This window comes from Apteryx mantelli, chromosome 4 (assembly GCF_036417845.1).
Source record: "Apteryx mantelli isolate bAptMan1 chromosome 4, bAptMan1.hap1, whole genome shotgun sequence".
Taxonomy (NCBI): Eukaryota; Metazoa; Chordata; class Aves; order Apterygiformes; family Apterygidae; genus Apteryx; species Apteryx mantelli.
This window is the reverse complement of record NC_089981.1, coordinates 51,776,686-52,065,043: the sequence shown is the minus strand read 5'-3', so window position 1 is coordinate 52,065,043 and position 288,358 is coordinate 51,776,686. Positions and strand designations below refer to the sequence as shown.

General features: G+C 44.4%; 4 protein-coding genes and 1 long non-coding RNA gene across 25 annotated transcripts in view; 1 reads left to right on the top strand and 4 right to left on the bottom strand.

Moving 5' to 3' along the window:
* Window positions 1-83,761, top strand: part of RAD51B (RAD51 paralog B) — a 453,279-nt gene extending 369,518 nt beyond the window's left edge. For 5 of the 19 annotated variants that reach the window (XM_067296566.1, XM_067296562.1, XM_067296565.1 and 2 more), the window contains 3 exons: window positions 49,422-49,483; window positions 75,466-75,576; window positions 81,236-83,761. In XM_067296566.1, coding sequence (XP_067152667.1) covers window positions 49,422-49,483; window positions 75,466-75,576; window positions 81,236-81,403 — 341 coding nt within the window. In that variant the 3' untranslated portion in view covers window positions 81,404-83,761. Of the gene's footprint in view, window positions 1-8,125; window positions 8,210-49,396; window positions 49,495-52,809; window positions 53,000-66,274; window positions 67,044-67,233; window positions 68,271-75,465; window positions 75,577-80,277; window positions 80,377-81,235 lie in introns of those variants that run through there. The other 14 variants (XM_067296569.1, XM_067296572.1, XM_067296574.1 and 11 more) reach the window with 14 other exon arrangements.
* Window positions 83,762-108,430: 24,669 nt separating this feature from the next.
* ZFP36L1 (ZFP36 ring finger protein like 1) lies at window positions 108,431-111,766 on the bottom strand. Its single transcript, XM_067296560.1, has 2 exons — window positions 111,593-111,766; window positions 108,431-110,946 (listed from the first exon to the last, which is right to left on the bottom strand). Exons 1-2 carry the CDS (start codon window positions 111,647-111,649, stop codon window positions 109,996-109,998), a joined length of 1,008 nt encoding a protein of 335 aa, XP_067152661.1. The 5' UTR covers window positions 111,650-111,766; the 3' UTR covers window positions 108,431-109,995.
* Window positions 111,767-147,215: 35,449 nt separating this feature from the next.
* On the bottom strand, window positions 147,216-164,931 carry LOC106498327 (serine/arginine-rich splicing factor 5-like). Of its 2 annotated transcripts, XM_013959534.2 has the most exons (9): window positions 164,801-164,931; window positions 163,378-163,480; window positions 162,164-162,302; window positions 158,610-158,680; window positions 157,394-157,480; window positions 154,765-154,837; window positions 150,831-150,904; window positions 149,771-149,881; window positions 147,216-148,738 (listed from the first exon to the last, which is right to left on the bottom strand). In XM_013959534.2, exons 3-9 carry the CDS (start codon window positions 162,287-162,289, stop codon window positions 148,453-148,455), a joined length of 828 nt encoding a protein of 275 aa, XP_013814988.1. In that variant the 5' UTR covers window positions 162,290-162,302; window positions 163,378-163,480; window positions 164,801-164,931; the 3' UTR covers window positions 147,216-148,452. The 2 variants fall into 2 exon arrangements, with proteins under 2 accessions (XP_013814988.1, XP_013814987.1); XM_013959533.2 differs by lacking the exon at window positions 163,378-163,480.
* Window positions 164,932-173,063: 8,132 nt separating this feature from the next.
* ACTN1 (actinin alpha 1) lies at window positions 173,064-267,731 on the bottom strand. 2 transcript variants are annotated; one of them, XM_067296558.1, is made up of 21 exons: window positions 267,540-267,731; window positions 223,558-223,672; window positions 217,890-218,009; window positions 209,421-209,507; window positions 208,731-208,818; window positions 207,476-207,554; window positions 200,564-200,645; window positions 198,739-198,824; window positions 191,691-191,783; window positions 190,854-191,084; window positions 190,209-190,356; window positions 189,432-189,582; window positions 186,811-186,919; window positions 186,193-186,333; window positions 183,901-184,083; window positions 183,059-183,193; window positions 181,405-181,584; window positions 180,288-180,434; window positions 178,117-178,197; window positions 175,799-175,957; window positions 173,064-173,960 (listed from the first exon to the last, which is right to left on the bottom strand). In XM_067296558.1, the coding sequence occupies exons 1-21, from the start codon at window positions 267,642-267,644 to the stop codon at window positions 173,802-173,804; spliced, it is 2,679 nt and encodes an 892-aa protein (XP_067152659.1). In that variant the 5' UTR covers window positions 267,645-267,731; the 3' UTR covers window positions 173,064-173,801. The 2 variants fall into 2 exon arrangements, with proteins under 2 accessions (XP_067152659.1, XP_067152660.1); XM_067296559.1 differs by lacking the exon at window positions 178,117-178,197 and adding an exon at window positions 177,503-177,568 and having other exon boundaries at window positions 267,540-267,730.
* A 1,503-nt stretch (window positions 267,732-269,234) lies between these two features.
* LOC136991992 (uncharacterized) lies at window positions 269,235-278,856 on the bottom strand. The gene is made up of 3 exons (XR_010884021.1): window positions 278,656-278,856; window positions 273,529-273,701; window positions 269,235-269,442 (listed from the first exon to the last, which is right to left on the bottom strand). It is a non-coding gene; the product is annotated as an uncharacterized lncRNA (long non-coding RNA).
* Between the last annotated feature and the right edge of the window lie 9,502 nt (window positions 278,857-288,358).

The following is a 288,358-nucleotide window of genomic DNA, read 5'->3' as shown; positions in this document are numbered from 1 at the left end:
GAAAATACCATGGGACATTTTTAATGCTCCCTCAGAGTTGGACAGAAACCAGGTTAATGGTTACTGTTTTCCCAAATGTGAGTTGGTTAGCCTTTTCATGATCCTTTTAGGAGATTCCTGCTTCTCTCCCTGCCCCAGCCCCATCACCCAGCAGAGATGCCTCTGTGGCAGAGTGTGGCCATCCACCTGGTCACTTCCCCACAGGTGAACGAGTAGGAGCTCCAAAAGTGACCATCACTAGAGAAATCCTTTCCTACTGGCACCCCATTCTTTTTTTAGGATTTTCCAGACCTTTTCCTCCCTCTTTTCCACATCTTTGCACATCACGAGCTGCTCCCTCTCACCTTCCTGATTCAAAGCCCTTGCATATACCCAGTGTTCACTTTTGTGTAGCTGTTTGTGTAGTGTGCTCTAGCAGAAGAGAGGCACCCACTTCTGGCAAGGAAGTAAGATCTCTCATTTACTGGCTTTTTCTTCTTTTTCCTAAGTCTGTTATCAGTGTGTTTACATGGCAGTTTTGACCATTTTAGCACAGCAAGACAGAGTCTCACTCTTCCAGGTGTATCATTCACCAGAAGAGTAGAGCTTTGAATTACTCCCTGGGATTCCAGAATAGCAGGTTTTTGAGAGACAAAGCTAAGACCACTACCTGATGTCACAGGCAGAGTTGCCTGTGTTCTTTCATGTAGGCTGGCCGGAAAAGGGGTAAGGTCAGCACAGGAAGGACTTGGGAAATGCTCCAGCTGTAAAATGCTCCAAATGTAGAATTACTTGTTTCTCATAAGAAGCAAGTTGTTCTCAGGGGGAGGACTACAGCTGGCATGAACCAAGGGAATCTACAGAGATCTGCTTCAAGAAGAAGCAGTCAGACTAAAAAGAAGGCTGTGTGTTAAAGATCTAACTATATATTGTTAGGCATGACAGAAGTAAGCCATTTTCCTGACAGTCATTGTTTGGTGGAGCCGAAAGAATGCCATTACTTTGAGGTGGGACGTTTCGAAGAAATTAAACAGGTTTGTTCACTCTCAAAATACTACTGGTGTTTAACTCAAGAGTAGGAAGTTCTGCAATGAATGCAGAGCCAGAGCAACTGGAAAGGTTGAGATTCTTGATTCAAGGTGATTCAAGCTGAGCAAGGGGTGATCACTTAAAACAGAATGGAGTCCTGAACTGTTCAGTTGTCTTTTTACTGCTAGCGGTGACTCTGCACTAAGTCCCACATCATGTGTGTAGGTCCCATTTTCTCTCAGGCAGGTTGCCTGTCATGTGGGTTAGGTTTCCTCCTGATTCTACTGTGGCTGCAAACAGCTTCTTGCTGCTGTTTGCAACAAGATGTAATCCTGATGTAATATAACTATATCTGTCCAGCTTCTGCTGGGGTGCTCATCTACTGTCATCTGCCTCACTCCAAACCAGAACCTCCCTCTTTTCTTTCAGTCTTTGTAGCCTTCCTCACCATGATAACAGATGCCCTTCTAACTACCCCTCTCAGCTTCCAAACTTTCTGGCACCTAACTTCTTTGGCTTTATGTCAGCTACCAAATCTTTGGGCCCAATCCTTCAATCCCATGAGTTCCCACATAAGTCAACCATTGCATAGCATGGGCACAGCCAGCTTCTCTTTTATGCTTTCTCCAAACACCAATTGAGTGCAGATCTATTATAAACTGGCAAATTTGAATCGTGGATTAGAAGACGACCAACTGTAACAAAAATTCCCAATATGTCTGTGCATCAGAGAGGCACCTTAGTGCAATCCCAACAGAGATCAAGTTGATCACTGGAGAAAAATTCTTTGGACACTACAAACTGGGAAGAGCCTTACCTTCTTTCCAGTGTAAAATATATGCTTGCTATTATGTAGTTAGTGTTGGGGAGGCGTATTGTGTGAAGATTTATTTTCTCTGAGAGCATCACTATACTGCCCTGAGGAAGAAAGAGATTTCAAGTGGCCTTTCTTCACTTTGTTGGCAAGTCAGCCACTGTATCTCCCAGGATAAGAGGAGTGCCTGATACACTGAGCAGATGAGCCTTGAAGGATCTGAGGAAAACTACCAAATCAGAATCAATAGCATACTTTTTTTTCTGCGTAGCATGTAAACTTTTGACCTGATAAATACTGTGGCTTCCTCATCTGCCTTTTCCTTTTTGCTTGTCTTTAAAGAACATCTAAAATCCCGTATCTGTATGTTGAAATAACACTGACTTGGATGACTGATTTTGATTACACTGATTTGGATGAGTCTTGCAGCATTAAGAAGACCTACTCAGGTCAAAAGTGACTGGGGGTTTCAAACTGAGTAGCTAAGGATAAACTTATATGGCTGAACGCTCATGCTTATTGGGAAGTCTGTCTGTGTATGTTTGCTTGGGAAGTACTGTGTGTTTTCTTGGGAAATCAAACGGAATGTTAGGTGTAGCAATATCAGGTGGAAGTTTTCTGTTGATTCCATTTACATTTGGCTGAAATACATTGAATTAGATTATCTGCTCCAGTCAGAAAAAAGAGTTTTACCTGTGGGAAACTACCAGTGACATGTAAGTACAGTGTGCTCCAGGCTGTGCAGATGGGGCTTCAGCAAGCTGAGCATTCTTGATGTGTTTTTAGTGTTTTGAGGGGCTCCCGCAGGGTGTCACCCCCACCAGCAATCTCTGTTTACATGTTGTGTTCTACGAGGTATGCATATTCACGAAAAGAAGGAGGCAGTGGGGGAACATATTCATATTTTTCTTATTTTAAACAAGAATGCTTTTTATTTAAGCAAAAGTAGGAGGCAGCATCAGTTGACAAACAAATCTGTACAAAGCTTCTCTTTTCTAGAGGAGCTAATGCTTTGTTCCTGAAACGTCTTCTAAGTGTATATTGCTCATGGAGGGCTGAGTCAAACACCAGCCGTCTGTAAGAACAGCGGAGCTGAAGGTCAAGGAACAGACTCTGCAGGTGTCTTCCCTCAGGGAGCTTTTCAAATCTGCTGTTTGGTACAACCTAACCTGTTACGTAAGAGGTTTGCTCTTCTGAAGAATGTTAATGATCCTCCAGGATCGTATCATGCTGGCAGGGATGATCTAGAAGGATCCAGAGTGCATGTGAGTGGCAAAAGGCAACCTTCATCTATTGCCATATGTTGGATGGTGCTGTTTGGCTAAGAAGATGTCTGAGTAGAAACAGTGCGAATGCAGACTGCGCTGACATGCCTTTTGAGAAGGCTGTTATGCACTGAGGCACAGTCTGGGGCAGATGTGGCTTATGGGTTGCTCTTCTGTCACTGGCAACTAGAGGAGGGAGAGAAAGACTGTGCTCTTGTATTTGGCAGAGGGACAGCACCCCAGCCTTTGACAAATTGATTGCAGTTACAAGAAAAGGTACTTAAAATGGCTATGTGGCATTTTTTTTAATCTTCTCTCACTAATGCTGGAGAAACAAAACATACAGTAAGTTAAGTCTGATGTTAACATAGAATGTTTCAGGCACGTGAGCGATCCTGGTATTAAAAGAATAACTGCTATCTGTTGTAGGGACTAATTTGTCATAGGGGATTTCCACTGAAATCCATGGAGTTTCAACCAGGACTAATTTTGTCTTTGCCTTCGAGTCAACTCTTACAGTCATACAATATCTTTCTATTCTATGTATAGAACACTTTTTGCTCTGAAACAGATCCTTCAGGATCTGTCAGTGAGTGTTTCTAATGTCTACTTTACCTGTTCCTGGTATGAGCAAAGGACTATACTGCTGGCAACTCAGTACATCCCATACGCAGCATTATTTTGGGCATTTTTATTTCATCATCCCTGAAATAATATCATACAAAACCTGGTTTTCTGGAGTAGAGAGGTAATAGTGACCTTCTGATACAATAACCCACCCCACAGTTACAATACAGCATATAAAAGGGTGCCGTAGATGGCCCTGGAGCGAACACAAGGCATTAATTTACTGGAGGAGTTCTGCTGACATCCTGAACCGTGAGAGCGCAGCTGGGGCAGTTTAAGAGCAGCAGTCAGGTTCCAAGAGGGAAGTCAGGCTTTTATTATTCACACTACAGTCACCTATTGTTTTGCTTCTTGTTTTTCTCAAGATAATTTAGATGTGTCTGGTGGGCAGGAAAGTGAAAGGCTGGGAGTGCCGGCTCCAGGCAGCCACAGCACTCCCAGGTATTCTGCAAACTTCCTCCTTGCAGCTCTGTTGCTATTGTTTCACACCAAAACTGCAGCTCCTGCCTGCTTACTCGCACCTGGATCTCCCAACCAGAGTATCTCCGGTCTGGCCTGCACACATTCTGCTAATTTTAGTGTGTAATCCCACACAACTCTGCCAAATCACCTCGAGTTTAATCAGGAATGGCCAGGCCAGGATCTATCTTAAAATGAAACAGCAAATAGAGCTTAATGACACAATGTTCTGTAGTGATTTTATGAAAGCAGCTAGAGGCTAGGGTGACCCTTTTGACTCATTTCGGCTGGGTTCTTGGTCAGAAGTGAATCCATAAGTGGAACCTCATTAATTGACTCTTCACAGCTTTAGAAGGATACTAATAACAAAACCAGAATATTTAATACTTGTTAGCTGAATAAAAACCAAAAGGTCTGATTATCTGATCTATTTAAGTCATGTGAAAGTATAAAATGGCCTTAAAGTCAGATATCAAGCAGAGAATTCCTCCTACATAGGATGATTTTTCAATGATGAGAACAAGCAGCTGCCCATTCCTTCCCCTGTAGTAAGTTGTGTAGAAGGGAACAGTTTGAAATAAATCTGCATGTGCTTTATCTCCTGCTAGATTAAAGCTTTGTTTTGCCTAGTTCTGTTATGAGCAAGAGCTGGGCAACTCAGGGCCAAATATCTACAACTAGCTTCTCTCCCTGTGCTCTAACTTCTCCTCCAAGCCCGTATCAGAGAGAATGGAGAAACAAGCCCATTTTACAATATTAAAAACAATTGAATAATTTCCATTGTCACAGTGTTCATGACAGTTCCACCAAGATCCTGAAGCTGATGTTATGCTATTATAAAAGTGTTGGAACCAGCTTCTTCACTGGTATAATCCACTGGGAGGAATTTGGGCTATAGCATGGATTATGTTTTAGAGAATCTAGTCACTGTGTAGATCCAATTGCCGAAAATCCCTTTTACAGCACTCAGGGTGACACCTTATTTTTGTGTTACAGACTGCCCAGAGCAGATCTTTCGCAGATTGTCAAATGTGTGCACTCAGAGTTTTCCATGCTAAATAAAGGTAATCTAATTGCAAAAATAAACTCTCCTGACAATGAAGGTGGGGTGTGTCTGGTGTTTACATAGGGGTCACAGATAGAGGAAGAAAGTTTTAGTTTGCTTTTTAAAAGAAGTCAAGATTAATATCTCTGGCATTCTAAATATAACTAGCAGTAGGAGACTCCTCTGCAGCCTCACCAAGTCCAGGCTCCTAATCACATCTTGCTTCTTCCTATGCAAAACCACTGTGAAAAGATTTGTATTTGGTACTTTCCTGAGAAGCAAGTGTCATTCATGCAAACTGCTCAGTGTAACAGCATATGTAAATATGTTTCTTCTTTCTGCTGGTAGTTGTGATCTTCCCCTCTGTGGAATAGGACTCTCTGGGGCTAGTAGTGACTATCTGAGTCATACTACAGTACAAAAATGTCTTGTCTCCGTAGGGATGAAATTATTGCCCTTTTTATGCATCCAGACCTTCTCCATTATAGGAAAATTGCTGGCTGCTGCTGGTGGACAGTAGCAATGGGTGTAGATGAGCCAATGGTGAAAAGCATTTCAATATTTCAATTCAAGTGCCTATTGGAACAAGTGGTGTTCAGCTCTACTCCAAAACCAAATGCAGAAATCTGCAAGGCTGCAGCAAAATCGTGTTTGGTGCCAGCACACGCTATTAGCATCTCGTAACAGTAGCAGATATGCTTCCTACTGGGCAAATCTCAGCTATGCCAAAGCAAGGGTTCTCCAGCCCTGCTTTTCTGCCCGTCACTATCAATACTATAAATAAGTGCTTTGGGAGTTTAATTATTTTGGGGAATATTTTGCAATTAGGAGCTGCCAGATTAATAAAACCAGGGGTTAAGGTTTGTAGCCATAGAATAAGGCCAGTATTTCAGGATATGTTATCAATAGTGGAAGGTTATTGTTGTCCTTCATACTCCTCTGCCTGTGCATGTTGCCATGTCAGCTGTGCTCATACATCGGTGTGACCATGATGTGAGCCACAACAGGAAACTTCGGTTATTTGGTTGTTTTTCTTCTAATAAGACTATCCTTAGATCAATTTGTTTCCTTGCTTCAGCTCATGTCACAGCTCTACAGGTAAACCATGGATGGGGAGGTGCACCACAAATGAGAAGGGACATTATGGCAGGAATTTCCTCACAACCAACCTATGTACAACAGCAGTGTGTAGTATAGGTCCCCACAGGGTGTAAGGAAGGGCCTGACTCACTGCCATCTGCCATCTTGTGCATTTGTTTCCAGTTCTGAAAGCCCTGCAAATTGCTGGCAAATCCAAAATATAGGGCTTTTCCACACGTTTACGATGGAGTCACAGAATTTGAATGAAAACAGAACACTTCAAGCTGGTCAGAAGCATCCACAAAAGGCACATCAATGTGTCAGCTTTGACACTCCCTCCTCCAAAAACACATAAAAGAATGAACAAAAAAAATCTTAACTCCTCAAAGTACTCATGTTTCACCCCCTCTCATGAGTGCTAGTTGCAAAGGTGGATTTCTGGTTTTAAAGACTAATAATGTGCCAGAGCTAATACGCTGAAGATTCATGCACAATATGTTGAATTTCCAGGACTGCTGTTGCTGGCTCTAAGCAAAACCAGTGGCAGTGTTGCTAATATTATAGCTATGCATATAAGTAATTGTATTTATTATTCAATTACTGGGGAATCCTGAACAAAGAAATGACCAAATGCTCTTTACCTAAGAGAACTGTTCTAAAATGAATAAGAGTTCAGTTTACATCATTTCTTTCTATCCTTTTCACATCATTGCTGGCTTACAAAGGTGCTTAACAGGCTAAGGGATGCTTTTAGCAACCTGCATACCAGTATCTCATTCATGAGTTTAGGTGACATGTTGAAGGAGCACATTACATTTTTACTCCTAACTAACTAATACAGAATCTAAAAGTGGTTATCTTATTTTGGCATTACCTTGCTAATAAAGGGACTGATGAAGTTAGAAGAGTTGAGGTGGCGATATATTACCTCTATTTTTCTCTGACTACAGGTTGTAGTCAGTGCCTGGAGAAGCTGTTCCTACAGGGTTTTGGCTAGTTCTGTTTTACATGCCTGAAGCAATGGAGTTTTTTTGCCTTTTCCTCTGCAAAGACTTCATAGTTTTTCAGCCCATGCTGTGCATATACTGTCTGTGGGTAGTGTCTACTCACACCTGGGGGAAATACACAAAGCAAAGTGCCTTTAATTGCTTCTGGAACAGAACAGAGAATTGTTTAGACTAGATTTACTTTTCTGATTTGTGCTTAGAGACAGAGCTGACCTCTGCCAGAACTACAAAGAGCACCCAGCTGAGGCTGTTAACATCTCTTAGGAAACAGTTTAGGAATGAGCCTAATTCACTGCCCAGTGCTGTAGTGATTACAGTAAATCCTCATCTTCTGCTGACTTCAGCAGAGTATTTGCAGACAGCAGTTCTGATTCCTACAGGATCTCAGAGCCCCAAAATGTAAAATATGGAGGCTTCAGTATCAGAATCTACTCAGTCATAACAGCCATTTTCTCTAGCAGTTTTTATGTATATCTCAAACTGGTATGTTTTTCCTTGGAAACAGGATATGTGTGAGTGCTTTGCTTGAGGGAAGCATGAGGAAGGAAAAGCTCTGTGTCACCTTTAATGAAAGCAGCACAGCCTTTTGGTCTTTTGTCTTAGGAGCTGTAATCTTGCCTAGTGGGATAAGTCAAGCCCCACTGGAGACCTCTGCTCCGGTCTCTGTGCTTTGCCAGTTAAGTGTCCTTTTCTTCTTGATCCTTGTATCAATTTAACATTTATATAACTGCTCCTAACTTTGCCCTTGCACACTGTGGGGCACACATTATCTCAGTTTCTGCCTTGTTTAATTGGGCATCATTGTCCCCTGGTCCTGCAGATCCTGTACGTTGCCCTGTTCCCCCACTGCTCCAGAGATAGAGAAGGCACCCTTATTCCCACTTCCCATCCCTTCTGTTGCTGGGTAGGTACGGCTCTAGACAGACAAACATTGCTTTTTTTATCCCTCTTTCTCCACTGAAAAATTGTTCACCATTTTAAGTTATGCATGTTTTTCATATTACTGGTAAAGAGCATGTGAGCACACTGCAAAGTAGGTACCTCACTTACTGTTCTGTGGCTTTTGTGGGTTGTTTTGGTCTTGCTCCAGTTCATATACATGTATATCACAAATGCTAGTATGTTAGCTGGCAGGCTCAGCCTAGAGCCTATGCATTTAATGTACAAGATCTCTCTTTTCACTTTTAGGGACAGGGCTGAACATAGCCATATGAGTAATACAGCTACCTAATATGTGCAGAACCAGAAAGAGTGCATCTCAGATGCTGTCAGGCTGGCACCCTTTACCTGCACATGAGACACATGAGAACAGTAGTTTAAAGAAGAGAAAAGCCAGAACTTGAAGTTTATAAATAAGTGAATGCACAAGTCCCATCAAATGGTAGCTGATCTTGAAGCCAAATGGAAATGGCTTCTGGTTTTTGCCTTCTTCCCAACCTCCTGTTTCAGAAAAATGCCCCCGCTTTTTGTCTATTATTTGTAAATACAAGCAAAGTAAAGACTGTAGACAAAACCAGCCAAACTTTATAAGCACTCCCTGCTTCTGCTCTTTTTGGCTACTGTTCTGGTCTGTGCTTCATAGGCAACAGGCTGTTCTTTTGCTGGCACTGAGAAGAAGACCAGACTTCTCTGGACTTGTAGGCTCCAGATCTCTGCTGTCTTTCCCCTTGTTTACTGACTTTATGCCTGTGCAGAGGTAACATTTTATGCTCACTTTTGTAAATGTTTTGGCAGCATATCGCTGCCTATAAGCTGAAAGTTAGATTAATTTGAACATCAGAAAATGCTTTGGCATTTGTGGGCGTGACCGTCTTTCTACAGTTTTGTCAGTGACATCATTTACTTTCATTTTAGGTATCCTTTAAACAGCTTTAGTGTGACTGAAAATCAGGGCCTCAGCTACAATGAAAATAGTTTTTGTTTGTTATTTGATTTGTCATTTTAAGTGTTGAAGATGGAGAATGTGAGGTCCCAGATTGCACATCTCGGATCTGAGAAACTGACTGGAAATAAGAATGATATTGAAGAGCTGATTAAACATTCAAATCAAGTGAACAACAGAACAAAAACTGTGTGACTGGTAGAAGGGGAACTTGATTGTTCAATATCTTATTTTTATAATAATAATAAGGAATTAAGGAATTTAGAAAATATTATACCATTTCCATTTTGAATGTACCATCTCTATAAAAGGTAGTCTGTTCCTACATGGTTAATCTATTTACAAATAGGCCTAGAAGAGTGCACAATAACCTAAGCATACTTTACAAAGAATTTGTAAAGCATTCTGAGCTGAGTACAGTATTACCATGCAGTACCCTTGCAGATGCAGCTACATTATGGAAAAAGTTTCCCGTGTCTAACTAAGGAACATATTTAGGCCATTTCAGCCACATAAAGGAAATGAATGTACAACAGAGGTCAGTGCCCTGACTGTTCTGTGCCAGAAATGCTTTGTACATTCTTCTGAGGTGGTATTTATACTGAAGTATGCATTATCTGTAGCATGTTTATAAATACGTCTGCTAACTCTATACAGCATTTCTCCCTCTAGCAGCTCTTATAATAACATATACCCCAGGGTTTTATTTATCCGTCTCCCGGCCTCATTGTTCTTTTTTCTTTATAATTTGTTTAATTGACTCACACTGGCAACTTCAGATTTGGTGGGTTTTTTTCTTTCTCTTTTTTGTTCTTTCCTTTTTTCCCCTCACAAATTATTGCAAGTCATTGTGCACTAAATATAGTTCTGATTTCTGCTTTCCAGATGCTGAGAGCTTGGCCTACATCCTTATAGCATTCCAGCCTAATTCTCTCTCTCTCTCTCTGTCACACAAATAAAACTATTCAAAGAAAATTTACTGAGTTCAATGCTGCAAGAAAATATTGATAGTTCTCTTCATAGAATGGAGATTAAGTTTTAGTTGAATTTATTCATGTTATAGTTTTATAGGCTTTTATACTCAATTGCTCTACCCTGTATTTCTTGTAGTGGCCCAATGCATGGTTCTTGTTGACTTACATATTTCATAAAAGATTTCGTCTCTACACTATGCATTTTAATTGTTTAGCTCTCAGGTTTTGCAGTCTGATCTAACCAGGCAGATTTCAGTTCTAATGCAACTGAAGTACACTGGAAGATCTGGGCCTTCCTCAGGAATGTTTCAACTCAAAATCTGGAAGTTCCACAGTGAAAGTCTGCATACAGTGGAAAAGCCTATACATGTTTCATCCACAGCTGCAGATTCAGGGTGAAGGTGATTAGAAACTTACCGCAATTATCCAAAGCAACACTAATTTTCAGGAAAATTAACATTCTACTCTATTTCTTTTGTGAGCTGGCGTTGGTATTTTCGTAAGTTCTGCCACCAGGCAAATGTCTATTTTGGAAATGATCAAGTAATTTTGTGTACAGGGTATGTAATATTCTTAATTTACGAAGTGATTTGAACTGTGCAAAGTGATTTGGACTTTTGTGCATGAGGCACAGAACAAATCCGTAGTTTTGATTTTATCAACAATTAATAGTGCTCTGCACCAGTGCAGTATTTTTCTAATTGGAAGGATTCCAATTTAAGATACATATTTATGTTGGAATTTGGTAGAACCACTGTATTTGAATCCCTTATCCACTACTGAAATGCAGCTGCGGTGCAACATGGCAGCTGTTTAGGGTGGGAAGCAAGGAAAATGTTATGTCTAGTTAAAACTGCCATGGGAATTGATTGGCATGACATATTTTCCTTGAAGATGGGGTTGTGCTGCCTAACACAGTGGGGTTCTGATCCTAACTGGGGGTCTTGACGTGCTACTGTAGTACAAATACCAACAACTATTGGTTGTGAGACTTGGTTAATGCACTGGGATTAAATTTCTCTGCAATCTTTTTGTAAACTGCCTCAAGATCTATATTGACCATGGCCCCTTCTCCCTCAGGACAGCACTCTTGCCCTGCAGAACGCTGTCTCAGAGAAGACTGACCCCTGCTCCACCACTAACCCCCGTCCTGCAGTAGCTGCTCTTGGGAACTGGGACAGCTCAGCTAGCTGGGAGACTGCTGGGGAGCAGCAGAGGGCTCTGGCTATATGCCATTGATTAATTTCAATAATTACTTAATGTCAGAATGCACAAAGTCTATAAAACATCAGCCAGGCTGTGAGGCCAGATAAAATCTGGTTTGTAGGACTGATTTGTGCAATGCACTGGGTGCTCTGCTGAGCTGATGAAAATGAGCTTCTCGGGAGGTTTCCAGCCCTTGGGATCCCAGAAGTAACAGTGGTCCCAGGTGCTGCTGTCATGTCTGTCCCACAGCAGCTTGTAAATAAGTATCAGTATCAGGCCCTGGCTTGCTGTGCTTACTGTTCATCCACCTCCAAAGAGGCTGTAGCAACCCCCACCCAAGGTCTCTCACAACACAAGGAGCGTGTCATTTAAAACAGAAAATAGCTGTAGTTCAGCACAGGGTTGGCGAGAAGGGATCACGCAGGGCATGCTACATAAGCCCTCCTGGCATCCTGCTCTCCTGACGGCTGGTTTGAGGGAGGCGGAGGGAGGCGAAGAGGATGACCATTCCCAGAGCCAAACAAGGGGCTGCATTGTTCCTGGGCCTATCAGTTGGTTTCTGATTCACCCGCAGCCAATGCTCCACGATTGGATCACAGCTGGCCCAAGGATACACTTTCCATTGCATTTAGTGTTTGGAACAGGCCCAGGTTTCAGGAACACATGGTGAGGAGGAGGGGACAGCTGTGAGATAGGCAAGGGAGCTGATTTTTGTCTTCCCTCAAGATGAGCTTTTCATTATTCGATTGTGCTCGCAGTAGTTGAGGGTGTAAAATTAATTTGAAGCCTATCCGGATCTGAGAGGAGGGCAGACAGAGAGAGGCAAAGGAGGGTCAAGCAGGCAGAAGGTTCTTGCGTTGCCACGTGTCCCCTGTCAGCAGCGTGCGTCTCTCACTGATTAGCAGTGGGCCTGCTAGTCACAGCCCTTAGATGGATCCCAAGTACTCAGCCAGTATCTTCTTTCAGCTCAGAGCTTTAAAATAGCTTTGTTTGTCTCTAACCTGAGAGTTATGTAGTTGCTACATCGCAGTGGGGTGTATCAGGCAGTCAGTGAGCTTCCTTGTGTGTGACACTGGCTGCCTTTATGGCTGCTGGACGAGAGAGGGGGATGTAGTGAGTGTGACTGGGGACTGAGCTGGACTTCAGTTCCAAGCTGGCCTTGTAATTTATCTTAACAGTACAGTGCTTTGGAGCGATTCCTGACTTTTTTGTTCAGATTCCCTGTTAAACAATAAACATATCATTCCTCACTTCCTATCCTAAACTTCCCTGTGTTTTGTAAACAGTTTTGCTGTTTTACCTAGAGGTGGCTGCAGTTCAGTGAGGAATGAAGTGGTGCCTGTCCATTTCCAGGTCCTTTAAGTAAGTTTGAAATCTTGTCATCCACCAAGTCCTTCACTTTGCAGCAGAAATAGTTTCATCTCTCCTCCCTTTCTCCCAGAGCTGATCTGAGAAATGCAGCTGTGAGTGCTGTGTGCTGTCATCAGGCACTCTGCTCTGCTACAGAACTTCAGTATTGAACTGCGGTTTGCCAGGGAAATCTGCAGTTCCCTACCTATGGACTATATTTTGTAGGCCTATAAAGTACTTTAATGCTTGAGAAAGGCAATCTGTTAATCAAGAAGAGCAATAAGGCAACTTTTTTCTCTCTTCCCTTATAAGGCCCTGTTTCTATACAGTGTCATAGAAGTTAAACACTGAAAAAGACCTACGATGTAATCGAGTCCATCTCCTACTAGTGTAGTGTTGTTCGCTATTACACATTTTTATTGTTATGTCAGTCTGGTTTTATATTACCTCTGCAGCACGATTTACACATTCTCTTGAAATACTATGCTCAGCTTAATACATCCCAACTTCTAGAGGATTTTCTTGGTATAATCATCTAAATGGTTTCTTTAAAAATTAATCCAGTTTCTCTCCATTCAACCTATGCTGTTCTGCAACATGGTTCATTCTACTGAAAAAACAACTCCATTTTCCCTTAAAGGGGCTAGTGGGACAGCCAGTCTGCTATTTGACCTGGCTGCATTCAGATCTAATTTCTCTTCTCCACCCTTCCCCTCGTCTCAGAAGGAGGAGGGGCAGTCTTCATATTTTCCCTTTAAGCTGAGCTATGAAAAATAATTGTTGCCAAAATCTTTCACCTTGGCCATATACCCTCACAGATGTTTTCTACAGCATAAACAAAGCAGCAAAGAATGTCGGGGCATGGGGGAGGCAAGGTAGTTGATACAGAGGAGAGATCATGTTGGAGAATTACGGTTCAAATCACTCGGCTGCAGTTTGCCTTTCAGTAATTCACAAGAGCTGCTCCCACTGCTCAAGGAGCAGAGCCAGCTGTAAAATCATCAGGAGCTTGATACAACATGAGCATTCAGCCATGCAATCTAAGCATATGTAATGCACACGTCACCATAGCATATGTGCAAATTAAGAATAGTGACAAATCTGGCTGATAAGACCAAGTTCTCAGCTGTTCTTCAGCCATTTCCCTGCTCTTGTTTGTGTCAGAGAGATGGTGCCAGCCATTACTGTTGGGAGAATAGGAGGAATTGCAGGTAGAAATATGTTGTAGATTATGCTTTCCAAATGGCTAAATCTAGGTTCACACCCTTGTGCTGAAGTTGTACTGTTAAGTTTTGCCATGGGCTCTTACAGCTCCATAGGGTCTATTGACTACAGGTTTCTTGAATGAATCAGAGACAGCCTTGTTTACCTGTAATGGATCCTGAGTACCGCAACCTTATGGCGTAAGAATTTGCTGGAGCAAGTTAAACATCCTAAATTTTATTGGGGCACAATGTCACTTTTGTCCATGCTGCGGTTTTGGACAAAATAAAATGTCCAGATAACCAAAGCTGGTTCAGGAAAACGATTTGGAGGGAAGGAAAGCAGGAATCATTAGGACTGAAACATTATGCAAAAAGAAAGAGAGTGTATTCCTAACGCGAGTATTTCTGACTGTTGCTGTTGATTGACTGCAAGGCATAACGATGAGTCCAGTAAGGTCCTGATGAGATTTTGACAGCAGGAGGCAGTGGCAATGCTGAGGTTGTTCACCAAAACCTCTGTGTTGTCTCAGATTACTGCTTTGGGCCAATGAAAAAGTTTTTACTGTAAATAAAGTCAGTTTTTGTTTGGGAGCCTTGAAAGGCAACTTGTAAGAACCAGTGTAAACCACTTGCTGCAGCTGAAAGGGTTCATGAATCTGGGCTATACTTAAGCAATACAAGGCTTGGGAGAGAACCTACAAATCTCTAGCATTGTCACATACAAATCACAAAGAACATATTGGTCATATTTGAATATATCCCAGAGGATCAATCTGTGAGCCCTCCTGCATATGCTGGTGGGTTAAGAGGAACTGAAACAAAGGGGACCCTGGTTGGAAAGATTTGCATATTAAGGAAAAGAATGTGGAATGTACGTATTATGTGTAGTAAGAGTGTGGAACTAATGGCTTATGACAGGGATACAACTATGGAATTAATGTGTCTTGGCAGCCAGGCATTAATATGGAATGGACAGTTTTGGAGGAAGCAGAACTGGAGAGTGTGAGACTATAGTTGCAGCTAGTCCATTGCGTAGGCGCTGTACTGAGAGAAGTTTTCTTGCACACATGCATGCAATGCTTGACACAATTTATCCTTATAACATTATTAGGAAGTAGATAAAGATCTCTCTTCGTAGGGTGTGAGAAGCTTTTACTCCTTACTGAATTGTCATGAAGAATCTTTCTTTTGAGTATACATCCTGCTGTTTTGTGAGGTTATGATTTAACTGCCATCACAGTTCTATTGTTTAGGGTTCCAATAAATATATTTAGGCTTCTCTATGGAGAAAATGGAGATGAATATATTCTTGGCTATCAAGCATATATTGTACTGTAGATAAATATAATGAATGTGTATAGCAGAGCACAAGACATACTGTCCTACGTACCCTCAAACATTTGTGCCAACTTAGAGCATGAAGTTGGTTCGTGCTTCATGGAGGTCTCAGGAAGCATTAGTAGTACAAATATCTTTTTTTTTTCTTGGCAAAAAGTTCCTGAGAAATATCTCCCATAGAAAACATCACAATACTTCCCCAAGTTATCTCATTCTTTGAATATTTTTCTGAGCCTATGTAAGGTCTCATGTTAAGATTCAGACTCTCACCAAAGCATTTTCAGCTGCTCAATATTTATTCAAGCTGGTAAACAAGAGAAAAGAATAGCTTAAATGTTGTTTGGAGTCATTTGGAAGTACATATCAGTACATGTTACACCGACAAACACTGTGACTAGGGCTGTGTTGAAGGAAGAGATATTCTCTAGCTCATTGGTAGCTTCAGGTGATATGCTATAGTCATCAGATTGTGCTGCATTTGCCCATTGTGAGATTGAGCCATACAAGTGGCAGTCTTTAGAGAACATGATTTGTCCAGAAACACACGTTCACATCTCCCCATTACTTGCATTTGTTAATGGAGGAGTTCTCACCTGGGGTCAGCACTCTTCTAGTCTCCCTATGTTTAACTAGTACATGTATCTCAGATCCTGTCATTTCCTGCGACCTCTCTATGCTGAAAGAGGGGAAGCTATCGGAGATAGGGAGGTCATTAAAGGAATTGCAGAGATGAGGATGTTGCAGCAGAGTGCAAGCTAGGTCTGCACAGTGGGGAGAAATGGGTGTGCCAGGAATGAACCAGCAGAGGGTAATAGATGAAGAAGTGAGGCAGAACTGAGCAAGGGGCATTTCTGTGGAAAGGATTTCACCTGTTCTATCCATAGACTACTGTGTCTGTCAGCCTGAATATAAATGTCCTCACTGAACTATTAAGTTCTTGCATGACTCCAGCATGTTCCCTGCAGCCAGTCCACTCTGGGATCTGTCTCGCTATACAGCAGCAAGAACTCAGACTCTGCTGGTCCCTTTAATGTGGGAAGCAGCTGAATATAATTGTCTTAAAATGAGGAAATAAAAAGTTAGGGTACGTGCCAACCTGTAACTCAGCCATAAACCTGCCCTCTTTGAGCAATGCCTCAGCATGCTGATAACACACAATAGCACTCTTGGTCTCACAGCTGCTACAGAACAGTGTCACAAGAGCACTGCAGGAGACTAACATCTTTTCTTTGCAGAAGCCTTGGTTGCGTAAGGGAATTGAGCAGCATCACTGTTCCATAGCTATTATGACTTTGTAAGCAGTATTTCACAATATCTCTGCCATTCAGTCTCTCTTTGGGAGGAGATGTTACACATAGGTGTGGGAGGCTTCCACTCATAACTTTATTTGCTCCATACAAACCATTTCAGCCATTCCAGACTTGGTAGATGTTACCACCCATGGTCCTTTGTCCTATGGTCCTTCGAAACATGGCCTGTCAGGGATTAACAATATATGTGATGCACTTGTAGCATCATAGAAATGTTGGTTAGAAGGAACCTCTGGTGGTCTCTGATCTAACATCCTGCTCAAAGCAGAACTGTTGCCAGCACTTGAGAAGGTCAGCTGTGACTTTGTCTAGCCAGGTCATGACAAGTCCAAGGATGGAGACTCCACAGCCTCACCGGTAACCCATTCCAGTGCTGTACTACTCTCCTGGTGAAAAAGTTTTTTCTTTAGTCCAATGTAAATCTTAATCTGAGATACTATAGAGTTATACTGACATATCTTAAAAACTCAGAGGTGGAATGAGACATACCTGATCCTCTGAAGTTCACATCTCTATCTCAGTCACAGCTCTGCCATGTTGCTTCAGTTGGTGATTCCAGCAGTCATTACAGCTACATGTCAGATAGTGAACAGAGATGAGCCACAGGATACTAAAAGCTGGAGCTGAAAGCTGATGAGCACTACCCACATAGTAGCTTGTTCTCTTGAACTTTTTTGCATCTATTGACTGTAGAGTAACAGTATCCAAAAGACCTACTATAGAGCCAAGGATGACCTGTATAACACAGACCACAGTCTTTTCTTTGGTTACTCTGCCTTAAGCCTTATGCCTTGTGTTAACCAAGGGAATTCCTAAGACGTTGCGATTTGAAGATGTCAGGAAATGGAGAGTATGCTACTTTCCCATTGCATTACTTCAGCTTGGCAGCAGCTTTTCTGAGGAGCTTGTTCCAGGGTTGGGGGATTTTACAGCTGGAGGTGGTGGGTTAAAGTTTAGTCACCCCTTACAGTACAGAATGGCACACAGCAGCATTGCGTAGCCATAGGTATATACTACTAAAGGTTTGCAGTATCTAATACAAAAACAGGAATTTGTCTTTTACATTCCTCTGATTACATTTGCAGACATTGATTAAAGATTTCCCTTGCAGCTCTAGTTTTTTACTAGAAGGAAAGATTGTCTTCAGAGCTGATAATAGAAACTGGAATTTTTTGTCTTGTCACCTTTCCAACTCCACTGCTAGAGACTATTAACTGTCGTCATAAAATTTGTGATGAATGAATCAATTGTTTCTCTACTTCCTAAATAAAATGTCCTTCCCATCTTCCTTTTTTTTTTACCAGAAAGTTGTCCCTTTTTGAAGTTTTAGAACAGACCACTTTCATTTCCAAAACTTGTTTCTGAAGGAGCAATTTAAGGAATGTTTTCAAGATGATCCCCAGTTGAATCATCAACACCACTTCCTGCTTCGCCCTCCATCCTCCTTGGAGTTCTCCCAGTCACATACCTGACCTGAACCTAATTAGTTTGTGAGAGCTAGAAAGTTTGCCGCCTGTGGTGTGGCTGTAGGCCAGACAGAGTTCTCTGTGCCTGGTACTGTAATTGTTGTGAAATCTTGCTTGATGGACAGGAGGTTATTCTGTTGTTTGGGATTTTTTCAACAAATGTTCTGGAAATGTGCAGGAGCACATTTTGGAGCTCAGAGATTTGACTCTTTCAAGTCCATGGTGGCAGAAAGGACCCTGAGAGCCAAAGAGGATCAAGAGCGTTTTTGTTTCCAAGAATGTTTAAAAAAAAGTCACACGTTTTGTCCTGCTTTTACAAAAGTCCTGATTATTTCCTAAGTTCTGTTCATGACTCTTGTCTGTGCAACACAGCAGAGTCTTTGTTAGGTCCTCAGAAGTAGTGTATATATTGTTAGAGCAGTAGGACGTTACTACGCCGGGCTTCTCTCTACCAAAATGAGTGGCTAGTTTTGCAACATCAGCTCTTACAGACAGCTCTACTGAACTGTTGATTTCTTCAAGGCTTCTTGTGTCCATAGGATTATGGCACTGAGTTTTGCTCCTTATACAGCCCTAGGAATCAAACATGGTCTGGAAGGATCCTCCTGTCTTCACAGGAGATATGGAGTGGGCCACCAGTCTTTCCCAAGCCATCCTACTGCTTTGCACAGAGGAGGAAGAAGGCACAGCCTGGTGGTGTAGGTCACCCATTTGTTTTTTGTTTAACTATACATTTTTCCTCCGCTCTACTAATGGCCCTGTAAATTTTCCAAGGAATGTACTACTCAACACTAAATATGTCCACTTGTTTGCATAGATATTGTAGTGCTGTAATCTTCTTTCTTTCCTGAATCATCAGTTTCAATATCCTTCTACAGTTTTGTGGGGGAATTCAGTACTCCAAAAGCAAGCATGTAAAAGTTGTGTAAGAGTCAGGCAGTGGGTGGACAGGGCTATTCAGTATTCACTGTGTAATTCCACCAGTTCATCTCAGACCTAACAAGTCACAGTCTTCTTGTCGTGGGTTCTCAGCTATGCTGTTAATGGACCATAGTCCCAACTTGTGGTTTAGTTGTTATTCCAATTCTTGTGCTCCATCAAGCTGGTACCCAGTTTATGCTCTCTCCTGAATCTAATGATATCTAATACTTGCTTCCAGTCCCCCAAATCTTCCATAATCTCCATGCAGTTTACTCTGCCAAGCTGTCAAATCTTTCATCAGTCAACCCCTTACCTGAGGATCTAAAATATGTTATGAATTTCACAACGACACATCCTGAGTAGTGGTCTGGAAGTTCTGCTTTGGAAATTGGCTCTTTAAAGGATTCAAGCTGAAAGGACCCTTTTGTAAGTCTTCCCCATATGATCTGAACAAGCAGTCTCCCATAAGCAGCTGTATTTAGAGCACAGCTCCACAGCTATTCCAACCAACCTAAATCAGGGCTGCTGTCACCCTACCACACTCCAGCTGTTTCTCCTGCACAAGCAGTAGTGCGTATCTGACCCTGGAATGGCATAGTTCAGGGAGCTAAACCTGCTGAAAATTAACTCTAAGAAGAAGATTCGTTTCCACCATCCCCTGTACCAGTTCATTACAAGGCCAGATGAGCACCAGTGCTGGTACAAGGAAGGAGATGGGGACTCATGATCAGGGCCTATAGAAGGCAGAGCTGATATAGCCACAGTTTACATCATATTAAAATATTGTGGAACCACAGCCTGTTTCACTGTTCATTACCTATGTTTGTTCTCCACATAAAAAGCACTGAAAGTGCATCAAAATTCAGTTGCAGGGGAAAAATAAGACAATCAGGTTGCTTGATTTTTGGATAAGGAATCCCAAACACAGCCAGAACTAGAAATTATGCATCTGAGGTGCATGTATGCTCTGACTGAATTTTCAAGAGTAAGAGCTCTCAGTTCTGGCTCAAACCTTTATTCCAGCCTACTGGTAAAATTAAAATCCAGAAAAAAATTACCATAATGCCTAGGGAGCCAGTGATAGTTATTTCCACTTCTGAGTTCAATGTAGTCCTAAAGTTTCTGGTTAGATTTGGTTAAATCCTAGTTCTGTGTTCAGTGCAAGAGAGTGCAAATAGCTAACAATAAAATCACTATATCAGTGCTTTTCATTTTGTTTTCCATGCACCCATCAGGGTTCACAGATTTCTAAGAAGTCTGCAAAAGATAACTAAAAATAACAAAAACATTGTCAGGAAACTTAAATTCACAATGTAGGGGTCAGGCACTCCTCTGGAAAATGGCACCTGTTCTAGGTAATTTTTGCAAATGCATAGAGACCTGAACAGCAGGGGAGAAATGATCAGGTGTGGCTCACTATTGTGCATCCAGTCTCAGGCTGCTAGGGATGCATGGGAATCGTTTCCATCTGATATCAATTTAGGCACCATTACAAATGAGTTGTTACTGTCAAGTTCCTCAAGAATGGATGGCTGCATCACAAAAAACAGCTTTATATTTTGGATTAAATGGATTGATGATGGTAATCCCAACAGAAAAAAAATAAGAGGACTGTAATGGGAACTTAGCAAGCCTCTCACCTTTGGAAATGATCCATTGGTTGTGAGAGTGGAGGAGAAGGTTTGAACTGGTCTGCTTTTTTTTAAAAAAGGGTATTCAACTTAACTTTTTATTTAAAAGTGAAGGCTGCAAAAATTAGTTGCTCTAAAGGTCTCCAGTTCTAGAAGTGTCTTTCTACCTCTTCTGTTATCTTTGGAAATTATTGTTTATTCAACAAAAAAAGTTCATGAACAAATTCTGCCTTCAAGATCTATAAGCCTGATCAGTGTTTTAAAACCCCTGGAAGCAATGGCTTTGTTTATTTCCAGAAGTTGAAGAATAAGCTGATTTTGCTATTTTTAATCTATCCGGAAATATGCAAAGAAGAGAGCTTAATTGCAAACAGACCAAACCTTATATAGGAAATGGGTATGTCCCTTGTGGGCACCTAAAAAGTGAATGTTTGAAATTAAATTCATATACTCTTCTCCCTTGCTCCCTGCAGCATGTACTCCTGGAATGAAAGGGAATGCTGTATGCTAGCATCATATCGCAGTAGTTCCTATCCATTATAACACTCTGGCTATCTTAATATTCAATTAACAGATGTTTCCCAGCATGTATGAACTCGAGGTGACTAGTTGTATGTGCTTATAATGAAAGCATTAAAGGGAACAGAGGAAAATTAGAAAAATAATGGTTCCATTGCTAGGATCCTAATTTGATTACAACAGAAGAATGAAGCAGGAATATTGTGATTCCATAATTTCACCCACAAGTTTCTCAAGAAAGTGCTACCACACCCAGCCAGTGAACAACGGTAAAACTTCACATCACAAAAACAGTTTCTGTCACCTGCCCAATGATTCTGATAGCAGGATTTGTCTCCTTCTCAACTTGCAAATATTACCCTCTAATGGGTAACATATATCCTATGTTGGATGAACCAAGATGCATTTAACTTAAATAAAAATCTCTGCACCCAGGAAGAAAGGGGATGGCATTGTTTTTGTACAGGCAGAGCAGCAGACTGACTGTCAATGCCATTTCAGTGTTAGCTGTTCCGCTATTCATTGCCTGACCATTGAGCCCATCATACATTGTTCCCTCTGGATGTGCTTACACTACACCATACTGCAGAGTTACTAGTTTAGGTCTCAGAAGCAGCAGAGCTTTATCAACATAATAAATAAGGAGCTTGGACAAAGCACTGGACAGAAACCATATACTCCTCTGAGTTTGGAGGCAAGCTCATCCCAGAGCTCCACAGGCATCTACACTGTCTTGCATCTATCAGCAGAGCATGTTTTGCTATACTCCCACAAACTGAAATGCCATGGCACTAGGGTCCTTCAGATATCCCATAGTCTTGCAACTGCAGCCCTTGCCACATTTCATCAGGCAATGTTGTGCTGCAAGAACTAATTGCTGCTAACTTCCACACTAACTGTCAGGCTACCTGAAGAGCGTGCCACGCTGCTCCTGGGTGTTACCTACTTTCCTTCAGTCTGGAAGACTTTGTCATGCCCCGTGCTATCTGCAGCCATTGCCATGCTCTCCAGGCCACGCTCTTTCTCAAATCTGAGTCATAGCCTACATATTCTGTGGTCTAATAGCCATAACGTTCTGGGTAAAATTCTAAATGTTGAACAGCCTGCTGGCAAGAGTGCACACAGGGGACCTAAGATCTGTAGATTTATTGCTTGTAAACCAAAAAGTGTATTAAAAAAAGAAGAGATAAAAATAGATGAGGAGCTTGGGGACTGGAAAGGCAGCCAGTGGAGATTAGATGCACTGCTGGTTGACTCATCCAGTTTGTTTTATTGTAGCATGGGTCCAATAATGGCTGTATTATTTCAGCTTATGTGCAGTGAGTAGACATTTGTTTTGCATTGAAGCTTTTTCACATAAATGTGCTCCATTTTTCATTTCTCCTTGCATTTCCTGGTATTTCAGCTGGCGATTGCAAATGGGAGAGGTAGTGTCTCCAAAAGAATATTAGCCAACTTCTCAGCTGGTATAAATCAGCAACACTCCCTGGTATTTAATAGAGCTATGCAGCTTTATACCAGTTGAGTCTGCCCCAACTTTTCTTTAAAAACACGTCTCACCTTATAAAGGGCTGTGTTTTCTTCAGTGGTGGATTCTGAAATCAATGAAAAGTACCAGACTGATTGCCTCCCAGAGCAGGTCCAGTGTACATCTTGGCAGTATACGCTCTCTAATGTGTGACTCTATTCAATCTCAGGGACTTCTTTGCAGGGACTGCCAAAGAACACTGACTGCCAGTCGTATACCCTGTCCGCTGGAAATTGGGGTATGCTCTGCCTTCTTGCGGAAGGCCTGCCTTCACAGAGGCCATTGGCTGTGTGCTAGCTCAGTGCCTCCCAGCATCCTTAGCTTCCGCCTCAGTTCAGTTCATTAAAACCCTTTTGTGCCTGCACATAAGTGGCCGTGAGGAGCAGCTATAGTGAAAATATGTGGAATGTGTTTCAGCCTTCATTAGCTGTTCACAGCTTGCCTCATGGCTTGAAAAGTGCTGCACTGCCAACCTGGGCTGCATTCAGAGGCAGAGAAGTTCTTCAGAAATGGGTTTGGTTATAGCTACAGGGAAGGAGGAGAACTATTTACCTTAAATGATGTGCATGAATAAGCTCAGGTGGTGAGAGGCTGTACATTTGTTATGGGATGGTAGTGTTCTGTAGCTTCTAGAGTGTATGGAGACTGGAGGAATACTTTAGGTTCTGGGCAGCTTTTCAGACAAAGACTGTTTAAGTAGCTGCTTGTGATTTCATGAGACCAAACTTGATGATGCAGGGGGTCCCTTCCAACCCCATGTTCCTATGCATCTCATTACTAAACCTTGAGCAAACTGACCTCCATCATACTGTCATATCATATCATATCATATCATATCATATCATACTGACAACTGCTCTATGTTTTTACTGGGATTTTGCTTTAGTTTTAGCTGAGATGTTTATTTACGTGTTGCCTTCCTCAGTTTCTCTACACAAATTACACAGAGTAAATGCTATGGAGCGGGTAGCTGTGCTAACTGGGGAAGGTGCCTTTATCCCTTCCTTCTTTTTTTTTTTCTTAGCTGCAGGGAGGTGGAAGGGAGTCCACCAAACTGTGACTTTGTTTCCTCAGAATCTGCTCCCTTTTTGTGAAAGCTGTGTGACAGCAGTTTTTTTCATGGCCAGCTTGCGAGTAGTGTGTATAGCTTGCAGCCCACTCCTACCATAGACATAAATGGATTCTTTAAAAAAAAAGCAAATGAAAACCCACTTTCAAGACTCAGCCAAGTATATAACCAAAGAGAAAGTCCATGTTGATCCACAGTTAATTTCTAAAAATGCATATGAATAAAGTTACTTTATAAGTACCTCTATTATCAGCAACTATTTTCCACAACACATAAAACTGGAACTTTTTTTTTTTTTTCATAAACTTGTCCAGTCCATGCATTTCTGATGACAGTCACTTACAGGAATAAATGGTGAGGTAACAGCAGTGTTGTGTGGGACTGAGGTAAATTTGGGTCTGAAATAAATGAAGACCTCCATAAGAGGTAGAATTAGGAAATAAGTGTGTGGGAAAATTGGGCTGAGTGAGAAGGCAGCAGGGAAAAGGAAGCCACAGCACAAATTAAAGATTGCAAGTAACAGGGCTAGGTGCCAAGAGCCTCAGAAAAGGAAAAAAAATCCTTGATTAGCTAAACTGTTTGCTTTACTATATAAAAACTGACCTCCTTGAGGAACTCTGAGCCTTGGCCTCTTGGGTGTTTGAGTACGTGCAGGCGAACCACTGCCATGCTGATGGTAACAGAAATAGTCCAGAAAGAATCTTCTGCCCAGTGGCTTTCCAGTCAGACCAGGTGCAAGTGGCTCATCTGGCAAGAGCTCTGCCCACCTCAGGCTGGCAGCATCCTCTATTTTGTCCAGCCTGGCAATATATACTTTCCTTTTCTCCAAATTTCTGTAATAATCCCAGCTCCATTAGCTATGTGTGAATGCGTGTTGAAGGGAACTGCTCTCTCTGAGCAGCCATAATGAGTAGGCCAAGCATGACCTTGGAGGAGACAGATGACAAGCCCATTCCTCGCCTGAGTTCGGCATGATGGAGGGAGGGACAGAAGTGCCTTTTCCTGCATGCTGAGGCCTCCGCAGACCCCACTCCTAGCTACAGTAGCCAGAGGGCCTCCTCAGCTACCTGCAGCCCTTGCGGGTATCAAATACTGTCTGATGTGCAGTGCCCGAATCATGGCTCCCCATTCACCAAGGGATTTCCCCCCACAAAATTCTCTAGTACAAAGGCCCTTATGGAAAACCAAGGACCAGGCCCAACTGTTGCCATCTTAATGCAAGGAATCATTAGGTTTGATATTTACATTACCTGCCATTATTGATAATGTCTTTCTTCCACTGATCCATTTGCAATGCCATCACCAGGTTGAATCTTTGCTGAAGAGGAGGAAATTCAAGAGCGACAGGGAATATGCTTGGACACCTAACACTTGTGTGGGTGTGCTTTAAAAGCACTGCTGTTATTTTTTGAATGTAGGTTGCTCTTTCCCAGACACAACATGAAAGAGAAGCTATCACAGACACAGAGCTGCTCTGACTGCACACACAGACAGGAAGAGTTAAATATGAAAACATGAGCTGAAAGCCTTTGTCAGCAATTCCGTCACTTTTACTTGCAAAACTGTTACTTGCTCTCAAAACCCCTATCCTCTTCCACTATGTAACTGCAAAAAGCCATAAGGGAGGTCAGCTCATGAAACTGGCCTGTACAATTTGACTAAGTAATATAAAGATGCAAGAAAAGAGCACTTTTTAACAGCAGAGGATGGAAGGACTTCTCTGTAATAGAACAAGACTGAAACAACTAAGATTTAATATTTGCAAAAACTTCTGGAACCGAACTTCTTCAAATCCCTCTATTATAAGAGAATGTTACGATCCCAGTTTTACAGATGGAGAAACAAAGAGGTTGTTGTAGGCCCCTAGAAAGTTTGGAGATGTAGAGCTCAGTTCCTGGGTCAGGGATCTGTATTCATATCTGAGACTGTGCCTCACTCTCAAGAACTCAGAAGTTCTGTTTTTACTTTTAGAACTGCAATCACATGGCCATCTAATTGCGGGGGGGGGGGGGTGGTTTATAATCCAAAGCTTCAATCTATACAAAATCATTTGCTGTGGCAGATGCTCAGTCTGGCCTTCAAAATGCACAGGGCTGCAGTGTGTGCAAAACATGCATGTATTAAACTGTTTTAGCCTTCCTTTTTTGAGTATATTAAGAAAGATGAAGAAGGTCAGATGGAGACAATTTGCAGTGGTCTTGAGTGCAAAGTTTCTGAACGTTTGAGATTTGCTACGCTTAAAGGTGCATTCCAGCATCCTCTCTGAGGAAGGAAACAAAGATTTTAAGCTCAAACAAAATAAAATCCCTCAAGCAAGCTTAATTTAGGAATGTGAGCACCCAGTACCAACAGCAGAGGGATGTCACTAAAAAAGGAAGAAACAATATCAGATACTTTCTGTTCGTACAGCACTGTTCATCCAAGAATCTCAAGTCTTCAGAAATGCCAGTGAACTCTCAGTACACCTCTCTGGACAGCTGAGTACTGCTGTCTGCATTTTGCAGATGGAGAAACAAAGGCAGAGGAGGCCATGCAGCCATTGTGCAACACAGTGGCATTAGATTTAGGGTGAAGCTGATTCACCCAGTCAGCAGATGCCTAATTCATACCTCATGTGATGTCTAGTCTTGGCAGAATTGCCGAGGGCCAAAGGTGGTTCAGTGCTTCTGATCTCCTTGTTTAACTACTAGGTAACACAGTCATTCTAGTCCTGTTTGGAGAGTTCAACAAAAAGGGAGAGCAAATAACCAAGTTGTCCCAGAAGACTTCTCAAATTGGAGAATTTAAAAGTGTTGATGTACAGGTTAAGTTGCTTCTGCTGATGAGGTGAGATGTTCTAGAGGCAGGAGAGCATCCAAGTAAGAGATAAAAGCAGCCTGGAGCCAGAATGCGAGGAGAGTGGCATGCGGTCGAAGGCAGGGCCTAGAACACGCTCCCTAATGAGTAAAAGTATACCCAGAATTCAAACCCATATTAATGTTATCAAAATACTGGCAGCCCCTTGTTAACTAGGCAGAAAGAAAAGGAACATTAGTATTTTCTGAGCATGGGCAGACTGCACGCACTGGAACAATTTCCTTCATGTTTTTTTTTTATTCTGCTGGCTTTTTTGAGCGTAGCAGCCTGCTGCGTTCCAACACAATCAGAATGAAGACATATGAAATTACAGTACCACTGGTGTAGCAAAACTAGGAAAACAATAACATGAAATGGGAGTTTGTCACGTAACAAGAATATATTAAACTGATTCGGTATGGTATTTTCATCCCAAAGTGCTTGAGAAATATGTATACAAGTGGATTACTTTCCCATGGCTCAAATGCAACCACCTCTGGGCTGAAATGCAATTGTCTTATATGTGCCTTCAGTGCTTAAGCTGCTTGTGAAAGATTTGCTTTATTATGCATCTGGTTCCATCTGGCTGTTCGTAATAAAATAAGAGCTTTGCAGCACCTGATTCAGATTCTCTGACTGGAAAGGGCAGTTGTTAAAGCCAGATGTCCTAAAATCACTGACTTTTCCAAGTCAAAATTTAGAAAAGTTGTGTTATTGCATGACTGCAAGTAGTTAACAACGACAACGTGTCAACAATGTTCAGTGAATTTTGACGCATTTGCGGCATTGCTTACATCTCTAACATCGGTGCTGCAGTTGTCAGGGAGAGGCAGGTTATTTTGTTCTGAGTTTTCCCTGGTCTCTGTGTTTCTTTATTCTTCTTCAAGACCCCCATGACTCTGATGACACCTTTAAAGATGGCAGGGAATTGAAAAAATGAAAAGAATTTTGTTTGATTTTTCTGTCAAGCAAAATGCTAGTCATGACATCCTTCCTTCATGGGTTGCACTGATATAACAGAGCTAAAACTAGATCACAGCCTAATTCCACACTTTGTCTCAGTAGTGCTAATTTGTTTTGATGTTATTTCCTACCAGCTCATTTGGTTAGGAATAATGGGAACTAGAGTGGTAGAGCTAAATCTGTATTTTACTGAAAACTTCTTAAATTTATTTCTGCTGCACAGTCTGACCTTATTTAGCTCAGCAGGTACAATAAGTGTAGCAACAGTAAGCTTGATACATACTGTCACTTGTTTAGTTGTAGCACTTCATCATGAGGTTATCTCAGGAGAGTAGAAATTACAATCAAGAGAGGTTACATAATTTTTTCTAGCCCAGGTACTCTGTTCATACTCTATCTGAAGTCAATAATGAGATTGAGTTACTCTATTCTTAGTGATAGGCTCATATACTTTCTGTGGGGTCTCATCCCCAGCAGCACTTCTTACCATCATAAGCAAAATTTTTAAGCAAATCATCACATACAAAATCTAGCTGTGGACTTTGCATCATTGCATTTTCATCAAATGCTCTAAGGATTAAGCTTGAACCTGCCAAATCCCTCCCAATCTGCAAATCATAAATTTGTAACAAAAAAAAAAAATCTTCGTATTCATGAGGAGAGGGGGGTTTGCCAGGCCATTTTGGCAATTGTAGTAAGTGGTTTATGGTCAGTTTTAGCTAACACAGGCTTCTCATTAAAAAAAAAAAAAAAGACAGGAAACTTTTTACATTCATGGACAAATGCCAAATCCTTGCTCTCTATTTGAATGCACTGACACTCAGCTTTTGTTAGTGTTCATTACACATAAATTACTGACCTCCAGTTTTGACCATATAGCTGAAAGAGAATGATCCCAGTTCTCTTCTGGGGACAACTTATTCTCATGTGTACTGTTAAGATACGTCAGGGCTGCATCCTCATTAATAAACTCTTCAAGTTTTTGCAGTTGTTAAGATTTGTAGTCAAAGTATATTGTCTGTCTTTTTAGAATAGTGCGCCAAGGTTGACAAGTCACACAGTCAGGTTGCACACACATTTTTTGGAGCTCCCATTCCATGGAATCCTTGTACCTCCTGCTTTTGTACTCAGTTCAGCTCTTCTGTAACCTTCCCATATATCTTGCTATGATAATGTCTCTCCCCAGCATTTTATTTCTCTTGTGAGAAATTAACATTTTTGTGTGTTTAGTCCAGCTTTGTTTCTGCTCAGGGCTGCTCTGAAGCCTTTTATTGTGCTATTCTATTATTTTTTCTGCTGATCTTAACATCATCTGATCTGTGTAAATGCTAAAAACAGGTACATCATCAAACATCTGTTGTATTTCTGGAGAAATGTCTCAGGTTTGATGAAGCAAACCCAATCACCAGAAATTGTGATTCTCAATTTGCACAAAATGTGTGCTCTGTTTTTTAAGGGCTTCTGCCAGACCCTGCTGACACATCAAGCATAAGAAAATATTTGGCATCAGCCACTTCCCCAGAGATTTTTCCTCTTGTAGGTAGTGGAAAATGATCCTTCTGTACACATGTATTCAATTCTTTTAGGTCTATTCATAAGCAAAGGTTTCATCTCTTTTTTTAGTACACCCATTCTGATGGTTCCTCTGTGTAGTTCATGGTAATGAATTTATTCACCTCCTTATTTAGCCTCTGCTTCAGGGTGTGGGGAACCATGCCAGGGTTGTAGACTGTGGAGCAGTCCTCAAAGCCCCCTTCAATGACTTGATCCCCTGGCTTTCCAAAGAGAAAGGCCTCCTGAAAAGGCCCAAGACTGGCGCCTGCTTCTCTTACACTTTGACAAGTGATATATTTTTGGGTCTGTTGTTTACCTGTCTGACTAATTTTCTAAACCCTTTTGGGAATAAACTCCCCACTATTAGCCCAGAGTTCTACCTGTTTCCTTTGAGGTACTGCTGGTGCTCGTACCGCTGCTCATGCACCAGTCCCCACTGTCAAGCCAACAGCTTTCACATTTGCCCATAGGCCTGAAAGACCTGCACGCCTCAGACACCTTCAGCAGCCCACTGGGCCCCTCTCCACCGGCCTCCCTGCTGCAGTCCTTCAGTGTATGCATCTCCTCGTTATACCCTGCGAAGAAAGACAACTCCGGGCTCATTTATATGCACTGTCTAACCATGCTCCCAGCTCCCGCCGCCACTGAGAGGCAGCTTGTGTTAGAGGGATGGGGCCTGCCATGAAACTTGGATGCTTGGTTCATCTTCCCTTTAAGTTCAGCAGAGGTTCAATTCCTGGCCTAGCTTTGGTTACCTAGGAAGCTCAACAAAGCAGACTTATAAAGCAGACCAAACTCAAACAACCTTTAAAACTACATGGCCCCTTTTTAATGGGACTTTGCTGTGTCAAATCTCAATAGCTCACACTTATCAGCAATGTCATTATGGAGTATGAGCACACAACTGCTGTTAAAAAGAGAACGAACGAGAAAAAATAGTAAAAAAAGACAAAATGCAAGAGACTTAGGAGGCCCCTGGTTTCCTTAATGGAATTAGTCCTTCCTTTATGAATTCCAGGGTTAAATGCTGTAAATGTGATTCACATACTCCCTCCCCTCAGCAAAGCAGAAAGATCTGCTAGACACATGTTCTGAGCAGAGCAGGGGAAGATATGACGTGACTCAAGAGCCTGGAAGGCTAAAAGGAGTAGATGGGGGAGAGCTCTGCAGCCCTTGATCTTTGTAAGATTTACTGCCTTTGCCTCTTGCAAAGATCTTTTTTTCCTGGAAAATTGCTAGCTTCTAGCAATTAAAAAAAAAAAATTGGCTGGGGCAGTAAACAAGATCTTTGAAGGGGGAAGGAAGCCAAGAGAAAGTCAGGCCTATTAGTCACACAGCTGCATTTCCTGTCACAAAGGACCCCAGTTGAGTAATCACTCAAAATATGCTTGTTATTTTTTCCTATTTTATTTCAGCTTTTAGCCTGCCAATATCTACTGTAAGAAAACAATTAAAACAAGAAAAAGTCTTTTAGCCTCAGAGAGGAAAAAAATGTAGAAACAGACATTGATTTACATTATTTTTCCTTTTCTTTAATTTTCATAGCCTAAAAACACTTCAGCCATATGAGAGGAATGTGTGTAGTACAAAGTGGGTCTGAGACAGTGTTGATGTTTTCAGGTCATATAATTTCAGCAGGAGTGTGGGTGTCAAAGTTCCTGGGCTCTATTTCCAGCTGCTACCATTAATTCACTGTATAGCCTTGGTCAAGTCATGTATTAACTTATCTGTAATTTATTTTGGCCATATGAAAAGTAAAGATAGCTTCTGCATAACTGCTTTGTCAAGTTTCATTAATACCAATTGTAAATAATGTTGGGGTCTTCTGGTGAAAACTTTGTAGAAGTATTTGTCTAAAGGAGAGTAGTCAAGACTGGAAAGAAGTAAACTTGTAATTTAAAGCAAACATTCTTATGAATAGATTTTAAAAGAACCCATACAAAAATAGGTGAAAATAGGAGTCAGATTATGAAATAGAAGAAGGAGAAACTTGCTGACACTCTCTTATGAGACACTCAGAGATAGGAAAAACACAGCAAACCAGTCATAGGGAACAAACCCCTTTGTAGTATTGAAAGACACTTGATGATTGAGTAACTATACAACTTCCCCACTTCCAGATCTTGGATTAAAAGATACTGGCTCTAGTTGGTCTGGTACCAACTTCAAAGAGAAGCCACAGATAGATGAAGAAAGTAAAGCTGAAAAAATATCTGTTTTTTCCAGATTGCTGCAAAAAGAATATCACTTCATAATACCAAACCCCACATTATATTTATTCCAAAGTAATGAGTATGGTGACCAGGCCACCTATAAAGAATGACCATGAGCGTGCTTCAGGCTGAATAACAGTTTGTAGCTTATATTCTTGCCTGGGATACCTGGCTAGATGGGTATGTGAAAATGATTGCAAAGGGAAAAATCCTGTTTGGATGGCTATATAAGTAGAGAGTATATGATTGTAGTTTATGCTACATAATAACACAACTTCAAATCTGCACAAAAAATGAAGTTTACATTTGCATGTAAGTTACTGATAACGTCATGTAATTCTGTAATTTGCACACATTTGATACCACAGATGTGTAATGTTTTCAAACCACAGCTTATGAGCAAATGTGATTTATATAGCAATGTAAATCACGGCTTTCTAAAGCTAGTTAGAGGGTATAAACTCAAACAAATGTGAGATTTACCCCAATATGATTTAAGAGATACTTTGAAAGGCTGTTTACGTATATTTTGTAAAGTGATTCAAAATTTTCATTTGTGCATATTTACACTTGAATGGCAAATAAAACTCATGTAATTCATGATCCAAATATCAAAAATTTCACTCCAAATTATGTTTCTAAATTTCATCCTTTTTCTTTCCAAGTGGCAGGAGAGGTAAGCTGTGCAGGCATACATGTGTACACTCACGGGGCATAGGGCTGTCCTCTCCTCTCACACCAGAAGACTTTCACTGCTGCATGTCCTAGTCTACCAGATCCCCACATCATCTGAGAGTCTAGGCAATAGCTATAGTTTTCATGACCCCAGTTCTGGCTTTGCTGTGAGGGGAGTTTATAAAGGCCATTTCCAAATGTTATTGATATCTACACAGTTTAGAAAGTTTATACTGGTATGTATGAATGAATGGAAATAAATATTTTACAAGAGCAACATAAACTTTGTAACTTTCCTTTCAGGAGTACCACAGGATGTGATACTATTCCGTCTCCTAGTGTCATAGGGATATAGAAGTGTAAATCACACTAGTATCTAACACATCAGACTGTGTAATAAACCACCACTTACAAAATTAATTATACCTTGCTCCAAATTTTCAGGCCAGCATTTTGATAGTAACTAATATTGCTCTATTTACCTACCTGTTTATCTTAGGATTTTGTATAGCTCTGTGACCATAGTATCTGACTATCTCTGAACCTTTAAGGTGTCTGTTCTCTCTACCCAGGTCTGATGTAGACTAGTACAATTATCCCTTTATAGGTGTGCCACTAAAGTCCTAAGAATAATGACTAACCCAGGATAACCTTAGAAGTCTCTGACCTCTTGATTCACCTGCTGGCTGTAAAGAATTACTCTCTCTGTGGCATAGATGGGAAGCTGAGTCATAAAGAAATGAAGTTATGTGCTCATAAGCACATAGCACAGAGACGGAATCAGAACTCAAGGTTTACAGATCCTCAGTCTCTGGCTGTGTATATTATATTAATCTCTCCTGTCTTCAGTGATCTGATCATGTTTCGTACAACAGATAGCAGTTGTTGCTTTATACAGTGTAGTGTTTCCGTTCTGTGTGTGAGGGGGACTTAGAAAATAATTGCTTTATTAAGAAGCTAAATTAAAGCTTCCCATTTAGTTGATTGAAGTTTCTATGATTCAACTAAGAAATATCACTCTTGAAACAAGAGTGGCTGGTAAGAAAATTTCAGTTCTATGTCCCATGTTTCCAGACATCATGTTGATGCAGGACTGTTGCACTGGGGAGACCATGGACATCGGTGTTGTGATTTAGGGGTTGCACACCCCTTGCTTATCAGCACTGGGCAGGCCTGTTGAAGAGATGCTCATGGACTGCATAGATACAAAGACCTTATGGTTGAACACAGCTTTCTCAGAGGCAGAGGAAAGAGCAAGGAGAGCCTTAGATGTGGGGGCTGTTACTCCTGGCTATTTTATGTTAACAGATGAAGTTGAAATGGAGTCCTCTGGCTCTGTCTCAGAGCTGGTTTTCCTTTCCTCCAATCACAGTGTAGGACTGTAGAGTTGGGCTATATGTGCCAGGCATATAACTCAACTTTTAGAGAAAAAGTGACTCTGAAAGGGTTAACTTGACTAATGGCAACACTTCAGTAAAATCGAGGGAGGTGGAACTCAACTCCCAAGTCTTAATAAAATGCAGGTGTTTTATTGTTAGGTTGAAAACTCCTAGTCTAAGACTGCAGCAAGCATTTAAAAAACAAGGAAAAAAATCTGCTATTGAATAAGCAGCTTGGAAAGACAACAATGGGCTGTGCTAGGCATTTATGGAGAATGCAGCATTCACTGGCTAAGGCCTACCTTAAAGTTCACGAAGGGAAAAGAAAACACATAAATATTATGTGAAAAACGCCTCTCACAACATGCATCTGGCCTCCAATGTATTACACCTGGGATTAACTTTTGACATTCTCATTTCAGCTTTTGTGACTTTGGTCTCCCTGTCTCCCTGCAGAGTATTCATATTATCATTTTTCAACTTTTCCTTCTTTGTGTTTCCTAATCTATTTGTGGAACCTATAGGCTGACAGACAGTATGAACAATACAGTCTCAATGCACAAATAACTCAGCTGTACTTGCAACTGCTTTTCTGTTGGGAATAGGCCTTTTTTTGGAAAGAGAAAATTACTAGTACTATAGAACTAGCTAGTTAAAAGAAATTGTAAATAAATCACTAATCACTGTTTTCTCCTCTTTCCCTTCCCTTCCTGATCACAAGGAAGCCAAAATTTTGGGGGAACATTTTCAATAAATTGCACTGAGTTTGGCCACAGGAATTAAGGGATTGCTCTGAACTTCGAGCTTTACCTTCAAGTTTCGCATGCATTTGGAGAACAGAAGGAGTCATGGTGTACTGAAAGGAAGTAGAACACGAAGAGCTGGAGAGGTCTGAATGTACTTATGGTGGCCCCAGGCCTAATTTTACTGTATTGTCAAACTCATCGGCATTAACAAGTGGCGGGGAGATGGATTTGGTATTTTTGGTACCTGTATAGTTAAAAAAATTAAATATTCAACTGCCATCATAAAACCTCATCCTCTTAGGAAAAAGCAGGGCGTTGATTTCTCTGGGCTTAGCTTTGCTGATACAAATCAACTTTCATTACTAGATCAGAAAGAAGGAAATAATAGTTCATGGGATATCTAACAGGATGGGAAGCAAAACTGTTGGGATTTGATGCAAGACTTTCACAACTGCAATTCAGTAGGAGACAGAGAAGCAGCAGTGAAGATGGTCAATCTGCCAGTTTTTTCATTTAGAAGACTGATAGGTGAGACACAAGCAGTACTACACAAAGCTATATAAATTACATACAGAAAAGCCTAAGACAATAAATAAAAATGGAGCTGTTGAGCTTATAAACATGAGTAGATGCCAGCTCCCGTTTAAATTAAGCAGAGCTCTCTGGGAAGCTTGAGCAAAAAATTAAGAGAACCAAAGAACGAAAATCAAATCCCTCTCTAATCACAGCAGGAAAGCCAAACTATTCCAAGTTGTGCGGTCTGTGTGCATCATTGCACTGCATCCTCGCTACAGGAGCTGTAGTGGGCCATCTTTACTGATGGGTTCGAACAGAGGCATCAAGCAGACATGACAGAGGTAGATGAAGAAGGAAGATGAAGTCCATCTGTAAGTAGATCCAACCTCTTCTTCACACACCTCTGAGAATTACCTTTCTTAACTCCCAACCATCATCAAGAGATGATTTTTAAAGAACAGATGTGTTTTTAAGAAACATATTCTGAAGATGCAATGGAAAGGCAGACCACAGATAAAAAAGGACCAAAGAGTGGAAATCTTCATTAAAAGTATGTCAAAAATCCTTATAGGAATCTTTATGTTGGCTTGACTGTGCTTTGGATCAGGCCCCTGCAGAGTATCAAACAAGAGAAGACTGTCAGCATTTGCTAGCTGCTCGCAGTTGTAGATCTTCCCTGGCCTTTTCCTTTCCTCCCTCACTTTGTAAGATTTTGCTTTCCATCCCACTCCTACTCGCCTTTGCAGCTTCTGGTTCCTGTTACTAAGTTGGGTCAGCAGTTCTGTCTTCTCAGACTACCCTGCTGCACTTTATACCCTGTTACACTGAGTGTAATAACCAGTGCTTTCCCTTCCCTCCTGAAAAGTCACTGCACCTCAAGCTCCAGCAAAGCTGGGCCTGCACAACCCCTTCCCAAATTCAGCATGTCAGTTTGCACAAAACTGGCAATGCCTCTGGTCTCAGTGCAGGGAGATATTCAAGGTCAAAGTTAGAAGCATGGTTTCTTTATTCTCTCATCAAACTGGCTTTTGTTTTTTTCTTTCAGTCTTATATTCATTGTTATCTTTTCTGGTATATGTTATCTCTGGGTATCATTGAAAAGTAGTGGATGGATTTGCAATAAAATATGTACAGCCAGGCCAAAGTGCTTTCAAATTTACTTGTCTTAACTTTGAAATAATAATTATATCAGTCATTGAAAATTTCAAGTGCTTTATACTAGTTGTAAGTATTAGTAGCAAGCACTGGTGTTAGGCCTCACTGTTATTCTTGCAAATACTGTCAGCTCTTCCATATCATACAAAATAGAGAAAGCTTCTTCCTCTAAACCAAGCCACTGCTTTCTGTGCTGTAAATGTAAAGTTGTCTTGTATTTGACTTACAGAACTGACTGGTGATCATTGCATCCTATTTCTTACTCCTCCATCTTTGTATGATAAAGTTCCCCTTCCATGTTTCATTTTCTATATATATATTTATTTTGAATGCCTGAAATGAAAACAAAAATCCTCTAGTTTTATTCTGTACATATAGAATGATGTAGTTAACTATCTACAATGGAAGCAAACATCCCCATTTGAGAGAATAATAAATAGATAACTCATCACAGGGGGCAGGGAGTGGGGGAGAACAAGAACAAGACTGAGATTGTGCCAATGATGGCATAGAGAACAGAAAAAATTAAATTCAGAATATTGAACCTGAAACTGAGATGAAGAGTAATAAACAAAAAGTAGAAATTTTAAAAGGTAGACAGCAGAATTCTGAAGATGCATTAATACTTTGAGGAAGGAAGCAAGAAATCTGTCTAGAAAAAGATTCAGGATATTGCAGTCAAAGATAACAGGAAGGAAGGAGAGATAAAGGGAAGAGGGAATAAAAATTTAAGATTTTTTTATGAAGAGAATAAAAGTAACATACTAGAAAATTTAAGAGCAGGGGCCTTGAATAATGGTATAATACTATGGATGGATTGGAAACAAGTCAAAAATTAACTCCAAGATCATGGGTAGAAACTATAGAAACTTGGTAAAGAAAAAAAAGAAAATCAAAACCTTTGCTTTTATGCTGCCCTACCTACAACATCTTCTGGCTGCATTTCAAAAAATGGGTAAGGATATTTTTGTCCTTATTCTCTAATTTTTATAAGTGGAGTAGAAAATGCTCACCCTAATTTATTTTTATTTTTTATTTGTTTTGTCCTAGCCTAAAAGATTTCAGCATCAGACCTTCCACAGGTGAACTGTAGCTCTTTTACTGGGAGTGGCGTGTCTGAAGTGCTTACATGCAGAGCAGCAGGTCCCCAGTGGCCTTCATTTCACAATAGGTTAGAAATGGATTTAAGGGGCAGCACTGCTGATGCCTTCACTCATGGAAGGGCTCAGAAGGGATAGGTATAAGAGAGTCCAAGACTGTTTGCTTTCCCTTTCCCTTGCATTACTGAGGGATACTTGCAAATATTTAATTAAAGCTATTGTATGCATGCTTAACTTGGAGATATCTGTGGTTCCTTGAAACCATTACACAGGAGCACCAAAGAAAATACAAGGGAGTCACTGAAGGAAAGTACAAATGAATTAGAAAAGCATAGCAACCGAAGAATACATTTCCCGTAATACAACAGTCAAAGGTCATGAGATCACAGATGCTCAGTTGCTCATGCATATCTTCTATTCTCTCCGCTTGCATGCTTGCTCCAGAGAGGGCAACGATTTAATGAGGATGGGGCTAGCTTTAGCAGTTCTCACCCTTCCTCAAACCCTACAGCTGAAAGACCGTTGAAAGCCTCTTTGAAGTTGGGATGGACACACATTGAACTGTCCCAATGCACACATACAATCTGGGGTTTTCTCATCAGGTACAAAAATACAAGGTGACTGTTCTCTTCCGGCTGTCCTGGATGTGAACCAAACTGTTGAATCAAAGCCTTATTGAATTTAGGAGTGGAAAGGAGTTTCTACCTTGCATCTGTCTCCTCAATCTGCAGTAACTGCCCTTCTTGGAGTCTCACAGTTTCTATTAGTCAGTTCTTTTTTCCTAGGTCCTTACGAAGAAATCCTGTTCAGACAAAACAGTGTACTATTTACAGGAAGCTTGGCAGGGTCAAAAAGTGACTGTAAAACCAATCTCTTGTTAAAACACAAACAGTATCTGCTCGTATGTGGATAGTGTTAGAACTCAACAATCCCTGATTTGCTATCAGTGCCTGGAAGGTGATTTCAGAGTCAGATTTGTTAAAACTTGGTGACATTATAAGTGTTATCACTTCTCGTTAGCAGAGCTAACTTAGTTGCTCCAAGTCTCACTTAATCTGTCCAACTCACTACCCACAACTTCTGATCTACTTAGTCGCTTCCTGTCTTTGATTTTCACCTTAAAGCCTCTTTTCTGGGTTGGCGTCTGACTGACATTTAATCTTAATCAAACTTCCTTGGACTTCCATTACTGTCAAGTACAACTCCTCTCACTCTAATACCCACCCTTCTGAGTGCAAGAAAAGTTGATTTACAGCCAACAGTCTACCTCTTTTCTTATGCTCTAGTTCATCTTTGCTTTGTTTTTCTTCCTGTATGAGTCACTCCTTCCCCCTCTTTGAGACATCGTGCTCTGCTTTCTGTTCTCCCTGTGTCTGTCAGGGGCTGAGAAGCTACCATATAGCCCTTTACTGTGGAGATCTGGTGAGTGTCATCATTTGTGCCCAGAAAAAGAGCTGAACACTAAGAAATTGAATTGGCCATGGGCTGCTATAGAAAGTCAACTGTTTTAATATGCGTTTGCCTCACACCAGATGTGTGACTCTTTTCCCTTATCCCTTTCTTACCAGCTACTCCAGCAATACACAACTGTTTAGTTTGTGCCTCCCAAGTGGCATTTCCCCTGCTACTTTGTGGCTCCTGTTAACTACACAGATGTGTAAGGTGGGTACCAGCTTAGGGACCTTCCTAGTTCTCACTGGTTCACTGGTCCTACAGTAACAAGGGTTTGAAATAAATAGACTACTTAAGCCAGGTTCCTTTTATGACCAGAATCCTATTAAAAGATTTTAATTCCATACCATGGTGATTCTTTCCTGCCCAGGGGCAATCCTGAGCTGGTTAGGTCCACTATTTTTAGAGCTTTTTTCACCAGTGTAGTGAAGTGCAAAGATCTGGCTCTATGTTCTTTGAACGTCAGATACAAAACATTTGATGGCAACTATGTGTAACATAAAGGAGAAATTTTGTTCAGTCTCTCCTATATATGAGTGCTCTCTTGTAGCTCTTTTTTTCAATATAATCATTTGTGCTTTTCCCTCTTCTTCCTATTTCTGTGCTCATCCTCTCCTTTCAATTTTTTTGTTGCTGTTGTTTACATACAGAGTTATATTATCAATCACTGAGTGCAGCCTTGTCCTCTTACTAAGCAGAAAATGTAATATGTATTGGAAGGAGGAGTTAGCTAAAGGTCATTCTCATTAAGCCTCTTCTTCAACTTATCTCAGCTTAAACTATATTTTTGAACTGCAGTCACTGCTGCTCTAAACAGCATTGTAGGTAGAAAACAACCACTTGAGCCCTTTCCAGCGAGGCTTTGAGTGGCTGTGATACCAGGCACAGAGGAGAGATAAGCAATGCCTTGAAGTTGCAGTGTTGCTGTCGCTGAAGGTAAGGAATGAATGGAAACCCACCAGCCCTCGGGCACTGCTGGGTCTGAGGAAGGGAGGGGAGCGAACAGAGCAGCTCCACTTTGCATGTGCACCGGGAGTCAGTGGCCTCTCAGCTGATGACAGATTAGACTCAGGGCCTGGTTAGTGGGAAAACTGTGATTAGACCTCAGCAGCATCTGTCTCCAGTTCTAAAGGAATTACTGCTGCAGGCTGTGATTTTCTCAGCAAACTGTGATTATACTGGGAACCTCATTCCTGTCGTTTTTCTCGACAACTTAAGTGTAAAAAAAATGTGGGCAAGGGTGCAGGGAAGCAGAAACTGAAAGGGACAGGGAAGAGACAGCCTGCTTACTTCTGTTCTGCTCATTTCGGTTACTTTCTCTTAGTTTCCTAGATTTATATGATTCATGGCCTATTTTTCCTCAAAGCTCAATGCCAAGGTTTAAGTCCCAGAAACTGTCCTGCCATCCAGATAAAGTTGATGGGACACATCCACTGGGTACACTTATATTCCACGGCTTCTTAAATGAATGTGGCAGTGCTTGCAGAAGGTGCCGCACTGACTCCTGCAACGGGAGTACTCCTTTCCCTCCTCTTGTGGGGAGCTGTGATGAAAGGTGCCAGGCTGACAGTCTGGTGACTGCTGTTCTCAGGAAACCCCTGGAGAAGATGTAGCCTGAGGAGAAGTATATAATTCTGTTTTTCTTGCTGGAGATTGGGCAGGATAAATTTGAACCTTGCTCCCAAAGGCCTTGTCCAGACTGGGATTTTAAGAGTTTGAACTTAAAAGGTTTTTGGCTGTATGTATTAACTGTTTTAAGAGATGAATGTAGAAAACGCAGAGTAAATTTGAACACCCAATAACATCTAATCCCTGCATCAAAGTTAAACCAAAATAATAATGTCAAAAAAGAGCATGATTTCTTTGCAAGAATTCTCTACCTGAAAAAACTTCTTGTTTATGCAGTTGTAACACCATAAAAGCTTGTCTGCCACCAGTGTTTCTTTTGCTCAGCATACAAGTGTAAGGAGAAACAGATTTTTTTTTTTACTTTAAATCTAGGATAGGAGGACAGAAATATCTGAGAGTAGAGTTTGCCAACACAGCTTTACTGTCTAATACTGTAAATGTAGACAAGGTCAAAATTATTCAAATTTATGTATATGCTCCCTTCTTAACATTCCTCTGGGCTTTAATGTGATTGTTTAGCGTACTTGGAGGGCATGTCTTATCTATGTTAAACAACTTTACATTAGTACTGTACTTGATCCTCATCTGGAAGAAACCAGAATTGTTCCTTACCAACACTTCTGCCCTCCATCCAGCAGCATGTCTGGCAGCATAGCAAGGGGTGAGAGTGTGGCAGCAGGAGCTTGACCCCTTGGGGCTGAGAGCACCAGAAGGCATTTCCTTGGCAAGCAGATCCCCAGTCTCCTGAGTCAAGTCTCTGAGGTCTTCAGATCCTGGTGGGAAAGACACACATCTGGAATTATCTGGAATTGGCATGAGGAGCTGTGGACAAAGAGGAGGGAAAGGAAGGGTTCGAAGGAGAGCAGAAAGAACTCTTCTTACACTTTTCACTTTCTTTTCCATCTGCTTGTGTGATGTTTCTGTGAGCTATTAAACAGCTGCTGTGTTCTGCCCCAGAGGGGGCTGTGTTTCAGTAGTGAGCGATAATGATTCCTATAGCTAACGTGCTTTGGGAGCCCCCTAGAATGAAAAGGACCACAGAAGTGTGTTTCTCTAAGTCATTATTATGCTAAATACATTTGGAACCACAGCACCTGGGGCAGTATCCAGAGACTGTTCTGGCTGCTCGCATGTGAAGCCCCTGGCACTCACTGGGTGCCTCTGACTCATCCTCTGTGCAGTAGGTGAGACCCCTTTACTTTTGCCTTCTGGGCAGTACCTTCCAGCTCTGCCAGGGCTGCTTCTGCAGTTCAAGGAAAGCAGATTACTCCAGCAAAAGGTGTTTGCAGACTGCAAGATTTTGTGACTTGGAGAGATAAGGGTAGTGGAAGAGGAGGGAGAGAAGGAGGAGTGGGCATTTTGCGCCTGCCCAAGGGCTGAGCAGGGGAGCATTTTTTTGCATCCATTCAGACGCTCAGCTATTTCCTGCTTTGTTCCTGCAGTCAGCGTGCTCCACCTGCTTTTACTTAACCATTTCTTGTTTACTGCTTCCAAAAACTTTCTGGTGCAATCACTAATCTGCCAGTAGACCAATCTTTACAATCCCTTTCAGATAGGCTTCACTTACTTAATTTTTTTCATTCTCTCTCCTCGCCTCTGTACACTATCATCTGTCTTGCTGTACACTACATCCATCCTTCAGATAGACTGAGAAACTGGGGGGGGGGGGGGTGGGGATACGCATGTATGTATGCACATGTGTGTGCATTTGTCACAGCCATATTCATTCATAACAGAAGCCAGTTGTTATGTCAGGAAAGTATTTGCTCCCTTGCTTGTTCTCTTTCTTTCTCCATATGTCTTTTTTCTTCTGTTGGTGCTTGCTTCTTTTTGCAAGCTTGAGCTAAAAAAACAAGCAGTAGAGCTGAAGGCAGGCTCCCCTTTCTGTAGAATAGAAGGCTCCAGGTACTTAGAAGAACGAATCTTCCCATTGCTTTCAAAAGAGTTTGAAAACTCTCCCACAAATGGGGGATTTGTTTCCTGGATGGCTTGCTCCATCTTCAAATTATTTTCTAGTTTTGAAAACAGTGAGGTGATTTCCTCTTGTCTGCTCTTCCGTTTCTGAAGTGTGTAAGGCAAGGTGTGAGCAGCAGGAAAGATCAAAGAAAGAGCAATAAATCCCTTTCTTATAGTGTAAATGGCTCCCATGAGTCCCCATCCCACACTCAGTCACGTCTTACAGAAATCACTAGAAAAGTACACGTGCTTCAAGTCTGTTCTCCTTATCTATATTACGGATAACAGTGCAATCAACACAGAAATCAAATTTATTTGCCACTGCTTTTGCTGTTTGTTTACTTTTTGTATTTCTGTGCTGGAACAGTGAAAATAGATTCTTCAGTTTCCTCTCTGGTTCTCATGCTCTTGCACAGCACTGCAATGTTTGGGTTGCGGTGAGCACTGCAGGGGAATGTTCCCTTCTTAAAATAAATCATGGAAACATTTCTGTTGGAATCAGGGCTTGTAAAAGTTTATTTTTTTTTAATAAGAAGAATGTCGAGCTCGCTTTGACCTGACACTATATCCCTTTAAAGGGAGCAGGCTGGTGCTGCATGTCCGTATATATACTAATATGCATCACAAGCCTCTGTGTGTGTGTGTGTGTGTGTGTGTGTGTGTGTGTGTGTGTATATATATACACACACACACACACACACATACATATATATACATGTATGTGTGTGTGTGTATCAGTATACAGGACACTTTTACTGCTATAACTGAGCATGGAAATCACCCTATAAGAATGCTGCACGTCTACATCAGACAGATCTGCAGATTCCTTAACTAGACCTACTGCAAGCCAGTGGAGCTTAATCTGCTCATTTACCAGTATAAGGTATAGGTCTATAAGCATGCACTTGCATTGTATCTGAGTTGTTTCACACTTTTGTAATTACGTTGAGGTGCTCACGCTTGGATGCATTTCTGAATATTTTTAGAACAAAGCTTGAGCCCTGTTTTAATTATACCATAAATATGTACTGGTAGCATATGTGTGTGTGCTAGCAGATATGGTCTGGACATCACTGATGTCCAGTCAGCCATCTGCTGTAGGCACTGCACAGCCCCACTTAGGTCGGAGTTTTCTAAAGTATCCTTCAAGCTGTCTGTGAGCAGCATTTCAAGTTTTTTTCTAATCAGGAAAGGAAGCAGTTGTTTTGTGCACAGAAGTGTCTTTCAGATTGGCCCAAGTATGTAAAATGGTTACTTTGGTTCCTGTCCAGCCCAATTCATTCAGTAGTGTGTGACAGGGTACTTGTCATCAGTGGCGTTTGCCCAGACTGAGTCACACCCACCCATGCAATGATGTATGAGAGCCTTCAAATCTTTTTCCTCTTCATTTTATAGGGTACAGCCCTGGTAAATTCATGACCTTATTCTACCACACAGTTCTTTCTACAGCAGATTCTTTTCTTCTAACCAGCTTGTCAGTCCAAGAGTCAGTGACTTCCAAAAGAGACTCTGTGATTCAGTGCCCATCTTTGTTTTCATGGTGTTTCTTTCACCATTTCAGTTTCCTGTAACACTGCAAATTTGGGTGCACTCATGATTTTTCTGCCTTCCTCCCCCTGCCCCCAAAATGGAGGAAAGCTGAAATATATGAGAATGCAGACAGAATGAGAAGCTCAGGGAAAATGGTAGTGAGAACTATTGGACTGCATAGGACTCTTTCCAGGAAATGGGTAGAAGGTCCATCACATGAGTCATTGAAACCTTAGATGACTAAATTCCTGAAGAATAAACTGTCAGGAATATGATACTGGACAGGACATTGAGGAGGAGGGAGAAACTTCTTAAGTAGTTCTTGTTTGGTTTTTGTTCATGATTCATTCCTGAGGAAACTGCTGCATTTCTGGCCAGGGCCAACTGTAGTGTGCAGGCAGTGCCAGCCTCCACGTGCACAAGCAGCAGGTGAAGTGCATGGCGCTGTGTAGCGCAGCAACCAGAGGTCTTGCTGAGGCCAGCATTCTTGCCTCAATAGGTAAAAGATAATCATGAGCACTCCAAGCTCATCCTGCCCCCAGGGAGTCTCTTTATCTCCCTTTCTTTATCCCTCCCCACCCTGCAGGTAGGAAAGATTTGGTACCTGACATTTTTGGGCCTTTTTATTGCTGGTCACTATGAAAATGAAAGTATTGAAGGCAGGGAGCCTGTGAGAGAAGACAGAGCCAAAGAGAATTAAGGGTCACTAGAGCACATATGTCATCTGAATCAACTCACCTCTTTTTTAGTACACCAGCAGGTATGAGACCAAGAGGAAATGAAGGTAGTAAAACTCTTAATTCCAGGCTCCTTTTAAAAAATTTTCTTCCCTCTACCTGCTCCAACCAGTAACCAAATTGTATCAATAAAATTGGCCCAAAGCTCTGAATTTGGATCTCAGAGAAAGTCTTAAGATTGTAAGTGCGAGTAACAACAGAAGTAGTCAGACTCCCTTCACAGCTACCTCTAGAGGAGCTGAACTAGCGTTAGCAACTGCGGGAAACGTTTGCAGTAGTATCCGAGAGTGGTGAAACCCTAACATTCCAGCAAGCAACTGCCAGTTCCCATTTTGGTGAGTTTGACCTAGAGCATTTAACATTTCAGCATCAGTTCTGTGTCTCATAATGCTGTTTACGTAATGATCTCTCATTTGGTTCCTATTAAAACCATGGTATTTCTTCTGCAAACCACTGCTTGTAAAAATCAAGCCACCCAGTTTTTCATTAGACTGTAATATATGAAATAAATAGTCTGAAGGACGCATACAGGAATCATGAGACAGAGAATAGGGGGCTTTATTTTCCCTCTTGGACATATAAAGTCAGGATCTAAGAAGTAAGCATAGAAAAAACTTGTTAAGGGTTACTGAGTCCATCTCCTGCAAAAACACCGTGTTGTTAGCTCCTCAATAGATGTTCCTCAGCTGTTATATTGATAAAAGGAGAGTCTACAGCTCCTTGTAGTCAGAGCAGCAAGAATTCTCTTAAAATTATAGAAAGATAGTGTATCTATCTCTCACAGATCATCGCAATGCTGCCACCTTTTTGAGGCAGCGCAGGATGGTTCCTTGTATTGTATGTACTAATGCTTTGAAGAATTCAGTTTCAAATGTTTCAAACAATGGGGGTTTCACCGCTTCCTGTGGGAGTCTGTTCTGCAGCCTAACTCATTTCACCATCTGGAGTGTTTTCCTGAGTGTCTGCCTGCTTTTAACTTTTTTTTAATTATGCTCCCCCTATTTCTTCTTAAAGGTGACTCACGAAGAATTTCTTTGTGTGACAGTCACGTTATGTAGTGCTTTTTATTTTTTATAAGGATCAAGAAAACCTGAAAGATTCATGGCTTCTTCTCTTTGCTTTTTCTTCCTCAGAAATAATCATAAAAGTAATTAATAATGTATTACTGCTTTTCTATCTGTTCATCTCAAAGTGATCTGCAAAGATGGTCAATATCATTGTACTCTTTTTACAGATGGGAAAACTGAAGCATAGGACAGGAAACAACTTGCCTAGGATCATTCAACAAGACAGTGGCAAAACCTGGAATTTTAACTAGCTCTCCTCAATAGTGCCTTACTCCCTTTTTTTTGTCCAGTCCAATTCCCTTTGGCTTTGTTGGAATACCTAGGACAAGCTTACCATGAGCTTTATTCAGAATTGTCATATTGTAACTGAAAGGTCAGCCTGTTGAATATTTAACAAAGTTACCATCTTTCCAATGTGTTGGTTAAGCACCCTAATTAAATAGTGATAAATAAAACCAACAAAGCATTTTAACAGACTGATTCAGTCCTCAGGGCCTCCGAGCTGAATTTCCTTCAGCTAGTCTATGTTTTCCTGGTAGCAGATTGTCCAAATTGAATACAGTATATATCAAGCATACTCTTATCAGTACACTGCAGAGGGATTTCCTTCCTCATCAGTGCCACCATGCTTACTTCACCTGCTGTATTTCCCTTAGCTGTAGTTTCGGTAAGCATGTTTCTCAGAATCTGGATAGTTACTGAATTATAAATCTTCCTGTTTGGGACACTAAATTTGCAATTTGTTCAGCACAATATACTGTGTAGAGATAGATACTCAGCCTAGCATTAAACAAGCTTGCCTGGGTATCAGAAGCAGTCTGGTCTTCACAGCACAGAGCTCTTGGTGAGCTGCCAACAACCAGAGTGTTTTTCCTACCTGAGGAGGACATGCCTTAAAGCTTCTGCCTGTCCAGCCTGTCATTTCAATGAGTATTTTTAATGGGACTAGATCTGACTTAGCCCATGAATAAGAAGAGTTTTCTTCCTTGCCTGCACTGACAGGGCAGCGTGACTGGCGGTCTGGTAGGGGGTTCTTGGAGCTGGGGCGCTGGGGATAGCACTGATCCTGTGAGAGATGCAGTGCTCTGCATGGAGTGAAAAACATAAAATTAGGGATTTGGGTAGGCCACACACATATCTGAGGGCTAGCACATAGATCTTCTTGGCTGCCCACCTCTTTTGAAGTATGCCAGTTAGTGAGTTAAGCCATTAACTTTTTGAGTTATTTCCCTCCACATCTCCTTCAGGCCTCCTTTATTCCAGATATCACTGACCCAGAGTTTGAGGATTTACCGAAAGCTGCGATATTGTTGTAGGTCACTGAGCACATTGTCTTTGCTTTCAGAGTTTGAGAAATTACCAGCGGTGTCATGCTTATGCCTCCTGGCCATGTGAATAGAGGAAGCTAAGAGGCAACATTAGATTACATAAAGCAGGGAAATCCCCCTCAAACTTCTCCCAGACTATCTTAAACTGAAGTTGTTTTGCATACGTGCACTACAAATAACTCTGCAGTTGCTTCTAGCCCTGTTAAAGGGTTACATGTGCTTGCCTATAATCATTTAGGCCAGTTCCACCAGTTGAATCACTCAGAGAAAATAAAAAGGATTGAATCAGAGCTTGTGTAGAAATGTAGGCAGTTTCATGTAGCATCAGCCTACTTCATGTAAGGATATGTTCCACATAAAATCAACTGGAATTGTTTAATACCTATTAATAACTAGCAACTATTCTAGAAAAACAGTGCTAAAAAGCTATGTCAGGCTTTTTTATAATTTGTGATTATGGATGGATCATATCATACTTTGACTAAACTTGCAACTAGGCTTCCTGTACAAACCCTATTTGGGGGAAATGGACCTTACTGAAGTCTAGAAAAAAGCTATAGTATCCCATAGATGAAACCTATGATCAGCTGCTTTACAAAATCTGAATCCATTGGACCCAGAATTCCTGAGGGATGATGTTCAAAAAGCAGTGTTGTTAAACATGCTTCCAAGATTCCTGTGATTTTTTTAAACATCAGGGTTTAACAGGAACAAACAAATGAGCAAAAAAGAGATAGCATATTAAAAATGCATCTTTCCTGGATTATCTCAGGCCCAGAATATAGTTGGCTAAAATGAAATTATAAAAATCTTTTACATTATCTTTAATGCACTAACAGAGAAGGATAATATTTAAGACTAGTACATCATCATTGCTGAATGCCTAAATATTCTTCAAGACACATGGTATTTTCTGTTCCCTTTCTTTTTACAAATAGATGATCATTTTAAACCAATTGCTGAGAGGGTTTATCCAGTTAAAAAAAAAAAGTTATTTTCCCCATTGTTTTCTTATTTTGGGGGGGGGGTCTGACCTGTCTTTTTTTTTTCTTTCTTTCTTTTTAATAAGAGAAGAATATAAAGCTCCCAAAGGCTAGCTAAGAGCTTTTGCTTTGAAAAGAATTTGCTCACCTTCTCCCTTTCTTAGCTTTCTACTGAAAAAAAAATTTTCTGATACATTTACAGCCAGCTCTCTTCCAAAGCTAGACAGAGTATAGACAATTGCACTGATTCCTCAGGCTCTCACTGTAAATTCACAGACAGGATTTTCTGGACATTTTCTGGGCAAACCAGCTCTATATTAAACTTATAGTGAAGTTGTTTAAGGGTATAATTTTTAATAATGTTGTAGAAGTTCTACAGTAGATAGATACCAAAATTATTTTAAATAGTCTTAAAGGTGCTTTGGTCAGTATAGCATATTTCACTTGAGGAATTTGTCAAAGGTGTATTGGGAAAAGTAGTTTTTGTTCTATCTGCACTAGGCTTATTATCTTTGTCATTATAGTTAGACCAGGACAGCTATACTAGCGACTCTTTTCTAGTGTAGTTGGTCTTCACTGAGTTAACAAACAGAGATAGAGAGGAGGACACAGACACAACTTACTTACCTTGACAACCTGTGTAAGCCATAAAGAAAACCACCTTCTTTACCTGACACACATCCATGTGACTCTTCTACATTATCGCCTCCGTTAATATTAATAATGTCATGGCCTCTTGCAGTGGAATACCTTGCCTTTCAGCCTCCTCCTTTCAGCTTTATTGACTTGCTTCAAAGCTTTGATACAGAACAGTAGGAATTGGCCCTGCGTTGAAGCATCTGATCTGCAGGGTCCTTGAGAGAGCTGTGCTCTTTCTGTGCTGCAGTGGAGGTTGTCTTGATAGACCAGCTGTAGAAATCATAAGAGGAGAAGTACATATTTGAATAGCACTGTGGCACCGTGCAATGGAGTTAATAGCAGCAAACAGGAGGACATGATCTGACTATTATCTTGGATATTTTGGTCCTGATAACTGGTGCATGTTGCTTCAGTTTGTGTTCTTTCCATCAGCTTGCAGGTAGAACAGGAAGACATGAAAGGACACTTTCATTTTGTATTTTAATATCTTCTCCCACAAACAACAGTCTATTTGTTACATAATGTCTCTAAACACAATAATATCCTGTATTTACACAGTAAACTTCATCTCAGAGCGCTTTTCAGCCTGGCACTGACATGGGACCAAGAGTAGAATGTGGAGCAGCTCTTAGTGGCTGGGAGACAGGCTCTGCTCTCAGCCTCGGTATTAGGAAAGGATATAGGATGGAGCAGTAATATTTGCTCTGAATCCAAGGAAATTTGCTAAAAGTTGGAAAATATATTGGTGTAAGCTGTGCTCTGTTTAACTCCAGGAAATGTGCTTTGACTGTAGAAAATAAGCTGACGTAGAAAATGACATTCCTCTTGCGTATCCCATTCTCTATCCATAGACACTGACTATCAAAAGAACAGCTTAATTAGGAACCTATGGTGGTGCAAAGGTCCTCAGCAAGGATGCACTGGGCTTTGGAGAGCTCTGCCAAAGGACAATAGAGGAGCCTGGGTTGTTGTAAGGTTTGGGTGCAGAGCACTAGAGTAGCATCAGAAACTTTGATAGCCAGGTGAATGTGAATGAGAATTTGGGCATTGGTAACAAGGACAGTCAGGCAGGCAGTAGAAAGAGGATTGTTACATACAATTAAATCCATTTTCAGCTAGTCTGTGAAATTAGCTTATGGATTCGTTTGCTTTATGGATTAATGTGGTTTCCAACCAGCAGTTCACTGGAGGAAATGGTAACTTTGTGATTTCATTCTTACACATTGCCATTGAAGTTTCTGTCTTTATTGTGTGTTTCAGATGGAAAGGATCAAACAAATTTAACCTGGGAAGGAACCAATCCTGCCCTGCAGAACATAAAAGTGAGGAACACTGCCTTAAAAGATCTTTTACCTGATGCTGCTTTACCCAGAACTACTGATGAGACTCCTAGCAATGCATCCAATCTATAGAAAGACAAATGCAGTCTGGACTAAGAAATGAATGAATGAATGACAACACTGTTTTTTCAAAAATCCAGTGAAGCAGTTAGTGGGTGTTCTTCTTTTGTCTCATTACAGGTACTTTGAAAGTAAGTGTTGTTCTCTGTACATGAGGGGCCATATTAAACTCAGGAATTATGAAAATTCTGAATTGTGTTCAGGTTAGTTTAAGAGACATACTAATAATAGCTTCTGAACTGACACATAAGTTAGTAAAGGAAAAGTGTAGGCAACTCATGCCTTCTTAATTCATGTCCTGTCACCTCCCCCATCTGGAGGAACTGACTATCACAAAATCACAGAATAGTTGGGGTTGTAAGGGACCTCTGGAGATCGTCCAGTCCAACCCTCCTGCTCTAGGAGGATCAGCTAGAGCACGTTGCCCAGGACCATATCCAAACAGCTCCTGAATATCTCCAAGGATGGAGACTCCACGACCTCTCTGGGCAACCTGCTCCTGTGTTTGATCACCTGAAGTGTTTTCCTATGTTCAGAGGGAACTTCTTGTGTTTCAGTTTGTGCCCATTGCCTCTTGTCCTGTCACTGGGTACCACTGAGAAGAGCCTGGCTCCATCTTCTTTACGCCCTCCCATCAGAAATTTATACACATTGATAAGATCTCCCTGAGCCTTCTCTTCTCCAGGCTGAATAGTCCCAGCTCTCTCAGCCTCTCCTCCTATGAGAGATGCTCCTGTCCCTTCATCATCTTTGTGGCCCTTCCCTGGACTCGCTCCGGTAAGGCCATGTCTTTCTTGTAATGTACTGTCAAACAGAGCTCTCAGTGTCCATGGTCCATAACATAGTGAAATGTTCATGTCTGCTTTTTAAGAAAAATAATAAATCCACGTACTAGCTTAATTAAGAAGCAACAGTTCAGTGGGTGCTTACTCCTGTAACTCTCTTTAAAATAATCAGAGCCCGCTATGTAACAGAGTTGCTAAAATTAGCAGGGGTCTGACAATGCAGAATTAAAGGGAACAAGTAGTAATCCATATGGTGGGAAGATTGGTATGTATTACAGCTGCTTAGCTCCCTCCTTCTTCAAAGCACTTAAGTAGTCGCATCATGACTCGAAACCACAGAACTATTTACTCACCTTACAGACTTAGAGAATGTGTGACTTGCTCAAGGCCACTGAAGGTACCACTGGCTATGCTGCAAGCCAGGTGCAGTTGTGCACAAATCTTCATCTTCACATACATAAATGACCGCCGTCTCTTCTGTTAGTACTGACTGCCAAGGCAAGGTCGCCATCAGCTCAGGAGACTGATTCTGTGCTCTGCAATCACAGTGACAGCCTTGCTAGCAACCCCTTAAAAAGCAGAGAATCCTGTACAGAAATATGAGATGTCCAGAATAATGCTAAAGTAACTAGTTAACCCATCAAGGAGATCAGGTCCAATGGGGCCATGTGTGGTAGTGAGGAGAACAGGTTGCCATCTGCTGTTTGTTAGGCAGTCTTGGTGCAATGAAGAGAGAGTTCCTGGGGGCACATGGCTGCTGTTAAAAAATTACTGCATACCCTTACAGTGATGGTGTGAGAGACTGAGGATTTGAGGGGATGTGGAAACGGATCTCCCTTCACTCCCAGCCATCAAACAGGAGGGCATGGAGAAGACTGCTCAGCAACTGTCTACTTACATGCCTGCACACATGGTTTTTCACTCTCTCTTGTGAAAAAAAGTTCACATGAGAGGAGCAAGAAAGTTACCCTCGCAAGCAAAATACTCCATTTCAGTAAGCTACCTTTAAATGCTAATAAATTTCACCTTGGGGAAGAGGAATTCTCCAGTTCCAGTGTTACCAAATTTGTGCTCTGAAGAGACCTTTTTTAAATTTAAATTTAATTTTGTTTTAACTAAGGGATAGCTTTTCTTCTTGACAGTGTTGCACTACTGTCCGCTCAGGCAAACTCTGCTGAACTTACTTGTAGCCATTTTATCTGGCTATCTTGTAAATATTTGGTAGAGCACTCAGACACAGAAGTGTTTTTTGCTCTTATAGTCACATGCCTGGTTCCAGGACCTTTCAGATGTACAAAAGGCTGAAGGCAGGGAAAATTCCATGGAGACACATTCAAGTTTCCAGGGAGCAACTGCACTCTGTTTAGACTAAAACTTCTCATTGCTGCTTCTCTTTTTTTAAAAAATATGGAAGGAGAGAGGGGAAGATGGAGGAAAGAGAGTGCTTTTTTTGTTATTATAAACACTGAAACGCAAGCAGTGTTTAGCTTGTTTCTCTCGTATTACAGGAACATTTGCAGTCAGAGAGGGAGATAAGCTTTTTAATGCTCTCTTCACAACCTGGGAAATTTCCGTCCAAGTTCTAAAATGTTTCACAAACATTAATGAATTAAAGCTTAATCCCCTTCTTCTCAGCCCTGTGAAGTTAGTACTAAATACAGTTTAAAGACAGGGATAATGAGTCTAAGAAAGTTGTAAGTGCTTTGCTTGAAATCACACAGGCAATGTGGCAAGAGAACTCGGGCCTTTGATTCCCAGTTTTCCATCTTAGCCGCAGACAACACATATTCCCTATTTTTTCAAGCCTCACCTATACTTCCACCTCTGGGATACAGTGAAAAATACTGACATCACACCTTGACATCACCCTGGGTTTTTTTTCCCCTTGAAACACACGGACTGCTCACTGCTGCTGTGCCTTGGGATTAAGATGTTGAAAAGATCAGAGAGGGATGTGAAAGAATCACTGCTCTGCCTGCCTTGGGCACATTCTGCCCTCCACTGCTGCTAATGCAGTTGGGGTACCAGTAGGAGCGATCTCCTGTTTTCTTCAATGCTTCCGTGTCATATTCAGGCAGGACCGTGGCAAAAATTCCATAATCAAAGCGAGATCTTTGCTGACAAGAAAATTGTCTGGATGAGCCACTAAGTCCTTCCTGTGTTAAATACCTGTGATTTCATTATGCTTCAGAATGTGACATACATTCCTTACTACTTCTTATTTTCCGAATCCATAACTACTGCTGCAGCCATCCTGTTTCCCCTCTTCAGAATATAGGGAAAATCCATCAGCCAGTTCCTCCCTAGTGGTATGAGTCAGATTTTTTTTGCCAGGAGGATTAATGGTCAGTTGAAGAGAATTGTTCTCAATGCGGCTGAGCAAAAAGCAGTGTGCATGGGAGTCATTAAGTGCATGAAACAAGTCTACAGACTGAAAGGCTTGAATGGCTTCTTTTCTCTTAGTTTCCCTGTTCTACATGGATCTACAACCAGCTGTGCAAAACAGAAAGTGGAAATGTATTGATAGTGGCTGGCTTAAGCAAGACTGAAAGCTTATGACACTGTACAAAGAGGACGTCAGTCAGCTCCAAAAACTAGATCAGTGTGTATCAACTATTGCAGTCCTTGTAGATGAGAGACAATGGGAGTAAAAACAGATCACAACACAGCAGCCTGCTCCTGTCTTTTCTGTGACCCTGCATTGTACCTCTGCACTGGTGCCTTTGACCCGTTCATGTCATTACCTTTTCACGATGCCTGTCCAGGCCCCAACAGTAGTCCCAGTGTGCGTTTCAGTAGCACGCTTCACTCTAAAGGATCCAAACTGCATTGCAAATTCTTTGCACAGTGATCATTTCATTCCCCACTGAAAAGCAGCCAGGTCTGAGGTAGAACATGGCAACCACTTAACTGTGCCTGGCAGCTCTACACAGCTGCTGAAAACAAGCAGGGAAGAATGCTGTATACAAATGCAGGGGAATTTTCACATAGGCAGGATGTAATTAGCAGAACTGGAATTTGGCCAGGATGCTGGGGGTAAAACACTGACTCTTGCAGGTAGCACACTGGATTCTTTCATAATTCAAATGGTCAGGATCCCCCATTTCCATCTTACCTGGAAGATATCAGAAGACTGTTCCCTATTTAATGTTCCTGGGCAGCTCTTGAACATTCAACACAAAGGAAAAAGTGTCTAATGGTGCTGCACCTGCAATGTTTCCCAGCCAGCAACTACCCACCACTAGCAGCAGCTGAAAGGATCACATCCTGACAGGACTACAGGTTGCATCACAGTAAAATACTCACACCACACAGCTGCCTGCATGCCTTGATGTTCACTTGACTTTCATTACTTAATTTTCAGGCCCCCAAATCCCCACCAACTACAAAGGAAGAAAGATAAAAATAGGGCAACCTCTCACATGTGAAATGCAAGAAAGGGAATATAACCATTAGGTGCTGCTTCAACCTTATTCTCTGCCACTTGAAATTGTACCAAATCAGTAGAGGATAACAGAGAATTAGATCCATCATTTCTCCCTGGTACATACAAGTGAATTTTTTTAACTGGTCTTGCTGGTAATATGCAGAGCATTAAGAGCTGGTGCCTCCTCCTTGCTTCCAGCAGAGAAAGTACGTTCAAAGCAGCAAAAACTTTTTTTTTTTCCTTCATGACCTCATTTTCCATATAAGCAATCTTTGTGTTTACTACGAGGATGATAAATATCCACAAAAGGTCAAGGAAGTCATTCATAAACCTCACGTGGAAAGAGAAAGTCTACACAACATTTCTACTAATACATGGTCCACAATATGAAACAAAATGTAAACCTTTAACCTCTCGGACTGTCAGCCTTGCAGACTGTATATAGTTCGAAGAGCTGACTTCCTCCTTTGGAGGATTTTTTTGATTGCAGTATGTGTAATCAAAACAAGAGATGTTCCTGCCATCCAAGAAAGCATAGTCTGTGCATCAGCAACTCGTAGAAAAGGACCCTTCCTGTGCTTGTGAGGGCTCCCTGGATTGGTTTTTGCTTTGCTTTGCTTTGCTTTGCGTGAGTGTGTGTGTGTGCGTGTGTGTGTGTGTGTGTGTGCGTGTGTGCATGCACGCTCAGGCTGCCATGCAAATATTGAAATCGGTGAGTGAGCCCCCTCTTTGTCAGATGGTACTCAGTAGACCCACTGACCACATTTGCTGAAAGCACCTAAGTCAGTGGGATAACACAAATGTACAGACTGAGTTGGAGAGCCCAGGGAGCCAGCGAGAGTGAAGGACGGGCAGCTGCAGGCAACAGGAAATCCAGCACTAATAAATAAAATGAGTTATAGCCAGAAAGAGGAAATAAACAGCACCCGCACGAACCGAGAGGACAGAAGAGAGGAACACAGCATAGCTGTGGAGTGGGATGCACTGCATTACAGTGAGCTTATTTGTGTGGAGCGTCGTCCCAGTTAGTTATGTGTCCAGCCTGCAAAAGAGTGGGGGAGTGGGAGTACTGGCCAAAGAGAGGGTGTCTATCAGAAGAAGCTGTCAACAACCACTGTAATTAAGGAAGCAGCCAGAGCACACACAACCTGAGCAGCCGCCAAAGCGAAATGAAAGCATTTTTTGTTTCCAGCCATAGCCCTGAAGGATAATAAAAGATGGCTCTGCTGCGCCAAGTTAGGAACGGCAGAGACGCCATCTCTGAACAGCACGTGCCCCACTCCCGTCACGCCGAAATCACGCGCTGTGGGTAGGCAGCATGCCGCTCTCCCTGCGTACACACTCGAAGCGTGCGCCCACGCCAGGCTGGAAACCTGCAGCGACCGCCGGGGCGCCTCAGCCCTGCTCGCAATGCCTCCCACCCGCCGCTGTGTGAGGGGCTCAGTGGCGCCTTAGCCAACAGCTTCACACATGGCATGCTGAAACTTCACCTTTTTTGCTGTTAGGAGCATCTTTGCCCTGGAACTCACATTTTTCCCCCTGCCATTGCAGCACCTGAGCGACGCAGGGGTAGAGGCTGCTGGGGGGCAGCTGGCTCCATGGCCAAGTCAGCCAGCGGCGCTGAGATGGACAGCACGGAGCTTCTTAGCCTGAGACATTATTGTAAGGCTTTCACTGAGTGCTGTGGGGGAAAGAAAAAGAAAAAAAAAAAGTGCAGGTTCAGCAAAGGGAAAGAAGTCATTCACAAATTGCATGCATATTTCTTAATTCATCCTCTGAGCCGTGTTCCCTTTCATCCTCCCCCAAGCCCCACACACATTGCTGGCATTCTCGCTCAGTCCCGGGTAGCGCTGAGGTCTCCACAAGCCACTGCTTGCCAATGGAGTCCATGGTCACTGGCCCGCCAGCTCGGTCACATGAAAAGTTATATGCAAAGATTTAACGCTTTCTACTGACCCCAGCCCCCATTCCCTTGAATGTTTTCCTAATCAGGTCCCAGGAAGCTTTGCACGGAGCAGGGTGCTAAGAGGGTGGCTGTTTAGCTCCAGTGTTTCCAGAGCCTTTGAGCTCTCTCCTAAGCTCTAAACGAGCTGTGGAGCCAGGTGAGTGCCTGACAAGGCTGCCAGTTAGACCTGAGGATAAAAAGGACCAGTGCTTCCCAACTAAATGCATATTTATGTTGCTCTACTTTCTCTAACCCAGTCACTGTGCTAATGGTGAATTGCCTCAGAATGGTACAGAAATCACTTCTTTTAAACTTTTATACAGGGCACACAGCTATGGTCCCGTATAATTTAAAGCTTCGTTGAGCATTGCCAACTTGTTTGATACTATGGAATCAAAAATACAGTCCTTTCCCTAAAGCATTCAGTTATCAAATTCTAGATGGTACTGCAGGTATTTAACACCTCATGCAAACAGAAGATGACAAAATATTTTCTTCATGGTCACTTCTACCTTTTGGGAGACATCAGAGAATACACAGGCTTTTGCAGAATCTCAAATAGAAGTGATTTTATTATTATTATTATTAAACATAGATGAAAAGCAGAAATGTTCAGAAGTCATTTGATATATAGGCAATGATAACCATAGCCTTGCTATCTCTGTAATGTGAAAGAGCGCAGGTATCTCTTTCAGAAAGCGTTATTCTCCACCTAATGCTTCCACATAGGATTTCACTCATGTGACAACATATAAGCCATGAATTGCAGCTCTGTTTTGGAAAGCATGGAAATTATGCCTGGCTTTCAGGGCCCAGTGTTCGTCTGGGTTTCATATGGCCCACATAAAGACATGCCAGTTCCACCTTCAACCCAAGTAGTTGGGTAATCAAACGGAGCATTTGTTTTCTTTCTTTTTTTTTTTTTTTGGGGGGGGGGAGCAGCTGCTTATGAACTGCAGTCTATACATACACTTTTGTGGTTATAAGTGAAGAGGCCATGGCAAATCTTTAAGTTACAGACTGTTTATATTGTTCTCTTATTATCGCCATCATTACCAACATAGCTTTTAAGAACAAACAAAAAACAAAAAACTGACTGCATTTTTGAAATTCTCTATTTTTCTCACACATTCAAAAGTGTAAGCCTGTTCTGCCTGAGTGGCTGGCTGTTTGATTGTTGCTTTGTATTTTATTACACTGTTTAATTTTTAATTGTAAGCCTCCAAAATCATAAAAGCTGAACTGTAGTGTCAGTCCCTACACTCAAATTAACTACTGCACATTGGTTTGGCTAACTCTTTAGTACATACAGCATTTAACATACTTTGCTTAAATTGGACATTTCCAGCAATACAGATAGGACACTTGAGAAATTCTTCTCACAGAAGAGAGCCTACCTGAATAACATAGGGATGACTTTTCTCACTGAGACACATTAACAAAATACATGCATAAATACTGAGGTTTAATCACCCATTGCCTCCTGTTTGTTTGAAGGAAAAGCTTATTTAACCTTTCTGGAGGGATTCAAACTACCAAGGGAGAACGGAGATGGCTCTGTGATAGGCCTGGGCACTCAAAGAATAACATGATTGTTCACAGAAGAAAATGCAATTCAGTGATGTCTTTGTATGTGATCTCCTGGCACTGCCAAAAGAGTGCCAGGACACCAGAGATGAAGATTTTTCCCATTTCTGGGAAGTACAGTGAAAAGAGGGAGCCCAGTGACCACTGAATTCTTTTCTTGTATGAAGTATTGTCTCCAAGATTTTGCTTGATATTCATTCTTCTTTCATTTTGACAATTTGAATAAATAAGCAGAAAATGTTTTTGATTTTTGGCCCCAGTGGGCCATCTTTGAAGAGGAATGAGTAACTCAGCATGTGCTGTCTCTCTTTAAATACTCTTCTTTGCAAGAAGCATGTGGCCTATTTCCCAGGCCATTGAAGGGGTTATCATTTCCAGTCCCGCAGGTTACCCTTCCCTCTCCACACTCCCCTCCCCATCCCAGCCCCACTTTGGGTTGGGGTGAAAGCAAATGTCGCTGTGAATTACTGTACTGTTATCTGGCAGGAGAGAGTGCATGTGCATGTCACTCATTATTTTGTGCACATTTCTGAAAAGTATTCTATTTGCAATCACTTTACAGTGACACAAAATAAAGGAAGCAGGCTGATGTAGTATGTATCCATGCACATAAGAGCCACAGCTGCACGCATCTTTGTCTTGCTCTGTAGAGCGATGCCCATCTGTGCGAGCATGCTGCCACAACATACCTTCAAAGGAGCCTTGGGCCAGACCGCTGCGTGGCTCGGGGAGATACCAGCCTATCTTTTGTCTCTGCTTTCACTGCAGGTTTAATAAGGGCGATTAGCATTTGGGTCGGAGCACATGGAGTGGCCTAACTGGGGTGAGAGAGGTCACACTGCGTGGTCACCTCGCCGTAGCGCCCTGGTGCAGTGCCTCCTTATGGGGGGGCATGTCCTGTAGTGTGTCACACGTCCGTTGTCAGGGGCTCCTGGGGGGTGACACGATTACCTCTTTACTTGTAGGAGGAACAGGGGAATTGTGGCAGGGCACTGGAAAGCAGCAGCAATGAAGTGGTCTGGCTTTTGCCTATCCCCCAAGGTCAGCTGTCCCCAAAACGGGCAAGCAGCCTCTTGTCCATAAAGCAGCACCAGATGTGAGTGAGAGACGGGTGTCTGCATGGGAGAGGAGCTAGTGGAAACACCTGCGGGACACCCTATGTCACCTCTGTAGTAACAACAGGAGAAACCTGTTTAGGGTAAAGTTTTGCAGCAGGTAATATCTTAAGTCTGGGCTGCCACAGTCCTGTCTCCCCTTACTCCCACCAGTACAGCCATGCAGTGAGTCAGTTCAGAGAGCTGGTCTGGCTGGAAATAAAACCTTTTTTTAAAAAAAAAAATTTTGCTCTACTAGAATGTCTCAAAGTTTCATTCAAAGAGAACTGGACAGATAAAAAAGAAACTGCAACAGAGCACAAATAAATAGAACTTTGAGAAAAGTACTAAAATGAACAGTTAAGTAAAACTTTTTTGACTGTATTCAGCACTATCTATCTGTCTCATCTGCCAGCCCCTCAGTCCTCCCCTACACCAAGCAATAAGCCTAAACAATTCAGGTATGCTATGCAAAGCTGTTCTGAACATGACTTCTAGCCTAGTAATTCAGAGTGTTATCCAGTTCCCATGAAGAGCATCAGGAAAGTTTCCTCTAACACTAATAGACTAAGATTGGGTTGCAGAATAACTATATAATTGATCAAAAAGAGAAGTTTTTTCTAAGACACTGATAAAAGATGCACGTAGGCAAGCATGAAAACTCTGATCAGAGTAGTCACATTGCTAAATATGTTTCAAGTGAGCATAATCATTTTTGGAGCCGCATTCATGCTCACTAGTGATGTGTGTTTTAAGGGGAAAGTACAGACCAGGCATTTTTCTAAAGGAAAAAGGCATTTATAATTTCCTTATTGCAGATGTGCAAAAAGACTCCCCCATCTGCTGCTGGGAAAACCAGTTCCTGTCCATAAGCATTAAAGCACATCCTAATTTTTAGAAAACATTTGTTAGGCAAAACAGGTTATTTTTTTAAGATGCTTATTTATTTATTTATTTATTTATTTTGTAATTGGAGTCTTTCTATTGATGCCAGCTGCTTTAGTTATACATATCTTCTGGGAGGTGGTATTTGTCAGTGAGTCCCATGTGGGTGTCCCCTTGGCTATCTCTCATAACTGCCCTTCTATAAATCACAGCATATTTAAAAAGAGGGGGATAACATTGACATTTGAACTAATCCCCACATCAAAGAGAGCAACTTTCCCTCCTCTAAGCATCCACTCCCCTCTTTTGCTGGGAAAAGTCTAATGCCTAGAAGGTGATTTGCAGAAAACTTCATCCCAGTTGTTAGGAAACTTGTAGTGCTGCAGAAGAAACCTGGGAATCAGGGCAACCACAATAGCTAGCCTGCGGCTTTCAGCATTTGGCAATTCAGGAGAAAAAAAAATTGGCTTGTTGCAGCAAACTCGTGTTATGTGTTGATTATATGGCAGGATCAGCATGTATATAGACAGATGTAAACGTGACTAGTAATGCAGGTCTGCATGGGCACACATGTATCTGCATTTGTCTACAAGCAGTCGTATAAGCACAGGAGTACCTGTTCTCATGCACATGCACACACACAAATATCTATCTACTTATATCTATTTTGAGCAAGGAGGGCCAACAGGAAATACGTATGAAAAACATAAGCACATATGGGCATACAACTGTGCATCCAGTGTTTTAGACATGGAGTACTCTATCTGTAGCACATGCTCTCTTTAAATATTCATTTTTGCCTTGGGCCTATGTTTGAGCTATTGGTTAAAATATTATGAATACATGGACTAAGTGAATACATCTATATAAGACAAGATTAAGACATATACTCACTCATGTCCTTACCTCTGCAAATGCTCACTGTGCACTGGCTAAGCATACCAGATACTTTCAAATAATTTATGGTCTTTGGAATGCAACTGAAGGGAGGAAGAAAAGATCTCTCTGGCTAGATAACTCTCTTTTTTCAAATCAATTTCCAGTCTATGGCTGTGCTAGGCACAGTTTATTGCTTCAGCAATACAAACACAAGCATACAGAGCATGGGCAAAAACCATACCAGCAGCTCTGTACTTCGGGTCAGTAAGGAAAAATACCCACCCTATATCAAATGAGCTATAGTAATCAAAAATGCATTTCTATGGGTATATAAATGCATGTAGACTAGATACCTGCACCAGTACCGCTGCTTCTGGTTGATGATCACAGGTCTGCTTGCTGCTCTCCTCGCCGGCTGGCTCCACTCTGGGGGCAGGGGGCCCTGGGGTCTGCCAGCCACCCCCAGCCCAAGCCCCCAGGACCCCAGTGCTCACCGGTGCTACTGCTGAAAAAGCACATGAGCACTGCTCCCAGTGCAAGCCTGGTGGGGCCTCAAAAGGAACTGGAGCGGGGAACTGAACTGGCTTTAGAGAGCTTCCTTTGCGTGGACGTTGGGTTAATGGCAATCCAGTGCTGTTCCCAACACACCTCACTGGGACTGCACAGGAGCAAGCTCCGGGGTGGAAACAGGCAGCCAGGGGCAGGAAGACACCAAGAAAGCACCATTTGGTGGCAAGTGCTGGCTGCAAATGTTCAGCAAAGTACAGCCTGAGGAGCAAGTCAGTGACAGGCAGGCCTGGGAGTCCTGCGTCTCCCACTCAGCCCACACAGAGGACACATCGGGTGCGCGGAGGAAAGGCAGAGACCAAAGTTTTTGTGATTCCAGTTACACATTCCCTCCACGTACATATACAACACTGTGTGTGTCTGTGCCTGTCCTCTGCTCGCTGTCAAGTGGAGAGGATGTGAAGAAACCCTGGCGTGGGTGCACCTTCACCTCCAGCACATGGAAAAACAAACAGCTGTTCTCCTGTTTGTTGATTTAGCACAGGGTGCTCCTTCCATTACAAAACCATTTCCCTGCAGGCAACAGGCTAAAACCTATTTGCTTATTATTCTGCAAAAGAAAATGAGGGTTTCAGGATCAGCGCAATCTTCAAGCATCTATTCTGTTGATAGACACAGAGAATGAAAGGAGAGAGCCCTTCCAGGCACCTCTTGGCAAATGTTTCAGCTCTATGGCATGTTGCCTTGCTGTGCATGACTTTCTATGTTTTCTAACTCAGAAACACATCCCGCCTATATATGTTTCTCCTTCTCCTCTTCTTTAAAAATAAATCTGGGAGAGCTTTGCGCTTAGGAAGTTAATCATGAGCTTCATCACAGATATTTATATAGAAATGGCTCTGACCACTGAACACTAGATTCAGAGTCACAGTTTGCAGAGTCGCTCTGCATCTATAATTTTCAGAGCCAAAGCCTCAGACATGAACACTCCTGAACTTGGGGGAGTTTCACTGTGGTTCTCAGTTTGATGGCTGTCCCGTCTCTCACTTAGAATAGGGTAAACACCAGGCCAACTTTTTGGATGGGCATGGTAGAGTTGGACTCTGGGTGTGAGCTATATCCCTATTAGAAGCAAATACATAGGGGAGGTACTTGGACAAGTCTCTGCTAGTCTATTTTTATCTGTGAAGTATATCAGGTGGCAGTTCCTGTTGCCAACTGGAACAAGACTGGATGAAAACTGCAAGAAGAGCAGCAAAGCTTATATAGAGCTAGTACCAGTTTTGGTGCTCAGCTAAAATAGCGCTCTCTACTTGAGTCCAAAGCTCTTTGTGTGTGACAACCCCTCCACAAATTAAACTACTCTCAGCACCATCTTTGTCAGTTAAAATCACCACTCCTCCAGCTAGTCTTTTAGATTGCCAAAACCACCACTCATCTGGCTATTTTTTTTAGATGGCTGGTGCTTTAGCCTCGTCCCAAGTCCAAATCAACTGTCTTAAAAAAGAATGAATTTACATTGGGGGGGGGGGTGAGGATACCCCAGAGAATGTCAAAGGAAAAGCATCTCAAAAAGAGCTGCTAGTATTGGATATGTGGCTTGTCCTTTCAGCTGCTTTGGGCAATGTCCTTGCAGCACAGGAAAAGCTCTAAAGAATTTAGTTAATCTGTTGTTAAACACAGCTTGTGATGGGAGACAAGTCTTTCACCAGTCAGACAGAGAACTAAGTGCATCTGTAATTGGTATCAGTTCCTTTGCTGTTTCCCAGCATTTCATATCCAGAATAAATTCATAGATTTACAACTTGGCTGTCTCTGGCATTTGCTTCTTCTCAGCTGCACGGAAACATTTCCCTGTTTCTGTGACCAGAATTGCATCCACTCCCAAAAGGGAGCTGCCAGAGCAGAGAGCTCCTGAAGGCTGTCTGGGCTAGAAATCTCTTTGTGTTGCTTAGCTATACAAGACGCTTCAGAGAAACACGGAAGTACCTCGTGGTGCATTAGTATCGGCCAATCTGCTGCCCACCTGATTTCAGATAGTTAGGAGATCAGCTGGAGTCCTGAAGGGAGAACTTCAGTATGACTTTTAGATAGAAGTCTAAACATATGTATATAAGTCTAATCTGAACTACACTTACAGTATACTTATATATACACTTGTAGTATAGTTCATAGATATTTATATACATACACACACACACACACACACACACACACACACACACACATACACACACACTTATACTATAACTCAGACTGAGATTTAGGGCCTCCATGACTTCCCAAGGAAATGCACTCCATAGCCTCAGTACTCACCATGACTGAGACTCTGAACATCAACTAGAAATGCCGCATAGTCTGTATGCATACTAGCCTAGGTATCATGACAGGCACATCAGAAATACCTATGGCATTGGGAAAATAACAGTAACAAGAATTCTATTGATTATAGATTATTGTTATAGGAAATACAGAGCAGTGTAATTTAGCAAAATGTAATTATGTAAGTTTGAACTAAGGCAAGACATAAGGAATAACACTCTTTGTCAGACAGCCTGAAAGATTATGAGTTGTGAGGACCTCAGATGGACGTAACATGACAATTCCTATCAGAGCTGTTTTTCCCCTTTCTGAATCAGCTGGGAATGTTATTTAGTACTAACAATGAGGGATGACAGCTATGAAATCACCATAGCATACTCAGGGCCCCCCCCCCACAACTAATCTTTTTTATACTTATGAGAGCTGATGAGTGTAACCCCAATGACCATGACCATAATGTCCTGTTTAGGATTGCATGGTATGTGCTTTGATTGGAACAGCTTACTGTTTTTTTCTTTGGCAGTAGAGGGAGTGTGTATGTGTATCTATCTATCTATCTATCTATCGATCTATCTATCTATAATCTTTTTTTCTGGGGGGGGGGGGGGAGGACATCTTCACCTGATGAAAATTTCCCATTCTGTGAACTGTGGTTTTATTGCCTTCCTTCCCATTGCTTTTCCGCTTAGCACACTGGAAGTATATTCAAAGGGTTAATTCCCTTCTCAGTGACTCATTTCTAAGGTTTTCCAAGCAGGATTCAGTATTAGAGTGTCAGTGGCTGCCACAAGAAGTGTTTAAATGTCCCTGCACGTAATAAAGAACGAAGCACTGATTCTGGGCAGCAGCATTGGGAACGTCAGGGTTTGTTTAACATTCTCTGTGTGTCTTCCTAAAAAGTCAGTGTGCATCCCTACAGTTTTATGGACTGTCTGAGCATTACTGTGCCACTTGCTCAGCTTTTGTTTCAGTGCACGAAGAGTATTGTCCTGGGAACGGGTACCTTCGTTTTTAGGTTTAATGACAGTCTGTGTCACCATAATTTCATTTTAAATTATCTACCATTGACTCTTTCGTAAGTGAATCCAACACACATGCATTTTGTCCATAACAAATTTGACTGTCTGGAGAAACAAAGGTGGATAATTAAGCTAGCAGCAGTTTATCAGGATGGGGCCTAGGCATGGCCTAAAACCTCAACAAGCCAGTGCCTAAATTTCTGGATACTTACCAAAAACAAATCTTCAACTTGGTGTAGCTTGCCCATTCTGGATAGTCTGGCTCTTGGAGTCCCAAGGTGGGCTGCTGGGCTTCGCCACGAGAAGTCAGCACCTCATTACGAGACTGAGGAACGCTGAATAAGCAGACACCACTCTGGGGTGATGAGCCATTCCAAAGCAAATGCATAATTCAGCAAGATTATGGCTAAATATGGGAGATAAATGTATCTTCAGCCAATGCATGGGATCCCAGAGTCTTTTGTACTTTGAAATACTGTTAATTAATATTTATCAGATACAAAGTGCAATACTAGCTACTTCATATAGCATGCCTTTAAGCATTGTACTGTTATTCTTTTTTAAGCACACGTTACAACCAGAGAAACTGAGGCAGATTACTGCAAGTGTCATCAACAGCAAATCATCACTGAGCTGGAATCAAGTTTTTAAAATCCCTCTAGATTTTCAACTGTCCTGTGCACAGTGTAACATTGAGCTCGTATATCAGAAGGCCAGGGACAGCTAGCTTACTAATGACTTCCTATACATTTGTGTGATTTAAGAAACAAAAGTAACCATTCAGCAATTTTTTTTCCAATGGCATCCTTGTTCCCGGCTCACATCGGTGCTTTTCAGACTCCTGCGGATGATCTCTTTCTCATTCCCGTGATGTGTTTTTGCACTGATTCTCACTCTCGGCGAGAAGGGTTTAGCCAAGATGGTCGGTTGCCCCTGGGGTGCCCAAGGGCCTCTGTCCCGGCGCAAGGCAGGCGTGCAGGACCCCTGTGCTGCCCCCAGCAGCACTCGCTCTGCCGCCCACGGGCAAAGCGGTTTGATCGCCCAGCAGAGCCGGCAATGGGGCAATTCCAGCGTGTTTGACAATATGGCACCACGAGACCACCGCGGCGGGCGCTTCCCAGTGATTTGGCTCCCAAGCCTGCAGTCCCTGGATAACTTCCATCCCAAATGTATGTCACATTTCCTTCCAATGAAAGCAAAATATTTACACTAATCCCAGGTCACCCAGAGGCCATGCCGCTATCGCAAGCTGGAAGCGGCTGCGATACTGTAAACCGAGGGGTGAGAGGGTGGAGAGGATTAACGGAGACCTCCAAAGTAAATGCCTCCATGGGTTGGCAGTAGGCCCAGGGGAGGCTGGTGCCCGCAGGGCGAACTGACCTGCGGCAAGAGTGGGTGGGCGGCAGAGCCGAGCTCATGCCCCGGCTGGGGCTGGCGCTCTGCGGGCACAAAGAAAGCAAGCGGGGAAGCAGCAACGATGGGAAGAGTGATGCTGAGGGTGCGAGGGAGGAAGGCTTGGGCTCTCCAGAGGGTGAGGAAAAAATGACAGACTAAACGTGCACCCCCATCCTCCCCACAAGCCTGTGGCCAACATAATGATACAGACAGCTAAATAGGATTTGGGTTGTTATGGAAGCCATCTAGATTTTTTCATAAAGCTGAGTGATCACTTGGCTAACCTATCCGGAGAGGATTTTCTGAGATGCCAGCCCCCCTTTCCTCCTACCTCCCATCCCAAAAAAGAAGCGTCAGGGTTCAGATTATCTGGATGAGCCCAAACAGCACGTTAACATCCTTCAGAGGGGCACAGGGATTCAGTGAGATTTGCAAAGCCTGGACAGATCTGTCCAAACACCGCCACTGGCCCTTCTTCCCATCGGGCTTGTGCAGGACCAACCGGCAGCATGGCACAGCCCTAGGCACGCTCCTGCCACGCTGCTAGCCAAACCAGTGCTTGTAGCCAGCACCTGAGGCTACGGCCACAGCAACATAACTTGTCTACCCGTTTTCAAGAAGCTTCTTAGAAATATATCTTCTGTTCTGCAAAAGTGTTTTGGGTACAATTACAGCTAGTTGGAAATTACTGGGTTAAATTTGCCCTGTGTAAGTACACTCAGTTCAGTGACTTATCCCATAAGCTTGAGCAACAGTATTCATAACCTCTGTGTGCCTGGCCACCTGAGAGAAAGGGTTGCAACTTCCCATTGTAGTGGCTTTGCACACAAAAGATCTTTCTGAAACAGCTCTTCTCATCTCCTCACAGCCTGAATCTCTCCAATCGACTGCCAAAAATTTCCTCTTTATCTCATATTACACTGCTGATGAGCGCACAAACCTCTGCTGCATACTACAACACATGCATAGGAGTCTCTGCATAAAGTACCAGGCAACTCCTGGCCAACCAGCTACCCATCAGATACCATGGACTTTGCTGCTGCTGCTGCTGTCCTACTCCCTTCCGCCCATTTTCCCAAAATGGTGACGTTGCTGGGTTTCATGTGCGACTGTGATGTGCTGCCATTGGGAACGCTCAGTCAGGCACTCATTTTGTATGCCTTGCATGGACTGTGCAGGACGCAAGGACACTGAGCTTGCCAGCTTTTGTGCTGGTTCATAAAATCTTCATTCACGTACTGAGATAGAAGCAAACTCCAGGCATGAAGATAGAGATCATCCCCATTCACTGTCCCAACTGATCAAATAAGCCTAGAAAGAGAAGCAGTTTGGTTTGAATGATCCCACAATCTCTTCTGCTTTTGTTATGCTGCTGCCAGTCTCCCCGCAATATTCATGTGAAAGTCTGTGAAGAAACTGAAATATTAGCAGCGCATTGTAGTTATTCTTGGCTGTCTACTGCAGAAGCAACTGCACTTTTTGCATCAAATCATTTTCCACTGGCACTTTTCATAATGATAATTACAGTGTTGATAGTGGTAGCTGAGACATCAGTATGGGGCCCAGCTGCTGAACAGAGTGGCATTTGGCCACTTTCTACCACTTGGGATATTTAGTTTTCCCCGGCTTTGCTAAGAAGTTGCCTTATGTTATTTACTAAGCTATTAGGTATACAAGGCATAACTATAAGGGGAGGGGATTTTTGTGTGGAAGGAAACAGAATGATTCAGCTTGTCTCATCAGCCTTATGAAACAAAACATCTAAACAACAGAATATGCTTTTGCTACCTAACTACTCATTTCCCTGCCTTTATTTTGCATACTTAGCCATAACCGCAGTACACTGGGACCCTGGAATCAGCGCAGCAAGCCACAGGAGGATCAGTCAAGTAAAGGGGAGTTTATGGAAGCATTGGATGACCTAATGACTCTATTATCATTTTCCTCATTGTGAGAAAGACCAGGAGCATGGTCAGAGGAAGGAAGGAGAGCAAGTTCTCCCCAGGCACCTGATTCCCACCTCTTGTAACAGCTCCTTCAGACAGTTGGCATGGGAAAGTTATATCAGGAATGCTGTTCCAGCTTTGGAGACTTGCTTCACAGCCAATCCAGTATCTGGAACACAGACAAGTGATTGAATATTATTCACATAATCCCCTATTGAGTTGTGCTTGTTGTTTAAAAGGGTTCGTAGACAATTATTTTAGAACAGCCTTCAGGAACGTACTACCCTCCTTTCCTGGGGAACTTGAGTTGCAAAGTTGCAAAGTAAAGGTAGAGAAAAAGCAGTAATTTCAAGAAAACATACTCTAGGTTGAAGTTCCACCTGAGAGCACAGTATCAAATGCTATCTTACAGGTAAAAATATTTCCTGAATGTTGAACTTATGCGTTAAAAATAAAATAAAATCAGCACCTTTTTTCTCTCCAGAAAACTCAATTTTAAGGAAAATGCGAAAGCATTTCAAATGTTTTAAATTATGAAAATTCACAGTGTAGGTACCAGTCTGCCCCTCCTGATGAGGCCCCTGAGAAAAATCAGTGGTTAATCATTCTTAGCCATCCATAACAGTTCCATCTTATCAGTGACCACAAAAAGTAGAATGCCTTAGTCTCACTCACCCAGGGACTGGGCCAGCCCCAGCCTTCACTAAAAGTATACAGGGAATTGTTTTTAGCAAATTCCTGGCAAAACTAGTGGCACGCACAAGACAAATACTCTTCAGCCTCGTTCTTAAAGGCCAGCTTAGAAAATCAGAAGCTTGTGTACTAGTGTTATGAAACCTCCTATTTAAATGTCATTAGACATAGAGCTAGCATGTGTACATATATACACTTTCCTCGTCTTCACTCATGTCATTATCATGTATGAAAAGAATAAAAGTTATGTTATTGTAGTTACATTTTTATGAAGCCAGTTGAAAGGCAGTGTGTTGTGTGTCATCTTTCCAGTACTCTAGCCACCTTCAAAAAAATGGGGAAGGGAGGGGGGAAGGCTACAGCTTGCTTTTTTAATAACATGCAAAACCTTTAAAGCTCAGGTTACAATAAGTATTTTTGCTCTAAACTCCAGCAATGACGCAAATAGCCTGAAGATTCTCCCTAGGACTTTAGTGGCAAACTCCCATAATGTCTGAAGTGTAATGATGAGGGGCATCTATGCCAGAAGAACCTGCTAGTTATAAAATACCAAAAAGTAGTACTTTTTAAATAACAAATTTTAAAATCTCCTATCTCAGAACCAATGGCAACAGCAAGCATCACCTCACCTCATTCTGGAAGTGCCTATGGATTGACACTTACTCCATTTCTTCTGCTCTTACAGCATCTGGGTCCTGCTTGATCACGGAGTCTATGCTGCTCTCTTACACATGCTGGTCTATGTAACAGGCTTGCTGTAGTGTGAGCTGGGCACTTGCCAAGTCTTTTCCCAAACACTGCAGCCAAAGAAAGTGCTTTATGGGGCACTGGACTGGGCCGTTCTTGGGTCTGACCCGGTATGGCTGTTCATATAAGCCCAATATAAGAAAGCTCTAGTAATGCGCTTGCAAAGGAGCTGAATTCTTGCCAAAGACCATGAAAAATGCAACTCCCAAGGAAATGCAAGAACATACAATGTGTGATAAACCCAAAATAATACTGCTGAAGGTGTCAAGAGTTTTGCCACTGAGGCAAAATTCAAAAGGGAGTGCAATCAGGCCTTATGTAGCCTGTCTTTGGCCATGCTGCAACAGCTTAATGAAGCAAGTTCCAATAAATAGAGAAACTGAATATGTCAACGTGAAGGGGCCATCCTCTTCACAGCCCCTAAACTCTCCTCAAAACGGCAGTACTTCCTTTTTCCAAAGCTATATACAACATGGTGGTTTGGTGCCCCCCTAGAAATAAAAAAGGTCCATTCTTCCTCACTTTTTGCTTTCAGTGAAAATATATAGGATGAGAAACCATGTGGGTACACTTTGGCATGAACTCCGATAAGGACACAGATGGTGTGTCTGAATGAGTGGACCACAGAGATCTCTGTGTAGGTAAGAGCATTTACCGCATGTGGTGTCGGGAAGTGCGTGTGTGATTTCAGGTAAAACCCACAAGACTGGCAGTAAGATGATAGAATGAAAAGATCCCTTCTGGTGTGTCAGGTAGGCAGATTCGGCCCTGTTGTAAGTATTTTGCACCTTACACCAAACTGTGCACTGGCCACAGGGTTTAACATGTCTTCTATAAAATCAGCTTCAGCAGAGCTCCTTTGTCTCAATGCTGGCTACTAGAAGCATACTTGCAGAAATCACACAAAAGATTGTGTGGGTCACTTCCCCCACGTTGAGAAATAAATTAAGGCCAAGTTAGGTGAGCTGCATATGAAAAGGAAACTAAGGGCATAAAGGGCAAAAGGATAATGGATTCTTAAACTGACTTCAGCTTTAATATTCTGAGGTTGCTTAAGGAGAAGTCAACAGGAGGTTTGCCACTGACATCAGTGAAACACCATTTTAAACCCTTCATTTGAGAACAATTGTCTTTTTGAAAACATTAACTGAAGAAATTAATTCACTTAAAATCAGCAAAATCCCATAATATTTTGTTTTATGTGTGGTCTTTCTCCTGTACTATTCCCGCATAGGGACAATATATTTTTGACAGGCAAATTTTTTAATTTTTGTGCTTTTCCATTATCGGCTGGCTTCTTAAAGACATCTCATTCTTGATAGACATCAAGTTACTAGCATGGTAATTGCTAGCTCAATAAAAACAACAAACTTCCTCCCTTTTCTTCTCTGTCTGTTCTGTAAGGATTCTAGAAATCTCCAGTGCCTTGATGGCTAGCCCCTTGCTCTAACTGATGCTAGCTGCCCCCCCAAAAGCCTTTGCCTATTTTTTTCTTGTTAGCTCTGTACAAGGATTTTGCCCATACTCCTCTTTAGACTCCTGAATCATTTTTAGTTCTTTCCAATCATTTTGTTCCCTCTGCTCCTGTGATTTACATTAAGTTGGAAGGCTGCAGATGGGGACGAGAGTCCCCCGAACTTTCACTTCGGCCGTTTTTGCTGCCTGTGGGGATGCCGCTGCTCTCTGATGAGGGGATGGGAGTTCTCAGTAACACTGTGAAGGACATTCTCCAAAGTTGACCTGGACCAGGAAATAGAGTGATTCCCTCGGAGAGATTTCTCTTTACAAGACTGTAGGCCCAGTTTTCGTCCAGGTTTCCTGCAGCCTGATGGTTCATGAATACTTATAAACTGTTGGTTATATACAAAAATGGACTTTTTCTGAAGCTTAGGTGACGTTTACTGTTTAACTCTCCTCCTTACCTCCTGAGTGGGAAAAAAAAAAAAGTCCATGCCAAAGTTTTGGCACCTCTGCCCTTATGATTGACACTTTCCCCCCACTGCTGGGTAAAGACCTCTGCAAGTGGGAATTCCTTCTCCTGAATTAATTAACTCCTGTATTGTTATTGCCTTTGATCTACTGCCATAGGAACAGGAGCGAGCACTGGAAAACCTCCATTTGTGTGCATTTCTTATGCAAATAGCTCTGGACAGAATATTAAAGAGATCATTTAGTAGATGGTGGGCAGATACATTCCCTTCCCCAAAACTGCCCTTGAGACTCATGCTCACTGTGGAAACTGCATGGGGCTGGTTACAGACCTCTAGTGGCTCTGTTTATATAGCCTGTCTAGCTTCCTAATTGCTCACCAGTACAGTATTTTGGAAAGTTGTACAGAGATTTCCCATAAGGATTACAACATGGTGTCATTTCATCTCCTCTGCATTTCCTATCCTGTTGTCTGTTTGTTTTATTTTCCTCACCATAACATCTGTCCCACATCTCTGAGAGATTTCACAATTGCAAACCCGCTATAAATTATGACATGGAGTTAACGGACTTCAGTGTTTGCTCTCCACTATTTTTTCCACAGGACATTGGGTTAGCCACCCCTTTTAAATGGGCCTTCTCTTTTCTTTTTTTTTTTTTTTTCCCTTCTTATTTATAAACTGTTTGCAAAAGCTGTCTTTGGAAATTGAAAAAAAGAGTATTTCTGTCCTTCCTGCTTGTGCCCTTTTTCACTTATCATCCTTTGAATTCGTGGTGAAACACAAACTTCTTTAAATGCTTACAGATAAAAAAAAAGAATCCCTAGCCAGCTCCATCCCTAATGGCCTACAGGGGCTCCAGATAAAGACCAATTGCTCACATGTCTATTCCCCAGTGTCCCGAAGGAGCCTGTGGTGGCTTTAGCACTGCAAGCACCAGCCTGCGTCACTCGTGTCAAGGCTGCGGGCTGACCCGGCCTGTGGTTCCCACCAAAATGGAAGCAAGCAGAGGCTTGAACTGCATAGATCTGGAGGGCCAGCTCTTCTTGGCTCTGTAGGAGACTGGTTAGCATATGACCTTAGGAATAATCAGTGTGACAGACTTTCAGTGTTATGAACTGTTTAATACTGATTAATGTCTTCAAGGCTAGCACCATGTATCACCACAATAGCAAGGACCAGAGAGATTTAAATATAAAATAAACCATGCAGCACTGTATTTTCACAAAGAAGGATGTCTTTTAGTCTTCTGTGATTTCACCTGCTGCTGAAACCATTTTCCTCCAGACCAGAAAGCAGTGTATATAGCTCCTGCAGGAGTCTTCTTCATGGCTCTCACTCATAAATGGGAGCATTACAAGTGCTCCACAATTTAAAGCTTAGTTTCCTTCAGCTGTTTGGATAGAATCATAGATTTATATGGCTGGAAGGGACCTCAAAAGATCGGTTAGTCCAGACTCATGTCCCAAGGCAGGATCATTACGCTTATGTCATCCTGGACAAACGTTTGTCTAACCTCTTCCTAAACACAGAATGGCGATTCCACAGCCCCTCAGATACTCCTGTGTGTACTCAGATACTCCTGACTGCTTTATTTCTTCTAATACCCAACTAATCTCTTTTCTTGTAATCTAAGCTCATTACTTGTCCTATCCAGTGTGGACATGGAGAACAATTTATTCCTCTTCCCAGCCACCTTTGACTTTTTTGAAGGTAACTACCATATCTCCTCCAGCCTTCTCCAGGCTAAAGAAGCCAGTCTGTTCATTCTTCCCTCCTAGGTCTGTTTTTCAAGACTTCTGATTATTCTCATTGCCCTCCTCTGGGCTCTTTCTTGAGTGCAGGGCCCACAGCTGCATAAACAGAATTAACTGTTCCTGCCCATATGTAGAAACTAACACCTGCCCTTACTGAAATCAATCCGTTTTTAAGTCCATTTCTCTAAGGATTTTTTTAATAGTAATTTTATATATCAGAATGTTCCTAGTTCCCCTCTAGCTTCATGGTAGTTCAGAATTTGATAATCTCTATTCCATTGCTCAGGTCGTTTGTAATCATCTCAAATCACACTGAGCCAGTATAGATTCCCAAGCAACTCTTCTCAATCTATCTTTCACTTTTCAAAGAGTGATTAATAATAATTTTCTCTGTGATATTCCAGTCAATATTGCCTCATCCTAGAGTAGCTCCATCTAGTCCAGGTTCCCTTAACTTGCCCAGCAATATCATGCTACACTGTGTCAAAAGCCTCACCACAGTCAAAACATAGGACAACTACTGCTTCTGCCTTATCAACAAGGTTTGTTACTCTCCTGAAAGGAAATTTGATCCGTTTTACACAATTTGTTTTTGACAAATCTATGTTGGCCATTATTCATCTCTTTGTTTTGTTTTAGGTGCTTACAAAAAGTTTGATTGTTTGTTCCAATATTTTTCCGGGAATTGAAGTTAAACAGAACAATCTGTAATCCCTGGCTCCTCCTCTTTTCCCTTTTAAAGACAGGAACTACGTCTGCAGTTTTCCAAGAGCATTCTCCGGGCTCCGTAACATCCCAGAAGCCTAGAGGCTGTGGCTAGAGCTTTTGAGATTAAATAACTGGCTGGAGTAATTACTCAGGATGAAATTCATCAGGCCCAAGAGCCTTGAAAAAATAAGTCACTGAAGTATCTTCTAACCTAGTTTCTTTTCTAGTTTTGTGATGTCCCCGTTCTGTCACTGACATTGATTGCAATATACATCTGAAGTGACAACAGATGCAAGAAAAGTAGGAAACCCTTTGGGGTTCTAGCCCTGATCCATCGATAACCTTTTTTCGCTGCTGGGCAGCACATTTTCACTTGCCTGGCTCTTCCCCTTACTGCTAAAATAGTGATGGAGCTGTAACCTAAAATGATCCCATTTCGTTGCTTGGCCTTTGTGATTTTGTCCTCACATATTTAACTTTCAGCTTCTGCATGCTTTTCTTCTGGAGGCCAAGGTCAAAGAAGAGCTCGTGATTTACCCAGGTTGATCCACTATTACATTTCCTATGAACTTTGTGGTTTTTGGATAGCCTGTGCTCTTTGCTGTTGTCTCCAAGATGTTTTCTACGTCACTGAAACTTTTCACTTGCCCAAAGCCCCAGTGACATACTTCTAATTACTGAATAAGTGACTTTAATGGAATCACTGCTGGTTTATCTTGGCCTAGGGAAGAGCAGAAGCAAGAACTTGGTTTCCACCTCTTACTGGTTGTTAGGCTCCACTGGGGAACATTCAATCTCTGCTGGTCAGTTTTCATTGAACATACTGTCTTTACTGTGACTGATGTGCGCAACCACAAAATCTTCTAACCCAGATCTGAATTTTAGAGAGCCCCAAACTTAGAAATGTTTATATCCAGAATTATTAAGTTCATCTTAATTCCTAGTTAGAAAAACATCTTTTCTCTTTTGAGTACATTTTATTGCTGGATTCCCTCTCAGCTGGCCTTCCAAGCTGGAGGACAGAACAGACCAGGTTGATGGAGCAAGGAGCTTTTTTTTTTTTTTTTTTTGAAATGTATATGGAAAAACTCAATTCACAAGTAACATAATCATTCTAAACTCATGCCCACACAGAAATCCTAGCTTACCTTCCTTCACTGCATATTCTTCACGTCAATAAGGATAAACAAAAGTTCGCTGCTGCTTGAGGAAGCGGTAGCTGTAACAGCAACACTGTAAATACAGCAGTGCTATAATACTATAATGGTGCTCTTTCAAAAGAGCAGCATAAGCAGGCAAAAGGGGAAGGAGTTCAGACAGTCGTTCCGTTGTCCAAGAGGAAGTGAATTTCGGATAGTGCTTCGGTTCCCTTTAGCTATGATTCACCATAAACGAACAGCTAAAACATCAGTTGATAGTGAGGACATGCAGGCTGGGACTTCCAGAAGTGGCCACTGAAAGGAAAAAGCAGAGAAAACTGGCACCTTGCCTAGCTATGAGTCTCCTTCCTTCCCATTCTGCTGCTTTTGTTTTCAGGGCTCCTGCGCATTTTGCGGTGTCAGCCAGTTGTCACAGATGATAGGACAGTGCTGCAGGTGTTGTAGCTGGAGCCTGAGACCCAGCCACCTACTGTGAGACCCTAGACTGAGACAAGTTCATGACTGCTAACTGCTGCTTAAACCAGAGGAGTGATCTAGATAATAACGCAAGTAACAAACACCTTGCTGATAAACTGCAGCATATGGAAATTTACACAGTATTTATAGATTGTTAGGGGTTAACACTAGAAAGAGCAAACCGTAATGGCTGTGATGGCCTGCTGTCTAACAGAGTTATTAGACAGCAATTCCTATACCAAACCCATCACTTCTGTTAAACTCTGAGTTTTCTTTTAGAAAAATATCCAATCTTGACATGAAGATTTCCGGTAGTAGAAAAATTACCTCTCCTTCTCAGTCTGGGCAAATTGCACCAATAGCAAAGTAGCCCTCTGTTTAGCCACTCTTGATGTGCCCTCTGGTCTGAATTTGCCTTGCTTTTAGCCATTGGATTTTGTTTTGTCTTGTCTTACTTCTTCCCTGTGTCAATACTTATAAACCATGTGTGACCCAAGTGACAAGAGGGTGAAGCAAAGAGGCACATTATGTACCAACTGCTAAAAAGCAAGTAAGCATGACAGAGGCATTGCCGGTTTTAACAGGGAATCATCAGAGACTGCTTGCGAAGAAACACGAGGAAAAAACAATACTTTCAAAATCATCTCTCTCCCTTCTTTCCTAGATGCAACAACCTGTCAATGCTGGCCAAGGGATGGGGGCATTAAACCCCCAAAACAACAGACAAGTTCACCACTGTGCTGTACACCGTGCCACTGTTAACACCAGGTACAAAGTGAGTTAAAAACAACATCAAACCAGATAGGAGTGTAGGGTAATGGATGAGATCTCTTCTGCCAGCGAAAGACAATGGACTATCTCTTCATCTCTTCTTTACAAATTTATATCACATTGAGCAAACAAAGCCTCACTGAACTTGCATTTGCCAACTCAGCATGAGACTCAGAATGAATGGAGATGGGTGGAGTGAATGAAAAAGCAGCATGCCACCATTTGCATGCCCACACACACATGAATATATGAGGACCAACATTAAGTAAAGGTCCCTAGCAAACGAAGTTTCTCCCTACCAATATGTCCTGCTATCTAAAGTGAGGAACACATTTGCCAATCTGGTAAAACACTCCTTTTGCAGATACAGATTTTATTAGCAAAAACTTCCTCTTTGCTAGCATGGCTCATTTCAGCTCATCTAGACAAAGTAAGGGACAACTGTGAAACCCTCTTATGTCTCCCCACCTTCCCAACACATATCATCATACCTCTGGCTAGAGTCATGCTGGCAGAAGTTTGTTGTGCAGATCTGGCTGATGATAGAAAGACTTGAGGAAGGAGTAATGGGGGTGGGGGATGTGCTAGATGCCAAACATCTGATCCCTCTTCAGAAGAAATCCCTCAGTCAAAAAGGATTGGCTTACAGCAGCCTGTAGAAGGATGGTTGGATACCTGAAAGAGATCAAAACAGTAAAGCTGTTCTCAGGCTGAGCTGTCATGTGGAAAATCCTGTGCTCCTCATACAACCATGGCCCCTGTTTGCTTCTATAGCTGGAGAGGAGGGGAAAATACTAGAGGTAGGAGAAGAGATTAATAAAAAGGATTTGCACATTTAAATGCTGACCTGATCTTTGGAAATAGCTGACTTTTACCCCTTCCGGTGTAAGTCAGCAGTGCATGTGCCTCACCTGCAGGGCAGGAGGGGAATTCTTGGCCAGAGGGAGGTATTAAGGTTGGGAGAAGGACCTCCATGCAAGGGAGGTTAACCTAATTATTTACAATAATGGATTCCTTTTTAATAAGAGCTATGAGGTGGCTTTTGTAGAAACAGCCTTTGTTTCCATAAACATGGGGCCCATGGAGGGAAGGAACCAGGGAAATCAACAAGAGTCTGTGGAAAGTTTCTAGCTGGGGCTGGCAGGGTTCTGCCGGGAATGTGCCGTGTGCCCTTGCTGCCCCCTTCCCTGCGCCCAGCGCCTGGTGCTGAGCTGGGTGGTGGGACTGCATGGCAGTCCTGCCACCCCTTTCCTTTCCTGCAGGTAGGGAAGCCTTGCAGCAAAGTGAGGGCTCATCTCACAACTCCTATGAGCAAGAGCAGGCGAGGGACAGGTGCTCACTTCTGTTTTGTGATCCACTGTCCATCCAGACTCTGAAAATACAGCTCTGACAGCAACCTGGCTAATTTTCAGATAAAAAAAAGAATGCACTGTCAATTATTGCACTGGGTCACTGTTGATGCTGCCAGCAAGGGATTAAGCCCTACCCTGGTTTCTTCTGCTAAATGCAGACTTTCTAAGAAGCTTCCCTATGAGATTAGAGCCGCCTGCATTCTCTGGCTCTTCAGGATATCTATACGTACTGAAATATGTTATGGTGGGATCCTTGTTCTTCTGAGGTAGCAAATGCTGACCGCTGTCAGAGGAAAGACACTTGCCAGAGGTCCCAAGGAAAGAACTGTATGAAGTTGTGCTAGGCAGAACCCTGTTTAAACACATGAACCTTTTTGTATCATGTGCTCACTCTGATTTTATAATGGCTGATGCAGACCAAATAAGAAACACTGCTTCCAAGGCAAACATTTCATATTTGAATTCAGATCTGACCTCCACCTGCCCTGAGGTCCAAGCGGCCTACTTAACTTTTTACCTTGCTATTTCTTGGGAGACTGGATGTACTGAGAGGAGAAAATGGTAATGGGCTATAGGACCCCTCTTCTCAGGTTATATAAAGGCCTGCAGCCTACACTTCTGTCAAGAAATACCCTTTGCTGAGGCTACAGCTTGCTTTAAAAATGTTTAAAGCTTTGATTTACAAAAATTCTCAGCAAAACAATTATACGTTTATTTCTATCAAACATTTTGTGAGGGAGTGATCCTGGTCCCCCACTTTGATAAAAGAGTACTCCATCATGGGGGTGGCAGGGGAAAGGGAGTGAAATAAGATAACTCTGCTCAGCTGGCCTCAATCTGATGAGCTCCTTTAGGCCTTATCACTCACCCCGTGCTTTCCCCCATTGTGAACTTTTCAGCCTCATCAAAAAGAGCTTTTTTTCTTTTTTTTTTTTAATCAGACTCTGTTTGATCAGCCCTTTCCCCTTTCTCTCCACAATCCCCTACATCACGCTGGAACTAGTACCACTGGAGCATGTCGCCATGCCCTAGCAACAGAGAGATTAAGGGAATGGCTAGCTCTGGAGGACGTGCTGGCTAGGACTTACTAATTAACTGCAGTGAAAGAAATGAATGAGAACAGCCCTTTCTTTCAGGCAGAGAAGGCACTAGAGGTGGATGAAGGAGTTCAGCAAAAGGAAGATTTCTCTCCCCCATAACATGTGCCAAAACTCTGACCTAGCCTTTCCTAATAAGATTTTGTGTACGTACAGAGTTTGTGGTGATGGGAAAGGCTGACCACTGTCAAGCCTGATACAGGAAAATACACCTGGGACCCAAGTCCCACCACTCTGCCTCTGTCTTGAATCTTGATGTCTCAAATCGTCAGGACCCCACTGCATCAGGTGCTGGTCCCTCAGCAGACACCCATCTACATGCAGCCTCATGGTATGGGCATGCTCCAGGCTATGTTTCAGAGACAGGACTGTGGCATCACAGTCCCTTGGGAACAGCACTGTGTGTGCTGCTGCTGTAGTGCTCTAGGGCATCAGGCACCAGTGGGTGATTAGTTGGTCTGCTAGTAGACTGCATTTGGCACCTGGGCTTCTGAAATGATGGGACATGGGATGGTGGCAGCACCAGGCTGCGAGGTTGTGAAATGCAGGTACTGCCTCTGGAGAGCGTGAGGAAGCAGAGTGAGAAAGTAAATTACAGCTCAGATCTGACAGATCTGTAAATCTGCTGCAGATACAAGAGTCTAGTATGGGGAGAGGAGCTGGATTTTCCACAGCTTATTAGATTGCAAGGATTTGTAATGAGACACAAGCAGTCCTCCTGGTCTATTCAAATTTTGGCATCTTTCTGGAGTCAACTTTTACCAGCCGTACTAGATAATGATGGACTAGTTTCTGCAAGTTCCTTTTCTTACCAAGTCGCCATTAGATCCTGTCCCTTTTTTGGTCACCCTTGGCCTCTGCTGGTAAATCCCTTCTGAATTTTGAAATCCTTGTGACATCTCTCTTTTTTTCTAACCATTACTTTTTGTTCTTGCTGCTTCTGCACTTTCTGATTTGGACTGGAACTGGAAGTGAAACTGCTGAAATTCCACAAGAGAAGCACTTGTGATATTTCTGGCCTGATCAGGAAGTACCAGATATGTTGACAGAAAGCAACTTCTTGTAATTCTCCAGCCCATTTTGCTAATGCAAAAGGCTTAGCTAAACTGGGTGTGTTTTAAAAATGTTCAAACTTGGAGTTTTATCCAAACTGAACAGACATTTCTTCAAATGAACTCTGGGATGGGGCTTTCCTCATGCCCCACACTGAAGTTAGGCCAGAATGCAGATAGTAGCACTGCTTTTGGGGCATCCATGAGCAGCACAGGAAAGAGGAAGCTGGGGACACCCTTCTGTGGAGTGGCTACAGAGTTAGGTTCCAGTTTTGGTCTGTTCTCCATTTTGCTCTGTGAATCTTCCATGCTCTTCTACAGAGTGGCACAACTGTGACAGCTCAGTCACTTCCAGAGAAAGCAATATCCGTGGTGTGCAGAACTTCTCTGGAGGAAGAGAGTCTGGAGCCCAGGACCTTTATTTCCTGGGCAACTGCAGTAAACGCCAGCCCACCATTCAGAAAGCAGCTGTAGAGGCCACATCCCACACAGATGCCTTCCCATCGTTTGGCATGCTGAGCCCAGAAGGGCTGGAGGCATCCACGGGCATCCGCGGGTGCAGACGCAGCCTGGGGCACAGCCCCTCCAGCTGGTGGGGATACGTGCTGGTGTGCTCAACATATAGGAGCTGTGAGTCATGAGGTGTCTGTGCCTCTCCACAGGGAGCTCAGCTGCTGGCGTGTGCTCTGAATCATCCCAGCAGCCTCTGTACCTAGGGTTCTTTTTTTTTTTTTTTAGGCCTTCTTCTGCCCTCATGCGATGTCTGAAGCAGGTAGTCTGGACATTGCCACAAACAACTTGCTTGACCATAGACCAGGCAGGCTGATTCATGGTCTTTGTCAGATCCACTAGATTGCTGCTCTTCCTTTTACAAGCACCAGAAAATACAGTGTAGGGTACAGCGTGTTACTGACTTGGGGAAGGACGAGATGACTAATTAGCTCTTTCTCAACTTTGCTGTTAGTGATATGTGAGCCTCCCCAAATACATCATAGTCAACAACATTGAGAACATTTCTGAAATAAAATACCACTAATAAGGAATCTAAAATGCTGCACCTCACTCTGAAAATGTGTTTTTTTCTCTGAAAAGAGACTATGGAAAAATGGTACTGTCTTACAAAACAGCTCCTTCTGCATATTAAGCCTTGGATCTACTGGTATTAGAGACAAAGTCATATTTTATTGCTTTTTATTTCTTTTAGCCCTGCAGCACAAAAACAGATGAACCATATAATGAACTGCAGAATCTTCTCTTTCTTGAGCACCAGAACTGATTTTTCTTTTTTTACTATATACCTTATCAGCCCTAATTTTGCTAACACACTGTGAGCCATACATAGAATTTTGTAGCTTCATAAAGCTTGCATCTACTGTTTTCCAGAATAATCTCTATGGACTTTAATTAAATTTGTGTGGCATGCTGTTGATTTCATCCTCTTAAATTTTGTGATACCTTGCCTTATGTGTTTGTATAGAATCATTTTTCAGAGAAGTCCTACGCTTGAAAAGTGCTACTAATTGTAATGGCCTGATGTCTGTGAAGAATTCCAGAGTTGTAGATTCCCAGTAGAAACAGAAAAGGCTTAAGTGACTTGCTGCAGAGATTATTTCATGGAAGTTCCAACTCATCAGATCTCAAACGCTGAGAAGAAACATGAGACAGTAATCCCTTAGAGAACGTACTGAATAATTCAAGGCTAGTAAAAAAACAACTTTAAAATATTTTGTTTTAACAGTTTGGCCTTTCTTAAAATAGCTTGGAGGAGCAGGGTTTCTGGCTGCTTTCCGGAAAGTCCTTGTTATGATATTTGATGAACCCTAGGGATCATTACACTATAAATATGCATCGTGTTTATATAGATGCATTGGGAAATCTATTACAGTGCTAGGGGTTAAAAGTCATTTCCATGGCTTCCCAACCAAGATAAACTCATCCACTCATTCACACCCTAGAGGTGAATAGTATTTAAACCTCTGTTTGTATAAAGAAGGCAGTCAGACTTTCCAGCACCTGAAAAATGGGCAGGCTTATCTGTTATTTATCTCCCATGATTGTCTTTTATATGTAAATTTATCTGCAGTAGCAGTAATCGATAAACAATGTTCACTCTCTGTCTTAGCCTGCTACTCACTACATGTCAATCTCTTTTCCACTTGCAGCCAGCAACCTTGCACCTGGAAGGAAAATTGAGCTCAGAGCTCACTCTCATCTCTGAGAGGGAAAAGAAGCCAAGAGCACCAGCCATCAGAAGTTTTTCTGGAGGAAACTCGTTAGGTTGCTTCCTCTCAGACCACTGGGACCTGCCAGCAAGGGCTGGACAAAAGTAGTCAAGTGGTTCCAGACAGCATATGCAACACTTAGTTAAGCCAAACTAATGCCCAGCTAATAGAATATCCTATTACTATCTGAATTAAGCAGGGTATTTTTAACACACATATATGTATACACACACACATATCTGAGATAACTCTACTATGTTTTCTCAAAAAAGGACTGTGGGCTGAGACCAAATGTGGAAAACTTTACCCAAAATAGAAAAATATTGGAGAAAAAAAGTAACAAAAAGTCCCTTTAATCTCACTTGTAGTGACAGTGGCTGCTATTGCTGTGATACACACACGCACATGCACACGCACACGCACGTGCAACAGGAATACTCCCACAGGCACCCTGATCAGTTAGCAAAAAGAGAGACCTCTGGAGAGGAATCCAGCAGCCCACAAGCCTGAAAAACGGAACTTCAGACAAGACCTGAATGATGTCGTATCAATCTGCTCAAATGAACAGGCGCAAAATCTAATTGCTAATCTTGGGTTTTGGTCAGGACACCAAGGCTAACTAACAACCCTATTCTTGTGAAGACACTGTTGATTTTCAGCCATTACAAGCACTCAGGCCATCTCATTTAATAGATGTAACGTGTAATACGATAGTTACAAACTTCAGACTGCTTTCTTCCTTGACGAACAAGTTGCTTCTTGCTTCCACCTTCTCTGATTTGCTTGTAGCCCCCAGGCAAACTGGAATGTTTTTGCTTCAAAAAGGAGAACATTCCCTTACAGCATCAAAGAGACAGGCACAGTTTGTGGCTATTGCTTTATATATACACAGAGGTGCATTTCTTGCTAGCGGCTTCCAGAGTGGCCTGTGTGCCTACTTGCCCCTGCCTGCTCTGCTCATCAGCGCACAGAGGCAGAGGTGTGTACAGCCGTTAAACTAACATTACATCACCTGGGATACTGGAAGTCGGCTGCCTGGTTCCTCACATGGGGGGTGTGAGCCCTCAGCCAAGCTCCTTGGGCATTACTTTTCTTTCTTCCTCATTTCATGTTATTTTTCTCTTTCAATAATTGCTTCCAAGAAGGGATTAGGTGTGATGGGTGTGGGGTGGATTGCACTGACACTGCTCTGTGAAGGAAAGGGATCTATCTGTAGGAAAGACATGGGTTGTTTATTAGCAGTTTGTATGACTCGAGAAAGCCCAAAGCAATACGCTGGACACCAGAAGCACAATGACTGCGCAAAATTATCCTGCACATAATGAAAGAACAAACCCAGCTTTAGACATTAAAATGGCTCATAGGACATTCCACATTTCCAATGGAAAGTTTTCTGAAATGTCAAGTACCCACATGGGATTAGAGTAATAATGATCCCCTACACTTCAGTATAAAAAATAGGGTGTAAAATCAAGTGGCTGATCAGTGGTCACAGTTATTACCACACTGAATCCTCAATGACTCTGTTCCATTCAACAAACAAAAATATTTTGAAGCAGGCCCTACACGAACAGGAATATAATGCTTCATCTTGGTTTTACCAGCAGAAGATATGGGTCGTCAACAAAATCAGCACCTTTTAGTCCAAGCGGTGTTGTGTGGAAGCTGCTTGTCCGAGTGGAGAAACGTGCTGAAGGACAGCCCCTGCCAGGCCCCGACTCTCCAGCTGTGCCTGGAGCCGGACTCCAGCTCGCCCGCTGAGAGCTGGGCAGTTCTGCAGGGCTCGCAGGAGGAAATAGCTGCAAAAATCTCCTTTTTATCACTGAGCCCAGCAGCTGTGCCTCCAAGTACACAAATCTGACCTATTTCACCAGTCACATGCACCAGTTTTACACCAGCGTGAATCCAGTGACGTCAGTGGGATTAGCCCATCCCTGTGTGAGATAAACCTCAGGCCCAAAGAACAGATTTACTGAGGAGAAAGATGCTCTCCTGACACATTTCATAGTCCAACCACATGTGTAGAAGACCAAACTCAGTTTTTGCTAAATGTTTGTTCATTTTATACCTCAACGTATTTGTCTTTTGGGAGCTCTTATTATCTCTCAGCACCAAGCCAAGATACTTTCTCTGACTGTTTGTCTGCGTTTACTGCCTCACTTATTGAGAGATCCCAGTCAATAAGCAATGGCGTTGCAACGGCTGGTGTAGCTGCATGACAGGAATAAGAGTTTAAGTGAGCTGGATTAAGGACCGTTGTCTGTGCAGCCTGGCCGCAGGGAGGGGTTGCTGGAGGCACCAGGGCAGCTCCCCCAGCGGCCAGCATGCCCCAGACAGCCCGCCTGTGCCTGGGGCTGCATGGCCCTCACCCCCTGTCCCGTACTGCTCTGTCCCCACAGGGCAATGCCAAGATCAGGGCTGGGGCGGGCTGTCTGGGGCCAAGAAATAAAGCACGCTGCAGCTCACAAGGGGCTGATCTACATGAATGTGTCTGGAGGTCTTTCTTGCGCTGGTATTCTTTTGTATTGCCTTTTCTTTTTTTGCTTCCTAATGGAATTCTTTTCTTTGTTTTCTCTGTTTTGGTTTCTTTTATTTGCTTTTCCTGCTTTTTTAGTCCCAGGCCTTAGCCTTTTTTTCTCTGCTCACATCACTCTCTTTCCTTCTGACCCTCTAGATCCTTTTTGGCTTCTTTACCTCCCTCCCTCCCTGTCCCCACCTCTCCCTATACCTCCTCCCATTACCAAGGTCACATATGCCATTTCTCCCCCCTTTTAAGCTCTTTCTGTTCCCCAGTCTTCCATTTTCCCCTGCTTTAGTGTTTCCCTTTCATACTCTCTCTCCATTCAGCTCTCCCATTTGTCAGTGGGCATAAGGATGTTCAGATAGCCTTTTAGATAACTATTTTTGGAGCTGGGATGCTGGAAGCCAGGCCAGAAGAGTCTGGACCATGTTAAATAAAGCAGAATATGAGATTGGAAAGACGGCCAGAAGCAGAGGGAGTGTTTGTCGTAAGATCAGGGAGATAAAACCTTTTGTTTTAACAGATATTGCTGCCAACAGCAGTTGGGTCTGTTGCTGCCAGCAGATAGGTGTGCCACTGCACCTTGGCAGGTAAGGCAAAGGATTTTCATACCTCCTGCAGTGAGGGTTGGATAGGCTGTATAGGCAGTCTGAACCTAAAGCCATCATTGCTGTTGACTACCCCTTACCCCTACACTCTGCGATCAGTAAGATTGCAAAAGCAAGCTATATTTAGAAAACACCAGGTTTATGTTGCTGGTGAAACCTTATTCCAACCACTGCTGCGTACATGTTAACAGTCCTCTCTTGCTCAAGACCCCGCAGAGGCCGAGGCTTGTTGCAGCGCTCTGCCCCGGGAGGCAGGACGATGTCGGCACTGGGGAACAACCTCTCTGCCCTTACCCCTGCCTGCCGCACTGTCCGCCCTGCGCTTCAAATAAGGCAGGCATCTTGTAAAACAAGTAGTATGTGATCATGTAATTACAGACTGTGCCATAATGCATACTCACAAAAGAGCTGAATTAAACCCGAACAGGCAGTTACAAGCACTATTACATCATGAGACTAAGCTCTCCTTGGCTGGTCATGAAGGACCTCATCCTGTTCCCACTGAGGGCAGAAGACCATGCCTGTACTGACTTCAGTGGAAGCTGGATTGGGCTCTCACGGAGGCTAATTCATTGCTGTTAGCTGCTAGTTGAAGCTGTACCCTTAAACACATTAAACTTTTCATGCATAACTCATACACCACACTTAACACTTACACTTTCATTCAAGTAGAGGCTTTAGCCCCAGAGTCCTGTGGGTGTTGGAGTGTGAGGGGAGCTTGCTTTGCTGGGCTCCCTGTACCTGTTCAGCCTGTTAAGTCGCTAATCACCGTCGGTCGGCCAGCGGGTACCCACTGCTGAGCAAGAGGCAGGAGGTCTCCTCCTGCCCCACGGAGCCCGCAGCCTTGCCGGTGCAGACCGCAGTGAGCCAGTTAATTCTGTTTTCCCACCTCTGATGTGCAGGTGAGAAAAGGGCAGGGGAGGTCAGGCAGCTCTGGCTGCAGCCAGGTGCATGGCTGGGAGCAGCGGGGACACAGGCAGTGGGAATGTCCTGCCTTCGCCCCGGCCCCACCAACCGCTGTGCCCCAGCTGGCCAGAGGGACGGCCAGCCCCCCTTACAGCCCTCTTAAATAGGGTCTAGCCATAACGAGTCCGGCCTGCCGGGGGCTAGGGGGTGCAGGCCAACGAGGCACGTCTCCCACAAGCCCCGTGGCCAGCGGAGCCTGCTGAGCTAGTGCAGCCCTGCACTGTGGCCTTCAAGGTGCCTTCCAGTTGCACTCTTCTCCCTTTGCAAAAGAAGGCAAAAGTGAGTTTGACCCTGACTGAGTCTCCTCCCTTTGGCCCTGGGCCAGAGCCAGCTTTTCTCCTCCCGCATGGCCTCTGTACTGTCAGGAATCAACAAATCCTCACTGCCAATATGATGGCAGTGCCTCAAGGCCCCGGCCACAGCCAGCAGTGGGCAGATGCCCTGAGGAGGGCAGACGCCCCGAGGAGGGCTCTCCACAGGGTGGCGAGGGGAGGGAGCCTCGCCACTCCGCCCTGAGCCCCTCCGGCGCTTGGCAAGCCTGGACCGCCGTGCGCTGACCCATGCAGCCGCCCCCAGACCCTCCAGTGGCTGCCGCAGCCCCAGGCCCATGCGCACCTTGGCCCTTACGGGCATCGTGAGTGATGGGGGCAGCGGAGGTCACCCTGGCTGAGGTCCTGGAAATCGGGCAGAGGCTGGGGCTGAACGAGGCGTGCACAGTCTCAGCATCGTGTCGCAGGGCCGGTGCCGTGCTCCTCCGGGGTAAACGTCTGCTGCAGCATGGTTAATTTCCCAGAACAGACCTCCTTACCTTCACCTCTTCCCCAACCTACCTGGCTTTCTTTGCAAGACACTTGTCTAAATGTAGGTGTTTTTTTCCCTTTTTGTGTCTTTCATTTTAACCCCGAATTATGATTTTTAAAAAGGGCAGAATGCCTAATATCTAGAGGGGAGCCTCCAGTAGGCAATAATCTAAATGTGAGCAACTTTTTACATTTGAACTCCTCTTAACCTCAATGGTCCTGTTGTTTCTTCTAAATATTGCATGCATTTGCTGGAATTTACCTTCACAACAACCTCATAGGTGGCCTTTTTATCACCTCAGGAAACCTCTTACCATTTATGACATCTCTGCCCCCATGGTTTACAGTGTTACTGATTTTGGAGTTGTACACATCAAAGTGATGAAGACCTACCTCACTCTGGGGACAGAGCAGCACTGAAGCCCCAATAGAGGCACATGCAAAATGCCCGGCTCAATCACTACGCTGGAGAAACTAATTATTCCTCAATCTGACAAAGTGAGGATGCTTTTCCTGTTATTCCATCAAATGTTTTCCTGTGTTTAATTTAAACCGATCTGGTTTAACACTTTTCTCTTGTGTCACACAAAACAGCTCCATCACCTTCTTTCTGTTTATGCATGAGGGAATGGATGAGGTCATTTAACATTATTTTGAAGTTACTCTTCATACTGTGGTTTTGAAAGATGGACTTCAGTGCAGGATCTGCATTTCACACACAAAAAAGACAGGACAAGAGGGACAAATGAAAAACAAACACAAGAAACTGAAAGGAAAAAGAGTGGAAAGGGCAAAAGAGAAACTCAGATGAAAAACAAACAGAGCATATGTACACACATGCAGGCATACTCAGGCACACATGCTCTCGCACTCCCCCCAGAGAAGCCTGATACTGAGGCAGTTGTTCAGCTGTTTCTAATACATAGCATAGAAAAACTCTAGCTGGAAAAACATTTTGTTTTAACAGTGAGTCATCCATGAGAAAAATGTGGGTGTAGCTTGCAGGGAAGGGGGCTGGGGGAGGCTTTATGAACTCCAGTTTTGCAACCCCCCCAAATAGGAAGATGCATGAAGTTGATCAAGACACAAAACGTGTCCCTCCCTCCCTCCCTTCCAGACATGACGGAGGGCAATCAAGTCCCATTAAGAGCCTGGTTGTGCCACTCAGGCCTAGGCCCCGTGCTGGATGTGTGCTGCCCTGGGGGGCCGGGAGAGCCGGCCGGCCGGCCGGCCAGAGGGACGTTCAGGGACCTGCCCCGGCTGGGCAGGCAGCGGGCGCCGCGGGCTCCCTGGCTCGGTGGGGACTGCCACGGCGGCAGCCTGCGGCAGCGCTGCCATAGCCTTGCTGGTGCCATCAGGGCCCGGGCAATGCCTGACACAAGGACTGGCCCGACCCGGCCTCTCCTCCGGAGCCAGGATATTTTCCACCACTTCCCTGCCCTAGTTTTTAATAGCAATCTAAATTGTCTGTGTTTGTGCTTGCGTTTTATCTAAGCAGCGTCAGCGGGTCTGCAGGACCCGGCTCTGCTGTGGGTTGCATGGCTTTACACCTGGAGTAATTCAGATCTGCTCTGGTGTCAGCGAGACCAGCGTGTGGCCCCCGGGCTTCTGGATTTCCTTCTAGCCCTTTAACCAGCACAAGTGCCAAACACCCAACTCGAGCTGTTGTCCCAGCACACATGTAGCAAGACTCTCCCAGGCTGGGAACTGCAAACATATTGTCAGGTTGTGAAATGCCCATTGATCCTGCCAGAGTGTAAACAGCATGGGAAGAGAGATGGTTATAGCTTAGGAGCGACAATCTGAGGATCAGGCTTTCTCTCTTCACTCTCCTGTAGTCTTTCTGTGGCAATTTAAATTCATATGTCCTGGTTTTCTCACCAATAAGCCAGAATGAATAACACTGACCAGTATTCACAGGAATAGCTGAACAATGTTCATGGGTGCTGCACAAAACAGCCCTGATGGTTAGCATTTTTGCGGTGGGCAAAACCCTTTGAGATTCAGAGTTACATTATTGTTAATTATTCCTTAGTGTGATTCAAGGGGGCACAGCCAAGAATAGCAGCAAAGTGAACAACAGAACACTTACCAGGAAATAAAACATAATGGTAAAATCTATTAGACTGTAGAATTGCCTTCTGGGGAAAAGGTAATGGTTCCATTCCTTAGGCTAATTAAAAAAAGAATGATATGCCCCATGAAATAATATTTTGTAGGCAACAATCCTTTTTCGATTCTTTAAAATGGACTAACTAGTTTAACAGGAGGATGGCTGAATTCTGTAACTCTGTTATACCAGTGTAACCATAGAGAAATGTTTTTTACCCTAATTATATTATTCCAGATATACACCAGCATTAGTGAGAGAGAATTTGTCTCTGAGTCTTTTCCGTCTGTTGAGTTCCATGGTTTATGATTCACTTTAAAAAAACAAGGGTGGTTGAAAAAAAAAAAGTTGTTTTCAGCTGTGTGGTGATGAAATACAGTAACTGAAAATGCTGTGGGTTTTGAGGTTGGATTTTGTGATTAAAATATTGTTAGGTTCAGGACAGGATTGGTTGGTAAAATGAGTTACAGTAAGACATTGTGCTTTCACCTCTAGAAAGTTGAGTTCAAGCCCTGTTTAAGATCACAAAACCGGTAAGTAGTTCAGAGTGATTAACAGCTTCTGAATGGGAGTCAGCCAGGACAGGGACACTGGGGGTTGCAAGGCCAGAAGTGGTTCCCACCTGCCCACCCACCAGCCCTGCTGCTTTGGGGCCCCGACCTCAGGCAAAGGCGGGCGCTGCAGGCGAGGGCACCCCTCGCCCGGCGTCATGGCAAGGGCTGAAGATGAGCATCACGGGAGAAGCTGTGGGTCAGGACAGAGGCTGTGCAGCCACGTGGTTCCGGTGGGGGCCACATAACACACATGCTCGGCGCAGCCCAGGGACAGTGGTAGAGGCTAGATCCTGTTTCGTCCTGGCCACCCTGGTAAGTCTGTGACAGGCAGGCTAGTGCTGTGCTACTTTGGTAAAAGAGTGCAACATTAGAGGCTCTTCAGCATTTCTTCCTACCTGAAGTATCTGGTTGAACCCTTAAGGCAATGACATATCTCAGGACCATTTTGCAAGAGTGTTTACATTAAGCATCACAAGCTGCTGATTCAAACAGCCATGCTGCGGAACAAATGCTGCCGGGAACCCTCTCAAGCTCATCTTCTCCATGCACTTTCAATTTTAGCCTATCTTAACAAAACATGTGCTCTCATCAAACGCCCAGCTTATACACATGCAGACCAGACAGCTGTAATCAGCTTCAATGCCCTCCTAACTGCTAAATGCAAACCAGTGCAGCAAGCAGATTTGCACCCCTGCTGTCGAGCCTGCCCAAGGCCAAACCACTTGCCAAGCACCACTTGCATTTGAAATAAAGCATAGGTAGGGTGTAAGTGGCGCACGATCTCTGGTCTGGTGCTCTGCATTTACTCTAAATGCAGTTAATGCGGTTACTGTTAGCAGAGAGTTACAGATCTACTCACGAGTTAACAGCTATGGTGAGATCTTCTTATCTAGTTATCTGGAAATAAAACTGAGCTTTTTGCTTAGCATATTCTTGGGTATTTTCTGGTACTTCTGGGATTTTGTAAAGTATTGTGACAGGTTTCTTTTTCTTCATTTTTCCATAATTTCTCTGATTCCTAGAATGAAATAAGAATTTGACCTGAGTACTTTTTTACTAAAAAGTTCCCTTTTAGCACTGAAAGATATTCCCTTAGTTTCTCAAATGTAGCTGTAAACTCAGTTTACACAGGGAGTTGCAAAGCCATTCAAAAACACAACCTGCCTTCAATGTGCTTTAGGGAGCTGGGTAATATTCACTCCATTTTACAGTGTTCCCCACTGCTGTGTAGAACAGAGCCCAGCTCTAATTCCATGTCCCTTACTGTAACCACTAGTCCATAGTGCCATTCATATGAGCTTGTCTCAACTCTGCTTAGCTAGTCAGTGGTTCAGAGAAACTGTGTTTATTTACTTTTGCTGGAGTAAAGAAAAACCTGTCCAAAATTCTAGATTACCCAACAAGCAATTAACAAATCCATTATATTTCTGCAATAAGAAAATATTAGGCTCAGTAGGAAGCTAATGAGGTGGCACTCCAGAAAGCACTTCCAGTGTTTCCCTTGTCCAGGGGAGCAGACTCATATTCCCCCACAAAACTTCAGTATCTCCAAGAGTTGACTTTGGAGTTGTCCTAGAAAGCCAGAGAATTTGGATCAGTCCTGGTGGATGCAGTGATTTCCAGAGTCCTGGTGCCCTTACAGAGACCACCTCTTTTATAACAAGGTGCTCTGGTGCAGAAACTCCTGCTGAGAGCTGTTGAGACAATATGAACAGGGAGAGTCAGACGCTCATTAAGGCCAATTGTGGGCCATTCAGACTTTTATAGGAAACATCCAACACCCTAAACTCCACCCAAGAACCCATGAGCCATCATTGTATGTCAGGAGGGGGAGATGACCCTCTGAACAAACGCGCTGCTGTGTTTCTGCAGTAGCTTCGATCTCCAGATGGGTTTAAGCTGTAACCTCAGGAAGGAACATTGCAGCAGTCTAAATCTGCTGGCTCTGGGAATGTGGATAACACCCTATCAAAAGGCAGTGTTGCAAAACTGTGGCATCACATGGCCCTTTCCGCCAGAAAGATTCCCAGAGCATCATTCACTGGGCTTTTGCATCACTTTTCCTTGCACTTTCCCAGGTTAAATCATTGTTTTCCCAGCGCTCTCCATGTGATAAAGTTGCACAACTCCAGAGAGGCTTAAAGCATTCTTGGGAAGCACCCAGGCTTGGCTGCCGCTGGATAAGGAGTCCCAGCTTAGACAGCCTGTTGGTCTAACCCAGTGCATCTGTGGCTCTGTCTGGGGCTGAAGTTCTGCTTTCCTCTTGAATATCATCAGCTTGAAATGGAAAATAACGATCGAGCATGTGCGAATGCTGAGCCAGCAAAACCTTCTCGCCCTATTGAAAGATGCGGTATCCCCATCAGTGCCACAACGCCTCTCCGCCCCCCGCCCCAGCAGCCGAAGCCTCAGCTCCAGTGCAGAAACAAAATAAACCATGAGAGGAAGTGTGGTTAAAAACACCCAGGACATCAAGTTCTTGACAGCCTTGCTGGCTTTGTGCTGCAGCGCTCTAAGGGAAGGATGGTGCGATTAACCTGTGGGAACGGGGCGTGCTGCAGCAAGCGTTTTGCACCGCGCTGCCAGGCTCCACCTGGCATTGACGCAAAGGGTATCGTCGTCACTGACACACAGAACGAGCTTCTCCGGGCAAGCCTCCCTCCTGCCAAGGGGCCCATGGGGACCTCTGCAAAGCTCAGTGCACCCTTTTTCCTTCCTGCCTCTGCTCACAGTGTCCTGGGGCTCTTGTAGCTCTTGAAGCCATGTGGTGGGTGCTGTGGGCAAGGCTGGGGTAGGGTGGTGAGGTCCCTGTGACGACCCGTGGTGGCTCCCAGTCATCTGCGGCACCTATATCTGTGGGGGTGAGACTGAGCTGGGATTTATCCTGCAAAGACATTTCTTTGTCCCCTGAGGCATGGAGCAGCAGAACTCGCGAAACCCTGAGCCAGGGAGAAGTCGGACAATTACTCAGATGTCACCAGTCTCTCACATTACAGATGGGCGTAGGCAAGGAACCACAGTGACGCTTCGCTGAGTGCCTGCAGCTAAAATGATCTCCAAAGTGCAGGTCAAGAATGCATTTCCCACAAGAGAAAACTGGCAGGGGCTATGACATTTTTTTCGCCATTTTAAAAGCAGAAGCAAGGACCAGAACAAGATGAGGTGGGAGTATCTATATCATAGGTTCCCAGTAACCTTTCTCTATCACTTTACTTTCACAGAGACCCTAGACACAAGGTAGAATTCCTAATATAGCTTTCATTTCTATGCTCCTTTGTTTAATTTAAGTGCATCAATTCAACCTCACATCACAGGCATGCGAGCTAAAAACCTCTAATTGGTGCTGAGTCACAAACAGCATCTCAATAGTAAATCAGCACTTCAAATTCTGGCACAACTAGGCTTTGTCACAGCATAAAAGCCAGGGCAAACTCCAGCACTGAAATATCTCATGCAGCAGCCTGAGCCATGTCTGTCCATGTCACTGCAACTCCAACTTCTATCAACATTTCACAAGAAACATCCTGGCAAGTCCCTCAGAAGAGACTGGCACAAGGCAGCAGGATTTTTGGTGGTGTGCAGATAGGGTGGGCAGGGAATGACACATGAGGGACACAGGTGCTGTGAACACAAGTTATTCACCTGGTCCGAATCCCACAAACCTATCGGTACGACTGCGTCAGAAGTGCTGCTTTAAGACTGTATTTGCTTTGTTATGTGTACAGTTCTAACAAAAGCAAAAGCAGAAAAGCTCCTTTCAGATGAAAGGGACAGGGTTAAGGCAAGACTTGCACTTATTTCTGCAAGTATGCTGCCAGTGTCAGGAAAGAAACTCCTTTAAGCTTTTTTTAACTCACACTTTTAATTTTTTTTTCGCTTGAAAATACCTCAAGGGAAATTCTGAATACTTCCCTGCTTGGGTTCATTGGTATTTATATCTGAGCTGCAGTAGTAGAACTGTGTGAATAATTGATTACTGTTCCAGGCAGACCTCAAATAAAAAGAATTCAGTTTCCTCATCAAATGGAACCTTCCCCTTGCCCCCAAACAGTAATTCTGAATTCAGAAAAGCACCAAGTGTTTAATCTGTTTTTTTTTTTGGGGGGGGGGGAGGTTTGTTTCATTTAGAAATGATTAAAATGTAATCAAACTCGGTCTTAAAAATCATTTAAAAATGAAAAACAGCATTTAGATAATACTGCACTTAAGCATGGCAATGTTTTTGAGTGTTTTCTGTTAAAACTGTTTGCAAATGTGATACATTTTTTGCTGTTGTTTGGCCTGAAATAGCATAGAATCAATTATCCACACAAACTAATTTGCCCTGCTCTATTTGAGATTGTTCTTTTAGTACATTATTCAGGTAACACTCGTGAAAAATGCTGCCTTGACATCCATGGAAGCAGAAGATCTTTGTTGGATCAATGTTTCACAGCATGAAAAAAAAGTTAACTTTCCCCTTCTGTTGCGAGTGCTTCTCCTTTAGATGACCTGGAGAGGCAACTAGGCTAAAAGGGGAATTTAGTTGCCATGACTCATTCATTCCTAGGCTTCTCTGTGGAGACAGCCAACAAGTGGTCAATTGGTGGCAATTGTCATGGGGAGCTTGTGATGTGGATCCTCAGACCATCAACATATTTCACAAGAGCCATTCAAAGGCCTTTCCTCATCAGGTAAGCAAACCAGAAGTTGTCTCTAAACCTGAAAAACTCAATCTGTGTTTCCTACCAAATCCTTATCTCAACCATCTCCCACAGTGTCCTTATGTAAAATTTATTTTTTTACAATGTTTTTAGTAATAGTGAGAGTAAATCAACCAAACCACCAATCAAATAATATAGCAGGGCCAGATATGTGTCATCAGACAGAGAAAAAACAAGTGCACTTCACAGGAGGAACAACTTAGTGTATTGTAGGTGCAGACTTTTAAAAATTAATTTCGTCTTCTAATCAAATCTTTCTCTAAACTTTTCCTCTATGGCACATTGCATTCTCAGTGCTCCTTGAAATTCATAAAGAACAAGAAATATGTTCAAATAAATAGAGAATAACAGTATGCCTCAAAAGACACTTTAAACTCTCTGCACTTGTTCTGGGAGGTCTTCCCCAAGTCCACAACACAGCTGGATTTATCTAACGCTCTGTCTGAAGGGGCAGTTTTATTCCTGCCAGACCCTTTTTCCAGGTCTTCCCTTGGCAAATGTTCACTGAGACAATTTTTCTCACTTGCCAGGTATAATTTTTTTTTTTTTTTTTTAGGGGTAGTTTTCAACCCCCCACCCCGTCTTTTGGCAGCGGAACAGATTTTTAGCAGGCCAGTGTAACTATGGCTAATATCCAGATCATCTCCTCCTTGAAGTTTCAGCCTTGCTTTTGGGGAGGGCTAGGAGAAATTTTTGATAAACTTCAGCTAGCCTATGTGTTAGATCTATATTCAGAAGGAAGAAAGCAGACATGTCAGGTAGTTCCCATGCACATACCCTTAGCATGCTGCACACTGTGACAACAACAAAACCTTTACACATTACTGAAGTAGCTGGTTAGTCATACTGTCCGCACCACTGCTGGAGATATGCAGTGTTGATGGGATGATGAGAAACCAGCTATTTATTACTGCAGTGAGAGCACAGTAAGAATGGAATTATTGTCACGGAAGGTGGACGCCTCTTCTGCAAGTAAGCCTTAGTCAACTTTCCAGTGTCCTCTCACATGGTGGCCTGAATGCAGCCATAAAAGTAACATGAAATCCAGCCCTCCATGCTTCTTGTCCTGAGCATCTGACTTGGCGGGGAGAGGAGGAGGATGTTAAACAAGCGTTTACCAAAGACATCAGCTTGAACTAGCCTTTTCAGCTATTCTCTCAGTGGATTCACTATGTTCCGGCAGATTTGCAGGAAGGACCATAGGGTACGGTGCAGGCACAGCGGCCAGAGGCTCAGTGTCACACAGCTCAGGTGGAGAGAGCATCTGCTGCAAGGCAGAGGAGAGGTGGCCAGGAGCAGCGCTTAGCCTTTGTGTTAGCTCCTGATTCCCGCTGCACCGCTGCCACTGACCCTTTCCAGTTCCCCAAATCCATGTAACAAATATGGATGGCTCTAAAAGGCCCCAAAGCACTGTGCAGAGCTGGGGAAGGTGTGCTCCCCAGCCGGTGTCACAGTACGGCAGCATGGTGGGCGGTGTGGCCACCATGCCAAGAGGCTCAGCCCCCAGCAGCAGCACCTCCCGGGGAGATGGGTGCTGGAGCTGAATCAAGGGAGCTCCCAGCAGGGGCTGTAAAAGGACAGGCAATGTCCATGTGTTGAATGGCCCTCCTCTTGTTGCTGTGCATACATTCAGCATTGAAATCTGGCTTCATTTCCCTCTGAAAGCTTGCCTTGCAATTAAAAAAAAAAAAAAAAGCTAAAAGCAGTTACTGTTTTTTGAACAATTTTGTAGTGCAGTGAACTCCAAGCTCACTTGTGCTAGGTGCTGTAAAATACAAAGGTAGTTCACAGATGAATCCAGTCACATATGATCTTCTTTTGTCTGACACATGAAGCTGCAGCTCCAAAAGGCTGGTAATCTTTTTCCATGGAGCTATCCAGGTCTGGAATAAGTGGGGTGTCGTAAATCTATGCTGACGTAAATGAGAGAAGGTGTTTTGAAGAACCCAGGACAGGGAGAACAAATTAAAAACAGAGCAGTCTGGTGAATATTACACAAGAAAAGCCTGCTCTATTTATCCATTTCTCATATTTGTGACTGCAGAAATTCCTCTCAGCTTAAATGAGACAAAGGAAGCTAGAGCCAGCATGGTTTGCCACAGTGAACCGGCAGTAACCAAAGACACTGGCAATGTGACCTTGCACCACCCATCCCTAATCTTAGGAATTTGAAATTTAGAGCTCCACTCAGATCAACAGCTAGCCCTTGTCTCTGATATGGGTTGAACCCAAACCTCAGAGCCAAATATACTTAAATCTGGGTCAGTCAGGAATGGGACTTGGTACCAAATCGCCAGTGGCACCATTTCTCTCCTTCTCCAGGCAGTGAAAATACTTTGGTTTGAGCCCCCCCCCCCCCCCCCAAAGCTGCAAAAAGCTGTGCACCAGACCTTTGCTACTTGCTGAGGACAAAAACCTCCTTTGCTTTCTGCAGCCATTTGATAAATAGCATGATACCCTATGAGAAACTTTAAAAAAGCTATTTGAGCTAGATTTTTATATTCCTCCTCCTCTAGCAAAGTGCCTGCAAGTTCAGTACAAACAGATCAACAGTCAAGCACAGCTTGTAACCCAGCTACATACTTCAGCCTCTGCCCTTAACTACTGAGGTTTTGGATGATGTCAGTCTGGTCTCTTGAGGGCTGCTGTTGTCATCAGATAGTGAGGTCGATAAGGCACATGTTATGATGAGGCATGCTGTTGGGTTTAACCATAGTGTCGTGCATGAGGTAGCCAAGAAAGTGGTGCATTTCCTGGTACCATACCTTGATAAGACTGTCTCTGCTTCATAGGTATTTCCACCCCACTGTCCTGTATGTTCAGTACACAGCAGATTGTTGACAAGGTGAAACACCCAACATCACAAGGGTTTCAAAATCCAGTTCCTCTATCAAAAACATATTTGTCTGGGACTTTTTGATTCTTTTCCTGATCTTGATTTCACTGTCTTTTTTTTTTTTTTTTAACTTCTTACAAAGTGGGTAAAAGCGGGACCAGAAACAGCAATTCAGAGCTAGACAGAGTACAGTCAGTTTCTGCACTAGGTTTTTCCCCAGTCCCTCTTCTAGCACTCCCCTGCTGCTATTGGGAGGCACTTAAAATCTTCTGCTAACACAAGTCACTCAATACACAGCCAAATCTTGCTAGCACAGTCCTAGAGCTAGAGGCCCTTGGCTGGTTTTGAAGACTCCAGCTTCCACCAGCACTGTCCTCCACACTGCTCAGATGCTCAGTCCTGCACTGCAGTTTACTCCTCTCCTCCTCAACTTCATATTGAATACTGTGTTTTGTTTTATTGGCAGACTGAATGATAACAGTTCAGGACCAGTTCTGTGAGTTAGAGGGCACTGAAAAGAAGTCTGTACATTGCCTTTACCTGGAGTTGGACTGGATTTTACTTTTTTGGCATTCATGTTTCTTGTTTACTCTTTATATTTCACTCAGATTGAGCAAGGAAACTAGACAGACTCAACTCCCTGGTCACTCCTCACCATCAGATGTGGGGAAGAATAATGGCAGTCCTAGTCCTAGCAGTGGGACCACACAGAATAGATGTGTGAAAAGCAAAGTAATCCATGCTTCTGCCAGCTCTAGCCTTTTCACGGTTAATCTCTATCCACCAAAAATAAGAGGGGAAAAAATGTTCTTTTTCAAAATCCTGATTATACAAATTATCTTCTGGAACTTTATTGTCTATCATTCCATAATACGGTTTCATGTGACAACATTTCTACAAATGCTAATGAATAAAGAGCCCATTTCACTACCTAAATAAATCTTCTAGGACCCAATAGGAAAGCATAGCACCTGTGTGAGAAGAGCAACAGTCAATGTGGCAGCAAAATCCTGTCCTGACAAAGACATTTTTTGTGTTGTCTGTCAAAGACATACAAGCCCAGAGCCCTCTCCACCTGCTAAAGTTCTTGTGAGGCCTTGTAAAAAGCAGTGAGAAGGAGAGGAGGTGGGGTTGGACAGTACTTACAGCAATATAAGAGCACTGGGTTTTTCCTTCCCCTAAAGGACATGAACTCACCATGCCCTTTGAACTTCTTCAGCCATTTTAGAAAGTAACTGATTACAAGCTTTTTAGCACATGAAGAATATGAGGTCCTAGATATGCAAAGAATGGGGGAGGCAGATCCAGAGGACAGCATCATTCAGGAGCAGGGCTCCTTATTTCAGCAGGCTGGAAGAGCTGGGTGGGCTTCCAGTTTGCCTCATCAAGTGCTCCAGCCAGTCTTTGACTCTCAGTAAAGCTGGTGACCTACAGGACCAGGAGACAAGTACCTTGTGTATGCATAGGGTTCAGTTCAAACCTGTCTAGACTTTGGTAAAGTACACAACTCACTGCTCAGTCTCTTTCTGAAGGAGACTGCCACGGTGAAGACAGAGGTGCCCCCAGATGGCTGGTGGGCAGCCATCAGCTGCCCTCAGCTCATGGCAGCTGTTTAGAGGCAGGTCCCCTGAGAGGTGCTGCTGAAGGACGAAAGGGGTGAATCAAGGAGAGACCTACCAGGGAGTTGTACACAGGCCACTTGGCATTGCAGAGGCCAGGGGTGCCTCAGAAAAGCCCTGTGACTTAGCAAGTGTGAGGAGCAATTCAAGAGGGGCTTGTGAGCAGCAGAAGTACTGGGCAGGAGGCACCACGCTGTGCAGCAGGGCTGATGCAGTTGCTGGGGCTGCCATGTGGAGAGGCCTCGAGCCGATGGTGCTCTGAGACCACCTGACAGAGGTGACTGGACAAGGAAGACGTCTGTCTTCCCATAGGAACGGGAGCTGCTAATGGAAATGGCTGATACCACCACTGGTGGCAGCAGCTTTTCCCTTGCACAGGCCTGGGAATGGGTGCTCAGTTCAGTGGAGAAAGGGGCTGAAGGGAGGAGGAGGAAGCACTACTAGGAAGAGATGCTGGCGTGTCGCAGGAGCTCGGGGAGCCGCCCAGGGAAACACTTCCCCCTTGCACTTGTGCAGCCGCTGCGAAGCAGGCTGTCCCTTGGGAAATCCAGCACAGACGTGCCTGGGCTCTGGCACACATGGAGCGATCCGGGTGGCTTGTTCTGCGGTTAACAACAGTGGCTTAAATTAGCCTCGGAAAAGGGGCACGGTTTGCTCAGTCCCAGCTGCGCCCCCACACACCTCCTTTCTGAAAACAATCTCTGTAGTAGGATGACTAAGGCAAGCTGCCTCCGTTTGGCATCTCGCAGGGGTTCACGATGAGCATGGGGGGGCAGGGAAAGGGGGCTTTTTCTCCTCTGCAGGAAGCCAGCAACTTCCTGCCAACTGGACGGCTCTGCAGCATGCAGCGTGCTCGGCAGCGAGCCAGCGCAGGACCCTGCTCTCTTCCTGCAGGAATGGCCTTGCCCATTTCCAGAGCTCAAACCAGCCCCCCTAAAATGAACACCTCAGTCTCCTATGAAGTCAGAAGAACGAGGTGACACAGCTGCCTTTTGAAACCTGTAGAAAGTAAGCAAGTGCTTCTCCGCTGGCTTTGTAAGAAAAAAAGTCAAACAATAGGGCTAGAGGCCCCCTGAGGCCACTTCACCCATTTTGAAAGAAAGCCTGGAAACAGGGCCTCTGTCCTTTGAAAAATGAAGATAGAGTCTTTTGGCATGACAGCCTAAAGGTCAGAGCACCAACCAAAGAAACAGAAGACCTTGGATTATGATGTCTCTGGCTTGAAGAGACAAGGAGCCACTTCTCCTGAAGCCAGTGGCTATCTTCAGGGACCTTCGTGGAGGCATTTGCACCTGGTGTACGTAGGCTGTCATGTTGGTGGCCACGCAAGAACTGCAGGCCCCAGAGAGCAGCAGGCAGGACCCAGCTCCTACGGTGTGCACATGTTCCCAGCAGACCATGGACAGATTAAGAATCAGCACTGCTCCCTTTGACTGCTGTCCATCTGGCCAGGCAACTGTCCGTGCCCTGCACGGCCATGTGAGCAGCCCAGTTTCAGGGAGGGATGAGAGCACACTGTGGCAGGGAAGGTGCCACAGCTTCCTGCACCTGTGCAAGCTCACGGATGACCTTAGGTCTCCCCTTTGCAGGACAGGTAGTCTAACTCTTCTTGCAAACTGGTGTGTGATGCCCATAACCACAAGATGACATTAGAGGAAATAGTCTGAGCACTCATGACTTCTCAGGCTTCATCAGGAGTGCACCCAGCAATCTGTCTAAGTCTGAGGCTCAGCTGAGCTTCAGGTGGGAGAGAGGCAACCATCCCCCAAAACAGGCATTTCTGAGCAGGCCAAGGTGTCTGGAGTGGGGTAATGAGGGATCTTTAAATCCAAGCAGAGCTGCACATAATGCTTTTAGGTGCCTGCTGAGTTAAGCTCTGCTGAAAAGCAGTTAGACTAGGTTGCTGTCTGTAATTAGCTGAGTTTACTAGCAGGATGAGTCACACCTTTTGAAACCCATCTCATGTCCCTTGTTGCCTGTGCTGCTACAGAGAAAGCGTTAAATACACTTTGCGTCTGAACCAAACAGACAACCCCATCTCACGCCCTCTGACTTCACTCACCTCTGTCCTATACTTCAGTCCCTCCTCCATTCATTTTCCTATGGTGTTCAAGGCTTAATTACTCGTGGGATGCAGGGTTAAAGTTTTATCAGCCTAAGTGGTTTTAATTGCTAATCACGTTGCATGTGATGACAGTCACACACTGAATTAGAAAAAAATAGTGAAAGAGCAGATAAAGGTGACCTACTAAGCATACTGTGGGTCACCCATATTTTCAAACCAATTTTGATAAGGCCTCTTATAAAAATTGAAAGAAGAAATAAATAACACCAGCCAAAGGGCAAAGTTTTTATGGATAATGAACCAGTGACATGATAGAAAACAGAATTACAGGTTACAGCTCCCTCTTAGAGTCAGCAATAGGACACAAGAACCTGAACAATCTGATCAAACTCAATGATGAAAATAAAGTGCAAGTACCACTGCTGGAAAAGTGTGTATTTGATACTGTGGGTTATCCAGCTCACCTACTCCTTATGGATATTTAGAGTCATAGCTGCTGTTTTTAGTGACTAAAATAAGCTTTTATTGCTTTTTTCTTTGGAAACATTAGGCATCTAATTTGGCCTGTTACTTTACCACAATCTGAAGCCAGATTCTCATTGCTGAATTCCTAATATTGGTCAAGACTGATTCATTAAAAAACAGCTAGCCTGCCTTTCAGCTTCCAGACAAGACAGATGTTAGAAAAATGATTTTACTTGCAATGCACCCAGATGTGATCCAACATCCCTGAAAAAGGATCACTACTGCTGTTTTAGGGAGTCTCTTTTTCAGGGAAGAACTTCACTTTAAAATGCTAGTGAAGTGGTGGTAGCTTGTGAGGAATGCTGGATGATTTAAATGCAAAGGCGTGACAGAGTTAGGCAGAACTGTGAAGCACACGGTGAAAGATTTTCTGTACTTTCCTGTACTGACCAACAGTAGGAAACCAAGCAAGACAGTTGCTGATATAAAAGGGAGACAAATATTTGTGATGAATCAAAAGAGACTGTTTCTTTACCCACTATATGGTCGCCCTTTGGAAGTGAGCTGCTCAGTGAGGTCACAGGGCCAAATTCTGCAGCTGCTTTTTTTTAAAGCCAGATAATTTTATGATCACTGTTCAAGCGCTGTAATTTAGGCAACCCAAGATAATGATAAGTGGAACCAAACCAACTCATGCTTCAAAGCTTATGTTCCCTGGGGACAAGAACGAATGTTTCTCCTTCAGGAAGGAAACCTGAAGGAGTGTGTTAGGGCAGGAGCACAACCTCCTCTGAATGTGCTGGTGGGTGCCCCAGCGTAGCGACCAGACTGATGGCGGGGCGACTGCCCAGCAGGGTCCCAGGTGCCCTGGAGCTCAGCACTAAAATCAGAACTAGATATTCATACATGCAACCTAGTAGGGCTAAATTCCCAAGAAGCAGCCATCACAGCCAGGCCGTGTGAGGGGAGCCGGCAATGCAAACACCCTGAGAGAAGGGTCAGGCCCCTGGGAAGGGAAGAAATGGAAATAGTCCACAATACGATTCTGTGACAAAAGGTCAAACTCCACATCCCATAGTATATCTAGAAGAACTAATGTAATTTGATATAGCCCTTTTCTCCTTTTCTCATCACAGATTAGGCCAGAAAAATTGACTTTGCCTCCACAAAAATCACAGCCAGAACAGAATCAGGGAGAGCAGAATCAGCTGAAAATGAAATCACAGGGTGGGTTTAGAAGAAAGCAGTGGAAAGTTTTGGAAAAGAAGATGCCCTGGGAGAAGGCTGAAACAGTGAAACACCCTGACAAGGGACCGTGGTGGAAGCGCCAACACTGGAGACATTCAAGGCTACCCCTAGACAACTATCTGTGTCTGAGAGGTGGTTTGGGGATAATGAAATCAGTCCTATCGTAGTTAAGAGGGAAGGTCTAGCTGACTCACTAGAAATCCCTGCCAACCTGGATGGTACACTGATAACCCCACAAGCCTTCTGCCTTCAGCCTCCATCACAAGACTGCCAGCCTCCTCCAGCTGCCTGCCTTCAAGTTCCTACAAACTGTTTGCTTTTGAAACAAACTTTCAAATGGTTTGAAAACATTTCCAGTTATGTTTTCATCCATATTAAAAGTATTTTTCTGATCAGAAAACTGCCAAAAGAAGGAAAATATCTTGGTCAGCAAATTCAGTCTATGAATCCAAAGCCATATTACTACATTTAGAAGAAAATAATTTTCTGTAGTTCCCCTATCTCTTTTGGCTGTGCACCCTCAAGAGAGGGTGAATTAGATTTGTTCTCTGCTTTTCAATTCCAGGATAAATTTGTAAGTCTAATCATGGGAAAAATGGATTTATTTGTAAACTTAGCATACAAGACGTGAGGCTGAGAGAACATGAGCAGGAAACCTTTCTGGACATTTTCAGCATAGTCCCTTTTCCAAGCAAAAGCGCACCTTTTACACTCCCATGTTGTCCATGGACATGACCTTTCCTCATTTCTCGTGACTGCAATGCCTCAGTACAGCCAGGATCTTCCTAGTGCTCTAAAGTCCTTGCAGCATCAGAGCCAGAGTTGTGAAACAGTATGTTCTCTCTCTTTAGCTATAAGCAAGGTAAACAATGGTGGCTCCCACATATGACTGCTCAAGAAATCCTTTTACAGCAAATACAGCAAGAGCTTCAAGAAATAGCTTTGTTGGCATTTGTTCCATATAGCCTAATATCTCCTTAGGGGCTGTGGCTGCCATCCCAAACAGCATTTCTATGGCCTGTGTGGCTACATCCTTTTCCTGTGAATCAGCATTGGCATCTGCTCATCCAGAGCACTCAGGAGAAATATTTGCTGTTGCCTGGAGACTAAGACAGGAGAAAGAGTATCAGGAGTCCTAAATTATTTTTGCAGCTCTTCCTCTGATATTGTGCCACTCCCAGATGAGTCCCTTCACTTAACAGCTGTATATCTCAGGGATTTTCTAATCTGTGGAATAGGTAAGGCTATATTTGCCAAGTGGCCAAAATATCTGTAAAATCCTCCCAGACCCACACAAGAAAGGAATCACACAGAAGTACCCAGCACATTTACTACATGGACCAACAGGCTCTATCCATCTTTGTCAGCATCTTCATTACTTGCACTTTCCATCCTCACCAGGAGGGAGATAAACTCCAGAAAGACAGAATGACTACACTGAAAAATGTCCAACCAGCTCATTTGCCAAATGGTGGCCTCATAGCACCTAAGGCACTCCAAACATACCAAATCTATGGTTTTGCCTTTGCCAGGCCAGTGTGGCAGGACTTTAAACATAGAAATGTCAAATGCTGAAATGTTTCCACTGGCTCCAGTTGCACTTTTCACATAACGCTGACAACTGCTCTATATGTGGCGGGGACGGGAAAAACTTCCTTCCACCCAGAGGTGCAAGATGACCCTGGAGTTGGCACTCACGTGTTACATGCAGCCTTACAACCCAGATGAACTTGCATGGAAAAATTTCACTTCCATGTGTTGACTAAGTTAATGTGGTGGGGATGGTGGGCGGACATAAAATGAAACTACGAAAAGAGATTAATTTGCAGCTGGAGCCCAGGCAGGGAGAACTCCAGGCTCTGTTTGCTCAGAAAATGGCAGTTTTGACTGAAACCCAGCTGAAAAGGAGAGGTTAAGGCAGTGGTAGTAAAAAATCAAAACCAGGAAAAAAAAAAAAAAGCAAAAGTTAAGAAAAACCTCTCTGGAAATTAAGATGTGGAATTCAAAACATTCGCAGTATAATAAACTCAACCAAGCCCATAAAGCTGCAGCAGCCAAAAGGAGTTCTGTTCTGCCTACAAGGAAACAAGAAACCGCGTCACGCCTGGCAGCAACCGCCCCATAGTCCCGTTTCCTCCCCGCTTTATTGCAGAATTTTGTTGCTCGGTGCCCTCGGCTATGTTTAACGCGGCATCTGTTTCCACTCTAACCCCTTCAGTTTGTAGGGGGAGGATATAAATCAGCTGCGGAGCTGCCCACAGGGCTTAGTCACAGCAGGTATTGGTTTAGGGCGTCTTAGAGGAACTTTTTTCATTGGAAATATTCTAGGGAATAAGTATAGGCTTTGTGAGGAACAGGCATTGCTTAACGGGCCAGAGAGTCTCCAGACGAAGGACATTTTACATCACCAGGCAAAATCAGCTTCTAATATTTTGGGCTGAACTGGCCCCGAGCCCGGAGGGCAGTTCCACCATTTCCCAGCAGCCGCTTGCAGCCTCCCTGCTGAGCAGAGTCCTGTGGTCCCTCCTTGTGGTCCTGACTCTGGAGGAAATGGGGAACAGTGGCTGTTCCTCCTGCCTTCTCCCTCGCCTCAGGAGACCCTCTGCGTTGGGTGTTACCCCTTCCTCCCAGTTAAACTTCCATCTAGCGCTAGTTTTGCTGTTTTCCTCCTGTTCATTGCTCTGTTTTTACCCCTCAAACTGTTTCTGGTGTGGGCTCCTCCTGAACTCTCTTCTTTGGAGCCCAGGTAAGGCACTGTTCTTCCCTCTTAGTTATTTTTACCCGTTTTCATTTCACTCACCGCACTTTTGCCTATCACCAGAGCACTTGGCCAATCATTGCAGCAGCTCCCTGCACCAGTAACTAACCCCCCTGCACAAGACCATACGTGTTAATGTTTTTTTTTTCCACAGCTCCCATTACAAGGGGCATGAGGAGCCTCCCTCCAGTACAAGCCCACATCCCTCCCCCATGCAGTTATCAGCACCATGCTGTCAAGTCAGTGCCATCTCTGCACGTATCTGCAACCTCTAACCTCTGCAGCGCACCTTTAGCACTGGAGCCAGAAGCCTCCTCTGTTCATACACTGCTTGTGGCACCTGCTTCCTTTGCAGCCTCCCAAATCCTCTTTCTCCAGACTCAAGCACATGCCAGATTTTCCCAACACTGGCCACACAAATTGTAGCAATTAACAGGTGTAAAGGGCATGCTGTGGTTTTCGCATGTATTACTGCATCTTAATACTCATATCCTTGAGCACAGTCATCAGATAATATCCAGCAGGCTACATTATCCAGATCTTCTCTGAGCACAGCTGCTCCTGAATCACGCTGGGGAGATGCAGTTCATTAGTGTTCTTGCATTCAACTTCCATTAGTTAAGAAGTCTTCAGACACAAGGCAGCATGACTTCTCTCTCACCTTTGCTAACTGAATGCAGTGGAGACTTATCTCCACCTCTTCCCTTGCTCTCCATTTCCCTAACAGTGACCCCTTCATTTCCCGTCATGCCATCATGACCTCTCTACTTTGCAAGGCCCTGCAGAGCCTGGTGTCCCCATGTGATTTGCGATAGCAGCTCTGAGTCCCATTCCCAGACCATGCCCTCCCTGCGCAGGGTCTTTAAAGAGAGAAAATTGAGGCCGGCTTTTACCTGTCTTCCAGATTTATTGCTATTGTTTTCAAACCTCCTGAGTTCTTTTCCTCTCTGCCTCCCAATCTCATGACTACGCTGATAGGGCAAAATAGTGTCAGGACCAGGAACCTTGAGCACTTTTTTTACATGGTTTTTTTTTGGTGCTTGCAATTCTGGGACACCATGCCTATGTACATATAGCTTTAAGCAAAGGCTGGCCGAAACTAAAGTAGAAGTAAAAGTAAAGGCAACCTGTTCTCATTTTCCTCAAAAACAACAACAGAACCCTAGTTCACTTTGCATGCCTCTTCTATAGAAAAGTTTGTGAAATAAGAAGGCTTTTTTTCCCCACAGCCCCCAACTGCCCTTCCCCAAGAAGTCAAGAAAGCATTGCTGCACTAAAGATGTCTCAGTACAAAAGCCACACCTGCTCTGTACCAAGGTGGTAGACGGTGCAGTCACTTGGACACCTACAACTCTTGCAGAAATTAGAAAGGAAGGAGGAAAATACCAATGTGGGATCTGAGTCACTTGGAACTCTGCAGATCAATGTCATCACATTATTCCTTCCCGAGAGGCAACTGGCATAGGCAGCTGGAGACATTGACTGTAATTTCCAAAGACAGCTAGAAGTGTTGAAGGTGGATAGCATTAGAGTCACCTGACTTCAAAGTCAAAAAGATAAGTAACAACTAATGCCTGCAGCCTGAAGGCACGGACCCAACCTTCTTACAAGGAAGACATGGCGAGCAACCACCACTGTAACCAGTAGTACATGAGGAGCAGCAAGAGCCACTGTTGCCGTCCTCTGCCCCACAGTAAGAGCCAGAACAGCAATCTGCAAAGTGCACTGAGGCACATGCCACAGTCCAACAGGTGTCTCATCCTCGTGGGTGCTTCACTCTGCCCTGAGACACTGGGCACATCGGGAGCAACTGTGCCAGCAAATAGGCCTGCCCTTTCTTCCTTGGCACTCTGAAAGTCCCAAGAATAAGCCAGAGCATGGAAGAGCCCCTAAGTCACAGGAATGTGTACCTCAAAACTGTCCTTCCAGGAAAGCCTATTTACTCTCCTGAGCCTTCGCTAGGATATTAACAACATGTGGCCAGCTGCTAGGGAAGACAGATGATAAACCTACAAGAAACAGCATGGACAACTCATCCACTGCAGTTCGGAGGAAAGAGAAGCCCTCCAGACTAGCTTCTGCATATATCCAAGCCACAGTGAAAGTCAATGGTATCAGATCAGGCAAATCCCCGCATTGCTGGAGGCTCTTGCATGTGCTCTCTCTCTCTCTTTAAAGCTATTACGCAAAGTAAACTTTTGTTGCTGCCTATTCTGGTCTTCTCTAGCCCCTGTGTGACCTAGCTCAAGGTTAGTTTCACAAAGCAAAATAGCCAGTGATAGAGTATTTAGCATTAATAAACTCACAGAAGAAAAATACTGCTGGTCTCCCAGAGCTAGTGCACCAGAAAGACAAGGGAAGTACGCAAGCAGTGTGAGTGACAAGCTGCTTTTAACACAGCTTCCCAGTTGTTTGTCATACCAATAGCACCATGCGACTAATACAGCTATTTTCTTCATCAATTATTAACTGGGCAAAGCATATTTGTTTGAAGAGCTGTGCAGAAAGTCCAAAGAGGAAGCAAACAGTTTCAAGCTCCATGTGCACCCCCTGCGATAGGTTTGGGATCCTCTCCAGATCAGATAGCCCTTGCTCTTCAGGGGCTGAACGGCTACACTTCCAGCAAGCATTGAGGAGGCAGACTCGGGCAATTACTGCAGCTGCGCGCATGTCTTCCAGGTAGGAACTTCTCTCTCAGGCCGGGCCCCACCGCCTTTGAATGCAGGGGCAACGCTGCTGTTGGCAGAAGGTATTTGAAGGACACCGTCACTTGCTAGCAGCACTGGACTGTGCTTGAGGCTCTTCTCTCAGGCACCAGCATGCAGAACATACCACATGCCAGTTACGTGCACATCTGCCAAGCAAACTCCCCACGCAGCTTTTATACTGTTCATGGGAACCAACTTCAACCAGCAACACTCCTCTCCACCATCCTTCCTCCACCTAACTCTCCTTTATTGCCAGACCACACAAGAAAGCGAGTTGCAAAAAGCCAATAGCAGAGAAGGTATGTCGGTGTAAGCCCTAGGGTATCCTGCAGCTTTTGTTTTGCAGGAACTCTTCCAATATGAATTAGGAAATGTCTCTCTTTAATGTTGAAGCATGTCAAGACAACTGGATGATCAGTGGTTGGGCAGCAATATTCCACTCCTGATTTAGAAGAGAGCTGGAGCAGGTTCAGATGAAGAGTGCCAAACTTTCTCCAGAGGAGAGCTCAAAGGGGAAAACACAAGAATTACACCATAAGCAGCACTGGCAAAGAAGCATCCCTAAACAAAAACACTGGTTTCAGAAGTTTCTGGGATCGCTGACTGTTACATCAAGGTGCACAATGGCTTGATTGCAATTTCAGGATGATAAACATACCTAGAGACGCAACTGTGGGTCCATGTTCCTCTCCCTTGTAAAATGCCAAAACAGCCACTTTGACAAAGTCAATCAGGATCACTAACAAGCCAGGCCTGAGATTTAGAAAATTCATACTACTTCAAATCCCACAAGAGCCTCACTCAAAGTACAGCACAGGCTCTCCCCAAGGGGAGAGGGCCTGTTCCCTACAGCAGGAACAAAAGCCAAACTAAGGATTAGACCACAAGGATCAGAAAGAAGCTTGCAGGAACAGACTGAGCAACTCAAGATCAGAGGACTCCAGTAAGAGACAGAGAGGGTTAGAGTCCATGTGGGGAAGCCACCTCAGGATGACACAGAGCTGCGCATCCCTTTGCATGATGGGGCTAACTGGCTGCATCAGTGAGGAGTGTTGGCAGGTGCCAGAGCACCCAGTGGGCATCTTGGGGTCAAAAGGAAGAAGATATCTGCATTTGAGTGGTTATCTAAAACCAGCACCTCCATTTTTGCAATTAAAACCAGCTTCACTGTCAGTTTCTTGAAAAAACTTGGGGTTTATTGATTTAAACTGCAAACAGTCGTTACAAAAGAGATTCTCTTTTAAATAAACTCACACAGAGAGGAAGAAAAAGCAATGTAGTGAACAGTAACAGGGAAAAAAATTACATTCATTATTCTCTTTGTGCCAGTCCCGTTCACCTCAGCAAGGAAAACTCCGAACTTGGAATACAGAAACACAAAGACAAACTGTATTTGGAATGTCTTCAGATAGGCACTTTAAGCCAAAGGCTTTTCTCCTTGAAGAATTTATACAAAAAGAGGAAGTAAAATGTCTTCCTTCCAAACTGTCTCACAACAGAGCTCAGGTATGTACATTCTAAAGCCCAGGTATGCAAGACCCAGGGAGAGGGGGAAGAGGAGGAGAAGAGGAAAGGCAAAGAAGCACATTAACTCAATTTGCAGTCCAACACAAAAAAAAAGAGGGGGATTCTAAAATAAATAATCCAAACACAGTTTTTGCATTTTTTTAAATTAATTTTTCATTTTTAAAATAAAATAACCAAAAAAGTGTAAAGTTACAAAAAATGTCATTGTAGTATAATATATTAAACTGTGGGGAAAAAAAGGAAAAAAGACACTTCACAATCTTAAGATTAATATGGAAGATCATAATTTAAACATAAAAGAATATATTCTATGGATTCATCATCCCGATAAATATGAACAAAATTAACAAAAAAGCATAGGTTTCGGCAATAAATACGTTTTGATAAGTTAAATAAGCTTTTTTATATTGTTGTGCAGTGACAAGCAAAATTTGCTCTCCAATTTCTGAAAAGTTATACAAAATTAAAAACCCAGAAAAAAAATAATAAAAAGCTTGGCGTGAGTGCTCTAAGATAGGTCTAAAAGTACTCTAGAGCAAAACCATTAAAGCTATGTCTACTGGAACTTTGTTTACACAAACTTGTGTGTGGAATGACTTCCGTCGGCCCCACCCCCTCTATTTCTTTATTTGTTTTAAGATGTCACATGAATACACGGGGAACTTTTAGCACCAAAATCAAGTCTCTCATAGTCCATCTGGTTTTTGTTTTCTCCTCCCAGTCAGAGTCCCACTCATGGTACAGTCTTTGTCCGTTCTCAGCTTTTCTTCCCGCAGACCTGAGCGGATCCAGGCAAGATTAGTCTTTAAGGGGGGGGGGGGGGAAGAGAGAGAGGACTGGATGTTAACAGTTGTCCACATGCCTGAAGCCTAGCGGAAACTGGCCAGTCGGGAAGGGACTGGGAGAGGGCGATGCAGTACATGGCCAGTGGAGGGAGCTGAATCCGGACATTTCCTGCACATCTGGAAGTGCACAGAGTTGCTGGTGCCCTCTGCAGCTGGAGAGGTAAATACAGTCACAGTGAAAGTGTTAAAGGCACTAATTTTGTAAACGTTATTGCTTTTCATCGTAATTTGGCACTTAAGGTTTAAGCCAGTGGGTCTACGACAGGCAGGTGGACACGTTAACATCCAGCTCAGACTGGGGAACAGGGTGGGGGAGTTCAGCTTAACATTGTAATAGAGGTGGGGGGGAGCAAGAGGAAATCCCAGATTAGTCATCGGAGATGGAGAGTCTGCTGAAGATGGGAAGACGCCTTGAGGTGTCCAGGACAGGCGAATCCGAGCCACTGTGGCTGCTGCTGGAGCTGCTCAGATAGCCCTCCTGGTCGGAGAGGGAGTCCTGAGGACTGGGCGGCGAGTCAAACATGTTGGGGGACTCGGACATGGGCCTGAACAAGAAAGCGGTGGGGGAGCCCCCGCTGGGCACCTGCACCCCCATGCTGGGGGCGAAGAGACTGACCAGCTCCTGGCTGGAGAAGGTGAAGGGGTTGCTGGCGCAGTCAGGCAAGGTGGGGGAGCCCAGCAGGTCGTCGGCGCTCAGGATGGGCGGCGGGGTGATGGAAGTGGGGCTGTCCAGCAGCCCGCTGGCAGCAGTGCTGGGGAAGCCGGCGAAGCTGAAGCTGTGCTGAAGGCGGGGTCTGTCAGTGACGGCGGGCTCCCGGCTCCCCGCCACGGCGCGGCGCTCCTCCGCGTTGTGGATGAAGTGGCAGCGCGGCCCGTAGGGGCAGAAGCCGATGGTGTGGAAAGTGCGGCAGAGCTCGGTCTTGTACTTGGGGTGGCGGGTGAGGCTTCGCAGCTCGTGGATGCCGTGGGCAAACTGGCACTTGTCGCCATACTTGCAGGCACCGTTCTCCTCGAAGGGGCGGCAGAGCTCCGTCTTGTAGCGGCTGGAGTTGACCTGTCCCCCGGGCTGCTTCTGCTGCAGCAGGCGCTCGCCCCCTTCGGAGAAGGAGCGGTCCCGGAAGCGGCTCTCCCGGGGGCCCAGCATGGGCGCGGGCTCCCCTTTCAGGCTGCTGAGGAGCTGGTTCTGATGGAACTTGGAGTTGGGCAGGGTGACAGAGTGCCGCCTAGGGAAACCCCCGCCAGCCGGGGTGCCCACCGCCTTCCTGTCCAGCAGGCACCCTCCGACCCCCGGGGGGCTGTAGTTCAACATCTTGTTGCTCTGCAGGGAGAAACCAAGGGCCCGTCAGCGGCACCACTCCGCCGGCGTCCCCGCAGCAGCCCCCGGGGCGGGAGGCCGAGTCCCGTCCCGTCCCGGCTCGACCCGGCTCAGCATCCCGGCGCGGGCGGCGGCTCCCCCGGCCCGCGCTGCCCCCGCGGCGGCCCCGCGCTGCTCCACCCAGCGCCGCGGGTCACCCCTCCCCTCCCCTCCGCGCGCACGCAGCCCTCTCGGAGGGGAAGAAAAAAGCAATAATAACGAAATAAATAAAAGCGAGGCGCGGGAGCGCGCTGCATCCAATAGAAACTGCAGCTGTTTTCTGGGAAAGCCCCGCTCGGGGCGGGCGGGCTGGGAGGGCTGCGCGCCGCGGCCGCGGGGCCGGAGCGCAGCCCCCCGCCCCGCTCCCCGCTCCGCGGCTCCCGCCCCGCCGCCGCCGGGAGCCCGGGCCGGCGCGTCCCGCGGGGCGAGGGGGCGCCCGGCCCCACGGCCGCGGCGCGGGCGGGAAGCGGCGGCCGCGGCGGCCACGCGCGCTGCCGCCGCCCCCGGCGCGGCCCGGCCCCAAACTTGCTCGCAACTTGGGGGCGGGTGGGGGGAAGCAGCCCCGCAACACCCGGACTTAAAAAAACCAAAAACGCGAAGCCGCGTTTACCTTGCATATAACTTCGCTCAGGTCGAAGATGGTCGGCGACACCAGGGCTGTGGACATCTTCGGAGAGCAAGGGGGGAAGAGCGGGAGGGGTAATAATACAAAAATAAAATGAATCACAGTGTAAGGAAGGCACAGCCTCCAGCGTCCGGCGTCCGGCCTCGGAGCCCTTCCCCGCGCCGCCGCCGCCACCAGCCCGCCGCTCCCCCTCTTTCCAGCAGACTTGGGCTAAAGCTCAACTTATAAAGTTTCGGACTTACCCCGTGGGAGGCGGAGCTGGCGGCCGGAGGAAAGGGAGGAGGAGGAGGAGGGCAGGGTGATTGACACCGCGACTGAATCACCCGGGCGGGCAGGCCCAGGAAAACTTTCAGGAGGAAGAAGGGGGGGGGGGGGAAGGGAAAGGGGAGAAAAAACAACAAAAAAGCATCCCTTTCTGAAAACACCCTCTGAGCCGCGCTGTGTTTTCTTCCCTCCCCCGTTTCTGGAGGAGTCTGTGTGTGCGTGTCCGCTCCGCGCCCCCGCGGGCCGGGCCGGGCGGTGCCGGGCGCCCCCGGGAGCCGGCGCGGGGCCGGGGCCGGGAGCGCGGCGGGGCGGCGCCGCACCGCGCTGCGCTGCGCTGCGCGCACAAAGGCGCTTGTTTTCGCTGCGGCGCGGCGCGTTTCCACGCGCGCTCCGCGGCCGCTGGTGTTTGTTCCACCAGCGGCGGCCCTGTTATGAAACAGCGTGTGCTGACTGCGTTTTCCATTGCAGTATAATTAGGTCACCTAATTGCGAGCACGTTTCTTTAGAAAGCCCGGGTCGGAGCAGGAATCCGTGCAAGTCTCTCACCTCCCCGATACATTTTTCAGAGGCATTTATTTTTCCCATGTAAAATAAAACCCCAGAGCACATATAAACTGTTTATACTTGAGCCGTTGGAGCAGCAAGGGCTGCAGCTGAGCTGTGCATCGTGTTTCACAGTTCTCAGGACTTATTTCCAGTTTAGGCTAGCTTGGATTTGTCTACTTTGATTTAAATTGATTGAATCCATTTTCAACACGGCTGCCGTCCTTGCGTTTTTGCAAGCTGAATGTCTTGGTGTTGATTCACATCGCCACCCCTGAGCCTTACTATTTTTTTCCAATTTTTATTGCAACCTGGCAGGCTCTGCAAGAGGAAATAACTCACATCCACTTTAATTTAAATCATTAAAATATGTTTTTGCCCCATAAAAGGGTGTTTGATAGATTCTGCCTTTTCTCCCCATATACTCTTCTTCCAGTCCCCAGAACTCAAAATCGTAAAACTGAAAAAAAAGTAGCATTTCTGAGCAAGTAATCTGTTCCAGGCTTTAGTAGGCAAAGTATGATTCATACTGATATTGATATGGTGGGGAGGTGGGGGGGGACAGTATTTTTGTAAAAAATGTAAAATGTTTCAAGGCTTTTCGATATCAGGGTGCCCCAGCATGAAATCTGCTGCACCTAAACCTTTAGTCCCCGCCGGGGTAATGCTCGCCCTAACTTTAGCGGGTGTTTCATCCAAGGCCAAGCAACGGCATCTGGTTCTCTCTCCCCGACGCAGCTGGGCGAGGAGGGCCCCCTTCCTCGGCTGCATTATGGCACTGCAAACTCTTCCTCCTCCCTGTGCTCCAACTTGGACGGCAGAAATGAAACCCGTGCTTTGGGCAGCAGAGTGAAAACCTTGAAGGGCGAGCACACTGAAAACTTAAAACAAATGATCCACTTCCTCTTCTGTTTGCTTTAGAGTCTGAGGATCTGGACTTTGAACTGGCGGCTGATCTTTTTCCCCTCCTTCACTCTTCAAGAACAGCCAAAATAACCAACCGAGAGAAACGCCCACAGGCTCCAGCTATTCCAGATTTCTTTTATTATTATTATTATTTATTTAAGGAGAGCAATCGGGTTCCTCGAATTTCCTTCTCTTTCTAGTTTTTTTTTTTTTTTTTTTTTTGCTTGGCCAGAAGTGTGGAGTAACCAGCAGAGAGACCAGTCTATTATTTTCTGCAGTTGTTTACTTATTCTGTAGATGGTGCTTGTTCCCAGGGCTCTGAACCTCTCTATAATTAAACCCGTTTTAATTGTTGGGTTGGAAACGTCATTTCGGGGACTTTCCAAGAGTAACCGAGGAAGCCAGTCGAGATAACTATTTCACTACTGAATTGTTCTGAGCCTGTTTTTTTCTGCGGTTCCTCCCTGAAGGCTGGACACGGTGCAAGGCTGAACAGTGAGAGGTCTGAGGCGAGAAGCCTGTTTGTGCAATGCCCCGCGTCCCCCTGCACGCTGTGCTCAGTGCAACCCCCCGGGTTTGCGCAGGAGCGGGGCGCGCAGGCAAGGCAACCTCAGGCTCCAGCTTGCGCTGCTCAGCACAGCTGCCTCCCTGCGCCGTGCATTTGCTGTATTTTGCATTATTCACATGCCCTGTGTGCATTTGTTTTGGAAACTTCGGGTTTAAAGTTGCACATTTCTACATATTCAGCACCAAATGTTGAAGCTGAGAAGGAATTTTTTCCAGTGATTTGGCTTGTCAAAACCTGACTACATGGTGGTCTGCTTTGCATTTGTTTGCACATGCTCAGATCAGGAATTTAGCTGCTCGCCCCACCTCGTGGCTGAAAGTCAGAGCCCTCCAGGCCGAAGTGGGAATTTGTGTGGGCATGCATTCACACCAGCCAGAGAACGAAAAATCTAATCCTTCCTCCTTCTGTCAGAGCTTTGCAAGAACTTTAATAAGAGGAATAAATGCAAATGAATAAAGATAGGTAAATGAATAAATGAAGGTAAATGAATAAAGATAGTTGCTGAAAAGGTGAATAAATGCATAACAGGTTTATTTGAATGCAGTACCATGCTCTCTAGCCTGCTAGTGCAGACTAGAGAGTCTGCAACTGGGATAGCATGTTGCAGTTGGGATAATACGGCTGAACCCAGGAGCCAGTAGTAAAGCGCCATGACTTCCTGAGCCCTTCCCAAGTCCATTTTCAGTGCAGAAGCTGCTTCTGGAGCATTCTTGCTCCCTGATTCAGATGCAAGCAGATGCTAAACTCATCTAGAAGTACACAGGAATAAGGTTCATAATCGGATCCGTGCACACATTTAACACAGCAATTAAGAACTGCTTTCCTGAATCAGAGCTGGCATGGACCAGAATGGCCACAAATATCAATGGGGAATGAGCTAGGGGACAGCAAATGAAATGCAAAGCCAGGAAGTTTAAAACTAAAGGAGGTACTTTTCCAAATAGTGTGTACAAAAAACTGTGGGCTCACTGTCACATGATGCAGTGGAGGTCAAATTATAAATGGAGTCAAAAAAGCAATTTGACATATTTATGGAAGAAAAGTCCCTGGAGGTTTACTAAAGCCAAAGGAAGACTTCCAATGCATATTGCTGGACAATGCACAGGCAAAAGTACCACTCTGTGGTTCCTCCATTTTTCCCCTAAGTATGTGCTATTGGCTGCTCTTGGATGCAGGCCAAAACAGACCTTTGATCTGACCCAGTATGGTTATTTTTACATAGTTGTGTTCTATTTTTATGACTTATGCTCCATCTAATCCTGATAGACTGCTTTTGAGAGTGGACTGTGCAGGGAGCGTCACAGAGGAGCACAAGTAGCTCCTCACAAGCTGACAGGGGATAAACTGATCCCTTGCTTCTGCCACTGTTAAAAGCTAGGTAACAGTCTCACGGGGACAGCTGTGCTCCTCACCCAGCTTAACTCCCAGTCAGTATAGTAAGAGGTTCCTCTGAGCACCAAGTATAAACTGAATCAAAGTGCCAGCTTTCCCACAAATATAATCGGTGATGTTACAGCTCCCATAACAGCTGAAGAGTATTGCTATCTTAGGCTACCTCTGCTTTTCTTCACCTTGAGCCATTCATCAGGAGTAACCTTGCAGATCTGGTTGCTAGAGTCTGAGTTACTGAAAAAGAATGCAAGCACAGAAAAAGTCTGAATTGTTGAAAACAAGGGGTTTTTTTGTTTGTTTGTTTTTGGTTTCCAAAGTTTCACACTAGGAAAGGGAAACATTACCATCACATGAAAAAAAATTCCCCTGAGTGTAGGATGAGTTGGACATTTCACTCCCCCCCCCCCTTGGGAATCTACAGGTAAGTAGAAGTGTATTTTCTGCATCAGTGCTCTAATACACAGAGGCTAGTGGTAGCAGAAGGATAAACCTCCTGCCTTTATTTTTGCTGGGGGTGTAAAATGAGCCGAAGCTTTCTGCAGGCGCTATTCATATCTTTTGGGTCAGGTGCTATTTTTGTTGGCTGTGCCGCTGGAGGTGGAGGTGTAGCAGTGCCTTTCTTCTCATCTCCGCAAGTTGGTGTAGATATTTCCTCCGTTCCAGGCACCTTCGCAGATGCTGTGGCCTTTAAGGGCGAGTAGGCAGATGTCAGTGTGGCTGTTCTCCGCTTGCCCTTTGTCGCCTGTCCCTAACTTTTTAATCCTTTCCTTTCGTTTTGGCCTTGCGCTCCTCCTGCAGAGCATCTCTGGGTAGCCACTGGGAGATGTGAATGACTCAAGCTGGAAACCACAGCTTGTAGGTACGCCCTCTGCCAGGCATTTCTGGCACCTGAGGAAGTCTGGGCTCCTCCTGGTCCCAGGCAAAAGGGGTATTACCAGCTGCTTGGTGAGAAAACAAATTCACAGAGATATAGGAAAGTGTGTTAAGGTGGTGGGAAGCAACGGGAGTGAGATTCCTGGCAGCTTGGGTATGTAAACATTCATAAAATAGAGCGTGTGTGCATGTGTGCACTTTGTGGTGGCAGGAAACCCAAGGAGCTAGCTCCATTGTTTTGGCTGGAATTGGTAACTACAGTGCCAGATAAATATTATGAGCCCTTAATCCTCCTGACTTTACACCTGTGAATGACTTAAAGACCATCCAGGGTGAGCTGAATTGCAGGACATCTCAATTAATTAGCAATGGGGTTTGGGATCTGATTTGGTTGTTCCTAAGGAGAGTTTTCTGTTTCTCAGTAGCTCAGACTCAGACTACCTTGGGGGGGAATGAGGGGAGGGGGGACAGGAGGGGGAGGTAGTGTGTGGCCTCTCAAGAAGGGGTCACACGGATCTGACTAGCCTGTCACAAATTTAGCACTGGTGGCACTAACAAGGTACTGCAGTGGAAAAAGCAGAGGTGTCCTTTTAGCAGATGCAGGAAATTGGCTGAACTTAATGGATCCAAGTTATAATTTCCAATGGAAATGTTAATACAATTAATACTTTTCCACATAACAGGACTGTGAGCCCACACCAGCATTTAGCTGTATGTCACGACTGCTCCGGTGGCTTGTCCCAGCCACGTCGCGGGGTCTGTCCGACTGCACCCAGACAGGCGCAACCGGTGCCGGGGGCAGGAGAGAGACAGTGGGGCTGAAGCACAAGCTGGTGGGGAAAGGGATAAGTTTCAGAGGGCTGGAGAAAAGGCGCTGGGTCAGAGTGGGGCGAGCCTGCCCTGGGCTGGCGTGCCGTGCTGGGACCCCGCGCAGGCGGGAGAGCCTGGCAGCCCCCTCGCGCAGCGCCGCAGACCGCCCGGCCCTGCCACTGCTGGCACCCATGGGCTCCCGCAGAGACGCCCTCCCTCTGCTTATCTGGGTTTGCCGGCTCTTGGTTCAGCTGCAAACCCTTTAGGGCAAGGAACAAGTCTCATCTAATCTCTCTTTCCTGAGCACGCTGCAACTTTGCAAAGCTACAGAAGGGCTGTTAATGCTGCCAGCGCGTTAGCAGGAGATGGGAAAATGAACCGGCCCGGCTGCAGAAAGGCGAGAGGTGGAGCGAGAGGGTCATTTTGTGCTGCTGGTGCGGGAGAGCTGCGAAGCAGCAGTCGGGGAGCTCCGTGTGCCCTCGTGTCGCTGGTCCCCAAGCAGTGCGGCGGGAGCCTTCCCGCGCCTGGCCCCGCACTGCCCGCATGGGCGGCTGCAGCAGTCGTGTCCCTCCCGGTCGCAGCGGGGCACGCGGCGGTCCCGGGGCCGCCCGGCCCCCCGGCCAAAGCGGGGGAGCTGATTGCGGCATATAGCAAAGGCACAGCTTTAAATAGCTATCTTTAAACCCAGCATAATCTGAAAGGGCTCTGTGCCTGCCAGGGCGGAGAGACGTCAAATGCCTGCAGTCTAAATGAGTTGTTGTTTAGATTAAGGGGAGTGGCAGAAACTTTAGAGAGACTGTCGGCAGTTTCCAGAAAAAAGCGACCGACACCTGCCGCAAATTGAAACAGCAATTGCGCTTATATCAATAGGGTGGTTAGCACATAAAACAGAAATGATCCTGGAAATGGAAGGGCATGGAACACAACAAAAAAAAAAAGAGCAAACAAATTCAAGATTTTATTTCAGATCTTACTTGCATGCTCCCAAGCCCATACACACCAGTGTGATAGTGCAATAAAACAATTTCTGTTAGCCTGTGCCAGTTTCCAGGTAGAGCAGCCCTGGCTGCTGATTTATTCGACAGACGTCAACTGGTAGAATGTTTCCATGATTTTTTTTTTTACCCCTGAAAGAATGTGCTAGGGAGAACTAATTGTTTTCACCGTTTTTGGTTTTTTTTTTTTTAGGAGAAACTTTAAAACTACTCAAGAGTCTCTAGGATTTTAACATTTGTCAGATATACAAAGCTGGCATAAAAAGGTGCTGCTTTATGCTGGTGGCAATTCACCTCCAGCAGGCCCAGCTATAATCCTCTGCAAAACACCAGTTTGCCCCTTCGTGGTGGAATTGTCATAACCTTCTTCCTGAACATGCTGGTTGCACTGCACACTTCTTACAGCTCCATGAGATATTTGCATCAGGGAGGCAGCTTGCTTTCCAGCCTATCCCATCCCATCAAAACATACTTTAGCACCAGGCAGCAAGCCAAGGTCAAGTCTCCTTTTCTTTTTTTTTGTTCCCCCTGACTTCTGTGAATACATTATGATACAGTCTTCAGTTCCACTGTTATATCTTTTCCCACAAGACCGTTGCCTCATTCAGACCACAGCAGGGAACGTGCTTTCATCTATGCCAGCTGGGCATTGCTAGAGCATACCATGCCCGTAGGAGCCGTGCAGAGACAACATGGAGGCGAGGCTTGCTAGATTCCCATGCATGGAGGACCGAGGGGTTTGGTCAGATCCAAATCTGGAGGGATTTCCAGGGAGCCTTTCCCACTGCCTCCTTTGTTGGGGTGGTATCATAGGATGTCAACGCAGACGGATTCCTCTCACCTGATTTTAGGTGCCTAAAAGTTAGGTGTCTAAATCTAATTAGACAGACAGGCTTCCTGCACAGTCAGTGGAGACAAATAAGCACCCCCAGTGTGTGATTCATCTCAACTATCTTGAACATTTATCTCGAGAAGGGCTGACTCACTCCAGAGTTAAGTGACTGTAAAGGCAGACGGGCAACTTGCTTAGGACTCGATAACTAACTTTTGGATGTCCCACATTAGGCAAGGTGAATCCCACCCCCTCACCCTGGCTGTGGCAGTTGTCCTGGGAAGCGGCACCACCACTGTGCTCTGGCCTGACACCCCCCACCCCATTTCTCTCCGAGAGTCCATTTCCAGCCCTCCCGAGCAGGGCTGGGTTTGGGCAAGTAGTCTGTCCTAATAGTATTATCAGTCCATCTCACATTATCAGGCCAAGTTAAATATTTATAAAGCACCTGGGGGCAGGGTCCATGGCTTGCAATGTGTTTGCCTGTTCCCTTCCAGAGAGAAGCCCCAGCACTGATTGCAGCCTCTGCGAACTCGTGCAATACGGGATTGTGAATCTCTGTGCAGATCTGCAGGTCTTGATGAAATGCAGCTGGGAATGCAAAAAGAGCTCATGGACATTGAGAAATAAGCATGAGTGAATCATAAGAGTCAGGAGAAGCTACTAATGTGTGGGAAAAAGTCAAATGTGCTACCTCTGCACAAACATATAATAAGGAAGTATGTAATAATAATTATTGTTATTGTAATACAGTCTGGGTGAGCATTTGGAAAAAAGATATCTAATAACTGACAAGCAATGTGGCTCGGTTTGTTTTGATCTGAAATTCAAACAATAGTTATGTTTATAAGGTAATAATACACAGGGCACAGAGCACTGGCACCATACCAACTATGCACTCCACAATTCAGGTTTATATAGGTCATGCCAAACAAATAATAGTGTTCTTCAATATAATTACTGATTCATTAAGGAGAGCGAATGTAATTGAGTCTGCTTGGATTTCAGGGAGGTGTTAGATATGGTAAATTTATACATTTGAACCTGGATTTTGAACATATCGTGCACTCACGTAACTCTGCTCCTCCGGAAGTCTGTGGTAAAATTCCTGGTGTGGCCTTCCCCAAACAGCATAAGAAACCTCCCATTTAGCTTTAATAGTCAATTGTGCTCCTGTGGTGTGCTGATGAGAGTCTCTCTGAGCCCTTTGTAACATTTTACAGGTGGGAAACTGAGCTACCACTAGATTAAGATCCAGATCCAAATGTCTTGGACCTCGCTCTTAACAGAGTCAATGCCATTGCCCCAACCAGCTCCCCTAGATCTCTGGGGGTGCCTCAACATCTCCGCTTCTGAGCTTTGTGGTCCTTCCTCCATTTCCAGACATGTCTCTTTAGGGACATTATTCCACGGTTATTTCATGGGAAAGTGACAAAACCCAGAAGGCAGGACCTCCCGTCTGCGCCCGCCTGGTCACCAGCGTGGTCCGTCCTCCCTGGCTTCGTCGCCTCTTGCCAGCGCAATGGCCCTCGGGCGCTTGCCGTCCCGGGGCACAGCTGGGGCAGGAAGGTTTGAGTGTGGCCCATGGGCCCTCTCCTCTGGCAGGTGAGGGTTGTGCAGGGCCATAAAGAGGGCTGTCCCCCCAGGGAGACAGCTGGGTGGGTGGGAGGCGGAGGGGGTGCTGTGGTCACCCATGGCGAAGGGGCTGCCCCCCGCTGGCCGGGGTTGCAAAGAGAAGAGGAGGCAGGTTCAGCTGGTGGCAAGAGGATTCGGGAGGCTGCCCCGGGGGCTTTCCGCAGCGGGTCCCGCGTGGCCTTTCCATGGGTGTGAGCGGCATAGCTAAGACCCCGGGTTCGGCTGCGGGGCTCCGCTTTCCCTGGGGAGACGTGGGCAGCTACGCGCTCCTGGGAGGTGCCTGCCTGCATGGCCGCTGCCCCAGCAGTCCCCGCGCGCTGGACAGGGAGGCAGGAGCTTCCACTGCGATGTCCGAAACACCCAGCGCAGCTGCGGGTACCAGCTATGGGCTTTCCTTCTGTACAGCACCTGGCCCTAAGTGTTTTGCCCAAGAAACCACAGCAGGTGGTGGCACAGCCCTGTGGTCGGCACTCCCCACCGGCGCCCCCAGCGTCCCCGGCCCCACTGCTGCAACTACTACTTTTTAAAAAGCCAGAATGGGCAGAACACAAGGCTTCTAGGAAAACGGAGGCTGTGCCAGCCATGCAGACAGACAAGCACCTAGCGGAGGGACTGGTATGGATCCTGCCAACATCAGGACTCCTGGTGACTTCAGTGTAGCAGGAGCCAGGCATTGACAGATTGTGCAAAGCAACTGGCTCTGATCTGGTGTGTGATATGACAACTGAGAGCAGCAGGGTTGGTAAAGGGAGTGAAAGCAAATTCCAGAAATTATGTTGCCCCAAGTCTGACCTCTGCACTAGAGAAAAAAAAAAAAAGAAAAGAAAAAACAAAGCTACTGAGCAAAAGCAGCATCTAAAATAAATGAGAAGGATATGGTAATAATAAATGAACAGAGTTTTTTGTAAAGCTAAATCATGCCCCTCTAGTCGACTTCTGTGAGCAACGAAAAAAAGCTGATTAGGAAAAAGTAGGGACTATAGTAAATATATGCTTTCAAAAGCTTTTTGATAAAGACCTTTCCAAGAGACTAATAAAGAAACTTGGCAACAATGGGATGAAAAGGAAAGTCCTGTCATGGATTAAAAAGTGGGTCAGAGCTGATAGGAGGGGGAAAAATATCCATTAAAAGTAAATGGCTAGTGTTCCAGCAGGGAAAGAAAAGCTTGCTGAGGTGGGGGAGGTGGGACCATGTGAGGAGGAGATGAAAGCAGCCCTCTGAATACCATTTCAAAAAACAGAATCGGGGGAAGAGGGATAACATGGCAACGACATTTGCTGCCAACATGCAATTATTTATTATAGCTGCAAGCGCGGCTAGGCAGGGCTGGGAGGCACTCCAGAAGCTTCTAACTAAAGTAGGAAACCAAACCACAATGACGGAGAAAGTTCAGCACACACAAATGCCAAAGCAAGCTGTTTTGGAAGAAATTGGATGAGCCATTCGCACACAGCAATGTGCTCTAAATTAGAAGTTAGCTTGTAGGGGTCAGCAATGGACATGGGTAATGACTGTTCAAGCACTGTTCATAAAAGATCTGGACCCTGGATCAGCATGAAAAATAGGTCATCGTATAACCTGGTAAGACATTGTCGCACACCGTGCTCCCTGTCCGCTTGCCCACTTTGAAAGGTCATAGCAGCAGGACCTAAAGAAACATCATAAGAAAGGCCATGCTGAGTCACATCAAAAGTCCAGCAAAGGCAGCACGGAAGAATAGAAACAGGATCAAAGGCAGAGCTGGGTAGGGGAGCCTTTCATATGAAGGGAGATAGGGAAGTATAATGTTATTTCATTTGCAACAGGGAAGCAGAGGGCTGCAAAATAATGATTCCCTTTAATAACAACTGGCTGACGCTTGCATTTTGTTTGTGCCATACAAGGGGAAAATAAGGATGTAAAGGTGCTTTTAAAAATAGTTGCAAGGAAAGTTTGCGCTTTGCCACCGGTGTGCCTCGCAATACCATTCCACACTGGATTTGATCTGCTGATAAGCTTGTACCCGGCCCGACCCCGGCTCTGTGTGCCAATTCGCCCATAACAGCATACCTGCTTGGGCTGGATTGCTGAGACCCACTTTTGCAGTGGCTGGATGTAGCTGCCCTGCAGGCGGTGGAGCCCAGGCTGTGAGCTTCCAGCCTGCTTCACATGCCAGCATCCGGCCGTCAGACTGGGGACTGCGCTGCAGATAGGCAAATGCAGTGTGGGGCAGGGTGTGGTAACACTAAGACCAATGCAGTAAGAAACCGGAGGGGGGAAGTAAATAATTTACTAGTATGACCTAAATGCTACCAGGCCTTTGTGTATTTTTATGAAGTCAGTAAAGAACCATACAAATTCAGAGGCTGAAGTTTGGAGACTGAACACTGAGAGGTGACAAAGAGCAAAGGAATCCATCCAGCTTCTCCATCTGGGAAGGGAGCCTGGCTGGAAGCAGAGTGATAGCTCCAGGGTTTCCAAATTTTCCTGTACGCAGTAAGCATTTCAGAGAAACTAGAAAGGGTGAAGTGCTGCACGGCTACATGTGGCTGCTTCTGAGGCTTGGGAGCTCCATGGAGGGACCAGGATGGGGAGACAGTTTGCTGGATAACGTCTGCCTGTCAAATGTTTCAAGCAGGATTTCTCTACCCTAGGATATCATTTGGGGAAGGCATGTTTTCTCTACTCCATGTTGCTGCCAGGTGAGACTAATACCTAGTCCTGCAGGATAAAATGAAGTCCAGTGAGCTGAAGGAGTAACAGGAGGGCTGATAAGAAAGTGATTATGCCTGTGACCTGCTCGAAAGGAAGCGCAGGTCAAAGGGATACTAAGTGGCAGGCGTGAAGGAAATGTGTTGGCCTGACATTTCATAAGCTCCTACAAGTTCAGTGTGCTGGACCTTTCCAAAAGAAGCCGAGAGACTGATGCTTTCTCGCCCTGCTGCACCCCTAGTGCTGCACAGGGCACTGCATTGCTGGAGAGGAAGACTTTTGACTGAGAAACAAAAGCGAGGCCCCGATTAATTGGCATCAAAGATGATCTAATCATACTCCGCACAAGGGGAGAGACATTAGGCCTCGTGTCTGGGCTGCCTTGCAGTATAGCTCTGGCTGGACAGAGGATGCTTTGATGCCCAGCTACACAGTACAGTTTCCTGGATGTTACCAAGCCCAGGCTGTCTTAGAGGTCAACAGCAGGGCACTTGCTCTGTACAAATCCTTTGCTTTGTATAATGGGATGAGACATATTGCGTAAATGTGAGATACTGATTACTGGCTACTGGTGGTGTGAGAAGAGGAGGAAGGCCACCACCCTTAGTTGTTGCTACTTTTTTCCTTTAAGACTTTGTTCCTTAGATCATATGATTATAAAAGAATCACAGTTTTCAATAAAGAAAAGCATGTTTCTCCTGCTAGCTGTTGCAGAAAAAAAACTTGAAAACTTTGGGGTGTGATCCCAAGGACTAAAAAGAGTCAAAAGGTAAACATACAGAATCCAACATTATTGCTTTTTTTTAAAAAAAGCTTATGATCTTTTTTAGGTGACTGACAATATTTTGTAACCTGACTCTCAAATGTTTGGGATTAGCTCTCCTCAAAAGGAGAGAATGTTGGCCGTCTAGTGCCACTTGGGAAATGTCAAAATCCCAGCTTGCAGCTCTGCAGGGGAGGTGTTACTTGGCAAGTATCTAGAACGAAATCAAAAGTTTGGGACCACCTTCTGTAAGGTCACAAAGAGAAGCAGATCAGCTTTTCCCTTTCAGTTCTCCTGAGTGCATCCAGCCCAGCTGGAGAGGAGTTCCAGCAATAACTCCTAGCAACAGGAAGCTCTTGCCCTTCAGCGGCTACCTGGAGTCCTGTGTGAAACAAAAGTTCAGCCAATGGTACAGTCATTTCTCAGTGGACAAGTATCCACACAACATAATTAGTGCAGTAAGTGGTGTCTTTGTCTCTGCCATGACCATTCTCCCTGCCAGCCCAGCAGAGAGGACTGAAATTATCTGGAAATAGAATTTCTTCATAAAAGCATCCTTCCAACTAAAACTTTGTACCACCCTAGAGTAACAGCACATGCACAACTTGTGCTGCTTTGTTTATTGCTGTAGCTTGTCTGTGGATGGACAATTTCTATCTTCAGGCCTACAGAGTTAGTACATTTCTCCACTGTTAGCCATATTAAAAAAAAAAAATCAATGGTTTCTAATTCCAAAATCCACTGCCCTTCAGTTCATGTATATCTAGTCCTTTTAGCTGAGAAGTTGCACTCACTAATTGTTACTGAAGTTTGCAGTAGGTTGCCCCCCCTGCCCCAGTACAGTGACAGGATGCAAGGTGGAGTTGTTCAGCTCTTCCCAAATTCAAATATGTTCAAAAAGCATGACCTGAAGATGGACCAGTCTGTCACCTTTAATATCATTGATGGATCAAAAAAATGCATATTCAAGCTGTGGTGGATGTGATCGTGTCTGTTGCAAATGCAGCTGGTCCAAAATGCAAACAGGAATTTCTAAGTGCCACTGAAATGGTGAAAACCCACTGAGGAACAGATGGGCGGCAGTGGACGGCTGAACCGTCTTTGGTGAAACTGTTCAGAAGAGCAAGTCCGTTACTGCAGGGAGGGTGCCAACGGTAGGAGCAGAATGATGAGGAGCAGCAACAAGAGCCAGCTACGCACCAAAAGCTGAAAATTCAAAATAAGTAAGCCAATAGAAATAGCTGTGCAGGTCAAAGACTATGCTAATTAAATCTGCATTTTCTGAAGCAATTGAACCCTCCAGCCACAAAGCTCGCCCCAGTCAGAAGGCCTGTTGCAGTGACGATGCAATGGAGTGGTTTAAGTCTGTCTTGTATCTGTGCTATATGCAGTTATGGCCAGTTAATATTTGTGAAATACATGTTTCCCCATCTGTCTGTAGTACCAGAAAATACAAAAATAGGTGTTAGTGTGTGCATGTGTTCGTGTACTCTTGTGAGTGCCTGTCCTGGGCTGTGCAAGGAAGAGCATGCGTGTCTGTGGGTGCACGCGGTGGCTCGAGACGTTGCATATGTGCGCGTGAGCCAGTGCTCGTTTATGCAATGAGTGGCTCAGCCCCATGTGTGTGGCTGCGTGTGAGCACCCTGGACGACACACGGCAGAGCGTGTGGGGCCGGGCTGCGATTACGCAAGGGCTGGTACGAATGCGCGAGTGCTCAGTTAGGCAAGAAGCGGCGAGCGCGGGGCGGCGGGAGAGGCGCTGTGCACCCCGGCACCCACGCGCCCCTCGCCAGGGCGGGGGTGAAGGCGCAGAGCAGCACCCAAAGGGCCGTGGTGCCAGGAGGGGGACACAGGCAGGATTTTTCCTGAGTGTTTATGCAACGCAGTTAGTTGCGTTCGGCTTAGCAAAGAGTTAACTTGGTAAAGAAGCGTCTAGAAGGACTCCTGCCAGCTATAAACAGAACGATCAGCATACACAGGATGTGGCAAGCAGCTAGAGGCGTCCCGTTATTAACTTCACTTTTATTTCAAGGGGATTCACTTCTCTGTTCTGTTTCCCATTTGGGAAGTGAAACCTCAGCTCATGGTACCATTTTAAAAAAGATTTGGTCACAGATCATTTCTTTGTCTACTTTATTCTTTCTCTTCTTTTAAAAGCAACTTTGCTTTTCCCTTGGTGGAATTTATTGAAAAGTCTGGTAACATACTAAGCCTTCACTCTCCATTTCTCTCCTGAAGAATTTTCCCATTTACTCTCATTTAAAGCTGTTGGCTTTGGGGGGAGTGTTTACATGAATGCGCCTCACTGCACGCTCACAGCGTGGTGTAATCCTGAGCGGCAGGAGCAACGTGCAGGGCGTTAATGTGAGTTCCTCCTCAGCACAGCCGTGTTCAGCACACAAGCGCATGCTTTTCAGAAGGTGCTTTGTAAACATTTGTTCATTCTTGCACATCTTCCCTTCCCTCCCCCCACAGGGCGAGGAAATATTATTGTCACCATTTCACAGATGGAAGAAGTGAATACAGGTAGGTTAGTGACTCACCCACAGCAACCGAGGTAGATCTAAAACTGAGGTGTAAAGCTCCCAGCCACCTAATTTAACCCAGTAGGTCACATTCCCACCCCGAGCTGACAGTATAGGTAGTGCCAGCTCCATCTATCTGCCACCCACTTGTCCTGTGAAGAAGTAATGTTCATCTCAATGTTTGCAGGATGGTATCAGATTGCTGTGACTTACTCCATGTGATGGTGTCATCAGAGTATAATATATTATTATGATATAATAATGTCATTATGCCTGAAACTAACCAAAGGACACTCTCAGGACATATGTAGGCAGCTGAAAATCAGTGATCATGTGCTCCTCAACCACATCAACCTGTACCAGGGTGTGGCCTGGTCCCAGCACACTGCAAGGATCTGCGAACCATCTGTGTGCTGCGCAGGGCTCCCCACCACCCCCTCTGATCTCTGTTTGTCCTGGATTAATTTCTGCCCTATATAGAACAAATATATCCTGGTGCAAGTGACTGAGATTGGAAACATAACTTTGTGAGGCAATGGAAGGAAAATGTTTGCTTCTCCAGAGGAAATGGCTCTCAAAGTGCATGATCAGTAGATAAAGATCATGGCCCAAATTCTCAAGGGAGGCTGGTATTTTTGAGTGCTGAGCATTTATTGGAAGTCAGGCCTTTTAAAGGTGGCTCAATACAAGCACTCGGGAAACCAGGCATTTACAGTCTCTAATCACAGCTGAAAATTCAGGGCCATATGCTGCTACTGTTTGGATTTGCATTGCTATTTAAAATTCTGACCAATATTGTTATCCTCTCCCACAGAGAATCAAGAACAACAACAACAAAAAAACCCCACTCTTTATCATCTTCATTTGCTTTTCACACTATTTACATGGGGCACGATTTCAGTCATCTTCAACTCATTGCAGACTAGTCAGATTAGTCAGTTCCACTTTCTGGCACTGGCTCGTCTGACTGTCTGGTTCTCAGGCCCTGACAGGATGCTGCTGTAATCAGGTTCATAGTACTGGAGAGGAGCTTGGGTTTCCCTGTACAAATCTGTTCACGCAACTTTCATTTTTAAATAAACCGTTTGGTGTTTTCCTCTTTTAAATAAACCTTCGCATCACAGTCATCCTCACTAAGCTTGTGCTTAGTTGCCTTATGCTTTGCCATGTGCAAAACTTGTTTCCGTTGCCACAATGAAGTTTGCAGAAAGATCCTCCTTGATTTTTGTAGGCTATGGACCAGTCTCTCAGGGCTTGTTATTGCACCTGTTGAAGGCAACGGCAAAACATCCACTAATTTCAAGGTGTGCAAGATCAGGGTCTCAGAAGTACTTGGGAGGAAGAAAGGAACACCTTTGAGCACCTAGACAGCTCAAAAGCCTCCCTACATCTCTTCCTACCAGGGCTTGCAGTTCTGGGGAGCACTGGGACTTTACAGTCATAGGGAAATGGAAAGGCAGAAGAGTCTTAAGATCTAAAAGGAAGATGGCTCTTTCCTCCTCCTCTGGCCCTCCTTTAGGGAGGAAGGGCCACCTAAATTCTGCCAGTGACCTGGGGTGTAGTATGAAATCTTGAGAGTCATAACAACAGCTTTCTGTGTAGTTGTCTCTGGGGTTCAAGTTTCCTTTCCATACTGAGGGTTGAACTGGAGTCTCTCAAGGAGATTGCAGGATGTGGAGGCAGGCAGGGCAGGCCAGCACCATACCTGGTGGCAGGAGAGTGTTTTGGTGGTGTGTGGAAGAGCCTCGAGTCAGCACCTTTCATCTAAAGAAACAGAAGAGCTTCTGTTGTTGAACTGGCAGAGAGTTAATCTCATGGTTAAAATATTACTGGGCTTTACCTGCTCTTATCCTTCCACAGTGCAAGGGGCAAGGGGCTTAGTAGTTCAGCTGGCTAGTTCCTGACAGCAATTAAAGGGACCCAGTCAAGGCCCAGAATTTGACCTATGCTTTTTCTGTTAGATCCCTTTCCACTGTTCATGTCATTCTTTTATAGACCTTATTCATGCTTCAATGTGTCTTTTTGCCAAAGAGAACAAAGTAAAAACCCTGTAAAGGAGAAAGCCCGGATCAAAGCTAGGTATGTTCAGCACAGCCTTCATGAGCTATTCTACAGTGACACAGCAGTGCACATGATGCTCAGGAAGGCAACCTTAACTTAACTGACTGGTGAGTGAAAGTCCATGTCCTTAGAACATTGCAAAACACAGCACCTAAATTTAAGGAATCCCAGGTAGGGAAGACAGCTGTGCCAGCTGTGAGATTTGGAAAGACAAATAAAACAACTTGTGGAGAAGGAGTTACAAATTCAGGGCAAATGCGCAGACAATATCATGCCTTTTTCTCGTAAGAGGCATATAGCCACACCCCATTGCACTAGTAATCAGGGCCCTGGATAACACGGCATTTGTTAGCTGCTAGTATTGCCATTGTAGCTGCCCTAGCCACAGATCTCTACTCCCTGATCTAAGCCACCAACACTGCAAGTTACATTTTTGGTGGCTGAAAGCTTTCTAAATGGGAACAGAGGATAATGCTCACTATCTCTACAGGTTCTAGTGCAGTGTTGTGTGCTACACCCATTCATCTGCATGCAGAATTAGCTCTGTAACAAACGATAAGGATTTAAATGCCATCACACAGCTCATTTATTTCCCACTATCCCAAAGTGCTTCCCAGGTGCTGAAAAGCTTAGTTGCCAAAATCTCCATAGCCTCTGCTGACAACCTCTGCAACACAGCTCCACATTGCATCATCTTTCCCATTATTGCAGGCCCTGAGCACTTTCAAGAGTTAATGGTTTTAGCCTGAGAGCCCCTAGTGGCGGTGAGGGTGGGCCGTTCTCCCCACTACACAACTGAGGGGAACTGAGGCCCAGAGAGGTGAAAGTGACTCGTCCCCCCTCACACAAGTGTGTGCGGGAGCACCGACACCAGCTGATGTCTCCCATTCCCCATGGGTATGTTCTCTCCTAAAGCTGTTTTCTTGGCCTTGATGTCAGTGGAATTACATAAGTGTAAACTAGGTGAGAGATTACAATAAAACGCATTGATTATAATGGAGTCACAGAGTCACACCACTCTTTGGAGCAGGGAGAGGGACACACATATATATACACACATACACACGCCTAGGTAGATATATATAAATACACACACACGTACGCACAGTTTCCGTTTGGAGATGTGCCATGCATGGCGCATTTGTTAATGCAGAAAAACATGACTACCCAAATTTCTGCATCAGAACCTTTTTTTTTCCTTCTGGTTTTGGAGTCACTTCTGTTTTACAAAAATAACACCACTCAAGGCAGTCTTCCTGATAGGTGGAATAGTTTCCCCTTGAGAAGAAACTGGTGGAAATCCCCTCTCTTGAGACATTTTAACTCTGCCAAAAAAAAGTACAATGGGAATGACTGCTTTAACTAGTGAGCTGACTTGGATGAGCTAATGGGTTTTTCCATCTCTAGTGTCTAGTTCCAGGGATTTCCATGAATTGCTGTCAGGACAGAAGAAGGCAACAGATTGCAACTGTGGGATCTGCTGTTTCAGCTCCACTGACACGTCATTCCCTCAGGACACCCAGTGACCTGGTTAATCTAGTTCTTTGCTTCTGACTTCTCCTCGTAAATGATTTATCAACTGGCGTGGATCCCTATTTGCTTAAGGAGGCGTGTGACGACCTCTAGCAGACTGGCTGCACAAAGCTACAGGCTGCCTTTGGCACCTGGCTGTTGGTCCCAGCTTGTGACCCTTGGCACAGGGTGCAGAAGGACGGGGCTCCAGCCGAGCCCTATGGCATGGGCTGATACGGGGAACTGTGGGTAATGTTTACATGGCCCTGTGGAGAGCACCTGGTGACTAAGCTGTCAACTCGTCAGTGAGAGCGCTTGCCCAGGACCTGCCTTGGCTTGTTCTGACCCCTACAATAGGAAGGTACTGACTGGGCGGCCGCGTTTATTTGCAGTATGCAGATTGTGGGGTACCAGTCATGGGACACATCACCTGTGGCAAGGCAGCAGAGCCAGCCTTCAGGTTCCTCTGCTCCAAAGAGAAATAACATTAATGTCCACCACCTTGTCCCCTCCCACTTACAGAAAAAGTAGCATCAGTGGTGATGGTGTCAGGGCTATGTCTGAACCAGTCGCAGCTCTGGAGGTCTTTGTCATGCACATACATAGGTCAATGCATATGTGTCACTGCACACCAAACACTGCAGTAAAAAAGGGCAGTGCCTGTCTAAACTCAAGCACTCAGAGCTAGGGAAATGGGGATGAAGGGAGTTCTTGCAAGCTTTACATTCTGCCTTTGTACCTGGGCTAAAGGAGATGGAAAGAGATCACATATCACAAATTGGGCACCTCCTCTCAAAAACTGTCTATGGGCAACTCCCTGCCTTTCCTCCAGGTCAGTTATTGCTGCTTCCTGCTCTGATTGTTTCAAATCTGGATATCTTGAGTTATGCCTGTTCTGGCAAATACGGTGTGGCAGAGGGGAGGTGCTGTTCCAGGCGATGCTGTGTGAATGCCACAGATCATGGAGATTAGCATGGGCGGAACAGCTCCAATGAGGTGTTTGAGGGTGGATAGTGGAAAGCTTACAACAGAGCTGTGTAACAATTAAATTTATCAAACCATTTAATGAAATACTAATTTCGGGAGATATAGGCCATGCTGAATTTCCAACTGGCAAGAAGCGGTTTCATAGGGACAGCACTCAGCAGTAAGGGCACAGGCAAGCTGAGGAAGCCCATCCAGCAATGCCGGCCCAGATGGCCCTGCTTCCAAGAAGCATGGTGTTGCACCACCCAAGGCCCACATGTCAGGGAGGGCTGGTTCAGGCTGTAGCAAGGAACCTGCAGCCACACGCAGACAGAAGTGGGGGGTATTTTCTCCTCATGTGAGGGTGGATCTGGAGCAGCTTTCAGCTTCCTGAGACCCCAGAGGTGGTCATTGTCCATAGCCCAAGAGGATTGAAGGTGCAGCTCTTGTTCCCTTTTTTGGGGGCACACCAGAAGCTTCCTTTGCTGATATCTCAGCAGAAACCTCTGTGTTCTCCCATCACATGCTCCCACTCTGCACCTTGTACAGCAAACAAACATTGCAGAAGGGCAGACAACTGGTGGGATGTGTGAGGGCTAATCCCACCTCACAGCTCACCAGGAGCAGCCATAGCCAAAAAACATAACATATGGCTCAAAAAACATAGCATGTCCCGAGGAACAAATTTAGTCTAAGCTGGACCCACACACCCTAGGATGTCCTAGCCATAGTTACACAGCAGAGAGGCAGGATGGGGAAAGGAAGGGGGATAGGTTATCCCAAAATCATATTTCCAACCTTTTAATGTGTTTGGGCTTATTTTAGATATAACCTTCATTCTGAATTTCCAAGTGTTGATAAACTTACATATTGATAACTCAGGGTTCGGGGTTAGCCTTGAGCCCAAACTCCCTGACTGTTCACACCACCACTTCCATACACTCTTGCTCTCCAAAGAGCAGACAGGAGCCTGGCCCATGTTGAAGGTGTATCCTTGCAAACAGCAGAAGTACTCCTGGCTCAAACCTCTTGGCTTTGCAAACTCAAACACATTTACCAAAGACAGTACAGATGTAGAGAGATTCAAGAACAAAACTCCCCAAAAGCAATACACCCTCCCTAAGACAGTGAAACAAGAGTCAGCTTTTCTTGTTGACTTCTTTTATGGCAGGTGCACAGATTTAGCAATGACTGATTAAAGAGAGCACCGAGAAACCCTTGGCAGAATCAGGACTGGAACCTGGCTTCTCTCATCCTCTGTCTCCCAGGTTGGAGGAGAGATTGCTTCTAGGTACCTGGCTTTGTTCTGGTCATGGCAACACAAGGTGATTTTCTGGTCCATTCCTTGTGTATCCCAAAGGATTTTTAATTTGCATTTTTGATCACAACCAAACATAGATATTTTCACTAAACTGTTCATGCAGAAACCATTTTATTGAGTTGTTATGGTTTTGCTGTGGCTAAAATCACCCAGTGGGCAGAGGAGACAAGAGACAAGACAGAGAGAGGTCACGCATCTCTTAGTTGGGTCTTACTGTAGGGGATCTTACCAGGATGCTCTGGTCAAGGCAGCAGCTACCTCTCATGTAGTCAGGGCATCTTACTGCTAGCACTGTTGTGGGCAGACTGGCTCAGAGTGAAGAAACAGCTGATCTCAATTTCTTATCCAGGTCCACTGCTGATGAGGCTCATATTAAACCCACTGGCAAGTTCGAACAAGATTGCATGCAGCAGGGCACAGCTATGGATAAATAGAAGTTAAGGGAATAATAACCTGCTTTTCTTGGACCTGGTCCTATACTCACTGAAGAGCTTTCCATGAACATCAGTAGGATTCAGATCAGACCATACATTTCTTGTGCATTTTCTTCTGTTTTATTAAAGTGAAAAAACTTAAAAAAATTCTTTTAAGAGCTATTTCCCTTTTTTCTTATACATTTATTCTCCTTTCTGCTCCTTCCTAGCACCAGGAACAGTATATTCCACCTCTGATGACACCTCTACTGCCCATAACCTGAGAAGTATATTCCTGAGCCCCACAGCCTTGCTGGCAGTGGAGAACAACTGATGCAGCCCTGTTCTGAGGTGCCTCAACGAAACACGTGGGACCTCAGTGGAATGTTCCACTTAAAGGCTAATCGTTCGTGAAGGACAGCATCAAGGCAAAATTACACAACATAAGAACATTCTATCTTATTATCAGCTCCCCAAACTAAGAATTAAAAATTTCACATTTCTGTCCCCTGTGGATGTCATCTGCCTTCTTTGTGCACTCTGTTCATGCAAGACTGTGACACATGCTTCCCACTTGTCATCTAGGGAGGAGTATTGCAGGTATCGAGGCACTTAAAGATGCCAGCAGAGTGCTAGCTGGACTTCAGAAGGGGCCTGGTCCCTGACTCCTTTTGATTTCAGTCAGGTTGGACATGCAAACCCTGTCTCTAGATACCAAGCACCTATAAAATTTGATTCACATTCTCTCTGTGTCTCAGTTCCCTCTTTGGCACTTACATGCCAGGGTGTTGCGAGGATGGAGGAAGCAGACTATGAGCTCTCAGAAAATACAGCAATGGGGTCAACTAAGTACCTTTAAGTCGATTAGAAAGACAGTCTATTAACACTTTCTGCTAATAGCCAGCTTTAGTAGGCTCCCATGATTCCTACTCCCAGCATCTCCACTCACACAAAGAAATATTTATGACCCTTCTGCCTCCAAAGCCTGGTTTATCTCATTTAAAATAGAGACAGAGCATGAAGATACATGCATCAACATTAGAGACATTAACTCTCCTTTTTTGTCCCTGTGCTTAAAAAAGAAAAAAAGAATTAAAACCTTAAAGTGGAAAGTGAATCACACAGAGTTGCTGCAGATGGGAGCCATTAAATGCCTGGCTGCAATTTTTTAGTGAAACAAAAAAAGCAATTTACTTTACAAATAGCTTTGGCACAGTGTGGCTTTGGTTGTCTCGAAGTTCACAGCCCCATATCCCTGCAGGCCACAGACTTTTGTCCCTGCAAAGCCTGTGAGCATCCCATGTGCTGAGGGGGCCCTGGTTCTGCCCCAGGAGAGCTGCCTCATGTGTGAGGAGAAGCACATACCCCACCTGTACTGGCTTCAGGCCTACACAGACTACCAAATCTCTGCTTTGGTTTTCATCCAGCTTTGGGAATTTCAGGATCAGTTCCCAAGTAATATAATTCCTGGTCCATTTCAGACAAGTATGGAGCGAAGAGGGAGACAAATCCATACTTGCACAAGAAGAGGGGAAAAAACAAACCCAGTTTGTTTTCAGTGGAAGCTTGATTGCTTGTAGGTTTTAGTCTGAACTACCCAACTGTAACCTCTGTCTTTAAGTCCAGTTTTTAAAAGGAAGGTGTTTTTGTACTTCTCAGCATTTTGATGAGTGAATAATAGGGGTGCCATCTAGAGGCCAAAGTGACTTTCCAGCACATTCCTTTGGACAGGAATGACACTGTTAATAACCTGCTTCTCTCACTACCTCCTTACAAAGGATTTCTCATTTCTAATTAATAATTGTTATAGTACAAAGCACTTCTTCATCCACATCTTTCATTCAAGAATTGCAAACCCTGCTTTAATCAATCCAGCTTAAGAAAGGGCTATATAGCTAATCAATGAATCCAATATTGGGATGAAGGACAGTATAAAGCATCAGATATAAAGCACTGCAGGGTCATGTGGGTGCCTTGCAGAGGTATCTGAGGGGCTCTGGGGAGCTCTGGGCTTCTGGGAATGCTATTAATTGTGTGTCTTTGATGGAGTTACAGCAGAGAGACTAAAGTATGGGACAGGGCTTCATGTTGCCTCCCAGTCACACCAGGTTCTATAGACACAGAGTGAGCATCATTTTCATCTGCTCATCCCATTGCTTCTCCTCACTGCTGCCAGTCTTGGAAAGAGTTTGCTCTGGAAATGCCCCAGAACTGCATCAGTTTTGGCTCCTAATGCTCTTTTCTCCCTTCCCTACAGCAATCTCATTCCTCTCTGACATCAAGCAGGGGGGCCATGTCTGCTCAGAGCAGCAGCAAGCTCTGACTACGTAGGCCTGACCACCATCCTTCCCAACCTGCCCCTGAACTGAATACTGCAAGTCACTTACATCCCAGGAATTATCCAAACTCCCAGTAGCTGGAGTCAGTCTGGATCCTGTCTTGGTGCTTACAGCCCCGTACAGAACAATTGCATCACATCTCACGCTCGCTTTTTCCCCTGGCCACTCCTCTGCATTGCTACCTAATGCTCTCTCTAGTCTGATTTAGGAGTGGCCTCTCTCTATGTGTTTCCCTGTGGCAGGCATGGGAGTCATTTAATCCTGACAAATGTTAAAAGGAACCAGGTACAGGACAGCCATGGCAACCTATTGCTCTCCACAATGCTCCATGCTAATTTGAGGTGTTTTAAACCCTTCTGCCCTCCCACACACCTAGAGCAGCTGAGCAGGTTAAAGTGGAGTGGAAAAGTGAGGGTTGCACACTGATTCTCAGACCTTGCAGCTGGAGAACCCCAATCAAATGCCCCAGCAAAGTGCTTCGGATTTGCTTGCACACTCCCTGTGCTGTGCCCTGCACCCACTGTATTGCAAAATCCCATGCTGATGTGACTAACAGTCATGCTCTGCAGCCTCAGCTTCAGTTTCTACCTCTCACAGTCCTGAAATGGAGACAGGGAAGCAGTCAGATGCTTTCTGTTCTCTTCACCAGGACTCTCTGATCATGGGTGTTTCCAAGTCTAAGGGGCTTAAGGGACCTTTCACTCAATACTATCATGTGAGTAGCTATATAAAAACAGACTTGAACTCAGTCAGCTCTGCTTACATCAAGGAAAGGGGAAACAGCTATTTCACTACAGCAAGCATTAGCAAAGTTCTGCAAGAGGTGGCTAAAAATAGGGCTGCCCCCTACAATGCTTCCGTCCTGCCTTTGACACACTCGCAACTTTCACATCCCATAGGCCTCGCCATTTCCTTGCCATTGGCTTGCCTCACGCCCCAGCGTCACAGAGCAGCCCTTCCTGTCTGCAAAGAGCCTCAGGAGCTTTGAAGTGCAGGCAGCTCCCTCACACTGTGGTGTAAGCGGCCACTTCCCCTCCTTTCTTCACTGTTTTTGTGTGCTTCAGTTGCAAAGCAACTCTGAGAAGTGGGGCAGGCCACCAGTGAAGGTCTTGCCCTAAGAAGACACAAAAAATGCCGGAGATACTGGTGACAAGAAAAGTTTTCCACAGTGGAATGTTTTCAAGGGTATTTTTCTCAGTAAAAGAAATGAGAGAAAGTATTTGAATACCTCTGGGATAACACTTCCAAAAGGCCTCTGTGATGTAGGGCTGCAGACACTGGAAAACTGAAATCTCTGAAGTCAAACTCAAGCACTTTTGGTTTTGGCACTCGTTCCTGGAGAACCAGGATCTGAAAATAGGCCAAAATTGCTTTATGAAGTAAAAAGGAAAACAAGTGAACCCACACCGTCAAGGAGGGGGTGTGAACGGGAACTCTTCAGTGGGGTTTGGGGCTCAGGGCTGAGACACCCTTGTCCCTGGAGCTGGGGAGTTGGCTATGAGCAGGCTGGGATTACGTGGATGTTGGCTGACAGCAGAGGGAAGGCGGAGATGCTTTTGCAGTGTAGTGTGGGGAGAGCAAGAGACCAGGGACCAGTTCTGCCAGCGCTGGCTGTGAGGGGGGGGGAGTCAGAATGGAGGACAGAGTGGAGAGCCATCACCATTAAGCTGTGAGAAGAAAATAGTGAAGTGCATTAACCCAGGTGGAACTGAGACTGCTGAAAAGGGCCTGTGCTATTTGCCCAAGGTTCTCCAAATCCTGGAAAGGTAATGCCCATGGAAAGCTGGGCTGACAGAGAGTTGATAAGCTGTGGGAGCAGGGGTCTGGGCAGTCTTGGAGCTGATCTTCTCTTCCAGCAGTTTTGCATCTGGCTGCTCTGGCCTCAAGCTCTAACCCTGAAAGAAAGTCACCTCACAGCCCTTGACTCTGTTCCCACTTAGCCAGGCAAATCAGGAAAGCTGGATGTGGTCCCCTGCTGTAAAAGGACTGATGAGGGAGAACTGGGCCTCTTCACTGGGGGTGGGTCTTGGTGTTGCCCTAAGGAGTCCTGACGTCAGAGGACTGGAGCAGGGAGGCTGTGTTGGGGAGTTTGCTTGGCAAGGGCCAGAGGCCTCAAGAGTGGGACAGGAGAAGGTACACCTGGGGAAAGAGCCCCCCCAAGCCCCCAAGCCAGCCTCCAGGAAGTAATAGCCCTATTAAAAGAGGGCTACTTCTGGGCACTGGATGGTAAAACACAGCAGAAAAGCAGTCAACTCAGAAGTCACATCCAGACAGGAGAACCTTTTTTCCAAACCAAGCCAAAAGCTATTTCCTGAAGCCTCTTTGTCAGCAGACTGTTACCAAGGAGCCTGATTAAGGAATAGCACTATAGCAAGAACAAGCCTTTGCAGATCTCTCCTGTGCTCTGGGGGCCCCACAAAGGCAATGCTGGCAGGAGACATACTCACCTCTCCAGCCTCCTCTCGTGGTACAGCCAGGACAGAGTCTGGGAGTCACACAGAGCTGGCTCTGCTCTTAGAGCTTGGATTTTAAGGGATTTAGCTCTTTTCCGGCCTGTCTGAGGCTGTATTGCCTAGCTCCTCAGCCTTAAGATCTCCTCTTCTGTGCCTGCATTTCAACACTGCTCTCAGAGAGTTATCAAACCTTCACCATTCAGGCCCTGTTTGAGTTCTGGCTTTGTTTTCCTTTGAATTAGCAATTTCTAGTAGTCTCATATTTTTATGGGGCTTTTTCCTACCTTCATTTTAACCTTTCTATGAAAATATCAGCTGGGGGGGGGGGGGGAGGTTGCAATTTTTTTAGCAAATTGCTTTAGGAGAGTGGCAACATTCAGTGACTAGAAATGGGCCATGGCAGGAGGAGGTGCCAGCCCCAGTTCAGGGTAGCTCCTATGGTTTACACATGTGTGTGAGAGGATGGTGCAGTTGGAGGGGGGGGAGGGGGGGCCACTGGTTCCTCAGCAGGCAGTTTGTTTTCTCAGTCTAGATCAGAAAAGAAGCGTTTGTAAACTCTCGCTATTTCTAAGTCTTGCTAACCACTCTCCCCTCAAGAATAGCCTGTGAAGGTTTCCTGGGTGGTTGGTTTGTGGTTTTTACCGTTGTAATTTAGTATCTGGATCTTAATTCAGCCCCTCCATCCCTTTGTGGGACTGCAAACACCACATTCCCCACCCCACTCGTGGTCACAAGGGCAGGCCACGGGGGCCTCTGTGAAGTTGTGCCTCTGTGTCCTTCAGAAGCTGCTCTGTGCATCTGGTGAGCTGCCCCGGGACAGCAGCCGGGCTAACAAAGCAGTGTGGCAGCCCCTTGGGACAGTCCTCAGAGCAGGCTGCTTGGCAGAGGGACTTCCAAGGGCAGGAGGCCGTGCCAATGGGTCAGCAGGACAGGAAGGGATGCAGGATGTCTGCACAGACAGATGTGGCTCCCAGCAAGGCCTTTGAGGGAGCTGCGCACACCTCCTCTCCTCGGTTGATTTTTGAGGCCCCCGCTCCCCTGCCTCTTCCTTCCGCTCCCCTGACAGGTGAGCGTACCGGAAACCACATGGGGGGAGGAACACACAGTTTCCAGTTCTCTAGTCAGGGGGGTTGTTATGGTTTTTTTGATTGTTTGTTATTTTATTTTTTCCACAAAGGCAAAGGTTTGGGTCACCAGGGCTATTTTAAGATGGGTTTTGCAATTTGTTCTAGAAAGGGTATTTCAGTGAGGCAGTGTTACAGCACCATCTGGTGGGGTCCCAACTAACCTCAAGCAGGGAAGGGTCTGCTTTGCTTTCTGCAAATTGCTCTAACGAGGGGGCAACACTCAGTGCCCAGTTACTCTGCTCAGAAACACAGTCCTGCAGGAGATGGGGTCAGCCTGGGCCCTGCCTACCCTTGCAAGCATGTGTGTCGGTGGGAGCAGAGGTGAGTTCTTTAGCCACCGTCCTTGCTCAGTGTGCACCAGTCCTTGACTGGGAGACCTGAGTGCCCTTTGAAAGCATAGCCTACTGCTCTGCTGTGAACTGTCCCAGACCTTACGTTCTGCATGGCCAGGGCTCCCCAAGCAAGTCAGGCTGCAATACTTACCTGGTGTGCTCACAGACTGATGCAAGAAGGCTTGGGCTGGAGAATCAACAGAACAATAGAAGGATTTAAAGTACTCAGCCTCAGAGCATCCTGTAGCATCCTGCTCGCTTTAGCACTGAATCCACCCTGTATTTTATAGAGGGCAAATGCTGCAGTTTGGAGGTTATGCAGCTTTGTGACATGAGAACTGGGGCTGGGTTGCAGAAACCTTGGCTTATAATCCCATGTTGGTCCTGTAACCAGGGAGAGCTTTCCGTACACAACAGCTTCCCTTAACCTTTATCATTCTGCCTGACGCTAGAATATGAAACATATCAAGGATTTTGTATGTCTTCAGGGTGGTCTGGAAGCTCCCAGAGGATACATTTGGGTCTGCAACTCCGTATTAATGTTGTTGCCTCCTTCACATAATGTATCTTGATAATGAGATATAATAAGGTTCTCTCTAGGACTGCCTTACAGCTAACAATGTTGCCCTGAGATCTAATTACCTATACATTAGACAAACCCCACTGTTATGTAAATTGCATAGTCATGTTGTAGATGTGTGTATGGGGGGAAGCTATAGACACAAGTCCAAGATAGCCCAGGCTGCTGCACAGCACCACAACTTCTCCTTCACCATGAGCACAAATATAAACCCCTCCCACCACACTCTTTTTCTGCATATAGCTATTGCTGTTGTTCACCTAGTATAGACAAACACAGAGTAGGAGAGTGCGTAGTGCAGGTTTCCAAGTCTTAGTTGAACTAAGTAAATTCATCCATGCTTTGTAAAGCGTTTGCTGAGAGATTTGGGGCCTCAAAATGAAAGTTAGATACTCATTATCATCCATTCTTACTGAGGAATACAGCAAAGTGTGAACTCTTGGTGTTCAAGGATAAGGGATATGAACTACTTCAGTAAAAGTTCAGGGAAGTTTGTACAATGACTGTGTCTGCATTTTAGACCATCTAAGTGCCAGAATTAGGAAAGGGTAAAACAAATTGAAGCAGATGGAGGACAGGAGTGGACAGAAAGTTGTAGCAAGGAAGACAAAAGCATTTTGGCAAACCCAGAGACCCATCTACATGATCAGCAGTGGTTCCTCTACAGTGCTAGAAACCAGCTACAACAATTTGAAGGAAAAGAATGAAGAACTTTTTAAACGTATAAAAAGCTTGTTTTTTAAACACAGCACTTTTCACAGGAACCGGCAGTGACGCAGAGAACATGGCAAGAGCCATGTTTGTGAGAAACAGCAGAGCTGCTTCCTTCCTTGTACTTTTTGTTAAACAGCCAATATGATCTGAAGCTTTTCTGGGAAAAAGACGTAGGAAGGAATGAAGTCAAGCGCAATGAAAAACAATAAGCTGAAGCTCTGGGTGTTGTGTTTAATTCTGGCTCTGGTAAAGTCCATCTTTGGCCAGAGACATGGAAGGACTAGGCTGTCTAGAGAGGCCAAATACTGATTTTTCCTGTGCTCAGTAACCAGTAAAGGACAGATTGTAATAGGAATTTGGTGGCCTAGGTGGGCACAGTCTGCTGCACCCTTTGGGAGCTCTGGTCAGGGGCTGGAAAGCTGCTGGCCTTGACTCCTGCTAGCCCAGCCAGAAGTCATAGTGCTGAGCGGGGACTAGACCCACAGTCTTATTCATTGAACTTGAGGAGTAATTCTGGTAGCTGTAGATATGAAATGCAAAAATTTCATCCAGCTTCTATCCTTTCCCTGTACATCTCTTCTTTTCCTTACTTCCCTTTCCTGTCATTGTAGTGCTAGCATCTGCTTAATTGCCTCTCACAAGTGAAAAACTGGCCCAAATTGTTATCATCAATTTGTGGTACCACTACTTCCAAGGCTCTACAGTGGGAACACTCGCAGATTTTAACTACTTCAGCTAGACCAGTGGGTGCTTACTTCCTTTAAAAGTATGACCTACTACATCTCACTTATATGCTGATCTCAGGGTCTTCAGTGATGTATCATTTGTACATACAGACATACACACAGAGCAATTCTTGGCCTGAATTGAAACATCTATTCTAGGCATATTGATCTGGATCTTTCCAGCTCCATCTGTCGCTGCTACACTCCCACACCACACAAGGTTTTTCTAGAATGAAAAAGGAGATGGGAAGGAGACCAGAGATTCGACCCTGTTTACAGGAAGCAGCCATTCATAACACAAAAGTATCATTCAGTTCCACTGAAACTCTTACCCTTTTATTTCAAGCCCTTCATTAATCCTGAAGAGTGGGTTTCACCTTACACTCTCTCCTCTCCCTCTTCCCTTATCACTCCTTCATGCTCCTAAGCCCAGCAAATCAATAGCAGTGATTGTCCTTTGAACGTCTTGAGACTACCCAGACATACAGAGTTGCAATTACCCAGTATTTCACTGCAGCATATAATTTGGCCTTGTTTCTATCCAGGCCCCCAGCCTGTTAACCCTTGCACTTCCCTCTCAGTGCTGACTCTATCCTGGATTCCTTGCGTGGACTCAGTGTTTTTGCTGCATCCCCTCCTTTAAGCTGACATGCATAGAGCACTCTGTTTGTGCTGCTCCCCCAGCTATAGCCTTCTGCTCGGCATAACTGTAGCTAATCAGCGTTATTGTCCTCATAAATCATCCCCTGGGTGAAAGGCTAACAACTCTCTCGCAGGTTTGTAAAGACAGGGGGTGGAGGGGGAACTGATTGCAGGGCTGGTAAGATGGGAAACATGCCCTCAGGTACTGTACACAGAGCATTCAGTCTTACGGCAAACAACAGTAGGGGGAGGGAAGGAAACAGACTGGAAATTACATGTTTCCAAAACCCTTGTAAAAAAGCTGAAGCCACTTAGGAATTGTACAGCACTCCCCTCTAAGACTAGGGGGCAGCAGCAGAAGCAGGCAGAGCTGAGAACTTCCCACCCCAAAGCTCAAAGCCCTTGACCCTCTGTGCTAGAGCAATGGCAGAGCACTGCAGGTACAGATCCCACTCTGCACCAGAGCTCCCTTCAGCCCAGCTCCTCCTGCCTTCCCCACCATCAGAGCAGAGACTGATAAATGATAAAGTCCCATGACACATCCAAGTGCAGACTCCCAGCACCACGGAAGCAGGCTGTTCCCATTTCAACAAAACAGCTTTCTGAGAAGGATGTTCAGACAGGAAACTCTGTGCCAGCCTCAGTCCAAACAGTTCCCAGATCCAGGCTGCTCCCCAGCACATGTGGGGAATGCCCACCGCTGCTAGGCCACCTGGCTCTGAAGCACAGACTGGTCTCTCAGCACAAGTTAGCCTGACTTTCAGCTCCTCTTACTTGAAAAAGGTTGTTCCAAAGGTTTGTTACAGTATCAGAGGGGTGGCAGAAGCGGGGAGTAGTACCAGAGCTCAAGGATTGCATTTTCAAAGATATCAGCCCAAGAAGTCACCTGCCCTCAACAGTCTGGTGTGTGCTGCAATCAAGCAGGAGGAGCATTTGGCTCTCCAGATTTCTGTATATAGCCTGATGGAGTGTGTGCATCAGAAGAGTCATCCTGCTTGCACACTAGCAGCCTGCCTCTTGAGCTTGCTAGAGCAGCTGGAGAGCTTTTTAAAGAAAATCAGAGATGGATGCAACTCTTGTAGAAATCATTGTGAAATAGATGTCACCCATACCTTTAAAAATGCAACCCTAAAGTCCCTGTGCGTACTTGCCTATAAAATGAGGGGTAACTGCTCTGCCAGAGCAGCTCAGCTCAGAGCTGAAGAGGTGAGACTGGAAATTAAAGTGGTGTCTGCTCCCAGTGTGGCAGCTAGCAGTAGTATTTGCTAGGGCTACACTACTTACTGTTGCCACCACTGCCTGCTCCAAAAACACCCTGCTAGCTATGTAACCAAGCCCAGCTTTGAGCAGGTGCCTAGGGCTGCAGGTAACTAGCTGGGAACTCATGCATAAGAGCTGCTGCTGAGAGTGAAGAGCAGCATCTCAAAAAGGAGTGGAGGATTTAGGGAAACACAAGATATAACCTTCAAGAAGTAGGAGGGAAGGGCAAACATCCTTAAGTGCACAGTGAAACCTATTTTGCACACTTCTTCCTACTCTGAAAGACACTGTTGTTTCACCTTGTTTTTGAGAGAGAAGCTGTTTCTCCACTGAGAGGATCCAAAACCCTTCTGAGCCCTTCTCATGGCTTCATAAGCACTGAGCACTGACAGCAAGTACAGCCACTAGATGGCATGAGTCAGAGATGAACCTATTCAATGATTCCTGGCCTCTTCTGCATTCCCAGCCTGCTCCTGACTTCTCTTACTTTGCAAGTACAGGTGAACTCAGCCCTCTTTCACTTGCTTTGCTTTTCTCAGCTGTAAAGCAGAGATGTGATATGGCCAAGCATAATAAACTTTATCTTTACAAACTGCTGGGATACCCTTGGATAAGAAGTCCTGCATTAAATGGACAAAAAAAGTAATTAGAAATACAGAAGTGCCATAAATATCACAGAAAAAAAAAAACCACTCGTATTTTTGGGGTGGGATGTAGCTAGTTGCCTAAATGCAATCAAGTGCTCTGCTTCCAGCAGTGCCCTATGCTGCAAGCAGTTGTATGCTGCAGCATAAGGCTTCCACTGGGAGCAAAATGTCCTTTGAAAGGGAAGCACAAGAAATCCAGGATGGAAGGACAGTTATGGCGTTCTGTTTGGAGGCTGACTGCTCAGAGAACAGAATGGGTAGAAAAAGTTAGGAATAAGAGGATGCGCATATTTGTAAAGGAGGGAAACAGAAGGATCACAGTGGAGTTACACCCCAGCTCACAATTCCACTTCCTCTGTCCATGCATCAGATTCAGGGAATAAAACTGGAAAAAAGCAGTACTGCAAGAGATCTGAAATACCCATTTTTTGTGATGCGATTGAATTGGCTTATGGAGGAACAGATGAGCACCAGAGTTGACACAAGACAGAGGGCAGGAGCATGGGAAGAAGGAATGGTACAGTTCCTCCTGCCAGCAGTGAGCTGCTAGATCATCTTAGCTGTATTGTCCAACTGTATCCCAAAGGCAAAACTGGAACCCTTAAATTTAACATAAATTTAACTTTTAAATTGTCTTACATCATCTCTATTTGCTGAGGAGAAATTTGTGAAAACTGTTCTTCAAGGCTCAGGCTAGCAAGACAAGGGTAGGAGAAATGACAGATTTACTTGTAGATGTATCATGACTTCAAAGCTTTGCAGGGCTGAGAGTCAAAGCTTTCTGCCAGTTGGAAGGGGTGATTTCCAGCTTTCTCCTGGAAAAAAAGTGTCAGATGTTGTAACATGCTGCCTGTAAAAGATATGAGTTTTAATACATTAAAGAAATCTATTTTAGGTTACATTAAAGTGGGTTTTATGTTCCTGGGCTCCGTAGAGTTGGAACTGAGACACCTGACTCCCTATGTGGATAAATAATTTGCTTCAATGCAGTCTAAAAATGTTCTATTTTTAAGTAATCTAAAAATGTTCTATTTTTAAAGTAATCTAGTTTCTGAAATACAGTAATAGTTCAGCCAAGTCTCAGACTACAATGTATCCCTAAAAGGAATGTACCAAGCCAGTCTATGTCTACCAATCAAGATGCTAAACTGACTCACAGACACTCACAGGAACGCAGCACTGCTTCATTTTCCTTTAGACCTTTAGCTCTTCAGCAGAACACCAAATGTTTTTAAAAAAATTACCAACAAGCATACATGTTCCCCAGTTTCTTTATCTCAAGAAAATAGGCTGGAAGATGCCTCTAAATTTGAAGTTTTCCTGAGTATGAATGCTATGTTCTTTTAGAGCAATAGAGGGAGTCATGTCTTCTCCCCTTCTCCTTCTAAGGTCTATACCAGTGCCTGTGGCAGTAAACTGCCACCTGTGGAAACTCTTTGTCCTTTTTTTCCTTCACAGCTTCTTTCTGCCCTACTTCCCTCTCAAGGCTTTTCTATGCAAGGGCTTGCAGAACACCAGCCTCAGGATATTTTATTCAGGCTGCAAAACTGTCTTTTTACCCCTCTCCACCAACACATACGCCCTAAAACTACAATTTCTAGATTGGCCTTGCTCCAAGTTAAGAGGTCAGACATTATCAGCTTACAGTAGCACCATGAGTTATCCTTCATCAAAGCAATAATTAACAGTACGCAGTTGTAGCTCATTTTAAATGCAAGGTAACGTGTTAAACTTTAAACCTCTCTGAAAAATGTGGCTTTCATTTCTGTAAGAACTGTGTGCTGAAAAAAGGCTGTGCTGCTCTGAAACCTATTCGAAACTGTCAGGACTTCCTGACATGATACTCTTGAGTGTGTGTTTGAAAGTACAAAATTCCAACCTGCTATTTATTGTCTTCTTGAAAAAAAGTGGTGACACAGTAGGAAATGTGCGCATGTGGGAGTAATCAGACCACTCTCCCCCCCCTCCCCAAACCCCCCAGTACATTATAAGGGTTTAAACCTTTTTGACACTGAATAGGCCAGAAAGACTTGTGTGCACAAGAAATGAAAATTTGGCTTAAAACTACATTATTTCTCCAGGCACTTAAACTAATACACCAAAGGAAACAACCAAGAGCTGAGCAACTGAGGACTCAACCTTTCCTTTAAAATAACCTGTTTTGGCAAGGACAGCTGCTAAAGATTCTTATCCTTCCCCTTCAAATAAAGATTAAGCTGCCAAGTTCACATCTGCCATAAACAAACATACCACACCCAAACAGAAAAAAGATCAGATCTGATATTCTTAATATTTCAAAAGCTCACCTTTTCCTCAAACACTTTTAAGTCCTTTGTACGTCATAGGGGAACAAAGAGCCACTGCTTGCCACCTTAAAAACATGTAAAAATTAGTGCAAAGTCTATTTTTTATCATGTCACATTGCATTGGTATCAACACCATACAATCTGCAGTCCTTGGTTATCTACTGCTACATTTAGGAAGCAGTACTACAGTTAACTTGGATGCAGCTGTATGGGTAAAAATGTTTAAACCGCTACTATTCCAGTACAGAAAAGAAATACTGCCACAGGAGTTTCTACACTAAACCACTATCTACACTAAACCACCATTGTTTCAATCATATCAATTTAAAAGTAGTTGAAAAAAATATTAATTCTAACCAGCAGCACAAATCTCAACCTAATGCCCATTGTACTCAGATAAATAAACTGTATGCGTTTATGGTTGCAGTCACAAGATTACATAAACTTTTCGGCATTTTTTTGGTCTACAATTTTTCTTGCTACTGGTCCTACTGAGTGAATCAGAAAATTCTCAAAGGGGAATGATCCCGTATAATGAAGAATCAAAAATTAATGATTCAAGGTAAGCATACTGTGGTCAGAGGCTCTCAAAGTCTGACTTTGCACTTACCAGTCTCACAGGTAACCAAGCTAGGTGGCGGACATTTGTGCTAAGCACGCACAAAGAAAGATTACTTTCCATTAGCTGATGCACTATCAACACACTACCATTTTGGGAGGTTTTTTAGTAGTGACACAAATATATCTAAGCAAGCAACACTGACACTTAACACAGCAGAGCAAAACTAGGGCAGAAGCTATCCCATCCCAGCTTTCTCAGCAGAGTTGTACCTAGCAAAATTCTGTTGCAAAGTGATTTCTATTTGTTCCTTGTGCTTTTCTGAAGTGCTATCATATTCACATCACATCAAGCCAAACATGCAAAAGAGTAAGATTAGCAGTAGCTCTCTCGAATAAAGGAGTCAGCCATGAAGTCTTACATGCACAGGCACAGCGCATGGCAGTTGCCACAGTTTCAGCAATGTAAGATTCCCTGCAACCATATTTCAAACCTTCCAAAATGATTTTACCTATACAAAGACCCAGTAACTATGGACATTTGGTTGTTAGTTCTTCTGTTGAATTGGTGGACAAGAAAGTCAGATAGAAATCTGTCTGCAAGAAATGCTATTTGCCATCAATTGATTCAAACAGGCCCCCGAGCAGCTGAAGGCCCTGACAGTAAAATCCTATAGTTTGACTTCCTCATATTAGACAGCATCTGGTTACTTACATGTCATGTGTTCCTTGTTTCCTTTTTGTTTGCTTCCACAACAGTACACCTTAAAATAAATTTCCTTGTGATAACCTTTGCAAGACTGCATGAAATGAACAATGGCAACAGTAACATTACTAAATAAAACTCCACAAGATAAGCCAGAAAAGGTTTTATTTTATTAGGATTGGTACACTTAACACACATAAGACTTTGGGATTAATTTACATGTATTTTTCCAAAAAATGCTTCCCTTCTTTAATGATCCAAAAGTTTAAAAAAAATTTAATCCCAAATTATAAGAAAAAACAGTATTTGCAGTGGAAATTTCTATTAATTGAAACAACTGTGCATTCAGGAGTTCTAAAGAAATTACCCTCTTTACCCTTTAACATGATTAAATTTTCCTGTCACAAATGACTAGACTGTTCCTGGGAATTTTTGCTGCTGTCATTTACTAAAATAACCTTCCTTTCCATCAAGACTATTGCTAATCATACACACAATATTCAATATCATACTTTTGGGTATGAAAGCTATGTCACTTTTATAAACATTAAAAACATGGACATGCATATTGACATTTCTGTGCAGTTTTATGGAGTCACCTGTCAAATAAGGCCTCTACATACAAGATCACAAACTACTGAATTACTGGAAATGTCATAAGTATAATGGATTTCCAATAATCCTGTCACCTGGATGGTGTGTCTCATTCTAACAGGGAATTCCAGCTTTCATTACTGGTTAACATTGTATTGATTCATTACCAAAATGAGCAATATTAACTGGCCAATGCATATTCCTGAAAGTCTGTTGCAAATTAAGCATATTATCAAGGTCATTTAAAGCTGGAACTTAAATAGCCTGTTAAGCCAAGCAATGGGTAAAAAGTGAACTCTAAACTAAATTCAGCTGGCCCATTCATTCTCACACAGAAAAGTAGCCACAGAACCTTAAAGAATAAAATCTATACTTCCTGTTCTGTGGATTCAATACCAAGGACAAAAGCTAATGTAGTATTTTGGAAGTCAAAGGCCTTGGAGGTGGAGGGAAAAGTGGGGGGCAGGGGAGGGAGAAAGCAGCGTATTGACTCATCCCATTACCTCAGCATTATGTGTACATAATATATCTATGATAGAAATGTTTACTAATAGCAGGAAAAAAAAAAAAAAAAAAAAAAGACTTCCCACTCCAGACTTCACTGAAAGGAGAAAGCTGACAGCCCTTCCTCACAGAGATGGCCTAACTGATGACAGGCACTTTGGCAATGAAAAAGGAGGTTACCCTTTCATCATGTTAACTCTCCCCTCCCAGTTCTCATGTATAATTTGTCTCAAGTCTTCAAGAAACTTGAATCAAATTAAACGCGTTAATACATCTCTAAGAGCAGGTTAACTACGGCTATGAGCAGAGCTCGACCTAGAACGAGATTTCCTTTTAGAGGAAGAGGGAGATGGGGAAGAAGCTAGCAGGCTGGAGCGGTGGCTCTTCTGGGAGTAACTCTTTTTAGGTGTACGACTGCGAGAGCGAGACCGGGACCGGGACCGGGACCGAGAGCGAGACCTGGACCTGGACCTTGATCTGGACCTGGACCTGGAACGGCTGTATGATCTGGAAGATCCTGTAGACTTGGACCTGCTGCGAGATCTTGAGTAACTCCTTGAACGAGACCTGCTTCTAGAGAAACACAATTAAGAGCCTTAGTCTCAGCTGCTACTAAATTTAAAATACTCAACATCAATTTAAATTTTCAAATTTCACTTTGTATGCTCAGCATTTATATCTGCACATCTGAATGCACTGTGCACAGCATTCAGTTATTTCAGAGTGCTGCTAAATTTCTGTTATGCTCCATCATAACAATATCTTCTTGGACCAAGAGCAGCCTGGAGACTGCAACTGCTAGCCTCCGCATTCTCTGCTACGTTGGCAAAATGAGAACTGCCTCATAAAAGATGCCTTTTTGTTTTCTTCACGAGTAGACAAAAATTTTTTAGCCATTTATCAAAAAAAGTGCAGAAACAAAAGTTTGCACCTGTGGTATCTATTCTCTCCAGGAAAAAAAACCCATATAAATTAGTTATGGTCATAGGGTCTCCTTGAAGATGCTAAAAAAAAAAAAAAAAATCTGAAGGCACAGAACACCAGCACTCCTTAAGGCCTGACAGTTTAACACATTCTCTAGTTATGCATCCTTTTATCAGTAAAGAAATGGATTATTTTTAAGAAAGTCTTCAAAAGAGGTACAGCTAACATGGCATTTTTTTAATGACTAAATGGCAGAACTGTTTGGGGAATAATGCAAGTCAGCTAGCTGTTTTTCTTTTATTCTCACCAAAAAGCTGGCTTTCACAACTATCTGAATATGGGTGACAGGCATTTCAAAGGACTGTGAAACAGCTTTCCATTAAATTAAAAGGATTATAATACCAAAATTCATAGGTAATATTTTTTAATCCATTCATCTAAATATCAAGTTTTAGCTGTGGGGAAAAAAAAAACAAAAACAAAAAAAACCCTTCTCCTTTTTCTCATCCAAAAGTGTTTTATTCACCCTATTTTCAGTAAGTCAGCTCTTATCTAAACCCGTTTACACTGCTGGAAAGTGGTTCAGTGCTGTGATATTTAGCCTGGGGCCAAAGAATTAGATATTAAACCTTTGGCATCAATACTACTCTCAGCAAAATTTTACCAGGTCAGGTGACACACCTGTGCCTTCTATGATCTTCAATCAGCTTAATTCTGCGTCCATTCAGCTCGGTGCCATCCAATTTTTCCAGTGCACTCTTCATATCACTATAGGATGCAAATTCCACAACTCTATATACCATTGAGAAAGAAAAAAATTAAGTTAGAGAGATTTAAAAAGCAAGGAGAAAAAGGTTGGGCCTTTTTCTATCTGCTGATTCACAGCTTGATGTTTTATCTTCTCAAAGCTAATTTTTAACTTGGTTAACAGGAAAATATGACTGTCTTAGCCATCCATACCTTTCACATCATCTTAAAACAGTCCTGAAACTCACAACTGAACTGTAAATTAAACAAATCCAGGAAGCTACACAAACCTGTACCAGCTGAGGACATTTCCTTCAATCCTTCACTAAAGTGCATCCTAAAGCTGTCCAAATAGCAAAATAAACTTGCAGAGTTTGGTTGTTTCTTCAGATCTTTAAGGTGAATAAAAATTCCCCTCTTTAATTTTTCTTTTCATAGGTTTTCCCCTCAAAAATGTCTAAGTTGCATTTGCTTGGAGTGGCCCTTAAGCACTCTCTTGCCAGCACACACACTCCACTCAGATTTCCCTCTCTTCTACTTTGCGTTGCAGGACCTTTATACTGTGCACAAGTTAAGAATGTTTGGAGAACAGACAGCTACCTACTCCCTATGGAAGTTGATTATGTCCATTTCCCATGACTTTGTATGGTAAATTAGAGCAAAGCAGCCAGACAGAGGAGATATTCTCACCTCAGCAATCAGCATCAGATCATAAATGACTAACTACATAAATGACTAGAAGGACAGTAAAATCCAACTGTCAAAAGTGTTTCTCCTTTCTCTTCTTTGGTTTTGATTTTGTTTCCATTGTGAAGAGGAAAGACAGTTTAATACCACTTTTGAACTCTCATTTACTGACAGATTTTCTTTTAATTGGATAGATTATAGTATCTAAGCCACACCATAGATCTATGTTTCAGTTATTTTTATATTACAATAATCTTGTCTTTAACAGTTAGTTATCACGTAGATTTATACACAAACATGAACCTACCCTTCATTCCTGTTGTTTCTGTGCGCATCCACATAGGTTACCTCTCCTGCCTTTCTCATGACATCTTTCAAATCCTGCAGTAAAAATTAACATTTTAGACTCAAATAGTACACACATGAATGAGTCAGCTGTAAATAATACCCCCCACAACTTTCTTCACTAAAATTGGTTAATGCTTTTATATTTTTTATACGTAAAAACATATAATTTAGAAAAAACAGTTTCTGAAACTCAGTCTATATAATAGCAGCTGCATATAGAAAGAATCCCTCACTCTTATTACAACTACAATGAATAAAATACTGCTTTTAAAATAATCCCACATACCAAAAATTGCTGTTATGAAAACATAATGCAAAAATTAAAACATCAACATATGCATTAATGTCAGAATTATACCAGATGAAAAGTAATATAGTATAAAATTCAAATTTGTATGACGGATTATAAGGACTAACTCCCCAGCTAAATGAAAATCCAATATGTTTAGACAAATTTATTCTATAGACTCACCTCCCCCAATTTCACAACAAAATTAAATGCAAATGGGTGCAATTAATGTATAATAAATACTTTTATAAAAGGAAAAACTTCATTACATTTAACTTCAATATTCTGTCACACTACAGTGTCGTTTCAATAGACACCCGTGTGTTTAATTTAATAGAGGCTAAACACAAAGACACTATAAAATTACTTGCTCAGCAATAGGATAAAGTACAAACAAACAGTGTAAAAGGTCATTAAAAATCTAAACATTTATAAAAGTTAAAATGGTACTTCTACCAAACAGTATCTGGTATTTTATAGTCCCAGACTACTTACCGCAACATGCCACAAGTGGCAGATGATATAAGAAGGTACCTTAAGCAAAGAGTTGCTTGTCCAATACCTAGCTGGCCAAGAGGAACTCTCTTACATGAGAAAGGCAGTGATGGCTCATAGCAATATGCTTCACGGAGGTACCAGAGGCCCTGAAAGCACTGGACATAGTCTCCAGAAGTGGCTAAAGAACCCGAGGATGATCTGTGCTAGCCAATCGAGATCAAACCCAGGCAAACCAAGATCTAGATCGCCAAAAAACAGGAGTGTCATAGGAACCAAAAGGAAAATTCAGAACAGGCCAAACCCTAGAATTTCAGCCACTAGAAAACCCCCAAATCTTTGGTTCTTTCTCCTCCACACAAGAAAAATGAGGGTTAACCCAAATCAAGGTTGTTAGAAGAGGTTCAAAATGCACTTGGTTAGAAATATGCTTGAGGAAGAAAAGACTACAAAACAAAAAGCCAAGAAAAACTTTAGAACATTTGCCACAGAATATAAATAGGCTTAGTTTTATCTAATCTTTCAATTAAAATTCAACAGTTTAATTTTAAAAACTGCCATATGCAAACTAGCAGATATTTTCTTTGCTTCACATATGCTTAACACAAAGAAACTTTAATAGCAAATAAGAAATGGGTCCTATAGCACCATTAAAAATACTTCAGCCTAGTATGTTTACAGCAATTCAAGGAGACAGAGCAAAATTTTGGTTCTACTCAACTCGATGGGAGCCTAATCAGACCAGAATTGATAAATCAAAAGAAAATTAGAAAAAATGAGTCTACGTAATTATTTTCTAAGTCAGGAATTTTAGGCTTTAAAATTGAGGCCTCCATACAGTTGCCACACAGTATTTGAATTCTGAACCCTAAGGAACACCATCATGAAATATAATGCATATTATTACTCAAAAAGAAAGGAAGTGTGCATGTATTTAATAAAAGATAAACAAAATATTTGCTTTTGTTAGTGGAATGTTTTGAAGTTATCTAGTTTTACTTAATAAAAACTAGGATAAAATTTAACTGTCCCACTAAGTTTACTGTTCCGATTCACCTTAGTCAGCACAAAAATACCCATGTTATCCTTAGCAGCAAAGGAAAATGAGGTTTAGAATGACTGTAAATAGGAAAAATATGTATTAAAAATTACATCTGGATGTAACACAGATCTACTTTTCCCCATTCTAGACCAGTCTGAAACTTCACAGAAATTTAAGAACCAATTAGAGCAGTGGGAAACCTCTGGACATGCAGAAACGTGTGTTTGTTAAAATAAGAACTCCAATAGTTTCATTTTTTACTACTTATATACTACATTATCTATCACTAATATAGTCAATGAGTTTTGAAGCATCTGATCTGAACACAAATTTTATCTGTTTTTTATGTCTGTGTTGTGTTTTTTTTTAAACATCCAAACACAAAAACAGACAGAAGTTCTCAAAGCTTGGGAACCTGCACATACTGAAGATGAAAAGATGCACATGAGTTTCAAAGCAAGGAGGTTCCATACTGATCATGCTTCCTAGGATCTCAGGAATTAGAAAGCAATAATAATGCCACTACTGTTAATATATTATCTATTTAAATCTGTTGTACAAGTAGCATAGTTTAAAAAGTTAAAATATGGCTTCAAAACTAAATGAGGTTTCTATATGGATTTTTACTTCTTGATACGTGCCTAAATAGCAGAACTCATTTGAAGTTGAGTCTTTTACAGTAACTTAAAATACATTCAAAAGAATTATTAAAACCTTTAATGAAAAAACTTTGAGATTCATCAATATGAAATCTTAAGTGGGTGGACTTCACTCTAGAATAGTAAGCACACATAAAGCCATTATAAATATTCACCAGTAAAAAAAATTTACAGATGTCAATTTTTTCAAGTTACAAATTGAACACTAAACAGCTTTATAGGATTTACCTTTCTTAACACTCCATTCTAGCTTATTTCTGTCATCCCTATTGTCCTTTCCAAATACTGTGCACCTTAGAACAATCCTTTCATATACAAAAACTGCATAGCATACCCAGAAGTGACTTAGATGAAGTCCACTTGCTCATCGCATCAACTCAGAAGTTGTTTTTTTTCCAGTTATTCAATAATTAGCACAACTTTACAATTATGAATTTTTGAACCTTTCATGCAGAAGACAAACAAACCCAGTTCTGCCATTTATCTGCATGGACTGTATCCAAACTCTTATGAAACACATCAGTGGAGCCTCAGGCAAGCAAAACAGCCTCCTCATGCATATTCAGCTGCAAGACCAGTGCTTTGAACATTCAGAGTATTCTACTCTATTTTTCATTGAACTAATTAAGTCCCTTTATTCAAAGAATATAAAGATCAATGAACAAAAATAAACTCCACTATTCATTCCATCTTTTGTAAATATCTGCTGCTATGTCCTTAACAAAAGTAAATTTTACACAGACTGTACACTAAGCAGAACACAATTAAGGAAACTGATCATGTTGTTATTATGTTAAAGCCAGCTAAATATTAGAAAGATGGGCAAAAATCAGAAAGATGTAAGAAAGCTTCAAAAACTAATTACTGAAAGGGTGGGGTTTTTTTAGTATTTATAATGAGCACACTTTATGAAGTAGCTTTCCTGAGATTTCATTTATTCATGATGTATTAACAGACTTCTCCATCATGCATTGTATAACAAAGAATATTCTGTAAGACATGAGAAGACCTTAAATTTCACCCAAAACAAAGGCATGCGCTCACAGGTGTAACATTACAAAACGATGAGATGGCTTGAAATGTATGCTTTGCTTCAGTAATTTAGAAACAATCTAGAATCTTTTATGTTTTATCAGCTGGTCATCAGAAGTAAGCAAGAATCGATTCCCAACTACAAAAATCAAGTTATAAAACTATTTGCACAGCTGTGAAACTGCAGACTTCTTTAAATGTTTGAGTACTAATTTTTAGCAATCACTGAGGTTTTTTGCTTTTATTCAAGTTACATATTTATGATGGCTTTAATATAAAATTAGGCTGAGAACAGTCTATTTAAAGAGCAGGAAAATAAGGTGTTCTGAATGAGGGTATCATAACAATGAAGAAAGAAGATAAGAGGCTAACTCACCTGCCAGCTGATACGGGAAGAAAGGTTTTCAACTATGATTCTGTGTTCAGTACGAACAGGAGGTCCATACCGGCTAGAAGAATTCAGAGACAAAAAGAAAAAAAAAAAAAATCTCCAGTATAAGGAACTCAGAACTTACACAACCTGATGTTTTCTCTAGTTTGCTGAGGGTTCTAAGTTAAGTATTTTCCTTATTGATGGACTGCAGATTTTATTCTCCTTAGTCAAGAACATATGGTTTATTTAAGAATCCATATCTACTAAGAGAGAGCTTCAATGAGTGAAATAGAAAGGATTTTGATGAAGAATTTTATACCAAGGCAGTCAATATAGCTCCTATTTTTCTAGATACACTGAGGTAAGTGCCTAGCAGAATGAAAATGATTTAAACTTTAGTTCAATTTGGGTACTTGACATGCTTGGCTCATACACGACTTTGGAGGTTATTCATGTAAAGGGCTTTTTTTTTTTTTTTAGTTAGTAGGATAAATTCTGCTTCCTCAAGTCAGGGAGCCAGAAAGCACAATTAAAAGGCATCTTAGTTCATGATTCTAAATTGCTAATCACTTTTGTTAATATTTCTTTATGCCACCATGACCTATATTAGATAGTCTTCTGGGTAGAAATGTTCTTATTTTAGTAAAAAGGGATCTAGCTAACTGGTTGTCTGGAAAAAACAGTGGCAGTTTACAGTTCCCAGAGGAAAGCTTATTTTTTTCACTTAGAAAATTAAAGACCCTCTCAAGAAAAGCAAACTGTGGCTTAAAATATTCACAAAAAAAAGGGGAAGAAAAAGTCTGGAAAAAATACGGCCCTTGCAGGTAATTTGTGTTCCTAATCCTAATTATTCTGAATCCAAAGGGATTTGAGAACTCTGGAAAAAGGCATGCCAGCTCTTTGATAAGTAATGTAGGGTTCTAACACTGTATTGCTATGAAAACACCGAGGAATCAAGAACAGTGACCTTGGAGCAAACTGTTCTCACCTTTTCCTCCCATAAAAAAACCACCCTAAATTGTGCATATTGATTTGTACACTGAAGCACAGGCAATTTCATTTCAGTGCATACCTCGACGTGTCCCAATTTTTTTCAGAACATCCAGATCTTCAGAGCATTTAAACAGAAGTCCCAGAGTCTCAAAATTGGCAGGCTGAGTCTCATTTTTCCATTATTGCAAATCGTAGTCTCTTTCTGTCTGGCATCAGGAATCGGGAGTCTGACGTCATGAACATGACTACAACGTCAGATGCCCATGACCTCCAATCATACTTCCTACTTTAAAAGTCCACTTTTAGCCTGGACTTCGGACCAACTCTACCGCATGAAGGTTACTGCCACTAAAGAAAAAACAATCTAATTAGCATACTTGCATATGCAAATTAGATGCTCCAGACAGTCACTGGTTTGTAACTGGCAGCAATTCTGACTTTGAAACAAATGCAGAGGTTTATGTCAGTTAAGTCTTTCTCTTTCTTTCAAAAGCTAGTCCGCATAGGCCATGGTTATAACTGTGTCTACAGAGTAAATAATTTCATGCATGTTTACTTCAGGTAGGTAGATATGAACTACAAAGTCCTAAGGTGTAGTTGTTTGGTGTAATATACACAAATCTGCAGAACTTTCAGAAAATTCACTGTGAAGTGGCATAAAATTCACCACCGACTGAAATCATTCAAAGTAAACGCTTCCACAAATGCTGGATGTCCACTGCTGGTATTCTGGATATGAGCTATATCCTGTTTTTCAGATTCCATTCCTGGACAGAGACTGCCCTTCAGCAAGGCACCAGTCAGTCAGCAGACTTTGTCACTTGGTATCTAAATGCTTCTGCACATGGTAATATCTGGTGTTTCTTAAATACAGTTTGTTTTGTATGCTGTGCTGAAGCAAGCATTTTGATAACCAAACAATTGGAAACATAAAAGCTTAATTAGATAGTAAGTACCCTGGAGAACTACTGCCCTGCAGTAATTTTACGTAGCCTGTAAGTTTATGAAAGAAGCCTCAACAGAGAAGCTCTGAATCTTTATATTATGGAATTGATACACCTGCCAGCACCATTTAAAATAAAAAATACAGACCTGTATTTCCAAATCTAAATTACAAAGGATTCTGTAAGACAGATGTTAAGAAGTATGTTTTACTTTACTCCTTGTTGACCTACAACTTTGAATCTGAAGTTTTAGATTAGTTTTCTTCCTAAGAATTCGGTTTCAAAATAAATTACATTGAACTAATTGCTGCACGCTGTTGTTGAGATACTTAAAACTTTTTGCTTGATTTAGTTTTAAAAAGAGCAAACCCAACTGCAGTGCTACTATTCCACATCAAGTACACTATAGTAGTGAGCAAGATCAATGCAATACATAGAACATGGAGAGGGAGCATTTCAAAACATGTCTATCAATCTTTGTGAACCAGTTAAACTGTTTCAAAATTCACATTCTCCTGCTCAGGCAGTGAAGGAAAATAATAAATGACTGCTGAGGTTTGTTAACATAAGGCCTCTTGCATGACAATAAACAAGGAAACAGAGGTCTCCATAGCTCCAATCACAGGAAGAAAATAGTGTTTTAGTACAGTTCTTCAGTTCTTCTATTTGTAGAAAACAGAGTCAAAACCACCTACCTAGATCCACTCTGGGACTGGTAATAACTGAACCGTTGTGCGAATCTGCCCCTTCCTCTTCGGGCTCGAGCATGCTCAATTGTAACCCTTACGATAGTAGGAAAAAAACAAAAAAACTCACACTTTTCAAGGATTTGACACTGACTTAAATCTTTCGCAACTGGAAGCACATATGCATGAACAAGAAGTATCCTGCCCTTACATGCAATGCTTTATACCAGAATCACTGGCATTTCTTAAAGAGCCAGAACAGTGTCTTTTTGTCTCATCTACCTCCCTCGGACTTTCATGAGAACTATCATGGGTCTGTAATTCAGACAGTTTCAATCAAATGTGCTCAACCAGAGCCTAAGAGTAATCACAGAGTGAAAAGGGTACCAAAACGAGTATTTGGAATGCAACAATAACACAACGAGCTAAAACCAACTTCCACAATCAAAGTAAAAACTATTGTAACATACAATGACTATAGTCCACATTGTTGCAAGTTGAAGGGCAACACTAATGATGGTAGGTTCTCATCAATTTATTTTCTAAAGCCAACAGGTAGATAAATGAAAAATACCGGCATACCTCGTTTTATTGCACTTCGCTTTATTGCGCTTCACAGATATTGCTTTTTTTTTTTTTTTTTTTAAATACAAATTGAAGGTTTGTGGCAACCCTGCATTGAGCAGGTCTATTGGCGCCATTTTTCCAACAGCATGTGCTCACTTCGTGTCTCTGCGACACATTTCGTACATTTTTTTTTAGATATAATGCTATTGCACACTTACTAGACTACAGTATAGTGTAAACATAACTTTTATATGAACCAGGAAACCAAAAAATTTGTGTGACTCGCTTTATTGCAATATTCGCTTTATGGCGGTGGTCTGGAACTGAACCCGCAATATCTCTGAGGTATGCCTGTAACTTCAATTCACTTTGACTAACATTTCTAGACAAGACCATGAGAAAACTTTTGGAGCAGAAATATCTTAAAGCAGTGTAAGTGGAGAAAACAATTAGCCCTACTCCAACCCCCCCCCCCAAGCCTGAACTCTTTTTTCTAAAAATTAAAGCCAGGATCCTGACTAATCTCTTTATCTAAAGTTATGGAAGGTGTATCCCATCAGAGGTACAGGAAACAGGCAACAAAGCACAAGGTAATGCACCTTATCTGGATGCAAAACACTTTTGCTGTTCTTAAGGGAAAACATGTTACTAAGCTTACCTTTCATCACACAACTCTTTACCATTTAGTTCATAAATTGCATCATCAGCATCTCTGTGATCTTCAAATTCCTAGGAAAAAAATGTGAATAAACAAATATTTTCCCTCACAGTATTTTTAAATGCTAGAAAACATGCTTTCTTTATAAATTTTCAATTTCTGCAGCAAATATGTCCCCTCAGCTGTTTCAGTATAATCATTTGTGGGATCTGTGTAAAATAAATAAATGAAATGATCTGATTCATTAAAAAGATCTCTAAAACATCTTTTTCGGAGAGGTGGGTGGATTATTTCAAGGCATACAGTCTAAAACACAGCCCTATATATAAGGAAATCATATACAACAGCTCAAGCTGATCCAACTGCTACCAAAAGGGGGAGAGTCGCACTCTCCAAAAACCCTCTTGTAGGAGTTCTGGGGCCAATATAATTCTGAGCCTAGCTAACTCTCCTTAATGAACTGGCAAAAAAAAAAAAGTAAACCAGAAAAACAACAACAACAACAAAAAACATCCCTTCTGATTTTTTTTTCTGAGCTAATTCAGCTCCCTAGTCTGGCAAAAAGGTGCTTGTGTAAGAATAGTAAGCAAGACAAGCTCCCCTACAGCACTGGCATGCTCTGGGTCTGGATCAGCTGTAATATGCAATTCCACATACTGTTGCAATGGAATCTGCCACTTCACCTTTGGTAGCAACACTAGTTTAATCAGCTTGAGTAGCCCCTGCCCCTTATCCAGCCCACTGGTTCTTGGCAAAACTGTTTGTATAACTCTGCAGGAAACTAGGTCAAGAAACCTATCCAGATGAAAAACAGTGCACTGGGTGCAGGGGTTAGGGTGAAAAAGATAGTGTTATTTTTCAGCTAGATCAGCTTCCCAGGTAGGTTCATCATATGGCTGAACCTGTGGCAAGGGGAGAAGGAAAAGAAAGAAAGAAAGCAGTGAGAGCAAGCAGCTGGATAGGAACTGCTTAAACCAAAAGCATGGATGAAAAAAATCATGGAACTGCTGCATGAGAGTAGTGAACAACAGAGAAGGAGCTTCTCAAATTGGAGATAGTGTTTGCATAACTAGGAACAGCTTTTCAGAAGCAATGCTGGCTTAAGAAATCTTCCCCCTTCCCTACTAAAATCAGCTTCACTACCAAGCATCACAGATCCTTGCAGCACCATGCAGAGATTATCTTGAGAAATTTATTTAGGCTTAGCATTTAAGAATATCAATAGTTAGCACCTACAATTCACTGATTTCAGTTAATTTCTAATACACTGAATGTCTGAAGTCTATCTAGCTTTGGGGACTAAAGTTTGAAAACATTCTGCATAGAAGTCTGCAGAATTTAAGTAAATATAATTAATTTCAAAGATTAAGCAATGATTCAGACCAAGCACACAGAAACATGCTTTCTTCTTTTAACTATACCAATGCTACAACAATGTTCAAAGTCATTTGGTTTTGTAAAATGTTTTATAAATACAAATTTTATATCAATAAAAACAAAGTTAAACTGGCAGCTGGTCAGGAGTGGAGTTCCTCAGGCACTAATACTATTCAGTATCTTTATAAATGATCTAGATGACAGGACTGAATGCACCCTCACCAAGTTTGTGGGTGACAGCAAACTGCAAGAAGAAGTAGATATGCCAGAAGGAAAAGCCACCATACTGAGAAACCTCGATAGGCTAGGTTAGGTAACAAGAATTGCAAGGTTTAACAAAGATAATTGTAAAGTGCTGCACCTGGGACAGAGCAATCCCAAGCAGCAGTACAGGCTGGGGTCTGAATGGCCATAGTGTAGCTGTGCTGAAAGGGATGTGGGGGTCCTGGTAGACAGCAAGCTAAGGGTGGAGTGAGCAGTGTCCCCTTCCAGCAATGAAGGCAAACCATGTCCTGGGCTGCATTAGTAAGAGCACAGCCAGCAGATCAAGGAATGTGATTATTTCACCCTACCTGGCACTTGTTAAGCCACACCTGGAATACTTTGTCCAGTTTTGGTCCTCCCATTCAAGACAGACATTGAAAAATCGGACAGGGACCAGCAGAGGGTCACTAAGATGATCAGAGGGTTGGAGACTTGATACATAAAGAAAGGCTGAAGGAATTGGGTTTGTTCAGCCTCGAGAAGAAAAGGCTCCAAGGGGATTTAGTCAGTCTTCCAATACTTAAAGCACAGGTATAGAGATGATACTTTCCTCACATGGAGCTATAGAGGTGATACTTTCCTCATATGGATGCATAGTGACAGGACAAAGGCAAAGGGCACAAGCTCCTTCGGGAGAAGTTTTGTCCAGATAGGGAAAAAAAAAAAAAATCTTCACCATGAGAACAGTTAAACATTTTTGACAGAGGCATGAAACAATTATTCAAGCCTATTAGTTGGTGGGCTTTGAAGAGAAATGCTACTACCTAGAAACTGTAGAAGAGAGGAAGGAGGCTTGGCTGACTCATGTAAAAGATTTGGGCAGAGGTTGTTCCTGAATGAGTCAACAGCCCTGCCCAAAAGAAGAAGAGAAAGGCTCAGGGAAAGGTGATTGGGAAATAGCAGCAACTGGGGAAGGACAGACTAAATAAACTCAATTTCATTTCTAGACCAGCCATTTACCTCCAGACTTCAAGAGGCAGGTATTTACCCACTGCCTGGCAGTCAGCAAGAAGTAGCTCATAGTATAGGGCCATCAGGAACTGGCATGTTTAGGAGTCAAGAAGTAATATTCATATGAAACTGAAATAGGCAAAGACTGTTTTTTGTTCTTTTTCCATAGCTTCACAGAAGCGACTGATTCTGGCAGAAAGAATGTCTGTCACAATGTGAGGGCAATATAAACCTTTCCAGTTGGAATTCAATGCCGCAGAATGGCTAAGTCCCAGCTCTCAAGAGAAAAATAGTTAAGAAACAAGCTGATCCTGAGTCAGCTTGGGAACCTGTAAAGTTGCAAAGATTTGGACAATAGTTAAGGGATACAGAGCTCTAGAAAGCTGTGGTAGAAAACTAAGATCCAAAGAACTATCTGTTCTCTTTATGAATAGAGAATAGTCTGAGTGACACAGATGCCTTATGAACATATATTCATGGTGGGTATCCCTAGCTTTAGCTGCATGAGAGTTAAACACCAGCTGGGCTGCACTGCTCAAATCCAATTGCAAGCACCTATTACCCCTGTTGTCTCAGCCAACAACTTCTCTTTTATGTTAGGCCATTATTTAAGAGATAAATGTCCTTCCAGTCCAGGAGACTGAAACAAGTAAGAGAGAAACAGAAGTGAGATTGTAAAGATCTCTCTGAGGATTAGACTTTGTCAAGTTTTACAATACCATGAATTTAATGTAGTCAGATTATTACTAAGATATAGAGAGAATCCTGGCCAAAACCAGGTAATACATAACTGAGTGGGAGAAAACTATAATCATATCACCTGAAAAGCAATCTGAAGCATACATATTAATATTTTCTGTTTCCCATTTGAACTATCATTCTCTCAAGCATTTTTGCCCTCCTTAGTATCAGTCTAGCCAGGCTAGTACCGGCAAGAGAAAAGAAAATAAGCTGATACTTACCACAAATCCAAAGCCATTTTTTAGATGGATTTCTCGTATGCGTCCATATCCTTTGAAGAATTTCTCCACATCCCGTTCCCGAGCACGTGAGCTTAAGTGTCCAACAAAGACACGGCAGCCACTCATCTTAAGTTTGATACTAAGAAAGAAAACAGCACTGTTTATCAGATTAATAAACCTAAAATAGATTAAGATCACTTTCACATCTCAGAAATCTTGGTTAAATGGTAGTGGATTTTATTGTCCTCCAGGTATGTATGTTAAAAACCTGATTCTTCTCTATAGCCAGAGAAGTGAGAAAATCTGCTCTCACTAACTTTAACAGAACTTATGGAGAACTCCCACTTTGTTCTTTTTATTCACGTAACTTTAATACTTCTAGTAAGTGAACTGACACTTTCATTAGCTGCTAGACTAATGAGGCTTCTGTACCTCAGAATACAAAAAAATACACTATAAGCTCTATAAGATGAATTTATAGATGAATAAGACTATAAGATGAATTTATGGGGCTAACAGTAGTAAAAACATAAAAAACTGAACAGAAGTGTTAGGCTAATCATTGGGATAAAGATATAAAACATTCTCAAATGTTTATTTTCACCTAACAGGCCAGCTTCAATAAAAGTTTTACTGGCATCCAAAAGATACACAGTATTAATCAAATTATTTCAATTTGCACTAATTATCAAATGTCTCAACAGTCTATTAAGTCATGAACAAAGAAAAAGTTTGTTGTTGTGAGATTTCAGTCACGGCAAAACCAAAGGCCATTTTGGAGATTCAGACTCTCAAAACTATCTATTGAACCAGGATACATAATTTGAGATACTTTATGGAAGCTCCGTTGATTACCTTCAGCATGCCACTTTTTCAGTGGAAAGGCACCCCAAATTTAGGACCTCCTCCTTCTCATTTTAATATTGGCTTATTCATCCAAATATTTAGTTAGAAACTAACTAAACAGCACATGAATACATTTTAAGTTCACATGACAGCAGAAAATGTTAATTGTTTTACTCCATCACTGAGCTTGCTGTCATACAAAACACAAAGAATCCAAGCCCTAAGAAGTGGAAGTACAATGTGATCTTGTACTACAAGGATGGGCTGTAAAGCAGACAAAGAATACAGTACAGACATCATATCAAGTTAACAATGAAACTGTAGTTAAGAACAATTTGGAGGGAGTATTTTGGGTTAGTATGATTTACCTTTTGTGTTAACACCGACTAGGTTTATACTGATTAGCTTCCTTGTCAGCTCAGTGTGCCATCAGAGAAGTACCAGAACTTATGAAGGGAGGCTGTAGGGCATCTTAAAGGGAGAGGGACAAAAGAGTGACAGCACTTAGGTTAGCCTAAATTGTCATGGAACTATGGCCTGAGGTTGATAGCTTTTTAATTGTTGCCATGTAGTAAGTTTGTGCTTCCCCTAAAATGGCCTATTCTGCCCTTTATAGCCATTGACTCCTTTGTGCTGGCACTTGCACTTTTATGCCCACATGGAAAGCCAGGCCAGAGAATAGATTCAGCTCCTTTGGAGAGCAGCTAGTCTTTAGTGATTCAGCTTACCATACATGCATAAGACAAGCAAGGCCAGCAGCCTGTATGGGAAAGACAGACTCTGACAGAGGTAGCACAGACTTCTATAACTGTGTGATTTAAAATACTGTAAGAATACTCATTTTGACAACAGAACTCATTTGGGGAACAACGTGGATTTATCAAGTTAAAACAACTGTGTAAGTGCTGCTCAGTACTTTTAGATCTCAGTTCTAGAAAAACAACGGGGGGAGGAGCAAAACGAACATGGGAGAGATGGAATTGACTATCTGAAAAAATATCAGGGGTATAGCTTAAGAATTGTAAAACATCCGCCCACACATTATTTACTCAAACATCAGGGATCACAACGGATGAGATCTGTATCGACACCTGCAAGTTGCAGAGCTTAACACGTTGTTCCTAGCACAATGCAACTGGGTTTGTTTACTGGTGGCTCGCAAGGTGCTACATAGCGGAGGAAAAGCACTTGGGAATCAAAGGCCCGCAGCAGAAAACAATCTGCTTCGTCTTTCTGTGAAGACGAGACGGGACAACGCTAGACTCGCCACCTCCCAAAGGCAGACAGACCCTCTCCTCGAGTTCACCGCAACTAAGGCGTCGGCCCGATGGCTGGCGATCGCCCTTCCGGCCCTTCGCGGCGGACACGAGCGGCTTTACACTCACCTTCAAACCCCAATGGTTCCCAGTCGCTGCCCTGAGGAAAACACCGGCGGGCAGACGCCCCCGCCGCAGAGCACAGCGGCTGGGGACACCGACGGGAGGAGCCGCAGAAGATACGGCGCGACGGCCTCCGCGGCCTGCTGGCGTCGCGCCTCGATTACCAAACCGCCAGGGGCCGTGCCCCGGCCCCGCCGAGCGCCGCAGCCAGCGGCGCCGCGCGGCGCCAACGAGGCCTCCGAGAGCAGCTTCCTCCGCTCGGCTCGGCGGCGCCACAAGAAAGGCCGGGCCCGTCCCCGCCCCGCGGCCAGCGCAGACAGGCCCCGGCTGCGAGAACCCGCTCGCAACTCGTCGCCCGACCCTCCCCGGGCCTTTCCGCCACCGAGCGGGCAAACGAGGGGCTGTTACCCACCGTCGCTGAGCGCTGACTCCAGCCGGCCCTGAGGAAACCGCTCTTCCCAGCCGCCGCGGCAATGGCTGCCTTGTTCCTACGAGAGACCAACAACGCCGCGCGCCCCCGACGGATGCTGCGCAACCGCCAACGCCCGACTCCAACTCCCAGCGTGCCGCGCGGCGGCTCCGGGCCGCGCCCCTGGGGCCGCCGCGCGGCGGGGAGGCGCTGTTGCATGCCGGGAGCTGTAGGCGCAGGGGCAGCTCGGGCCGTGCCGCGGCCTCGGGGGCGGCGGGCCGGTGGCGTCGGCGGCCGAGCTCCTCCGTTCCCTTCTGCAGCGTGCTGGGGGCAAGGAGCAGCGCGCTGAGTTTGCCGCCTCGGGGGTTGAGGGGAAAAGCTCCGCACTGGTGGGGTGCTGAGGTGGGTTGTGGGGGCCGCGCCGGCGTGGCCGCGGCTGCCCGGTGCGGGGCAGGATCTGGCGGCGGCCGCCGGCAGCTGCAGCAGCGTTTGCGCTGCCTGCGGCGTGGGGAGGCCGCGTGGCCCGGTGCCTCGAGTCCGTCCGGGGCAAGGCTGCGGCGGTGGTGTGTTTGGGGGTAAGAGCTTCCTCCGGGGGCGGCTGGGGCCGCAGGGAGGTGACGCCTGCGAAGGCTGGGCCCTACCTGTGGGTCCCGCAGGAACACGCTGAGAGGGGGTGCCTGAGATGAAGCACGCTGAGATACTGAAATCGTGCGCTTTTCACAAAGTGATACCGTGCCTGCACGTTCCTACCGCCCCTGCTGCTGTTTCCTGTTCACCATCCATATTACTTACTGCCTATGACTTTTGGCCGATACTTGACAAAAAAAGATGAGTATCTTTGTACTGGTTAACAAATGGAGGAGCAAAGGCATGCATCTAAAGTGTTCTGCTTAAAGTTATACTTAGCTCAGCAATTAGAGTTCCCGTGTAGACAAAGTGTTTGCTGCTCCCAGCCCGTAACTATCACGTTGTCATCGCATAGGAATATGCTGCTCTGGATAAAATGCTAATACTGTTACTATTGCTAACACCAGGGGGAAACCTTTGGTGGGGAAAAGTGGTTAGTGAAGACACAGACTTGTGTGGTGCTTCTGGGTAGAAGCAGGTTTTCTACACGCATGCACATACATGCAGCACATTACTTTTCTGATACTTATCAGAGTCTCTGAGATTTACTCATTTTATGGTAATTCATGACAGTTCACAGTGTAATGATCAAGGTGAAAATTGTCATCTGTTTCTTTGGTATAGTATAGCTGGTTAAATCTTCACTGTCCAGAGATTTAAAATTACAGCTACAGAGTGTTCTGTCCATTTTTTTCCTTGTCTGATAGCATTATGTTTGGATTTTCTGATTTAACTTGGAGTACGTATCTAAGTTGCATTTTTGGACGTCACAGGTTAGATTCAGACATGACTCTAATTTCGTACCCTCTAATTATTATCCCTTAGAATGTAGTATACATTTGGAGATAAATATAAATATCTATAATAACCAACTGCTGTGAACTCTTTTTGGTTAGAAAATGGCGTAATCTGACAGTTTAACAAAGCTAATATATGGTAAAAGAAAAGTGGGTAGCTGCAGCTGGGGCAACTATGTCTTACAGCTTTCAATACAGCATTCAGTTGTAAGAGTATTTTAATTCTTGTTTCTTTGATAAGATTGTCTGTCCAGAACAGTCAAAATGAGGCCCTGTGACTCTTTCTATGCAAATTCTATGTAGCTGGTAGCGCTGGAATATTACAGGAGTAGCACCACGGTCTTCATGTGTCTGTGTGCTTGAATTGCTATGTGAGAAGCTCAGAAGTAGGAAAAAAGCTCCTTATGTGGCAGTCTTGGAATGGCATGAGAGTAGTAAGAATTTGAGTTACTGGCAGTAATGAAGATAAGTCATGCAGGAAGCCCCATTAGAGCTTTTATTTACTTTAGCCTGCATCTCTGGAGTCACTGGGATCATGTAAGTGAGAAAGAATGTGGCTGTGCGTTTGGAATGACATTCCAGATGCTTTGATGATGCCCGAGCCAGACTGGAATCTGACTTTCCCTTTCTTGGTTGTGGACACTCTGCATGGGTGGTAAAAAGCATGAAATATATCATTAAAAGAATCTGCCACTAGTGTCACCTACTAGTGTTGCCTCTAGTGTGTGGGTAGCACTTCTGGTTGGTATTGTGTGCAAAATCAACTTTCAGAGTAGAACTGTATTTTAGTTTTCTAGTTTATCCTAGTTATTTTGGTTGCACAGAGAGACTGGTCTCTCAGAAGACTGTTTGAAAGCCTGCTGGTAACTATTAGCATTCTGACTGCACACCTACAAATGTAAACAAATACTCAGCTGGAATCAGGATATTTAAAAAATATAATCTATTTATTGCTAGGGAAAATACATTGTTTTCTTGCTTCCCTGAAGAGGACGTTCTATTCTCTGTGGCAAAAACCGGGATGCTCTGGGTCAGCACCACAGATTAAAGATTATCCCCTACTTGAATTAAGAAGCAGCAGGAGAAAAATTCTTCAGTAAACTGATGGTGGTGTCATTTGAATAATAAAGGTATAAAATGCTTTCTTAACATTTTTCATGAGATTTCTGTAGTTTTAAGTAGATCTTGGTTTTAGAGGGATCTTCACAACAAAAGCCACAGGGTTCATACAAAAAGCAACAACAGTAATTAAGGACCTAGGGGGAATGGTCTGGGAAAAGAGCTGAAATAGTTGTAGGATGACTGTGGTACTTAGACTGGAATGTGACAGAGCTGGGTTCAATTCTCTGCTCCACCACAGACTTCCCAGAGGACCACAGGCAAGTTGCTTATGGCTGGAGACAATAGCAGCTTAGATGTCTTCACTGTGGCACCTAAATTAGAGATGCCAGCAACCCAGAAGGAACCCAAGACCTAGAGTTAGGTCCCTACTCTCCCTGTACGGGAAATAGGGGAAGGTAGGCATCTGGTGACCAAAAATACCTGCATGCTGAGTGAGGAGCTGCTCTGGAACAGTAGTGAGAGATGTAGGCCTTAAGTTCTGCCCCTGTTCAGCACATATGCACCAGTCTGTAGCTGTGAAGCCAAAGCCTTGTTTCACTTGGGATTCACAGCTCAGAATTGTCTCAAAGAGAAGTGCCCCATCTGTTTCTGTCAGGAACTGACTAGGACTCATTCTTTTCTTTAGCTGCGAAAAGACATTTTGAGGTGTCAGGAGGGATAAAGTGTTGATCTTGGGTTACTGTCCTTTTAAGAAGATGTTTTGGGCAACCAGGCTCTTGTGGAGCAAATGGATGCCAGATTTACCTGGTGACTTTGAAAAGAAAGCAGCCATTCTTGCTGCTTTGTACTTCTCTTTTCATATGGGTGAATTTTGTGCACACCAGGTGACTCAGGGTCTTTGCCAGATGAATGCTTGGGCCCTGGTGGGGACTGTCAGAGGGAAACTAGGTGTTGATTTGCTTTTACTGGACCATTCCAGGCCTGCCCAGAAGCAGACGTGGGCATGCAGAGAAGGCTTAGGTACCACAAGGAAGGCCTGGTGAGTAATACCTGCAGGTTTGGGCAGCAGCTGAACAGAAACAGTTTGGATTGCAATTTTAAATATAGGCTCCTCAGTTCTACCTTATCCTGAGGTCCAATCCTTTTTCCTCCATGTGCCTTCTTCACCTGCACAATGGAAATAATCCCAGTTCTGTTTCCCACAGCAATAGTGAGAGGTTATGTTTTTTTCAGGTAGTATGAGGATAGGGGTCATTGAGGTATTGTGATAGCTAGATTTCCCCCTGGATACTTTGCTCCAGTGGAAACTAGTATGATGATCACTAGGATGTGAACTACTGATAATTAGCAGGTGTAAACAGACTTGCTGAAAAGGAGTAAGACAGTGATGACATGTAGTGCAGTTTTTGCCAATGTACTTTCATGCATTCATGTCCCAGAAATCGAAGTATATGTGTGAGAACACAATTAAGGAACTATTTCCTGACTGGTGTAGTCTCCAAAGAAAGGGGAGGAATCTATTTTAATGTTTGACTGGAGAGATGTGTAGTCTATAATGGCTGTAAGTTCTCAGGATATAGAAAAGATTAATTTTCTTCCTGCGTTTTCAGTGGTTTTAAATTGGTAAGATTCAAGTCTACCTAAATAGCCTTATAAAACTTCCTCCCCCCTGCAAGTGCTAATCATCCAAATTTATCCCCTGTTATGGCTGACCTTTTAGTAACTACAGCATTGAACAAGCTTTCTTAATGCATGCTGGGGAATATTCTGATTACCTATTTGTCTTGGGATATGTCCTGTACTTCATTAATCCAGGTTTATTATGCTAAGACTTTCTCAGCAGTCTAGAGCTAATGCAATGGATTTTGAAGGTTTACATAGCAGCAGCTCTTTTGGTAGCCAAGAATCACCTAGGCAGTTTGATTAATTCAACAGGTTTGAGCTTTCTTAGTATTTGGCTACCGCTGCAGGGGGGAATCTGTCCTACCCCAGTATCTGTAGTATAAGTAATGTTGTACAACTAATTTTCTTGTTATGGTCTGAAAATCATACCTGCATTCTGATTTCTTAAGAAAGTCATTTGAGTTCAAGCTGTTCCTTTTCCCAGTCATTACAAATAGTCATCCTCTCTGTTCCTCGCCCTGTTATTTCACCGATAAAACCAATGAGTCTGATTCAGCTGGATAGAGCCTCTGCTGATGCATGAATACTTCTGTGAAACTAAGTTCATTCAAGGTAGCAGTCCAGTTTCCTTTCATTGTTTTCTGAGACTCCTGGCTCTGCTCCTCTTCTCCAAATTCAGATGCTGGCAGCATTGAAGACATGCAACAGTCGCAAGATACATTTGAGAGGCTTTTGGAAATGTGGTTGATATTCTGGCAGGCAAGACAGATCCATTTGTCTGAGCACTATGTGTCTTTTGTTCCTGCACTGTGAGGCAGCCACGCAGGGGCAGGTACAAAGATCTCAGGAGCCAAGATGGCAGCACCATTGAAATGAAAATGGGGAGGATTTCTGGGGAATTACTTCAATTTCCCCATCTGAAAATAGGTGAGCATGGCAGACTAAGAAAACAACCAGTTCATCCCTGAATGGGAAATATGGTGAACTTGAAACACATTGTCCGCTTTTTCTGTTCTTGGCAGGGAAAGCAGCAGTCACTGAACTGCAAACAGCTGTTTCCAGAAATGAATTTAATCAGGGCTGATGTCAAGACTTGGCTAATGAACAGCACATTAGCTGCAAAACCACGACCCTAACACAAAAAGCTGTTTTCAAATTTGAGCATACTAAGTGCCAGAAACTGTTAGGCCATGTGACTGCAAGATATGTCTTGTGCTGCATATGAAGAAATGTAATGTGTTGCAGGATCATACTGGTCCTCCTCAGAGGGGGGGCTGTATCTGCAGCCTGGAGGCAGGGGCGGTGTCAAAGACCAGCCACCTAAGCGGAAGAAATACTATAGATGTGCATAAAATTTTAGGTAAGCCTATTGCCAATACATAACTCTTTTCAACTACTCAAAAACACAGTGAGACCTTTCTGATGCTGTTAACTTCACCAAAGGTGCAGTGCTGTGATGCCATTAGAACAACGTTAGGAATGTTGTGGCCCACACACTGCTACCAGTTTGTGGTGTGAGCAGGGAAGAGTCACCTGCTTTCTTTCTACCTCATAAAAACAGGAATACTTACACCTAGCTGGAGTTTTGTGAACAGAGTGCAACACTACCACAGCTCAGTAATAGGCTTTTGTAAAGGACTTCTGAGATCTCCAGAGTAAGCATGGACTTGCAGAGTGCTGTCAGCAGGATCATTGCAAATACACCTTTGACTCCATCCTTAGTCCAGTGAGAGATGTGTGAAGCTGTGATGGCCCACAGTGCACTTAGGCTCTTCCTCTGCTCTTCCTCCAGCCCTATTTCAAATTAGTATGGGTCTTTCCTCCAGACAGTGGTAATTTAATACCCCAAATGGAGGTTTTTCCCCCAAACCCTTGGTACTTTGTTTAAATTTTAAAAATCTACATATCACTATATCTTCACATGTATAACCCACTCCTCAGAGAACCTCAATCTGTTTGAAAGTGCGAACATGTCCTTGTCCTGCTGCACAAAACCAAGGAAAGGGCAGCTTTTGGGGAGGAGGGAAGGGGGTTATCAAAGCAAGGGTAATGGGTGCTCTGAGGTAAATGTCAGTTCAGATCATCTGCTTATGCATGTAGCCCTCCCCTCTGCTATTTTATTTTTAAAACAGCCTATGTGTTATGTATGCTAAAATATGATAATGGGATCAGCTCTCTGTATCTTGAAGAGGACAGTCCCATTTGTAGCAGCATATAGTAGTTTTGGGCTGGAAATGGGCCCATAGAAGAGCTTGTCATGTAGATACAAGTCCTAGATCACTCTTTCATATGGGCCTGTGATGGTGTGCTCCTTTCCCCCCCCACTGATGTGCTCTCTCCCCCTCAGCCTGACCTCCCTGCAAACAGTATGTATGTGGGGGCTAGTTGAGCATGCACCTACTAAGGCCGTCTAGTATGCAAATATGACTATGAGTCAATCATCTCCCCCCCCATAAACAGGGGGCAGCCCAGACCCCCTTGAGCTCTTCTGCATGGCAGCAGGCTGCACTGCAGAACCTCCCCTTGAGCAGGGACGCCTCTCAGGGTTACTCCTCAAGGTTGAGAGATTCCTTACCTGCGACAGATCCTCGGTAAGTGATTAATAGCATGCTGAACTTTTGCGAACTTCACGAAACTTTGCTGAGTTATATCTCTGACTAATTGCGCACATAATCCCTTAGACATAAACCGTTGACCAAGTCTGAGACTAGGACTGGATCGAGCCGCACCTAGGCTCCTCTCCAAAGGAGTTTAGAAAGCAAGGGGGTCCAGTCTGAACCTCGTGACTCAACGGGAGGGTCTCCGTTACGCACGCATCTGACCCTGTCCTTCAAGCAGTAAATAACTGAGTGAACCTTGCCAATCGAACCTCGTTAAATCATTCTTATTCACGATTGAACTTTGTTAAGTCGCTGTCTTACTGCAATAAACGTAGTGCTGCTTCCCTCTTACAAGTGAAGTGCATCACTCCCTTCACAACAGGGCCTCTCCAGGGTTCTCAGCATTATGGATTACAAGAAAGCCTTGGACCTGAGGAAACAGCTTCAACTGAATTCCAGCAATGATTAACTATAACATTTTAGGTAAGTTATGTAAGCTGTCTCTGCTTCAGCTTTTGAGGACCAACGATGGCTGAGTGTGGCTGGCTTTGCGTATATGTGAAGCTAAATTGTGTTCACTTGCATGTTTTGGTAACACATTACCCCACGCTGTAAGAGGAGAGAGGAGGGCTCAATGCCTGCTGGAAGAAGCGTGGTAGCAGATGTTAGCATCCCCTCTCCCAAATACAGTGTGCAGATATTGTCAGGTTGGGATACAGCACAACACAGTGCTGTGATTGTTATTATGGGTCTTTCTCAAGGACAGGAATAAACCAGAAGGCTGCACTGAACACAAGTAGCTTTGCCCTAGAAAACACAGGGCAATTCTACTAAAAGCTGCAGGAGTTCCTCGTGAATCTGCAAATAAATTCTGTGCTCCTGCAGTTTACTTACTGCAAAATGAAGACTGCCCTCCAAACTGGAGACAGCTTCTGAATTCCATACTTCTGAAAAAAGTTATGGGAAGGCAAGAAATGTATCTGTAACATGAGATGGCTGGGAAGGGATTAGCTGCTTCCCTTTTCCGATTTGTGTGTGTGTGTGTGTGTGTGTGTGTCCCTTATGATAAAGGCCCCAAAAGAGTTGTTCTGAAGGCTAATTTCTTTTGAATGTCCAGTGTAAAGATGATCTGGAATGTGCGGGAAGAATTTGTAATGTCAGAAAACATGATATCAAAAGCAGCAAGATCTTTAATGTTGAGCACTGAACAGTGGAGGGATTTTTTTATTAAGTGGCTCAAAATATGTGGCTGTCTGTTTGCATAACTCTAATACCTCTGTGGTGGATTTTTAAGATAACAATATTGTTCCTAGAGACGAGTGTGTGAATGATGGTTAAAAATGATACAGGGCATTAACTTGAAGTGGTCAGAAAGCTATGAAAATTCCAACATTATTCAACAAGAAGGAAAAGCTTAAGGGGGAGGGAAGTTTCCATTTAAAGTGTTGTAATTTGAATACAAAAATAAGTACATTGATTTTGAATTCTCTTGTTATGTTTGTGGTTTTGACTAGAGGGTATCAAACAATGTTACTATACAAATGAATAAAGTCTAGATTTGTTATCACAAGTAATTTTTAATATGGTTTGTGACAAGCAATATCAAAGTAATCAACTCTCAAGCTTCATGTTCTGAAACCAGACAACTCTCAGCAACAAAAAAAGTTGTGCACTGATAAACATAGGAGGCATATTGTATTTTTTAATTAAATATGAAAACATGAGCTGTGTACATTATTTTTTCCCTAGAAAACACAGCAATTTCAAAAGTTTATCATAAAATATTTTCATGAAATGAGTGAACCAGCAAACACATGCACTTGTGTGCCTTCCCCCCTCCCAAGATAAACGTGATAGAGACATACGCAAATGTAAAAGTTAACAGAACAAGTGGCTTTTTGTTTTTGTTTGGTTCTTTTTGGAAAGGATGGAATGTAACATTGTGCTCGACTTTCTATGTCACAACAAAAAATATTTGGTGCAATATTTTAACATTTTCTTTTTAAGTTTCAATCTGGTGGAGAAAAATACCTTTTTTCTATAATAAAATATGTCTGTTCTTTTTAAAATGTAACTTTTTTGCAGAAAATAATTTTGTAAACTGTAATTTCAAGGGCAAGGTAGGCGGTGCCATGTCAATGTCCCCCCCCCACACACTTAAAAAGGTGATCTCTTATCTGAAGCAAAACAGGGAAACACAAAAAAAAGAGCGGAGCAGAGGCTGCTTTGCAAAGAGAAAGAAGGGTGTGTTGGACGGGGGAGAGGGGAAGGAGCGTGTGGTGGGACAGAAAAAAGTTAAAGGTCACTTTCGCCATAGAGCGCTGTGGAGAAGGACATGTAGTCCAGGGCACCGGGTACAGCATCATGGCCATGGTATGGTGCCATTCTAGCAATGCAATATTCAGCCTGATCTGGAGGCAGTTCCCGCCGTAATTCATCCACAGTGATGTAGTTCTGCAAAGAGGACACAAGATAAAGTGGTTGTTATTTTCACAAAACTGGCCTTCCTCGGGGGCAAACCACAGGGGGCAACAACCAGGGACAGACCACAACGACTAGACTAGTATCACACACCCATAAAGAGTGCTTTGGGCATACAGCTGGTGGGAAAACACAGTTACTCTCCCTGTAGTTTGGCCAAGAAAGCATATTTACAATAGAGAGAAGGATTGTTTTAGTAGGAGAGATGCTGGCGCACCTGAAGAGAAGACCTGGTGGGAAATAAGGAGAGCTGTAAGCGTAAGGCTCTGTGCCTTCCTGATGAAAGAGATCTTGCTGAAGGCAAATAGGAGGAAGCAGAAACTTCACTGGATCCAGGCCCTCACTGGCAGGAGGTAACAGCTGTTCCTGCTGCTTGGTAGCTGTCGTTCCCTCTCTTCAAAGCAAGGAAAAGGCTGTTCCCACTAGCACTGGTGCAGGCAGTGGACAAGGGAACACTTTTGATTCATTCCAAAGTTTTCCCAACAATCCTTGTCTTTCACAGCAGACATTTTTAATAAGGAAGCAAAATTACCAATGTAAATTTGGCTTTTGGAGATGGACTGAGCTGAGCTGAGGCTAACTTGGCTCCTCTCCACTTCATGCGGTAGGTAACAGTAGTTGCCTGTTTGCTAACCAGTATGTTGTCTTTAGCTGACTGACTCATGGGCTTTTGCAATCCTCTGAATAGAGGTTCAGGTTTCAGAGCATCTCCCTCTCTCCGTCAACTTTTTATTCTTTCATTCCTGTCTTTCAGTTTCATGATTGGAAAGAGTAAGAGGTATTTTTCTTCATAATGAAATACTGTCTGATTCACGCTGCAGCCACTAGAGTATGTTAAACTGACAATCATATTAGATGTACTGTATAGAGTAAACAAGTTAATAAATAAAACTGTAGCAAAAGAACATTTATTTCTTCAGTGTTTTTAGCCTATCACAATAATCTGGAATTTTCCACTCTTGAAAGACAATAGGACTGACTTCAGTCACATAGAATGCCTAAATGAAAGATGGGTAGCAGGGGTTTCTACATTACAGGTTATGATAAGATTATTAGTGAAACATGGAAACCAGTCCTGGAATTAAGGCTAACTCATTACAATCTGAGAAACAATATCCCATATTTCAAGTGAGATGAATAAAACCATTAGCAAATATGGAGATATTTTCATATTAGATGTACATATTATTTGTTCAATTGCTTAAAAAACCAGTGGTGATTATATAAGAAAAATAAGAACATATAATTTTTGGTATCAACTGGTTCCACTGATGATGCAAATTAAAAAAATTAATACTTTATCCTCATCGTGCAAGTTTTTCTATTTTTGATCCATTTCTATGACTAAAAGATGCTCCTTTTAAATCATATCATTACTAGCAGATATAGCCTATCCTCAGCGAAAATCTAGTGTTGATTGTACAGCCATTGACAGAGACACACATACATCTGAGAAAGATCACCTCAAGTTTGCAGCTGTCAGTAATTAATAGTTTTTCAAGACTAATCAAGAACCATCTGTTGAATTTGCTAATACATTTTAAAATAACCAAGCACAACCAAGCTCTTAATTAAATTTTTTAAGCAAGAGTGGGTAACATGGTCCTGACTGGCAGCTGAACAGGACTTTCAAGTGCCTTGGCAGGCTACAGTTAACCCACACTTTAGTCTTACACTTCTTCAGCATGACACAGTGTTCCTGTGAAAACCCTTTGTGCTACAGTGCTCTCCTCAATGCTCTCCCTCTGAGACAGAAGGGAAGGGGGGAAGCAGGAGCAGGGCAGGTTGGAAAGAAAGGTGCAGAGCCTCACCTTGTCTCCAGCCAGGATCTTGAAGGAAGCCATAACCTGGTCAGCAGTGTCTGTATCTGCTGTTTCCCGGGACATGAAGTCGATGAAGGCCTGGAACGTCACTACTCCAATGCGATTAGGGTCAACGATGCTCATGATGCGGGCAAACTCTGCCTCTCCCTGGAGAACAAGAGTCATATAAGCCTAGACATTTTAGGCAGTAATGCTATGAGGGTGGAGAGAAACTGTTCAGCAGCACACCTCACAGCTAGGAAAAAGAAAGCCAAATAGAAATGACTTCAATCTTTTATCTTTTATTAAGATCTTTTATCTTGTATTAGGATCTTTTATTTTTTAGCTGGCTGTTCTGTAAAAATGCTTCCTACTCATTTGTCCTTCAGAAAAAAATATTTTCCGCTGTGCCCTAGGATAACATCCAGCTCCATCTAGCTATAGGATAATGGCTCTATTAGAGAACAGTATCACACAGAATTCAGGGGAAGATGTGAGGTTCTCTATAATATATGTCATGCTAGATGTCTGTGGCAATATTTGAAGATCTGCATTCCTCAAATCCTTTTACTTCTATTTACTAAAGGAGAAATTTTACTGTTCTCTTCAGCTGCTAGAAAAGAATCCACCAGGAGAAACCTCTCCAGGGCTTTCAATAATATCTGGTTCATCTTTACTAGACAGGTTTTGGAAAGAAGGACTTACGTATCTGGAAAGGGCCAGGGAAGAAGCCTTTACAGGAAAGGTCCTACAGAGAAGTTTGCTACAGAAGCCAAAACCCTGCAGTGCAGTTTTCCTTTTTTTTTTTTTTTTTAATAAACAGAAGATCATCTATTCTCATCTCTGGGATTCCTTCCTCCCCAGGTAAGGTGGAAGGGAGAACAGAGCTGAGCCTTCTCCTGAGAACAGGCTCTTCCAATAGATCTAGATCAGTATACCTGCAAGAGCAATATGCACATGAGAGCTTGGGATATATAACCAGATGTTAGTATGGTTTGGCACGCTACTCTAAAAAGTGTCTGTATTTATACTGAGCTGATGAACAAGACAAATGGATACTGCTTTGCCTGACATCAGGAGCAATGGTGCTGAGGGTACAGATGAACCTTTTCACACTATGCTCTTGTCCTGCCCTATGATGAGCCTCAGTCTCTGGTGAATCTCTTAATTACATTTATTGTCTCTCTCAAGGTGCCCCATGTTACTGCTCTGAACACACAGCTACTCTCGTGTGGGAAAAGCTATGGGGAGGATGAGTGGAACTTGAACCTAGTTACATGAACAGGAAGGAGAGATGTGAAACAAATGGCAGGAATGAGAGGAGCAGCATTTGAGTGTATTCAGATATCAGGCTCTGTATACTTCCAGATGAATTCCACTACTACTTAGGGAAGTTATGTATTGCTGTGCAGAGCGCACATGCTAATATGAGAAAGATTATTGTTTTTTTCCATTTGAAGCTATGCAGTTTGATAAATATAATTCTTATTTGAAATACACAGGAATTAGACAGTGATTTCCCATTTTTTCCCTTCAGCTACTGCTGCAAGACAAGAATTTTACATGTACAACTAACACTAGATTTAACTCCATTTCTGATAATGCTGGAAAATAAGGCTGCATTTACCTTGATTCACTACACATTCTCCCTTCCCCTTTGAAGGAAACTACATGAATCACTTTGAACAGGAGCGATAGAGGGCTCTACATTACCATATTGTAACCCATGGAGATAAGGCAGGCTCGGAAATCTTCACAATCCATCATACCAGTCTTCTTCTACAGGGAATGATGCAAAGATGGAAAAAGCCAAGAGAGAAAATGGAGACCGGTACATGGAGAAATGAACCCACAGGAGACATTACAAAGAATGAGTTTGAGGGAGGAGGAGATGGAAGAAGGGATAAATGGGACAATGGAAACAATACAACAAAGATGGTTTGTGAAACCATGAAGAAGCAAAGATATTTTTGGAAATGGAATAGTTTACACACAAGGAATATATTGAAGATAAAAAAGAGAAATTAAGATATCAACCAAGACAGATTTAGAGATGGACAAGAAAAGGAGCATTAAGTGACACAGAAGTAAATGGAATAGTTTGAAGACATAAAAGGAATTCTCCCAAGACAAACAATCAGGGAGTTAAGGAGGAGTAGATACCAAAATACATTTAAAGAGAAAGTAGTATAGAAAAGTGATGCATATGTAGTCAAACACAAGAACAGCAATGACAGATGGATTACGACAAACAAGAAAAGAAAGGAAAAAACTGTTATTTCTTCATAGTTTAATATCTGGCTGTGTTCACCACTAGCATTCAGTACCTGTGCATCGTTTCCAATATCGTAACCCAAGCTGATGAGACAGGCTTTGAATTCCTCAGGGCCAAGTGTGCCGGAGTGGTCCTGGTTATGTGGTGTGCCAGGCAGCAGGACATGCAGTGCCAGTGGGGTGATGGTGTGGGGCAGAAGGAAGGGAGACACAGAGGAGATTGAAGGGCAGTGGAAGGACAACAAACAGGTGCACCATGCAGTGGGTGAGAGGAGAGGGAGGGAGAGGAAGAATGACATGCAGATAGAAAGACAGAGAAGAAAAATAAAAAAGTGCACAACGTTAGATACCACAATGACATTTCAGGATGTGCTAAAAATGCTCTTGGAACAGTTGCTTTTCAGAGAGCTCATCACATCTTCAGAGCATTTGAATGACAAAAACAGTTGACGCTTGGAGGCCTCAAGATCTCCGTTTCCCAAGTCAATTTCCCAATTACTTGCGTCACTGCTTGTTATCCATAGTGCCAGAAGCCCTGTGTTTCACTAGTAACACAGAGTGCAGGGAAGCAGGCAGAGGCAGTGGCAAGCATTGCCTTATTCTTCTAGTCAAAGATCCCACCAAAGGAGTGGGCTAGGGCATGTATGTCTGGCAATGCTCCCAAGGAAGCTTAGCTGTCAGAGCATCCCAGGAACAGACAAGGAAAAAGAGCTGAAGCTCGGGGGAGCAGTGCTCTCGCTGTATTTATGAGACCTGTATATAAGGTAGAGCTTTGACTGGCAAAGCTATTTGAAGTGTTCAACTCTGAAAACAGCACTGCTGTAGAGCACAGCAGAACTTGGCTCCACAGTTGCTCTTCCCTTCCCTGCTCGTCCCCCGCTCCCCCAGTGTTTGAATGTACCCATAATCATGAACTGTGTACAGGAATCGAGAATCCCCATTTTTCCTAAATTTTAGCTCAGGAGCAGCCCGAAGCACTGCAGAGCCCACATCTGCAGTTACCACCTCTGGCCAGAGAAAGGAAGCTACAGACAGGATTGTGGGACCAATTCCAAGTGACTTTCCTCAAACAATCAACTTCTAAAGCCAGTGTTAAAGCTTCATAACTCAAATTCACAGCTGAAGATGGAGAAGCCATTTTCTCTCTGCATTAAGACTGTTGTGGAGGAAGGGGCAAATGAAGGTCAAAACAGAAAATCTACAGGACTCTCTGGGTCCCTCTGTTAAGAAGCCATGGCTTTGGTTATCTTTGGGCAGCTTGTGAAGGGCTGAAATGGCTGGTGTTCAGCAATCTGAAAGAGTCACCAATATCTGAGAGAGCAGGCTGTAGCCATCTTCTCTGGAGACCTTTCTAACAGTGTGGCTGGTACAGCAAGTGGTGGGAGGAACCTGTGTTTGCAACATTGACTTGGAACCTCTACAGGCTGCTGGTGGATTTCCAGGCAACACTGAAGGGATTGATAATGGAGCCTAGAGAACCAGTCCTGAGATGGTTTCAGGCTCAGGGGACAGCCTCTGCCTCCCTGCGTGACATCCTTGTGACACCCTTGCAATTTGGGTGGTAGAGGAATGCCAGCTGATGGCCTCTCAATGTAGAAGGAAGAGCTGAAGGCAGAGTGGCAAATGAGGGGAGAAGGATTTCCGTTAAAGAAATCTTTTCTTATTGCGCTTGTTAGTGCCTTGGTATGTATTTCCGCAGTGAGGCAAGGCAAGCTTTACTTCATGGCTTATCTACATCATGCAATGCCGTGCTGTGTACAGATCCTCCTGTTTGCTCCATACAAGAGTGATGCTAGTTTCTGCCCCTGCTGAGAGCCTGACACTTCTATAATATTGCTGGGTCTGTGGCTACATCAGGCCCTTCTTCGATACAGGTTTATGCGATGGTAATGGGCAACAGGGGCTCCAAAGGATTTTATAAATCAAAATAATAATCTGCTCTCTGGAAAAGCAGGGGTAAAAAACTTGTTTCCTAAATAAGCGTTCAAACCTTCTCATACCTCAGCTTAGTCAGGAAACTTCACATTTCAGTTATACTTCTTCTCCCAGACTAATATCACTTGGCAGTCTCCACAGGAATGACTGCTCCATAGGAGTGGCACTTTTAAGAATGAAACATCTTCTATTGATCTAATTTTATCACAGTGACCGTTTGTTTTTTACTGCACTGCGCAGCCCAAGTGGAAGCTTGTAGCTTACCAAGCTGCAGTCAGCACCAACTTACCCTGTCAAAATGGTTGAAAGAAGCCCGGAATTCATTCATCTGTTCCTGGCTGATTCCTTTGGCATCACGGGTCAGAATCTGGTTTTCCACTTCATTGATGGTTCTAGCAATTGTTGTTAGCAGCTGCTCCCAACCCACTCGGATATGCTGGAAAAAGAGGACAAGACCAATTTTAAATTAAAAAATAGATCTTCTGCATCTTGGGCCCTTGGATCTAATGTGTTACTTGCTGCAGATTAAATGATCCTGGTGGCCAAGGCAGGAGAAGTCAATTTGCTCAGAAAAGCTTCCTTCTCGTCTACAGTGTGAGCCAACAGGATGTTTAAAATCTGGATTTTGACTGAAAAAATATTTAAGAAGCTAATTCCTGCTTGTAAGAAAGTCTTGGTCCTATTGCAAAGTTCCTTTGCCTTGTCAGAGCAGCACACTAGGGGCCTTTAATGCAAATGAGAATCAAACCCAGAATTCCTAGCACACAGTTGGGCAGAAAACACTCCCTACTAGAACCAAGAAAATAAACCACAGTCCTTGGAAGACACTGGTGCATCAGACACATTGCTCCACTGCCTCTGCTGTTGCTTAGTGGAGAGTTGGCCAGAAACCAAAAGGCAGGTTTCAAAGCCTGTCTGTGTTCTGCTGGACTCATGATGAACTCAGACTGATTCCAAGAAACCTCACATTGTCAACAGAAAGGCAGACTCTGATTTTATAAAACTTTTGTTGTATTTTTTTTCTGCCAGGCTTCAGCAGTTCAACACCACCAGCACTCCCCCAGTCTATCTAATCCCAGTTGATAAGCTGCCACAATCAGGTGGCAGGAGAAGTGGGACCAGCCAATTTTTCAAGTAATATTGTTGATCTTATTTAGTTAATTTCTATCATTTATATTTGGGAGCACAGGGGACTGGGTTGGCCTGAAGTATAGCAAGGCAGAAAAGACATTCAGGGACATGTTTTTGCATGCTTAGCCATACTGTCAAGTTCCCTGCTTTCCTGAGAACTGGATTATATTGCCATAGAGCTGGATGTGGCTGATGCTAGCTGGCCACTACAGATCAGGCTGTCTGATCTGTTGGCACTATACACCAGCCGGGAGAAGGCTTCCCAAAACATTTACCTCCATGGTGTAGTTGGTGTGCTTGTTGTCAAAGATAAGCGCCTCCTGGATCTGCTGGTGGTCTCCCTCCAACTGGTCAATCTTTGGTTTGTAATTCACAATGCTTTTCTCATACTGCCGCAAGTGGTTGAGCTGGTCCTCCAGGGTCCCATGCATCTCTATTGAAATACGGCCGATCTCCTGCATTAGCAAAGCCAAACACGTTGGACCCCATTAGAAGGACAAGCCTCAGCATGCCTGGCATTTATTGCAGCTATTTCACCCTAACACAGGATGACACGATTCAAAAGTTTAGCCCTATCGGGGACAGTTTTAAGGTTCTAAGGAACCTTATATGGTTCTGTATATATATATGGTGCAAAAGTATATAGCTCTCTAAGTCAGTAAATCCCTATCCCTTTCTAGCAGTTGAGGATTTGGCTTGCTACATTACTAGCTTATGGACTGCAGTTTCCTTCTTCTGCATCCTTATATTAGGCCCATCTCATGTGCCACACCCCATTTGGAGACTGTTCAGGGCTCTGCTGAAATTTTTGCTGACACTCTCAGCTCATCTAAGGTAATTGCTCTGTGAGATTTTCCCTTCTAACACCAAGAAATAGACACAAGACGCCTGGTCCAGTAGAACTGTGTCCCCCACCCCCCGCCTTCAGAAGAAGTAACCAAGTGTGAGCCCAGTCAGGTTAGAGCTCTGCAAAGACCAATTCAGAGCACTGCCAATATACTCAGAGGAATAACCTAGTTGGGCTGACAAACATCTTCCCTGATTACTGGTACCATCTGTGCTGCAATTTCATACCTGGAAAATGGATTGTGAGGACAAAACTGTCTTGATCATGTCCTGCCAAGATCATGTGTAGCATAGGAGTGGAACAAATGGCAATCCTCTCTCCCCTACTGATACCGAGGGATAAAAGAAGAAGACCTGACCGCCTGCTCTCCAGACAGCTAAGATAGTAGTGGGCTTGGAGGACAGAGAGGGAACAGGCCAGCTTTTCCCTCTTCCTCAGCAAAGAAAGATCTTCCATTAAGTCTCCTTGAAAAGGCTGCTGCTTTTCAACTAATGTTGTGCTTTTTATCATTATAGATTTTGACTTATGGCCCTTTTTCCTGATGCCTTTACTGGTGCTGTCTGACATATAGATGTATTTCCATAATTGTTCACTCCTTTACAGTTCCTGCCATCAATAATAGCTTCATTATTTTCCCATCTCATCAACTCCAGTTACTTTAATTTAAACCTTACCTAAAAAGAAAAGATCTCTCTTAAAAATGTTTCTCTTCTGCTGATGTTTAATCTGCTAGTCGTACTTTTTTTGTCATGCATATCAAGACTATTGCTATTAAAGCAGTTATACAAAATATGCTGCTGTTGTGGGATTTTTAACTTGCTGCATATAAATACAAATCTGTTCAAATAGCAGTGTTCCCCATTTTAAATCAGTTTTTTTCTCTCTGTACTAAAGAGTTAGGGGAAGAAAAGTACATGCACTTGGGTAGCCAATATCAGTCTTGGGGTTCTCCACACTTTATATGAAAGTTTCTCTTGCTGTAAGCTGAAGGAAGAATGACGACCATAGTGGTCAAAAAGACCCGGAGTACCAGTGAAGATCACAAAGGAAAACAGAAAGTTTCAAAATGAGCAAAACACTACCTCCATCTTGGTCTGGATCCAGGGTCCAATGACATTGGCCTGTGCACCAAACTGTTTACGAAGTCGTTCATTTTGCTGCTGGCGAGCATGTTCTTCCATCAAGGCTTGATCCCTTCTGGGAACCAGTTGCCGCACCTACAGCAAAAAGCAACATACAGTGCATTTTATACACAGAAAGGCACATGTATAGTAAATACAAAAATAGAAGCACGGAAGGAAGGGGTGAGCGTATTTACTGCAAATAAGCTGTCATAAGGTTTTGGCCTTGGCGGCAAGGCTCCTGCAATGTGAATCCCATCTGCTGTGGGATGAATGCTGCAGTCTCATCTCAGGCCATGGAAGACCAAAAGAAGCTGCCATCCACTAGCTGGGTTTTTGGTGGTTCATGTTAACGTCCTTGTTCATATCTCTTTATTTTGGTGGTAAGAACCATCAGTATAGTTGGCATGGAGTGTTTAGTTGCTCTTTTAGCATAGAGTAAAGGAAGGCTACTGGCTTGTAGACTTAAAACATCTGAAGGGTGGAATGGTGAAGAAGGATGCTGATTCTTATGCCATACTTGCTTGTCGGGTTAACTGAGGACTGGAAATCCTAGAGCTTTTAATTTAGCAACTTTCACAGTGAAAATAGCAAGCAAAAGGGATCTGACACTTAGGCATTTACATTCAAGATCTCTTCCACTTTCAAGCATATGGTATTCAAGCTGAAAACAAATGACAAATGTGCAAAAGCTTAGCGTTAAGCATGAGAGGACAACTGAGAGAAAGCAATCCACTTCCTGGGTCCCAGCAACTGAGCAGCAGCCTTCTCCCACAGTAACTGCAAGGCTGGAAAGAACTCACGTGTTCCCATTTGCCATTGATCTCCTGTGGGGTAATTGTGGTGTAAGGATTTGTTCCGGCCATGTTGACATGGTATGTCTGGACAATCTTTGAGACTTCATTGTGAATTCCCAGGATGGCCTGTCGCTCCTTGTCGGCATCCGGCAAAGTGGCTTTAAACTGTTCGTGGGCTGTGGTCAAACCCTGCAGAAGGAAGGCAGCAGAAAAAGCAGGGTAAGAAGAGCATTAGTCACTGAAGGGCCTCTGCAGTAAACATATCCCTACAGATGTGACTGCAAATGCTCATATATTCTCAGGATACAAAATAGGCTACTCTAATACACTTTTCAGGTTCTCCCAAGCATCACTACACAGGCAGTTTTAAGTAGTTAAATGAAGTCTTGTTTTCCCTATCTTTGTTTCTGTCCCATGTTGACCAGTGGCAGAGATTATACTCCAAAACATGGTGGAATAATTCCTGCTCATAAATTAGGGTGAGCTAATTCTCCAACAGTGGGAGAAACTGTTCAGTGACAATAATGTGTGTCAGCCCCTCTGTGAAGATCTGACTACTAACATTACTTTATAGCAGTTATATCTCACTAGTCTAAATGGGCCATGTTTTTCTTCTCCTACTAGGAATGTAGTAGTTCTACATCTAAGATGATTCCAGTTGAATATAGGAGTCAGATCTAGTCTTAGATTAGAATCAGGGGAAGGTCTTCAGGCCTACAGCAAACTCACATAGGCAACATGTGCTCCTGCTGCTGAAAACAGCTCCCTCTCCCTCAACACAACTGGCCCTTTCTGTTCCCCTTATTGCTGCGGTGCCTGGACTGTGATCCAAGGACTGATGGTGGGGGCACAGTTGCTGGTAGTTTGTGGACAGCTGTCAAGCCAGTTGGTCCTGGCTCATTTCCCACTGCTTCTACAGGCCTTTAAGGTATTTAATCCCATAAGCCTAGAAGATAAAGACTAGGGAAGCAAACGCAGGGGAAAAGGCAGCAAAGGGAATGGGGGACAGAAAGGCATGTGCAGGGATAAAGGAGGGAACAGTGTAGACAAAAGAGGGAATAAAAGTAAACCACATAAATGACCACTCTCTTATGACATACACGCTGTAACTACTTTTGTAAAATTGCTTCCTTACATGGTGACTCACTATTTTGCAGCTGCTGCAGTGGCCATAGAGATGTAATGCAAGTCGAGGGGGCTGGGAAAGATACTGCAAACAGTCACAAATAGATGATGCAAATGTTTATAAATGATGTTCATATTTGGTCTGTGTTATGAAAAAATTAACGAACCCTTTTTGCAGGAAGGAAGGGAGGAAGTAGCAAGCAGCAGCTCAGTAATAGAGCTCATACCAGGAGAGGGCTATTTCACTGCCTCTCCTCCCCCTCGGCTGCCTTGTGTCCCCCACTGATATCCCATTCACTGCTTCATGGATGGCCATGCTGCTTTCTGCCTCTCCTGCAAAGAGCTGACCAGGTATTGACAAACTCTGATGAAGTCCTCAAAGAGCACAATATCAGGAGGAAATTATGGCAATAGTACAGGAGCTGGTAAGGCTGGTTCTTCATCTCAGCTAGCCGAATCTAAATGAATACTTGGATCTTTTCATGAGCCCATTAAGCAGGAGAAATAGAAATCCCCACTGGCACCCAGGGAAGGGTAATTTATGCCCTCAAAGATTTGAAAATTACCTGTAGATACCTCAAGGTCTTTTCATAACACCCTTTCAAAGGCAGGAAAACTGAGATTAGCGTCTCAGTTTTTGCCTGTTGGAAGCAAGGAAGCCTTTGGCTTCAAATGGCAATCCACCAGCAAAGTAGAGAATCCTGATTTCTCCCATGCTCAGCACTGAAATGCAGCTGGCAGCTCAATGACTGCCCTCATGGGGCATCACATCATATAGGACCAAATGATCAGGACATGATGTTGCATGGGACAACTGCCTTGCAGAACCTGACAGCAGCGTTAAGCCTTGCTCATTCGGATTAAGAAAAATCCCAGACCCTGAAAGATCCTCTCAGCTTTCAGGGTTTCATGAGTAAGACTCTGCAGTCACACTGAAAATTCACATTCGGTTCTCTGTACCCAGGTAGGATGGCGTGAGCACATCTCACTTCTATTCAGATCCAGGTTTTTGGAAGAAATCAACAAAAAACATACTTCTTCTGTTTCTCTTGCTAAGGCTCACTTGCAAGAGCAGAAGCACCAACACATGACCTACAAACTTGGCACCGCTAGGAATCCAAAAGACACTGACCTCTCTCTACCCCAGTCCCCACAGTGTGGACTGCTCTGTACCTGGATCTCCTCAATGGTGTGAACAATGAATGTGTCCTGAAGATCCTCCATGGCCCCTTCCATCCAGTTATTGAAAGGGGCAGCTCGTTTGGCATATTCCAGGTACAATTGATCAATTGTTTCCAGTAGCTTCTCTGTCCTCTGGGCATGCACAAAAAAGAAAGAAAAACAGGAAAAATATTTAGAGAAGAGTCCTCACACAGATACGTGGGTTGTCTGAGCTGCTCCCTCCTATCAGACTTCCCCTGTGCTCCCAGAAGGGCACTACAGTAAAAGTCTCTCTGCAATTAAGAGATTACATGTAGGATTTCCCTCTCTTCGAGGGAAAAATCTGAGGTCCTTTAGAATGAAACAAAACAAGGACAGTCTTTTCACACAGAAAAAAATTACAAAACACAAAAAAGTGGAAGAAATTCAATAGCTTGAGCAAATGAATGTTACCATAACTAGGCTGGAAGGGTAGAGGCGGACTGAATATACTGAAATATAGCCCTGGTTTACAGTCTGGGATATTCTAGGAGTGGACAAAAGAGTTGGATGTTCTTGCCTACTGCAGCTTGCTTCCTGCAAATGACCTGCCAATGTACTCCCAAAGGTCCAACCAGTAACACGTCTCACCTCCAAGGCTTCTCTACGTTTCTGGGTTAAGGCACCCAGATTATCCCACTGATCACAGATCTTCTGGCACCTGGCGTTGACACTTGGTGAATCGTAATAGTCCAGCTCACTGTGATAGGTGGGGGGAAAACAAAGGACAAAAAGTCAAATAAAGACCTTTTGGAGAAGAGAAATCCATTAGGAATTCTTCATCAGCCCTGAGGACAGAAGCAGACAAAGCGCTCACGCTCTCTGAGAGGAAAGTGAGCCAGGAAAACTTCAGTGTCTAGCTTTGGAGACACTGTATGTTAAAGCACATCAAACAACACAGAACAGGAAGAAAAACAACCACCACCCATGGCCTCTTTACAAACAGTTGTGCTGGCTGCCTGAAGGGAATAGTTGGGCACTGGGGGAAGGGAGTAGAGACTTCTGCTCAAGCTGGAAATCAGCAGACTGTGAGCAGAGCAGTATGCCCCTGTATTCTGCTTGAGAACATCACTCAGGCTAACTACCTGGATCTTGTACCTCAGGAAAATGAGCAGCAAGGGTTTCATTATGAATGCAAAGAAACCACCTAAGATTGTTCTAAGAGTTGCAGAGTACAGGTGGCAACCTTTGGGTGGTGAGGGATAGCATAAGTGCACAATCCATTCCTTTATTAGACCAGTCATGGAATTACAGTGTAGGTTTCTCTCCTGTATCCCTGATAGAGAGTGCTTTGCCTGGGATGTCTACAGCACAACACTCATGAAAGAAGGGCTGGTAAGAGTATGGCTAAGAAAAGGAGTGCATGGGGTAAATTGAAACTAGGAGTCTTATATTTGTGCTCTTGGTTCTGCATGTGGTCAAAGAGGGAGAAAACTGCAGGCAGAGAGAGACAAGCCAGGCTGGGAGGTGTCAACCTTGAAGGGGAAGGTGGAATAACTTGCTGGGCTACTGAGTGACTCTGGGCAATTTGATGAGCATTTCTAGTGCAGGTTTAAACAGTTTTGTCCTGTCTCTCCCAGTCCCATTTCTTCCCACCACTGTATTGCCCTCCTCAAGTGTGTGGGCACAACTGTTGGTGGAGTCTCGTGGTAAACTAGTCAGGAAACTGATTTGGGCTAAAAATAACCTTTTTCTTAGCTGGATTTTTAATCCAGATCAGTCCCTTGATCTACTTTGCTGCAGAGCCAGCACTGCTGCTGAAAGAACTGCTTCTGAAAGTGCAGTCTGTAACGCACCCATGCTGGACCACCGGCCCCGGGGATCAAACGTGCCCAGTCCCAGGGACCAAACGTGCCTGGCCCCTGAACATGCCTGCCATGGTCAGCCCCAGCGGCTTCCTCCAGATCCTTGTCATCTCCCTGGCAGTGAATCTGTGGTGGAGAGAAGAGCTCAGCAGCCCTGTCTTTTCAGGACATGGGCTCTTTGCTGAGATAGAGGATGGCTTTTGGGAAGTTGGCAGAGCCTTCTGTTCTCACCACCTTGAACGAAATCACCTCTCCCCTAGCCTAGGGCCCAGCCTTCCCTGTTGCTATTAGAGCTGCAGCTGTTTTGGCTAGCATGTAGCACGTGCTCTAAAAGTGGCAGGTCAGCTAATGCTTGCTGACGAACCAGCCCTGGTTTTAATCTTACTGAGATGAAGGATCACCTTGAACCCTCCTCCAGCTCCAAGGTCAATCCTCCAGTGGACAAGAGAGCAATTCTGTAAATCTGTGCTGGTAAAGGAGATAATAATCTTGATCCAATAATCCTGATTTTTTAATGAAAAACAGTCCTGCAGCCCGAGATCTTAGCCCAGGCACTGTATCTGGCTTAGGATAGGCCAATATGAATTTTTTTTCTTTAAAAATAGGAAACACAGTCAAAGCCAAGTTCTTCAGACTGGTTTTGCCAAGTAACACGCAAGGCTTCAAAATCCCTCTCCACACGCTGTAGTGGCCAGCCCTTTACCTGCCTCCTAGTCCTAGCAACCAGTCTCCCGCACTGATGAGACTCCATTTCTTCTGGTAACCCCTGTGTCACTCCTCACTCCCGGAAATGGAGCTGGGTGCAGATTTCCAAGCAGGGAGGAAGCAGGGAGGGAACTGACTCACTGTGAGGACCTCCTGGCACTAGTGCCTGACCAGAGTCCAGATGGCGCAGGACTCCTGCAGCAAAAGGCCTGAGGTTGCAGCAGAGGCCACAGAGAGCTAAAACCACTGAAGACTTTTTCACTGCCAGAATAAGCAGGACTTGATCTATAAAAGAGAGTGAACTGGGGGCCTCTGGAGTGTCTGCTAACCTCCATTGTTTCCTCCTGTTCCTGGAAAAGTATGACAGCGTTACAACTCTGAAACCTAGCAGAGGCCAGAGGAGGGTCAAACTCTTTAAGAAGGGTTCACAGCAGCACAGTGAGCTGGAAGATAGAAACTTGGCTTGAGAATACAGTTCTTCCTCCCCTTTGTCTGTACCCACGATTCACTTGTTTTCTGGCCTGCTCTTCTGGTGTGCCCGGATACTGGAGAGCAGTATCCTAGATACTGTTTGGAAACACTGGGACTTCCCAACATTTTTGCATGGCGATGGATTTACAGCTCTCCAGAGGGTAGATTAAGCTGATTAAGCCCCCCCCCCCCCCCGGCCCTGAGGATCAGACGCGCGCTGGGGTGCCGTACTTCAGCTCTTGTGCAATAGCAGCAATCTGTTCTACGCGGTCTTGGTGCGCAGCCAGGTCGCTCTCAAAGGCCTCGTGTTTCTTCAGCAGAGCCTTTATCTCCGAGAGTGTAGCAATTTCATAATCCTTCTGCTGCAACATCACTTCTTTACCTGGGGAGGGAGCCAAAGGACAGATGAATGAAGGACAGGCCCAAGCACCTCAGAGGCAGTTCCCCCAAACCAGGGCAGCCCTGGAGACCTTCCAAAGTGCACCTGCCTTGCTCCAAACACCCCACCTGAGGCTTGCCCCGATGCATGCTGGCCTAGAGATGCACAATCCTCACTTTGAAAACACTGAGTGCGAGTTTGCCTGTAAGAACAGAGACAGGCAAATAGTGCAGCCCAAACCAGTGCTGTCACAGTTTATATTGGACTCCTCTCAGCATGTGCAAACTGGGCTATGCTGGTCCTGTAAATGCCACCTGCAGCATTTACTGTACAGGAAATTAACACTGGCAGCAGCAATCCTAGTTGCTTTCCTCCTCTCTGTAGCTCTCCTCTACCCTTGCAGTTTTTCCTTTGCCTCAGTTAGGAAATGTCGATGTTGAAGACGATGTAGCAGAACAGAGATCAAGCTGATTTTCATTATTTCCTAATAAAATAAAAAATCAGCCTAGCACTCTTGAGAGAAAAATCTGATAGAATGATCCATGTATGATTCATCTCTTCCTCCCTAGATAAATGACTACATAAAGCATGGTTTTGGGGCAATAGGAAGCATGTAGGTTGGCATTTACCATCTGTCCAGGACTCATGAATAGATGCCTTCTGCCGAAACTTCTCCGCCAGGTGGTCCAGCCTCTCTAGCCTCCGGATCTCGTTCAACAACCACTCCTCATAGCCCTTCTCAGCCTGCTCTAGGCCTCCCCAGGCATTGTTTATGTCCTGGAGACAGCAGCATGAGAAGAAAAGGCACGTTAGAAGATGGGGAAAGGTGTTTTTCAGCTTTTGTTTCAGTGGGCTCCAGTTGGTTGGAGAGATTTAGCGTGGGCCTTTGATCTCACATAGTTGTGCAGACGAGTCAGGAACAAAAAGTTCCAGATTTAACATAGGCATGCCTAGCAGTATCAGGATACACCTCCCTGCATGAGAGTGCCTCTTTGAACACTTCCCCATGTGAAACTTGACAAAACCCAACCATTTTTGAATGAAAAAGAATTAGAGGTACCCAAACATCTCCTCGTAAAGGCATGTAATTTGTGAAGAGCCTCAGAACCTAGTTTAGATACAGGAGATCTATAAGACCCTCTGGACTTACTGAACTATATTCTGTAGTGTTTTTCCCTTCAGAGTGGCTCACACTGAAGGTAGGCATGCTCTGCCCACCCATGGGCTTTTTTTAGACACAGTTGGGGGATATATGCTTAGTCACCCCCACTCACTGAGACCATTTTCCCTTCTGAAGGCATGAAGGCTGGCCTGTTGCTGAGCCGCAGCTTGGTCTGCAAGGTGTTGAAATTGATCTCAAGTTGGCACTTCTCCTGGACTTTGGGGGGCTTGTGCAGGCGGCGGTAGTCCCGGAAGTCCTCCAGTTTCTGCTGCATGGCTTGCATGGTGTTCTCTGGTGCCCGGTTCTCCAGCCAGGGGATGGTGCGACGGATCCACTCCAGCAGCTGGAAAGAGCAATGACAAGAAGCCTTGAATTGAAACTGTGTTAAAACTACAGGTGTTGTTCTGATCTTATTAGGGACTGTTTACTTTATGTTAGCTGTCAGCAGGATTCTGCCAACAGCAGGGCTTGTAAAGAAAAGCTTGCACGCTTTTTGGGGAGAATGTTTTAGTGGCATATGCATATTTTTTTCCTCATTTATTGCTAACTTCCATTCCTTCCTGATCCAATTCCTGAGTCCTGCCAAGAAGTTTACCAATTGTATTGGTATAAAATTTGTAGGAAGGATGCTATGAAGTTGTACAGTCCTGAGCAATGCAAGTCGAAACAGTTTGCTTTTTCCTTTAATTTCAGTACTTCTGGAGCTGCTTTTAATAAACTATAGAAAATCAAAGCTACTCCATGGGAGATCTGTTTTAAAGCAGATTATATTTGCCTTCAGATATAGTTCAATAATTCATTTTTCTCCAGCTAGAAGGGGAAAAAAGGAATTTTCCAGGCAAACATGGGCCAATAACACTCCCCGGGATTAGCTATCAGGGTCTGGGTTTAAATGCAACTCCTTTCCACATAACACCACCCAGAAACCAACAGCACCATGGACACCTACATCACTGGCCAGTTTTTCATAGTCTTCCATGAGCTGTTCATTTTCTTGGTTGACTGCCAACACCTTGCAGATACGATTTGCTGCTGTCTCCGCCTGCCGAAAGAAGAAAAACAGAAGAGGGGAAAAGTGTGAAAAAAACATAAACCAAAGCTTGTGGCTTAGTCTCCTGCTACATACCTGTGGTAAAGTCTCCTAACCTTGGCTCTAGCAGCCTGTCTCTGCTCCAGCATGCCTGCCCTGACCTGTTTGTTTTCCATCTGACCTTCTATAACAACTTACTTTTCCCTTCTCAGGTGAATACCCTCCTTCAGATACTGTGAGCTTTACTGATCCCAGCCCTAGCTGCTGAGAGACAACCACATTTCTATGCCTTTTCTGAAGCTGTTCCTATGAGAAGGCCCTGTTATTTGCTTCTTACCAGAAGGACCCCAGCTGCCTCTTAAAAAGGCAGGGAGTTTCTGCCATTGTTTCCACCCCACTCACCAGTGTTAAGAGCTAAAATGCCAGTAACTGAGTGGTGTCAAACTGATGAGACTTTCTATATGCTTTTACCCATAGGAAAGCACTTCCTAAAGACAGTTAATCCATATACTGGACTTTGGCTAATTTCTAATTTAATTTTGAAGATAAAATGGTAGATACTTTTGTTAACCTCAAAATCTGCTCAGCAGATCTGTCTTCCAGCATTCCCTCTATTTCTGACACCCATCGTGGGGCCACCTCCTCTAATACCTTGCTGCATGATACCTACCATGTATTCAGCTATTCATGGCCCAGTTGAGAATAAGATTTTCTTTTTGCTTTCTGGGTAAACTTTCTGCTTTTTCTTCCAAATAAAATCTCACAAGGAAGGGCCTGCTGTTATTTAGGACTTTTTCCGTTTTTTCCATTGTGGGACCACAACCTGGCTGTCTGCAGGGAGCTGGACATGTTAAAATATGAATTTGGAACAGAGCAAGGATTAGAAAAATCCCTGCTACAAACTCAGGAACAGTCTGCCCCAGAGTGCCCTGAAGGAGCTTGACATGGGGAACATACAGCAGGCCAATCCCTGCACAGCATGTATCTGTGGTTCTGCACCGCTCCTGTTATCATCATCATTATGGCAGATGTCATGCAACAAGGCCTTGGTGGATGTGGCCCTGTGATGGGTGCCAGGGGATCGTCCAGCACCCTCTCGCCACATTACAGTTATTGCCCTGGTGCCTGGGGAAGGTACTAGAAATAGCCATAGGTCCCCTACGGAGTTTTCTCCGCTTTACTCGTTCACACAGGCTAAGTGGAGAAGAAGCAGAGAGGGCACATGCCAGCACTGCAACAGTCCAGTTGCGAATGCTGTCTGCCTCACAACTATATGCGGGACTGACACTAAAAGAAGTTTTACGTGTGATTTTAGAGCTGTGTGGAACTTCCTTTTTAATAAGCTTATAGCTGGCAAGTTCCAACCTATTTTAACAGGCCTTTTATTATCTGTTTATTCAATCTCCAAGGCCATTTGAGAAAAATCCTCTAGATATTGCAGCTGATCTGAGGCAGCAAGAATAGCAATAAAGTCATAGGCTCCACAGTGACATATGGATTGCTAAGGTCCCAAGGGAAGTGGTGATCTTAGTCATTTGTAAGAAACTCTAAAAATGTATATTCAGTCACCTGTCCCTTTGCTAAAATGGGCCAGCTAGTAGATACATAGATATTAACTAATTAAAAACACAGAGGGCTCTGCAGAGGAGAAAGTGCCATTTCAAAAAAAAAAAAAAAAAAATCAGTAAAAAGTGCAAAGGATGGTTATATTTAAGAAATCTCATATTCTGATCTGTTTTTAACAAAAGTTTGTACTTTAACAGACTGGTTTTTGGCATCCATAGAAAACTTTGCAGACACGGGACCAAATAGTATATTAATACGACATTCCCAGAGCCCTACCATGATGTGTCTAGTGGCTACAGGGAACTGATAGTACCAAACGTATCTCAGACTTCACAGGACAGGTGATCCCTGCACATGCTTAATTCTCTCTGCTTTTTACTCCCCAGGAGCTCACTGCAGCAGTAGGGACCCCATTTCGCAAGGGTGTATTTATATGTATCTGATGACAGATTTCCTCCAGCTGCCCAGGTTTTTCAATCTGTGTGTATGTGTTTTTAACATCTGTCCAAATACAAAAGCCTCCAGAATGGCAGCAATTATGATTATTTGTATTATCCTAATGATTGAAGTGTAGAAGCCAGTCTTCTTTCTCTCCTGCACCACTGCTTGCTCCTTTATTGCTCTTGCCTACTCCAGATTGCTCTATGTAACTCTATGCTGCAAAAGCAGCAGAAATGAAACTGGGGCCACTATTGTCATGAGCAACATGTTCTACTGACTTGCTCAGAGCAGGGTAGGACAAAATCATCCCAATGCTTTTGGGTGATCTCCATGAATACCTCCCACACTGCTACTAATGAGCAGACCTGTGGTGATGACAACCTCAGTGAAACACTTTCAGGCAAAAGAAAAGTTGCACACTAAGACATTTATATGAGGCCAAGGCAGCTCTCCGTACACCTTCATCAACAGACTGGGAAAAAACATTTTGGCTTCCCCCCCACTGCTGAAGGCAATGATGCATTTATGATGCTCTAGCTGGCTCCAAACAAGCCAGGATGCTCACAAGGCACAGAGCAGCACTGAGATGATGTACCATCCTGGGGCCTGGAAGCTGCATACCTCTACTCTCAGAGCACTGGTATGAACTGATTAGCTTCAGTGCAGCATGGCACTGACACATTATACTACTTGCAGTCAGAGACAGCACGGGGAGGGTGAGCCCACTCTGCTTTCAAGGCTTTCTGCTTGACACAGCACTGCTGCATGATATGCACATGCCATTTGGTGGTCTCAGAATGGAAGTGTGAATAGCCAAAGTAGCAGTGATTTCGCTGCCTTTTGCCTTTTCTGTACTTCTCAATCCTGACTTGGTCTGCTTAGGGTGGAAGGGGAACTGTATCTGTAGCTCATGGATCCAGGTCTCTTTGCTGAGGAGGATGACAAAGGAACGTATTCCCATGGTGTGGGTGCCTGCCTGTTGCTGCCCTCTGGCCTCAGAGCACCAGCCCAGAACATTGTACATCAAACATCTTTTAATAAAATGGTAAAACGTTAGTTAGAAACTTTCATCCCAAAATCAAGTTTTCAAAATATTAAGCCAACCAGTAGTAAACCACCATGCAATTAGTGTGAAAGTCAGAAGCGGTTAGAAAACAAGCAAACCAACCAAAGCAAGTATACCTACAAACAAATATATATATATATATATATATATATATAAATGGCATAAAGGAAAAGCAGCCATCCACACACACACATCATGTCAGACTGGGGCCCCTGTACCTTCAAAGGCTCAGTATAAGACAGTGAAAGAAGCAGAAAGCGGCTCATGGGACTTCCCCTTCAGGGCTGGTGGCAGTAATGAAAAATCTGAATGAAAAATGGAGTGATATCATAGTAAGTTACCTAACCACGCACAAGGCGGCAGCGCCACAAGAAATTCAGGGCTGGGGCTGGCGCTTGCCCTCAGTAATCACTGCATTTTCCCAGGGGTTTGAACCTGTATCACTCAAGAGCTGGCTAATGTACAGCAGGGGCTGGAGCAGCTCCACAAAGAAGCTGTGCTCCTCCTGCCACATCACAGGTGAGTTGCTGGCCCATCAAGCCTGTTGACAATCTAATAAACGATTAAATCTTTAATCCTCCCTATAAGCCAGTTAGAGTACATGGGATTGCAGCTTTAATAACTAAGAAGCTCAGTATCTAGGTCTTGCTCTAGTTACTTGGTTCAGGTCCTGAAGCAGTAAAAAATTGCTTTCAGTTCTCCTAGCAGTCCTAGCATCCACCTAAACTGCTGATGAGGGCATGGGACCTGCTAAGCAGGTTTGCAAAGGGTGGAATGGGCCCAGAGAGAAGAGGAGCGGACTGGCAAGGGCAAGGCTGCTCCTCCAGCATGGCCAGAACCCTGATCACATTCGCAGTTTGCTGTTTCCTTAATCTGGAGATTTTCAGGTTAAACAGACAGCATGGAGCAGTCCCTAAGGAGCACCTGGCAAACAGCAGGCCTTATCACTGGGCTGGCATGAGTTCTGAGACTGCAGTCTTCCTAGGCAAGTATCAGCTGGCTGAAGCTTGCAGCCTGGTCTTAAGGGTTTTGAACTATTTACAAAGCAGTATCCTACTGGAGAAGTCATGATGATACAAATTATTCCAAATGGAGAGATCTACTGCACTGCTGTGGGACATATTCTAAGTTCCCTGGAAACCAGACAGCATCACCTAATTTATATGAAACAGGACTGGGAACAAAATGCAGCATTCCACCTTGAGCTAAAGAGCTGCTCCCTGGAATCCACTGCCTGTATTCGCCCTCTGAAAGCCAACATCAGCATGGTATCTACACCAATGCTGCTACCATTAGCATTGCTTTGTACAAAAGAGATAAAGCCTTTTTGGAGTTAAGTTGGCCCTCAAGCTAGGCCACATGTGGCCTGTGTCTCAAACAGAAAAGGCCTGGTGAGAGAAAGAAGTTGTGGCTAAGGGAACCAGGGAGATTTTGTGTCCTGTTCATAACATGAAGAATGCAGTCTTGAACGTTAGACTTTATTGCTCCAAAGTCCACTCCCTGAAATCAGCAATGATCTTGTGGAAAGGCTGTAGCCCAGCCAGGCTGGGGCCTGGGAGGAGAGGATGGATTTTTTTTGTCTATTCAAAGAATTGCAAGGGAATTGCCATTTCGGAGGAAGTTCACCCAAAGGAACTTTGAGTGACTGTGTGGTTTCTCTGAGGACAAATGTCCCGAAGCCAGGCAAAGAGACTTTGGAATAAAGAGGAAGCAGAGAAAGTAGGGCTGAAGTTATGGAAATGAACAAAGTAAGGGAAGGGGAAAGAAAACATAGGTGGTTTGTGAAAGGGAGGAGAATGACTGAGGAGAAGCAAGGAAAGGAGAAGTGGGTGAGTATGGGAAAGCTCAAGGCCTGGCAGGAATGAACTTTGTGGCTGGAGCACAAAAGTGCCACAAAGATGCTGAGGGTTACCCCTATGTAACCAGCTCACAGATGATTCAGCCTAGGAAGAGACCACTGACCTAGCAGTGTGAAAGGGGGTAAGGCAGCTCTAGGGGGATGGTCTGCAAGTTTCCATCTTAATCAGGCTTTCATTTGGACAAGGCTGATTTGATGAGGGTACTTCTGAATGGAGGTGCATCATCTGGCCAGGATGATGCCAACAAGACACCAGTCACTGAAAGGGTACTGACTCTGACAGAGCAGATGTTCAGTTTTCTTTCTATGCTAGCTTTATTAAACCCTTTCTCCACCACCAGGGTGTAAAACTGGAGCAGCAGAAAGTATGTTTGTTTCAGACTCACTAAATCACTTCTTCAGCAAGGCTACAGATCACACATCTGCAGACAATGCTGGATGCCGTGCAGCTGAGACTGCTCAGCCTGAGCACAGCACTGGGCTTCCCTGCAAACGTCCTGCAGAGGATGGAGGGTTTGGAGTGTTTCTCAGTGGAGATGACTAGTGGGCAGGGCAGGGAGCAGGGAGGGGGTTGTTAGCGGTAAAGTCTCACCTTCTGTGCCCCTGAGAAGGCGTGGTAGTAACATGAAACATAGGTCATAATGGCCTTCTCATCCGGCCTTAGCGTGCCTATAATATCTGTACAGAGAAGGAAAAGAGGTTGAAAGGATAAAGTAAGAAGCAGCACATAGAATAAAACAAAACAGTCATGGGTGGCGTGAGAGAGGGGGAGAAAACTTCCCATCATGCATTGCAGGACAGGCCAAACAGATTTCCATGCGGAGAGCTGGGAATTCGGATCAGAAGGTGGCTAGCAGTGTTGGCTCTGTGGCTCAAAGGGGCACCCTGTCCCCCTCCCCCCAAATCCAGGAGGTTCCTGAGCTGAGGATCTGGGCTCTGCACCTGCACAGCTGCAGTTTGAGGGCCTGGCCCCATGATAGAAATAGATTGTTTGAAGGTTTAATGTCTATGCTTGAGGCCTTTCTGTATGCTGAGGAGCTAGAGATCAGAGCCTTCCTACGCAGTGCACTTCCTACACAGTATTCACTCTGCTTCAACATGCACTGTGTGTTCCTATGGCATTGAAGTACAGACGGCTGTTTGGTTTTGGTAAGAGATGTTTACAAGGTTTCACCCACAAAATATTTTCCTTAAGTGACTCTGTTACCGACAGGAAAATTGCTAAACCAAACACAGCAAGGATTCAACTGCCCAATCTCTGGCATGGTTGGGGAGAAACAAGAAAAACAAAATGAATAAACAAAACCAGGCATCTCAATCCTGATAAGCAATGCTCTGTTTGCAAAATCACCACAAAAGGCCTCATCAGACAAGCTTTGTAAGCCCCAGATGAACTGGGACTGAATTTGTGGCAAAACTTGAGAAAGCAGCAGGTTTAGATCTTGAAGCAAAGGTGTGGGAAACTGCAGTATATGTAAGATAAAAGATAAAGCTTTGGGTATTCACTGGACCCTTCATAAAAGCCCTAAGTCAACTCTGGACCTCCATCTTTGAAAAAAGAAAAAAAAAGTAAATAAATATCAGCACTGTTATCAGTGGGCACAGGCTGTAGTGTCTGTTGAGCAGAACAACTTATGTGCTCTCCATCACTGTGATACCAGGCATGCTAGCTCAGATTTCCCAGGCTACCCTCCCTGGAACAGGGGGTGCAGGTCCTTGGCTGATGAGGCAGCAGTCAGGAAAGCAAACAGAGTAGGCAGAGCTCCCTGCTCCATAGGATCTGCGTGCATGCCAAGGTGCTGGCATACAGAAGGGCTGCTACCAAGTAACATTGACTGTAGGGAAATAGGACTCCCGGCTCCCTTGCCCCAGTGTATGATGTTTGGGGCACCACTTTGAACCAACAGCCAACTCTACCAAAACATAATAATAAAGATGCCCGTAGCTAGAGAGGAGAGAGAAAAAGAAAAAAAGGTTTGGACATTAGCAACGGCACCAGGTGTGCTCTGTGGAGGGATCTTGGGATCCTGTGATACCTTCTGGGCTCCTGAGAAGGCGTGGTAGAAGCTAGAAACATAGGTCATGATGGCCTTCTCGTCAGGACGGGCAGTTCCAACAATGTCTGTCAAAAAAAACCTCACGTTAAGAGCATAATCAACTGATGAGAGGAAAGCAAAGGAGAGGGAGAACCACAACTGTCCAGGAGGCCTGCTGCGGGGTATATGCTTGTTACAGCAACTCTGAGGGGCTTCCCAGCCTTCCCCAGATGTATCTCAGAAGCCAGGATCACTCTCTTGGCTCCCCTCCCTCATGACAAAATTGCTTCCAGGGTCTGGTCAGGCTAATGGGACCATATGTCAGCACATATCACGTCAGAACGCATCTCTGTCCTGACCATGTTCCTGTGAACGATGGGCTGAATCAATCCAAACTAAAAACAGGTTGACTGGTATTTATAGATGTGTCATGCTGCAATTTCTCCATGCGGTTCTTCAGGGAAGATCCTTCTTCCCTTCCCTGTCCCCCCGCCTCCATTTCAACACACTGATGGCTTGAATTTCAAAATGCCCTCTCATTAGTTTCAAGGGAAACTCAACACCTCCTGAGATCAGTATTGTAGAATTGAAAGATTGCATATTATCTCCACTCTGTTGGGGAGGAGAGTCACCAGGACAGATAAATGGGAGCTCCTGCAAGGGATCCTCTTCATCACTGTTAGCTTTGCTGAGATCTGAAGCTATAACCGCTTATTTTGGGGGTGGTTCTATTCCCTACAGAGTGGCAGGAAACACTCAAACGTAATCTGCTCCAGAAACCTCATGACGTTTTGTGCCCTTGACATGACGAGTGCAGGGAAAGCAAGACTCATCCTGAGGGACAGAAAATCCTGCCTCAGAAGAATGAACATGAACATACTAGTTACCCAAATACAGGTTAACAGAGTTCAGCTATCCTACCTCCACCTTCCCCCCTTGTTCCTCACTTTCCTTTATCTAACAAAAGCTTTTAACTGCTTCTGCTGCACAAACCACGCCTGAAATATAGCTTGTACCACTGAAGCCAGCTGGCTTTGGGCAGGCAGCCACTGTACCAGTGAACTATTTCAGGCTGTTGTTTGCACTCTTAGAGTTACTGTATTCCAAGCCCACTGTCAAGCTGGTCCCCACAAGGCTCTGAAATGTAATTCTTGCTGTCCCAGTGGCCTCAGGGAAGCAGTCACACTAAGTAGGAAAAGCATCTCTGAAAAACATGGATTTCTGCCTTGGTCTCCAGATCCAGTCAGTGAGGGATCTTTGTGCCCAATACTTCTGAGTAGTCAAGAAGAAGCAGTTTATAATACCAGGCATGGGGGAAGAGTGGCCTATAAGAATTAAGAGAAAGTAACAGAACTGTTCTTGCTGAGTCTGCTCTCCATATCTGCCTCACTCTCAAAGATAAAAAAAAATCACCACATCCCCTAAAGGAAGGTCACCAGCAATGCCAGAAAGAGCCCAGAATATAAATTCTGGAGCAAAGGGAACACAGTCCAATGCTGTACATTTTCTCAGTATTAAGCCTGGTTCTTGAAAGGGAACACTAGTCAGCAATGGACATAGCCAGGCGTTACTCCTCTCTGCCTAGTGTGTCAGCCCCAGGTTAAGATCTCCACACCGGACTCAGAAGATTGAGGGGCACAGAAGGAAGAAGGAAGCAGAACATGTGATTAATTATTTCATTGTCATTTTTTCCTATACATTTTGTACATGGTGATGGAGGGAGCATTCAGAGGTTAGTGAATTCTTATATAATACAAGTCCACCTAGAAGAAGTGGGAAATTTCTTGAGAAAAAGCAAGTTAGAAGCCATTGGGTTCTACTTTACCTTCTGCATCCAGCATTTTTGGGATATCCAGATATTTCTCAGCCACATCAAAGGCTGTGTTTAGGTTAGTGAGAGGATCATCCTGGAAAAGAAACAAAGAGCCAAAGCATCAGCATCAATGTGCAACAAGGTACATAGCATTTCTCAAAACAGAGCAATTTTGCCTGATTTGACTCACGTTAACCTAGCTGTGCTGACAAAATTATACAAAAATTCTTATATAATAGGATGAAATAATTAGTTTCCTTCTAAAAGCAGAGCCTGGAGACTCATGAGATGATAATAACATATAATCTATGCATTTGCAACAAGAAGGAATAATGCATTTTGTTTTGAACCTAGTTTAAAACAGCACTATTAGTTTCACATCACATTGATAGTAAACAGCCGTATCTCACATTTATATCTTAGGCTTACATTAGGTATGCAACTTCCATTTCAAAGAACTGCAGAGCATTATATCTGTTAGTACATCTAAGCAATACTGAAATAGCAACAACATCTGGAATGGGTGCTGTCCTTAGCTAATGTACAGTTTTTTGAACACCAGTTGCGTGGGAGGAAGAGAAATGTTTTAACAAATCTCTACAAAATAAATATATAAAAGTTCCCTTTTTGTATAAGTATTGGTTTTCCTCCTAGGCACTGCACAGGACTTGCCATCTACTTCGTATGTTTCTATTTCTTTATATATAAACCTTCTGCTGTGGCAGGATGCACTTCAGATACAGACATCAATACACAGTAATCAAATCCTAAACAAAATAAGTGTGAGTCATGTCACAAAGGTAACTAGATTTTAAAGAGCCAAAGAAGAGAATTTGAAAGGCAGACGTCAGCAGAAAGTCCTCTGCAAACTGTTTACAGCATTCAAACATGATGGTAAGCAACCAGATGCCTACTGACCAGTATGAGAGCCCTCATACAAGCCTGACTCCATAACTGTTCAGGACTTTCACTGGAGCACCTATGGTGGTAAGATTTTGCTACTCTGTGAAAATATTCTATATTCCTGTATATCCACAATAGTTAGTTATTCTGTAGGATCAGTCCATTTCACTGAGGTGAAATGACATTAGCACTACCAGTTTCTACTGTTGAGACAGGTGGCTTCTGTTGGAGGAGAGGCTGTGCACAAACTACTAGTGTTTAGTCACTGTGTTTGCTAAGAGGCTTTCAGAAGAGAGGAAGGATGGTGTCCCTCTCTCCATATTCTTATCTGTGATGTCTATGCTGAGATCTGCCTTAAAAATTAGAAGATGGAGTGAAATTGTTTCCCCTTTTTTCTAGACTGGCATCCATGTCCTATTTCTTTTCTATTTAAGAGCATGTGCCTTTGCTTACTGCACTGAGCTAGGAGATTTAGCTTTGCACAAACTTTAATCAATAGGCAATCTCCCTTGGACCCATCCAGCAGGAAAGATGAAGTTAGATGGGCTCAGGCAGAGGGGGTGTATAGACAGGCAGAAAGGTTCCTTTATGGCACTGGTCATTATGCAGCCCTCATAGCTAGGAAGCAGCTGTTCTGGAAAGCAGTTTCTTGCAGGAGTTCCACAGGCATGAACACATGTACAAAATTGGCATCCTCTATCAAGATCATGTTCCTTTGGATGAATATCTCCAGTGGACAGCAACACTTTGCCTACCAAGGTAAATCACACATAGAGGCTATCAAAATAGACACTACTGGTGATCCATATTTAGTCCACTGGAACAAGTCAATATTAAGTGAGGAAATGTTGCATGGACCACACCACAATGAAAGTGGCAGCTGTCACACTTGTTAACAGACCCCTATCTCAGCACAAAATAGTGTTTTGTCCCTATATGGTACACTTCCAGTGGTTACTACAAGAGGTATTTCCAAATCCACCTCTTCAAAGCTTAGCAGTGGTGCAGGGGATTTTAACTATCTTCTAATTGCCCTATACAATGGAATTACAGAGACTGGCACAAGTTCAACTTCAGCCTACTTCTCTCCTGTGTCTGCTGTGGAAAAACCCTTAAAAAGCCCTAAGTGTAACCAAATGCCTCACCTCAGAAGCTGAGATTAGCTGGTATATAACATGCTTGTTCACTACGTGTAGACAGGACTTCAGCTCCATTTAGCCTTAGAAGAAGAAAAAGTAGCAGCCTGTCGTGCAAGTGCAGGAGCATCCAGAAATCCCAAATGGCTGTTCCCTTGCCAACTCTCCCCTATTCTATGTGCCATTTTTTACTTCTGTAGGAACACCACCACTATTTAATTTCAAGCCATGCTGACAGTAAACACCATGGCATTACTAACCAACGATAGCCTAGTATTAACACAGACCCTTCCTTGGCACAGATCCATCTGATCGAGCTGTCTGAAGAGCAGTCAGAGCTAGCGGCCTCTCCTGGAGGAAAGGGAGGGGCGAATTCACTGCAGATAGCTTTCCTATCAGTTTACAAGGAACACCGCCAGGAGCATTGTAGCCAAAGGTTAAAAAGAAGCTGTAAGCTGAAAGTCGGGAGAGGTTTCCTGCTGGGAAAATTTACTGGCTTAGACGCTCCCAAAGGAAGGTCTGGAAGTCTTAGTATATGGGAAACTTAACAGTCACCTAGACATAGGCAGCAGACTTCTATTTTCTACGTAAGAAAGATGTGTGATGAAGCAGTCGTTAGGGGAATGAAGCTGAAGATGGTGCTACTACAAGCAAGCTACCTAGGCCCAAAACTAGCTGACAGATGAGCAAAGAGCTAAGCCTGAGCAGGGCCCTAGCTACAATTACTTTCAGAAATAAGTGCTACAGGAAGAGCAGTCTTTTCAAAAGGAAGAAAAACACTTCTGCTGATGCAGGTCAATCCACAATGCAGAAACATACCTGCACTCCTGGAAGGCACTGACTAACATCAATTCCACCCTAGCTAGCTAGGAGAGGGCAGCCCAGCCTCGTAGGCTATGTCCATACCTCAGTAATACAAACTTGGAGCAATGCAATCTATCCATGCATTCTTCAGGAAACTACAAATGGTACAAGACACAATAGCTCATCTCTCCCATGAGAACAACCTGCCTGTCCTCCAAATGCTACTGGTTCCTGTAATTTCACTTGCCAGGCTTTCAGGCCTGCTTCTTCTATTTAAGGTACTTACTCTGGCCTTGGCAGACATGAGATTGACTGAACCTTCAGGGCATGGAAACAGCTTCACCCTTCATGCACAACAGGGTGGCTCATTACAAAGATGAAGCTTCTCTGTGTAAGAGATGGTTTCTCTGGGGGCCTGTCCAAGACTAGAACAGGGTTTCGGCTCCTACGTACTTTCTCCAAACTCCCCTGCTTTCAGTTCCATCTCATCACACACCAGTTAATCCTTATTTCAAATCCCCAATTACAATTGACTCCCCATGGAAAAGGGAGAAAAGTTAAGAATGGCCCGGCAGCCCCAAACCTTGCAGTGCAGCACTCCAACACTGTGATTGTGGGTATGCTTTGGGAACCCAAAGGCAACAAAGCAGAACAAAAGCCAAGGCATCTGTCCCCAGTTCTTTCCACATTCACATGCACATCCAAGAACAGCACTGACTGATATGAGGTTCTGCAGAGTTGCCCCAGTTCCCAATTGCTATGTGAATATAGAAATGGGAGACACGCAAAGAGGAGCAATAACTTGCTAGGCTCCGGCTGGGCCAACCATGAGGAAAGCTGTAGTTTTTCCATGCAAGAATTACATTGTTTTAATGGTGGCAGAGAGCAAACCTGCCCAGAACAGATGCCTACCTGGCATGTAGTCTGCTTTTGCTGACTAAAGACTCTACCACAGCTCCTCCTCTTTCACCACAACCCTAACTCACATGGGGGAAACTTCTTTCTTCCAGCTAGCTCTAAGTCCTCGCAGCACACAATGTTGCCATGGCAATTATTGCAGTGTCACATAAAAAAAAATCTTCTATTAGCTAGCAATCAGGATAGGAGTTGGAGGGGGAGGGAAGCTGAGAGAAAGAAAGCAGTTACTATATCTACCAGAGCTAAAGACTCTAGGAAAAAAAATCCAACTAGTACAATCCATGTTTTCAGGAGCATCTGGAATAAATGCATCCAACACAACAGTACAAAGCTCACAGGGACCACATTTCTATATGGATTGCATTATATGAGGGGGTGTTTGAGCCATCAGTCAACCTTTGTGCTGGATGAAAAGATCTTAGATGTGGTTTGCAGCTGAGCTAAGGATAGGAGTAGAAGGAGGAAGGGAAGCCCGATCTGCACATCTTTCACATGCAGACCTTGGGCTGAATGTCAAGATCTTACCTACAGTGACCTGAACAATAGCAGATAGACCTGCACTGCATAAACATCATCTAACCAAACAAGTGGCTCTGATATCAGGGAATTACTGATATCAGACTGAGTTGACTTGAACCTTTTATTTTGGGGCCTGGTCTATACAAGCAAGTTGGCAGGTATAACAACTTCAGCTAGATACTGTGTGTGGGAAGAGAATTATGCTTTCTTCACTAATATAACTACACTAGAAAAAAGAGCTAGGAACAAAAACTCAAGACAAAACTGTGCTAACAAACGAATCTGCTGACTTCGGGGGGAAGACACACAGCTACACTGGCTACCTTTTGCTAGCATACACTGCCAAAGCAGGGTTGGCAGCATAGACACAGCCTCTGTGAAGCAATAAAATACACTAAGACTGCACAAAAATGCTGCCCAAACAGGAGGTACAACGCAGATCTCTTGATGGCTTAGACTGGCTGATGTTCACACCTCTCTCTTACATATTTGCATGTGTGTATACATAGAAACACACACACGCAACACCGCCAAAGGCTCAGACACAAACTGAGATGCCATTAATCACTCACTAGAGTGAGTGGGTGGAAGAGACTTGCATGTGGCCCTCTAATCTACCATCCACTGTGATGGCTGTTTCTCAGCAGCTTTCCTCACATCTTCCTCTGGAAGATAAAATTCTCTGGCAGAGCCAGAGGAAGATTCAAAAACTTTCTTTTTTTTTGAGGAGAAGAGGGAGAGGGGAAGTAGGCTCCAAGGAGAAGGGCAAGGATCAGCTGAGTTGAGCTAATGGGGAAGAAAGAAGGAATATAGGAGGAAACACATGACAGAAATAGTCCAGGCAAATACTGTGTTTAGGAAGGTGCCAAATTTGTACATGCTACAAATGTGTTTGAAAGAGCTAGCATGACAAAGATAATTTTGCTTCAGCACACACCAACTACCAAAGTTAAAGCTAGGCTCTGAGGTAAGTTCTTCCTAGATATTAACTCAAGAGAGTGTACTTTAGCTGTGGTAGAATTATCAAATGCACATTTAATCTTATGCTTTTAGAGCAATCTCGGCAGAACAACAATAAAAAGGATATAGCAAGAGTCAGAAGGCTGCAGGAGGGCAGAGGGAATCTCATAAAGGATACAATCAAAGGCAAGTGGATAGGGGAGCACAAAGGAAGCTGGTTCCCTTAGCCTTACTCCAAGGAGTGCAAATCTCTTCCCATCTACACTGATTTTTGATAGGATAATCACCCTCTCTTTCACCTTGAAAAGTCTGCAGGCAAAATGATCAGATAACTTTCTTTTTCTTCCCCTTACCCCAGTTTTGCTTCAGTTTGGCTTAGGGCTTTGCTTGTAACGGGGAGCACTGTAGTATTTTCCCAGCTCCGTTTTTCAGACAAACATTGCCTAGCTGCTTTTATTTTCCCAATAGTAGCCTCTGAAAATGTAGTTAGCTCTGACCATTCCTTTTTTTATTGCTGCTGTTTATGTAAACAGATAGTCTCTCCCCACAGTTAATTCATCATGTGCTCACTCCAGATACTAAAATTGATCAGATAATATATTTAACTGCTCTGCAAGACAGTAAAGACCTAAAAGGTTATTGAAAAGAGCATCAGGCATCATACAATTAATTGTCTCAAAGTTGCAGGCTAATTTGATTAACTCGTTTGCAGGTTGTCTATTTGCACAGTCATCCAAGAGGCCAGATCTATTAGCGATGGAGTTTTATGTTTATTTCTCTAGCTAGCATCTAGCACTTACACCCTTTATAATATCCAGCTCATGAAATCAGATGGTCAAACTTCAAGTGTATTAGCCTCAGTAGTAACAGCACATGAGTTATGCCCTTGGTGACATTTCACTCTACAGGTGTGCATGGATATAGCAAAGTAAAATCTAAGCAGACTGTTCTGCTGAGAATATGCAAGTTGGATGAGAATCCAGCTTGCTCTACCGTTGCCCTGCTGGGTCAGGACACTGCTGGCAACACGAAGCACTAAACACTTATTCTGGTCATTTGCTTAGCAATCTTCTGGAGTAGCTAGATAACATGTTACCAGTAACAATTTTTAAGATAAAGCTAAGTGTTGTGGTAAATGTTTTTCTGGCACTTAATATCTACATGCTAAGAAAAAGCTGGTACTGCCGATGGCTCAATGCTAAGCAGGAAGCATGCGACAAGTATCCAGTGAGGGCACATACATCCACCCCACTGAGCTTTTGCACTTGAACACCAGTAACGTGTTTCCATCCAGCTCTACCCAGAAACGTTAAGTCCAATTTGTCTGGCTAGTCTATTATATTAGTATAGTTAGCCTCACATTTGACGTTATTGAATTTACCAGCTTTTGCTCATCAGCTAGGATTGGAGCACATGTAGTTCATATTATCAACATACCACAGACACCTCTTGTGAGCTAGAAAGCAAGGCAGTCTGAAAGCAGGGAAAAGCAGGCAGGCAGCTCATTAAGTTCAGGGTTAATGAATCCTGAATGTACTGATTCATCTCCCCTTCCTTCTCCCCGACCGAGCAACTACCAGCTTGAGCTCAAGTTCTCCAGTTATCTGTTTGTCAAGCTAATTCTTCTCCCTCTCCACTTCCATGGACCCCAAGCATCTGCTCTGACAAATAAATTGTGTTGTACCTTTCGTAGCTTCCCATAGTCAATGAGCTCTGGACGGTGTCTGTGAATTAAAGCGCAGAAACCAAGGCCGTCCTTCCAACTGTAAGAGAGACAGAAAACAGCACAATGAACAGTGCTCAGCTAGGAAGACACACGATGACGGGCAGGAGCATGAAGAAGGGCACCAAGACACCGGGATGATTAATTCTGGTTTAGCAACAGTGCTTCTCCAAGTGTTGGGAAGGAGGCATGTCTTCTATCTGCATTAGACATCAACAAAAATCCCTTTCAAGCCACAAAAAAATCCACCATAATTAGGACTTGATCTCTGCATTGCCACCTCTTATATGCCAGTTCTCAGTGCTGAACTGTTACCATTGTATGGAGCACACAAGGACAGGTGCAGAGCTCAGAACTGAAAAAAGATATAGATAAATGCCCTAAAGGAAGAACAAGTGTAGGCCTTAGGGGAAAGGCAGATGGAGGAGAAGGGCAATATACAAGCCACTGTTCTGCCTCCCAACCTGCTCTAGACCTGTGGGCAGAAGCAGAACCAGAATTCCTCATTCTGATTAGCAGGACTGTTTCCTACCATCTATCAAATCTAAAAACTTCATTAACCTAATTTGGGATGTGAAGCACTGGTGCTCTTGATTTGCTTAGAGGCACTTGTGCAGATTCAGATACCTCAAACTTCAGCCAAGCCCATAGCTAGGTCCACTATAAGATTGGCCGGCACGGATGCAACTTAAGCTCTCAAAAAGTGCTTTACATCCACATGGTTCATACAGTTCTCCAAGATGTGCCAGAAAAGCACCGTTATGCTGAATCTACACTAGAACATCTGTCAGTTTAGAAATATTAATTAGAAAAGCAATCAACTAGAGCAAGAAAACCTCTCATCCTTTCCCAACACTGCTATACTACAAAGTTCCTGGTGCAGCCCTTATTTCAGGCCTCCTGAAATATTCTGAGTTTTCAAAGAGCAAAAACTGTCTTGCTTAGCTTGCAGCACATATGCTACTCTCAGAGGGCTTAATGATCTAAAGAACTTTGCAAAAGCAGCAATTGTAACCACAATAAGTAATTGCAATGTAGGTACTTGGATCCTCTTGTAAGCTCTGCCTTTAACTTCTGTGTCTCTCTGGACTACTTTGTTACTGTGTAACGTGCATCTCCGTTTCCTTGGGAGGTCTGTCAGGCGCATTGTTGAATATGCCAAGAGACATACAAAAATAACACAGATTGTAAAGCTAAGTTCTTGCCTGTAACTCACCTGATATGGAAGTTCTGGATGTTTACATTTTTGTAGGGGGCTGTCTTCCTCTGACACCATAACAAAAGTCCTTCTTTAGCAGATGTCTCTAGAGAAATAAAGAATGCACATCAATTAACCCATTTTCTTAGAAATCAAGAGTCTCCCAAGCGTATGCTAGAAAAACATGATCAACTCCTCTTTGGTAGGAACAGCACTGAATTGCATCTTAACTAACTTCCTTTGTCAGAAAATTCCTTGTCTGGAAGATTCTACTGGGAGAGTTTTGTTACTGTTACTTTCTTAATGAGATTCTGTAACAAGCAGATGGCCTTTTCAGGATTACAGAGGAAAGCTTTATAGGACTTGTAAAAGAAAGGCCCATTTTCAATGCTAGTCCCTCAGTCAGCCTACAAGGAATGCAATAGAATCCAACATCAAAGTTGGTTTTCATGCTTATCCATCTTTTTGAGATGCTCTTAAATGTTCTTCCAAGAAAAAGATGTGAAAAACTCTTCTCAGTGTATATGAACCAAGCATAAACTGGTTAGAAACATCAATGAGACCAGAGGGCAGCTTGGGAATGGTTAGTTTCCTAGGATCTTCCAGTGAATCATCCAACAGCACATCCTGCACCTTTTAAGTGGCAAAGCCACGTGGTTACCCCAGTTGTTCATACTTGAACAGAGGCTGGAAAGAACTGAAATTTACCTTCGACTGAGATATCCTGAATGGCAAAACGAAGGATGATGGTCCATATCATTCCAAGAGTCATTTTAACATTGCCATCCACGATTTCTAGGGGAGAGAGGGAGAAAGAAGGAATAGAAGACATCAAATTACAAGCACAAACCCTGGAAGAAAAGCAGCATTGGGAAGCTTTCTCCTTTGCAGATGAGAGAACTGGAATTCCAGCTGAAGACTGCTCCTCCCTGCCTCCCCCGATGCTCTGCTGCTGCAACACAGTCTTGCCCAGTAGTACTCAGTAATCACAATGATTCTCCCACAATATACTACGGAGTGTAAACAGACACTGATGATCCAAACAGGAATAAGACATCAATTTAGGTCAGCATAATTCCCCAGAGGGGCCTAAAAATACCTTGTTCAGGTTCCATATCTATCACTTTAGAAGCAGTATAAGCCAAATTGGGAAAAAGAAAAGCCTTCCACCCTTACTCTGACATGTGTCTTTTCTGAGTTACACCTGTAAAATTGCCCCAGCAGTATACACCAGTAAAATTACAGCAGTATAACCAGTGAGACTTCCCAATGCAGATAAGCTCTGACAGCTGTTTTTGTGGTGTGAAAAAGATACCACCAAGAAATATCAACATTTCATTTTCAAAGAAGCCTAAATACAGATCCCCAGACTGCCTGTGTAGTACTCTTCAATCATATAATTGCCAGAAGACACAAAAGAGCATTCCTCAGAGTACATGCATCATGCTTGAAGGGGAAGCAAAAGCTCATGCTGATGAGCCTGAGCAGATCATAAACTAAGATGTCATACAGATTGTACTTTTTTGCTCACTGGACTCTGTGATATAAATCAGCAAGGGTCAACAACTCAGAGGATTTAGGAAGCAACCACTTGCCCGTGTGAGGAAAGATCTGTTTAGGATGGGAGATAAAGGTTCTGGAGGGGAGACGCTGGCCCAGAAAGGACTTTCCACTGTGTATAGATTAGCACCAAACATTTAAAATGGCGTAGCCAACAGCTGGGTCTCAAGCTCTGACCCTCAGCATGTACAAAAATTCTGCACAGGCTATATGTACACATTATAGTATTTATAATCTTCACTTTTTTGAAAAGTGAAACCAACCTAGTTGTCTTCTCCAACTCATTATCTGGCAGTTTCCTGCATAGTGAAAGGATGTTTCACAAACTGACAAATTACAAAGATATTTTCAGTAAGAAAAGTGTTAAAATTAACCTACTGTTTGGTGTTAGAATAGCTCAAAGCATAACAAGGCTACCAGAAACTATTTTTGTGCTCATGAAGACACCCCAGTGTCACTGCCTCCATAGAGCTGCCCAGCAACACATCTCACTCTGGGGCGAGGAGAAATTTGCACCATAGGCAACTGCCATCTCTCTGGATTCTTACAATATTTTCTCTTTAAGTCTTTAAAAGAAGTTTGTTCACATAGGAAAAATTTTCAAAATATGAACTTCAGAATCTTCAAAACCAATGGAGAAGTATCATGCACTCTAATTACATTGTTTCAGAAACATTGTTCATCCAGCCTAAATTCTTGGACATTTAGTGGTACATGTGGTGCAACTTCCAATGTAAACTAGAAGGATAATCCCTGTTTTGCTTTGACATACATCTGCATGAGGGATTTGCAGATTTAAAAGGTATAGAACAAGACATGCCACCTTGTTCAACTCCACCAAACCCCCGTATCCACCCTTCTGCACACTTAAACTTCTTGGTGGAGACATCAGTTTGCTCAGAATTAAAAAAACATCCTACTCTTCAATACAGGTCAAAAGAATTACAGGTACTGTTTGTAAATGCCTAATTCATTTCTGGCATGAAAAAGCTATTTTTGCCTGTTGACAGTTTTTTCACAAATTAATTTTTTAGAGATATTTTGGGGACAGGACGTTGTCTTCTGGGCTGATGTAAGAAAATGTTGTGAGGGCAAGTATATTCAGCTCTGCACTGTTTGCATTCTCAACCCCTTCAGTAAAGCACCACAACCAACTTAAAGGAAAATCCTTATTACCGTTACAAATACCTGACGTACCACAGCTAAAGTATAAAAGAAAGCATCAGTGTTTTCAGTTTATTTTGTTCATTAGATAGATCTTTGTGGGGATTTTCAAAAAGCCAAAAATAAACCAGGACAAAAAGCAACAAACAATGTTTGTAAAAACCACAGCAGTTGGTAGGAGGACCCTAGGGTATATTTAAGATCTGGAACCAAATTTATTTTAATGGACTAGATTAAAATCTGATGGCAATATTTTAAAGCTGAAAGTACTTTATGAACACTAATAAATCAATCAGTGAGCTGAAACAGGTAATTAACATTACCGTTTCATGGATTTTAATTGGAAATAAAGGTCAAGATACTTACATAAAACCAGATGGCGTTAAGTGGCTAATATGGCATTAGAACTCAGCGCTATGCTCTAGTCATGTTCTCAAATTCCAGTTTTATCAAGTTAGCCAGTGGAGTTAAGATGGAAAGTATTTCTTCTTCTTCGCTAGCCCTCTTCATTACATCGCTCGTTTTAAAAAGCACGTGCACCCTGCTCCCTTGCCTGATCCTTCCTTGGCACTGCACCAAAGCTGCTCTGGAAGAAGTCCAAAAGATTTCCACCACTTCATCTCTACAAATCACTTTATTTTTTCTTGACAAAGGGAAAACCCACCACCTACCAAGCAGACACTGATGTCAGTGAGATTAGGGAATGATCCATCCCAGGATGGCAGATTTAATCAACCATACCATCCCCACTTTTTTTCTTCCTTTTTTTTCCTTTCAAAGGGAGTTGACAAAACTGTTACTCTTCGTTAGAAGTAGGCAAGCATATTTTCATTTCAAGAGCTAAAAACTCCCCCTGGCAACCTGATTACAAAATCTACCGGCTTGGTCAGAAAGCCCATAAGCTCTTTGGCCCTTGCTCACTTGCTTTTCCATCCTTACATTCCCCACCGCAAGCTCCTTTTACTTTAGGATTCCTTCACTGCCCTTCAGCTGGTGCCAGTTTCTTCCTAATATAGTGGAATATGGCCACAGAGCAAAAGTGAAATAAAGGTTTGCATGACGCCTCGTGCTTCCTGGTTATAATTTCTGTGGAGTTCCTTTCTCTTCATAAATAATTTGGGCATAACACTACTAAGCTAGAGCAATCTAATGCTTGTTCAATTAAAGAGGCTGTGTTTGTTCCCTGCTGATGAAAGTAACACTCAGTAATGTGAGAACAGTTCACACATGATATTAAAAGGCTAATAATCAGACAGGGTCTTCTGCCTGATTGCTTTCTAAGTGCTCTTCCTAGGCAGGACTTCTGCAAGCATTCGCTACACTTCCCCCACCAACAGTGGCTGTTGTTCTGAACAGCAGCAGCAAGTACATGTTATTAATGTGATTTACATTCAACATGGGGGTGGATCAATTGCAGGCTAAAGCTGATGAGGCTTTTGGTAACCACTGGAAGGAAATTTTTTGCATCACTGAATATGCTTCCACCCAACTCTCATTATTGTACCAAATACCACTAACAAAATATGCAAAAATTACAGTGCTCTCTTCCATTTGTTTGACAGCCAATTAAGGGCCTAACAAATAATCAGTCCTTAAGAGCAAGACTGGCTTGCTACATAGATGTGGCTTTCAAAATACCATCACCTTTTCCAAATGCATATACTAATAACCCAGATTTGAAAAACGCAAAAAGGACCAAGCTTTCTTCTCCACCCCCAGCCTAGGCACTTAGAAGCAGAATCAATGCTACGGAAACTGTTTTCCATCCTCGCTATTTCTGAGTTGCCCATGAAGGCACACCCTCTCTTTACCCCATGCAGAGAAGGAGTTGCAGGGTATGAATAACTGGCAGGACAATGTTACGATCTGGGAACTAAGAACACCCAACACCATTTACTCAGCAAGACACAGGACATCAAGGGTGATAAAAATAAAAGCTGTCCTGCATTTTGTTTATCCTAACAAAAACCAAATAAAGCAAGATGAGCATCCAAGTCCAGGTCTTGAGAAAGCCTGTTGCTCCTGATTGTCCAGTCAGACCTAGGACAGATTGCTGGCATCGATGATGGGGGTTTACACGTACCAGTTCCCCAACTGTGAGTGGGCAGAAGATGGGTACAAATGTAATGCTATATTTCACTCACTGACATGTACAGACCTTATTTTCCCCACTTGCTACCGTGAGATTTACACTTGCCCTGCCTGGTGGGTCAGAGTGTTTTACTCAGATGGGATGTCTGGAATTGTTGAAATCTCTATGCTTTATTTTTCCTTTCACTTGCACATGTGAAAATACAGACCAGTTCATGCAAAGGTATCTTTATGCTGAAATGAGCCACATCTAAGAAAACAGTAACTTTCTACACAGATTAGAGGTGCAAATAAAACAGTCTTAGGGTCAAATACCAGCCTAGTCAAAATGTTAAATCCCAGGAGTGTTTGACTCTAGTATGTAATCTATTATATCAAAAGAAGGCTCCTGAAATGTCAGATGAGAGAGATACTTAAGAGCAGATGAAGAACCATTTGAAGCTGCAACAGGCTAGACCCCTCCTTGATAGAGATTTACACAGCTACTGTGTACCACAACTGCTTCAACCCGATGGACTCTGGCTAAATCATTTGTAAAGGTTGAGAGCAATGCTGTAGGTTGTTAATAGTCAAAGATTGTTGTAAAAAGCGGCTCTTGCTGCTTATTCTGTTTGCTTAGTTCACGCTCCATTTAATGTGGACATGGAACATGTCCCGCGCTCATGCTGTCTGTAGGAAGTCTGCTTCAACTCTGGTTCTTGTTCACTGGGACGAGGCTGCAAAGTCTGTCTTCCAAACAGCAAAGAGGGATCTTTATTTGATGAAATGTGAGAGAAATGCCATGGAAACATTTCTGCTGACTTTAACTCTGATTAAATAGAATGTTTCACAAGGCTTAAGTTGACCTGAGTCTCCACTTGGGATTCTTTCTGCAGCTTACTTTGTCAGGAAGAGGTAGAAAACTATTCATTTTAACCACAAAAAGAAAGCAGAACACTGATGGCCAATGACATCTGTCTAATGCATACAAAGAAATACAGCTGGGCTGCAGATCCTTTGTACACCACTCTGTGCTGCCTGGCAGCTGCCTTGGGACAGAGCAGGCTGCCTCAAGATGAGGAGTGCACTGCCCTGGCCAGTAACACTGCACTGCCACTGGACTGTGGTTTCCCCATGGTAGAAAGCAAGCTGGACAACTTCCTAACTCAGTCCCACCTGCCTGAGACATTTACTGCTCATTTTCTCGGCGCAGTGTTTTGATGGCTTCATTGGCTTTTATTTTCTACTTTGCTGCTGTGTGATGGCTTTTTAAAAACTTAAAGCCCTTAAAATTCATGCTCCAAGAAGGTTCATAACCCCTTCAATGGAAAGAGTTACTGCCATGACATGCAAAGTAGAGGTCCATTTTTAAAGCTAACGTATACTATACATCCAGTGCTTTGATGGAGCAGGCGGAAGCCCCTACAGCTTATGTTTCCTGCTGACAACCAGTGGCCTGGGCTCAGTCTCAGTGCATAGACAGGTGCTGGGGTGAGGGTGGAGTAAGAACAGGCATTTCATGTCCATTCTGGGATCACACTAGGCGCCCCAAGCATGCATCAAAGCACAGCTTGATCTCTCTGAATAAAAATCAAAGCTACCTTGGTCAGAACTTTTGGTGCCTTGTTATCTTTCTCCTCTGAAATCAGAGGCTTGGACATATGGACCAAAGCAGAACTTAACACTGTCAGTCCCAAAGAAGACTTTTTGCCTCCTACCTCCTTTCACACTAAGGAGCTGCTGCCAGTCACAGGGCTCTCCACCTATGCTACCTGTCAGCAGTAGTCAGTTAGTGACTGCATCAAATGTCTCCAGAGCTTCCTGAGAAAGATCTCTCTTGACCATCAAAAGCAAAGCCATTGACTCGATCTGTTAAGATGCAAATCTTGGTGGTGTAAATAAACTCATATTGGTTTGGGGGTGACAACAGCATCAGTCACTGTTCTAGTCTAGTCTAGAGCTGTGAATGCAAGTGGCTGTCAGCACACACCTCTTTGGAAGAAAAAACTGCAAAAGAAGAATGTGTTTGCAGCCAAAGCAAGGGAGCAGGTAGTTCAGGGGATATGAATGCAAGAGCTTATAAAATCTGCCACAAGAAATCTGTAATTAAAAAAAAAATTCTTGCTGGATTACTGGGCTCAGATTTCCCAAATGGTTCACTGACTCAGCACAGGAGCAGTTGTAGTGTGCAATCTTGGGGGTGGTACAGGGATGGGAATGAGTGGCTGGGGGCTGTAAGCATATGTTTGTGAAAAACTTGTGGAAAAACACTGAAATTGGTGCTCTGGACTGTTTGTATGGACCAACATTACTGATGCCTTTCTATACAGACCAGACTCTATCATTGCATTTGTGTTAATGGTAGGAGATAGTTCTGGTATATCATGTGCAGTTCCACAGCAGCTTAGACCAATGTTAATGAGGGCTGCTGTAGCTCCATCCCTGTCCATATGCTCCTACCAATCCTGGAGGTCAGGCAATGAGTCAGTTCAGAGAGCTGCTTTGATGGAAAATTAATTAAAAATAAATAAACAAACAAATTAGTAAGAAACTCAGTTTCCAGCCCAATCATCTACAAGAACTGGCTCACCAGGTAGTTGCATGGGCATGAGGAAAAAGGAGGGTCAGGAATATTTGGCAGGGAAGGTGAGGATCACTTTAGGCTGATCTAAATCATGGCTCCTATTGCAAACTGCACCTCAGCCCATTTCAGAACAGGTTAACTGCTATGAATCAGTAACAACTGAATAACTGGACCATGGAGACCACTGGGAACAGACCCTTTCACTTGCAAATGATTTTTAAGGGCTGTGAGGGTATAGTCACAGCTGACTCAGGAGCAGAGAATGAAAGAGAAGAATCCAGCAGAGGGTGTGGAAAAGGCAACCTAGTACCAGAGAAACCAGAACCAGGAGAAAAAGGGACCAGACAATGGAAGACAATGGCTTTTACATATGCTCTAGACTCTGAGAAGGATGCTACCCAAGATCCAAATGACAGCAGGAGCTGTCAATTCTTAAGGCAGGAGACCTCTGGCTCCAGGTCCAGCCTCCAGTTTGAAAGGGTCCCATATAGGTGTGGACTGCTGAATTGGATACTGACTTTCTGTAATGGTGCAGAATAACCTTACACGTGCGATGATTTGTGCTACATAAACAGTGCTAGCTTCAAATTGTTCCAAAGTCTCCCTAAGTTTAAAGTTGAGGTAAAGGTCTAGGAAAAGCGAACGTAAGTGCCTGCAGAAACTAAGGTATCCTGCCTGGCCTGACACATAACAAGTGGACCACAGGATGGGCCCATGTGTTGGAGATGTCCCCAGGAGCGTGCTGGAAAAGGCCAAACCTGGGGACAGCATGCAGACACTGCTCTAACTTCCTGGGCTAAGAACAGGCAGGGCTCAGCCTTTCCAGAGGAAGGCTAATCCAGAACTGATTTCCTGACTCTGTCACAAGTTCCCATGGAGAAACCATGGATTTCCATCTGCAAGATGGAGATAACAAACCTCCCTCATTTTCCACGGTCACCATAAAGACAAACCCAGAGATACCAGAGAAGCAGAGTGCCTCCCCAGGAACAGTGACAACATTATTCCATAGGCAGGATTCAGACACAGGCCCAGAGCACATGAAAACAGGTGTCAGGAAAATGTAACCCAGATGAGATGACAAGTTGCTTAGGTTTATAAAAGTCAGAGCAAATGGAATAACCTGCAAGCCCTTCTGGGTCTTGGGGGACATGTCTGCAAAACACCATCTTTTCTAGAAAGACGAAAATCCTGCACCAACTCCCTGCTGTCTGCACAATCCGCAAGTTTGTCTTGAGGGCATCTCTGGTGCAGCCCACAACAAACCCTGCACAAGGGTACACGTGCTTCCAGCCAGATTGCCCAGGTTTCTGGGGTGCATGACAAGAAGCCTGGAAGCCCTGAGATCTGGAACCTCCAGGATCCTTGACCGGTACTGGGGACTACCCTCAGCCCTGACCCATGGGGTGTCTTACGGCAACAGGGGATCTTTCCCAGCAGCTCTGCAGCATACTAAATGCAAGCAGCTGCTCTGCTTCGATTGAGAATTTTCTTTATTCAGGAAAGAAACATTCCAACAAATTTGTTTCTACCACTTCTCAACATTGTCTGTAACTCATGAGAACCAGGAAAAAAACAGGAGGAATCTGATCAATATAGCCCAACTGGGAATCAGGCTTGGCAGCATGGTGTGAAGGTGGGATTTAAATTTCTAGCAAAGACCTAATGTGTTCTCTTTTTCTCCACAGCTTAAGGACATGGCAGAGCTAGGAAGGCACAAAGGAAACCGGCAGGCAGAGATGAGAGGAAGGCAATGATAAGTGCAGCTTGGGCCCAGACAAATCAGCTGGTTTCTTTACCTTCTGCTCCAATAGATACTAGTTTGACTCCTTTGCTGGCAATGAAATCCAAGGCCTTGTTCACGTTGGAGATTTTATGCACTCGCATCTTGCCTCTTTCAGGCTTAGCCAAACGTTCACCTGAGAAAAGAGAAAAAAGAAGTATTAGAAAATAATCCTGAACCTTTTCCTGATGGGGGTTTCCCTGGTCTGGTGGCTCCCACTGCTCAGCCAGGCAGAGGGTAGACTTTCCTGAATCTTTTCTTGATGGCGAATGCAGGATGGTCACACTTACTCTAAAGTATCCTCAGAAAGAAACAGATAGAAAATTATCTTTTTGTTGTATCCTAGGCAATTTAATAACTGAGGCACTGCAGTGGAATTAACCCCTGTACCATTAAACACAGATAACAGTGCTTTGAAATGACACGGACCTCACCTTCTCACAAAGACAGGTGAGGAGCTGATCTCCAGCATTTACAACAGGGCACTTACAAAGCAAATTCCTTCCCCCTAGGAACTCCCTATTGTCAAATAATTATGATGACCTCCTATCGTCTTTTTTTCCCCCAGATAGGATGCAGACCTCATTCCTCAGTGCATAGCCTTTGCACTGAATGACTGCAACTGCATGTACCAGGAAATAAAATCACCTCTTCAGTTAGCAGCTTTATAACTGTAAGGACTGCCATCTCAGTTCCTTTCCATTAAATATCTGATGTATTTCTATCTCTATCTAATGGTCTCTTAACACAATGGCAAGCATTTTAAATGTTTATAATGAGGCAGACAGAGGGAAGCAGCCTAGCTCTGAGATAAGAGCAGGTAAATCTCTGAGAGAGACAAGTCTTACAGCAAACACCAGCTTCTGACTTGAACAGTGCTAGAAGATTTTGAAAAGTGTTTTCTTGACCTTATTTATTTGAAACAGTAAGTATAGTTATACTCTTCTTGACAGGCTGCCAGTAACTACTCACATAGCCTACTTTTACTAACACTAACCCAACACACACAGTAAGCAAATTACAGTTTATACAAATGCATGGACTTTTCAAAGGAATCCTTATTAGAAACATAATCAGACAGGATAAACCACCTGTATATGACCCACATCACCCAAAAACTAAAAAAAATGGCCTGGGTTTCAGATCACAAGCTCCAGAACACAAAAAAGTTCCAAACAAAATGCAAGAAGATTTTTCCCTTGGAAAAAGAATTTATGGAATAACTAAAAAGAGATCAAATGGCAAGTCTAGGCAAGTAATTACTCATTCAGATCTATTCAGTTCCAGAGTCTCCTGCTATATCTTGAGCCTGAATATTTAAGTCACTGTGAGCTGACTCAAAACCTTTACTTGAGGCTTAAGGGTGAGAAAGAAAAGCACTTTTCAGAGAACTCCTTTTCATCTTAAAACTCGATGGCTTGGTTCCTAACAAAGGAGTGAGGAAAAGCTAAAAGGGAGAAAAACAGATTATCACCACAGCCATACCCTCTAAAGAAAAAAATCTGGAAATGAAAATCCTTCCAAACTGTTTCAACTATTACTGTAGGCTGGTGTCATTAGCTCTCAGGCTTAAGGATAAAAAACAAGTCACTTTGAAAATAAAACACTGATTTCTGACAATTTAAGTAAAAAGATGTATTTATGGTACTAGCTCCATCCTAGGATTAAGAAAATCTCTTTTGCTTTAATGGAGCCTGAAGTACACGTCACGGTGTGCTGCTTTCTTTATCCGTTTGGATAATGATAGTCATTGTAAACAGAAGTGGAAGCATTTTTTGTGACAGTTCCACAATGACATTTTTACACATAGTTTCACCATAGACCTAAGTGGACTTATGCTGCCAACTCTCAACAAAAGGGGTTCAGCCAGTTAAAAATAACCACTTTCTTCAGCTAAGGTGACTGAAAACTAGGCCTTGCACAAAGAAAAGGAAGAACAAAAAAAGAAAAGAGATTAGGTTTCAACTGGAACAGCAAGGTGATCCAGCTCACCTTGTGGCTGCATAATGCGTACTGCCAACAGAAGGGAGAGCATCTGAACTGCTCTTCCTGGGGCTGGGGAGAGCAGGAGTGATCCTTCCGACAGCAATGCAGTCTTACAGCAGCTGATGGTGATTGCAAAATTGCTGTCTTCCTTTCTCTGCAATACTTGTTTTAGAACTTTTTTTTTCCCGTGAACTTAAACTATTTTCTTCAGACTTGGATTTTATTACAAATTTATATTTCCAGAGCAAAGCCTGATTCTGATCCATAGCATACATTATTAATGATTTACACTGCTAAAACGGAAGTGTGTTAGAAATACATTCTACTTTCAGCTAGTTGCATCATTGCTTTTTTTCTCAGTCCTTCTCCCAGTTGAGACAATGAAAATGGTCTGCACATTTCCATTCTCTGATTCTCATGTACTAGCCCAAGGCTATAGATTAGAAGCCAAACAATGCAAGGAAATGTTGGCATAAAAGTTGTTTACAGCAGAATTTGTTTAAGAGAAATTTCAATTAGTCATCCCTTCTGTTTGGGAAAAAAAAAGCCTTATAACTTTATTTTAAAAGTACTAAATGTGGGCTCAGTCTTTTTCAGTCTGATAGTAATATCTTTAAAATGGCTTTGCCAGGAGAAGGAAATACATGCAGCAAATAATGGAAGTTTATCTTTGGGGCAATTTCTATAGGGCCAGACTGCAACTTCCCACCATGAAAGCCAACAGAGGAGGACTTGTGATGAGGAAGTCCCAGGAGCTCCTGTGAAGTTTCTCCCTCAACATCCTATTTTGGGATGGCTTTAGGGGGGCTCTGGATGAGCTGAAAGGGGACCTTTCAGCAGCACAGTTTACCATTAGAAGGTACCAAACTTAGTAAAACTGAGGCTCTTCTGTGGAAATGTACAGATTTTGAAGAAAAAAACCTTTGCTTTGGTGAGAACTAAATTCCAGCACAGAATTTAAATCTGGTCAAAATGAGAAGGCATGGCAGGGTGAAGGAGAAGTGGCCAGGGGAGGCCTCTTGTTGGAGGAATATCCACCTGAACAGAGTCAAGTAGGGCAGGGACTTGAACCCTGGTTTCCTCATTTTATGCGACTGCCCTGTCACTGTGTGCATGTGTTATTCTTGGAGAAGCTGGGAGGCATATCGGGTATGGCCACATTCTACCAGTCAGCGAAGGCACGGCAGTCCTGGTACGGAGGTCTTCAGCACATCTGGTGTTGGTTCTCCTGCAGAACATGACTGTTTCCAACACTTTGGGAAGTCTCGTAGGATGGGAAAGCTGTTTCCTGCCTGAATTAGCTGCACTGCAGTGATGCCTCCCAAAGGACATGCAGGAGGCCAAGCCAGCCTGCACTGAAATGTCAGCTCTCACACAGCCCCAGCAACACCCTCACTCACCCTACAGACTCTGACAGTTTCCCGGCTGCAGTTTCCACCCTTCCTCCCCACTGCAGTGACAACCATGACTGTAGCCTGTGGCAGAGGGGAGATAACATTCCCTCCTTCCCACATATCCAGGCCAGACCACCATGTGGAGGAGGCACTCAGCTCCGCACAACTCTTGACCAGTCATTACCAGTACTCTCACAGCTGGACTCTCTTACTGCCATCACTCTACCCATAGCTTCAGTGGGTTAGAGGAAAAGATCAGCCTTCATAGAGCAACCTTGCCCACTTCAGAGCCCAGTCAGCAGAGTTCTACATTTCCCCAAAATATGGATAAAGGAAGATTTGGAGAGAGCCAAGAGCTGAATGGAAAAGCCAGAAGCTGGAAATGGCAGGCTAAAAGCCATCCAGAGACTCACCCTTTTGGCAGGTGATCAGCAGAAACTATGGTAGAAATATAAAGGCAAATTGTCAATGGGGAAGGCACCAGTAGGAGACTCCATCCCCCACGCTGCTCTCAGGGCTGCGCTAGGAACTGCTGGGTCACTGCTTCCCAAGCTAAGGGCCAAAGGGACTACTAGTGTGGTCAGCAGTCGAAAGGAGACTCGGTGAGAGAAGTGGGGCTCACAACAGGAAGTGGAGCCATCACTGAAGAAAACAACACAGGAAAAAACAACGGTGCTGAATTCCTCCTCTTTCGTCATTGTTTGTCATCGTACCTAGGAAAACTGCACTTCTGCCTTCTGCCAGCTCTAAGGAAAGGATGCTTGGTCCTTAGCATGTGAAGGAGCGCAGCCTCCCGAGGGCTGCAAGCCCATAGCACCTCCCTATGCCTTTGCCTACTGGTCATCTAGCAGCAGGCTGTGGGTGCAGAGCCACTCTGCAGTGGATGAGGAAATGCCGTGCCCACACTACTGCGGTGGGCTATCGAAGGGACAACAGGAGAGGAAGGGTGGGAGGTGAGGGCAAGGAAACTAAGCTGTGAGTGGTGAGAGGCATGAGACCTGCTGCTTTAGTACCCAGCCTGCCACACTCATCCTCCCTCCCCCACACATCCTCCTCTCCCCTATCTTCCAGCTCAGGAATCAGAAACTAAACCATCAAGGCCTGTCTGCCCCTGCCTCTAGGCTGCCATCCTCCTCTGCAAGCAAACCGTCCAGCAATAAGATAAATACAGAAGGTAAACTAACAGGACTCTATCAGCTAGTTTCTTAAAGGCACTGCAGAAGCAGTATATGTGTCATAAAGCTCTGATAATATTTTGAACTCTGATCCCCCCAAACCACCATCACTGGTAAAAACCATGAGTTTTTATCCTATCGCCACAAATTCTCCAGAACACATATACTGACAATTCCTTTGCAGGAGTTGGAGGTGGAGAGGGTTGGAGGAGGGGCAGAGGGAAGGCAGTCTGAGTGCCTCTATCATGGCAATTTTATTGGAAAACATACCAAGAAGGGCAACAGTACAAGTCACAGGACTGTGATTACAGGCTCAGATGCCATCAAAAGAAAGTCTGTGAGCACAAGGCCTCAGTTTCACACATACAGACTTATCTCCTCTGATGCCTTTCATGATACTTTATTAAGGCATTCATCAGCACATGAATAGGGATTATTACAAGAAACAATCCCTGTTCAGGGAGATCACTGTCAAGCAGCAGGACATGATAGGGAGTCAAACCAAATTTGACCTAAGAACTTGTTCACACCACTGTTTTTATTTCAGACTGTGTTTTCTGGGATTTTGCTTTTTGTTTGGGATTTTTTTTTCCTGAAGGCTTGAGCACTAAGTCAAATTGAAACTAGACCGGAAAAACTTCAGTCACAGCTGAAGCTGAACTACACCAGAAGACTTACGGGTTTGACTCCTCTCTTTCAATAATTTCTATCCAATTCCCACTGCCATGAGGCTGTGGTATGATTTGCCAGTGCAGCATTCCCACACGCTTCCCAGAGCAGCTTCGTCAGCCCTGCCAAGCAGTAAGAGAGGTTGCCTGAGCCTTCACAGGAGGCTGTGCATTTTTTACGGGTGGAGGAAAGCCCAGAGGCAGCAGCAGGAATGCAATGGACAGTGTGCACAGGCTGTGAAGCTTGGAGCGCATTCCAAAAGCCCACTAATGGCCATTGATGGAGATAAGATACTGGTTAGGGAGAAATTTGAATCAGAAAACAGCTGTTCTTATATTCCAGCAAAATCTACAGCATCACAGCCCTTGCTGTCCCTATTCTGTGGGAAAGAGGAAGGAATTTCAGAACTGGGTTGGCAATGCTAAGGACACTTAAAAGCACCACACAGAACCTCTCTCACCTGAAATGACTTCCAGAAGTAACATGAGTTTAAGACCATCCCTGAAATCTTCCTCTATGTTCTCAATCTGTGTCCCGGCCTTGCGGAGGTGAGAATTACACCATGCTGTAAATGTCTAAAACACAGGAAGAAGAAAAAAAAAAGCAGTCAGTAATCTTCCCAGAAGCCAAACAACAGTTCAGAACCAAAGCAGTGGTGCTAGGATACCACGATACTGATTCAAATGACAGTCAGATTATCATCTTTCCATCTGCTGCCCTTGCAGAGCACAAGTGCTAGTACCTAAACATCCAAAGAATTTGCAAGGTCCTTCCATTAGAGTGGGAGTCTGATAGAGACAGCCACTTCACGGCTCCAGCACGTCTGATCTTCTAGAGAGACCCTTAAATTTTGTGTTCAGTTTGGAATACCCAGAAATTGATTTTAAGACATGCTAAGCTCTCAAAGCTCCTATGACTCCAGCTGGTGTTAGGCAACACACGTTAACACAGTATGAGGGAGAAAGGGAAACAGTATACCAGATCTCCTTGGCTTTAGATAGTGATTGGGGGGGGGGGGGGGAGACTATTCTTTTACTGCCAACTGCCTCTAGTCTGCTCCATCACCAGCAAATACTGCAGGCACTGAGGAACAGACTACAGAGTGCAGAGCTCCTGAACCCCATAAACCACATCTCTGTAGGGTCTGTTCTGCTGCATACATTCTCTCCAACTCACTGCTAAGCAGACCACCTCTGTGACTGTTTCACATTGCCCTGGTAGCTGCAGCTGCTCACATGGAGGAGTAAATGCATTCTGAGTAATGATGCTTTCAGCCATCTCTATATTACTACAGGTGCCGGAAAGAATAAAAGTAAGCACTACCTAACACCACTATCGACTGCCTAGCACACTCCCAGACTCCCAGTGTTTGAGAGCCTCTGGCAGAGGGATTACTGCAGCCACATCAATGATAGAAATGACAGCCACTCTGTAATAAGTAACATTACGCAAGAGCACTGGAATAATTATATGAGTCTGAAATGCAGGAGGGATGGGGTCCAAACTGCAACAGAGCCACTGGCATTAAGGCCAAACAACACTCTTTTGGGAAATGCCTTCTGGTCTTAAATATAGTAATTCTGACCTCAAGTGGTCAGGATAGAGGATCTCTCATATGAGAGAAATGAATATCGCCACAACTGATGACAACACACATTTTCTGTGGTTGCCAGCCCATGTTCTGAACAATGGACATGTGGGGCACTAATGGGGGAAGAGACTGTCTCATCAGTTACGAGCAAGACCCAAGCCATGGTCTAACTTCCAAGATGTGATAATAGAGATTATCACAGAAGCCATGAATGGCTCTGAAAGAGAAAGGTAAGTGCTGCCTTTGGAAGGTCAAAACACAAGAAGTGAATACAAAAATACCTCAGACTTGAAGTGTGGTATGCTCTTCACTAGATAAATAAAAGAACCCAATCTGAAAATCCAGAAACTGCTTGAAACAAAAGAACCATTTGAGGAGCAAATGGGAGCAACTCGTTCTTTCAGGGCTGACAAGTTTGCCCAAGTGCTAATGAATGCATTTCACAGCATTCAAACAGGACACCAAATAAAACCTTTCCTTTGTACAAATGATAACCACTCAAACACCCTCTAAATAGAAGGATGAGGTTACTCAAAACCGAGCTGCTCTAACAGCTTAGTGCTACCACAGAAAGGAGAAGGTCTTTCTCCCCCTCTCTCTCCCAGATGTGCTTCCAGAGTCAGTTCAACTCACTGACCTAGCAAAGAACTATTTACTTTCTTTGGTAAGGCTGGTCTTCTGCTGAGTTAGTGCATGGAGACAGCTCAGCAGTCTAATGCGTCTCTTCAAGAGAAAATTGGGCATACATGGGCCAAGCAGGAGAGTAGACCACAGCAGTCAAGTCATCTTAGGCCACTGAGGAACTGCAGCAAAAAGGAGACAGCTGATATGGAACAAGGCACGCCAAAAATTTAGAAATGCTTCACTGCTGCTTATGCCATGCATGAGATATCAAAAGAAAGACTGCCTCAAATGGCAAAGAGCATATGCGTTTTTTTCCTATTTGCCTGGATGCTGGGCTTCCTCTATTGACCTACTTGTATTTGTGCTTACATGACTACAAATAGCATAGCAGAATCTTTCCTAGGAAAAAGCATTTCTTAACTGCTGATGAGCTTTCTATTGTTGTGTTCTGGCCTTGCTCTCTGCAGGGGCAGTGGGAAGGAGCAAGATAACAGCACAGCTGTAAACACTTTCATGGCAATAGCCCTTTGGATGGGTACATGTATTGTGAAAGCCTGGGATCTCTATTTTCAAGATGGCCTGGTTTTCTTCCAGTTTTGCAAGTTTTAAAGAAGAATAAGTCACTAAGCATCTTTAACTGCCTTTTACTGTTATTGCCCTGAGAAATAAGAATGACTTTATTTGAAAATGGCCCCTGTATCCTGAAGTGGGTCCTTTTGGCACTACTTTCTTCATTCTACCATCTGTGCTTTATTACATGAGAAGAGGTTTATTCATCTGGCTTTTGCAGTCAGGCTCCCTCACTTCTCTAAAGGGGCAAATGACAGCACAGAGAGGCTTTCAAATGCTACATCAACATCACATATGAAAGTATGGTGGCAAGTTATGACAGGAAGGATGTGGATGTCCATTAACCTCCCTCTTGCAGGCAGAGCAAGACACGTAGAGCAAGGGACTGGCTCTAGGTCACATTACAAATCTGTGTTGAAGTGAGGAGGAAGCCCAAGATCTAACTCACAAGGCCACCAGATTGCACTTTTACTTCTTGTATAACTTCCCTGAAGCCACTTCACAGTTTTGCTATCCATCAGCCTCAAGCAGATCAGGAGGCTCTGCTCTAAATAATGGATAATCCCAGCACAGCTCAACTGGGCATCTCCTTGTACGTTTTCAGGATGGTAGAGGGTGATGGAGTTACACTGCCAAGCAACACAGATGAAATTAAAAACAAACCACAAATCTTCTAAATCCTGCATTACTATAAAGCCTGGCATAATAATCAGACCAGTGAGACTACAGTGACTATATTCCACGATTGTTATTGCTGCAAGGGTCACCTAAGCCTTGATGAGAAAGTATACACCAGAGCCAGCACCCCAACTTCTCTGCTGGAGCCATTTCCACCACATCGTGGCCTCGGACATGCTGAGGCCAAACACTTCTGCAAAGCATAGCCGTTAATAATCAATGACATAGCTGACATCTCAGCTCCTCAAGGAGGTGGACTGTTAAGGGTTAATAAACAGAGCACCTGCAGTTTCCAGGCAACGACTCCCAGATGCCCAGGCATTTTCTCAGGGCACCCTTCAGGTCCTACACTAATTCCAAAATATAGTACCCAGCACAACAGCATATGGGAACAGCAACAAGCAGCAGCCCTGTGCACATGCATCAGACCATTTCACAAGAAAGCAGGATGATGAATGCTTTTAATAAGAGTGGGCATTTATTGCAAAGGGATTCACACACAGTTCTCCTCACAGACCAACCCAAAGGAACATCAGTCAAAGCATAATAAGTAGAAAAGAGCTTTATGTTACATTTGCTGCATACATTTCTCTTTATTCCTCTTTATTCCAAGTAACAAATTGGAAGGAGATTTGACAGACAAGATGAGAGAAGCCAAGGGCTGAAGAAATGTGGCAGAACAGTGCGGGGGGAGCAGGAGAAGGGAGAGTGAAATTTTTGTTGTCCACCGGGTCTTGCAATTCTGGCAATCTTGGTTGGAGCCATTTTTACCGACCTGGCTTCATGAGTAAGCACAGGATCCTTTTTTGTTATTCTGAGAAGCCTGCTGAAACCACCCACTCACCCCATCCACCCTCTGGGCAATAAACCTGCTCCTCCCCACACCCTCAGTCACAGTCAACGGTGGTGGTGGTGGCAATCAGCACCTGGCAGCCGTTAAACCCTGCTGTATTTGCAATCACTAGGAGACAGGCTTTTGAAAGAGGAAAGCAGCCAGCCTTACTTCCAGCACAGGCCCAGCCCTGGGAGTAGCCAGATGAAAAAAGCACCTGTGTCTGCTGGGGTCCCGCGAGGTGGGCTGCAGGGCAGGAGGGACAGCAGTAATTCCCGAGCATGGAAACCGAGGCCTTTAGAAGCCCTGTCTCCTTAGTCCTGAACTCAAATTGCTGCTCTAAAGTGACAGATGTGCTTCCTTGCTGTCTTCCTTCCTCTGCTGCAGTGTTCACAAGGTAGTGTTGCCCAGTGAAGGAGCATGTGTGAGCGTGCATTTATCATCAATCCTCTCTGCCTTCCCCTGCTCCCATCTATAGCTAGGACTTGTAGCTCTCTTTTTTTTTTTTGCACCTCAGCTTCATCAGCAAGATCTCTGAGACAGAGATCACCTCTTGCTATTTGTGTGCTAGGTGCCGTAAAAACAATAGGATCTTCAAATTCTACCACAATATAACCTACCAGATAATAAAAAGAGTAACAAAACTCACTAAATGCAAGCAAATATGATTAACTGTTCTGCTGCCTCAGCTCATCAGACAGGTTTACTGCTGGGGTATCTTCTGCAGGCCTACCTGCATACCCATTTTAACAGGCATACACACCCTTTTTCTGACACTACATGGAAAATCTCTGCTTCTTCAGAGTTCACGAGATGTCTAAAAACAACAGCCAGGTGATTGCTGGAGATCCTGCAGCCAAAGCTCTGAGATACCAGCTTCCACTAGCTCCTTCCAGGTATCTGCCAGTCCTGCCAACTGTAAAGCTACCTTTGGTTCTCCCTGTATTATGAGTGCATACACATACACACACATTCTGGCACTCTTTGCACTCCCCAAACTTTTGCTTCTGTACCTGGAAGTCAATAATCTGGACCTTTCCTCTTTGCATTTTCTTTTCCAAATTCTGTACCTTTCTTGTACCAAATTAGCCCACATAATGTTTCTGAGATTCAGGGAAACAGGACAGTAAGTGAACCTTTTTAAGTTCAGAGAATGCTTCTGCTTGGAAAGGAGCAGTAAGTTGCTCACAAGTGACACTGCTGAAAGCAGAACTAGAGAGCTCTTTGCTGTGAGAAAATAAGGCACTTCAGCCTCTGAGCAATTTTAGCAATGTAAATGTCAAAGCCATCACAACGACACAAATGACAGATATTAAAAAAAATAAATGGACAGTTTTATCTCTTTGTGGCTGTGACATGACATTCCAGTTTTATCTGACCTTTCCAGATGCTCTTTACTTCGCTCCTTGCTAAATCACTCTTCAACGCAGTCCTGCTTTCCATGGATGAGCATAAACTTGCTGGAACAGCCAAGAGACTGCTGTATTTATATAACAGCCCCAGAGAAGTTGTAATTGAGCCAGAGCAGTCCTGCTTGCCTCCTGTCTGACAGGAGAAAGAAGTCTGGAGTAAGCAATCAAAGAAAGAATTCACTGGAGCACAGCTTTACCAGCATACTATTACCATGCTTGAAGGGAGGCAGTGTTCACGGCCATAAAGACACCCTCTTCATTGTGCCTATGCTGGGGGATGAATTTTGATTGGGTATTTGCACACAGTTCTTCTGTTGAGATGTGTCCACAAAGGTTTGGTTTCTACTAAGAAAGGGACAGAGATGCTGGCATACAAACCCAGTAGCAATGTTTTACACTGTCTGCACACGTACTCTGCAAAGTGAGGTCTTGAACAAGTTGTAAGCTACAGGTCCAGGTGTTCTTCTGGTGTAGTTAGAATGACAGGAAGACTTCCTTCCCAACCACCAGAAAAGCAAGCAGGTTGTGGATACATATTCAAATGACACATCATGCACAGCTGGAAAATAAAATCGATTTACCCAGCTGCAAACATTTCTCTTCTGAGAGTCATGTGCTCAGATGAGTGTACCTGTGCTTCTGAATGCACAGTCACAACCTGCATTTGCTGCCTGGTTTGAAAGCAAACACTTTTCAGTGCCTGCTTAGCACAATACCATACATTACAGGATTGCTTAGACAGTTCCACTAATTCTTGCAGCAAATTCTACAGCCAATTCCACACTGCAAGGAATTTTATTTAAATGAAATTATCTGGAACAACGATTGAGGCACTCACCCAGTAACGACTAATAGTTTATTAAGAACAGGCAGAAAACTGCTGCATATAAGGCTTTTTTAAGCAATAAAATTACTAATAAAGCAGTTCCAGCTGCCCCAAAATTGGATCCTTTCCACTGTGGTAATCTGGGAGCTGAATATACTGTATTAAGCAAGAAGGATCCTAACCCACAGTCTCCACAAACCTCTCTCTCCTTCCACTTGAACATGTAGACTAGGACATCATTACCTTATTAATCAGAAACTTATGGGCTAAAAGACTGAGCAGGCCATGAAATGTCTCTTGACTATCCAGTCCAAGTTTCCCTGCACTCAGCACTAAGTCATTACTGGCATTAACCCCCAGAGTCTCATGTGATTTTCCCTGGCCTGGTGCTGTTCTGGTGCTCTCTGACAGTTTCTGTCTTACTGCACTCCTTTCTCCTGCCCCCATTTCACATCTTAGGGCATTGAGAAGAATTGCTGGCTCATCTGGTCCCTTGGCTACTTGTCACCCACTCCCTCCCTAGACTCAACACTCAAAGCTTAGAAGACAGGCTTGATTGCAGCTTTGCTTCCTGCCCAGGGCTGTGGTATAAGCTTACAAGAAGGTGTTCAGTTATTTTGAGGAGTTATAAAAGTAATCCTGGATCCTGCTGGCTCCTTAGCACAAGAAAGGCTATGGCTGGACATGATAGATCACACTAACAACCCTAATGAAGAAAGCTGGGCATCAAAAGGGGCTTTCATGAACTACAACTGTGATCAAATAAGTCCAAACAGTCTCCTGGCCCAACCAAATAGTTTCTGTACCCATGGCCTTCAAGTGACAGAAACTTTATACATGTATATATTACTTGTTTTACAGCTGGGACAGAGGAAGTGTAGTCCTACAGCCCTCGCCCCTGTATACTATACCCCTTAGTTGATTCTCTTTGCTGTATTTAGAGCGCTACTGTAATGCCCCAAACACTCTCAGATGGCTGTCCTCACCCTGCAGAGGAGCTCCTCGTTTCTGAGGAGCTTCTCTACACAGACCTCGTCACAGCTCCAGGGAGCTCCCAAAAGTGCTTTTTGTTTGAACTTGAATCAAGAGATCAGCCACTATCTACCCCACCCTATAGTTTCTTCTAACCTGAAATTCAGCTTTGACTCCACTGCACAGTGCTTTGTATTTAAAGCCACATCACAATTTCCAAAGAAAGCAAGGCAGTTGGTAAACCCTTTCAGCATTTAGTTTCAGAGCCCATGCCCCAGGATGCTGGGGTAGTTCAAAGGGTCTGATCTGTGTTGAAGAGTTATGCTATCACTTATTGATGTCTACAGAATTATGGGTGCAATGGTCAATGAGACCAAGGTGCAATGAAGAATTTTGCTTTCCAATAGGGTTAGTGTCCTCTGCACACCTGGCTTCAGTGACTTCCCAAAACCAGCTCTGCAGCTTGCGATGAAAACAACGCTAAAGCAGCAAGAGGCCCAGTCCTAACTGCGCCTGCAAAAGCCAGGCTGGATCCCACAGGGAACGTAGTATTTGCCATCAGAGTCCTTCCCTGTCCAGAACAGCTAGGAACTGAGGTATAGGGAAAATATACTCCTCCTGACAATGAATTAATCCTTTTGGACAGTGGAAATGCAATAAGATCTAGTAAATTCAGTGTAGCAGTTTTTCATTTTTGCTCTGTGGAATACAGTTACTGTGTTGCACAATTTTTAATTCTTCTCTCCTGGAGGGCAGGAGAAAAACAAGCTGGAATCCCTTCCATGCTTGTTTTCCCTGGAGTGGTGTTAACTGCTCTGGAGTCAGAATGATACTTTTATTAGCTAACAACAGACTGAAGCAGCAAGAGCAGAAATCTCAATCCAGCGCACTTCCCTTCCAACACAGGATAAATATTTGTTCTTCTCCACATTTGTACCTCCAGTACCTTTATCTCTATTACTGCTACAGACCTGCACCATTTCAGGAAGAATCTGCTTCTGCACTGGAAAGCTACTGACCATTAAATCAATAAGTCCACAGCATTTCAGACCAGCAAAGTACAAGCAGTCTTTATCCCAGAGTTACCAGGGAGTACTAATAGCTAGGAAGCTACAGGAAGGCTTCAGACATGCAAAAAACAGTGCATAAAATTGAACAATGAGCTCAGCTGAGTACGAACTGGTTTTATAGTTTATTGTGAAGGTCAGACTAGCAGGACTTCATTAGGCATTTCCCTAGCCTATGAAATCAGCTCATAAACATCAATGCGTTTAAAGCTCTCTCATAACAAAAGTTAAACAGAACTAGTCTCTGCACTTTATATCCTGAGTGTCTCAAATGCTTTATAGCATTTGAAGAGATGTTCAAAGGAACCATTTTACTGAGTACTAGGATGCAATTATTTATGGAATGAAAAGTGGCAACAAACCACTGCAAACAAAAATGAAAACAATCTATTCAGTTCAGAGATGCTGAACTCAACTATCCAGCACAAAACTGGGCCAGGACACCAGGATGAAAACCTTTATAAACAGTGTCATGCCACTGACAGCAGCTCTGCATTTTAAATCTCACCAGTCAAAGTTTCTCAGACTGTTTACTCAGGCCCAGGAGTGAGTTTGAAGGGAGGTACTCACTCAGTCATAGGAAAAGCCTGGAAGGGAAGACAGAGCATGCCTGGGTGCTGTAACACAAATCAAGACATGTGGATCTGGTCCAGCCCTGGTTTGCTTGAGAAGAGGGCATAAAGTCCGAAAAATTTTCAGCACTGCTATCTCCATAAAGATGCCACTGTCTTGGCTTCAAATGGTCCTTTTGGCCATCATCTCTCTCCCTGGCTCAACACGCTGTTGCTTCCTTAAATTGCAGTTCCTCAGGCTCCAGCAGGGCAGCCTGTCCTTGGTTGTAGCCAGCATCAGCCACACACGCATGAGCCAGCAGAGAGGCAGACAATGTCCTGAACCCAGGTGCCTCAATGTGCAGAGCTCTCATGTTCATTCACAGCTGTGAAATGTGCCACTTGAGCTCCAGAGGTTTCTCCTTGCAAACCAGGTCTGCAATTATTAAGATCCTTCACTTGATATGCGATTTTCCAGAATTAACAGAATAGTTCCTGGGTCAAGATGACTGTGACACACACATACTACTAAAGAAGCAAGGACCTTGGAGATGGACAGGGACTTTATGGTGCTAGGGACTACACAGACACAGGGTGAAAAGCTGCTCCCTGCCTCAAAGCACTTTCCAGCTAAGACACAGATAAGAGAGTAGATATGTTGCATCTCAAAACAACAAGGCACTCTCAGCCAGGGTGCTTGGCAGTGGCCTCCGCATACCCACAACCTACCTTCTGTCAAGTTCTTTGCAGAAGTCACAGTAAAAGAGAGATTTAATCCAAAAAAGACAGTGAGATAAACTACAGCATTTCCAGCTGTCCCTATCTGAAAAAAGCCACAAACAATTCACACAATCCCTAAAAGCAACATAACTGCATCCAGTCAGCAGCCTCCTTTGCAAGACCCTAGGACTGATTTCCTCATACTATCAAAGTTATGTTTAGATGCTTTCACCTTGCTCTCAGAAGCTACATCCTGCTACCACGGTGCAATTTATTTTAGCTTGGTCCATGCAGTTGGTGTTGGCAGCCTAATTGTAGGGGAGAGGACAAGGGGGAATTGTGGCTGTCGATAGCAGGTTCTTCCTGAGTGAGAGAGGCAGCACAAATGAGCTAGAAAGCATTTGTTTGAAAACATAATGAGCAGGCTATGACAGCTGGCATCAGGGGCTGACAGAGGTGAGAGCTCACATCTTACAGCAAAGGAATAATAAGAAGAGGGAGTGAGACCATGAAGGGCCTTGAAAACAAAGACAGGTACCTGATGTTTAATGAGCCGAAGAAAGGGGAGTCACTGGCAAGATGTGAACTGCAGGGCATATGTGTAAGTGATGCCTTAGGAAAACTGTATCTGCTGCAGCTGTTTGGGTGAGTATGAGTGTGGCTGGATTGCTTTACTAAGGTCAGAAAAAAGGATGCTGCAGTTACTGAGACACAAGATAATCGAAAGCCCAGGTGGGAGTCTTCGGGGAGATCCATCAACTATTCTGGAGGGAAATGAAATATCAGGTTAGAGCAGGGAATGTCATGTCTATTACTGGATGAAAGGATTTAATTGATCTGGGTGGAGGCAAGATTTTAAATATTTACATAAAGACACTGTGAAAAAAAGTCCCACCTCTACCTCGTGAGCACTAAAATGTCTTTTAAAAAATAAAATACAGAATTGAAGCCTAGGGAGTTCTGATTCTGGAATCACCCAGCTCCCCCAGTCCCTCCCACCTCCTACAACTGAAAAACAGAAAAAGGTACAATTTTAACATGAAAAGAAATACCATGAAAAGGTGGAATTGCTCCTCTGTGTAACCCCTGGGTAGCTGTGCTCCTTTCATTCACACACACAGAGCAGCAGGAGTTATCATTTTTCACTGCTGTTACCTCTGTGAAGCAAGCACGTATAACCCAGAAGGTATGAGCTCTACCTTCTCATGCATGAAGAGAAGCGGGTCCTTACTGTGGCACACGCTTGCCAGCGTGTCCACAGTGTGTCTCATTGAACCTGCAGACCTTTAGCAGCACACAGACAAGCAGCACCAAGATGATCAGAGCCTCAGTGACTTACTGGAAGTTTTATCTGACAACAGACATTTCTCCTCCAAGGCTGTAACTCTCAAGTGGGTGCTCATGTTTGCACAGCTATGCTTTGTAGAATGTTTTCACTTGTAGTTTAAATACCCTACACATCCAATAGTGAAGAAAATGAGAAATTCATATACATGAATTGTGTGCCTGAAATTGTGGAAAGGGTTATTTATTAAGGTAATGGTCATATTTAAAATTGAATTGCATCATGACCATTTTTAATTGAATACCAAAAGCACTAAAGCTACTGTGGGTGGTAAGATTATAAAGATGGTCTTTTATGGGAGCTCAAGACACATTCACTGTTGAGGCATGAATGTGTCACCTAAGAGCTAAGCTAAAACAGGATTTAAACCGTTTACACTAGCACTGAGTAGCAAGCTACTTCTCAGTGTGCATTTTTGGGCAAGGAACAGCCTAATTAGTTAGCATCTTCATGGGCCCTAAGGCTTCTGCATGCCAGGGCAAGTTTATAACAGCACCTTACCCCCACATGCACTGCAAATCACGGGATCTTGTCTCTTCACCCAGCATACATAACCCTGACTGGTACTGAGCTGTGCTTTGAGTGATCTGTGGCAAGTCTCTGTGGGCGCACCTGGACAGCACAGTGAAACCCTGCGTAGAAGCATCCGAATACCCGAGCAATGGCAGCAGAAATGGCAGCAGTGAGAAAGCAAAGCTCAGCAGGGGCTGTGTGATGCAGGAGCCATGCTGTGAATATGGGGCACAGCCTCCCCAGAAGAGATGAACACACAGCAGGCATAGAAATCGAAGCACACTACTGTGGTGGGGCAGAGGAACAGGGGAGGTCAGGCCAGGTCTTCCCAGTACACGTGTTCAAACCAGGATGGAAATCTTAAAGTAAAGTAAGAAAAAAGGCAGTGGAAGATTAGAAGTTATGACAGGGGATAATTACAACAGGAGCGTTGTTCCAGACTGCTGTGGTTCAACGTTTCAGACATCCTGAGACAGAAGCCGCTGCTTAGGAGAGGGGGAGGCAATGCTGGCTCATCCTACCAAACACCTGGCTGAGGACAGCACAGCATTTGTCCTCTCCTTCACCTAGTTTTCTTTCTTTACTCTGACCTCAGGCTCCTTTGACTTCTCCATGACCACCAAGACTCCTGACTGGGGATCTAAGCGAAAGTTGACCTAACTTTAAGGAGATGTACTGTTCAAAGATTTTCTTGACCCGATGACCAAAACCTCATTTGATTTTCATCAGCGTTCACTTTAATTACCTTGTTTTTCTTGAAACTGTTTATGCAGTTTATCACAGCAAGAAATTCTCTCTAAAAGATGTTAGATGTGGAACTTGCATCAAAGGCTGAAAGGGAAGGAGAAACCTTCAAGGATTTTTTTCTTTGATGTTTTTTATTCAACACAAACACAGTAGCACTAAGCTAGTAGAAAATGAGACACTTGGTATTGTTTATTCTTTAAAAAGCTTGCATGATGGTTGCAGTCTAATTTTTCAAAACTTACATGAAAATAAAAGAAGGAAGTGACACTTAAAGACACCTGTACTAGAAGCTGCAATATTTTGGGTGGATTTCAAGTCTGTTAGAATAGCTGTCCTAGGTAAAGAGTAGGAAACACAGTCAAAGTTTCTGAACTTGATCCAAAGGCTACCAAGGTCACCATAAATATCTCTGTTGACTTCAGTGGGCTTTGAATCAGGCTCTGTCTGTGGAGGATAATAGCAGAACAGCAGAGTCTGATGACTCTGAGTCTCAAGAAGCCAAAAGGAGCTGCTGCTGTGTTACTTAAAAGCAGATATGCACAACATTTTGCCAGACACTACCAGGAAGAATTTAGTCTATCTTTTTTAGTCCAGTAACAAGATCTTCACTGTCCTGATGACAGGAAAGTCTATGGGAACATAGGGGAAAAACATAGTGCAGAAAGAACTGGAAGGAAAATACCACCACAGGCCAGTTCAGCCCATCCGGAAATGTTTGCTATTTCTACTTTTCTGCCCAAAAGAGCTGCAACAAAGCACATGGGGAGGGCGGTGAGGCAAGGGAGGGCAGTGCGAGCATTGCTGCTCTGGGCAAACTGAAGTTCCCACTAGTTCACAAGGACGTGGGTGTCCCCAGCCCGGGATCATCATCTTCTATAAAAAACACACGGCTTCTCAATTGCTCCTTCCTCAGGAAAGATGTGAGAAGCCCTAACTGTACCTAGATTGGAAACACCCCATTACTGTATCCAGCTGGGGAGATTAACTTAGCACATGGGCCAGTCAGGAAAGCAAAGGTATGAGTTGGAGCTATAGCAACTACAAAGTGTGGGACAGAGTGTGATTTAAGCCCTAGCCACACACAAGTTCACATTCTTGCATTTGCTCATTTCTAGGAGATTAGGTCAAAGAGCTTGCCACAAGAGAGGGTGGATGATGTAAACTGGATGCTGAATGCCAGTACTAATTTTTCTTCACTGTGCTCTGAACATACCCAGAGCCTTTCCATTTATAGGAAAGGCCATCAGTATAAAAGGTGCATTCTTCAGCAGGCCAGAGGAGGGTATAAATATGTTAGCCTGATTTCCAAAGCTCATCACTCCCAGTTAAGGGATGACTGGAAAAAAAACCACCACCACAACAAAAAACATTTCATTCATCTAAGGAGGAGCTTTCTGGAGGGCAGAGGGCTCGAAAAGAGATTCCCTGAGGAAAATCAGAGATTTTCATCAAGAAAAATGAATAAGCCTCCAAGTTAATGGTGTCCTAGCTACTTCTAACAAAAAGAGCTAGATCTCAACTCTTTTTGTCCAGTTTTTGGCCTAAAGAAAGGGGAATGGGGACAATTTCTATTTGCTACGCTGAGTCTCCCAGGATGCTGTGCATTGATGCAAATATCTGGGGGGAAAAAAGAGAGGACAGGGAAGATGAGAAGTGTGAGTGACAGTCAACAAAATCCCACTCAAATACAAATTAAAATTGTTATATGTTTCTACATTACTTAACAATTTAAGTTATTTGGATTTACCTGTCCTTTCTGCAGCTCCATTTCAACCCTAACAATACTACCAGCTATGTTCTCACTAGTGAGTGAATCCATTTGATAGCTGCAATTTCACCCTTCTATAGCAAAGATTATGAGCTCTAGCATAGCTCTGACAATTTGAGATGTTGGTTAGAGTGAATCAGAGACATCTTTTTCCTACTGTACAGAAAAAGGTCTATTTTCAGCAAGGGCACATATAGGAGAAATATTTTGTCATGAGTTGCAATATTTTGCTTTGGAGATAGTGTTGTGGTGTCTTTTTGGAGCCGTGGTTTGGATGCCTCATGCTTCCACTTCCTTGTATAGCACAGGAACTCTTGTTTAATGGCATCTTCCATGATGAACTACCAAGAAGGATGGTATAATAGGCATCTGTCAGGTGCAAATCAGGAGAGATGCAATTCCTCTGGGAAACCACTGCACAGATAAAATTGAACCAGCTGTATGAGCTGCATACCCAAATGCATTTTGCAGAGGGTAAAGGAAACTGGCCAACATATTTGGGGTTTTCAGTATCTGGCTTTTTGCTGAAAAAAAACAAATATCACTTTTCCCCTATGGAAAGCACATACTTTTCATCAAAGAAAAAAAAAAAAGAAAAGCTGCAATCCTGCAGTTAAGAATATATGCATTTTTGGTCAAACAACGATTCTAACAATTTGAGAAGGGCTGGTCCTTTGTAGTAATTACACAGGGATCTAAGTGATCAGTGCCTCAAATCAGACAGGGCAGAAGCCACCCCTAAGTAACACAGTTCAGGCAGCTTACCATAAATGCAGAAAGGGTATTTTCTCCTCCCTGCTAGCAGGCTGGCCCTAGGAGCACAGTTATTCAGAGATAAACATGGCAGATCAAAAGACAGTGATTAGGAGAATATGGCACAGAGACAAGGGTAAGGTTTAACTTTTGATTCATCTGTAGCAAGATGCATTCAGTTATGAAAGATGACTGGTGTTTGGGGGGTACCAATTTTAATGGGGTCAGACAGGGATTAATCATCATTTGCCTTTGCTGCTGTTTAAAGAGAAGGCATGATGAAAACTGCAAGATGAGAAATGTTTCTGACTCGTCCTGGGATAGGAGGAGGAGGAGAAAAGGGAGGTGGGGACTAATCTTTTCTTGGATGAGGGAAATTGCAAAAATAGTTGGGGGAAGAGTTTATTTGTGTTATGAGCTTTAATCTCAATTGGCATTAGTGGCAACAGGCTTCGGTCCAGCAGCTACTGGAGAGAATGACCATATTAAAAAAAAAAAATCTGTATTCTACATGAACATAAATCCAGAATTTTCCATTCCTCTTCCTTCCTTCTCCTGCCTGGAGGCATATGGCATCTATTCCCAAGAATTTCTAATAGCAGACACTGAAGTTATCACTACCCCTGCAGGCTACAAATTATTTTTCCCAGCTCTAGGTCTAAAAATGTGTATTTATTTTATCCTTGAATATGATGGGGCCTTGCAATGTATTTATATTATTGCTGAACAAGGCCCTTCAACTCAGGAGTTTTTTGTTTTTTTTTTTTAAAAAAAACATCCCTGCCTGTTGAATGGAGCATGGGAGCTCACTACTGTGTCTGACAACTGTGCTTTACATACTATATGACCGAAGGTGCAGTCATTCCTCAAGGGAATACACGGCAGGATGCACAAGATACCGGTGGAAGGGAGCATTTACATGGGTTATCACAGTCCTGTGCAAAGCACTCCCTGTGCAAAGTACTACTCTCTCTTTCTAACAAGTAGCTTATTCAACTAGTATTACTGTATTCAGGTTTCCTTTCAGAGCCTGGCTTTGTTAAAACTGCTCAGAGACCATAAGCCACACTTTAATAAAGAAAATACACGCACACAGAGAAGAAACCCCACCACAGCTAAAACCCAGTCATTCCTCTGCTCATTCCACCTCCCACTCTGATCCTGAACCTTGCATTTGGAACAAGTCAGAAATGACCGGCTGTGTTCAAAACATGAAAGCAGCCAGGACACAGTTGCATGAGCAGTTTTATAGTTTTTGTAGGTAGCCACTGGTGGAATGGCCAAATAAACTCCATAAGCAAGGGACTATTTGCCTTCCATTTTTAAGCTAAGTGAAATGGGAAGCTGCCAGGACAGTGAGCGCTGCCGGAGCGCCCTGGAAGACGGCACGCTTGCTGTGTTCAGACATCTCGGACCCAAAAGGGTACCCCTCCACTCTGCTGGAGGGCCGACATGGGGTTATTTAAGGAGCCCAAAGGGAGGGCACAGGGGCAGCTGCAAGGCTGACCTTGAGCTCAGAGGCCCCCAGAAGCAAACAGCTTGAGCACCCCCCTCACTATGCACTGGAGAGCTTCACTGTAAACACGCCCTCTACCGAAGCTGAGAGCAGTAATATAAAACAGATGCTGGAGGGAATTTTTTCCCCTCTTCGTCTGCACTAAATTTAAATACTGTGCTCTTCTCTTGCCAATTCATTCTTAAAGGGCCTGTACACAGCTCCTCATCTCTTCACTCTATCCCACTTGGCTGAATTTAACTGAGACCTCAGCAGCCCTCCACACACTGCGACCACCCCAGGAAGCATGTGCTCTTCCTGAGTCTGGAAGGCTGAGATCCAGCCTTCTAACTACTGCTCAGAGCAAGGAGCCCTCAGGGCTCCTCTGCCCATTCACTTGGGCGTCAAGGAAGTCTTGCAGGTGAAGTCATAACATGAAAGCTCTGCTCATTGCTCCAACCACATAAATGCTAGTGGCTTAAGCCAGTGCCATCTGTTCACTCAGGTTCTTTCAAACTGGAGGAGGAAGGAAGGGAGAGGTGACATGCCAGATGCACTTAGCAGATTGTGTTGGGTTATCGCACTACCTACCTATTTAATAAATAGACCACCACATTTCAGAGCTGTGCAGTGACTACATCTGAATTGGAGTGAAGATTCCCAGGCTCCAGCCTTGCACATCCCCTTTAATTAAGGTCAAAAGAGTTAAAAGGCAGTCTGACATGTGATGGGCTGTTGAACAGCAGAGAATAGGACGCACATATTGCACACGATTGTACAATCCCATGCAGTGGAAGCATACAAGCAGCAGCGTAATTGCACACTGGGTAACTCTGCATCCCCAAAAACTTTTCCAGCTTTAACTGGAGGGTCTAGGCTCTGACAGACTCTGCTGTGGTTTTTAAGACAATACTACCCTTCCCTGCTGCTGAATACTGCTGCTCCACTAAGAGTTGCAACAAGGAGTGTGCACCTGAACCTCAGCTACTCCAGTTCTCAGTCCAAAGTATTTGTTCAAACCAGGTGTAAGCCTTAGAAGAGTTTCCCCCCTACTTGAGGTGTATCCTACTCCAGCTCTTTATCGCCTAAAGAGTAGCATGGTAGAGTCAACTTAAAACAGAAGCTTAGATTCCCACCTCACGTATGACAAAGAATTGCACTTAGCTTTTCAAAACTGTTCCAGGGCTGATCAGCAACAGGAAGCTCTTAGGCATTTTATTTTTATTGAGAAAATAATTCAACTATGATGCCTAGAGCAATCCAGCAGCACTCCCAGAGGAAAGGACCAGAGGTGACTGAAACTAGTATCCCAACATGAACCTTGTTTCACAAGCAGAGTACTGGAAATTCACACACCATCGGGGACAGCTCTCGCAGCAAAGGGCAGTAGCGTACAAGACCCAGGGAGCACCACCACTTCAGGGAATGGGATCCAGCTGCATTACCACCATCATACTCACATGGGTTGGCTACTATAATACAGCTGAACTGACTGCACCTGCCATTGGCATTAAGTCAACCCCTGTCTTCCCAGTGAATGCCTTAAGTGCTGTCATTGATTGTGGCTAACTGTTAAAATGGCACCAAACTTGTACATCATTCAAGCTCTTACCCCCCCTTCATTGGGCTGTCAAAGACTACAGCTGCCTTCCTTATCAGCAGCTTATTTTTTTTTCCAGGATGCTGCCTTGCCCTCCTAGCACCGTTAAGCATTGGCTGTCCTTGTTAATTCATACACAAATCACTGATAATGTCATAGAGAACATGCCATTCTTGAAAGATGCAATAATGTTGGTGCATACTTTTCCATGTAATATAGTACATGTCCATGTACTGTATTAAATTCTACTTGATTTCAGCCCTTCTTGAAAATTAATACCTCACCTCCAAAGTCAAATATTAACCTGTTTACTCTTTGATAAGAAACCATTGAGTAAGCAGCAAAACTAATGAAGTTTGGCTTCCTACGCTGCTCTGGCATGCATTCTTTGATGCCTAATAAGGAGCAAACCTACTTACCTTTTCCCATCCTGCCACACCTCCAGAAATGAGCTTATGGTTTGCATCTTTCTCCTTTGTTACCTGACGTATTTTCCCTAACTTCATTGTATCTTAATATCATTGACACTTCAAAGACAAAAAGTCATAGGGAAAGAGGGTGTTCTCTCCTGAATTATAAACTGGACAAAAGATAGAAAATGAAAGGAAAAAGTGACCAGTCTCCATCATGGTGAGAGCTAAGCAGTGGGTCATCAACTGTTTCAGACAGGGACAAATACCACTTAATTATTAATGATAGAGAAAAATGAAGTGATCAGTAAGGTGAAAAACCATTTAGATTTATAAAGCCTAGCTAGCTGTGAAAAAATAGATTTAATCAATCAAAGGTAGGTGAGCAGGCAACACAACAGCATAAAAGTCACTGGTGATAAATCCTCAAGGATTCACTTGTATAAGAAGTACTCAAACATCTTACTGGATCCTGAATTAGTTCTAAATTAATTGAGACAAAACAGGAAAGAGCCCTAGACAGCTCACCAATTCATCTGCTTAATGCACAGCAATACTCAAAAAGAGAGACCACAAGTAAAGGTGAGTAAGGAATGGCATGAAAAATAATTACCAACATTACAATAATAGCACACTACTCTGTGCTGTGCCTTCACGTGGAATGCTGTACGGTTCTGAACAAAGGAGGAGCAGGGACAAAACATCATTGTAAGCAAACTCTTTAAATCATCTGAGATGTTCATTTTACTTCTGCTTTACAGTTCAGTAGAAAAGAGTAGAATATAATTATGCAGCAATTGTTCCATATATCTTTGGCAGATTTTATGTAGAGTTTGACTTGGATGAAGGTCAGATCTACACTAAGTGGCTTACAGTTGGTTTGTTCAGCTTTAAGGCAATGCAAAGTAAATCTCCCCTTTCCTGCCCCTCCCTTGCCACTTCTAAAAAAGACATTGTCTACATACAGCAATAATTATTGAAATCTAGACTTTGTGGACATTCGGGTTGCATATTAACTACCAGTGAGAACTGCCACCAACCATAGCAGCTTTGAGGGCAGCGTGGAGAAGTGCCTTTCTCTCATACACAGAAATCAAACCATTCAGAGGATGGGCTACTTTTTACCTGCTCATTGCAGGTCCTGAAGTATTCTTACAAAGATATGGTCATTTTGGGTAGGTAACAGAACTGTGCAGCTTTTAAAAGCACAGTGCTCCTGCACCCCCTATAAAACAGGTCATTAAAAACACTGAACCATCACGACACAGAATTTGCCTAAACTGAGTAACCATGTAATCATATCTCTAACCCATATCCTTCCTTAGCTTTTTATTTTTTCTTTCTAGTAAGCTCTGATCTCATCTAAAATGCATGTTATTTAGCTAGAAGGTCCCCAACCTGCCTACATTGCTCTTGAAACTCCCAGATGTGGCTCCTGACCACAGGAAGCAATCTGTGGTCTAGTCTGTCAGGAGAAACAAAGCACAAGGATGCCCACTGGTTTATACTTGTACATGGGTAGCTGGAACCACTAATATCGATTTTACCTAGAAACTCTCAAGGACATGGGTTCCTCTTGTTTTCTGTGATGCCTGAAACATCTGCAGGTGCCTGAACCGTGCTGCACAAATTAACTGCAAAGAAACCTTAATGAAAGAAACCTTAAAGAAAGTTAATGTTTTTTTAAAAGGGGCACCCATTAAGACATGCAAAGGTACCCTATAGCTGCGGACCCAAACTATCGCTGGAGAAGTCTGTCACCCAGAGACCTGGGCACAGCAGAATGGCATCTTTTTTCCTCGGGGACAAGGGAAAGCTCTAGTCCCATATAATCATTAGAGATGGACATTTTAATTCCAGAATATAGCATTTCTCCAAGAAGCTCAGTTTCTTTGGTAAGTTTAACCAGTTTTATTTAATCCAGCAGGATGATAAAACTGCAGACAAAGTTTTGAGCTTTTCTCTGTGGCAATTCTGAAAAAGTGAGGATCTAAGCAACGTGCTGGCAAGAAACCGAATTCATCTTCTCACTGGTCCTTATTAAGTGAGATGCCTCCCATGACCAGCGATAGGAAAGGAGTTCCCGCAGGACTAGGGTACCCTCTGGTGTTTCTATCACTCATCCCCCACACTTTTATGTCCTTCACCAGTGCCTTAATTAAGGCAACAAGGGATTTTCTCAGTTCCTGGAAAATCACTTTGAGGACCCACAGAGTGTAATTTGCTGGTGTGATATCATGTGCAAGCACCATGATGTTGTGTTTTCCATATCCGTACTCTCAGTCATTGTCCCTGTTTCTGTCCAGGCTCTTTCAGCTAGGCCCAGTCAGTGAAACCCTGAAGCATGTACAGATGGATGCCCTCTCAGTGGCCTCTGTTGCTAGAGCTGGTCTCTAAACTGTCACCCATGCCTCCTGACACAAGTAAACTGATTTCTTGTGTTGGTAGATACATTACTGAAGCTTGGCAAAGCTCCAGGATCTGCCAAGCTCCTTGCTCAGTGACTAGAGACAAAAGCTGTACTGAGACCATATAGCCGTAAATTCACAGAGCGCAGGCACAGACGGCTCCCTTGCAGGGTGGAGGACTCCCTCTCTAACTGGGAAAGTAGTGGGGTGGCAATCCCCTCTTTCCTCCCACAGAACAGCATCCAGCACTGCTCTGTGAGAGCGGCAAGACCAAGAACAGCATGTAGCGCACATGATCACAGGGAGTTTGGCAGAGATGAGTCACGGCTGCTGAAGTAGGAGGCAGCGGAGCTGCGAGCACATGGGGTGCAGCCTCAGCAGCCGTACAGATTTAGCAACGGCGCACCAAACCCTGCAGAAGGAGAGGGGCACCCTGCGCCGGGCTGACAGACTGCTCTGCCAAGCACAGAGGCCAGAGCTGGAATAAACAGAGGTGGCGATTGCCAAGGAGGCACAAGCCACAGCGAGAACTGACCGCGCCACAGCTGGTCTCCAGGAGATACAGATAGCCTCAGTCACACACTCTGAGCATCCTGGCAACCACACACCATCGTGCTGACGCTCTCCTACAGGCCCATCAGCAGGCCACCATACCTGTGTGGCCAGCGCTTCGCCCTCCCACCCTCCCACCCATTTCTCTTGAAACAGCCTCCAGTTCACACTGTTGAACAGCCTTCAGAAAAGCATGTGCACTCACGGAGCTTTTTTTTTTTTTTTTTTTTTTTTTTTTTAAAGCAGGGAGGAGCAAGTTAGCAACCACAGCACAGGCTTCCCCAGTAACCACTAGCAGCATCTCCCTCCTCCAGCAGCTGTGCAAGATCCCGGGGTCTTGTTTCACACTGCACTGGTCAACACAGGGATAAAGGCAGAGGAGACAAGGAAGAGAGCGAGTATAGCAAATACAGCACTACGTCTCTAACAGAGTTACAAACACACCCCTCACTATTTCTGCTACCCCATGAGTTCAGTGGCACAGAGAGATTGGAGAGGCTCCCATTCCTGATGCAAAGAAAGAGAGAGAGAGAGAAAAAAAAAAAGAGGCTCCTGTGCCCAGGGAAAGGCAAGTGATTTACATAAGAACATTTCATCTGAGAGTAGATGAGGTTAGTGGGGATTCTACCTTTATTTGGGAGCTACTGTGGCTTGCAATAAGCAGGATTCCTTCTAAGTAAAGAAAGGAAGAAAAAGAAAATCATGCAGACCAGCTGAATGACAAAACTGAGTCCAAAGCACAGCAAGTGGCATGAATGCTCATATGAGAACTGCCACAACACATCACATTGAATAACGTCCTCTTCATCATCGCCATTCTTCCACTGCACGGGACAGGCCTTGAAGAAATATCTCAGACTCAGGCAGGAAGAAAATTCCAGAAAAGATGAGGCCTTGTTGAAAATGTTTTGCTGCCAGGCCCTCATGGTTCACCCAGGAGAATGTTGTCACCCTAGCAAAATACTGGTCCCCATTTCCTACATTAGGGACAGGCAAGGAAGAAAGGGCAGGTACTTAGGACACAGTGCCTTGGTTACAGCTGATCCCTTGTCTGGAAGGGCAATGAAAGCACTATAAAACCCTACCATAACACTAGGATTCTGGGAAAAAAAACAACAAACCTTCACTCCAAGACTAGGCAAGCAGTGTGGGCAGACCACTACACAGCTACACCGTGACTCTCCTTTACATAACTTTAGTTCTTCAAGCTATTTTTGCATTGAATTTCATAATCAATTAAGAAAAAGTCTGTAAGACACGTGTCAAGCAACGCCCTCACAGATAACCCAGCTGACAGGGCTCCCTGCACAGTCTGAGGATAAGCATGTCCCCTGCGTGTCCGTTCAAGGTAGGTTTCCTTTGCCTTTAATCATGTCTCCCATGAATAAGTAATAGCAAATGAAAGTGCTCTTACCCTGGCAGTATTTGTATTCTGATACCTACCTACTACTCATATGCCTCTCCTAAGACAGCCCCTTGTTAAGATCACTGTAGCAAGGGCAGGAGTGTTTAAAGCAGCTGTTTGGCTTAGTGCCAATTTCCCATTTCAGATTATTAGGCCTCAAAATGCCTGGATTAGCCCCCTTCAAAGAGTCTTTTAAACACGCTGTTCTCTGTAACATGGTAAAGTTAAAGCCTTTTTCACTGCAGACTCACCTCTACTCAGGTGTTTCTGTTGTTCATACCACTGGAGCAAGCGCTCCTGCAGATGGTGTACGGTGTGTCAGCCACCATTTTGCCCTGTCCTGCTATGCACATACAGGTAGACACCCCAGTACCTCATTTACTGCCATAGTTACACTATCACAATCCTTCATGCAGTTCCAGAAGAGGAAAATCTCAGGAACACGGTATCAGCCACAGCCCTCTCAAGTATATGATTTATGTTAGGGAATAGGGAATGGCTTCTCAGTGGAGAGTGACTAAACCAACCACCATTCTTCATTTACTGTGCCTGGACACCCAAATTCAACAGTGCTGCCCAAAGAGCAGCCACAGAAGCTGCCACTGCATAAAGTGCCTCTACCCTGTGGGGCCACGTTGGGAAGCAGCCTAGGGATACCTACAACACACAGAAAGCCAGCAGAAATGTTTATCTAGCCAGGGGACTGGATTAAACTTTCTCTGATGTATATTCATAAATGTGCATATTCTTACATGTTGATGCAAGAAAAGGCCAAATCATTTAGTCAGGCGTAGTACGTCAGAGTAGAGCTCATCTCTGAAAAGGAGTGCCTTCCATACTCACCATTCCTAATTTTGCAGTTGCCTGACAATTTTCCTTGGCAACAGTTGCTAGGCAAAACATTTGCAATTCAGTTTACTATCACAACTGATACATGGTGATTGTTCCCAATGGTTACACAGTAAAACGCATGCGTGTTGAGTCCTGCTCCCTTTTTGACCTACCCTTGGTTTTTTTCAGATCTGTGACACTCAGGATTTTTTTACTCTTTACCTAAGGAATTAAATAATTTCTATTGCTAATACATGTATGCACAGATACAGTAGGAATAATAAAACTAGCAGAACTTAGATCCTGTTTTGTATTACATTATAAAAAAAGCACTGACAAGAAATAGATAACACAAATGGCAGACATGCAGTTTATGTGTAATCTATAAGTGATCCTTGCCATGATGTTTGTCATCTGTTTTCCTGACTAAGGAATCATCTGAATGAGGCAAAGTGTATGCAGGAAAGTGACATTCAGATGACAGATAGCAGAGTGTTAGTTACCACTTGGAAGTCATATTACACCCTGGTGCGAAGAGTCAAGCAACTTTTAGTTTCACTTGTTTCAGAAGACCCCCAAAACTCATTCCAGTGATACAGATCATCCCATACGTCTGACACTAATGACTGAAAATAGATATCTCACTAGTGCCCTAAGATATCCATCATGAGCCTGTTAGAGGAATTTGGGATTATTTGTGGAAGTCCAAGTGGTTATCTGTTTCTCCTGTAACAATCCAGTTTGGTGAAAGACCAATATGGTAAAGTTCACTCAAGACAGACTTACACACTTATATTTTTTGTGGCTAAGAAACTGTATCGTGCGTTATCCATCATTTCTAGTAATATAGGAACCCAGGACTCATCTCCTTTTCTGCTGAAGTACAGAAGAGTGATTAAACAAAAGTTAACCTTGGCCAGGGGAAAGCGGCGGGGGGAGAAAGATGCTCCTTCTGACAGTACTGACAGACACACAGACAGATATTATTTCAAGCTTGTGCTTAGCCCAAGAGCCCTCTCTCATTTCCCTTCAGCCCAAGAGCTTGCTAAGCAGGCAGACCCCGCTAACAAACAGGATGGTCAAGACAAGTTCCTTTTCCATTAGTTTAGGCTTCATCACAGAAGGAAAAGAAAAGGGGGGGGGGGGAAGGCTTCTCCATCCTTCCTTTCCATGTCAAATTTGCATTTACCTCATCCATGGATGATGATCAGACTTCTCAGATAAGACTTCTCAGATAAGACAGAAGGAGGAGGATGGAAAAAGGTCTTTGGAAGCATGGGGGAAAATGGAGAACACTGCAATTCCTAAGAGGCAACAGGGGATCCAACAGGGGAGCAGAGAAAACATCACCATGCTCTTGAGAGAAGCAGACCCTGCGCTAAGCTCACTCCCTCACAGAGCTTGAACTGGGGAGGCAACAAGCCTTCAGAAATGCTTTGGAAATCACCAGCAATGCTGGATGTTGCCATGGGCTGGAGCCCTAATCATCGTGCCAGACAAGGTGGGCCTTTGTAAGAGAAATGGTATTACATGGAAGAAAGGGAAAGCTCCATGCTATATGTGTGTGTGCAAAGGCTGAGATGAGGTTGGCAGGAGAATGGAAGAAATGGAAGGATCTGCTTTGTGCAGGAGAAGGAGTAGGATGGGAAATTACACTCTGCCTTGGGCCCCAGGGAGGTTTGCTATAGCTCTGCCCATCCTGATATCAAAAGCAAGCTATAGGCTTCCTGCAAAATTACATCTTCCCTCCTAAGTCCTCTTGTCCAAAACCACACCTCAAAAACTAATTTCCACTTTACAGTCGGTCATTCTCCATCACCATAACCGCTTATATTCAGTACTGGCCAAATCGCTGAGCAAAGACCCAGTGACACCCATCTGAACCCTTAGGCCAAGAGGCATGGTCCCATTTCCCAAAAAAATGGGATCACTGCTGAGCTTGTATAGCTTCAGGCACTTGTCTCAGCATACAGTCCCAGCCAGCAACTCATATAACCTCTTTTGGAAGAGATATTACAGAATAAGTTAACTCCTGGCAAAACTCTTGGCTTCAAGCTAACATCAATGATGAATACAGTACAATCCAATCTTCGTGCCTAAAGTCATCCATTTTCTGCTCCCCATAGCTCTCTCTGAGGGCTGCAGGGAGGAGGAGGTCTCTGCAAGAAAGGTAATGGCAGACTGCATAGCTTCACAGGAATACCAACATGAAACACATTGTTTCAGGGTCTCTGGTTAAGTGCTAATCTTCCGGATTTGGATGCCAGGCCTGATTATGAGAGAAGTATGCAGTAAACAAAACCTTGCTGTGTGATATGTGCATTTAACCCTCTTCTTGCTGGCAGCTGCATGTCAGTACAAGATTGCAATGGGAACAGCAAAATGCTGTTTCCACAGACTGGTTGGCCTTTTATCCTCATCACAAGCACTGTCTCCTTTGGAAAACTATGTTCACACAATGGAAGACTACAGAAAAATGAATGCAGATTTTCACCATAACCAGTCCCCAGGAAGTCTGTTTTATTCTGTGGTCTATCCTGTTCTGGCCCAAGGCTATGGCTGGGCAGCAGCCACAACCACGTCAAAGAACAACGCTGGTCTACGTGCAGCTTCACAGGGAAAAGGGTATGGGTAATTAAGATCCCACAGTGGGAGGCTCAAGCTAATCTCGTGTGCGGGTCAGGAAGAAATATTCCCACTCCCAACATGCTGGATAACCAGCGGGTGGGCTCAAAGAGCAGGGGCACAATTGTCATGGCCTTTTTTTCAACAAGCAATCGCTATGCATTACAGAGGTATTGGCCATTGCCCAGGGGCACCATGTCTGCCATACAAGCAATCCAGTGCAGTACTCGCACCCTGTGCTCTAACACCAACCGCTGCAGACAAAGACCATGCGTGCTCTGCAGTTACAGCTATGCATCCCTACACCAGCACCCACCACAGCTTGGGAAAAGAACTGGCAGGCTGGAAGCCAGGTAATTAATGAATTTCAAACCCTGCTCTTCCCTATCACAGGATCCTCTTCCCTCCCATGGCATCACATGGCCTGTCATTAATGCACATAGAATCCAATTTTTGCAGGACTGTTCCTTCTGTGATGCAGTCGGATAGCCGTACAGCATTGTGCATGGAAGGGAAACATCATCTTCCCACACAAATCTGGCAGTTCACCCCAGAAAGTGGCGTCTTCACAGCTTTAGGTTCAAATTCAGTACTTAGCAAGCTTAACTGCACCTATTATTGGCCCAAGCTAATCAGGACCTCCTCACATCCGACCTTATGTCCTATGTGCTGTACTGGCAACTGCTAAAGGAAGTTAGTCATTTCCACATTAGACTGTCTCCCATGCCATGAGCCAGCCAGCCCATTTCTGTACACAGGTAAGTTATTGTTAAGTGATTTAGAATTTATTCCTTCCCTTCTCAGTTGCCAAAACTGTTAAGCCTCCTGCTTTGCTTAGTAGGCTACTCTTTAGGCATCAGAAAGTCAGAAAAAAGTGCTAAGGAACCAACTCTTCTAATTGAGAGGCTGTCTCCAGCTCTCTGTGTGTGGTCACCTGTTGGCAGGGCAAGATGGACCTACGAGCAGTGACCAGGCAGCAAAAGCAGACCAGATCAGAGCACCATGCATTTGCTAAGGAACCAATTAAAATAAAGAGCCAGGGGGACAGCTGCAGCACAGCATCTCCTTACTGACAGGGGATTCACACCCAACTCAGTGGGGGAACAGACAGCCCTCCATTATCCCAACAGGGAAGTGCCAGCTCCCAGGCAGAAGGAGGAGCCAGCCCACAGCACAGCTCTTTGCTCCCCACACTCCCTTCAGCAGCCTCGCTACTCTTCAAAGATGGGCAGCAGATTACTGGCGTCTGTTCATGGAAGAACTCTGACATTCTGCAAAGAAGCATGGCAAAAATCTTCAGGTTCTGAGCTGTCAGACTTTCAGGGCTAAAGACTGCACTTTATGGGTGCCATTTCTTCAGAGCTTCAGCAGCCTGGTTCCTGTGAATTGCTCTGAGCTCAGATGGCATCTACAGGGCAGATCTACAGGCAGAGTAGGAGGTGGCGGCTAATATTCCTGAATAGGCAACAGAAGCAGCATCTTTCCTCAGCTCAGCATTTCTTTGAATGGCTACTCGAGCACTCGCTTCCAGAAGGCAGGAGACTGCATCAAGACTTCAGAAGACGACAGATGCCAAATCCCAGTCCTAGGCTAGGGCTTGGGGAACAAGGCAAAGGGATGGTTACTGATCCAATGATACTTCTTCCCACAGCAAAACCAGTTAAAAGCCTCTCTTATACTCACTCCATCTCTTTCCCATTCACTTGCTGCTCCTTCACTTTGGGGAACTATCTGGGTTTAACCCTTCTTCCTCTTTTTTTTTTTTTTGGCAAATAAATTTTAACACTTACTATGTTCCTTGATCCAGTTCACAGTTCATGTCCACAAGCCATTATGTTGGAGCAATTCAAAGGCTGTGCCTTGCACAGGGCGGGAAGGAGCACCTGGGGACAAGTATTTCTCAGGCAGCTATGGCTAGTGCAGCCCCCTTATCGCATCAAACCATAAGCATAGTCCTGCTCCTTCCAACATTACCTGTGTCAGGCAGATTCCCATTCCCCTACCCCAGTACCCTTCCCCCGTGCATGTCAGTATTTTGCATGGCGAGAGGTGGTTTAAGTTGCATTCCTACCTATGGAGAGCAGGCTGATAGTTTATTCTTTTCACATGCAGATTAGAACTATCACCTGGTCCCAGCTGCAAAAATTCAAGGAATTTGGGCAGGGCTTAAAGAGAGTGAGAATGGACTGCTTTGTTTTCCAGCCTAATAAAAGCTATTCGGAAACCTGGAACAAAGCACAAACCTCAAGCTCCCTTACTGCCACAGCCAGGTCCTGTCTGCACTTGTTGTAGCTCCAAACACCATATCGCTGAGAAAAGGGTTTCATAGTTGGCTTTGCTCACTTTATTGTCAAGTTGGCATGAAAACAGGGAGTTCCATCTTTCACTCTCCCTCACTTGTTCCAACCTGTCACCTCCCTCTTCTCCTAACCTAAGGCTCAGCATGATCAACTCTCTGATCGGCTGAAAACTCGTGCGTGTGCAGAATTAGCCTGCACAGTCACAGGTTCACAAGTACTGATCGTGAGAGCACCCAACTGAGAATGAGAGACAGGAAAGCCCACAGTCAGATGGGATTAAAAACTGTGAAACTGCACCTGAAATAAAACCTGCCCCAACTAAATGGATGAAGGCAGAATACTCAATATTTGAATATGCAAAAGGTAAATAAATTAGAAGGAAAACATAAGAGATTTCTGCCAGGTCTTTGGAATCATCAGGAACTGCCAGTTTGAAGATATCTTATGTCACCTTCTGGCACACCATCCAGAATACACTTTACAGACTGCAATTACACAATACATTTATTCACCCCTTTTTGCTAGGCTACAAAAGTACTAAATTTCAGCACCCAAACAGCAGATAAGTGCTGCATAAACTGCATTAAGAGCTCTGGAACATGTTACCCCAATATACATATGTAAAACGTTTTACTTGCTTAGACCCTCTTGGAAAGGCAAAGCAAGGTGCAAATGGGTGGTGAATTAAGCCCTAGTAATCTCCTGAAGTGGATAAAAGCAAGCCTGTTTAGCTAATATTTCTATAATCTTATGTTAGGTTTAGATGGGTAGTTGTCCTGATGCACTTCAGTTTTATGACAAATGAGCACCTTTACAAAAACCTGTTCACATGAGAAGTCACAGAAGAATGAGACTTACCAACCCACCACAGAAGATCAGAGGGGAACCAGAACAGAACTAAGTTTTGTCAGTGCCTAATTCTTTGCTGCAGTATCAGGACAACTCTCATACCCACAGAGGTATGTTTACCCAAAGGACATCCCTCCCTGTGTACTGTACCCCGTTACACATGAGGAGCTTTGCTATTTGCCTGAAGAGCTTTTTCTTTGGATGCACCATGCAAATTGCATTCCCATCTGAGACTCCCACAGCCTGAGGGTACACAGTGCAAACTCCCCTATTTCAAGGCTGTCTGTTGCTGCCCTGCTCAGAACCAGAACAAGTTGCTTACTCAGGTCAGGGCTGCCAGAATCAGAGACTTCAAAATAAGCTCTTAAGAAAAGCGACACCACTAAAATATTCTCTACAAGAGCTGAAGACAATTATTAAAAACTTATTAACAGAAGACTGTTTCAAAAGCTCTTTCCAGTACTGTATTATCTTGTTAATGTATCAGACCATGAGAGCCAGCAATCCACCTAAGCAGAACAGCAGTCTTCAACCCAAAGTGTAACAGATTGCTGAATACAATGGCAGATTAGGTTGGGAATGCAGATTTCCCTTCCCAACTCCTATTCATGAGGGTGGGGAAAGGCAAGGAAAAGAAGAGAGAAAGAGGGAGAATTTGGAACAGGAAAATATAGATGGAAAAAGAAATATCGAGGAGTACTGTCTGAGGCTTTAAATTCAATGTAAAATTTAACATGAACTAGTATGCTAGTGATTTTACTCTCTCTGGCTATGCCCATGTCAGGAATACTTGACTCAATAAACAATATTGCTGTACAATAGCAGCAGGGCTGGGACGGTGTGGGGAGAGGGACATCTATGCTTGCAATTTTGTAGTGACATACTGAAAGCAGACATCTGGAGCTAAAGAAGACAAATACGAAAGCACAGCTCTGAAGTGGTCTACTACTAGATCCCATGCTGAAGAGAGACTGGGATGCACTCAAGTGGGGTGCGCAGATAGTGGCCAAGCCAGCACCTAAAACAGATGGAAAGTCAAATGCATGGCACTAGTGCAGGAGAATAAGGAATTAAAAATAATTTATTCTTATGAATCAAGTTGATGGTAAGCAAGTACCACAAACAGGAAAGTAGCTTCTATTTGCCATAATCAATTAAAAAAAAAAAAAGGCACCTAAAAGTTAATTCTCAGGGTCCATTTAAAATTAGTAATCTCTTCAGTGCTTGTGACCTTGCAGCATCTGGGAATCATGCTCACGGATCAGAGTTCTGTGGTGTCAGGCGCTGTACGAACACAGGGCAAACAGTCCCCTTGACAAATACCTTACAGGCTATGAGCATCACAAGAGACTGGAGGAAGATGCCGATGAAAAGGCTGAGTACAAGGGAACAGGGAGGACACAACAGACAGCGGTCTTGGCACATCCACGGGGCCAGTCACGTGCACCTCAGGCCACCGGTACTCCACGACTCAATCCTCACCTTACTGACCCACACTGACTTAAGAGCACATCGAGTGCATTTGCAAATCTTTCATGCAGCTCAGTGACAGCATGTTTCTGGGGCAGTGAGTTTACAGACAGCAGTGCCAGAGGGTGACAGCATGCACAAAATCCAGAGGGGTGAGAACATCTCTCCCTTCCCAGGCTAAACCCAGGGCATATGAAACAAACTTGCTCTCATCAGAGCTCTCGCTTTGTCTTTCATCCGTTGGGAGCCTCAACGCAGACTACGTATTTTGTAGTACCTCTATTGCCCAGCACCAGACAGAAGTGAAGTCTGGAAAAGCAGCAAGATTAAAATTGCTCAAGAGCAAAATGAAAACTCTGATGGGAGAGTGTTTGCTTGTTTTTAACCTTACTCTGTAATGAATCTAGGCTGAACACACTTTTCAGACCCTATCACAGGCCAAACAATCACAAAAACACTACCCTACTCAACTGCTAAGCACAGTAAGCCTGTCAGCTGACAGTTAGCAACTGCGATTTTAACATGACAGGCCCCTTGCTTGCTGCAGTTGTGCATGCTCATCCCCCTCGCCTCTTCTCATCCTGCAGGGCCCTCGACTTTAAAAGCTGCCACATTTGTTGTTCCTCCTCATGGTCCCCCTCCTCCCCAAGCAAAAAGATCTCAAGTTACAACAGGCTTGATCTAAGAAGGTAAAGAAAGAGGAAGCAGAGTAAAGGCTGGAGGCGAGTACCCTGGCACGGCCCTCATGTCAGGGTACAAAGGGAAGGGCAGAAGACCTAAAAGGGGAAGTGGCCGAAGAACACAGCAAGGGCATATGTCTGCTTGGAAACCCTGAGTCCTGGAGAGGAGAATGAATCAGCAGAGAGGGGAGCTGAACTCACTTGGCCTTGTCTAGGAAGCTTGTAATTTTTATTTTTTTTTGTGGGGGGGGAGGGGAAGGAAGGGAGCAGGGCACAAAGAGGTGACTCAAGCACTGTAAGCAGGAGTAAGAGGGTTTTCTGACAAGAGGAGACATTGAGCCTACTGCAACATGGCAAAAAAATTTTACCATGTAAAAAGCAAATGTTCCATATTACACTACATCTTCAGTGCCACCAGCTACCTCTCAGTTCCCCCCAACCCCCATGACCTTCGTCTCAACTGGCAAAGAGGAGGCTCCTTGTAGACAAAGAGGCAGCAAGAGATGGCCATGTGCTGCTTGCAGTGCTGAGATGTGCAGCCGAGATTCCTTTGACGTGACAAAAGTCGGCCTCGTGCTTTGCTGTACTGCTTCAGGCAAAACAAGGAGCTGAGCAGCTGGTGCTGAACAAGCACCCTGGGGGCAACAGCCCTTGACGCACTCCCAGCTCCGGATGCAACCTCCAGGGCTGAGGCCCAAGCATGCCGGCTCATCCGTGCTGGGCCCCAAGGACATACCCGCTGCAGGAAGCCCAGGCGTCCCTGGCCAGGGCTTGGTGCAGGAGGCAGCATGGGCCCATGCCGGGCTTGCCCCAAACCCTCTGGGCCCACCCCTGGACCCTCAGCTGTAACTGTTTATCGCAGGACCTCAGGCAGAAGTTGTTCCAAGCCATGGAAACACAGAGGGTATTAGGCTTTGAGTGTTTTAGTTACTGTAAGTAGTTCACTAATTACAGTAGTAATGATTGGATCATGGCCAGTTAACAGCTTTAATGAAACAAACCATTACAGGAGGGGGAGGGAAATATCCCTTCAGGTCTTGATTGAAACCTCTTTAAGATTTCAGTGGCCCACCCCTTAGGAGGCTGTCAGTAGCTGGCTGGGTCAGAGCATTTGCAGGGGCTGCAACAGCAAGGAGCAGAGTGTAATGTGTCACTAAATGATATGCTGGCACATGAAAATTAACAGTGCTGGAGTAGGTGTGTTTGCAGGAACAGAAGGACTCCTGTTCATATGCTGGTCCCATCAGCTCCAATGCCTCTACGTGACTGGACCCAGAAGATACGCTGCAGACAGGTGTGTGCATGCTAAGTTACCGACATGGTATCATGTTTATGATGCTTTGTTACAGCATGCAATGAGTTGTGACTACAGGCATTTTGGAAACTCTTTTAAAAGAGGCCTGCTAGCTCCAACTGAACAGCCGGATGCAAACACCCACAGTATCAGGAGCTGAAGGCATTCATCAGAAACAGTGGCTAGAAATTTCCTTTCACTAGCAACTTTTGCTACCACCAGAAGAACCACAGTTATTAAGCGTTAACCCCTTAGTCCCTCTAGTTATTGTTAAACACACATACAAGAAACATGTAGTGGAGCATCCCCACATACTTGGCTTTCACACCTCCCTCTCTGTTCTTCAGCAGCATCTGTCTGATTGCAGTCTTAGGGGAAAAGCAGCTAGATCAGTGGACTGCTGCAGGAAGTCCTATCCCACTGCAGAGACTGCAAAGAGCAGGGATAGCAGCTCTGGAAGATGTAGCTGAAAGTTTTGTGCAGCCATGCCTTTTCTATGGAGGGAAAGAGATCCCAGTCACACGGCTTCTCCCTTGAAGGGTACCTCCTGCCCCACAGCACCTTCCCCCAAAGAGGAAAGTGATCTCCTATTTAACAGCAGGAGAAGAAATCCCCAGCATGCTACAACCACAATGAAGGGGAAACCACTCTAATTCCCAGAAGGCTACCCTGATGGCACTGCCAGCCAGTAACTTCCTGGAGGCTGGATAGCTCTGCCTAACCAAGCAAAGCCAACCAATTGCTTCCCCACCACCACTTTCCCCTCTCCATGCACCCTAGAAGACTACACTGCCTGCCAACCCCTACCCACACAGCCACAGTCCTCAGCGGGGACTATCCTCTACTGCTTCCTCTGAAGTGGGTTGGTGCAGGTCCTCTGTCAGTGCATGTCCCCACCAAGGTCAGCAGTGCTCAAGCTCTTCAGTCCCTTCCCTCATCCCCACCCGGAGCAGCATCTTGCTCCACTTGGTCTCCACTTGTGCTGCTTCCCTGCTAAGGGCTTCAGCTGAGGACTGGTAGAAATTGAATTTGGTATCACTGGCTGGGGTTGGGGGGAGGATTTCTGGCAGGGGAAAACCAGTGGAGTTGGGCATCTTGCCCGGAGTGAGTTCACATTTGGCTCCCCACAGCCGTAGTCTCATCCCTGGCCAGAGCTCCCCAACAGCCTAACAAAACCCTCAGGAAACAGCAAGTTTCCACGCATTAGCCATTTTGAAACAGACTGGCTCATATTAATGAATGTACTCCTCCACTGCCCCCACCCAGTCTCCTCACAGCTCGGCTGCCTGAAAGTGCTGCTGGCAAAAGGTGCTTGATGAGCAAGCACTAATGAGATGCAAGTTCTTGCTCTGTGCGCAAAGCCAGCTATGGCCAAGACAGACACTTCCTCTGTATGTGCTACTTCTATACAGCAACGCTGTGAGTGGAGGTAGAGGAGCCAGAGGCTTGAACAAATGCACTCACACTCTTCTTCTCACCACCTCTTTGCCTCTGAGCCACTACCCTTTCCTCTACAACATCTCCAGATCTCCCAAACCAGATAAAACATGTAGGAAGTTCACCTGGAAGCATACATAGGCGTTAAAGCTAGAACTGCTCTTGGCTGCAATCAGAGTTTTCCTCAGGAAATTAAGTATTTTCCATTGTGATAAGCCCTGGCATAGACATGGTCTAAACAGTTTTAAACAAGTGTCCTTTTTCTGGCACTGTTTAGCAATTGATAATTGTGTACTTGCTTTTCCTTTGCTGAGCCAGATTTTAAAGTTTTCTTTGGGATAATATATTTAAACAGTAGAACTAACTCATCGCTTACCAAGGCATACATTTAAATAAACTGAGGAGATCACAAGTAAAATACTGGAGAGTGAAAGAAACTCTGCTGCTATCAAGCCAAGGAAGCTGGCCAGGAAACACAACTCTGGGATGTACACATCACTTTTCATGATGAAGAAAAGAGCACTCTGCTGGGACGCAGAGACCATACATGGATCTCTTTCTCCCTCTCTCTCACAGAGGCCTTTACAGGCTAGCTCCTGGAGCAAAGATACAACAGCTCAACTTCCATTTACAGCAGCAGTGCAGTTGAAGTGCTTAGCATTGTATACTGCAGCAAGAAGTAGGAAGAGCCCTGGGTGCCTGATCCAAAGCCCATGGAAAGCAGAGGAGTCCTTCCATTGCTGCCAACTGGCCTTGGATCAACACCTCTGTAGGACGGGGGAGTTGTCCTCAACATCGTAAAAGACAGCATGGATATTCTGTGTGAAACTTATCTAGCACAGCAGCAATCCAACACTCTGCTCACAGGAGGAGCAGAGTGAAGGGGCTGCCCATCCGCAATGTGCTGCTTGGCACAGAGATAAAAGATTTTGCAAGGGTGCCTCTGAAAATGTGGGCCCATAAGATGCAAAAACAGAGCCCACCTGTGCTATCCTGAAGGAGAAGCCCATTCATCACTCTTGCAGCCAGTCCTTTCTGCTTGGTGACCAAATGCAGTCAGCTATGAGGGCTGACATTGTGTTTCTAAGCCAGTTTCCACCACTGCTGTTTGAGCTGCTGCTGAGCCCTGCCTCAGCCAGCAGTACCGCTCAACAAGGAGCTGCCTCTACAGCACTGCAGAGAAAGAGGTGCAAACCCTGCCCCAGCTTTTTCTTACAGAAATTTAAGTCAAAGATGTTAAGCAATCATCAGTGTAGTAATGAGGGGATCACTGCAAGCCAAGCAGCTGCCAAAGAAGCAATTGGCTGATACATCAAGTCATCCTTGCCTTCCCATTGACCAAGGAAGCCACCTACGAGGGTGTGGATTGACGTGCTGTGAAGAAGTCTCCCCTGCAGCCCCACTGGCCTCTTAACTATCCAAACTGGAGTGTTTCTGTAAAATTGCTCAGAAGCACTGGATTGCTGCTGTTTAGGGGTTTACGGGAAACCACTCCAGTCTGAGCAGACAGATAGGTGATAAATGGAGCCTCACATCAGTGGTGTCCACTGTAGAGAGTGTTAATAGCCAAGACGTGGCCTTTTCACCTGCCAGCACTTCCCATCCAGACTAGTACCTCGACTTCAACACAACGGAAGTGCCAGTTTTGCTGTCATTTCCCACACCACAGGGATGAACACATTTCCAGAAAGTTTTCAGTCTGTGTAGATAAAACGGCAAATCAAAGACTCAGCCGGATGAGTGACCAAAATTCTCTCCGTTTATTCATGCATATCCCAGCCCTATCAATTGGAGCTGTTCTAGTGCACTGAAGGCAGAGAAAGTCCCTGCAGAGCCTTGTGTCATGTCCTAGTGCTTCAAAGCAGCAATGGATTTGGAAGGAGGAGGAGAGATGAAAACTACAGGTAAAGGCCTGAAGTCAACCAGCTGCAATACTGGTATGACAAGGCTCGGCTTGCAGATGTCTGACCCAGCCCTTAGCAATAGGAATCATGCATTGCCAGCCGAGCAGGAAAGACACAACGACAGGAAACCAACATGGGAAAAAAAGGTTCTGCTTTACTGCCTAATAGGGAGTTAAGAGGTTAAACTGGCACCAGGCCACACCACAAACATCCTATGGCCAAGTTCTGCTGTAATGCAGTGGGGGAACAAGAGCAGGGAAGAAGACAGTAGGGGAACAGGAAGCTAGCTTTTTTGCTAATCATATTAATGCTAGTGGTTTTGCTCAGTTTAGCATTTTTTCGGTTGCCCCAAGAATTTCCCAGGTCTCTGTCTCAGGAGTATGGATGATTCATTTTAGAACCTGTAAGTCAGTCTTGTTTGGAGAGGTCAAAATGCACTGGCAGATGGCTTCAGAGACAGAAATAAAACAGACTTTTCTAGTGTGACTAGTGCCAGACAGAAGGTCCCACTGCTGACAAGTATATCTGACCACTCTACATCAACTCATTGTAATGGATCCAAACTCTGCATAACATGCTTTGGCCCCAAAATCCTATGCTTTATGAAGGAAAGCATAGGACTCTGTGCCTTTCTCACTAAGATCACATTTTTTCCACCTAGCAGCTGCCAAGCACGCTATATATGTCCTCCCTGACACACACACACAGATCTCCTATAATATTGTGAGGGATGAGAGGGGTTTATGTTGCTGAACAAAATTTGTAAAGGTCATGCTAAGCATGTTCCTTATGGTAACCTTTGTGTTTGTAATAGTCATACATGGCAAGACATCGGTTTTATGTTCCTAGATAACTAAGAGTAAACTCTGTTCCCTATCCTCTTTCTCCATCACCATTGCCCAAATTGTACAAAATACCTCTAAGAATCCCAGCAATACATCCAGCAGGCCCCTGGGGCAGACAACACACTGAAGTGAGGCAGGTCCACTCTATTTGTGGTGTTTTAGCAGCTTCCCAAAGCTTCCACAGATGGAGCTCCAGCCTCTTTCCTACAGTGACTGCTTTCTGCACCTCATCGGCAGAAAGAGCAAAGCCATCTCCAACCAGCATAACTACACCCTGGAGAATGGCCTAAGTGTCAGACACAAAAGTGATAATTCACAGGCAGCTGGAAAAAGCTCTCCGACCTTCTCCAGCAGAGCTGTGCTAGTTTTCACCATCCCTGTCACCACTGCTTGTGCCACCCTTAAGAACTCCAGGCCAAATCCTTAAGCGGATCCCAGCGAGGCTGCACACAGGCTTGTAACCTGGCCGGGGAGGCTGACTAGACCCTGTTCCTCCTCCAGTTAACAACATGAGACATGTTCGGTTGTGGGACTGCATGTCACATGCAGCACACATGAGAAGAGCGAAGCACCTACAAGAGGAGCAGCTGGGGAGCATATTATTACAATTCCTGGAGGTCATTTCAGTGTTGCAGAGCAGGCAGCATTCACTGGGTCTCGATCGTAATACGCAGGGCCAAGTGTTCATGAAGGCCGCAAGCTTTTACTGAACAGCTTTACTGACCCGCATTCTCACTGCCCACGGTCTAGCTACGCTCGACTTTCGTAGCAAAACAACACTACTGCACACAAAAGCATCCATTTCCTTTCAAAGAGACCAGTTTTTACCAGACAGCCAATAAAAGTTTCCAAACAGCTTCTGCTTAAAGATGCCTTCCACGGCAGGCTAGCACACCAGACACCCTGAGCTTACCACAGGGCGCTAGGAGTGGCCAGGAAAGAAAATGTTATCACCTTGAGCTGTTACAGTGATGCATGGTAAAAGCGTCATCACCAAATCACATGCACAAGAATTTAAACTGGTTGCCTGAAGCAGTCAGTAAGAAATTCCCCAGGCAGACACATTTTACATCAGTGTGCTGGTAGCTGGATGCCTTTGAGGAGTTTCACCCTTCGCTGGAGGATTAGGAGGATGAACAGTTCAATCCAGTTTGGCAAGCACTGTGTTCTCATGGGTTGCTCCTTGGGATCTGTTACAGAGGCCTCCCAAAAAACATGTAGTCTCCTTTTTAACCCATGCCTTCCTTCACCTTGGTTCTTCCCTTAACAAACAGGATGCTGCATGGGAGGGTAAGTCACTGCAAAGCCCACATGCCTCATTCATCATAACCAAGAGGTTACAATGAATAACAATGTCCTTGCTAAAAAAAACAAAAAAAAACCCCAAGCACATGTCCTGGCAAAACCTGATCACAGAAAGTATGAGGCAGCTCCCATGCTCCAGAACGAATAACCGATCTGCAAAGCCAGACATTTCCAGGGTGCCCTACAGCAACTTTTGATTTAAGTATTTTAAAGAGCAAGTAACTGGTGATAAGCTACCTATGTTAAACAACAAAAGCTTGATCTGAAAGGTAAAAGTAAGATATCTAGTGACCTATATTGTTTGCCTATGTGACTGTAAGATAGCAACTGAGCTGCTACAAATGTGACTCTACAAATTTCACCATTCTGTTTCTGTACTGGCATCACTCAGTGTGAAATAAGGTACAGGATCCTTATGTGCATCAGGGCCATCTTTCCTACAGCACATTCACACTGCAAAGACCAAGCAAAGGCCATTCCTTGCTATGATCAATTGATAATTAGGTAGCGTCCCTTACAGGGGGAACAGAAGGACCCAGTACCGCTTATTCACCAGCAACAGACATTAATCTCACTGATGAAACTATGGTGGAACTGTAAGGAATTTTAGCAAATTACAAAGATTAAGAAATGTAGTATTGCACTCTTACGCTGGTCCACAGCAGCTATCACAACTGTAGCTTTCTGGGAAATCTAGATCCCAGTTTCAAAACAGACACTATCTGGAAGGGAGGATGTTCAAACGAAAGGAAAAGGAAGCTGTGACCGCAACTTTAAGTTCTGTCATAGATATAAATTAGACTCATGCCACTGGTATGAGTGTATACCAGCAGGCTTGGAGGCGGGGCATTTCCACAAGGGACCCTGGCTATGCTTAACGGGTAGCTTTTATCATTAACAACCTCACCTCAAAAGACCGCAAAAAAGACGCTCAGCAAAGCAAAATTCAAACCATGACAACAAGAGCTGTAAGACCTGTTGGATGAAGACACAGCAAGGGTGTGAGATGCATGGCTTGGTGAGCTACAGGACCACCCTTGTCTCCATGTGTATCTTTACATGTAGCACGTGGTACACAGAGCAGTGAGAAGGGTTCTGGGAGGCTGCCATTTTTAACAGGGAATTCAATAATTTCCATCAATAACTGTATTTGATAAATATTTCTTTAAGGCAGAAAAGGTGCTCCAAAAATGTATGTACTGTCACCGCTTCAGCAGCACCATAAGTCTGAATGGTTCAGTTCTCTCAGCCAGAGATATCATTTACTGCCACATCACCGCAGAAATGCCAACCTGGTGAGGCAGAGCAGCACTGGAGAAAGAGGAGGCACATTTATTTTTTTTTTCAGTGTAGCCATTTCATCAGTATTTTTAAATAAAAGCATTACTATCATTCCCTACAGAGTTTAAGTTGTATCTGGCTTTACTCCCCATGCAGCAAATGAATGCTGCTTCCTACTTGTATTGTCAAGATAGCAGCTGTCAGGTCAGACAGCAATTTAAAGTTTCTTCCCCCAGCTTTGCAGTTTGGACAAGTCACTTGAGGCCAGATTTTAAATACATGAACCATAAGTGACCAGTTCACAAAATGACAGCGACCAGCACAAGAACTCAAGAGCCTGCTGTGCCCAAGGGCTAGCCCCGACCGGTCCGACGCAAAGCACACCTCAGGTACAGCACCTCAACAGCACCAGCTTCACTGAAATATTGTTTCTAACCTCTGCGGGATATTCGGGAGCTGGTGGCAGGAGGCTGTTCTCACTATTACCCTTTGCCTCACGTGCAAAGACAAGCCAGGCCTGCTGAGCGCCAAGCGGCTCACCCAGTCACTCGCTGCCTAACTCAGCTCCTTCAGCAAAAGCCCCTGCGTGACCCAGGAAAAGTTCAAACATGGGCGCTGGCCTTTTCTAATCAAGAGGATCAATCTAATCAAGTGACAGTCTCTCAGTCAGTAAATGCCCACACGCAAACTTTTTACAAGGGAAGCTTGTCTACCCTGACAGCTACATTTCAGGTGTGATTTTCTGGCAATGGCTTTTAGCAAGTTCTGCTGTGTAACACTGGAAAACAACAGGATCAGTCTTGTTATGTCTTGGCTAATGCAAAGTAGCACTCTGAGGCCTGAATCTGGAGAGGAAAGAGCAAAGAAAGGAAAAGAAAGGCTGTTAGAAGAAATTACTAGAAGGAGTCCAATAATCCAAAGCAGAGAGTATTTTAATTCCCAAGAGAGAGACACCTTGCTCCTGTGAAAAGGGCTGTGCAGGCCTTATATAAAGCTAGATTTATCAAAATTTGCTTTTTGCTCCTTGTGAACAGCAATGTTGCCACGAGTTTGTTAAAGCCTCCTAGAGGCTCTTCTGAGAGGCATAAAAAAAGCTTCTCAAGGAAAGCTGTTTCACTCCCAAGAACTGTCACTTTCTGCCTATATTTTAATCCAGTAACCCCTGTCCTCAACTCACAGGGTCCCCCTTTACTGCACTTGGTCTGGAAAGGGCAGATGGGAAGAGATGTGGGACCACAGGGTCTTCTCTGCATCGTGTTGAAGATGCCTAGCTTCACTCTGCAAATTTAAAATTCACTCTGCAGCTCATCCCTTCACCCATCTCAAAGCAGCTCAAGAGATCCTATTTCCAGCATTTTCCCAGACAGGGAGGACTGTCGTACCCATCACCCTGCACAGGTAGGGACAGACTTCTGACAGCTCGGCGACCACACCTCCTCCTTGCAGCAGGCCTGTTGAGTCAGTTACTAAAATCAGCAGCTCTTCCTGCTTCTCACGCCCGCCGTTAGCTTTGCTGAGCCAATGCAGCTGGGAGAAGGGAACTGGATTCAATTCGCCTTTGAGCAACATCCCCAGGACTGTCTGCTTCCCAAGTCCCAATTAGTCCCAGCTGCACAGAGCCACGCAGGAGAGCACAGTCATGCAGCCCTCCCCAGCTGCCCAGCGTGGCCTGCAGGGCCTTACTGAGCCGGGACATTGGGGCCGACATGGGAACAGCCAGCAAAGGGCAGCCGTTTCTCTAACACGCGTTTGCTTGCTGGGTTGCTGGCCATGATAACACGTTAGAGATGCTGCCTCTGCTCCCAGAGAGGAGCCGAGCAGGAAAGTTTCAAATCCACCTCACTGGTTGCCATCAGTGCTATAATAATAATAATTTGGTAGTACTTAAATCCCCATATAGGCACATTTCCCTACACCACTCCTCTCCATAACAGCTTGAAAGCTTTGGGGTCTACTGTTTTCAAAAACTGAAGCAGATTTCCTTATTCATATGCAACTCCTGGGCCTGCTGCTTATAGACAGCAAAATATCAGCTTTTTTCCCCATCGATAAAGGCAGCACCCCTGACTGACTGGCAGTACTGAAACAGGCACAGCGATTTCTAAGAAATGATTGTCCAAACACTCATTCATGTGTGCAGAAAAGTAACACATGCACTCAGGATTCATAAGCAGTGGATTTCAGTTCACCTAGGATCGTCCCAGTACTCTTTCAACACATTACTTTTCGTTCTTCCAGAATCTCAGTGCTCTTATTTCAGACAGACAGGCTTTTAAAAATTCTCTAGGTATTTCTTAGATGAAGAAAACCTAAAACACATGAACCAACAGTAAAAGATCGAGAATGAGCCTGAAGAGAACCTACACGATAGCTTTGGCAGACATGAAACTGTCCTATTCATCTTGGCATGGTGTTGAACATGTGACTACAGTCACTGATCATTATTTCACTTCCCAGATAAGAAAAGAGGGGGTGGGAGGGAAAGGAGACAGCAGAAATTTACTACAAATCTCAGGCTGGTGCTTGGTGGGTACCACTGTCTCCCCACTCTCTGAAGGAGGCAAGCCCCAAGATCCCGGCAGGGCTCTCCATCACCTTCAGAGCCAGGGAGGGGAACGAGACTGTCCTTCAGCATCTGCACAGCCTGCCCAGGCCAGGAGTCAAGTTCGGCGATTCCCATGATGGGGGTTAGCCTGGTGGGCAGAAGCTGGGAAGAGCTGTCCCTCCCAAACCTGGTCTTTCTACGTATGGAAACTAGAGAGGAGGGTCACGATAAAACTATGATCTTGCACCCACTGCAGAAGAGAATGGTTTCAGCTGTCCAACAGCAGGAGAAGAAACAATAAAGTGATCCTCCCACCACAGAGAGGGACACCTAACCATACAGAGCCCCTTCCTTCAGCAAGCTGGCGAATGACACCCTGTACACTAGTAGCAGTGAACCAGCAAAATAAATTGGCCTGGATGATTTTGAAGTAGATGCATTATATATTTAAAACTCTTTTAGCTTCTCCCCTCCTCTGGCCATGTAATCTAAGTTTATAGAGTAGCTCTCTGTCCCCCTCTTGTGATAGGACCAAGATGACTTAAGATCTCCTGGAAGGAGGTAATAATAATGAAAAAAAGAAAAGACTCTGACCTTTCAGGGAACATGCCACAACTCGTGTTCTGGGACCTTTTCTTTTCTTAACTTTTTTTTTTTTAATCCAAATGTTCAATTCCTGTTTCTGACAATCAAGTCAGCGTCCCACTACACATAAAGTATTCTCCCTCTCAGTAAAACACAAGTAGTGTGACAAAACATTTCCCCTCATAACCTGTGAGCAATACTGTCCATCTTGCTGTGGACCCCAACAGGCCCCACAGGTTGTTTCTAGCTGTATTAGCCAAATATAGGTGTGCAACTGAAGATATAGATCACAGCCAGGCAGTTCTTCTGAAACGGAAGAAACCTCCCTTCTCAGAGGACTAGAGCCTGGTCTTCAGATAAGCAATCTGTCACTCACACCTCAGACCGAGATTACAGTCCTCTCTTTTCTCCTTTGTTGAAATGCAAGCTCACACACCACGATATCTTTCTCAATTAAATACCCTTGTTTGTAATGCTTTAATTCTCATGCTGTCTACCCTCATCATGCAAGTCTCTCCAAGAGAGGAAACTGCTGACAGAAGCTCCATAGCTATCACCTTCGATTAACTCATCCGAGTCCAGGGAAAACGCTTTTCACATGCACCATTTCAGATAGCTATGAGCAGGAGAACCCAAAGAGCCTTTTTCTGAAAGGGAAGGGGGGGAAGAATTGGGCTAAAGAGGAAGAAGAGTCTTCTTTCTTGTGCTCCCTGCTTTCCAGTTGCTCCCAGCTCCTTACAGAAAGCCTGACCACAGGCTTGCAAACATTATATATGTATACACACACACACACACACACATATATTCATATACACACACACATATATACATTCACATATATTACATATGTGTTTAAACATACTATATCCTCCCCAGCAGCAAGTAAGGTCTCGGTGTTCTCCTGTCTGCTTGCAATTTAGGCAGGGTCAAGACACAAAGCAAAACGTGAGCCTGAAGTGAAGAAGTGACTCACATGGAAGAGCCAAGTGTGCTGCAGTTCTGGGTGCCCCTGTCATATTAGCATTATTGTTGTTTTAAATTCCGCTTTATTATTGCCTGGCGGAGTGACTAAGACGGAAATGTTTCAGGGATTAGGATTCCTGGGATCTAACACAGGATGTTTTCCGGTTTCAAGGAGAAAAGAGAAAGAAAGAAAGAAAGAAACGAAAGAGAGAAGCTGGAACCCCTCCTGCACTCCCCTCCCCACTGCCACCCTCTAAGTTTAAAAAAAGGGACGAATGTTACCATTTTTGGACATGAGCTTTGCACAAGCCCAGCCCTAAACCACACCATTCAAATGAGAAGCGAGTTATCTATCGCCCCGCCGCTGAACGGCCGCGCCGCGCCGCACCGCACCGCCCGGCCCGGCCCGGCCCGGGCGCCTCCCCCCCCCCCGCCGCGGGATCGCCCGGCTGCACCTGCGGCCCCGGCGCCGGGCCCGGGCGGGAGCCCCGCGCGCGCGGGCGGGCGGCGGCGGCCGCCGGTGACAGCGGGGGCGGCGGCCCGTCCCGCCGCGGAGCCGGGCGCCGCGCCGATACCTGCCCGCTGCGCGCCGGGCGCTGCCCCCGCCGCGCGGCCCCGCCGCCGCCCGGCGCGGCGCAGCGCGGCCCCCGCGGCGCACGCGTGGGGCGGCGGCGCGGAGCGGCGCCCACCTTCCTCTGCTGCTTCTCCCAGGCGGGGTCCAGGAGCAGGTCCCGGTCCCAGTCCTCCTCCGGCTGCATGTAGTCGTTGGTCTGCTGCGGGTCGTAGTGATCCATGGCTGCGGCGCCCCGGCTCCCGCCCCGTCGGGCTGCCCGTTCGCCCCGCTGCGCCCGGCCCCGCGGCCGCGCACCCGAGCAGGCGGCGGCGGCGCCCGCTGCCCAGCTCTCCCCGCGGCCCCGCCGCCCGCCGCCGCACGCAGCTCCGCGGGGCGGGGTGCCCGCGCCCCGCCTCCCCGCGGCCCTCATTGGCCGCGCCCCGCGCCACCGCCGCCCCAGACCCCGCCTCCCCCAGCGCCGACGCCCCGCTCATTGCGGCCCCCGCGCGTCCGTCACGGCGGGCCGCCGCCGCCATTGGCGGGCTGCAGCCGCCCCGCCCCCGCTCCCCCGCTCCCCCGCTCCCCCGCGGCGGCGGCGGCGGCGGCGGCGGCGGCGGCGGCGGCGGCGGCGCCGGCGCCGGCGCCGAGCCGCCCCCTTGGCCCGGCGAGGGCTGTCGGTGCCGCTTCGGTTTTGTTTTTTGTTTGTTTGGGGTTTTTTTTAATCGTTTCGCGGTAAATCGGTGCGTGAAACCGGTCCCGGGGCGCCCCGGCCCGCGCCGAGTCGCCCGCGGGAGGCGCCGTCGCCGCGGCCGGGCCCGTCCCTGGGCGCCGCTTTGCTGCCCCCGGGCCCCCGCCGCGCTTGCCTGTGCGCGAGTTTTGCGGGCCGGCGGTGGAGCGGTGCTGCGCTGCAGATGCAGCACGCAAAAAGGTGCTTTTCTGAGCTGGGGTGTAACGCAGGGGCCCTGGCGCAGGCAGGGGAGCCCCTGCATTTAGGAGCAGCACGATGAGCAAGTGCAGATGTGAAGCACAGGTCCCGCCGCGCCCGGCCTCCTCGGCGCGCCCGCTGCAGCGCTCTGCCCGCAGATACCCTGCCTAGCTACCAAACGGTGAAGTGCGGCGCCCGCGGCTCGCTCACCCAGCAGCTTTCTAGGGCGGAAATACTAGATGTTTAGGAACTCACTGGCACTCAAACACTTGACGGGGCTTCTGTCAGTGAAACCAGCAGAGGGGGGAAATACATGACAATAGCATCAGTCTCCCCAGTAGTCTCGGGCTGGACAGCACCATGAAGCAGAACGGCATCTCACCAAAGCGAGAGGAAGGCCAAAGAAACACTGCACCACAACACCATCCAGGGCATCCAAGAGTGAGCCCTCATCCCATTTCATCTGTTGTCTGTCATATGATACTTGTATACGCTTTTGAATATCATAAAAATAATTGTCAGTTATTCTGTACTGGTCAAAGCCTGTGTTTTTTTTACCTTACCATCATATGTACAGGGTAGTAAGATTATAATTTTCAAAAGCAATTGTGGGATGCCTCCATTCTGAGACAATCTGGGAAAGCAGGCTGCTGAAAGCATCCTAACTGAAAGGAGCCAGATCTGAGGAATCCAGAACCACCAGCCACGTCACAAGTCCTCCTGAATGTGCATCGTGATGAAAAGCGTTGCAAAATGCAAAATACTCATATCATTCTAGAGAGATGCTAATGGACTTGATGGGAAGTTTCCCCCACTGTCTTCCCTGCAGGCAGGTGCAGATGATGGCCAGTTTTTGAGAAGAAGAGTGCAGTAATTTTCATCGGGGAAATATGGAAATTGTCAGGGTTTGAAGAGAAAAGGCCTTTTTTATTTCTTATTTTATGAACACCTGGTAACAAAGTTGTTCTAAACCCTCAGTAACAGTGATATAACCATTGTGGTCACACGATGGATTAGAGGCAGTGAAGATGGCATTTGAAAGTTTTCCTTCCTTATAGTTTTTTTCTTATTGATCAGGACACTTCCAGCTGAGGAATCTGGCAATCAGAAAGATCTGGGGAAACAAAAGGAGGAGGAGGGCAAACACATTCCTTGAGATAAGTCCTCAGCTTTGTATTTTAAGGTCGGGGGAGGGGGGGGTCCTATTGTATTACTTTCCCACCCTCGTAGGCCTATTATTAAAAGCTACTTTTCACACCTCACCAAATGTGCTGGAAGCCCTCAGCTGCCGTTCAAAGAATGAGGATTTTCAACATTTTCCAGGAAATGCTCAGCACTATGGAAATCTGAGTCCTAACGCTTGTAGTGGGTTTCTGTGATGCTAAATCATCTGGGCACTGTCTGTTTGGATCCTTGTGACATCAGGCTCACTTAGAGTTACAAAGCACCTATCCCCATAGTCATAATGTTATCTGGTTCTTCTTACCTGTGTAAAATACACCTAGTGATCCCTCCTACACATGCTTGTAGCACTATAAATAGAACAATGTTATTAATTGCCAGTGTCAGTGATCCCATTCATTTACTAATCTCTTCTTGCACTGGGCAGGTGATGGTTTAAACGATTTAATATATAAGATCAATGCAATGAAGCATAGCTGAAATCCAGAAGAATTGTGAGGTTTCTAGTATATTAGAGCTTCTCCCCTAATTCTCCCTCCCATTTACATTTTTAAATTCATGATACTTGCTTCTCAAAATAAATTGTTCCTCTGGATTCCTGGAAAATACCTAGTTTTTCACTCCTAACCACATACTAATTCTTGACTTCAGGGACTGCTTAAGAAGAGTGAGAGACTGTTATTGGCCAGTTTCTTGAATTTACAGGCAGTAGTTAAAAAAAAAGTTTCTAAATTTGGATTCGTTCCTGGTTCCACTCAACCATGTGGCCCTTGAGAAGAGTTGTATCAGTACGACAAAGGGCAGTGGCACAGCTCACAATGGGAGAACAACACACAACAGCAACAGGAGCTACAGAAGCCAGTGCTCTTGGTGAGAAAAAATGTTCATGTAACCACAGGACTACTCTGGTTTTCCATATTTTATCTCCTGGAGTTCTCTTCTGCCCTGTAGGAGTTTGCTGTTGATTTCCTTGGGCATTATTCAAGCCTTCCTGGACAAGTGGGACTCCAGCAAGGACTTTCTGACCCAATGAAAGAAGAGTGTTTTTTTCCAGGGCAGTGGGCAGAGCCACTGTGGGAATGGTTGGGCATACGTCCTGCTTCTTCAGCCTGCAATAGAAAAGAAAAAGGAGCCCAAGGGCATTTGGGTATTTCCATTTACTGCTTGCTGCTCTTTGTGCTTAGCATATTAGCCACAGGTTGTGAGCTTCCCGGAGGGGATAACTGTTTGCTTGCCAGGAACATTCATAAGCTTCTGTAATGAGACCTGGCAGGTGAGCATGGTGGCTGTGGAGCAACACCCAAAGCTGCACTGAAGTGTCCCTTGACTTTTTTTTTGGGAACTCTCACAGCCAAGTTTCAGTGCTTATGTTCTGCAGGTATGCAAAAACTTTGCAGCTCCAGGAATTAGTGCTTAAATTTAAACTGCATGTTGGTCTCTTGCAGTAAAGAATTTAACCAGTTAATTAGACTTGTTTTCATCATTTCCTCCCCATCCAAGGCACTTTACCAATAGAAACTCAGCACCTCCGAAGTACAGCCATCTCTTTGGTGGAACTTAGTGGGGTATCGCATACTTCATGGCAGACTAGGGAGGGGGGTGTCACATGCCCAGGTTTTGGGTAAAAGCTGTGCTTTTTAAAGTGCCATGGAATAACAGTGCCCACTATGGTCATCCAGCAGTAGCTGGAAGCTAGCCGAAAAGAGGAACAACGAAGGCAGGGATGCTGTGCTAGGAGGAGAGGAAAAGGGGCCTGAATAAAATTCCAAGTACAAAACATCTCGTCTCCCCTTCAGGGCCTCTTCACCCCAGTTGTATTCCTCTTCTACCCTGCCCCGGCCTCACCATCCTGACTATGCCCCCTTTGCCTTTACTTCTTTTCCTAGTTAGCTGAACTTACTTCAGCTAAATGTGATCCCCCAGCCCTGCACCCCTGAAGCTAATATGGCTGCTAGGACAACCCCTTCCTCAGGTACCGGTGCGATCTCCTCTTCCTGCTGCTGGGGGACCAGCCTTGCTTGTTCAGAGCAGAAGCTTTAAGGTCAAAGTGGCTTACAGAATTGTCTTAACAGAGCAAACATTAGTGCTTCTGCTAATATTGAAGAGTGTAATTGTGTGAAAATGATGATTTTGTTCCTCCTGTAAAAAGAGCATTGATTTTACTTTTTAGCAGAATATAACCTAGGTTGTTCCCTTTGCTTTCACAGTGTCACCTGAACAACAATAAGATCAAGAATTATACAACCAGTCCCATTTCACTCTTACCATGTACCTACTATAAGTACTTTCACCCTGCAAAGTGAAATGAGTGCTTTACAAATGTTGCTCTTATACTTCCCTTTGCTTCCTCTCTTCACCCCTGAAGAGGAAAGTGTCAGCTCCTCAGAGGTGCACAGGAGTATCACGTGGCAGTGCAGGGCCAACAAGCAAAGCAGGCTCTGCTCAGAGGAGACTGTGAAGCTAATTCTTCAGGGGTGACCCTAACGAGTTCTACAGGGATGTGACCAGCTTGGGGGGGACAGCATCCTTGTTCTTCTGAGGTGGGCACAGAGACCTGCTGCTGCTAGTGGTTGTGGCTTCTTGTTTTCATGTTTTACCTGCCAGTTGTCCTCTATTCAGGGGCAGCTCTTTGTGGGCTTGTTTGCTCAGCTCTTTTGGTTTTCTGTGCAAGTCTAAAAGGATATCCCATTTCACAGTCCTAGCCTGGTACCTCTGGCTGGCCTCAGTGATAAGGAGGCCAAGGGACCAGAGATGCTAGAGACACAACAGGACTTTCTGTGTTTCTATGAGGGAGAGGGAATGGATTAAACAAGGGATCACCCCTCATAAATTAGAGGCCATCAGCTCACAAATCCCTGACAACTGGTATTCCCCATGCTAACCAAAGGCTTGAGCCAGGTCATGCTCAGTGCAGTCTCTTCTGATGGAGGCAGCCGAAGTTGCACAACTTCAGCTGCCTCCATCAGGAGAGGCAGCCTGGAGGCCTGGGGGAAGCTGTGATGTACACGATCAGGGTTAAGGCTGGGGCTGTGGCAGGTACCCACCTCCACAGGCAGAGTCTTGAAAGGCAAAGCTAAACTGTGCCTTCCACACAGCCTGTTCCCAGTCTGGCCAAGGGAGAGGGAAAGCAGGAGAGCCTGCTTACTTCTGGAAACCGCAGGTTAAATGCAGGATGGCTCATTCCTGGTGCCAACAAGTGGGAGACTCAAGCTTGAGTCTCTTGTTCTCATTCTCGGCTAAGCAGAGATTGTCAAAGAATGTGCCTGTGGCCTGTAGATATATGACAGGGGAAATCACTGCCCCTCTCACTTCCTGTACACTTAAACTGGCTGTGGAACAAGTGTGACAGGCTTCAGAGGCAACCGTTGAAGTCCTTCTGGAAAGGGAACAGAAGCAAGACAGTAGCAGAAGGGCAAGCACAGGAATTAGTCTTGCTGGCTCTACCAGAATATGCTGGCTCCTCCTTGCAGAAAATCTTTTCTTATGAAAGAATCACTGAACTCTCAGACCTCTCATTATTTAACCCCAGCTTAAAAGCTGCTTAAAATCCCTTCCCTTGACTTTGATGTTATCTGTGATTGCAGGTCTTCCCTTTCCTAGCACAAAGCTTAGAAAGCTAGCCCTCTCCCACCTCTAAGTATCACCCTACAGTGGTGCCCTCAGGCTGTTTCCAAGCAGAACCTCTTTCCGGCCATAGTTCGGAATGACTTTACAGAGAGATAGTCAATAAATGTTTCATTTCTTCTGAGGAGGGCAGTTTCTTCATCATACTTCAGCTACAGTATGCTGCCCTGTCTTCCTTCCCTTGTGGCTCTGCCTCTAACCTGTGAATCTAACACTGGCCATAGCAACACTAAAGTCATTTCTATGCCATCTATCACCAGTCTCAGACACGCTGGGTCCATTTACAGTTACAGCTAGTACAGTTAGGGCATGCAATAGCGTGTTGCAGTTGTTGCAATAGTTTGTCAGCAATCCATGCCTGACCAAAACCACCATTACACCCAGGTATACTTACAGCAAGGCATTTTGGGAATGCTTGCCCAAGCTTTCACATGCTCTCAGTGGTCTGTACCATGCTGGAGACCCCAGGCTCCATCCTGCGCCGTGGCACAGGTTGCACAAGAGAAGCACCGCTGATCCTTAGTTTCTCAGGGAGGATCTGCAAGGTGTGTTGAAACAGCCATGGGCCTGCAAAGGATAATGTTTCAGAAAGTGATTACTGGAGAGCTCTGTCCCCTGGTCTTGTGGCCCTTCCACCCCTGACAGGCCTTTTACACAGCAGTTGCTGAGAGCTGGTGTAAGACCTGGTTTTGCACTCGGTTCTTCGGCTCACAGTTTTTGCTCCTTACCTGATGCAGACCCACAATGATCCCATAGAGGGAACTGGGGAGGGTGAGGGATGGCAGAAATCTAATGCAAGCAGGCCAGGCTGTTACTGAAGTCTTTGGTTCTAGGTGGAGGGGTTCATGGTGTGAGATGGTGTTAACTTTGCACTGCATCGCTTTTGAGGCTGTGTTAGTTATGTGCAGAACAAGCACAAGAGAACAGGTCAGGAGCCTGCCGTACTGCAAATGGCAAGAGAAGGCCGTGCAATTGCAGAGGCACAGCAAGGTATGCAGGCCAAAGTCACACCTGAGCTACAGTTCTCACAGGCCTCCCCCAGGAAATCCCTGCCCAGAAGGGACACCTACAAATGACACCCTGCATGACATGAGAACTAAATCTTCTGTTCCCCATAGCATCTGTAAGGCCTCAGTCAAGTGCTCTGTCCAGCTCTGGGTGCCGATTTTTAAGAAAGATACAGGCTGTTTGGAGAGAGTCCAAAGGAGAAGTAACAAGAATACTCAGAGGTCTAAAAACGTGACCTATGAGGGGAGACTGAAAGAACTGGGTTTGTTTAGTCTAGGGAGGAAAAGACTGAAGAAAGACATAGTAGCAGACCTCAAATATGTAAAAGTTTACTGCAAAGTGGAAACAGTAAACCATTTGCCATATCTCCTGGAGAACCTGCAGATGGTCAGGACAGTGAAACACTCCACGAAAGGAAGCTGCTGAATCCCCACTGCTGGAAGCTTTACAGCACAAGCAAAACAGACAGTTGTAAGAAATGGCTAAGCTTGAGGGACAGCTGATCCTGCCAGGGGCCTGGAGGGTATACTCCGCGTCATCTTTCCCCTCAAGCTCTGTTTGGTAGCCCTGCAACACAGTCTGCTTCAGGGTGTAAGGCAGGAGCTTCTTAACAACACAAAGCAATATGGCATGCTTGTTAAGAAACACTAATAATGGAAAAAAGCATATACAGTTATAAGGAAAATGTAGGAATATAGAATGTAATATCAGACCTAAACAGTCAAATGAGATACCTGTGTGTTTTTTAAAAAAAACAGCAAAAACCAAAACACACATCAATTTTGCAACATAATTGCAGCAGGAACTTGACTCAGGTGATAGAGGTGACTAAGGAAATAGGGCCTGTGGAAGGAATTATAACAATTTTTTTTTTTTTTTGCATTTATGTGGACAAGAACTGCTTTAAATCTGCTTGTTAATATAAAGGAAGATGCAGTTTTGTGCTACAGCCAACAGCAAAATTCACCATCACTATTCCAAATGCTGAGATGCTTAACTCCTAGCTTTGACTTTTAAATGCACCTCTCAGTCTCTCCACCTCCTGATGCTTTTAACATAAATTGTTTATTTCAGCAGTGAGACAGGTCATGGTGACATCTGACTAGTGGCTGCAAGATATACCTACAATCAGTGTGTGGATATGAGGCCAGGATAACTGATAGTTCACACAGAGCTGAGAAACACAGATCCATATGACTGAAGGGAGGCTGACCCTCATCTTCACTGTACCTGCAGGACATGAGTGCTCTTAAAACTGGGGAGTTAATTCTTACCTGTCCGCTGTGGTCTTTAGGACACTAACTGTGGCTCTGCTTCTTGTAGTATCATGCAGCACTCCAAGCACTGCCCTGGGGGACACAGGCAGAAGCAGCCCTGGTGCAGGTTTTTGTCTGTCTTCTGTACTCAGCCAAGCTGCCTGTGTCCATCAGTAGTGGAGATGGCATTGCTTGGCACAGCACAGCGTGGAGGAAGAGCTCACTGCTTTTCAAAAAGTAGTTGGTACAGCTGGAAAACACATCAGCAGCCTTTCAGGCATGCCAGCTTTTTTTCTGAGTATAGTAGCCCAGCAGTGAGTGGAGAATATGACACTGGATCAGTGAGGCTGGGATCCAAATTCAGACTTATCTCAGAAGTGGAGTAAAACCCACAGGCTGAGCCTAGAGCCACTGTTCTCCCTTAAATTGCCTTTCCCGAGGGACACTTGCTGGAGCCCAAAGTTCTCCATCTTATAAGGAGGCACGGCTTAGGGCTTCACTTGGAGAAGCCCTTTAACACCACCTCTCCGGCCAGCACGGGGAGCCCCCAGGGACAGGCAGCCTGCCTGCCTCTGCAGAGCAGGTTCAGCCTCTGTTCCTCAAGCAAGAACTGCTGCATAGCAGCAGCTATGGGTTATGCATGCTTTCTCACAGAAAATCAGCTTTTAAACATGCTTTTCTCCTACCTGGCTTTTTCTTCCTGTTATTTCTTTTCTGTACAGTGGGAGCAACTGTGCACAGCTACCCTAAATCAAACTGTGCAGTGCAAAGTTACCCCATGCATCAGGAAACATCTTATTTGGGAATGAGCAGTAAAGCCCATATTCTCATATTTGCAGTAGGTCTGCCATCAGGAAGACAACACTTATGGAGCAACATGCCCAACAATGTAAAACAGAGTTTGGAGAAAACACACAAGTGAGGAAGCTCTGGTGGGCAACGCCAATAGCACACAGCAGGGTCAGCCAGTCAGTGAGCAAACCAGGCAAGCTGCCCTCCCCAGCTTCCTTTAATCTCTTCTCTAGTTCCCCTGCTCTCCATCTTCTCACATGATATACACCTGTGATTTTGCTAGTAGCAGGCAGGCTTCAAACCAATAGTGCAGCCCCTGGGCTCCCTGGAGCATCTCCCTTCTGTGGGTTTTTCTGAGCAATGCTTACTGGCTCTTGTATTCCCTCCAAGCATACCATAAAAGCTACTTTGAAAATAGTAAGTGAAGAGGGATGCAAGAAACACAGACAGTGGCGCTGTCAGATCAAGCGAAGGATGCTCCCAGGGCAGCCTTCCCACCAGCACTTTCAGTCTGGGCTGCTGACTGTATGCAATCCCCATCTGTGCTTTCTGTGGCCACAGTCCAGCAGCCAGGGCCAGGTGCTCAGAAGTTGTCCCCACTTTTTGGAGAGTTTGTCCCATCAGCAGCTCCTCCCCCATCCCCAGAGCTCCTTCCAGTGCATTCTGATCTCCATTTATATATTCTGCTTTTTAAATTTTGGTTTTGATGAGAAAGCCTCAGCTATTTCCTCAACAGCAGAGACGGAGATGAATGGGCTGAGGAATAATAAATAATATGAAGGGATGGCGCAGACTCCACATTAAACCTGAAGTTCACCTATCAAGACATCACTCTCACTGATGTCTTTTGTTGGACCTAACCTCTCTCCCTGTGAGTACATGTACCTTTCCTGACCTTTTGGAGATTAGCAAGGAATCTAGAGAATGCTGCTTTTGGTTGTTGGCAGGACAGTCGACAAGCAGAGGCCTTCCTATTCCCTGTTGCTTGCTGTAGAGTGGCTCCCATTCCATTATGGGAAAGACAGTTGCACTTCCATGGGGGATAACTGGGAACAAAACTGTAGGCTTTTACACTGCCTCCTTAGAAGCTTTGAATAGGGGTCTAACGCAATTGCTGTCCAACCCAGCACAACCTGTGACCTAAACAGGGCCCCCTGGGTGAGCACTGCACACAAGCCAGATGACCACAGGACTTGTGCAACTGGCTCACAGTTACCTTGCCCTTGCACCCTGCTTCAAGCAGTAGCTGGTACCTGATGTGAGTGAGGAGGGTGGAAATCTCGCGCACAGCAGCAGAGCCCAGCAGGCTCCGGCTCGCGACTCTCCTTGCCCCTCGGCAGTGCCTGGCTGCCAGGGCCCCATGGTCTGGGTCCAGCCTGTGAGGAGCCTGAGGAAAGTGCCCTGCAGCGCCACAGTGATGGAGCACACACTAGAAACATGGTGCCGCTAAAGGCACAGCCAACTGCTGAGACCTCGCGGCTGTGAAGAAGCCCTGGAAACTAAAGAAGAAATGTGTGCATGGGGTGCATTGCCTTCCCGCGGTGGGAGGGATTTCAGCCCAGCGCACAGGCCAAGCATAATATAGCTGCAGTGCAGAAAGGCCGAAACTGAGGGCCGTCCCTCCCAGCCTGGAGCCCTCTCCAGCCGGGGGGCGAGGGCCAAGTGCCGGGCAGGGATCGCTGCGGGGCCCTGGCCGAGCGGAGAGGCGCAGGGCAAGAGCCACAGGAAGCGGGGGAGCAAACAGGCAGCAAGGACCAAACTCAGACCAGCACAAAGGTCTGTGCCTTTCTGTCACCCCTCAGCACTCCCCCACCTACCCTCAGGGCTGGGTTTGATCCCCCACATCTAGTTTGGCCCTGGGGTGTGCTGTAAATGCCGTCCCTCGCCGGGGTGCCAGCAAGGGGCTCAGGCCTGAGAGGCCTCGGGGTGGAGAGGCAGCCGGCTCCCCGTGCCGCAGCGGCCGCGGCGCCTGCCCGCACCGGCGCTGCCCACCCGCCCGCGCCGGGGTTTTCCTGCGCCTCCGCAGAGCGAGGGGAGCGCGGCGAGCCGCCTGCGGCCACGGCCACCCGCTGCCGCTGGGGCTGCGCCTGGCCCAGGGTGCTCGCCAAGAGCCCGAAGGCTTTTGTAGCCGTCTAAGGAAAGGCCGGCTCCCTGCGAGCCGGCTCGCCCCCCCGCAGCGCGGCCGAGGGGGACGGAAAGGTGGAAGCCTTCCTGCCTTTTATGGACAAACTCGCACAGCTGAGCTGCTGCGGGAGAGTGACGCCGTCGGGCTGGCTGAGGAGGGGCTGGGGGTCCCGGGAAGGCGCCCCAGAGCGCTGCCTGCTCGGGCTCGCTGCCCGCGGCTCCTCTCTCGCCCGCCCGCGCGAAGCACCCGGCACAGCGCCCGCGTGGGGGGCGCTCGCAGGAGCGTCGCCGCGCCGGGGGCTGCGGCTCCCTGGCCCCGGCAGAGCCGGGCTGCTTCCTACCTGCGGCCTTGTCTCCAGCCCCGCCCCAGGCTCAGGGTCGGGGCAGCCTCGGGCTCCCTTCTGCAGCCCGCGAGTTTAACAGGGTGAGAGCAGCAGGAGGCAGGTGGGACTGAAGCTGAGAAATGGAGGGCTAAACGCAACCCTGGGGTGAGAAGAAGAAATACTGAGCAGGGAGTTTTGTGTTGGGTTCGCTGCTCCAGATATCTGTGCTATTTAAATAACTGTCTATATAAAGGTGCAGATCTTTATATAGCCCTCAAGCACGCAAGCAAAAAGAGGTGGGTATTTTCATCTCTGGAAAGTGAAAGCTGCCCTTACATCTCCCCTGGGTCTTCCCCTGCCAAAAAAGGAGATCTATCTTTCCTTTAGCCCAGTAAAAAATACTCCAAACATCCCTTCCCCATCCTCTTCACAGGACAAAAGTGACAGGGGTTAAGAACTTGCACTTTCAATTCCCTGGGATCCAGCCTGGCTCCGGGCTGCCTGGTGGGCTTTCCCACCACTGCTGCACCCTTCAGCAGTGGTACTGCCCAGTGGTTGTGTTGCCTCTTGTCCTGGGTACAGCGGTACTCACACCAGCTTGTACTTCTTGGCTGGTGCTCAGGCCCTGCTGAGCTCCAGTCCCAGACAGCCAAACCAAGTAAGCAGGACACTGTCTGCTTTACTGGGATCGCCTACACTTGTTTTCAGAGTCTGGGATATCATCCCCTGGGCAGGCAGAAAATATGAAGCTCTCCAGTTTGGGAGAGGCACCTCTTGCACCGCTCTGGCCCTCCTGTCCCTGCAGCTGATAGGCCCTCCAGGGTGCACGGTGCTCAGTCTCACAAGCAGACTATCCTCATCTCAGAGCTGCTCAGGGGCTGTGCAAAGGTCTCCCCTCAGATACTAAGGAACAGCTCACTCTGGGGCAGTACAAAATGTGCATAAAACCTTCCTGTGCCTGAAATAAGCCCAGGAGGCACAGATTGGGCTAGACAGCCTTCATTTGCTCCATCTGGTCAAGGAGGGAGCAAGTTTGCAGGTGCACACGGGCGAGTCCTACGGCAGCACATCCTGCCCCGCAGGGAAGTGATGTTTGGACATGTGAATGCCGTGTTAGAGCAAGTCTCTTCCTCCAGCTCACCCCCCGCTCCCTGCAGACGCTGCCTCCCTGCCAGAGCAGCCCTTGAGAGGGATGCTGAGCTGCAGGCCCTGGGTTTCACGGGCAGATTTCCCATCCTGATGGCTCTGCTTATCGGTTGCAGCCAATTCATGATCTCCTTATTTCCAAAAGGAAAGGATGCATGAGTGTGGTGACTGCAGGACTGGCTGACTTGTGTATGTATCCCATCCCTTTGGCTCGCTGTGTTGATGCACGTTTCTCTGCTTGGAGCCAGTATGGTCCTGTCTTGCTTCCCATGTGGAAGCGATATGAACTGCCCTTCGCTTCCTCTCCTCTTCCTCTAGTCCACTGCAGCTGCAAGCAGGGGCAGGGAGAAAAGATTTTGCCACAAGGAAGTGTGCATGCACATGTGAGAGCCAGGTAAGCTCAGATGATGGGGCCCTTCTGAGCAGAGATGGGGATACAGGAGTACAGCTGAGGAAACCACAGAGCATGCAGCCATTTGAGAGGGAAAATAACCCTGTCATGACTGTTAAAAAATTCACCTTGTAGCATTCATGCTATCATAGCTGTGAAACCACATGGAGATTTTTAAGCACAAGAACTGCTACACCTCAGGTTTCTGTTGCCTGTGCCCTGGAGGCCCAGGACAGCAGGTCTCCGACCCCATACACTTTGTGAGGGCAGTGCTGTAGGAGGGCTTGGCAGCATTGAGGGTGCAGCAGGAGCCCCTTCTTGGGAAGAAGGCTTCTGGCCTTGGGGCTGACACACTGGGACCCACCCCCTCCTCACTCTGGTTGGAGAGAGGACCTTGGAAAGAGGTTGTTGTATCCTTGGCAAATATCTATTATGGTTCCTCTGTCACTAAATCACTCACCCCATCTTATCTGCCCTACACAAGCCTTGGCTCGAAACATGCAGAAGGCAAACATCTGCTTTTCTTCAGTTTGCAGAAGCAAACTGGTATCCATTTTCATGAAAAGTATGTGGAAGAGGCTGAAGGTAAAAAGTCCAGTGCACAATTCTGGGCAAAGAGACTTTCAGATGCATATCCCAGTGTCATCTCCCCATTCCCAAGCTGGGATGTGCTACCTCGCAGGAGTTATAGCTTCCAGACTAATTAATCTTGACAAAGATGGAGAGGAAGAGCAACAAGGTTAATGGTCTAGTTTTTCCCTCATTTGCATGATGTTTGCTTCCTACCCTGTAGAAGAAGAGAGCCAGCTTCATGTGCAGAACTGGTCCAGAAGGGGTGTCCTGCCTGTTTTGTATCCTGATGCCTGACCACAGCATTCTTGTGCTCAGCTGAGGTCAGTTTTCAAGCCAGGAAGCTTGTTACCTTGGTCTCCTCTTCCATCTCAGGATTTTGGTGACGTGCACCCTGGCACATCTTGCTTTTGGCTCACAGCCCTGGAAAGCTGATTCCAAGCAGGCATGACCGCTTCAAAGTCGTTAGACAAAAATTGAAGACAATCTCATCCTGGAAAAAGAGAGAGGACAAGAATGTGCCACTAGGTCAGTGGGCTGCCTTCTTTCTCCTAACCACTCATCTGTAGCTTAAAAAACCAAACGAACGAACAAAAAACACAAAAACTAATCTCACAAGGTATTTTTACTGCACTAATTCCTGTGATAACTGAGCTTCCAGGTGTTTGGAAACCAAGTTACAGGTGGGGCCAGAAGAAAGTCTCCCATGGTTGACAGCAACTCACAGGCCCTGGGGCAGAGGAAGACATCAAGGATTTTCCTCTTGCAACAATTATTGTACATGTTATGTACATTGAATCCAGAGTGTTACGGCTGGAAAAGCTGAGCTAACAAAGCATGAGCCTCAGAAAGCTTGGTAGTACTGTTGTGGTAAAGAGCCACGGGTGGCTTTGAGACTGTGCCTCTGAGCTGAGAGGGCTCTTTCTACCCTCCCTCATAAGATTTCTAGACAAGCTAAAAAGAACATCTTTTGGGTACTGCATCAGCCAGGAATTTGGAAAGCTCTGAAGAAAAAGGAAGCCTGGCACAAAGAAGAATGTGACCTGATCTTATTGTAAGACTCAGAAATTCTGGGGCTAAGCTGGGTTCTGACACCATTCTGTTAATCTGAATGCTTCTCAGATACCCCACATCTCTGGGACTCCTCTGTTCACCAGTGCTGCAGTCTGGCAGAGAGGAATTGGAAATGTCAGGATATTGGGATTTTGTGAAATGTCCTGATCATTTCTTGTGAGATGCTGTTCCAGATGCTCAGCTGCCACAGATGAACATAGATGGTTCTCGAGCTACCACATGGGCAACAGCTCATCCCCTACAGCATTCTCTGCAGCAACACCCCCACAAAACATAAAACCTTGTGGTATGGTCTGTCTGTCTGTTTATAAAGGAAGTTACTTCCTTTCTGAAAGGTAAGTAGTTTTTGAAGGGGGAAACATGAAAAAATTAAGAGGGCTGCCAGCTGTGTAAAACATATTGACAATATTTGTAAAATCTTGTGATAAATGTTCTTTTCTACTTCAGCTCTAAACAAAGCAAATAATTACAACTACTAATATGCAAAATTTCATGTTTCCTAATTCTCATGACCATCTCTGGTGTAGAGCCAGAAATCTGCTCTCAGAGAAACAGTTCTAGTTCTCCATTGACACACCTCCACCTAGAGCCTATGAAGCATATTTTAATCCCTCTCTCTGTTTCTTTCAGCTCCAAGCGTTCCTAGTACCCTAAAGAATAATGGAAATAGAAAACAATAAAGTCTGAGTATTTGACTAAGAACCTAGGGGAACTTGCATGCAAATTATCCATTCGCAAACCGCTGCCAAGATAGTGCCAAAATCAGCCCTAGTACAAATATGTACCTGGTTGACGAAGAGTTTTTTCTGGGAAGTTCTGATTAAGTTCTGACCTAACAGTACCTGTCTGGCGTGCCCTGTGTTTCTTGCATTCCTAGCGGATGAAGCTGTGAAACAATTTCCATCGTAACTCTGTGCATATACTCTGTTCCATGTACCCACAACTTCTAAAACATTCACCTTCAGGATTAATCATGTTTCCAGACTCAGTCTTTATTCAAGGATGATTTTCTGATAAAGCAAAAAAATAACCAAACAACACTCCCAACCCCCCGAATTCCTAAGTCTCAGCTCTTTGAATGACAGGCAATGCAAAAAGTAACAATTAGTATGGCAGAAAATAAATCTAAATACTCCTCTACTACATGATTCAAGGCTCCATTTTGAATCTTGAAAGGTCCCCAGGTCTCCCTTGTACTGAGTTCAGTTTAGCACCCTTGCTTGACTTGAGTTAGAGGAAAGGGAAGAATATACGAGCTGAAGGTTATTGGAATATCACTTTGTAAAATGCTCAAATAGCATCTGCTAATAGTTAGCAGAGCCTAGTGCAGCTCCCTTTTGTGGCATCAAGATGCACATCCCCTCCATCCAGGGGCTTAGGCCGGGGCTGTCGAGCTGCTGGAACAGGCTGCACAAGTCTTTCTGAAAAATATAAATAACCTTCCCCCTATTTTCTTAAAACAGCAAATTAACCGCAAGTTATATTACTTTAACCAAAAATAAAATGTAAACATCACAGGGTCATCTGCAGACTTTGCACCTGGTCTCATTGTGCATGACACCTGAGAACTCTCCAAATGAAAAATAAAGTGGAGAGCACAAGGCTCCCCGTTTTCTCCATGCTTTCATGGTTTGTTTTCTCTGGACATCTGTCAGCACTGTGCAATCACTGAGTTTCCTCTCAAGGGCCAGTTTCCTTGTTTGGCCAGGCCTTTCAAATAGCTCCGGGGAGAGAAAGTCCAATCCCTCATGTATGACCACCACAGAGGAGAGGCACGTCCTGGCTCAACTGTGCAGGCTCTCCGGGGGCCATGACCAGCCGTCACGCCGCCAGTACGTGCACTCCTTTTGCACCGCAGCGCTGGCACGACGTCTTTGCCACTGCCAGCTGGTCTGGAATGAATCCCCTGACCTTTCCTATTTTGCAGCAGGACCCATCTCAGCACAGTCGCGCCCCAGCTCTTAGGCACTCTCTGGGAGTGACTCCCATTTGCATCATAGCTTTTGCACTCAACTAATGAAAACTTTCACAAGAGAAAAAAAAAAAACAAAAAACTATAGTGGTAATTACGGAAAGAGCAATTAAAAAAAGAAAGCGAGAGAGAGAGAGAGAGTCTGGGCCTGGTCCAAACTGTGTGTAGCAAAACTAACATTACCTTGAACAGGACCTAGTGTTGGCATCTTCCTGATTCCCAAATAAAGCTACATAAGGGGCACACCTTGGATTTATAGCAGCATTCTCTCCTTTACCTGCTTATCTGCTTTGTTCATTTTTCTCTGACTTACTTAACATTTATATTTACAAAATGCAGCCTATCCAACAGGTTTCAGGGAGCACATTCACAGCACATTGCATGCATCTAGAACACCCTGCAAGCAGAAATTGGCTCCAAGAGCTTCTTAAACATCCATAGACTTCGGCTCTGCCAGAGCATTGGTGGGAGAAAATTAGAGATGAGTGCTCACTGCTGAAAAATTCCTGTCACCCTTCTCCAGCCTGGTTCAGGAGAAGTATGAGGCTCTGCATACAAACTCATCTCTCCTGATAACAGGTCTGTTTTCCTTGCCCTGACAGGCAGCCCACAGACCCCCCAGCCCTACCTGGCCACAGCTGATGTAGACATATCAAAGAAAGAAGTCCTGTATCCTTTGAAGACAGCCCACACTGTGTGTACTAGCAACCCTCTTACATTTGCACTGTCCCTTTTATTAGACACAAGATGGCATTCAGACCAACTTGGTGCCAGTGTGGGTCTCTATTTTCAGATAAGCCTGGGATGGATGACCTAGAGAAGGAACAGGGCCAGCTTGTGCCTTCCACTTCCCCTGGAAGAGCAGAAACAGCATGCACTCTACGCTCTGCTTTCCTGAGAAAAATTCAAGTCTTGTTTTTTACTCTAGCTACAGACACATCTCTCGCTCCTTCCAGCAGCAAAGGGGAGGCAACACTGCAGGGTGTTGCTGTCGGAGAGGACACACACATGCATGGGTTGCTGGGGTGGAGGAACTGGCAGAGCAGCAGAGCTGGGAGGGTTTGCTAGTGGGAAGCTCTGCCTGGAGCCTCTGGCAGCTTCTACTTGGTTTACTTAAAAAAAAAAAAAAAAAAAAAAAAACAGCTCCTGGGTTTGTAATATAAAAAGACATTAGGAACTTGCATTTAATTCTGTTTTAATTTTTATGAAAGTTCAAGACATTTTTTTCCTGTAGACTAATAGGAATCTCTCATTCTTTAGTATCATAGCATAGTTTAAGTTGGAAGGGACCCCCCAGAGGACATCTGGTCCAACTGCCTGCTCAGAGCAGGGCCAATTTTGATCAGGTTTCTCAGACCAAAAAGGCATGATTCCATTAACACCTTCTTAATCATCCTATCTGCTGGCTTGAGAGACTGGATTGTGTTTTTACCACATTTTAGTCACATTAGCAATGCAAAAACCACTGCAACTCTGCCCAGCTGAGGAGTCAGGTTCTACTTTTTTTTTCTTCCTGGTTTATATAAAAATGAGATTTTATAAGAACCCAGACTTCCCTCAGCTACACTAGAACAATTCCCATTGTTCTGGAAATAATCAAGTCACTCTGAACCCCATTATGCTACATCTAGTGGTCCCATTGTCATTGATAAAAATAATCTAGGGCTATTCTTTAAAAAACATGCCCTGAGCCCCTCACCAAGGACAAGGTCTTTTGATAAATAAATCATATCTGAGAGATGGCATCTGCCACAGCAGAGTCCCATAACACCACAACTAAACTAGGGATCGTAAGCTTCTCTTGTCGTTCCTGGGTTTTGCCTTGGAGATCTCCTGGGCAAATAGAGAGTGTGCCAGATTCATGTTGCCCTGAGATCAGACAAGTCCTCACCTGTCAGCTCTCTGGTTTTGCTGAAACTGCTTGTGTCTTGTAACTGCTTTCACTGGAGGCTGTGGACCAGGCAAGGGAAGATGTGATATTTGGCTTTTCATCATGCAGCACTGGGTAGGGTAAGCAGCTTCTTGGCTGGGCACTGAGACCAGACAAAAGGCAACCTGTGGAGAAGGAGAGGCTGAAAATAACCAGAGAAAGGGAAGAAGGAAGGATGTACCAAGGGCATCAGGTCGTGCGTTCCTAATGGGAAATGTAATGGTGTTTGTGTCTGTCTGTTTTTATGAATCAAGTCTGGCCTTCTCAATGGAAATTTATGCCTTGGTAAAAAGTCTCTGCTCTCTTGAAAAAAAAAAGTTTTTAGCTCTCAGTGTTTTAAGTAGGGCCTGGTTCTCTCCCCTTAATGCCTGAGAGATGGACTGCTTCTCCGACTGGTGCAAGACTGGCAGTGAGGCCCAAGTGGTCCACGGCAGCCCTGGAGCGAGGTGGCCACACAGCAACGTCACCCATGAGGGGATCAGCAGGAAAAGGGGGGCTAGCAGCAGGTGGGGCTGCCTGCTCCCCTGCCTGCACCAAGGGAGAGGGGGCAAAAGTCAGAGGCAGGAAAGCATGGGAAATATGCATCAAGATGATCAGTGGAGTTGGGGAAGGAAGCAGGAGGGTTTTGATGGGAGCACTCAGAGAGATGCTGTCTAACGTGACATGTTGAGAGAATCTGAGGACCACACAGACTCTTGCAATTGCACAAGAAATTTCTAGGCAGGCTTTGAAAAGGGTACAGAGGAAACAGCTGGAATGTAAAACTTGGCATGCATATATTTTATACTAAGAAGTAGCATTTTTTCTTTGCTTGTAGGGAAACAAGTTATCTTAAAACAAAGATTTAAATGATTGAAAAATCACTTCTGGGCAAACTTTGTGGGTGTCTGCTAAGACACAAATAAGCCATTCTAATATTGCAGCATATTCCCCCCACTGTATTTTAAGAGATATAGAGGCTGCCACTTTCAGGAAAATTTGCCTGAGGGAAATTACAAATAACTGATTGATTGAAAGGCATATGTCAAAATCTTCCCTTGCTTTCACCCAATTCGAAGTCAAAGAGAGGTCAAAAATAGGGATGGCAGCACAATTCAAAGGTGTCTAAAGACTTTGAATTTTGTTGTTTTGCCCTGCAGTTTGCAGATTCAAGTTTCCAGTCAAGTGTGTTTAAAAGGGATGTTGTGTTGATGTCAAGAAAATTCTCCAAAGCACAAAATAGGACACACTCTAGCAATCAGGCAATTTTCCAAACAGTCTGGCCTGTTTACATCATTTCCTCCACATAATTCATCCTGCATGTTATACCTCTTACTTGCACATCTCTGGCTTCCTTTAGATAAGAGAGAAATTCTTCTTGTATCATGTGAAATTCTTCATTTTTATCAAAAATCTTTCAGATAAGGGGCTCATATGAAGCAATCTTTGCTGTGCACATTCCAGTCTTCTAACAGGAGAACATGGAGTTTTTCCACCTTATAAGGACCAGTGCCATTGCTCATTCAAAAGGTGCTTCAATCACTTTAAAAGATTACTTAGCCTATGCAATGCTGAAGGAAATGTATCTGGTACCTGCAATTCTGAATTAGCTGGGAATTTACCATTCCTAGAATATTATTTCATATGCTTCAGCAAAAGTATACATTTGGGGAAGTTAAAAAAAACCTTTTATTTTTGTAGACAAATTTTCTGTCCCTCTCCCAGCACAAGTCAGTGCTACCCTGCAATTAAAGCAGCCCTGAAGAAAATTTCTGCAGCAAATCAGAAGTTGTGTAGGTGAGATTTTACTTTTCCCAAAGTTTGTTGTCCTCTGATGTTTGAGTGATCTGAGTGTCTGGTACTGCCAGTTTAAAACAACTAAGTTAATGCACTTCTATCTAGAAAAAAAAACCCACCCAAAGTTCCTTTTTTACTATGTGTGAGGAAAAATTGAATGTAAATGTATTAACAAAGTAAACATTGGCATTTAAATGAAACAAGGAAGTCAGATACTCTGCCTTCCTCTTTATGTAAAGCGTAAGATGTGCAGTTAAATCACCCAGGCCAAGAAGTAAGTGTCCAAAGACAACAGTGCATGGTCCATGTTGTATAGAGGCCAGGCTGTGTGTTCAGGCTTTTATGCAGTAAAATGGACACCGTAAAATATACCAAATACACAATTCAATGGGGTGGCCTTTTCATTTTCCTTCTTTTGTTTTTGTTTGTTTTTGTTTTCAGCTTAGAAAGTAAATCCTTGCTCCACTCACAGAGAAAGTATGTGTTTTGAAAACAAAGGACTGGGGAGGATGGGAGAAGGAGACCCTTTTTGGCAGCTTGTTTGAGCCCTGAGGCTGCAATGACGAACGGGGCACAACAAACCATCTCATCACTGCCTGCTCCCGGCACAGAGGGCTCAGAGGCAGACCCCGGCAGGCGTCGGGCACATCCTTCACTGCTGCATCGAAGCCAGGCTGCATGCATGGTCTCTGCAAGACCTCAGCCCCCTCATCCGCCCCCGACTCTCCTCCTCTCCTCAGCCACCTTTCAGCCCTGCTGGTTACTCACACCCTCACCCCAGCTCTCAGCTTTGGGCCTGCTGTGGTCGGTGTTTCCAGTCCCAGACCAGGACAATTTTACATGTCTTACCGCCAGCGAGAGC

Bases quoted from the DNA above. Each gene is read 5' to 3' on its own strand.
- ZFP36L1 (XM_067296560.1), bottom strand. From the start codon at position 111,649: ATGTCCACAGCCCTGGTGTCGCCGACCATCTTCGACCTGAGCGAAGTT. The intron at 110,947-111,592 runs GTAAACGCGGCT...TTCTCCCTGCAG, and splicing joins TGAGCGAAGTTATATGCAAG to AGCAACAAGATGTTGAACTA.
- LOC106498327 (XM_013959534.2), bottom strand. From the start codon at position 162,289: ATGAGTGGCTGCCGTGTCTTTGTTGGACACTTAAGCTCACGTGCTCGG. The intron at 158,681-162,163 runs GTAAGTATCAGC...TTTTTTTCCTAG, and splicing joins AAAATGGCTTTGGATTTGTG to GAATTTGAAGATCACAGAGA. The intron at 154,838-157,393 runs GTAGGTGGTTTT...GAATTCTTCTAG, and splicing joins CAGTCCCAGAGTGGATCTAG to CCGGTATGGACCTCCTGTTC.
- ACTN1 (XM_067296558.1), bottom strand. From the start codon at position 267,644: ATGGATCACTACGACCCGCAGCAGACCAACGACTACATGCAGCCGGAG. The intron at 209,508-217,889 runs GTAAAGAAACCA...TCTCTCCCCTAG, and splicing joins AGTATCTATTGGAGCAGAAG to AAATCGTGGATGGCAATGTT. The intron at 181,585-183,058 runs GTAGTGTTTTGC...TTGCTAATGCAG, and splicing joins GGATCCAGACCAAGATGGAG to GAGATCGGCCGTATTTCAAT.